The sequence below is a fragment of the Pipistrellus hanaki genome, assembly GCF_964339955.1.
Source record: "Pipistrellus hanaki genome assembly, chromosome: 14".
Taxonomy (NCBI): Eukaryota; Metazoa; Chordata; class Mammalia; order Chiroptera; family Vespertilionidae; genus Pipistrellus; species Pipistrellus hanaki.
This window is the reverse complement of record NC_140516.1, coordinates 52,208,452-52,469,881: the sequence shown is the minus strand read 5'-3', so window position 1 is coordinate 52,469,881 and position 261,430 is coordinate 52,208,452. Positions and strand designations below refer to the sequence as shown.

The 261,430-nt window shown below is 59.4% G+C and overlaps 2 protein-coding genes across 6 annotated transcripts; one reads left to right on the top strand and one right to left on the bottom strand.

The window, feature by feature from the left end:
• The first annotated feature begins 38,674 nt into the window (after positions 1–38,674).
• Positions 38,675–238,865, top strand: DOCK1 (dedicator of cytokinesis 1). Of its 4 annotated transcripts, none has more exons than XM_084904416.1 (52): positions 38,675–38,807; positions 56,294–56,377; positions 61,500–61,540; positions 62,673–62,728; positions 64,097–64,193; positions 67,169–67,317; positions 69,488–69,623; positions 70,530–70,687; positions 71,643–71,724; positions 72,121–72,256; positions 73,468–73,540; positions 76,982–77,061; positions 80,220–80,345; positions 82,418–82,542; positions 83,448–83,546; positions 84,278–84,350; positions 87,436–87,539; positions 88,040–88,223; positions 89,505–89,602; positions 91,190–91,279; positions 91,589–91,689; positions 92,973–93,107; positions 94,906–95,014; positions 110,672–110,742; positions 112,974–113,080; positions 123,578–123,705; positions 125,123–125,218; positions 183,379–183,480; positions 186,009–186,103; positions 200,720–200,798; positions 201,299–201,399; positions 202,570–202,628; positions 205,176–205,324; positions 209,273–209,358; positions 209,563–209,719; positions 210,336–210,376; positions 211,855–211,945; positions 214,295–214,414; positions 219,775–219,864; positions 220,744–220,848; positions 221,812–221,953; positions 222,059–222,137; positions 223,195–223,279; positions 224,197–224,283; positions 225,807–225,983; positions 226,936–227,019; positions 230,995–231,132; positions 232,257–232,402; positions 234,162–234,360; positions 234,870–235,023; positions 236,935–237,086; positions 237,740–238,865. In XM_084904416.1, the coding sequence occupies exons 1-52, from the start codon at positions 38,762–38,764 to the stop codon at positions 237,833–237,835; spliced, it is 5,598 nt and encodes a 1,865-aa protein (XP_084760542.1). In that variant the 5' UTR covers positions 38,675–38,761; the 3' UTR covers positions 237,836–238,865. The 4 variants fall into 4 exon arrangements, with proteins under 4 accessions (XP_084760542.1, XP_084760541.1, XP_084760540.1 ...); XM_084904415.1 differs by having other exon boundaries at positions 76,919–77,061; XM_084904414.1 differs by having other exon boundaries at positions 64,097–64,262.
• INSYN2A (inhibitory synaptic factor 2A) lies at positions 126,893–158,168 on the bottom strand. 2 transcript variants are annotated; one of them, XM_084904546.1, is made up of 4 exons: positions 157,837–158,168; positions 144,365–145,481; positions 135,224–135,295; positions 126,893–130,588 (listed from the first exon to the last, which is right to left on the bottom strand). In XM_084904546.1, exons 2-4 carry the CDS (start codon positions 145,474–145,476, stop codon positions 130,405–130,407), a joined length of 1,368 nt encoding a protein of 455 aa, XP_084760672.1. In that variant the 5' UTR covers positions 145,477–145,481; positions 157,837–158,168; the 3' UTR covers positions 126,893–130,404. The 2 variants fall into 2 exon arrangements, with proteins under 2 accessions (XP_084760672.1, XP_084760671.1); XM_084904545.1 differs by lacking the exon at positions 126,893–130,588 and adding an exon at positions 132,484–132,953 and having other exon boundaries at positions 157,837–157,964.
• Positions 238,866–261,430: the final 22,565 nt, after the last annotated feature.

The window sequence follows — 261,430 nt, the reverse complement described above, 5'->3', positions numbered from 1 at the left end:
ATTGCTTACAAAGGTCGCTCCAAGTGCAAGTCCTTGCCATGTTTTCTTAAGCAGGTCCCAGCGGGCAGACAGCTGGTCCACAGGAGCGCCCTCCATCACATGACCCCGCGGACCACAGGTGATTGGTGAGAGGCAGAGGTTCCCCTCGAGCTCAGCCGTCTGGCAGGCGGCGGTGACGTCTCGGGGTGGCTCGGTGGCCTGGGCAGAGGAGGCGTTCAGACGGGAATCCAGTTGTTCCTGCTGGCCGCTAGCTTCTCGGATCCACCCTCAGGCTCCTGAGCCAGCGGCTCCTTGAGTCGTCAGGGTGGGTTTCTGTCACTCGCAACCCCAGGAATCCTAACACACGGCCCCTGTTAACCTTCCACTGGGCGTGAGCTCCCCGGCCTTCGCTGCGGGGCCTGCACTCACTCGCTCCACAGCAGAGCAGGAAGGAAAAGTTTGCTCTGAAATACACGTAAGAACCGATCGGCTGAAAGTGGAACAGAATGTTTGAAATCAGGATGATCTTGCAAATGTGGGCCATATGGGCCTTTAAAGCTCCTTTTAAGTGGAAAATTATATGCATTTTATTTTATTTTTAATATATTTATTGATTTTTCACAGAGAGGAAGAGAGAGGGACAGAGAGCTAGAAACATCCATGAGAAAGAATCATCGATCAGCAGCCTCTTGCACACCCCATACTGGGGATGTGCCTGCAACCAAGGTCCATGCTCTTGACCGGAATCGAACCTGGGACCTTTCAGGGCAGGAAGAAGAGGAGGCAGAAGAGCGAGGGAGGTGCTGAGAAAGGGGAGGGCGAGGGGCCAGGCCCTGTCCAGTGCCTGCTGGCCAGAGCGGCTGCTCACTGCCAGATACGGACGTCTATTCCTAAGAGTGGGTGTCGTGGGAGCTATGGGCAGAGTGGAAACCTGGTCCTTGGATCCTCAGTGCAGTCAGGACACGCAGCCTGGCGAGGGCAGCGTCCCTCTCCCGGGGTCTGTGCTTCCTGCTCCCTCTGCAGCCCAGCTTCCCTGGTCTCCCCACGGACAAGGCCCTGTCGTGGCTGCCCTCCGTGGCCGCCTCAGGCGAGAGCACCTTCCCGCCCAGCCCTCATGGCTAGTTGACTCCGTCTCTCTCCCCCGGTCTGGGAACATTTGAATGGCTTTCACCACATCCTCGCAGACACGTAGTTGTTCATGTATTGGTGATGGCCATTCTCAAGGCCAGAGGGTCCGAGCCGTCCCGCCCACAGGCTGTTGGGTAGACGTGTCCTCCATGGGGGGGTGAGACCCCACGGAGAAACATGGACTGCGCCCTCCTCTCCCCAGGAAACGAGGGAGCTGCCATGAGACGGAAGAGGGGTCATTACCCTTTGAAAGATGTCCTCCCTTGTGTCTGACTCAGAGGAGCCATTTTTCACGTAAAAGGCGAGCTAACGGGGAAATTACATTTCTGCTCTCTCATAATACAGATTAGAAAGATGAAGAAAAATCTGCCATACGCAATGGGAAAAGCCATTATTCAGACGAAGCGCGACCGGCAGGAGGCCAGCCAGCAAGGAGACAAACCCCAGGCCAGGCCAGGCCAGGGGCCCCCACAGCGGTTCCCAGGCCTGGCACCCCGGCCTCCAAGTGCCCCCCGAGCTCCCCCGGGTCACAGGGGGGTCAGCACTCCCACCGCCCCCCGCGGGCCCTGCGTGTCCCCGCAGACGGGCGCCCTCTGCTCAGGGCCCCACGTGGGTCTATGAAAATGGGCCGTTGCTGTAAGTCGGCAGAAGCGTGTATTGAGTTACAATAATGAAAACAGCGCCGACGCCATAATTATTCAATTAGGGGGAAGGAGAGATAAGCACCTTTATCTAGCACTTCAGAAAAGCACAGGCCGGAAATTCATCCCAGGATTAGGCAACTCAGATCCCTGCCCCCAACCCCAGCAGCGGCAGCCGCCCTGACTGCCACCCGCTCCGCACAAAGCCCCGTCTGTCTGTCCCCTGGGCATGGCACTCGGCCTCCAGCCCGGTCCCCGCCGCCCCGCCTCCTGCTGGGAAAACTCTCCGGGGACCGGCCTCAGCTCAAAGGGCCCCTTGTGCAGCCAGCAGCCTTCGCCGCCTGCTCCGTCCGCCTGCAGCGGGCAGCCAGGCCGCGCAGACAGAGGCACAGGGCGCCCTGCTCACGGGAAGCTACCTCTCAGGGACCCGGAGGTTTCGGAGGCTCTTGCCCGGGCTCCAGGGCTGCAGGTGTCTTTGCGGGACCGGGTCAAGCCTGCTCTGTCTAGACCACCCCCACTCCCACCCTCACCCGGACTCCTACCCGGAGATGCTGCACTGCATGGGGTGGAGGCCAGGCTGGCCTCTTGGCTAGGCCCAGCCAGGCACCGGCTCTGCCCACTGCTCTAGCATACCCAGGGTTCTTTATTTATATAATATATGTTATTGATTTCAGAGAGGAAGGGAAAGGCAGAGAGAGAGAAACATCAACGATGAGAGAGAGTCATTGGTCAGCTGCCTCCTGCACGCTCCCTACTGCAGATGGAGCCCACGACCAGGGCCTGTGCCCTGACCGGGAATCAAACCCTCACCTCCTGGTTCCTAGGTTAATGCTCAACCACGGAGCCACGCCAGCCGGGCCCCAGGCTCTTTAGTGTCTGACCATCCCTCTTCCTTGCCGTCCTGCCGAAGTCCTCGGGGCAGGGAGGGCAGAGCACCAGCCTTTCCGACTCCGCAGCCAGCACCCGGCAGCCTCCTCTCCTCTCTGAGCGGGGAGATCGGTGTCCTAGGTCCTCCCTCCCCCTCCTCACAGCTCCACCGCCGCTTCCGGACGGAAGCCTTGGCTGCACTTTCTCTGCATTTTGGCTAAATTAACCTTCCCAACTCTACGCATTCAGGGGGAGTAGGAAGATGCTGGGAATAAAACATAGATTTAGCCAAAACCGGTTTGGCTCAGTGGATAGAGCGTCAGCCTGCAAACTGAAGGGTCCCAGGTTTGATTCCGGTCAAGGGCATGTACCTTGGTTGTGGGCACATCCCCAGTAGGGAGTGTGCAGGAGGCAGCTGATCCATGTTTCTCTCTCATCGATGTTTCTAACTCTCTATCGCCCTTCCTCTCAGTAAAAACAAACAAACAAACAAACAAATAAATAAATAAATAAATAAAATAAAATCAATAAAATATATTTAAAAACAAACAAACATAGATTCATTTTTGAAAATATTATGGAGACATTGCCTTCCCAATGGCCTGGGGTCACTGGTGGCGACCAGCATCCCTCCGACAACAGCCGGACGGCTGACGAAACAGAGGGGTCACCTGTGCCCGTCCACGTCTCCGCGGCGACCCCAGGGGGCACTGAGCCTGTGAGGACTGACAGGAGAGAGGAGCCTCCCAGGCGGGTGCAGCCCAAGGACGGGGCCCTCAGCCACAGCCGCTGGGAGCGCAGGCCCGTGTCTCCCCGCAGAGGGCCCGCCTCAGGGCCCGGGCACCTGCCTTCCTGGCCGAGAGCCACACGTGGGAGGCGTGGCCTCCATGCAAACGTGGTGACGGGTCTCTGCTGGGCCCTGAGAGAGAAGCATCTGTGTGAGAGAGCCACATCGATGGGCTGCCTCCCGCACGCACCCCGACTGGGGCCCGGGATTGAACCAGCAACCCAGGTGTGCACCCTTGACTGGGAATGGAAACTGTGACTCTTCGGTGGGCGGGGCTGACGCTCTAACCACTGGGCAATGCCGTCCAGGGCCAAGTCTGGCCTGTCTCCACTCTAGCACACCATGTCAATGTGCCCTCCTCAAGCCCCAAGGACTGAGGTGTCCAAACAGCCCCTCACGTGCCCTGGGCCTCAGTTTCCTGCTTGTGAAGAGCTGACTCAGGATGCTCACGAGATGCCGAGCGGAGCCCGAGGCGATGCCCTGTAAGGAGTGTGATGGCAGTGCCCATGGGGCAGATGGCTCCACCAGGGGCTGCAACTAGCCGGCGGCCACACAGGGGGCGGCGGGCACTGGGCTCAGTGCTACCGTGGCCGGCCTGGTTCAAGGCCAAGCACCCTCCCTGGTGCAGGGGGAGGCGGGCGGCTCAGCCAGGCCTCTGGGGGCAGAGCTCCTCCTGCATTCCGAGCAGGTGCCCCAGGCATTAACTAACTCATCCTCCGCGCTCCTTATCGGGGTGAAGGACGGCTGCCTTTCACCGTTATCTGGGAGCTAATTTGAGGCTTTGACTATCTGAGAGTTGGATGGCTCTGGTCCGGAGATGAAGCAGGGAGGGTGCAGATGGCAGTTATTTTTCCGCCGCCAGAAGGGCCCCTTCCTCTCTGGAGCCACACAGGCTTTGAAGAAGCCTTTTTAGAGATTCACCTTCAGGTACTGATGCTTCCACAATGAAGGAAGGCCGCATCAGAGAGGTGGAGAAATGCCTGGTGACCAGCTTTATTCTGCAGGGTGTCTGGGTGAGAAGGTTACCCAGTGATCCGTGCCAGTGGGCAAGGGTGCATCTCAAAGCCCAGCCCCTGGCGCTCTGTGTCACTTCACCGACACAGCCACACAGCCCGCCCCCACTGCACTGGGCTGCTCCTTCCGTCAGGAGGCACGTCTTTCCTTGTTTCCTAGGAAGATCTGTGCATCTATCCCTCCATCCACTCACCCATCCCTTAATCCACCCATCCCTCCACTCACCCACCCATCCCTCCATCCATCCATTCATCCACCCTTCCATTCAACCATTCAAATATCTATCTATCCATCCATCTACCATCTATTCATCCATCCATCTGTGCATCCATCTATCCATCCACCCATTTATTCATTCACCCATCCATCCATCCATCTATCCATCCAGCCAAAGTCTATCAGCCAACAGTTAATGGTCCAGCCTGGTGGGCAGAGCTCCCACCCAGCTCAGCTGCTCACCACCTGTGTGTCCTTAGGCAAGGATTTCCTCCGCAGAAAGCCAAACCGGGGTTTTAAAAACCACCTTCTTTAGACACTGAAGGTTAGTGACATAGTGCACAGAAGTGCACCTCCCCAAGTCCACATTCAGGGGCATCACGTTGGTGGCTCCACATGCGCGGTGGCGGGCGTGTTCACACGGTGGGATGCAGCCAGTGCGGCACACAACGGCTCTAAGAGCTGGCTGCCAGCCACCTGCCAGCGCCCCTGGGTGCCAGGACCCTCTTCCCGGCCTGTCCTCTCACTCCCAGCTTCCTTCGTGTCTCTGTGCCAACGCACCCTCCTCGGAGGGAGGGTCCTCCCCGACCCCACTGGGAGGACGGACCTCCCTCCACGGGGCCTCGCCCGCTCACCCCACATGGCTCTCCGCCTGCCGACGTGCTCCCATTTCACACTCGGCTTATTGCCTCTCCTCCAGAACACCAAGGACTTCTGCCCCCTGCTTATCTCCAGCACCGAGGCCGGTGCCTTCAGTGTGGACGACACTCCATGAATATTTATCGCGGGGATGAATAAATGTATTTTAATGCCTTACTCCACGCATTTATGATTTTCCCCGTTATTATTCAAGACACAGCGGAGGGAAGGATGAAATGGATGGGCCTATTGTGCGGACATGAAAAGACATCTAAGTCTTAAGTTTAAAGAGCAAGTTGCACAGGGTACGCAGCAATGCGCATCGATCTCTGTACACAGGCAGCTACCTACATATTCACCCATGTGTCTCAGTGAATAGAAGTCTCCGCACTCTCATTTGCATACCGTTAGGAGGTGGTGTGACAGACATGTGCCCGCCTCACGGTTTCCCTGTTTCTCTCTCGTCGATGTTTCTAACTCTCTGTCCCTCTCCCTTCCTCTCTGTAAAAAATCAATAAAATATATTTTTAAAAAAGAAAAAGTTTGCTTGGCTTCCCGTCCCTGGCGCCAGCTCGCCTGCTCAGTGAGGAACTGCTGGCTGACCCCTGAACTCCGCGTTTACCAGACCCCACAGGGACCCCGGGCCTGGCGGGCTTTCCTTGGCACCGCTCACTCTAGTGTGGGAGCCACCTGGTGGGTGCGGTTCTAACGGAGCCACCGAGTGCTCTGTGCTTCGGGGAAAGAGGCCCCTGGATCCCCATCCACCTCTGTTTGACGAAGCGCGGGGAGGAGCCTTAAATGGATGTTTACTTCCTACTGCAACGGGCTGGCGGAGCCCACGGGGCCATGGCGCTGTACCCGCCCCAGGCAGCGTCTGAGCCAGAGCAGAGTGTACCCCTCAGAGACCACCTTTCTCTGCGGGGAGAGCAGGTGTACCCCTCAGAGAACCACCTCTGCGGCGAGAGCTGTGGGGCTGTGGCCTCTGGGTACCCATAGCTCGGGGCTACAGCGCCCTCTGCTGGGGGTTGCCATTCCCTGCACTGCGCCACCCCACGCTGCTCCCATTGGCCCCCTGGAAGGCCAAGGCCACCGGGATGGGTGCGTGGCTGGGGCGGGCGGCCAGGGAAGAGAGCACTGAAAGGGAGGAAGGGACGGAGGTTTGGAAATGGGCCGGGGTGACGCCTAGCCCAGGTCTGTGCCCCCGTGTCCTGCTGAGAGTCACCATCCTGAAGACAAGGCAATGGGCTCCAGAAAGCTCTCCTGGAAAGACGGGGCAATGCCCGCGGTGAGGACAAGGGCCCTCCACGGGGAGGACACAGACTGAGAGCCAGCGAAGCAGCGGGCCCCGCTCGGCCACTTCCTGGGTGCAGCCTGCTCCTCAGCCTCTCTCTGTGGAAGCAAGGCCGCCGTCCGGACCACGGACACGGTGACAGCTCCGTGTGCGGCTGCCTGTGAGGCTCGGGGACAGCTGTCGCTCAGAGAGCGGCCGCTCCGGGGACTCAGTCCTCGTGCAGCTTGGTGGGACGTGGAGGGGCGCGTGGGGGACCGCACGGAGCCGCCCTGAAATGGCCCATGGACTGGCCGTGGCCTCTGGTGTGTGAGAGGAGGGCATGCCCCTTCGACAAGGAAGCCCTGAACGCCCGAGCGCCCGCCTCGCTGCCACTAGGACCAGCCGCCTGAGGAAATTCCCACAGGGTCTGCCACGGAAGGCTCCCGTGGCCTCACCGGACCAGTCCACAGTCCGCAGCGATGCCATGCAGGCTCCCCAACACGGTGTGCGGGCCTGTGGGCGTCTGCCTCGAGGCTCCCCGCCCCTGGCTCCGAACAGCCTCCCGGTCCCTTTGGACAGTGACCCCCGTGACCGTGACCGCCCACAGCGTGCCGGGGCGCCCACACCAGCGCCCTGCCGAGGGCCCGCGTCCCCCGACGCCCAGAAGCGCCTCGTTCATCAGAGAGCCGGGAGCCGTCTCGCAGGGAGACGCCGGCGCGGAGGGACCGCGGTTTCCTGTGTTTGTCTGTGACCGTCTGGGCGCTGACAGTGAGCCCGCTGTCATTATCACCTTCCGGGGAATGTTCAATGGGTCACCAGATCGCCCGCACGCTGCCCTCCTCACCGAGCCTCTTAGCACGTGGAGAGCAGGAACACGAGAGGTAAGCGTGTTACTAAGCAAACCCACGCCGGGATCTGCACAGACTTTGCAAATGCGGTGTTTTTGTTTGCTAATGCGCACCAAAGGCTATTTTCCCATTGATTCTCAGGGAGAGTGGAAGAGACGGGGAGACATCGATGGGAGAGAACTATGCCTATGGGTTGTCTTCCAGCCAGGGCCAGGGCCCAAGGAGCCTGCAACCAAGGTACGTGCCCTGACCGGGAACGAACCCGGGACCCTTCAGTCCACAGGCCAATGCTCTACCCACTGAGCCACACCGGGCAGGGCTGGCGGGAAGATACTGTGAGGAAGCTGAGGTCCTGCCGTGAAGCCATTGGAGGGGTGGCCGTTATAATTGCATCACCTATAGAGGTCATAGATTTTATGACTTCGATCTTATAAGCTCTCGGGTACCTTGTTCCCATATTCATATTGCTCTGGTCTTAATTTTCTTGTCTTTCCTGAGGTGGGTTTTTGGCATCTTTCAACGCGGCCCATGTGACCTGGCGGGCAGGCGTCCGTCCCAGCCCTGTGGCTCTCCCACAGGGAGAGACGGAGGAACCCCGCCTCCCGGTGTGACCAGTGGCAGCTGTGAGATGCAGAGGCCTCAGGGCCCCGGAACAGTCAGGAAGTCAGAGGGCAGCCGGTCCCCGAGGTGAGGGCCACTGGGCAGGAAAAGGAGAGCCCCCAGGTAGTCACCCCAGCAGCAGGGACACAGGAAGTCGGTGGGGGTCCAACTGCACATCCCAGGATGTCCCTGCTGCTGCTGGGGCTGGCTGGGCCCCCGGCTGCCTGGCTCCAGGTTGGAGGGTGAGAACGCAGGGGCAGCTGTCGGCGGCATCGGCACCAAACAGGCAGGGGATGCAGCTGCTCAGGAAGCTGGCGTTTCAATTAGCAGCCTGGGCATAGCTGTCATTGCCTATCACACCGGTTGGTATTTGCCCCAAAAGAACCACTGAATTATCTTTGTTTAAAACCTTCGGGGCAGCCCTAACCGGCTGGAAGCAGGAGGACCCTGGCTCATGCACGCCCCTCCAGCCTGTGACCCCACGGGGTGAATCCCCACCCTGACACCCCGACACCCTGATCCCGGCATCAGGACGCTTCTCCAGGCGCCTGGGGCACCCCAGGGGCCCTCCTGCCACCTCTTGGCAGCGGGCCCCGCACCCTTCAAAGAGCCCCTGCCAGAATGTCAGCCAGAGGAAAGGGTGTTTTTTGGGTTTTTTTTTGCCACAAACGTGTGATTTTCCTTAGTCATCTTTCTTTAAGGACACTTCTTTGCATATCCCAAAGGTTGTGGGGTTTTTTTGTTTTGTTTTGTTTTTTAAATAACTTATTGCTTTTTCACAGATAGGAAGGGAGAGAGAGAGAGAGAGAGAGAGAAACATCGACCAGCTGCTTCCTGCACACCCCCACTGGGGATGTGCCTGCAACCAAGATACATGCCCTTAACTGGAATCGAACCTGGGACCTTTTTAGTCCGCAGGCCGACGCTCTATCCACTGAGCCACACTGGTGAGGGCCACCCCGAAGGCTTTAAACAAAGATAATTCCGTGAATCTTTTGAGGCAAAGACCAACCAGTGTGATAGGCAATTACAGCTGCGCCCAGGCTCACGGAGCAGCCGCACCTTCTGCCTGTTCAGTGCCGATGCCGCCGACAGCTGCCCCCCCCACCCCCGCCCCCGCATTCTCACCCTCCAACCCAGAGCCAGCCCCAGACGTGACCTCTCTCAGCCGGGGCTTCTTCCGGGTCCTCACTTTGGGGTGTAGGGGCCTCCAAGCAGCTTCAAAGCCTCTAAGCTTCTGGTCTGGGCACGTGGCCAGGCCCACGAGGCGTTTGTAGGTGAAGGGGAGCTCTGGGGTCACCCCTCGGGCCTGACAACCTCACTTCCTGCCGGGACCCCCAGTGCTGGGCAGAGTGCCCCTGAAAGTCAAGGCCACAGCCCAGTCCTGGGAACCCTGAGAGGAGGAGCGACCCTCCTGGCTGCCCCCCACCCCCCGAATCCGCTGACCTGGGCAAGCACTGCGCCCGCCCGCTGTCCGATGGCCACACCTGCTCCTCCCGCAGAGAAAACCCCTCCTCCGCCTGGAGGTGATCCTCCCTCTCACATAGTTTTAATTTGCTTTCATTTTAATTAATAATAATTTCATTGTTATCATGTTTCTAGCCATCACAGCTTATTTTTGAGAATGTCATCCCCTAAAAGTGTTGACCGCCCTGCCAAGGTTAGCCAACTGCAAATTTAGGGGCGCACAGTGCGCCACCTCACTTCTGACACGACTGGCAGATTTTTGGGGGGTGAGAGGACGTAAATGGGTGAGGGGCTCAGGGAGGGAACCCACAGGAAGGGACAATCCGAGAGCCCAAAGCCGCAAATGAGAGCTGACTCTCTGGCTAAGATACAATTAACCGCGTTTCCCGGGAAGGCCTGCGTGCACGGCCCAGGCTCATTAGCCGGTGCCCACGAGGCTGCGTGCGGAGAATCGCAGGCTCTCCGAGATGAAAGTGACCTTCGAGGCCAGCGAGGCGACGTTCTCATTTTGCCTGTGATTTTCATAAAAGCAAACCGAGACCCAGCCCTCCAGCGGCGGCGGCTCTGATCGCCGCTCCTTTGTCTGGAAATCCCTGCCCTCCGGAGCCGGCCCGGGTCAGACACGTCCCGCAGGCTCCTCTCAGCTCCCCCCACACGCTCCCCGCCCTCAAAGCCCTTGCAAAGCACGTCCCCTCCTGTAAGGGCCACAGTCCTGTAAGACTATCAAGAGTATAAAGAACAGCCCTAGCTGGCTTGGCTCAGTGTACAGAGCATCAACCTGCAGACTGAAGGGTCCCAGGTTCAATTCTGGTCAAGGGCACATGCCCAGGTTGCAGGCTCAATCCCCAGTAGTGCAGGAGGCAGCCAATCGATGATTCTCATCACTGATGTTTCTCTCTCTCTCCTTTCTGAAATCAATAAAAATATATATTTTAAACTGAGAGAATAAAGAACGAAGCTGCAGACTGGGGAAAAAAAATTCACAAATCACACACTTACCCGAGGACTGGCCTCCAGGGCATGTGAGGAACTCTCAAAACACACAGTGATGCTTAACCGGTTTGGCTCCATGGATAGAGCGTCGGTCTGCGGACTGAAAGGTCCCAGGTTCGATTCCGGTCAAGGGCATGTACCTTGGTTGCAGGCGCATCCCCAGTAGGGGGTGTGCAAAAGGCAGCTGATCGATAACTCTCGCTCATCGATGTTTCTAGCTCTCTATCCCTCTCTCTTCCTCTCTGTAAAAAAATCAATAAAATATAAAAAAAAACTAAAAAAAAAAAAACCACACACACACAATGAGGGCCCAGACACCCAGATTTTCCTGATGGAGGAGGGACTTGCGCAGACACGGCACTGAGCACCACATCAGGACGGCACATAGAGGATGCATACCGCCATCAGCCACGAGGGAAATGCAAATTAAAGCGTGCTGAAATGCCGCTGCGAATGCACAGGAAGATCACACGCCACCACTGCGCATGCCGGCGAGTGCGGGCCTGGCAGCCTTTCCCACGGGAGAGAGGAGTCCACGGGGTCGAGTCCCAGGAAAACCTCTGGCAGTTCCTCCTAAAGTTAAACATTCACTGACCATGTCATGCGACTCACATGACCCAACCATCTCTCTCCTTCCGGTGGATTTGCCCGAGATAAAAAAATAATAATAATAAAGGAAACGTGTGTTTACACAAACACATGTACACAAATATTCACAGTAGCTTTATTTTGTGACAGCTGAACGCTGGGAACTATACAAATACTATTTCATAGGCATTTCTTGTACTAACAGGGCATGCTCTCCAAGACTATAAATGTGTCCATCCGTACAATGTCTCATTAGCCAACAGAGCCAAATATCAACAGGACAACGATTGACATTTCTTTGGAGAGCCACATTTTTTTAAACTTAAACTTCTTCTAACGCCACTTCTTCAACATGGACTCGCCCAGGCCGTGGTATTTTGTGGAAGAGCCACACTCAAGGGGCCAAAGAGCTGCATGTGGCTCAAGAGCCGCCGTTTGCCGACCACGACCACGGGTCTAGACAATGGTAGCTGAGGCAACTTCCCCACCTGTGAGTTGTGTAAACCCTTACTGATAAGATAGACTGCCTGCTACTGGAAATGGCCTGCCTAAGGGCTGGAGGTGGATCCCAAACTGAATAAAAGGATGGGAGGCCGAGCCCAAGCAGAGTCCTTCCTCTTGAGTTGGGCAGCTGCCCTGTCCCCCAATATTTCCAAATTATGATTTCTTGTCTCGTCTTTCATTTGTCTGCGGCCCCTCTTCCAGAGCCGGAACCCTCAACTACACCGGACGTGGGACCATCCCAGCATCCCCCGAAATTCACATGCTGAAATCTCACCCCAACTGACGGCGTGAGGAGGCGGGGCGTAGGGAGAGGGGCGGTTAGTGTCCTTAGAAAGGAGGCCCCACAGCCCTGCCGCTCCCGCCTGTGAGGACGCAGCGAGAAGACAGCCCTGTGGCCAGGGAGCGCCTCTCCTCGGACGCCGAATCTCCGCCCCCTGGCCTCGGCTCCCGGGCTCCAGGGCTCCAGCGTGGGAGTGAGAAGGTCCCGTTGTCTCCGAGCAGCCCGGTGAAGGTCTTCTGTGACAGCAGCCTGGGCGGGAAGACAGCAGGCGCACGGTGTCTCCATGTGGGAGATCAAAGAAGATACGGAGCATTCAAAGCAGGTGTGCTGAGGCCTGGGCGGAGATAAACAAGCAGGGAGATCTAAGAAAGACAGGAGCATGGAGGAATTCAAATCACACCGCCGACCGCCCCAACGTGTGTTCAGGATGTAGCCGGAGCCAAGCCAATGCAAACACCTACAGCCCTCCAGGCGCCCGTCCGAGCCGCCTCCCAGGATCGGGAGCGGGAGCTGGTGGTGGTGAGTACAGACCGCGGACTGGCCTTTAGGAAAGAGTGTGTGGCTGGAGAGCAACCTGGAGCAGAGAGAAAGGAGGAGAGAGGAGAGGCACTGGGGGTGATTCTGCTTAATTGCTTTTCCTTCGAGAGCTCTCCACTCCGCAAGGTGCCAGCCAGACAGGCCTCAGGGACAGTCTCCTCTTCCTGGCAGGAGGGCGGAGGCTCGAGGAGAGATTTGGGGCTGAGGGTGACTGGGGATTCAGGAGGAGATCCCATAAAGGAGGGAAGGGGGGCACAGAGAAGGGAGCCCTCCCCCACCGCCCCTTTCCCCTGTGGGCGCCCGGAGCCTGTGACTCTAACCTGGCCTGCTGATGGCCGGCCAGCCCTGAGCAGCCCGGGCAGGGGCTGGACCCCAGGCAGGGCGTGGGCGTGACCGGACCACAGGGGAGCTGGCCGGGAGGAACAGGGGCGACAGGAGCTGCCACCCCGCGGGGAAGAAGGCTGGAGCCTGAGTTACCACGTTGGAGGACCTCGGCCACCACCCAGGTGTCCACTGAAACCCCAGGAGGGCCGCCGTGGACGTGAAGCCGTGTCCCCATTCCAGGCTCCTCACCCTTCACCAGACAGAGTAACACCAGAGCCAGGGCTCAGACTCAGGCTGGTGAGATTCCAACACGGGGCCTGGCTCCCACCCAGAGCACAGACCTGCTGTGGGCCTACCTCCTATCCCTCCGTCACTCCCCGGCAACGCCCTCTGCCTGCCTGCCTCTGTCTTTTTACGTCTGTTGTTCTCTCTGCAAAATGCCACCCGCCCCAAGTCTGTTGACGGGTAATCATCCTTCTGAACAACCCTCACAGGCCACATCCCCTCCCTCAGAGGTCTCTGCCCCCCCTCCTCCGCCTCTCCCCCACCGCCTCCACCTCTCTCCCTCTCCGTGCCAGGCCTGCCTTTCCACCCCACCCACCTGGCCCTCCATGAGGGGAGGCAGGGGAAACGGGGGGCTCATGGTGTCCTGGGCAGGGCTTGGCCTTCTCCACCAGCGCCTGAACCTGACCCTGCAAGTTCACCACGTGACCCGGGGTGAGCGCCGTGGGCTCCCCGTCTATAAAACAGAGGCACCGATGGTCCCCGGGAAGGGCTCCCAGGAGGGTGTGCAACAGGCACCGTGTGGCCCAGACCCTCAGTGAGCCCCGCTTCCCTTCCCTCCGCTGCCGGGAGAGCCGGACGCCTCCCGCCGCCTGGCGTGTTGATGGGACACACGATGGGGACTCCGCTCATTCCCGTGTGTCTCCCGCTCAGCACAGCGCACAGGAGGGCCTCCTGTCAAGCTGAGCTAGTGCGGGGAGCACGGAGCAAACTCTCCCATCGCTTTTCTTTCTTCGTAGTCTACGTTTTAAAAATATATATCTTTGTATAGACTTCAGAGAGGAAGGGAGAAGGAGAGAGGTAGGAAATACCCGTGATGAGAGAAAATCATTCATTGGCTGCCTCCTGCACGCCCCACACTGGGGATCGAACCTGAAACCCAGGCTTGTGCCCTGACCCAGAATCAAACCATGACTGCCTGGTTCATAGGCTGACGCCCAACCACTGAGCCACACCAGCTGGGCCACATCATACATTTGTAATGCAAGAAGAATTATTCAGTTATTAATTTCTGGAACAGTCTTCACACAGAACTTCTAAATCTTTAGTAAAGGGCTATGTTTACATAAATATTTACCGAGTTTAAGGATTTCAATGTACACTGTAAACAACAGTTCCAGGCACAGTTCCTATTCTTGCTCAGAACAGGCTGAATGTCATGTTCCCTGTTCTCCTCTTAGCTACTGAGAGCACAACTCTGCCACTAGTGGCATCAGAAGCAAGTGGAGGAAGGAGGTTCTTATTCTGGCATCTAGAAGGGTTCAGCAATCTGGAGAAAGGCTGTGTGTAATGGAAATAAGAGTCCAGAGACGAAAGATAATTTTGAAAGGCATTGGGGGTCAGAGGAGCCTGACTTAAAGAAACCAAGTTCTCTTTGTCTCAGGACCCCTTGCTTTTTATTAACACAATTTGTCCCAAGATGAAGTGGAAATAACACACTTCCAAGGGTAGGGTTTACAGAACCTACCTATTGTCAAATTGGGGAATTGCCCTCAGCTGTTCAGGTGTTTGGCCAGAAGGAGGCAATAACAAGTAGATTACGATGCCCTGAGTTGTCAGGCAGCAAGCCATTCCCAACAGGCGATGACAAATGTGACTCAGCCCTTGTTGAGTCCCTCAACTTCCATCAACCTTTCAGTGAAACTCTTTGGAGTTACGACGTGGTGGGACTGGCCTCTGGCAGAGGAGAGCCTGCCCCAGGCCCTCGGTTATATTATCCCTCACCTGCTGTGAGGCCTGAGCCCTGCCAATCAACTCACCCAGCCTTGTTTCCCGTCTGTAAAATGGGCCACGAAGAGCATCGTAGCATCGCCTTGCAGCGACGCTGTAAGATTCCGTTAGACACTGTACCCAGAAGAGCTGGCGGGCGCGTAAGAGATGCAATGTTCATAGTACCGATTGGCACCCGGCATTATCTCAGTTCACCAATGTAGCTCTGCCCCCGGGGATCTGCTCACCAGGGAGACCCGGAGTTTATATGGTCCCCAGTGTCTGGTGAGAGGAAGCGTCACCACGTTTGGGAAAGAAACTCCCACGTCTGTGCTCGGGGACTGCATGGGGAAGCACCCAGGGGACCCGTGATTTCCCGGTGAATGGCGGGTGCTCGGCCCTGAGGATGCTTCTCGCTGCGGCACCTGATGACGGTGGAGGCCCGGGACTGGGCTGTCACTCAGGGAAGGGCCCCCACAGCCGGCTTCCTGCTGCTGGCCAAGCCTCTGGGCCTGGGGACGTCTCAGCCACAGAGAGCGGCTTCACTATCTATAGACCGCACAGAAGGCGCAAAGTTGGGGGTGGGGGGCGTTCTTCAGGTGTCAGCCTCGCCCACTCAAAGGGCAGCGAGTCCAAGAGCCACGTTTTCCTGCAACCACCGCATCGGACAAGCTCGAAAGAGATGCCTCGTTCCTGGAACACGGCAGTTCACCACAAGAACCGGACTCACACGGATGCTCAGGGTGTTTGCGGAAGGGACACATTAAGGACAAGAGACAGCCTGGCCACGTGGCTCAGGGGGGGAGCATCAACCTGTGAACCAGGAGGTCACAGTTCGATTCCCGGTCAGGACACAGGCCTGGGTTGTGGGATCCATCCCCAGTAGAGGGGCGTGCGGGAGGCAGCCGATCCATGACTCTCTCTCATCATTGATGTTCCTATCTCTCCCTTCCTCTCCTTTTCTCTCTGAAATCAACATATATATATATATATATATATATATATATATATATATATATATATATATATATATATATATAAAATAGCTTTAAGGGCAATCACCTGCGTCTGCCTCCCCTCTAAGGTGCTCCGGGAACCCACAACCCCCAGCACCACACTCCGGGCCCAGCCCCCAGAGCCATGGATCCCAGGGGAATGGGGAGACTTGCTCTCTGCACAGGAAAATATATCCAAACAGAACACACCGACCGAGCGCTGTTCCCCCGCCCGCACGCACCCCCGCGAATCAGGCTCGGTGATTTATGGCGCAGGCCCGTGGCTGTCCCGCGCTTGGCAGTGCCAGCAGAGACAACAATAACGTGTAATTGATTCCACTCGGATCCGGGCAAGTCAATAGCAAACTTGGTTTGTACATAATCTGGTTGGGGACGCCTCCCAGATGGCCCTGGAATGCTGCGTTTGCTAAGACGCCGCGTCGGGCCCGGAGGACCGTCCGTTAGGAAGCTACTGTGTCTCGCGGATCGTCACAGCATCTCCTGCTGATCACAGCGACCGTCCGTCCTGGGAGATTACAGTCCACGTGCGCGTGACTCTGGGCGTGTTCAAAGCTTCCGTTATTCAATGGCCAATGTCCCACGGAGGCTCCTGAGCCCAGGGCCCCGCCTGCAGGAGGGCGATCTCACAAACTACAGCCTGTCGTCAGCACACACACCTCCTGCACGCCCCCCTGGGGACGGAGCCCGCAACCCGGGCCTGTGCCCTGACTGGGAATCGAACCGTGACCTCCTGGTTCACAGGTCGACGCTCAACAAGCTCCTGCTGACACAGGGGGCAGCCGAACAAGCCACTGGTTCCGGGGTTCTGGGCGCCTTCTCACCTGCAGGCGAGGTGGGAGCTGGGCCGGGAGGCCAGCCCTGCGTCGTCGGCAGCACGACCTGCTCTCCCGTGGCGGCTGCGCCTGGGGGACGGTGAAATGGGTCTGCCTGTGGCTGCAGCAGACACACTCGCCGCACCGACCAGCCCGCAGCCCAGAGGGAGGGTGTGAGGACGCGACGTCAGATAGAAGGTCCCAGCTCCGGCCGCCTCTCTGGGTGAAATGGCAATGAAAACACATCTACCATCATGCTCTGTGTCTGCTCAGGAAAACACATTGACCAACAAGGGGATCAAAAAAGCAAAATAAATGGGCAAGCAGAACAGACTCAGACTCGGACACGGAGATGGTTGTGATGGCGCCAGAGGGGAGGGGCGGGGCTGGGGGAGCAGGGAGGGATGAAGAAGAGGGAGTTGGTAGTCCCAGAGAAGTCCCAGGTGTGAAACGCGGCACAGGGAACGCAGTCCATGCAGTCCTAAAGCTGTGCCGGGGCCAGGGTGCAGGGGCCGGGGTGTGGGCTCTATGGGGTGGGGCCGGGGTGTGGGCTCTGTGGGGTGGGTGCTGAGTGGGTTATGCTGTGCCTGCTCCCAAGCACACACCTGACGTCATATAACACGCATGTCGGCTGTAATTGGAAGATAAACACGTCCTAAAGACTAAAAAGGAAAAAGAAGAAAGGAACTCCTCTGGGGCCTGAGGGCACACTCGGGAGCTGGCAGGCGGCCAGGCAGGGAGCTGGCAGCCACAGGCCCACGTGACCCGCGCCAGGCCTGCCACTGAGCCCGAGGACAGAGCCAGAGCTGTGGCTTCCAAGCTGATGGAAAGTTACCGGAGGCCCAGCCGCAGGCCTCGCTGCTTCTCCCCGAGGCTGCCTGCCGCACACCTGCCCCAGGCAGGGGCCCACCTGGGGGTATCGGGGCCCCTCGGGGTCTGGCAGGAGGCCCCGCCGGAGCCCGAGGGAGGAAACTGGCAGGAAGGGACCGAGGGGGCGGCTCTCAGACCCATGGGCGCCCTAGCCACCTGCAGGGCCCGTTAGCCGGGAGGGTGGCTGCACCAGCGTCTGCTGGGGGGTCGGGGTCGGGCCAGAGAATTTGCAGTTCCAGCAGGTGGCCCAGCATGTGGCCAATACACAATGTTCAGGGCAGGGGAGGGGGGATTGTGGGGTCACAGCGAAATCTGGACGAAGCCGGTGGAAACTGAGGTCCAGGAGATGGAGCCTTCGTGCCGGAAATAGCCGGTTTGACAGACACCAAAGGGAACCCGGACTCTGGAGAGGACCGTGGGGTCTCCCCATGGCGCCCCGGCCTGCAGGGGGTCCGAGGGTAGGGAGGCGCCTGGACAGAGGTCACCAGGGAAATGCAGTCCAGCGGTCAGCAAGCGGGGCTGAGGCAGCCCTGGATACGCGGAGGTGGGGAGGGGGAGGTGCAGAGAGAGACCCACAAGCCCCCACCCAGCCCCCGCCCAAGGGGAGCCAGGAGCCTTCGGGGTGGGGCAGTCTCCCCTCCCATTGAGCCCCTTGACAAGCCGGCCGTCCAGCCGCGTTGAGCCTCGGCCTGGTCATCTATGACGTATGTGGTACCTGGATTGACAGAGGTTGACTGAGTACCTACTATGTGCAGCCACAGTGCTGTGTGCCACAGACACACAGCAGCAGAGGTTTAAAAAATAGATACCGGTAGATGATAGATAGATAGATAGATAGATAGATAGATAGATAGATAGATAGATAGAGGTACATAATAGATAGATGACAGATAGCTAGATAGATGATAGGTAGGTAGATAGATAGATAATAGACATAATTAGATGGTAGATAAATAAAACACTTGTCACACTTTGGGAATTGCTGGCTAAAGAGTGTATAAATTTGAATGTGTTTCCTTTTTCCACCAACTTCATAATTTAAGAAAAAAATCACCTCTGCTTGATAGGACCTGTTCTGTATATACCAAAGGGATAGGCATTACTGCTTTAAGTAAAAAATAACTCGGCCCTGACTGGTTCAGCTCAGTGGATTTTTTAAAAAATAAGTAACTTGGAGCCCCGACCAGTGGTTAGAACATCGGCCACAGCCCGGAGGGTCCTGGCTTCTATTCCGTCCGGTCAAGCTGGGCTGCAGGTTCGGAGTCTGTCCCTGGTCAGGGCACGTGTCTCTCTCACATCCATGTTTCTCTCTCTCTTTCCCCCTCCCTCCCACTCTCTCTAGAAATCAATGGAAAAGTGTTCTCAGGTGAGGATCGGAAATAAATACCTTGAGCCAAAACCGGTTTGGCTCAGTCCGGTTTGGCTCAGTGGATAGAGCGTCGGCCTGCGGACTGAAAGGTCCTGGGTTCGATTCCGGTCAAGGGCATGCACCTTGGTTGCAGGCACATCCCCAGTAGGGGGTGTGCAGGAGGCAGCTGATCGGTTTTTCTCTCTCATCGATGTTCCTGACTCTCTATCCCTTTCTTTTCCTCTCTGTACAAAATCAATAAAATATATTAAAAAAATAAATACCTTGGAAATGTGCCCCTTGGAACCCACTGTCCCTTAAGCCCTTCAGCCCCCTTCACCTGGGAACAGCCCGCCATCCCCGCCACGCTGCGTCTTTGTCTCCAGCATCAGAGCCAGGCTTCATTCCTCCAGAACCAGAGGGTGTTTTCCCAGCCCGGGTTTATGGCGCTGCTTTATGGTGTCATTTGCTTTGTGAAGCGAGGGCGCTGAAGTGGAAACCACTAACAAATAGGGCGGCCTGACACCGGCTCGGCGGAAAGTTCCCATCCATCTCCCTGGGGAGGGAAGTGGGTGTTTGTTTGCATAGCTAATTAGTGGGAGAGGAGAGGTTCATCTGTCTAAGTTAACATTCCTTAACCAAGTTAACAATTAGCATCCGTCTCTGTAATTACACCGTGGGGGACGGCAGCCAGCGGCACCAGCCACGCGCGGGGCCAGTTCCCCGTCCCCCTTCACCTCATACGCGAACAGAGACGGGCCGGGAGTGTCCGACCACGGGCCCCCCCCCCCGGGGTGCTCCGTGGTGTCACCGGACGCACAGATGTCACAACAGTAGCTGAGGAGTGAGTGGGCAAGTGAATGGACTAATTTTTTTAAAATATATTTTTTTATGGATTTCCTATTTTCGTATTGATGTCAGAGAGGAAGGGAGAGGGAGAGAGAAACATCCATGATGAGAGAGAAGCATGGATCGCCTGCCTCCTGCACGCCCCCTGCTGGGGATCGAACTCACAACCCGGGCGTGTGCCCCGACTGGGAATCGAACCCTGACCTCCAGGTTCATAGGTGCAGGCTCAACCACTGAGCCTCTCGGGCCTGGCACAGGGGGACGGATATTTGACCTTGAAATCCTACCGCGAATGGGCCACGTGGAAACTGCCAGAAGCTGGGCGGAGAAGAGGCGCTCCCGCTATGGTTACGGTTAACTTCCGAGCACATCACCTGGCGGCTGCACTCACTCGCTCGCCCGTTATTGCCGGAAACAAATGACCTGTAGCTGAGATGCCGGCCACCGGGAAACGGTTGGGAAATAATAGATTCGCAAGGCGCCACGTTGCTGTTTAAAATCATGCTAATGCCGCCTCCTCAGAACACAGGCGTCCACGTGATCGAACATTAGCGGGAACCCGACGTCTGCACCGCCTCCCGCTGCAGGAGGGCCCTCACGGCAGAGGCACCTTTTAAAAACCAGAGGCCTCGGACCCAGCGCCCGGAGGGAGGAGCAGGGACCGCGCGATGCTTTAGGAGGCTGTGTCTGCGTCTGCCTTCGTGTAAGGGGACAGACCTCCCGCTTCTGGAGGGACAGTCCCAATTTTTAACAATTTGTCCTGTGGAGTTTTAAAAAAAAGTTTTTTTTTAAACTTTTTTAAAACGCCGTGGGACACGGGACAAATTGTGGAAAATCGGGATGTCTGGTCACTTTACCTTAGTGAGCATTTATTACATTTATTATATAAAGAAATCAAGCCGAACTGGTTTGGCTCAGTGGTAGAGCTTCGGTCTGCAGACTGAAAGGTCCCAGGTTCGATTCCGGTCAAGGGCATGTACCTTGGTTGCGGGCACATCCCCGGTAGGGGGTGTGCAAGAGGCAGCTGGTCAATGTTTCTCTCTCATCGACGTTTCTAGCTCTCTCTCTCCTTTCCTCTCTGTGAAAAATCAATAAAACATATTAAAAAAGAAAAAAGGAAATGGAAACCTTTTCTTCTTATAACACAAGGGGGTCTGTCGCCAGCCCCGTGCCCACAGGCCAGCCGAGATGAGCTGTTCTTGGCTTTCCTTAGAGGGGGATCTGGTGGCCTCTTGGGGCCCCCGGGGCCTTCCCCCATGGGAGGTGTGGGCTCTGAGCCGCAGGGGAGCCCCGGCCCACAGCGGCCACCCCTCCCGGTGACTGAGAGCGGCGAGGGTTCCCAGAGAAGCAGGTCGGTGGGGCCTGGAGCCAGAGCTCGGACATCTGCCCTTCCTGCTGAGGGGAGCTCGGGGAGCTGGGAGGATACGGGGGTGCTGGGCCGCAGGTGACACGCATGTACAGCAGCCTGTCCTCGGGGCCTGTGTTCGTGATGTGGAAGCCCCGGGTGGGAGCTGTCACCACCGGGCCCGCAGCCTCCCGGGGGTCACAGGCCACCGGCTCACTCGCCGTCATGTGACGCGGGCTGTTGAGATAGAACACTGCAGAATCAGATGTTTTATGGGAAATCACGGCGACTCTGAAAACCGGCCTGAACGCTCCCTAAATGGATGGGAAGCGGAACAGCTTGTGAGCATGCAGAATGGAGGCGCCGCTTACGAGGCAGGAGATGCCCACAGACGTCCGGAGCGGGGACAGCCGTGTCGGATCCTGTGCGGTGCGTTAGGCTCGGACAGACGCTCCCCTCCCCCCCGGGCTCGTACCCATGGCCCACGGGCGGGTGGCACTGGCCGGTCACAGATGGCGGGAGGCGGTGACGGGAGGGTCCGAGGGGCTGGGGACAGATGGGCCGCCCCGCGCGGCTCGCAGGAGGCTCACAGAGGAGGACGCGGAGGGCTGGCTGGGGTTGCCGGCGTCAGGCGGCGGTTTTCAGCCGGGGTGCCGTGGCACCCGGGGTGCTGCGGGAAGTGTTAAAACGTGCACTACCTGACTGCGAGCCGGGGCCCTGGCCTCTTCCCCGCTGGTTGTCCAATAAAAGATGACGGCAGCCAACACAGCAATCGCTGCCCAGTGTGAGCGAATCAATTGTCCCCCTCTTTTTTTGTCAGATGGGCAAGAAGTTATTTTCAGTTGTGCCAGAGAATGTCAGGACTGGCTTGTGTGCGCCAAGAGGAAAAAGGCTGGGACTCTTGGGGAAGGAGTTACTCAGAAGCCTCGGCTGGAGGGTGAGGCAGACCCCCAGGGCACCCTCCAAGCATGCAGCGAGAAGGGAGGCCGTGATCAGCTCTCTGTTCCCTCACCCTCACCCTCACCCACACCCTCACCCTCACCCTCACCCACACCCACACCCACACCCACACCCACACCCTCACCCTCACCCTCACCCTCACCCACACCCACACCCACACCCTCACCCACACCCTCACCCTCACCCTCACCCACACCCTCACCCACACCCACACCCTCACCCTCACCCTCACCCTCACCCACACCCTCACCCACACCCACACCCTCACCCACACCCACACCCACACCCTCACCCACACCCTCACCCACACCCTCACCCACACCCTCACCCTCACCCACACCCTCACCCACACCCTCACCCACACCCTCACCCACACCCTCACCCTCACCCACACCCTCACCCACACCCACACCCTCACCCACACCCTCACCCACACCCTCACCCACACCCTCACCCTCACCCACACCCTCACCCACACCCACACCCTCACCCACACCCTCACCCTCACCCACACCCACTGCTGCCGGGGTGCGGATGGGGCAGCCCCTCTGGATGCAGTGGGGGTTCCTCAAAAAATGAAAAGTAGCAGCTCCACTTGGGGCATTTACCCAAAGACTGATGAGAACACTAACTTGAAAAGATATACGCTCCCCCATGTTCACGGCAGCATCATTCACAGCAGCCAAGACAAGGAAACAGCGGTGTCCATTGCCAGAGGAATGGATAAAGAAGCATCAACGATGAGAGATTCATCCATCAGCTGCCTCCTGCACACACCCTCTCCCCCACTGGAAATCAAGCCCATAACCTGGGCCCGTGTCCTTGACTGGAATCAAACCTGGGCCCCCACAGTACACAGGCCCAAGATCTATCCACTGAGCCACACCAGCCAGGGCCCAAGTCCTCCCCTTTTTCACATTTTTCCATTCACTTTTCCACTCATATCGGGGCCTTATAATAGAAAAATAAATTCTTATTCGTGCAAACATGAAGACAAGTATGAAGCTAAATTAAAATGTCTGTAATTCCCTCACCCAGAGCTAATCATTATTTAACTTTTTATGTGTTTCCTCGCAGTCTTTCTAAATGTGTACTTTACACGCCATTTCTGCAGAATTGGTTTCGTTCTGTACATATTCGTGCTGTCACCGCTCTCCCCGAACAAGCCTGCATGCTGTCCTACTCCATCGAGGGGCCTCCTGGAGCGTGGACCGCATGGCACAGCCGTCCGTCACAGACACCGCGGAGAGGGCACGCTTCCCGGTTAATCACCTGCCAGCACTCCGCGGCCCCGTGTTACTGTTTAAGCGGTAATGTTAGAACATTCTTCCGGATAAAATGCTTGCACCTCTCCGATTGTCCCTTTTAGGAAAGTGACCCCAACCCACCCCTATGTGACCACTTCTCTTCCCTCCCTCTCTCCCCCCTCCCTCTCTTCCTCCCCCCTCTCTCCCTTCCTTCCCCCTCCTTTCCTTCCTCCCTCCTCTCCCCTCCCCCCTCTCTCTACCATCCCTCCCTCCCCCTCTCTTCCTCCCTTTCTTCCCTCCTTCCTCCCTCCCTCTCTCCCCCCTCCCTCCCTTCCTTCTTTCCTTCCTTCCTTCCTTCCTTCTTCCCTCCTTCTCTCCCCCCTCCCTCTCTTCCTCCCCCCCCTCCCTTCCTTCCCCCTCCTTTCCTTCCTCCCTCCTCTCCCCTCCCCCCTCTCTCCACCATCCCTCCCTCCCCCTCTCTTCCTCCCTTTCTTCCCTCCTTCCTCCCTCCCTCTCTCCCCCCTCCCTCCCTTCCTTCTTTCCTTCCTTCCTTCCTTCTTCCCTCCCTCTCTCCCCCCTCCCTCCCTCTCCCTCCCTCCTTCCCTCCCCCCTCTCTCCCCCCTCCCTCCTTCCCTCCTCCCCTCTCCTTTCTTCCCCCCTCCCTCCCTTCCTCTCTCCCTCCCTCCTCCTCTTCATCTCGGTGGACAACCCTCCCACAGGGCATTGCCACAGGCTTGGCCAGCCCTGGCCCAGGGCAGCCTGGGGGTCACATGCGTTACGTCCCTCGCAGACCCCGTGCCATGTGACCATCGGCCCCGTCTGCCCTGGAAGGAAACAGGCTGGAGGCAGGGCCTCTCGGGGCTGTGGGTGTTGCACCAGGCACACCCCTGGGGGCGCCCTTCGCCTGGAAGCGCCCTTGCACAGCACCAGCCTCCTGGGCAGTACGGTGTGGCCTGGGCAGCCATGGAGGGGCCCTTGTGAGGAAGGTGAGACCACCCCTGAGGCCTCCCCCGGCCAGGAAGTGGCTGTGAGGGACCCCCCCTCCGCCCCAAAGCCCAGCCCCGGGTCCCACCTGCCCTCCATGCCTGGGGAAGCTCTGCTCAGTCGCTGACAGCCACGCAGGCTCCCAGAGGAAACCCACCGCCCCTCAGGGGCCGGGCACCCGGCCTCACGGCCTGAAGGACTCGCGCACAGACCCAGGCAGAGGCCAGGCCCCGCCGGGGGGAGGCCCCGGCCCCTGAGAGGCATGGGAAGAGGGACGGGAGGGGGCAGGAAAAGCGGAGATGGGCGAGGGGAGTGGTGGAGGAGGAAGTGAGAAACGTGCAGACTAAGGAGCCCACAGGGTCCCCGAGAACCAGGAGACCTGCTCACAGCGGCTCTTTGGCTGCCCCCCCCCCATCCTCCACCCCCGCACCCCCGCTCAGGGCCGCCCCGGCCAGCGCTGAGGTTGGGGCTCCAGCCCCCTGTGCACACACCTCCTGCAGGGCCACCTGCACCAGCGCTGAGGTCAGCACACACACACGCACACACACCATGCACATGTCTCCCTGGGGCCCCAGGCCAGCGCTGAGGTCAGCCGCTTCCTGCCGCACTGCTGCTGCCGAGGACAGTCCGGGCCCCGGGGAGGCATTGAGACCAACACAATTTCCTCCTCCTTCAGCCCGCAGTGAACTACGGCGCCCTGCTCCCACCCACCCTCCGCTGGGAGACCTGTGACGTGGGCCAGCCACCAGGCTCTGCCCCGCAGACACCCGGGGACGGTGAGTGCAGGGCGGCGAGAAAGGCACCCAGTGCAGGGCCGAGCTGTCCCTGTGAGAGAGTCCTTCCGAGGCTGCTCAGAGGGCCCCAAACACCCCATCCTCCCGCTGAGCCGCCCCCTTCCCCTGCTCCTGGTTCCAGGACTCGACACTTGTCCCAGCTCAGGGAGCCACCCGGTGCTCTGACCCCCACGCCCCCGTCACTGCCGGGGCTGGGCTCCGGTGTGCCCCACCCCTCCCATCAGCCTGCACCCACGTCTGTGCGCCCCGCCTCGCTCTTCTGACCTCACTCCCCTCCCCGCCCCCCCGGGGTTGCCCGTAAGGTGGCTCATGTCCGGGTCACCCCTGAGCTCCAGGTGGCTGCTCATAGGGTCCCTCCTCCTCATCCCAGCTCCTAAGCTCCTTCCCAGGGGCCACTCCTTCCTCCCAGCATGCCCTCTTTCCTGCCTGCTAGGACTTCCCTCTGCCGGGGGTTCCTTCCTAATCTTGGGGTGCTCCTTCCCAGCTTCCTCTGCTGGTTCCTCCTCTCTGTCGGATCCTAACATCCAGGGTCTGCGCTGGCCCCTTCCTTTCTCGGGGTTCTGATGCTCCCGCTCCTGCCCCCTCTCCTCCCAGCCTTCCTTCTGCCTCTCAGGGGCCCCTCCTGCCTCAGCCTCCCCAGTGGGACCGGCCTCCCGTGGGCAGTGACCTCACAAGGGCTCCGGGAACAGGCTCCACCTGGGGCTCCGGCTCCTCAGGCCACGCCCTTATAACCACTGCATCGCTCCAGAAAGGGCTAATTGTCCGATGGTCTGTTCTTCCCTACGCCCTGAGGGGGTGAGCCTCGACCTCGCCATGACCTCTGCTCAAGCCTCAGCCCCAAGTTCAGGGTCCCGCAGTAGTCAGTCCCAGAATACAAACGACACTCTGTGAACAGATTGCTCTTTCTGCAATAATTTTCATCACTGTGGGCCATGAATGATTTATAACCCGATTTCCCCATCGGTCACAAAAAACGAATTTCCAGTTCATTTTCAAGATTGATTTTTTTAAACTTAAAGCGACCCCTCACTACGCCAGAGTGATATTTAAAATAATCCTTCAGTTCATTTCTACTCGAACACAGAGATTAACCGACCTACTCAAGATTTAAGGCTTCCCCCTTCACTCCTTTACTCAGTGTCCTAGAATTAGCATTTATTATTGATATTAATGAGGACTTTTAACAATATTAACTGCGCCTGAATGACAATGAAGTCAGAATTTTCCCAATTGAGATGTGAAAGGAACACAAACATCACCGCTCTCAGCTCGGGATGTAATTACCGGCCGGCGGCTGCTGTTGGTCCCCAGTGTTCCTTCAGCCACATCACACGCCACCCACTTTGGGAAGGCTCGGCTGCCCATGGCCCAGGACTCAGGCCCGGGCATCTGGCGCATATGCTCTCTGCCGCCTTTCAGTGTCACAGCAGCTGGCAGTGACGACACTGCTGTTTGCTACGTCCGCCTGGATGGCAATGACGGAAGGAGGGGGCCGTGATGAGAAGCCGTCCAAAGCCAAGGTCGAGGGGAAGTCTGAGCAGAGCACTTGACCTCAGGAGGGGTCTGGCCCCCTCCAGCAGCTGGTGGCTGCGAGGGCCCATGGGAAGAAGGTCAGAAGGGCCGGGGGCAGCTCAGGTCCTGTGACCTTGCAACACTGCCCTGGCAGGGGTGTCCTGGTCAGGCACACTCAGGAGGAACCTCAGGGGGTGGGTGAAAATTGATCTGGACAGGATCACAGGTAAGAGAGGGTCCGGAGCGCCGTGGGGAAGAGGAACGGATCCGGGAAACTTTCCCATATTTACCAACAATTCACACGAACAACAGAAGAGGGAGCTCTGTGGGGAGAGAAAACCTTCCCCAAGAACTAATTCCACTACAAGCCAGCAACAGGCACGGATCAAGGTCAAATCCATACCCATTCACTATAGGAACAAGAGAGAGGCTGAGAAACATCCCTACTGACAATAAAATGCCAGAAAGGTGCCACCACAGGACACATCAGAATGGACCTCTTGTTCCCAAATATGCTGAAGCGATAGGACATAGGAGTGAACGTTTAGGAAAATTCAGAAATGGGATAATGGAACTCACGGCTGAATGAGAAGCCATAAAAATTTACATTAAAAAATGAAGACTCAATTAGAAGGGACACAGTAGTGACCAAACAAAAAGAATGCCTGAAAAGAAATAGATATAAAAAAATTAATAAACAGGAAATAAAAAAGACTTGAGAAAAAGTAACCAAGATGGAAGATAGGCAAAGAAGATGAAACATACAGATAATTGGAGTCCATCAAGAGGATAGTCAAAGCAAGGGGAGAAAAATATTTAAAAATAATGAGAGAGAAACTCCCTGAAATGGACAAGAAGATGGGAAGCTGACTGTGGAAAGTGTGCACCGCGCACCTGAGCCTGCCGACCCCGAAGACCAACACTGAGCCCTCGTCTGATTACTCCGCCGAGCTTACAAAAATAAGAGCAGGAGACTCAGAAGGGAAAGAAAATCACGAAATCTTTAGACTCTGTAGTGCAATGCTTGCTTCCAAAGGAAAAGGGAGCATATATTAAGAAACTCAAAGAAAGCAACTCTACGCCATAAGATTTTACATCCAGCAAAACTGACTCTCAAATATAAACACACCTTATGGTGAATGTGCTGTAAAGCTCTTCCTGAGAAGTTTAATTGAGACTAAGCTTCACGCCCCCAAATGACTAGCCATCCTCCGCCTCCGGATGGGGGTGAGCAACAAGCATATTGCCTGCAGGACTGAGACAAAGTGAGGGGGGAGAGGGAGGCTGTGGGAATTGTGAGCATGCTCGGTGCCGAATTGGATGCAGACAAGTTTTTTTTTTTTTTTTTTTAATGGGGGAGGAGAGATGGTGGAAAAGTTTGCAAAAAATATTTTAAATATGATTGTGTTAGGACTAGTATTTTTATTCTGAATTTGCTGTGCACTCAACATGGGATAAACAAATGTCTGATTACAGGCCACTCACACACATTTTTATATATTAAAATGTGTTTTATAATTGATTTTAGAGAGGAAGGTAGAGAGAGAAAAGCATTGATGTGAGAGAGACACACTGATTGGTTGCCTCCAGTCACGTGCCCTGAACCGGGTCAGGGATCCAGCTTACAATCGAGGTACATGCACTTCACCGGGAATCGAACCCACTACCCTTCAGTCATCAGTTTAACACTCTATCCACTGAGAAAACCAGCCAGGTCTCTCTCTCTCTCTCTTTCTCTTAATGTATCTTTATTATTGAAAATATTATAGATATTTTTCATCCCCACTGAACCCCTCCGCCCCACCCTCCGCCCCACCCTCCCCCCTCCCCCGCCGGCCCAGCCAGGCCTTCACCACAGGGTTGCCTGGGTCCTTAGAATCCTCTCTCCTAACCTGATACTGTTTGCCTTGAAACAATTCGCTCAGCCATGTATTTGATTTTTGTACAGTTTCCTGTATCCGTGATTTATTTTCCAGCAAAATGATTGTTAGAAGCAACAACAAAGGTCTGTCCCACGAGGCCGGCATCCTTTCGGAAAACTAAACTGCTCTGTCTCACGTGCTGGTCCCTACATCAGGGCCAAAGTGTCTGTAAATCAGAGGCGCCCCGACAGCGCTGGGAGCGTGGCCGGGCACTGGGGGCACACAGGGTCGCCCCCGGCTGCTGCCCAGGCTGTCGGACATGGCTGGGCCGCGGACGGAGAAATCCCCGCCCCCCCCATGCCCCTGCTCTCGGCGGTGGGCTGAGTCACGGTTTTTCAGCAGAACCCAGAGCTGCTGCTCTAGCATCCGCTGGAGAGGAACAGAGAGGCCGCCCGTGGCGCGGCCACTTCCTTAGAACGAGCCCGCGGGGTCACTGAAGGTCATCACGCCGGCCTGGCCTCGAGCGGGGCCGGGGCTCCGGGCCTCAGACCGCGGAGCGGATCTCAGCAGGTGTGAGCGTGGAGGGCTCTCCTCGGACGCCTGGCCTCTGTGGGTGCCGCCTGCACCTGGTGTGGCCTCTGCCCCAGAGGTCCCACCCACTCACAGGCTGGGGTGGCTGGCAGAGCCTGTGTCAGGGCCCAGATGGGAGGGTGTGCTGGCGATGTGCTTGTGGGTCTGGCCTTGCTGTCTTCTGGGTGCAGTACCTGGGAGTGCCCTCCCTGATGCTGAGGCTCAGGTGGGTTGGGCAAGTTTAAAAAAGGGCTGGGATTGGCCCTGTGCCCACTGTCACTCATGCAGCCCGCATGGGCCACACCATCCGGTCCACAGGCAGGACGGGAGCTCGTGTCCCCCTGACACTGCCTGTGTGCCCGCTCCCGCAGAAGCCACACCCAGCAGGGAGGCGGCCTCCCCGCCCCCGTACTCACGCACTCATTCCCAGTTACCCCCAGACAGGAGGCTGTAATGAAAGTTAACCCCAGGGCTCACCAGGGGCTGCTGCTTTGCGTAGTCAGTGCCCTCTCCTCACTGCTATCAGCCCCCAGGGCCCTCTCCTCATGCTATCAGCCCCCAGTGCCCTCTCCTCACGCTATCAGCCCCCAGGGCCCCCTCCTCACTGCTATCAGCCCCCAGGGCCCTCTCCTCCTGCTATCAGCCCCCAGGGCCCTCTCCTCATGCTATCAGCCCCAGGGCCCTCTCCTCACTGCTATCAGCCCCCAGGGCCCTCTCCTCACTGCTATCAGCCCCCAGGGCCCTCTCCTCATGCTATCAGCCCCCAGGGCCCTCTCCTCACGCTATCAGCCCCCAGGGCCCTCTCCTCACGCTATCAGCCCCCAGGGCCCTCTCCTCACTGCTATCAGCCCCCAGGGCCCTCTCCTCACTGCTATCAGCCCCCAGGGCCCTCTCCTTATGCTATCAGCCCCCAGTGCCCTCTCCTCACGCTATCAGCCCCCAGGGCCCTCTCCTCACTGCTATCAGCCCCAGGGCCCTCTCCTTATGTTATCAGCCCCCAGGGCCCTCTCCTCACTGCTATCAGCCCCCAGGGCCCTCTCCTCACGCTATCAGCCCCCAGGGCCCTCTCCTCACGCTATCAGCCCCCAGGGCCCTCTCCTCACGCTATCAGCCCCAGGGCCCTCTCCTTATGTTATCAGCCCCCAGGGCCCTCTCCTCACTGCTATCAGCCCCCAGGGCCCTCTCCTCACGCTATCAGCCCCCAGGGCCCTCTCCTCACGCTATCAGCCCCCAGGGCCCTCTCCTCACTGCTATCAGCCCCCAGGGCCCTCTCCTCACTGCTATCAGCCCCCAGGGCCCTCTCCTCATGCTATCAGCCCCCAGGGCCCTCTCCTCACTGCTATCAGCCCCCAGGGCCCTCTCCTCACGCTATCAGCTCCCAGGGCCCTCTCCTCACTGCTATCAGCCCCCAGGGCCCTCTCCTCACTGCTATCAGCCCCCAGGGCCCTCTCCTCTTGCTATCAGCCCCCAGGGCCCTCTCCTCACGCTATCAGCCCCCAGGGCCCTCTCCTCACGCTATCAGCCCCCAGGGCCCTCTCCTCTTGCTATCAGCCCCCAGGGCCCTCTCCTCACGCTATCAGCCCCCAGGGCCCTCTCCTCTTGCTATCAGCCCCCAGGGCCCTCTCCTCACGCTATCAGCCCCCAGGGCCCTCTTCTCATGCTATCAGCCCCCAGGGCCCTCTCCTCTTGCTATCAGCTCCCAGGGCCCTCTCCTCACGCTATCAGCTCCCAGGGCCCTCTCCTCACGCTATCAGCCCCCAGCGCCCTCTCCTCACTGCTATCAGCCCCCAGGGCCCTCTCCTCACTGCTATCAGCCCCCAGGGCCCTCTCCTCATGCTATCAGCCCCCAGGGCCCTCTCCTCACTGCTATCAGCCCCCAGGGCTCTCTCCTCACGCTATCAGCCCCCAGGGCTCTCTCCTCACTGCTATCAGCCCCCAGGGCCCTCTCCTCACGCTATCAGCCCCCAGTGCCCTCTCCTCATGCTATCAGCCCCCAGGGCCCTCTCCTCACGCTATCAGCCCCCAGTGCCCTCTCCTCACGCTATCAGCCCCCAGGGCCCTCTCCTCACTGCTATCAGCCCCCAGGGCCCTCTCCTCACTCCTATCAGCCCCCAGGGCCCTCTCCTCACTGCTATCAGCCCCCAGGGCCCTCTCCTCACTGCTATCAGCCCCCAGGGCCCTCTCCTCATGCTATCAGCCCCCAGGGCCCTCTCCTCATGCTATCAGCCCCCATGTGGATCCCACAGATAAATTCACCGGACTCCCTCCCTGCCTGGGGGGCAGTCACAGAGCTTTTAGGACCGGGTGAGTCCTGGTAAGTGCAGTCAGTCCCAGAGGGAAGGGCTTCTGAGAGGGCCACAGAGGGAGTGGCAGTGCCTGGGGCGTGGCAGGGTCACTGGCTGACCTCGCCCCTCCTGGAGGGATCCTATTGGCCTTGGGCAGAGGGGGAAGCAGAGGCAGGCAGAGTGCCGGCCCAGGAAGGCTCGAGTGCAGTGCTCTCAGGGGCCTGAGCAAACTGTCTGCCTGGGGACCTGCAAGGTCAGGTGTGGCTGAGCCAGGGGGCTGGGTGCAGGCCCTCAGAGCACCTGGCTTAGCTGGGGGCGGGGCGAGTGTGTGTGTGTGTGTGTGTGTGTGTGGTGGGGAGGGGGCTGGGAGATGTGGTGTTGGCCAGGAGGCAGCTCCCAGCAGGGGTGCCCGAGGCTGTCTGGCCGTGCCCCCCCTTTCCCCCCCACCCCCCATTTCTATTCACTCTAAAGACAGGAGCAACTGCAGTCAAAGCGCCTCCAGCAGTTTGCGGGGGGAGCAGGGAAGTTGGCGGCGGGAGGTCTGGAGGCCTGGCTGGCCGCCCCAGCAGCCCTGCTACCTGGTCATCTGCGAGGTGGGCACCAGAATACCCCCTGCCACACCCCCTCATCTGTTCGCTGCAAACTCCCTGGTGGTTGAAAGTCTGATGTTAGAATGACGGCCCCATCTTTCTGTCCCCGCCCCCTTTCCCCAGCATTCCAGGAACAAACACGCAGGCTCCACTGAGGAGTGGGTTGGTGGGGTTACCGCCCTGCTCTCTCTCGAGTGTAAGGTCTGTGCACAAGTGGCGGACACCCTGAGCAAATGTGCCCCCTGTGTGAGCAGGAGAACATGTCCTGTCTTCTACCAAGAACGCCTGCCAGTGTAAGAAGAAACCAACGGAGCTCCAAAGACTAGCAATGGGATAAACAAACCTGGTGATGGACACTGCAGAGGGTGAAACACACACACATACACACATGCGCGCGCACACACACTCCCATACATACACACATTCACACACACGCACCCCCCCCCACACACATACACACACTCACCCCCCCCCCCCACACACATGCGCACACACACCGGATTACTGGGGGGCCGCCTCCGTGCATGTGACTGAGAGCAGTTTGAAGCTCTGGGCTCGTGGTTAGCGCCCCTCAGGGTTCATCCACAAGGGCCCAGGTGCACAGAGCAGCGGGCGGCCTCCGAGGAGGGGGCACCGGAGGCCAGGGCTGGCAGCACGCCCAGGCGCGGGGCGGAAGCAGGTCAGCGCGCTCTGACACGGCCCTGGTGTTCCAGCGCCCAGGCTGCCCGCTCTCCCCCCAGGACACCTGAGCCGCCCGCCCAAACCGGAGCCGAGGGCAGGTGAGAGGAGTGAGCCCGCCCAGTCCGCAGACACTCCCCGGAGCCGGACGGAGCGTCCCCTCCCTGGGCCGGGCAATGAGCCGAGCAGAGGGCCGTCCGCTGGCCTGGCTCTCAGAGTCGGGACGAGGCCCTGCACCTCGGATGTCTCAGCCCCAGGGGGCACGTGGGGGCTCGCAGACAGTGCCACGCTGTCCTCTTCTTCCTCTCGCTTTCCTGATGAGCTAGGATAGCTTACTGCTAATCACAGTTTGTTTCGCAGTCTCAGCCCACGGAGGCTGTTAACGTGACTTTCCCAGAGCGGGTTTCCCACCGCCTCTGGCTAAATCCTTTCTCTCATCGCGGAATGGCTTTCCGGTCCTGGTGAGGTGGATCCACCTGCGAGCTCCCAGCCCACCTAAGTCTCCTCACGGTGTTACCGCCCTCTCTCTCACCCTCTCACCCTCCCCACAGGGGGGCAATGAGGGGCCAGAGGGCAGACTTCCAAGAGGCCTCTCCCGGCTCTCAGGGCTGTCTTCTCTGTCTTCACGCCGGCCTCTGTCAGACTGGGTTCAAGCCTGTCTTTTGCTTTTTAGCTGTGATCTCTACAGAGAGCCTTTGTGGCCTTGATGTCCCCATCTGTGAAATGGGGCAACTATAGCATCTAGCGCATAGGTCAGTGGTCTGCAAGCTCATTAGTCAACAGAGCAGCAGTTTGCCGACCACTGGCTTCAGTCATCCCAGTGCTCAGTGGCACGTTCTCCATGAAGGAGCCGTGACTAAGCTGTGAGGACTCCCCACTCAGCCTGCTTCCCTCTCAGCTTCCTTCCCAGACGCCGCCTCCTGGAGGCCGGCGGGGCCACCCACAGGGGCTCCTCTCACCCAGCTCCCTTCTGGGAAACGCCTGGAGCCCCCACCCCCGTTACGCTCTGTTAGTCATGCCACTGCAGCGTCACGGCACCCGAGAAGCCAGGTAACCTGCCCAGAGTCAGACAGCGGCCAAGGGCTTGGTCACGGTCACGTGTCTGGCTGATCCTATGAATGGCTTCCCTGCCCTGTCTGAGGGCCCCGAGGCCCAGGGGCGTGGGGGGCTGGGGACCCAGCCTCCAGGGCAAGCCTGGACCACCTCAGGCCTAGCAGCCCAGATCCAGGACAGACTATTTCCGTTGTCTGGTCCCTGCCCTCAGCCCTCAGCCCCCATCCCCCAGCCCCAGCCCACGTCTGAGTGCTCAGTGTGGGAAGGACTGCGGGGTGCACTCAATGCACGGTCACAGCTGCCCACCGGGCACACGCAGCAGCATGCTCTGCTGAACAACGTATTTGCTCCAAGGAGCGGGATGGGGTGAACACCCAGGTGTGCCCGGATCCTCCTGGAGAGGCTGAGCAGCGCACTGGGAGGAGGGGCGGAGCCTGAGCCACGGGGAGGGCGGTCCGGCTCCTGGTTCTCTAAAGCCCTTCCTTCCCCCACTCTGACCTTATTTTATAGAAGTTTCAAACGTGCATGCATGCATGTAAAGCAGAGAGCTACAAGAAGCACTCAGACCCCTCACCCAATCAGCTTTATTCCTCTGTATTTTTCTCTGTAGTATTTTAAAGTAATGCCGTGGACAGTTCATGCCGACCACTTCGGCATGCACCTCTGACATGTAGAGACGTATTATTCAGATCTAACAAAATAAATACTAAATTTAAAATAGATTTTAACGCCCCTCTTGTCCCTAACACCTTCTGGAGTTGGTTAAAGGGGTACGTATCCAGCCGAGGGCCAGGCTTTGTATTTCACTGTTATAGTTGAGGCCTTCTAAAGGTCTAAACCCTCTCTCATCTGCCCTGTCTTGGTCAGTAGCACTGCTTTGCTGGTTATGGGTGTCCATGAGGGGCCACCTCCAGAGTCATGGGCTCCGTTTCTGTGGCGCCTCTGGCGCCTCCGTCCCCTCCGCTTCCTGGCAGCTGAGAGCCGGGTGGAAAGCCCTGATTATACGTTTCTGTGCTGCGTGGCCCCGGCACTGTGGCCACACGCCCGTCACCCACTACGATGCCAAGATCTGCCCCCGGGCCAAAGGGCAGCAAGGAGACACCGCACAGCGAGACCACATTCCTTCCCTTTCAGGCGACAAGCAATCTGGTCACATCCCTTTTTATTTTATTTCTAAATATAAACTTTCATTGATTTCAGAGAGGGAGAGACAGAAACATCAATGATGAGAGAGAACCCCGGACCGGCTGCCTCCTGCAGGAACCACACCGGGGATGGAGCCCACAACCTGGGCCTGTGCCCTTGACTGGAATCGAACCCAGAAACCCTCAGTCCACAGCCAAACCAGCCAGGGCACATCCCTTTTTAAAGTGTGTAAAATTCTGCCCTGCTGGCATGCCTCCGTGGTTGAGCCAGGAGGTCAGGTTTCACTTCCAGGTCAGGGCCCATGCCCAGGTTGTGGGGCTCAATCCCCAGAAGGGGGAGTGCAGGAGGCAGCTGATCCATAATTCTCGCCTCATTGAGGTTTCTATCTCTCCCTCTCCCTTCCTCTCTGAAATAATTAAACACAAAACACAAAAAAAAAACCCACAAAACGTGTTACGTTAAAAAAAAAAAAGTCTGTAAAATTCCCATTCTCATCTGTGGCGCCCCCCCCGCCCCGCCTCCAGACGAAATATGCCCCGTCCCCAACACTCACCGCACCTCTGCCAGGTGAACATTTGAACATTTGCTGACTTTAACTCCTGCGTGTGCATGGTGAATACGAACATGGTTTCCAAATGAAACATGTTCCCTTAAAGTTTAAGGTGTCGGCAACCTATGGCTCCAGAGCCGCATGCGGCTCTTTTGAAGCTTTACCGCGGCTCCGACAACTTGCAAGCCTGTGTGAAAATGAAGGTAACGTCTTACAGCCCTGATGTGCTGACTCTGTGCACTGAGGTTCAGGAGCAAAAATCCCATTAACCAGGTAAATTAAATATTTTAATTAGCTATTAATTTGCAAAAATATATTTTACTTTGTTAAGTGAAAAAGTCCTTTTTTTCTTCAGATTGACAGCTAACTGCACGATCTGGCATATAGCATTAAGGTAAGAAACAATATATGCAGTGTTATATTTGTTTTAAATGTCGCAACGGTTTTGCGGCTCCCAGGTTTTTTTTTTTCCTTCGGAAATGGGTCCAAGTGGCTCTTTATGTCTTAAAGGTTGCAGACCCCTGCCTTAAACTGTAATGTGGAAGATGCTCTGACCTGACCCCACTCCAGAGTCTGCCATGCCATGGAGGGCTCGCTAGTCTCCGCTCCCGCGAGGCTGAGGCTGGGCCACCCATTGCCCTCGAGGCAGGTCCCACCTGCCAGCCTGGCCCAGACCCAGGTCCTGCACGGCGCCAGGGGCCTGGCTGAGACCCGTGACCCACCCACGTCCACTCAGGAGTTAAAAAGGCCCCTGGCTGACCCCTCGGGCTCCTGGAATCTTGCAACCATGGGGAAAGCATCCAGGGCCACGGGTGCCACTTAGATCCGAGGGATGAGACCACGGCAGAGACCGGCGGGCCAGCTGAGAACTGCGGGCCCCCGGCCACAGGCACCGCTTCTCACCCGGGACGGGCTGCACCCATGACAGCGGGCCCAAAGCCGCCGTCTCCCTGGAGATGTGCCCTCTGACAGCGCACGCGGCGCGCAGCCCCACCACATGTACTTGTGTTCAGTGGGTCAGCTGCACAGGAAGGAAAGAGAAGACTGTTCGGGGAAATGAGGGGACCGTTCGGGGAAATGTGAACTTGAGCTTCTCCCGGAACCTGGACGGAGGGTCGGATGCGCAGCTGGAGTCTGCCCTGCAGTCCTCAGGACCGTCCCCTCGGTTACTCGTCAGAATACAGGCCCTCAGGCTGGAGGCAGAAGAAAGGCCGGGAGCCCAGGGCAGGGCTACACACTGCGGAGGCCAGGCCAGGCCTCCGGGTGGGCTTCCATGTCCCCACATCGGCTCCCACGGTCCCACTGGGGCTGTCACTGCAGAAGCAGCCCCGAAGGGTCCCGTCCTCTCTCTAAGGAGATGCTGAGCTGCTCTCCAGAGACCACAGGCCGAAACCACGGGCCCTGCTGGGAGCATAAAGCGTGCGCAGAGGCCGAACTTTGACCTCCAGTGCCCTGGAACAAAAGTGTGCTTCTCCAGTACCCCACCCCCCCTTGCCTCCCGGAACCAAAGGGTCAGGACAGAAGCGGAACTCACACACCGGAATCTTTCAGAGGGAGCACCCCTGGCCCGGGATACCTGGCCAAGTTTCAAGTTCCTGCAATTAAAACTTGCCCGGAACCCCCTCACCTGCTCGAACCCTGGATCCCAGAGGCAGATTAGAGCGGTGGCTCCTGGTAGCCAACTTGGTATTAATGAGATCGCTCTTTCTTTTCTCAAAAACGACGTCACGTGATCGGCTTCTATGCCCGCCCGTGGGTAATGTAGCCCCGCGAGCAGGATTGAACGTGGGCTTGAAAGAGGAGGTGAGGACAGCCGAGATTTGTTTTCCCGGCTCTCTTTGTGGAATCTGAATCCTGAGCAGGACCGAGAAGGCCCTGCTAGTGAGGGCTGGCTCGGTGCCCCTTCCCGTTGCTCCCTCTGCTTTCGCTGCTGGGCCTCTCAGCTCCTCGGAGGCGTGTGTTCCTCCACCCCGGGGCCTTTGCACAGGCTGGTCCCTCAGCCAGTTTCTGCTTTTCCTGAAAGCCGGGCTCGCATCGCTTTCTCGGGGAAGCCGCCATGACCTGGAGCAGGGCCTTGTCTCCGAGCACCCTCCTCCCGCTGCAGGGCGCCCTCACTGCTTGGCCCTCTGGGGGCCAGAGTCACCGGGCCCTAGTGCAGGGGCCGAGCCTCTGAGGGTTCCAGTTTCCACAGAAGGCTGTGTGTGTGTGTGACTGGAGCCCGCTCCTTCCCGCTGTGGGCTGTGAGTTCCTTATCAGAAAGGCAGGCCCGTAGCAGGCCGGGAGTCTGTGGCTGACTCACCACCACGCTCAGGTCACAGGTCACCCAGGACACGGGCATGCTCTTCAGCAGAAGGGTGGCCCGCTGGCCTTTCCCAGCTGCCTGCCCACTCCCCACCCAGGGCTGCCCTGACCCATCCTCCCTACCTCCCGCCCTCCAGTCCTGGAAGGCTTCCAGGCCTCCTCCTCTGTCACGGGTTCTCTCAGTTAACATTCCCCGGCACCAGATTTACTCCATTTAAAGGGCTGCCTTCACACGGAGGCCATCTGTAACCGTTCTATTCCTTCCTGAAATCATGGTAAAAAGAAATAGGTGTGTGTGTGTGTGTTCTAAGTGTTTCCGTGAGGAAGTCTGAAGCCCCGACTTCTCCTGGTGTGAGAACCGTGCAAGTGTGAGAACTGACCTCCAGTGAGGACCAGGTTTGCAGCCTGCCCGCCCCGGGCCTGGCCCACGCCCCTTGGCCAGCAGCACCTCCTCCTCCTCCTCCTTTCTCTCTTCCACCTTCCCCGCCTCAAAGGTCCCACAAACCCAAAGAGGCTGAGGCCTCAGGCCCGCTGGCCTCCCTCCCAGCCTCTGTGGGGACTGTACACACCCCAGGGCGCTCTGACCTGGTGGAGCCATCCGCCCAGGTGTGGGCCCAGCCACTCGGAGCAGCCTGTTTACCTGTGGCACCTGAGTCAGGCCTCCGCCCTGGCCTGGCTGGTTGGTGCTCCTGGCACCCAGGCGGGTAGGTGCTCAGTGAGGGCCTGTCCGGTCTGTCCAATGAATGGATGGACCACGTGGTCCGGAGGCTCCTCCCAGGGGACCTCCCAGGTGCGCTGCTCCCGGACCGTCCCTGGAGGCGGGACCAGGGTCAGCGGCATTCCATCAGGGGGCGCCCTCGGACCCAAAACATACAGCTTCCTGAGCCGCCTGGACCCCCTCTCTCCCCCCACCCCCATGGGCTTCGCCTCGTTCGCTGCAGGACACCCAGCCCCCAAAGGACCCCCTGAATCAGGGAACCCACACCCATAGGGAAAGGGCGAGGCCCCTGGGGGGCTGGGTGCCCCTCTGGGGGGCTGGTGCCCCTCTGGGGGGCTGGTGCCCCTCTGGGGGTGTCCGCGGCCCGGATCGCGGGGGACGGGGCGGCGGGGCGCGCTGACGGCGGAGGAGGCGGCGGCCGGCGGTCGGGAGGCGGCGCGCGGCCCGGGCCGTCCCGCCTCCGCGCTCCCGGCCTTTCCCATCCGGCCGGACGCCCCGCCCGCCCGTCCCCCTGACGCCGCCTCCGCCGCGAACTTTTCCTGCATCCCCGCCCGACGGGAACGAAGATGGCCGCCTAGGCCGGCTGGGAGCGGCGCCATGACGCGCTGGGTGCCCACCAAGCGCGAGGAGAAGTACGGCGTCGGTGAGCGCGCGGTCCTCCCTCCTCCTCCTCCCCGTCCCCGTCCCCGTCCCCCTCCCCCTCCTCCCGCCTCCCCGGCGGCGGGGCCCCTCCGGGGCGGGGGGCGCCCGGAGGGAGGGAGGTGTGCGACCCCCGCGCCCGCGCTCCGCTCTGCCCCTCGGACCCGGGCGGCGCGTCCCTGGAGCGCGGGCGGCGGGCGGGGGGCGCTGGGTCCCTTCCCGGGTCCCCTCCGCCCGCCGCGCCCGGGCTGCGCCCCTGACCCGCCTCCCGCCGCGGGCCGCCCCACGCGGGTCCCCTCCGCCCGCGGGGCGCGGGGCCGGAGCCTTGGTGGCCGCGCCCCCCGTCGGGGAAGTCGTGTGCGGGCCGCGCGCCGGGCGCCCCGCGAGTGCCGGGTCCGCGCGGGACGGCGCTCCCCGCGGGCAGTGCGCCCGGGCGGCCCAGCGCGCCCAGCCCGGCCCAGACCCTGCACACCCGGCCCAGCGCGCCCAGCCCGGCCCGGACCCTGCACACCCGGCCCGGCGCCGTGTCCGGGCCGGAGGCGGGACTGCTGGCGGCCCGGCTCTTTGTCACTTCCTGGGGAGGGGAGGCGAGTTGGCTGCAAGTTTCTGTCTCGGACCCGGCGCGCATTCCAGAGCCTGGCTCTCCTTGGTGGCCACACGAATCCAAACCGCGCCCCCTGTGCGCGGGGCTGTCCCTCCCGGGGGCCTGGGGGGGGGGGGGAAATGGGGAGGGGGGTCTGGGTTCCTGCCATCTCTGACCTGCCCTCCGGCCTCCAGCCTGGGGTGGCTGCTTCCTGGCCTCAGTATCTTTCCTGCGGGTTTGGGTCTCACTCTCCTCCTTCCTGTGAGGCAGCCCCAAGAACTCTGACCTGTGGCCTCTGCCCCTGGCCCGGCCTCCCCTCCGGCTGGGCTGTGTGCTCCTCAGGTTCCCTGTCCCCCATCTCAGAGCCTTTACCGCCCGGCCCCGACCCCAGGAGTGTCAGGCCCAGGCCCACGGCAGGCCCCTTCCTTCTGACCTCTGACCCTCTGACCCTCTGACCTTAGGGAGCCTCCAGGGCGCTCCCTCTGTGACCCCGTTGTTGCGCAGTGGCTGGGACTTGCAATGGGGCCCCTGGGACAGGGGCCTGGGGGCGGGCCCGGGTCACACCAGCTGTCCCACACCTGGAGCGGGGGGCCACCTTGCTTCAGGACATGATGGCTGAGCCCCTCCCACGCCTGTCATAGAGATGGGGAAACTGAGGCTCAGACCTGTGTACAGAGCCAGGGGCAGAGTGGGCGTCCTGGCCGGGAGCGGAGCCAGTAAGCAGCACCCGGCACCTCCTGCAGGTTCAGCCTGGGCACCTCCGATGGAAATGTCCCCAGGAGTCTGCTGGGAGGAGGGAGGCTGGCACAGAGACCCTGCCTGCGGTGGAAGGCCAGGGTAGGCTGCGGTGAGCCGCTGGGGATGTGTGAGGAGAGCGCTGCCCACAAACCCACTGGGATCAGCACCCACCGATGGAGGAGGAGCTGGGCCCCGGGGCTGGGGACAGCCAGGAGGCAGGGAGGGCCCAGGAGCGGGCAGGGCTGGCCCTCAGTCCTGTGCTGGGAACCGCCACTCCCATGGCACTGAGGCTCACCCACACTCTCACAGGAGTGAGGGCGGCTTTCTGGGTGTGACCCTGGCCTTGACCCTGGCTAGAGCTAAGGCAGGCCCCCGTGTGCTCCTCAGCCAGGAGCTGGGGGAGGCTTCTCTTCGGGGCACCCCACTTTCAGACCCTCCATCCCGTCTTGGCCGCGGGTGGGTGGTGCCGGCGTGCCCGCTGTAGGTGACGACACCTGTGAGCAGCTTGACTCCCGTGTCCCTAGGACAGCGGTCAGCAAACTCGTTAGTGACCAGAGCTGCCGTTTGCCGACCGCTGCCCTCGAGGACCAGAGGGAAGGTGTGCAGGTGGAGGGGGCCGGGTCTGGGGAGGCGGGTGCGGGTGAGAACGGAGCTGTGTCCCGCGGCATCAAGTCTCACACCTTCCGGAAGCTTCCCCACCGGTCCCTGTGGTGGCTTCTACCATTGCAGCGTTGGCTGGCGCTTTGGTTTAAGAACAGTCTGTGTTGGAAAGTTGCCGAAGAAAAGGATGCTGGGTGGTGTTTCCGGGCGGTTCTGGTTCTAGGGAGTGTGTGAATGGCCGTGGCGGGGAGGAGCCGGCTGTTCTGCTTGGCTGCACCAGGCGGAGGGAGCGCTCACCTGCGTGGCAGCCAGCACAGCTCCAGAGGCCCCTGTTCGGGGGGACTCAGGCCTGGGGCTCCGATGCTGTGCGGGGTGCAGGGAGGAGGGGTGCAGGGAGGAGGGTGATGCGCACGTGGTGGGAGTTGGGGCGGGGAGGCTCTCTCTGGTTCTCTGGGAGGCGCTGAGGGAGGACTCCGGCCCCAAGCTCAAGGCGGCCTGAGGGAAAATCACTGGCCACCTCCCTTACCGGCCACAGCCGGGCTGCGTGGCCCGAGGGGCCTGGTGAGCCGGGGCTGGCGAGCCCGAGCGTGGGCCACGCTTCCTTGGCTGCTGGCCTGGCGGACGGTGAATCACGAGGGGGAGAAAATGATAAAACTCCATCTCATTTGGGAGCATGAATCACGGCTCATTGTGTGCCCGGCTCGGACTGTTAGCGGCATTGTCTGGGGATGAGACACTTGAGTTATTTATTTTGTAAAATCGGGAAAGGAGTAAACAGCTGGCCCGCTGCTTCCGCAGGAAATGCTGGCCCCTCCTCCCCGCCCTGCCCCTCCCCTCCCCCCATCATTCCAGTGGCCTTCCCCGTGAGACTTCCCAGTCTTTGAGTCGGGAGGGTCAGTGTAGGGATCTGGCTTACTAACGCAGGCATGAACTTTGACCTGGCTGTGCCTGGCCAGATGAACTTTTCCACCCCACTCCCCCCCCCCCCCCCCAGGTAGGCAGGGTCTTGGGTCCCCGCACCCACACAGGGATGCTCCTATGGATCCTAGGATTGGTGGGAGTTGGCAGCCTGTCCTCCAGTCACCCCTGAGGCTGGCGGGTGGGGCAGCACCCTCCGATGTCCGGGCCTGATCCCCAGAACCTGTGAACGTGTGTGGCGTGGCGGGATGGGGGGGGGGGATTGTTGCTGATGATGGAGGTTCTGTACCTGACACGTGGAGGAGACCCTGCAGGAGACACGGGCCCCATAAGCAGGGGCCTCCTCTGCCTGGTCACAGAAGAGGGACCCAGAAGAAAGATGGACACGTGTCCGAGCGATGCTGAGCCTGGCAAGGGCCCAGGGCGTAGCTGCTGGCTCTGAGGGTTCGGGGCTCCCTTACAAGGACCAGAGAGAGGCCATGGGAGCTCAGGCGACCCCCAGCTGACAGCCAGCTAGGAAGGAGGAGCTCCGGCTCCATCCTCCATCCCAGCGGGGTGCTTCCTGGAAACAGGTGCGTCCCTGAGCCGCCCAGCCTGCGGACGCCTGCCGCCCTGGCCCAGGTGTGTGTGGTGGGCGGGGCTGGGTGGGCGGATGTCGGCGGCTCCGGGGTGTGGTTGTCACGGCAGCCGTGGGAAAGGGACGGGCGTGGAGAGCAGCGCGGCCAGGATGGCTTCGTCATGAGGCAGGTGGACCAGCCGTGCGCCCAGTGTGGGCTCTCCCCGCGGGCCCTTCCACGCAGGGCTGTGCGCCGGGCACCCCGACGCCGGAACTCCCGGCTCTCAAGTGCCCCTGGAGCAGGTGGCTCCTGCCCTCTCCGCTCCGGCTTCCCCGCCGGAAAGTGGACTGACACCCGGACACCCGAGGGAACCAGCGAGGATCCTGGAGATGAGGCGGGCGAGGCACGGGGCCGCTTTTGAGATGAGCACGGAGCATCGGGTCACTAACTTTTTATGGAATAAAGCCCGGCTTAGACGTGTGCTGACAGCGACTTCCTGTTTGGATTTCCGCCCCGGGCGCTGGAGGAGCCTCTGACAAGCTGCTTCCTAAGGGGGTGCTGCCCGGTGTGGGGGGAGTGACGCTCGCCTGGGGTCGGAGGCCGAGGCGGTGGTTCAGATTAGCTCTGCGGGAAGACCGTGCTGGGAACCGTGTGGCACCCGGCACATCAGACGTGGGCGCTGCGGGGAGAGCTCTCTTCTCCGGAGCAGCAGGCACACACGCCGCTGCTTGGGGAGGAAAATTGGGTTGGATCGCAGGGAAATGGTAGTGCAGGCGTTTTCGTGCACTGGAGTTGCAGGAAAAACCTAATGAGGGCATATTGTATGTCTACAAGCCGGATTTTACTTCGGAGACATCATAAAAAATTTAAAACTCATTGTGCCAGTGCATGCCTAGAACCGTTGTGGGCAGACCGAGGCTCGAGAGTCACACACAACCCTCTTGGGCCCCTGGAGTGTTCTAACGCCACTTCTTCAAAACGGACTCGCCCACGCCAAACACCAACGTCTGCGCCCGGCCACCAAGTTTCCATCGCACTGTCCGTGCGCGCCCGCCCGCACGGGGCATTTTGCGGAAGAGCCACACTCACGGGGCCAAGGAGCCGCAGGTGGCTCATGAGCCGCGGTTTGCCGACCTCGGCTGCAGGCAGTTTGGGAGCTCCCGTATGCAGACCAGCGGGATGTTTCCCAGGTTTGCTCTTGTTAGTGTCGGGGAGGCACCTGGGGCGCCCTCAAACGCAGGTGTGGAGGGTGTGTGTTCGTTTGTGCCTCACGGCCACGGCTGGGGCCTGAGCAGAGGCATCCTCTCTCCTCAGGGTCCGGAGGCGGGAATCCGAGACCCAGCTGTGGGCAGTGGGTTTCCCAGGAGGCCTCTCTCCTGGACTTGCGGTGGGCTGTTCTCACGTGGGTGTCCGCAGTGGGCTGTTCTCACGTGGTGTCTGCAGTGGGTTGTTTCCACATGGGTGTCCGCAGTGGGCTTTCTCACGTGGGTGTCCGCAGTGGGCTGTTCTCACGTGGGTGTCCGCGGTGGGCTGTTCTCACGTGGGTGTCCGCGGTGGGCTGTTCTCATGTGGTGTCTGCAGTGGGCTGTTCTCATGTGGTGTCTGCAGTGGGCTGTTCTCATGTGGTGTCTGCAGTGGGCTTTCTCACGTGGGTGTCTGCAGTGGGCTGTTCTCACGTGGGTGTCCGAGGTGGGCTGTTCTCACGTGGGTGTCCGCAGTGGGCTGTTCTCACGTGGGTGTCTGCAGTGGGCTGTTCTCACGTGGTGTCTGCAGTGGGCTCTTCTCACGTGGGTGTCCGCGGTGGACTGTTCTCACATGCTGTCTGCAGTGGGCTCTTCTCACGTGGGTGTCCCTCTGGGTGTGTGTGTCCTAACGCTTTTTGTAAGGACCTCAATCCTATTGGTCAGGGCCCACCTTATGAATCCATTTCCCTTTAACCTCGTCAAAAACAGAAGAGCAGTGCTTTAATTGGGCACTCAGGTCAAGTGGCAGAATTATGGGAAAAGAGAATTAGGATGAAACGTCGAACATGAGCGCAGTGAATGGGGCCATTCTCCAGACCCCCATGTCGTTGGTCAAGGAGATTCTCTCCGAACCCACGGAGCAGTGAGTGACATGCGACTAAATCAACAGTGTCTTTTGGCACCGTTTTCTCTGCAAAGCCATTGAAGTTAGTAGAAAAATCTGAATTTGAGGACATCTTATTTTTTTTTTTAACTCAATCTTTATTGTTCATATTATTACAAAGGTTCCTCATTTCTTCCCCTCTCCACCAGGTTCCCACCCCACCCTCCGCCCCCTCCCCACCCCCCATTGTCCTCATCCATAGATGCACAGTTTATGTTCAGTCTCTTCCCGCATCCACCACTCTCCCTTTCCCTGAGAACAGTCAGTTGAGGACATCAGAAACACACCTTCGTTCTGAGGTGTGTATGTTTTGGCTGTGTGCAGTGTAGATCCTCTCCCGTGTCTGTGTGGGTGTAAGTGGTCTGAATGCTGGAACACTTCTCGTCTCTACGGCTCTTTGCTCAGGTGGTTTCTGCTCACGTTTTCTGAAAGTTTCCATCACTCCACGTTGACCACATGCCCTTGAGCGGTGGCAGACGGAGTTAAAGTGCCAGAAATGCCAACATTTGCTGTTAGATACCTACAAGGGCATAAGACGGGAATTCTTGCTTATTTTCATTTATTAAACTTTTACTTCATCCCTTGTGTAAAGACTCTCTCCAATCACGGTCGCCTTCTGAGGTGCCGGGGTCAGAGCGCCCGCATCTGTACCTGGGGGCGCCGCAGCCCCTCACATTCTGTAAGGCTTCTCCTCCCGATTGCTTCGCTCCGCCTCCGGTGCCCACCATGGGGGCGATGCCTGTCAGGTGGCAGGTTTCCAGTGCTTTGGGGACACCGGGGAGGTCAGAGGTGAAGGTCAGAGGTGGGAGCCGGCAGCGTCAAACGCACTTCCGTCCCCAGGCTGATGGGATCTAACCTCGCGGTGGTTTCTGTGTTGAAACCTGGACATTCCTTGCAATGGGATGGGGATGGAGGAGACGCCCAGGTGCTGGCTGCAGACCCGGACAGGAAGTTGCAGGATTCCCAGGAGGAGGCTCTTGGGGGAAGGAGGGGGGCAGGCTCAGCCTTGACCTGCGTGCGGGTGGGCGCTGAGTGTGGGTGCACACAGCCACTCTGCCCGCCGAAGGCAGTCAGCTTCGTCCTGGACCGATGGCTGTCAGCTTGTTAGAGTCTCACCCGGGTGCCTGGGAGAGAGAATGTATGGAATGTGCCAGAAGGTCGCCCTGCTTCTGTGACTGCGCTGTCTTCAGAGCTCCCCCAGGCGTCCCTCTCCGGTCCGCAGGATGGCTTCTCGGGTCCCCAGAGTGTGACGTCCCAATAAGGGGTTTGCGAGTCAGTGCTGGTGTGGTGACCTCGTGATCTCCCTCAGCAGGGAGGAGGGCCTGGGTGTGAGGGGGATGGCAGGTGAGAGAAATGGGCCAGGTGTGCGTCTGCTGGTGCCACTTCCCACGGGGGTGTAAGGGGATAGAGGGAGGGTCGGATTCTGAGGGGGAGGGAGCTGAGGTGTGCAGCTCTCACAGGTGTGCTGGGTGGAAGTGTGACTTTATTTGGGGGGATGTAGCTGATAAAAACGGTCTCTGTGAATGCTATGGTGCATTGGGCGTCCGGACCCACAGCACCTCATGGCAGAGTCTTACCTGCATGGTGAGGCCATTGGAGACACAGCCCTGCTGTGAGGGTTTGTCTTCTGCAGGTCAGAGGGGCCTGGAGCGGGGAGGAGCCAGGAGGGGGGAGGGGCCTGGAGGGGGGAGGGGCCTGGAGGGGAGGGGTCCGGAGGAGGGGAGGGGCCGGGAAGAAGGAGGGGTCCGGAGGAGGGAGGGGCCTTGAAGGGGAGGGGCCAGGAGGGGAGGGGGCCGGAGGAGGGGAGGGGCCGGGAAGAAGGAGGGACAGGGAGGAGGGAGGGGCCGGAGGAGGAGGACCCAGGTCAACACCAGCCTGCTCCTTGGTGTGCCATGGAACAGGTCACTTCCTCCTCTTCTCAGTGGGAGGAGTCAGGGTGGGAGAGTCTGTGGGGACCCTGTGAGCATCTTTGACCTTCCTGGGTGTAGCAGGTGGCATTGCTGAGGCTGCTGCCTGGCGCTGGCCCAGGATCGGAACCAAAGGAATGGAGGGGCACCCTGGCTCCCTGGGGCTCTGTGTTCTCTGTGTCGGGGCGGCGGCGGGGGGTCGGGGAGGGGGGGAAGGGGGCAGACAGAAGGCAGGGAAGCGAGGGATGTCACCCAGGTCCTGATTCATGGTGTTTCCCTTCGAGAGCCTCGTGTTTGCAGAAGGTGAAATGGCTCGAACCTCTGAGCCACGGGCTCTCCAGCCGATTGGATGTGTCAGGTTGAAGGGGTTGCATCTTCTCTGAACACTGCAGCCTTCTTTCCACCTGAGCCCAGGCTTCATTATCTTTGCATCTTCAGAGAATTTGGGTTTTCATTGCCCCACGCCCCTCCCCTCCATCAGAATGGCCTGGCCCTCGCCGGGCCAGGTGCGTGTCTGAGGAAGGAGCAGCACCCCAGCCGGAGGCAGAAGGATGGATGCCTGTGTGGTCAACGCAGATGCTCAGGCCTGACCTTGATAAGATGGCCCTGACCTTGAGCAAACCGCACCTGGCTCACCGAGGCTCCGTGACAGACCCCACTTCCGAGAGAGGCCCGCGCCCACTGGATTTACGTTTTCCGGGTCCTCACGGGCGGCATTCAGGGTCCAAGCCTGAGAGATTCTGCCAATGCCTCGAGATGAGTTTTAACTTTAAAATAAATCAGGTCACCTGGCGTGGAGCGATAAATCGGAGCAGGCCCGGGCAGCGGCCCTCACTCCCCCTGCGGGTCCCGGTTTCATTCCTGCCCAGGCGACGGGTGGCGGCTTTATCTGTCTGCCCACCTGCCGGGCGACGTGGCGTGCGGCTCAGAAGCATCGCGTGGCCGATGCGGAATTTATTTAATTTTAGTTTTCGTTCTTATTTCTAAGTGATTTAGTTTTTCCTTCTCGGTGTCAGCTGACATCCATCGTGGGGGAGCTCCAGGTGGACAGCCTGGTTTCAGGGCTTATATTGGCCTGGAAAACATCCCCCTTCCTCAGGCACACCCACAGCTCAGAGTCCCAGCTGAGGACACTGCAGGCAGGGGTTCCCTGCATGTCTTTTTTTTAATAAAAAATAATATATGTATTTTTATTGGTTTCAGAGAGGAAGGGGGAGGGGGAGAGAGAGAGAGTGAAATATCATTGATGAGAGCGAGTGATTGATTGGCCGCCTCCTGCACGTCCCACAGGGCATTGAGCCGGGAACCATGATCTCCTGGGTCCGAGGTCGATGCTCAACCACCGAGCCAAGCGTGCGGGGCTGTGCGTGTCTTTGAACCCCATTGCTCAGCGTCTGGGTGTGAGGAGTGGAGGGTCGGGAGGCCGTGTGCTGGCCGGCGGGGATGCTTGCTCCCGGCCCCGCCTGGGCGATGGGCACGGGAGAGGCGGGCCCAGCCCCTCTCCTCCTCTGTTTCCAGTGGAGCGAAGCCCACTTCCCGTTCCTGGTGGGAGTGGGTGGTCGGGCAGCGGGAGCAGGGTGCCCGGTGTTACCGTGGAAATAACCTTGGAAGATCAGGCATTCGAATGGGAGAGGAATGGACCACACGGCCTCACTTCCTTCTGACTGGCAGGAAGTCTCCTTACTGGGGTGAGCGGCCTCCGGGGACCAGCGGCCTCTGGGCACCGGGGCCTCGGGAAGCAGAGACCATCCCGCTGGCCTTTCCTGTAAATACCTCAGCATCACGCTCCGTTACCAGATGGCCACCTCGGCCTCTGGGAAGCTGGTGATGGAGAGGAAGGGCAGCGATGGGTCCTCTGGCCGGTCTTCATGGACACGGCGCTTTTCCAGAAAGTACTTACGTAGATGAAATGCTTCGCATCCTCAGTATCGATTCTTTAGCTCTCATGAGCACTTGTGAGTCTATCTGCTATCCCCGCCAACACTGACTTCCCTTTTTCATCTCGAAATGATCATTAAAAGCAAACAAACAAGAGGTTTTCGGAGTGTTTGAACCTCACTGCGTTACTCTCTTTGAGGGGCTGCTTTTTCTGGGGTCAGAGCACAGGCCCTGGAGCCAGGGGTCACCTCCCAGCTCCGTCACTGCCTCGCTGGGTGCCCTTCGGCAGGCCAGCCTTCCTGTGCCTCGGTGTCTTCATCTGTCCGATGGGGGCAATCACAGTGCTCATGGCAGAGGGCCGAGCTAGCCCTAGCCTTTGGGATGTCCTGGGGGCCCCGTCCCATCGGGCTGTCGGGGTGCCCAGCACACGGCCCTGCCCACGCCTGGGCCCGCCACAGAGCGCTCCTGTGGGCCCTGGTGGGACAGGCCCAGCGCACACACCTACATGCAGCAGGCGCCGCGATGGAACGGGATGGAGCGGAGGTGCCCTTTGGAGGAAGGTTACCTTGTGGGCGGGTGCGCTGTCTTTAGGGGCGGTCATGCTTTAGCGGGGTTACCGCCCGGGGAGGGAAGGAGGTCCTTCGGAGGCGCAGGTCCGGGCATCCCAGCTGCAGGGTGCGTGCGTGGGTGCGTGCGTGCGTGGGTGCGTGCGTGCGTGGGTGGGTGCGTGCGTGGGTGCTTATCAGGCGCAGGTGGCCTCCCAGCCCCGTCCCGCCCCGCCCCGCCCCGGGCTGTGGGATGGACGCCCCGGGCTCCTCGCCCCCAGGCTCCCCGCCGCCCCGGGATGTTCCAGCCTCGCTGTGAGGCCCCGGGAGCCTTGTTCTCACCGCCGGGGCTGAGCTCCTGGGACAGCTGCTCTCCGGTCACCAGATCACCCTTTGTTCCCGGGCGGCCTGGGGCAGAGGCTGCTGGGCTCAGGGCTCAGGCTCCGGGCTCAGGGCTCAGGCTCCGGGCTCAGCTGTGGAAGGAGCGGCCTGTGGAAGGGGCGGTGAGATGCCGGTGAGATGCCGCTGAGAGGCCGGTGAGAGGCCGGTGAGAGGCCTGTGAGATGCCGCTGAGAGGCCGCGGATGCCTCTCAGGCCGGTCAGCCGCCGCGTGGTCAGTGTCCGGGCGTGTGGCCCTGTCCCCAGAGGGCGCTTCTGAGCCCGGGTGGGGGCGTCCGTGCTGTGACCTGAGACCGGGCCTCCCCTCGAGGGGTCTGTGCAAGGCGGACCTCTCCTCCCAGGCCCCTGTCCTCCCCCTCCCTCCCTCCCTCCCAGCCCACAGCCCATTCCTTCCCCCTGGGGTCTGAGGGGGTTATCTGTCTCCCTCTTTGTTAGGAGAATTCTCACTTCAAAGCCGGTCCCTAGAATCAGCGCCTGAGAGGGGCTCAGGCCGAGGGGGGCGGGTCTCAGAGACCGGGAGGGGTGGCCCTCAGCCTGACCCCACCGGGACCTCCCCCCTGCGAAGGGCCCTCCGGTGTGGCCCCCCTGAGGCCGGGCCTGACCTTTGTGTGTTTGTTTATTATTTATTAATGTATCTGTTACCCACTTGTCTGTCATTTCTTTATTTCAGCTGGTCCCTGGCTGCAGGCCAGCCGGGTGGCCCTAGGGGAAGGTCCCAGCGGGGGCTCCCAGTGCCAAGGCGGTACCCCTCTCTACCCTCCGCACGCCCCCTCCGCCCCTGTGGATGGTGCCAGCTCCGGCGTGGGGGCATCTGCCCTTGGCCCTTTGCCCTTGCCCTCCGCGCAGGGAAGCCCAGGCCTCCCGGGAGGGCAGGAGAGCTCGGTGCCGCAGGAGTCCCCTTCCCGGCGGGCCTTCCCCGCGGTCACAGTCATGGCCCCGGGAGGGAGCCTTGACCCGGAAGGCACGGGTGTTTTGGGGGCCGAGTTCTCAGACAGTGAAGCGTAGGTCACGTTTCTATTATGGGCTGTGTGGTTTGTCTAGGCCTGTGGTCGGCAAACTGCGGCTCTTCGGCCCCTTGAGTGTGGCTCTTGCACAACATACCACGGCCTGGGCGAGTCTATGTTGAAGAAGTGGCGTTAGAAGAAGTTTAAGTTTAAAAGTTGTGGCTCTCCAAAGAAATGCCAGTCGTTGTGCTGTTGCTATTTGGCTCTGCTGACTGATGAGTTTGCCGACCGCTGGGCTAGGAGGATGGATGCAGGGAAACACGTCTGAATCCGGCCTGGCCGGTCCCTCGGACCCTGTCCCCGAGGATCGGCAGCTCCCGTTGTATGGCAGCGGAGACGGCAGAGCGGGACAGGACGGATCCCCGGTGACAGCAGCTCGGGCAGGGAATGTCCTTTCCGGCTGTAACGTCAGTTCCTGTCAGCGGGGAAGCGGCGGGCGTTTGACGGATGGCTGAGGGACCTGGCGGGGGAGGGGGGGATACTGCACGGGAATATTTCACCTCCGAAGGGCGTGCTGACAAGCTTTGCTTGTGACGTCCTTGTGCGATGTTAGATGATATTTTGTGTGACTTTTGCTTTGACATCTCTCTGCCTGGTTTCACAAGAGCTACTCAGGCGGTGCCAGAGGGAGGGACGCCGGGGAGGGAGAGGGTGTGTGTTTGTGTGTGTGTGTGTGTCCCGTGTGCTGCTGCCACTCGCTCCCCAGATGCTTTGCTCCAAACCCCACGTCCCCGCCTCCCAGACCCCAGACCCGAGACCCAGGTAGGCACTTCCACATCCCCACCGCCCCCGCTCCTCACCTGTGACTCCTCACGGGTGACGCGGGGACGGTAATCATCCTGCCTGCCCGGGGTTGTTGGTGATTACATAATCTGAGAAGCATGCCTGGGGCAGTTCCTGGTCGGGGTTGATAGCTCCTGGAGGCGGTGTCCTCTGGAGACGGGCTGAAACTCAGTCTGTCCCAGCGGGTCTGGATCACGCACACCCCGTTTCGTTTTGGCCGAGGGGAGTGGTGGGAGGTTGTGAGCTCTCAGTGTAGGAGTCTTGTCGTCTGTCTCCACCTGCCCCTCGTGCTCCCCTGGGCCTTGGGGTCCCTCTGGACTGGGTGGCCGATGGCCTTCGAGGCTTGGGAGGGCACCTGCTCGCAGGGGAAGCTTAGCCAGTGTGACAGGGAGGGCAGTGCCTCCTCTAGCCGGGGGTTCCGTGTGGAGTCAGTGGGTTGTTATTTCATGATGTCTCACGGGCTTCCCGGAGTCAGGGCTGTGGGGCCTCTGACACTGTCCGGATTGTCACTGCACAGCCCCTCTGAGCCAAAGGGAACTGGCTCTGGAGGAGGCATCCCAGGCGGCAGCATAATTGCCCTTTGTTTGTGAGGAGGGAGGGAGGCTGTTCCCCCAGCCACAGGTCACATGATGCCCATGGCCTGCTCCCCGGTCTTTGATCGGAGCTTTCTGCGCAGAAATGGGGATGCCTTTAGGGCTAGTATGGGGTGAAAGGAGGGAGTCAGGAAGTTTTAAGTGCACTGGCTGGTCTTAGTAAGTGCAGAATGAACACCAGCTGTGATTCTGACCGTGTAATGATGGTTGCGATGATGGTGTGGTTGTTGGTGGTGATGGTGGAGAGAGTAATGATCATGGTGATGGTGGTGGTATGGGTAGTCGTGATAATTGTGATGATAGTGGTGGTAATGGTGTTGGTGGTGATGATGGTGGTGTTAATGGAGGTATATGGATGTTATTGGTGGTGGTGGTGATGGTGGTGGTATGATTGGTCGGGATAATTGTGATGATGATGTGGTGGTAATGGTGTTGGTGGTTATGATGGTGGTATTGATGGAGGTGTATTGATGTTATTGGTGATGGTGGTGATGGTGGGGGTATAATTGGTCGGATTAATTGTGATGGTGATAGTGGTGGTAATGGTGTTGGTGGTGATGATGGTGGTGTTGATGGAAGTATATTGATGTTATTGGTGATGGTGTTGGTATTGGTGGTGGTGGTATGAATGATTGTGGGAATTGTGATGTGGTTGGTGATGGTGTTGGTGGTGTTTGGGATGGTGGTGGAGGTTGATGGTATTGTTATTGTTGCTGGTGGTGGTGATATGGTGGTGATGGTGAGGACCCAGCTTTCTCACCAAATACCTGTGGGAACTAGATCTCATGGGGACAGTGTGGGTAGGACATCCCTCACTTGTGATTGGGAGTTTTCCTGGGAAGCTGTTTAGGTAGAGGAAATAATTTGTATTGGGTTCGAGGGGTGTTGTGGCTTCGCAGTGGTCAGCTGAGGTGTTACCTAGAGCAGCCGCCGCCAACCCTTCGGACCTCACGGGACCACCAGTTGGTGACCGCGGCTCTGGAGCCCTCTACGGGCGGGCGGGACATGGTGGGGTATGAGGGGGGGAATGGTGTGTCCTGATGTCAGAGCAGGTGGAGCTTTAAGCATTTAAGTGACACAAAGGCACACACGTAGAGAGAGGGTCGGTTTCTTGCTCAGCGCGTTCAGAAAGCTCCGGAGCGGCCCCTGCTTGCGGGGATCATGGCAGCGCATTGTGGCTGCGTTTGCCGAGCGGAATCTCTCCTGCCTGCCTTTATCAGCTCCTGCTTTTGTCCCATTCAGCAGTAGCGCTATCAGCAAGCAAATAGCTTCCACAGCCTCTCGCCGGGCATTTCTCATGCTCGCTGAGTATTTCCAGCGCGCTGCACAAGCAGTTTTATTACAGGCCTCTGTCTTCTTTAGTCCATGGCAATGACTATTAAAATATCACACCGCTCCTCAGGCCTGCCGGGCTCTGCCGGAGGAGCCGCCCTCGCGAACGGACCTCGTCCTGGACCAGAAACCTTGGAGGCCCAGCCAGGTCCACGGGCCTGAGACCTGGGGCCACACAGCCCCGTGCGCTGACTGCGTTTTCTCTTTTAAATCATGGAAAATGTGATTACACTAAAGGCACAGTGAGGCCATTTTTAGGGGTACAGTACTGCACAGCTGTCACTGCCACCCATCTCCAGAAGCTTCTCATCCTGCAAAACGGAATCTCCCCATTAAACACGGAGTCCCCATTCTCCCTCCCCCACCCCTGGTCTCCCTCTCTCCACCTTCCGTCCCAGTGGGTTTTACTCCGCAGGGCGCCTCCTGGAGGTGGGACCATCCCGGATCTGCCGTGACTGCTTATTCACTTAGCGCAGTGTCCTCGGGGCCCATCCACGTGTGGCAGGTGTCAGACTCCATTCCTTTCTTTAGACTGAACAGTGTTCCATCCTGTGTGCAAACCACACATTGTTTACCCATTCACTTGTCCATGGAGATTCTTTTTTTTTAATTTTTTTTTATTGATTTCAGAGAGGAAGGGAGAGGGCGAGAGAGAGACAAACATCAGTGATGAGAGAGAACCCTGGATTGGCTGCCTCCTGCCCGCCCCCCACCAGAGACTGAACCAGTGCCCTTGCTCCCGGTGCCCTTCAGGAAGAACCAGTCTGACCAGCGGGGGGCAGGGCTAAAGCAGAGAAAGTGAGACCTGCCTCCCAGTCAGCATTCAGCAGGTCCTGGCTGCCCAGGTCCCCACCTGGAGCCTTGGGGGACCGCCCTTGGGTGTGGGACCGCCCCTGGGTGTGGGTCCACTGGGCTCACCGCACCTGGCTGGCTGGTCCGCCGGTCCCAGCTGCCCACGGGGTAGGCTTTGCAGGCCCAGCCCCCTGGGGAGTGCCCCTGCCTGGGGGTGGAGGTGGCGGTAGGGCTCTGGCTGCTCCACCAGCATGTGCTCTCCTAAATGGCAGTGCTTTTTCTCCCCTGAGAAGGATGATTAAAGAGATCGAATCTTTCCCCCTATCTCATCTCTGCACCCTCTGCTGCTGAACACAATTAAATGCGGAAGGAGGTGATTTTCGGGTCAGCTAGGGCTTGTCTTGTTCGTGGGGGGGTTGCAAAGACTGTCAATGACGAGGGCGGTGGCTCTCTCCCCCAGCCCGGACTTGATGGAAGACGACAAAAAAACAAACAAGCAAAAAACAAAACGACAAAGCAACCTTCACCCACAGCCCAGTGTATTTCCCACGGAACCTGCGTGCTCGGCACCGTGACCCTCTGGCGGGCTGTGAGTGAGGCCTGCGGTGCTGTTCCATTCTGAAGAAAGATATTAAAATGTGTCTGTCACTTCAATTAGACTTTGAGAAGAGACTCCCTCACATGTTTCTTTCCACATTTGTCTTCACCATTCCTCCCACCTGTTCCCCCGAAGGCAGAGAGGATGTTGAATAACAGAGGACACTCCGTACCTCGCCGCCCTGCTCCCTCTTCAATTATTTAGGGGCCTTCCTTGGTTCTAATACCCAGATGTTGCAGGAAGTCCTGCCTCCGGGGATTTTACTGGCAGAGAAACCATCCCTGTTCCTGAGAAGGAAAGATAGGGACCCGCAGGAGTGACTTTGTGAGTTTGAAAGTGGCATCTTTTTTAAAAGTGTGGGCCTTCTCCCCCCCACCCCCCTCAGTGTGTATGTGGGACCATTGAGTCTCTTCCGTCACAGTCAAGGAGATGCTAAATCCATAAGGAACTTTCCTCAATTTACTTTACCAGCCTTTCCTTTTAGCCATTGCATCTTTTTTTTGTTTGTTTGTTATTGTTAATCCTCACCCAAGGATATTTTCCCATTGATTTTTAGAGAGAATGGACACAGAGAAACATCAATGTGAGAGAGACACATCCACTGGTTGCCTCCCGCATGGGCCCAACCAGGGCTGGGAGGAACCTGCAATCGAGGTACCTGCCCTTGACCGGAATCGAACCTGGGACCCTTCAGTCCCAGGGCCGACGCTCTAGCCACTGAGCCAACCTAGTCAGGGCCCTGGCATCTTTTTTTTGACGATGGCACAATAGACCTGCTGCACGGTGAGCGATTTAACCACCGCTAGGCGTCCGGCTCTGTGTCCTTAAGCACATGCACACTGTCATGCAGCCACCCACCTCCAGAACTTTCCTTCCTCCCCCACTGGAAGGCTCCATCCATGAGATATTTGTTGTTGTTTTTACAGCCATTAAACATTAACTCGCCACGCCCCTCCCCTGCGCCTTCGGCAGTCACCACCCTGCTTTCTGTCTGTCTCCGTGGAAGCGACTGTCCCGGTCCCTCGGGTGCGGGCCCTCGTACAGTGCTGGCCTGTGTGTGCGGCTCACTGCACTGAGCACAGTGATCTCCGGGCGGATGGGCGGGTCAGGGCCCTTGTGAAGGCGGGTGGCTTTTCATTGTGGGCAAGACAGAGCGAATGAGGTCACAGACCGAATGATTCGCTTTCGCAAACTGACTTTTTAAAGGAATGAATTAACTTTTAATTGCCGCTTGCAGTCCTGAAGTCAGGAGGACGGGCCTGGGGTAGAGGAGCTGCTCCCAGAGATGACTGATTGGTTCCCTCCAAACTACGATCAAACCCGCAACCTGAGCACATGCCCTTAACCAGGAAACGGACTGTGACCTCCTGCTTCCTAGGGCGATGCTCAGCCCCCGAGCCACGCCGGCTGGGTCTTTATTTTAACTTTAATGTAGGTCTGCTCAGGCAGCGAGTCTAAGGCAGAGCTGGGGCTGGGCAGCCTGCCTGTGGCCCTCAGCTCCTCTATGCAATTTGGGGTTCAGGCATGCTCCCTCAGGCCCTTTCATCCTGCACCCAGAAAGGCGGGGTCTTAGGCTCCTATCATAGCTAAAGACGAGGGTTCTGTACTCACGTGTGAGGGTTTCTGAGTGGCTGCTGTCTGCCTGCTTCGGAGAGGGCGGGCGGGGCCTCCAGGCGTCTGCGTGTGCTCACAGACTCGCGTGGGCCCGGGTGTATAGGCAGCGGGTGCTGGTGTGTTCCTCTGGTTCTATTGTTATTCTTTATGACGTGTTTCGTTTGTTTGTTTGTTTTCCACGTCTGTAACCGCGTTGGCACGCCGGCAGGCATGCTGGCAGAGCGGTGCTAAGTGCGCTTCTGGCTCCTCCAGGCGTGGGGATACGGCTGTGCCGGGCTGGGAAGGGCTGGCATATGCTCTGAGCCTCCTGTACCTGATGCAACTATTTCCTGTAAAAGATTCACCGTAAAATGCTAAATCTAAAAAACAAACAAACAAACTGTAATTACTGTTTACGTCCGTGGAGGACATGACATTTTTGTGAGTTTTGGTGACCATACAGGAAAGTCCCTGAGATGGTGAGTTACCGTGTGAGAGCAGCACCGGCTCCCCCTTCACCAACACTCCCGCTTCTCCCCCCAGCCTTCTACAACTACGACGCCCGGGGCGCGGACGAGCTCTCCCTGCAGATCGGAGACACCGTGCACATCTTGGAGACGTACGAAGGTGCGTATCCGGCCGGGGTCCCTGCTCGCGGGTCCTGGGCAGCGGGCACACTTCCCGGGCCCCGGGGCAGAGCCTTCCCTGGCTGAGAAAGCATGCACACGCACACGCACACGCACACGCACACGCACATGCCGTCCTCGCGGGGCTGCTGTTCTTGCGGTGGTCTTGGCGGGCGGTCCGGTGAGGACGGCAGCAAGGCCGTTGCTTATGTAACGAAGGCTTTATAGAGAGGAAATTAAAGCGGGAAGTTCCTTCTATTTAATGTCCTGAACCTGCACCGCTGGAGTGTTAGGACGATGCTCCTGCCAAGGGAGTTATCCTTCCCAGGTAAAAAAAAAAATAAAACTCCTTTTATTTTAACCTCTAACATTTTTTTGTTGTTGAAAAAAACTGGTTTTCATTAAAAACAAAACACAAAAGGAACCTCATTGGTTCCTTTTTTGCAGGTGCATGTCATTCCTGACTGATACTAACCGCCCACTTGAGAAAAATTCTCAGAAGACATCGAGAGGGCTTAGTGCGGAAGTCACTGTTGTGAGGTGTGTGATGGGAGCGGGGGCTTCTCTGTGCTCTCGCTTCCATCTGCCAGGAGTGCCCTCGGGGGAGCCAGCCTTGTTGTTTCTTACCTCCTTTTCTTTTCTAAATCCATGACCCCGTTTTCCGAGGAGCCACAGAGCTGGTGAGAGCTGCGGGCGGGCCCAGGAGGCGGCTGCTCCGGGCGCCCAGCGGACGTGCGGGGCTGCGGGGTGGCCCAGGCCCGGGGCTCCCTGCGGCTGTGGCTGTGTTCCCGGCGAGTGTCTGTAGATTCCTTTGCCCTGTGCTCACTGCTGCCCGGAGGAGAGGCAGGAGGAGAGGCAGCGCCAGGCTGGCTTTCACGTTCTGCAGGTCCGGGGTTGGGTGAGACCGAGTTGACTGGTTGGTGCTTTAGGTCTGGCTCGGAACTTGGCTCCCAGAGAGCAGAGGCACGGAAAGGAGCCATGAAGACCGAATGTTTCAACAGCAAAGTTGCTTTCCAATTAGGCGTAGCCAAACCCTCCCCCGGGGGGCGCTGGGGTGGAGAGGACCAGTCGCCGTCCCATCTACCAGCAGGCACACCTCATACCGGCTCGGAGGTCCCATCGTAACCAGCAGGCACACCTCATACTGGCTCGGAGGTCCCATTGTAACCAGCAGGCACACTTCAGACCGGGCTCGGAGGTCCCATTGTAACCAGCAGGCACACCTCAGACCGGGCTCGGAGGTCCCATTGTAACCAGCAGGCACACTTCAGACCGGGCTCGGAGGTCCCATCGTAACCAGCAGGCACACTTCAGACCGGGCTCGGAGGTCCCATCCTAACCAGCAGGCACACTTCAGACCAGGCTCGGAGGTCCCATTGTAACCAGCAGGCACACTTCAGACCGGGCTCGGAGGTCCCATTGTAACCAGCAGGCACACTTCAGACGGGCTCCAAGGTCCCATCGTAACCAGCAGGCACACTTCAGACCGGCTCCGAGGTCCCATCGTAACCAGCAGGCACACTTCAGACGGGCTCCAAGGTCCCATCGTAACCAGCAGGCACACTTCAGACCGGCTCCGAGGTCCCATTGTAACCAGCAGGCACACTTCAGACCGGCTCTAAGGTCCCATCGTAACCAGCAGGCACACTTCAGACCGGGCTCGGAGGTCCCATTGTAACCAGCAGGCACACCTCAGACCGGGCTCGGAGGTCCCATTGTAACCAGCAGGCACACCTCATACCGGCTCCGAGGTCACATCGTAACCAGCAAGCACACTTCAGACGGGCTCCGAGGTCCCATGGTAACCAGCAGGCACACTTCAGACCGGCTCGGAGTGCGCTTGGCACTCCAGTGAGTGTGCCGGGCTTTAGGCACCAGGCGAGGCCCGGCTTGCTCCGTGTCCCGGGAGGCGCCAAGCCCGGCCACACACCCATCCCCGCCCCGCACTCCCCAGGGGCTGCACGCTGAGACCCCATCCTCCTCACACCCTGTGCCCCCCAAACAGAAAGAAAGAAGAGGCGTTAGCAGCATCTTCCTCGGAGCAGATGTTGATGCCACAGACGCAGCCCGTCCTCGGGGGAGGCGGGTGACGGACAGCTCAGCGCTGGCAGCTTGTACAGCTGGCGGTCCGCTGCCCGGTCTGCTCTGCGCGCCTGGTAACCCTGGCTGCGCGGAGACGGAGAGAAATGAAGTCGAGGTTAAGGACCGGCCCCCTCCTCTCAGACACCTTCCTCTTCGGCAGGGAGCGTCCTTTTGCTCTCTGGCCCCGGTCAGCAGTAGGGGAATCCCGGTTACCGGGCATGGGCGGCGACAGCGTTCCTGGGCAGATGGCAGTTTCCTGGGCAGCGGGTTCGAGGGGACTGCGGCGTCCTGTCCTTCCCTCACCGGAGGAATGTCCTGTTGAAGGGGGGTCCTTGGCGAGCCCGTGATCCCATCAGACATTTAACTTAAAAAACTAACCAGAGAGTAGAGGCGTTTGACTTTTGGGCCGGCGTCCTGAGAGAGGACCCTTCCGGGAGCACGTATTTGGGGGCCAGCCACTCTTCCACTTGCTGCCGGTGGTGTGGTTCAGGGGTTGAGCATCATCCTGTGAATCAGGAGGTCAGGGTTCGATTCCTGGTCAGGGCACGTGCCTGGGTTTTATGCTCGATCCCAGTAGGGGGCGTGCAGGAGGCAGCCGGTCCAAGATTCTTTCTCATCATGGATGTTTCTTTCCATCCCTTTGACCCTCTCTCTTCCTCTCTGAAATAAATAAAAATATTTTTTAAAAATTAAAAAAAAATCTTCTGAGGTTTGATTAGAATCCTCCTTTCTTTGTAAAGACCTTTCATGGGCAATGAACCCCCATATTTTGGAAATTGTCTTTGGGTTTGAATCAGAACCCGGCCAGAGAAAGGCACCCGGGGAAAGAGTATGGGCCTGGGAGACGGGTGGTTTTATTACCGTCAAACAGCGGCGGGTAACTGTCTTTCTGCTGGTTCCTCGCGTTTCGTTTACATTCCATGAGGGTGCGAGAGTTTGGTCTTTCCTCCTGCTCCCCCCTCACCCCCTGCTCCCACTTTCTCTCCACGAAAATTTATTTCTGTTTGTCAAATTTGATTTCCTTTTGCTATGTGACCCTTCTCAGGATATTACTGAGATTGCTCCAGAGAATATAAAATTTCGCAAGGATCACTCTTTATATTAACTTTTAGAAAACGAATTTGCCCTCGGGCGATGATTAATTCCTCTGTCTCCGGCTCCTCTAGGCTGGGGGCCTGGTGGGAAAGGAAGTGTGTAGGTTCCTGGAGGGGGAAGGAGCCGTGAGGGGGCGTGGAGGACCCCCCTCCTTTAGAGGGCCCAGGGCCAGGCTGCCCCGAGACCACGGAGGGTTAGGAAGTGACTCTCGTGGCCACGGACGTGCCCGGCCTGCTGCCCGCTCATTTCTGCCGAATCCCAGGGGCGGGATGCTGACCCTGAAGGACTGGCAGGCATTGCACGGAGATCGGGGAGTTGTTATTATTATTTTTGGAACCATTCCTTGGATGAAGCCACAGTCTCTGTGCTGCAGCAGGATTCGGGGTTTGCCTCCTGCTGGCCTGAGGGAGCCCTCCCGCCTGGGAGCCCTCGGAGGGCAGAGGCTGGGTCTGATCCGTGGGCGCAGGCGCCTGGAGGATCGGTGCACTCAGCCTGGGAGGAACCCCCGAGGGTTTGCTTCTGCTCAGGAAGGCCGTTCCAGGGCCGGCTGCCTGCAGGAGAGCGGAGGGAAGGTGCCCGCGCTCACCGGCGCCCCCCTCCCGCCCCCCAATGGCGAGCCTGTGCCTGAGTGTGCAGGGTTTTGTTGCTCAGTCCTCGCCGGAGGGCGTGCCTCTGGCTTCCGTGGCTGTGCATGGGGTCGTGCCTGTGATTGCGCTCCTGGTCTCCTGCCCCTGCAGAGGCCCTCCTGCTGTCTCGGGACACAGAGCCCGTGGCTCCCGCTGCGTGTGGGCGGCCCACGTCTTACCCCCTGCCCTCTGGGGGCCCCCACGCCCCCACTCCCCACCGCCCTGGTCCCTCAGCCCTGAGCTTCCTGCCTCTGGCCACTTCCCGTTTCTGAGCTAATTCGGTCCCCCAGCTCTCAGGGCGGACAGCATAGACCCGTGTGTGGTTACGTGTGGGGACCGGCCCCCTGCACCCCACGTGCCAACGGGGTGTGGCTCGGTCCTCTGGCTCCTGCGGGCACAGCTGGGCTGTGCGCTGTGGGCGCCCTTTCCCCGAGTGCGTGGCCTCAAGTGACCTCAGGGCGACGGGGCTGAGGACACGCTGACGTCAGGCTGTGCGGGGTGTGGGGTGTGGGGGGCGGGTGCTGGCGAGGACCCAAGGCGTTTGCAGGGACAGTCTGCCCGCAGCCGGAGGGCAGGGCGAGGGTGTGGTGTGCCTGCCCCTATGTGAAGGGACTCTTCCCTTTAGAATGGAACCCCTGCCAACAGCTGCCCTGTCTGCCCGCCCTCACCCCCTCACCGCTGTCTTCCCCTCCCCTCCCCGCAGGAGGGAGGGGGCCTGAGTGTGGGCCAGGCCCGAGAGCATCGGGGCCGGTGCCAGGGCTGCTGCCTCCTGTGGGCCTGGCCACAGAAGCTCCCTGTGAGACCCTCACTGCCGGGCCTGCTCCTCGGCGGGAAGTCCGCTCTCAATGGCACGTCTGTTGTGGGGCCGCTCTGCTCCGAGGAGGCTGGCATTTGCACTTGGGGGGACCCAACCACCAGTCAGACAGAGGGAGGGGCTGGAGGACACATGCTCAGAGCCTGCCCGTGGGCCAAGGGGTCCTCCTCGGAGCCTGCTGCCTGGCTTCGAGCCACGCCTTCCAGGCCCCGTGGCAGGAGGAGCCGGTGGCTGCCCGTCCAGGCCCTCCCAGGCCTCCAGCACAGTCTGCGCACAGTCCCATAGCCCCGTGGTCAGCAGACTCCTTAGTCAACAGAGCCCAGTATCAACAGGACAACGATTGAAATTTCTCTTGAGAGCTACGTTTTCAAAACTTCTTCTAACACCGCCACTTTTTCAAAACAGACTCGCCCGGGGTCAGCAAAGCAATGCGTCCTCCTGCGTGAGGGGTGGTCAGGGCCCAGGACGTCTCCGTGCACTAACCTCTGGCCTCTGTGTTTGTGTAGGGTGGTACCGAGGCTACACCTTAAGGAAAAAGTCTAAGAAGGTAAGTCGCTCTTATTGAACCCAGCGCGTGCCCTTCCATAAATCACCCTGAGAGGGGATGGGTTCCCTCTCCTTCGCCCCTGGCCGTTTCCTCGCGCCTCTTTCTTGGAATTTAAACCGGGGGCGGGGGGGGGGGGGGGGGGCGGGGGGGGGGCTGCAATGGGACCGCCCTCCAGCCTGTTCTGGCCAACGTGTGCCTAGGAGCTGCCGCGGTGTATCCCCGCGCACAGTGGTTGGCAAACTGCGGCTGTGTTGACTAATGAGTTTGCTGACCACTGATCTAGACTTTTTAAAAAATATATTTTATTGATTTTTCACAGAGAGGCAGGGAGAGAGATAGAGAGCTAGAAACGTCGAGAGAGAAACATCGACCAGCTGCCTCTTGCACACTCCCTACTGGGGATGTGCCTGCAACCAACGATGCCCCTGACCGGAATCGAACCTGGGACCTTTCAATCCGCAGACCGACGCTCTACCACTGAGCCAAACCGGTTTGCTGACCACTGATCTAGACTCTTGATTCCAATAATTACAGCTGTTGTTGTTCCTTGTGATTAAGCCCCTATCCCAGTGGTCGGCAAGCTCATTAGTCAAACCTAGGCTCGCCGCGGATAGCTGACCACTGACCCTGGAGATGAGAGCCCTGCAAACCGTGCTCCCCTAGTGGCGAGGGGGCTGAAATGCACCCGTTTCTGCATCAGACTGTTGAGAACATCTGTGGGCCAGGCAGCTTTTGGGGTCATTGCAGCACCTTGCAGTCAGGAACCAGCGGAGGCCATCACACCAGTGGCCCGTGGGCGTCCGGCGGCGGATGGTCGGCCTGCGTCCAGGTCGGCAGTGCGGACGGGGGGCGGCCCGTGGAGACGTCTCAGTTCCATCCCCCGCGATCGTGTCTTTGCAGACACACCCCCTCTGCTTCTTCCTAACGGATCCGCAGCCTCGCAGAAACACAAGCTGATGCGTTGCCGTCTTTCACGTGTTGTTTTCTTTGCTTTGTTTTCTCTCTCACAGAAAACAAAGTTTGCAGGATTAAAAGAGACCCAATCACTCCCACCTTGTTTGGGGACAGTTGTTTGATTGACAGTCAATAATCATATTGATAATAAAAACTCTCTTTTTTTTTCCTTCCCAAGGGTATATTTCCTGCCTCATACATTCATCTGAAGGAAGCAATAGTTGAAGGAAAAGGGTGAGTCTGGTCTTGGTGTGTCCATGAAGGATGCAGGATTGGCCGTGCTGGCCTTCCCATGCAGAGTCCTAGAGGGGGTTGGGTGGTGGGTGCGGCTGGCCCACGGGTGACAGGAGTTTGGGGGAGGAAGAGGGACTTAGGGTTGAGTGCAACCTGGGTTTGAGCCTTTTGAAGAGTCTCAAATCAGCCCCTTACCTGCAGTCATGGTCCTTGAACCAGATGTGGATTTTGGAGATCCCAGTGCCCTGTGCTTCCCCGGGGGGCTGCCCCACGAGGCAGAGGCCGCTCGGACCCCCAGCTCGGAGGGGGTTTCTGGAAGACTCCGCAGGCTTTGGGAGGGTTTAGGGTGAACAACCAGCTGTTAAATGGGGGCCTGTAACATTGACAGTTTCTCCGGTTGTGGCGTGTGTTTGTTAGAGGTCATCCCATGATTCTAAGAGGTCATCCCCGGGCTGTCCAAGGTCATTCCAAGGGCACTGCGGCACGGGAACCCCCGAGGCAGGCGTGAGACATGACTAGCCAGGTGCGCCGGGGGCAGAGAGGGCACATCAAGATGTTTTCCTTGTTTGTCTCAGCTACCTCTTCGCTCTCAGTCAAACACGCAGGTTATCAAATTACTAATCAGATGATTGCTGCATAATGACGCCTCTCCGGCTGATTGCAAAATTGCCTCTCAGCGCGTGGAGGGCGCCCGCTCGGCTCCCGGGGGCCCGTGACAGACGCCTCATTAACGCGGAGAAAGTCACCGAGAGGCATGAGCGTGACGGCCCAGAGCGTGGTCTTGCTTTATACGGACAAGATGCTGTGCAGGCAGGATTAGAAATAAGTACATCACAGGGGCCGTAAAGGAAGCGGCAGGGGAACTTCCTGCCCCGCGCGGAAATGACCGAACAAGGGGCGCTGTCCGTCTCCATCGGCAACAGGCCGCAGGCAGACCGGGGATGGTGAATTTAAAAAAAAATAGTTTGATGAATACAAATGCACGGGAACCATAATCATGAGGCCTAACGCCACACGGCTGGTTGTAATCTGGGGCACGTCCGAGATCGATGGGTGCAGGTGGTGGAGGTGCCTCCCGCCGCCCAGACCTCGCCGTCCCGGAGACTCGGGGCGTATTGCCCGCCCGCCTCGTCAGGGTTCGGCATCGGAGGCGGGCGGCGTGCACCGCGGGCGGCAGACCAGCCTCCTCGGCTTTGTCCTGACACCTGTGGCTCTTAGAGACGCGGGCAGTGTTCCGTGTGGCCGCGGCCCTGCGGTGCCTGTTCTCCCTGTCTGCTCTGGGCCCTGTGGCCGGGGCCTGCATCACGGGGTGCCCCTCGCAGGCCTGGCGGAGCGGGAACTCAGCTGCCTCTCCGCCTCTCTCCCCAGGCAACATGAGACGGTCATCCCGGGCGACCTGCCGCTCATCCAGGAGGTCACCACGACGCTGCGGGAGTGGTCCACCATCTGGCGGCAGCTCTACGTGGTGAGCGCCCGTGCGGCCGCGGCTGGACACGTGACCTCGGCCCGTCCGGGCCTTCTCTGTCCGATCGATGTGTGTCCCTCCTTATACCCTCCCCCCCGCCCCCAAACCTCAGAAGCAGACCTGGGGCCAGGTGATATGCAGAAAAGGCAAAGGAAGCAGGTGGCTTGGATTCTGCTCAGCCTTTGGGGTGGGGAGAGTCGTGCACCCTTTGACCTGCTCTGTGTTGGGGTGCAGCTGTGTCTCCCCTTCCTTGTGTTGGAAGAGAGACAGGCTGCTTTGCTTTCCAAGGGGGATTGGGCAACCCTTGCTGGCGGACCCTCAGTGTTCATATTTTGTCCTCGAAGGCAAACATCTGCTTTTAAGCTGCAGTAGGTGCTCATTTAGGGATTTGGTAGGAGATGATTACTATATATCTATATCTATATCTATATCTATATCTATATCTATATCTATATCTATCTATATATTTTTGGCCACCCTCTGCTGTTATCATTGGAGAAAACTGCTGAGCCTGTGGATTCCAGCGTGATGGTTAGGGGCGGGGCATCGTCTCCATTCTGGCTTCCGGTCTGTTCCTGCTGGCTGTGGGGGAAGTCTTCTTATTAATGCATAGAGTCTGGGGCCCTGGCCTCTTCCATTTCCTATTCTCTCGGGGCACAGAAATTCATATTTGCAAAGATTACCTTTTGTTAGCCCTTCTTTCTGTTCCAGCTGCTCCTTGCTTCTCGCATGCTAATGCTGTCTGCTCCTAGCGGGCCGTGCGGGCGGCCGCGCCTGGTTCTGGGACCCGGGCCGCTTCCTGGGATCCTGCAGCTGCGAAGGCAGGCTCCTTGGTTCCCATTGTGCGCCGCTTCCTGCAAACGCACAGTAATAAGCAGTTGCTGTAATTGTTCATCAAACGTTCTCCAAAACCTCAGCGCGTCAAGTTAGCCACGAATGTTTTGTGTAAATCGGAGCAATTTTGTCATTGCTGTTTCTCATTTGACTTAGCAATTTTTAAACAAAATAATGCAGCAAAACAAACAGGAGTGGATGCTGGCTCCTGTGTTAGTTGTTATTTTATATTTAAAAAATGTTTTTATTGATTTTGGAGAGGAAGGGAGAGAGGTAGAAACATCTTGGAGAGGGAAACATCAACATGAATCGGCTGCCTCCTGCACGCCCCCTCCTGGGGGTCGAGCCTGCAACCAGGGCCTGCGCCCTGACCAGGAGTCCAACAGGGACCTCCCAGTTTGTAGGTCGATGCTCAGCCACGGAGCCACGTGGGCTGGGCAGCGGACAAGGTTTTAGCCATATTGCCCGGAAGCAGGCCTTCCCAATGGCTCCTTTTAAAAAATTCCTATTTGCCTTTTATGGACCTACATTGTGGGATTTGTACAAAACCGAAGATAAATGCTTGTGATATTTTTATTTATTTATTTTATTTATTTTTTGGTGTGTGATTACTTTTTGCTCTACTGTGCTGTTGTAGACAATTTAGCAAAATATTAAGGATTTTCGTTATTTGACAAGGCTCTAGAAAAATGGGCCAGGGGAAATTAGTAAGAGGGGAACAAACACAGTTTTTCACTAAATGGTTAATTTTGACCATTTAGTTTTCATTTAATAACATCGGGATCATGCTGCAGAGAAGGGTTACTGGGATGCTAGTGTGTTCTATGTGATGGAAGTGAGGAGCTGAGGAATTCCTCGGGAGGAGGTGAAATGCTGGAAGTGCTGGGCTGAGGCTCAGGTGTGAGGAGACGCTGTTTGAACAGGGAGCGATGACCAGTGACATATTTTATAGGGATCGTAGGCTCAGAATTTTACCTGCTCCGGTGTTGCTTAGATTGCTTTTCACAGAACGACCACGGGCTGTTTTCCCTCTGCAGGGTCCCTAATGCCCTTGGCCCATTGACCTCTCGCAGGAGCAAAATGGTGGCTCCTCTTTGTGCCGTCCATCCTGGAGACAGGTGGACAGTGAAAAGAAGTGAATTCTGCATCTTATCTGCATTTCCCTGTGACTCATTGATTCAGACTCGGCTTCTTGCAGGAGCCCAGTGCTCGGGGTGCTGGGCAGCGATGCCAGCGTCTGAGAGGCGGCACCTGTAGGCTCAGACTCATCCGGAGGGTGTCCGTGGCTGCCCGGCGGGGCCGGTTCTCCAATGGGCAGCCCGGAGGCTCTCAGGCAGCCCGGCGCTGGTGGACTGTTGATCCAGAGGTGCCTTAGGCTGCAGTGCAGACACCATGTGGAGGGTCATGCATTACTTTTTTAGTCTTTTAATCCTGAGTGTCTGGTAGTAACCACATTCCACAGAAAGTTTTTTATTTTTTTTAATATACCCTGAGTGGCCAGATTATGATGATCTCTGAACACATAATAATCTGGCCACTCAGTGTCTATCCTATAGAACAAAAGGCTAATATGTAAATTGTCCCCTCGACCAGGAGTTTGACCAGCAGGCAGGCCGGCCAACCGCTCATGTCCCCTCCCCCTGGCCAGGCTGGCTGGACCTCACCCATGCACAAATTTTTGTACCAGGCCTCTAATATATATATATATGTATATATATATATATATACACGCACATATACATTGAGTGGGTACATTATTATGCATTTAGAGATCATAATAATGTGGCCACTCAATGTATATTTTTATAGATTTCAAAGAGAGGAAGGGAGAGAGAAATAGAAACATCAACAATGAGAGATCATCACTGATGGGCTGCCTCCTGCACGCCCCCATTGGGGAATTGAACCCACAATCCAGGCCTGTGCCCTGTCCAGGAATTGAACCCTGACCTCCTGGCTCATAGGTTGACACTGCACCCCTGAGCCACACCGGCGGGGCTAGCATGGCTTTTAATCGGACACAAGGTGCATTCTGTCATATAAAGCACTGACTGCATGTGTGTGTGTCTGGAGAAGAACACACCGGCAGTGCTGGGCTGCCCCGGCGCATTGACCTTGGCCGCCCTGCCCCCTCCGCGCAGCACGACAACAGGGAGATGTTCCGGAGCGTCCGGCACATGATCTACGACCTCATCGAGTGGCGCTCGCAGATCCTCTCCGGGACGCTGCCCCAGGACGAGCTCAAGGAGCTGAAGAAGAAGGTCACTGCCAAGATCGACTACGGAAACAGGTGTGTTCATTTGGGAGCTGATTTCATGCTTAACTGAGCCGGCGCGGTAACACCGACCAGAGCCTCGAGGAGACTAAATCCATCCTTTATCGGAAAGCCGAACTCCCAGCAGCCAGCCAGTGCGTGTTCTTCATTTTCGGAGGGAGGGGCTGTTTTCTGCTGGGAGAAACACTGGGACTTTTCTGAGTCCTATTCTTCTCTCCAGGAAGCTGGGGAGAGGGGGCCTGCCCTTTGCCTGGTGACTCTCCCCCTCCCCCCCGTAGGTTCTAGATACAGGATAGTTGACATTGTCACCTGAAACCCATGTCATGGCCTCCTGCCTGAGAAACGCACGCTGTGGGAGCTCTGCTTTCATTTTCCACGAGAGCACAGTATTTCCAAGTTCCCTCCCGAGACCCCCGGCCTGATCTGGCCGCGGGAAGCCGCCGGAGCACATGGTGCCGCGGAGCGATGCCGTTAAGAGAGGTGTTTCCCACGGGGTTACTGCTCTGATAGGAAACACAGTCCTTGGAAGTCAGTCCTTTGGCTGAGGAGCTGCGTGCGCGCCGTCATCTCTCTCCAGCCCAGGGCTCCGCGCGCAGCTCTCCAGGCCCTTCTCCGGGGAGAAGCGACATAAAATAGAATCTCGGTGTTGCAGGTTTGATTTAAAAACGGCTTCCGGGAAGCATTTGACAAAAGCCATTTGATTAGCGTCAAGGACCCTCTTTCTAGGAAAATGCACGTACATGACACACACACAGCTTTGCATGTCATGCCTTGGGCGGTCCCAGCCCCCGTCCTCAGCGGTGCTTCGGGCCGGGGGGTTGGTGTGGATGCGTCCAGGGTGTTGGTCTCTGAGGGACTTAGGTCAGTGGTTGGCAAACTCTTTAGTCCACAGAGCCAATTACCAACAGCATAATTGGAATTTCTTTGGAGAGCCACATTTTTTAAACTTCTTCTAACGCCACTTCTTCAACATAGACTCTCCCAGGCCTTGGAATTTTGTGGAAGAGCCACACTCAAGGGGCCAAAGAGCTGCATGTGGCTCTCGAGCAGGGGCCTGAGGGCACTTGCAGGGCTGGGGGAAGCAGTAGAATCTGGGAAACATGTTGCAATGACAACCAATGAGATGCCTGTGGTCATTGCGGGGATGGAGGCTGTTTCCACGCAGGACGGAGACCATTTGCTTAAAAGCCTGAGTGCTCCCCCGCCCCGGACAGGCCGTCATGGCCCTGATTCCCGCCGGTGGATTTGCTTAATCGATATCGAAAGGAAAGGGTTAGGTTTTGTGATTGCTGTCCGGACGGTCAACATGAACCCCGCCTGCACCCGCCTGACACGTGGTCTCACTCCATCACAGCGCACACAGGCGGCCCTCCCTCCGGAAGAAGCCGGCTGCTCTGTCCGGGTGGAGTCTTTGTGGCCAGTCCATTTCCTCTTCTGCTGGTGCCCAGGAAAGACTCTCTAATTGAATTTTTTTTTCTTTAAGCAGACTTCCCTAGGTTTTATGGTTAAAAAAAAATTGGCATTTTCTGCTTCCATAGACTTGTGACCAGCAGGCAGGGACTCTCAAAGGCGAGGTGAGATCCTCATGTGGCTCCACCATGGCACAGCCCTCGTCTCCTATGTGATCACCTTGGCTCCTTCCATAGAAATGATGGTTAAAAAAAATCACCAAAGCAGTTAGTTGGATTTGGGGAAAGGGAGAGAATGCTGCCCACAAAACACGTAGCGAGGGATGGCCGGCTCATGGTTTCAGTCGGCTACCGTATTTCACCGTCTGGCCAGAAGGTTGCTCAGTGCAGTTGGTGGTAACTCCCGACGGGCTAATATAGGGATTAGAACCGACTCGAAGTAGACGGACACTTGCAGAGGACTCACCCGAATAGACACCGCACCGCGTGTGTGTGCTGTGAGCTGTGGATACTGTTCATACAGCAGCTGGTAACACACCGCTCACGTGGGCTTATAGACCTGTGACAAAGGACATTTTTGTTACTGATCTATGTATGTATTTTTTTTGAGTTCCCGGGGAAGTGACCTTGCAGAATTTACGTTTCCTGAATATTTGTGGGTGACCCCGACTTTCTGTGAGGTTTTCCTCTGCACAGCTGCCTGGACTGAAGGTGTGTGAGGAAAAGTCCAAGCGCTTGATCTTTGTGCCTGACGTTCTGCGTTCTTGTCGTTCCAGAATTCTCGATTTGGACTTGGTGGTGAGGGACGAGGATGGGAACATCCTGGATCCAGAGCTAACCAGCACGATCAGCCTCTTCCGAGCTCACGAAGTGGCGTCGAAACAAGTGGAGGAACGGTTACAGGAAGAGAAGGTGCGTGTGGCTCCCCGCAGCCCGCTGCTCACCTCTGGGCGCGTGCTCCTGGGACAGGGTCAGCTCCAGCTGCTCCAACACCGGCAAGGCCCGGCTTCGCACTGGAAATACCTGGCAGGCACAGCCCCCGGCATGCTCCTCCTGGCGATGAGGGAGGGGGCCTGCCCCAGGCTCGGTGCTGATGGCCTGGAAGGACTCCATCCCTCTGGGGTGGGGGGGGGGCGTGCAGGGGTGTTAGCAGGGGGGCCTACTTATGTTTATTTTTTAAAAAAATATGTTTTCATTGATTTCAGAGAGAGGAAAGGAGAGGGAGAGAAAGAGACATCGATCGATGGATTGATCAGCTGCCTCTGGCACGCCCCCTACTGGGGATCGAGCCCTCAACCTGGGCATGTGCCCTGATTGGGAATTGAACCGGGGACCTCTTGGTTCATTGGTTGGCGCTCAACCACTGAGCCACGCCAGCTGGGCGGGAGGCAGGATTCTAATGACTTGTTCTCACCTCCTGGGAAAGGACGCTTGGTTCTGCACGGCCCCTTGGCTCTGTGCAGGGGTGACATTTTAGGCTGGATGAGGGCAGGGAACACATCCTAGTGACCTTCCTCATCACACATCCTAGTGGCTGTTCGAGGCACCCTGCATAAGAGGAGGTTTGCAGAGGTCCATGCAGTGATTGTGTGTCTGAAGGAAACGCTCCGTCTGTGCCCCATGTCTGTGGCTGTTACCGGGTGCTGTTCTGTTCAGCCGGCTGCACCCGGTTCTGGGAACTCGGGCACCGGGAGTGACTGGGCCGTGTTGTGCTGGCTGGTTGTGCCCGGCTTTCTGTTCTGTGTGAGGTTAATGAAAAAGCGAGTTTAATAAGAAAGAGTGTTGCTAATGCCGACTTCCCCCTGGCTTCCACTGTAGTCCCAGAAGCAGAACATGGACCTCAGCCGGCAGGCGAAGTTCGCCGCCACCCCCTCCCTGGCCTTGTTCGTCAACCTCAAAAACGTGGTGTGCAAGATCGGGGAAGACGCCGAGGTGCTCATGTCTCTCTACGACCCCGGGGTGTCCAGGTTCATCAGGTCGGTGCCATCCCGATGCCGGCACAGCAGCTCTGAGCCATCCCAATGTCTCACTCCTCAGAGAGCCCTCGGGACCCTCAGGCCAGACTCCCCTCCAGTGGCTGACCCCGTGCTCTCCCGGGACAGTGTGGTGGCAGGCAGCCCAGGCTCTGTACATGGGTATTTTTTTCTAAAATATCTTTGTTGATGTCAGAGAGGAAGAGAGAGGTGGGGGATGGGGGGGGGGGGAGAGGGAGTGAGAGAGAGACAGAGAGGAAAACATCAATGGTGAGAGAATCATTGATTGGCTTCCTCCTGCACGCCCCCTATTGGGGATCGAGCCTGTAACCTGGGCATGTTCATAGGTTGACCTTTAGCCACTGAGCCACACTGGCCGGGCTTTGAGGGTCTTTTTTAAAAATATATTTTATTGATTTTTTTTAAAGAGAGGAAGGGAGAGGGATAGGGAGTTCAAAAAATCGATGAGAGAGAAACATCGATGGGCTGCCTCCTTTCTGCCCCCTACTGGGGATGGGGCCTGGGCATGTGCCCGGACTGGGAATTGAAGCAGGCACCTCTTGGTTCAGGGGTCAACACTTAACCGCTGAAACACAGTGGCTGGTCGAATGGTAAATTTTAGACTGTGGTCATTCTCAATGAGCAGATACGCTTTAGAAGTAGATTTTGACATGCCATTTTCAGACAGTTCCTTTGTGAGGATCGCCCTGGACGCCCGGGTGGAACCCGCCTGGGGTTTAGTTCGGGGTGGGGGTGGGGGGGTGTGGTCTCAAATGTCCCCATGTGGGCAGTGGCTCCGCTTCTCCATCAGCGGGGCAGCAGCCGCCCTCGGCGTTGAATTCCGTGGTTGTCTGCTCCGTGAACCTCCTGGCGTTAACTACAAGCCAACGTGGCTGTGCACTGAGCGCCCTGTTATCGTTGAAAAAATCAATTTGCTTCTCTTTCTTTCTCTTTCCAGTGAAAACTACCTGGTCCGCTGGTCAAGCTCAGGATTGCCTAAAGATATAGACAGACTACATAATTTGCGAGCTGTTTTCACCGTAAGTGCATCCGGCGATGTGGGGTAGACTCGCTCAGCGTTCTAATGACACCCCCCAACCCTCCCCTCCCCTCAAGGGCACATGGTTCTTGGGGTGCCCATTCTTCATGGCCATTTCGTCATCATGGCACCCTTCCCGGCGGTCCTCTGGGGCCCTAGCTGCCCGCAGCCTCCCCAGAGCAAACACCGACGGCATTACCAGGGCCGATCTCTCCGATGTGGACTCGGGCGCTGCTGGACTGTAGTTGTCCAGTTCCCTTTCGGTCCAGAACAGCTTATGAAATGCTCCCTGCTGCTCAGAAATGCTTCTCTGCGCCTCTCCCTGCTGTCTGTCCTAGCGGAAGCCACGTTGAGAGCCGGGGCTCCGGATAACGCGTACGGAAATTCCTATTTGTAGGACCTTGGAAGCAAGGACCTGAAAAGGGAGAAAATCAGCTTCGTCTGCCAGATCGTCCGCGTGGGCCGCATGGAGCTGAGGGACAACAACACGCGGAAGCTGACCTCGGGCCTGCGGCGGCCCTTCGGCGTGGCCGGTAAGCCTGTCTCCTTGTCCTTCGGGTCTCAGGGTCATCGCTCTGGCCCCGAAGGGAGCCGCTGCTGGACATTGTGTTGGTCAGTTCTCCTGTGGCGGAGAAATAACCTGTCCGTTCTCTCCGGTGGTCTCAGGGGCAGGGGCTGCGCAGGGAGCCGCCGAGGGCCGCGTGCCCACCAGGTGCTTGGTGTTCAGGTGGCCTCCTCTCCTGGGGGCACCTGGCCCTCATGCTCAGCCTGGAGGGCAGCCTGGCCTTGGAGGGGTCAGGCCTCTGGACCGGGCAATGGAGGGGCCGAGGAGTGAGTTTGTAGCGAGTGGCCAGCAGCCAGGGGGCATGGGCCCCGCTGCCATGTCTGCTCTGCTCCATCCAGGTCCCGGGAAGCTCTGCCGAGCCGCCTCCGGCTGTCACTCGTTTCTCACCCTTCGGGGAGGGTGGTGGCCCTTTGGTGCCTGGCTGGACGCTCCAACATTGAGCCCCGCTGGCCTTCCTGTTGACTGCAGTGGGCCTCTCCCCAGCCTCCACGTGTGGACGTGTGTGTGGGGTGAAAACGATTTATATCTCGATTGGCGTGGTGTTTCCACGGATCTGTGCGTTTTTCAAAACCCATTGAACTAGAGTACAATCTGCATTTAATGTACATTTTTTATCGAGACAAAGGTCAGAGCATCCTTTCCCCGCAGACTTTCCCTGAGCCCCGCTTCTCCCCGGGCCTTCACCCCTCTACGAACCCTTCCATCGCAGATCCCTCCGCGCACACACACATTGAACGTGTTTGCCACCTCGCCAGGGTATAAGGACCCCGACGTAACAGCCGTGTTTCCCCACCGCCTGCCGCTGCAGCCCCTGGTGGAGGGTGGGCTCGGGGAATCGCCGTCCCAGTTCAGGCCCTCCACGACCCCTGCCAGGTCTTAGCAGCTCGAGTTTCTAGAACATTCCAACCCACAGAGTCCTCCTGGGAGTGCCAAGCCATGGGGCCTGTCGGATCCCGGGCAAAGGGATTGATTGCGTGGGCACTCTGCCCTTGGAGCCCCACCCCGCGTGGCCCGGGCTTTCAGAGAATGTAATCCGTCTTCCCAGCAGGGAGGTGGGTGACTGGCTGTAAGAGAGTCCCGCCTCGCAGCTCACCCCGTGGCGTGTCGGCAGTTCCCTGTGTGTTTGTTTTCCTCTCACGGGGGCGTGTAAGCAAACCCTGTCTGCTCCTCTCTCCGCAGTGATGGACGTCACCGACATCATCAACGGGAAGGTGGACGATGAGGACAAGCAGCACTTCATCCCCTTCCAGCCGTGAGTGCGCGCGTCGGCGAGCTCAGGGGGCCGGGGGAGCGCGTGCTGCGGTGATGACCTTCGAGAGTCCACGCAGCGCGAGCAGGCGGGCTGCTCTGAGACAGGGAAAGGCCGGTTAGGCACTGTGGTGGCGCATGGGGTGTTTGTAGCCTGAAGAGAACCTGGGTTCGAGGGTGGTCCCGCCGGTGGGATAATTTACCTGTGACCCTGGAATCGCCTTACACGCAGGTCACGCAGAATTACGATTCCCTCCGAGCACGAATGCTTCCTTACGTAATTAATTTATTCTCGTAGCGATTCCCATTCTCATAATACAGTGCGTTCAAATCCATCCCAGGAGGTTCTCCTCCTGCCACGGCGAATGCGCTGCTAAAGCGAGGGGCACCTCCACGCCGGGCTCAGGCCTTCCCCTCGCGGTTGTTGCTCAGCGGCTGGATCCGCACCCACTGTGAAGGCTTTGTCTGGCTCGGACAAATGTCTGTAGAGGGGAGGGGGCTTGGGCGGCACCCGGAGCAGAGCCGTTCAGTCGGTCCTCCGATGTGAAGGTAGATCCCGTAGAAAAGGCGGGAGGGCCGGGGTCATTTCCCTGGAGTTTAACGCGAGAGGGTGCCCGGGAATGCGGAGCAGCTGCTCCGAGGGCAGCCCTGCCCCTCGGACAGGCGCCCAGAGAGGAGGGGGAGTTAGAATGGGCGAGGCCCCTGCCAGAGACGGCGTCCCCGGGTGTGGACTCTTGGAAGAGCCGATGACCAGGAAGGGCTGGGCCAGGGCCTGCCCCGCGTTCTGTCTTTTCTCCTCTTTCCTGGTTTGGCGTTAGCAGCCTCACGCTCCACATAGGCCGTAGGTAGACGGTGCACACGGCCTCCAGGTGCTGGCTGGCAGGTGGGCGGCTGCAGGAGGCTGTCCCGCGCTGGGGTGGGGTGGGCAGCAGAGGTGGGGTGCGCCTCTCCTGGCGCCGCCACCCTTGCTCGATGGACCAGCCCACCCAGCCCGGGACTGACCCTGCTTCCAGCGGAGCGGAGAAGGGTGCTCTGCAGGCGGGTGAGCTGGTCGGACAGCGGCCGGAAGCCCGGCTCCGCAGACGGCTCTGCAGTCGGACAGAGGAGCAGGGAGCCTCAGGATTGGCATGGAGGGCGGCTCCCCCGTAAGACTCTACCCACAGGAGGCCAACGACCGATGTGGCTTCTATTTTTCAGTCCAATACAGCCACCACCAGCCACATTGGCTGTTTCAATGAATGAACACTAAATGCAGTTAAATATTCAGCTCCTCCGTCACACACATCCCTTTTAACGTGTCCAGTGCTGCGTGCGGCTGCGGCGGCCACATGGGTCAGCGCAGATTTGGGCATTTCCGCCATTGCAGGAGATGCCATGGGCGGAGCTGCTCTGGAATCACACCCAATGCATCTCGTTACAAAGGAAGCCTCTGCACAATCTAGAAGTTTCCTTCGTGCCCAAGGGGTGTCCTTTTTGAACACGGGCAGCTATAGAGGTCAAATACAAGATGATATTAAGCTGCTTCCTTCACCCATGGGAAGAGTGCAGCCCAGTTCTCTTTTATTTTTTAAAAATATGTTTTATGGATATTTGGGGAGAGAGAGAGGAAGAGAGCAGAATAGAGAGACTCACTGATAGGCTGCCTCCTGCATGCCCCCTACTGGGATGGTGCCCACAACCCAGCATGAGCCCTGACCAGGAATGGAACCGGTGAGCTCTTGGTTCATGGGTCGATGCTCAACCACTGAGCCATACGGGCCTGGCTGCCCAGTTCTCTTTCAAATGCTGTTGCGTATATGAGACCTCGGGGCGTCCTGAGGCCCAGTCGTAGCATTTAGTGGGAATTACCCATTGCCTGCCCATGCCTTCTGGGAGAAAAATAGGGGGAAAAGAGCAGAACATGGGCTCCTGGTTGGAAAGGTGGGGGGTTGGGCTTTGCGTTGTGGATGCACCGATCTCAGGTTCCCTGGGACGTGTTAACCCGCTACGCGAGCCAGCGCGGTGCTGCCCTCTTCCTCTGTCCTTGAGCGAGACACCCGCTTCAAAACGTTATTATAAGTGAGCTCTTCCTGTGATTTGAAACTCCTCGCCCCGTTAAAGGAGGCTAATCGCGTGCAGATTGATATTTGCAGCATCGGGAACAAACAGCACACGCTTTTAGAGCCAAACGAGCGACGAAACCCGCTCCTTGGGAGAGGCATGCTAATGAAACCGGTGTTTGCTCCATTAAAGCTGATTGATTATGTGGCAGGGTGAGTGTAGGGAAGGGAAGCGCAGTCCGTCTCTCTCTCCTCTCTCTCTCTCTGTCTGTCCGGTCAGTGTAAACAGGCCTCAGCTCTCCTGGGGAGTGGGGGCTCAGTGATGAATGGCACCCGTCGCTGGCTCTAGAAATGACGGTGAACATTATGCACACGATGTCTATTTCCTCGCTCGTTGCGTAGTGTCCCTGCTGTGCCACTCCGCCTGTCTCTGCACACGCTGGCTCCTTTGTATTTATTCTCTTGGTTCTGGTGCAGCGTCTGTGAGCGGGTCCTCCTTCCTGAGCCCGAAAACATGGATGGGCCCATCCTACTTACTACGTTCTATCCTCACCGAGGATATTTTCCCATCGGTTCTGAGAGAGAATAGAAGGAAGGGAGGGAAACATTGATGTGCATGAGGGAGATACATGGATTGGTTGCCACCCACCCACACCTTGACCCCGGCCGGGGATCAAACCTTGAATCCTTGTCCGGGAACGGAACCCTCCGCCTTTTGGCCCACAGGCCGACACTAATCGCTGAGCCCCCCCGGCCGGGGCTCACATCCATACGTGTGCCACGATTTTACTTTCCGGGGTGGTCGCTGGCTTCTCTGAGACAGTGCCGTTCTCGTCACACTGAGCACGCGGCCTTTTGGAGCACCACCCGAGTGGGGACCCCCCACGCTTCCTAAGAAATTAGGTGGCTGGGTCCTTTAAAAAAAATAAAAATCTTGATATTGATATTGCGTTTTCCCCTTGACCTACGCTAGGCTCCAGCTTGATTGACAGGGAAGAGCTGTCCATACATGTTTCCTTGGGGTTAAATGCCATCCGACCGCATCCTTCCAGATTAGCCCCCTTTTCCTTGCCCCGGAGCAGGGGGGGTGGGTCTGGTGCCCGCTGACTTCCCGGGGAGAGGGTCGGCCCCGTTGGCTTTACTTTTCTCGTGTGGTTCAGCGTTTTCCTGATCAATGCTCTTTCCTGTCTCTCTTGTCACCTCTCCCGTCCTCTGTCGTGCGTTGGCTCATGACGACTCTCTCGCACCCGGTGATGCTGATCTCTTGTGCTCCCTTGTTCCGTGGCCTCCGGGTCTCTGTGCCCCTCTGTCTCCTGTGGTCTTGGTCGTCCCGTGCCCTCCAGGCTCGCGTTGGACGACGCCATTCGACACAAGCCGCTGAACATGTCATCCCGTTTCTCACCCAGGGTGGCAGGGGAGAGTGACTTCCTTCAGACTGTTATAAACAAAGTCATTGCTGCCAAGGAGGTCAACCACAAGGGTCAAGGTACGTATTCTGCGGTGTTGTTTCTGTAAATGTCCACTTGCTTGAGTTTGGAGAGTGCTGTGCTGTTTGCATTTTAGTTTGATGACGATCGTGCGATGGTGATGATGATGATGATGATGATAACAAAGATGATGAAGATGATGACAATTGTGATGGCGTGGGTGATCATGGTGAGGGGAGGAGGAGGATGAGAATGGTGATGCTAGTGATGGTGGTGATGGTGACAAGGAGGAGGAAGGAGAGGATGTGATGATAGTGATGGTGATGTTGATGGTGTTAGTGATGATGGAGATGATGATGGTGGTGGTGGTGGTGATGATGATGGTGGTGATGATGGGAAGGAAGGAGAAGGAAGAGGAGGAGAATGGTGATGATAAGTGATGGTGGTAATGATGATGGTGATAATGGTGAGGAGGAGGAGAATGGTGATTGTGGTGATGATGATGGTGTGCTGGTGATGAGGAAGAAGAGGATGGTGATGTTGATGGTGATGGTGATGATAGTAATGATGATTGTGAGTAGAGAAATGGATGATAGTGATGATGGTGCTGATGATGATGGTGGTGGTGATGGTGATGACAATGTTGATGATAGTGATGATGGCAGCTGGGATAACATCTGTGGTCGTTTGCCTGATGTACAGCATTATGAAGCTTTTCTTGCTGATCACCCTTGTGAGCACTGCTAAGAGCCAACTTTCTTGATGTGAGGGCTCAGCAGTGGGAAACAATGAAACCTTTGGAAATGGGAGTTGATGAGACTAGAAGCGACTCATTTGTTTGCCTTCCTCAGTCTCACCAGCCGCTCCTTTCATCCTAATCATTTTACTGGCCTCACGGGAGAGAGTCTACAGTAACTGTCTCAGCTGTTATTTCACTTACTGTTGAGAGAAACACGAGACGCTCGACATAACCCGCCTCCACATGTGCCCCTGTCACCGCGTTCCTCGCAGGTGTCGTCCTAATGGCTGCCACTTTGTTTTCTGAGACGCCCCCTCATCCCCCTTGCCCTCCCCCCTTCGAGATTGTGGGCTCATTTGCCCTCCTTCCCCTTCAGTGTGGTGATGGAGGGATTTCTCCTTCCCGCCGCCCGTCCCACACTCATCATTTTTCATCCCACGCTGACAAGCTCCCCAGCAGCTGCCCTTCTGTTGGCAGAGGCAATGAATCAGTCGCCTCGGCGGGTGACAGCTGGCACTCGGCGGACGGGAGGCCCCGGGAAACAACTGTTTACCCAGGCCCTGCCCGGCCCAGGGGAAGGCACCTCAGAGCCCTCCGACCTGAGGCTGCTTCAGGCCCCGTCCGCCTCTCAGCCCCTGATGCGATGTGGGCTTCCCGTGAACTCCTAGCGCTGCGCGAGCAACCCGATGCATCGGCTAGCGAGCCGCGTCAGTGCCTGTGCCAGTGACTTCTGAGGGACGGTCCCCCTGACTCAGGCCACATCGCTCTAAGGGAGAGAGTGAGTTGGTCCGCAGAGCCCACCCTCAGCCGGAGCGGGACCTTGGCTCTCTGGGTGTGGACTGCCGTCTCGCTGGGAACATCCATGAAACAGAGACTCCAGCCCAGCGCCGTGAAATGGAACCTCTCTAGGCAGAGCCTCTTTTTTTTTTTTTTTTTAAGTCAGTCTCTGGGGTGGGCCCAGGCACCTGTGTTTTTATAAAATATGTTTGTGTTGATGTTCAGAGGTTTTAGAGGAAGGGATAGGGAGAGGAAGAGAGAAACGGGTGAAAGAGAAACATCGATCGGCTGCCTCCCGCAGACCCCCTCCTGGGGATCAAGCCTGCGCCCCAGGCATGTGCTTTGACCGGGAATCAAAGCGTGACTTCCTGGTTCACGGGTGTAGGCTCAACCACAGCCACCATCATCACCACCACCTCCTCCTCTTCCTCCTCACCATCATTACCATCCTCATCATGTCCACCAGCTCTGCCGCCGTCACCAGTGAGAGTGAGTGGAGCTGACCAGGCGTCGGCCTCTCACAGCCCTCTGGAAGCCCCGCTGTTTCCTCTGGAGCCCCTGTCCGCTGGGTGCCAGGCCCCTGGCTGCCCCGCTCTCCTGCTCTAGGGCCCTCCGCGTTGATGAACTTGAACTATTTTAGCCACAGGAAGAGGGTACTGGCTAGCAGACCATTTCTAGGAGAGAGGACCCCAGCCTACCTCTGTCAGTATCAGTGGGCTCTGGCCCAAACCTGGGGCCCCACAGGCCTTAGCGCTGGTCCTGGGCCCAGTTCCGTGAGCCCAAGGGCAGGGGGCATCCACGGTCACAGTGAGAGCAGACAGAGGAGCGCATTCCCTGGTTTTCTAGGGAGAACCAGGGCCTCTGAACCAAAAGGCACCCGGGCCAGGTTGGCCTCACCCTAGAAGTGAGCATTCTTCAGGGCTTCCCTGCCCAGTGCATTCTGGGAGAGCGGGGAGGGCCGTGGCCCGGGAGCACCGCACAGAATTAGCTGCTGTTTGCTGGGCAGGGCCCGTAGTCTGTGTGCTCAGAGGTGACCGGACCTGCCTGTCGCTTGCCCATCGAGTCTCAGCTCAGAAGCTTTCACTTCTCATTCTCCCAAGAGGGACAGTAGAGGAGAACGTGGGAGGTAAATTCCCAGCTCCACGTACCCCAAGTTCCAAACTGCTGGGCAGCATCCGAGCTTGGACGGTGGGCGGCAGAGCGCTGGGCTGTGGACCACCACCAGGCCGGCCCCACGGGACGGGGCCAGCCCCACGGGACGGGGCCAGCCCTCCGGGACCAACAGAGCCAGCCCCATGGGACAGGGCCAGCCCCCCCGGGACCAACAGAGCCAGCCCCATGGGACAGGGCCAGCCCTACGGGCCAGCCCCCCACCCCCCAAATGCTACCTCATCATTTACCCTGCGTGTGAGCTCAGCAGCCTCTCCGGTTCTGGCAGAGCTGGCGCTCAGAGCTGTCCGCGTGCACGCCTGTCCTGCGGCCCCAGCCGAGCGGGGTTTGCACCCCAGCCAGTCAGACGCCGGCGATGCCCTGGCCAGTGCCGCCTCCTGCCCCTCTCCTGCCCTCCTCCTCACACACGACCGCTTCTCTCCCAGCCTCACGTCAGGAGCTGGAAGCTGCTCGCTCGTTTAGTTGGTTTGCGATGCCTCTTTGAAACATGGACGAGCTAGGACGTGACTGACGTGCCTGTTGTCTCCCTAGGCCTGTGGGTCACTCTGAAGCTGCTCCCCGGGGACATCCATCAGATCAGGAAGGAGTTCCCCCACTTGGTGGACAGGACCACGGCCGTGGCCCGGAAGACGGGCTTCCCCGAGATCATCATGCCGGGTAAGAGCGCTCCTGCCGCGGTGCCGACTGTGAGCAGTACGTGGACAGGGACCGCGGAGCCCGGCCGGCAGAGGCCGCGCGGGGCTGTGACCTCTGCACGGTTCAGTGTCGTCTCCGCAGGCAGGTGCTGCGGGTCAGGCCGAGGGCGGCGGCCGCTCTTGGTGACGGCGACCTGGGAGGGTGGAGGGGCAACTGTTCAGGGCACAGGAACAGGGACCAGAGGGCGAATCAGCGTCTGCCAGCATCCCAGCCCGGGAGCCTGAGCCGCCTTCTTTTTTTATTATTTTAAATATACTTTTATTGATTTCAGAGAGGAAGAGAGAGATGGAAACATCAACGATGAGAGAGAATCACGGATCGGCTGCCTCCTGCCCGCCCCGCACTGGGGATCGAGCCCGAAACCTGGGCCTGTTCCCTTGATCAGGAATCAAATCCAGGACCCTTTAGTCTGCTGATGCTCTATCCGTTGAGCCAAACTGCCAGGGCGACCCTGAGCCTTCTGTCAGCAGCTGGGGCAGTGCCACGGCCTCTTTGTGAGCCCCTGTGGGTCTGCCTCTGGGGACCCCGCAGTGGGCTTCTCCGGGCCAGCGGGAGAGGGCCCTTGACATCTGACCACCTCCCAGCCGTGGCGGTCCTCTGGCTGCCGGGGCCTCTGTGGGCCGAGGACACCCTTCGGGGTTATTCTGTGCCTCGGCAGACCTTTCGGGCTGAGGGACCCCACAGCCCACCCTGCCTCTCGGACGAGACCAGTAGCCGTGGGTGGCTAAGTGGCTGTCCCCGGTGGCACAGCTCCCTGCTGGCAGGTCCTGGGCCCGCAGCTGTTGCCTCCAGCCCGCCCTGCACCCTGTCATTTCTCAGGGCGCTCAGGGTCAGGGTCCCGGTGCGCTCTTCCATCCCCAGCAGCTGCCTCGGCTGCCCCCGCGGCCGCCGGGATTCTGGTCGTAATGACTTTTAAATGGAAGCTTAATGTACTCGGGCACACGAAAAGCAGAGTAGACAGAAAGCACCGCCACCAAGGAAAACAAGACGGCTTCCTAAGGGATCCTTGTTTCTGGCCCAGCGCGGGCTCTGTGCTGCTCGGAACGAACCGGTTCCCGTGTCCCCCGGGGGACAGGGTGGGCACCGGGGTATGGCTGCCGGACGCCAGGAGCGGTCCCGGGTGCGAGGCTTCCCCTGCATCACGCTGCTAACGAAGCTTCGCTAAGTCCTCCCTGTCGGGCTGTTCCCGGGGCCTCCCATGTGCTCGGAGCCAGGCGTGTCTCGAGCTCATTAGTTGCTTTTTTTTTTGCACAATTTAAGTCCCATCTCACTGTAAATCGCACAGTTCTGTATTATGTGCCAACTACACTTGAATAAAAAAAAAAATAAGACATCTGGGCCTCAGGGGTCTTACGAACCAGGAGGCCAGGGTTCCATTCCCGGTCAGGGCACAGGCTCAGGTTGCGGGCTCCATCCCCAGTGGGGGGCGTGCAGGAGGCGGCCCATCAGTGATTCTCTCTCATCATCGATGCTTCTGTCTCCCTCTCCCTTAAAAAGACCCCCAGGGCTGTTTTGCTCTCTTGCTCCTTGTCCCCGTTCAGCCTCCGGGCAGGGCAGCTGCCCCCTAGGAGGGAGGGAGAACCAGGCAGAAGAAGGCTTCTCTCCTGATGCCTCCCTGGTCCCCGGCCCCAGGCAGTATTTTTAAAAATATATATATATTTTATTGATTTAAAAAATATATATATATATGTATATATATATTTTTTTTTACAGAGAGGAAAGGAGAGTTCAAGAGAGTTAGAAATATTAGAAATATTAATAAGAGAGAAACATCAGTCAGCTCCCTCCGAAACACCCCCACCGGGGATGTGCTCGCAATCAAGGCACTTGCCCTTGACCGGAATCGAACCTGGGACCCTTTTGTTCGCAGGCCGACGCTCTATCCCCTGACCCACACCGGCCAGGGCTCTAATGCAGTATTTATAGCGCCCTGCTAGGAGCGCTAACGAGTTAGACCCTTCCGCTGAACTCCCAGTTACACAGTGGATGATGGGTAGATTGTTTTCAAGGTACAATTCTCCCCCTCCCCGCAGGTGATGTTCGAAATGACATCTACGTGACCTTGGTCCAAGGAGATTTCGACAAAGGAAGCAAAACCACGGCCAAAAACGTCGAGGTCACAGTGTCCGTGTACGACGAGGACGGCAAGCGCCTGGAGGTACTGACTGTGGCCGAGCTAATGCGCAGCCTTTGGTATGGCTCTCCACGCGTTCACCTCTGACCTCAGCTCTGCACAGACCTGCTCCTGCTCCTGGGCGGGGCCTGGGTCTGCCTTCCCCGCTCCTGCTTGCCCAGTCGCGGGCTCCCCGGGGCCCGGCAGCGGCCTGGAAGCTCAGATACCACGGTGGCCTCCATTGGGGACAGGAGGGAACTGGGGTCCAGAGAAAGCAATTCGCCTGTTCAGGTCAGAGGTGGAGCTGTAACAGCGCGGAGTCATCCAGGAGGGGGTGGGACCAAGGCCCCCACCTGCGTGGCCACAGCAGCTGCAGGACACAGGGTCCTGGGAAGTGCCCAGAGGCTGTGGCCTCCTCTGGTGACTGGAGGCCATGCCATGGCAGATGTCCCAGCCCCCGCCACGCTGACTCTGTGGCCCGTGGCTGAGGGCAGTGCCCTGTGAGTGCACGTGGGGCCCAGCTCTGCCAGGAGGAGGGACACCTTTCTCTCTGGGTGGCTCTGTGTCCTGTCCCCGTGGGCACTGCCCAGTGGTCAGTGTTCACGCTGGGGACACCCGGCAGGGGGTGTTACCACCTGATGTTGTCTGTAGCCCTTTATTGGGGGTCTGGCTTCCCGCAGCCCTGCTGTGGGCGTCATTAGGGGTGAGGGAGAGCAGGGTGCAGGACGGCAGTCCCAGGTGACAGCCCCTACAGGTCGGGGAGCGGGTGATGCTGGCCGAGGGGAGCGGATGGATGGGCCCTGTGTCGCTGGGATCGAGCCATCGGCAGTGGGTGATGGGCACCCGCTGGGCACTCTCCTCCCTCAGGCTCGGCTCCGGGGGAGGGAGGAGGGGAGACGGATGTGGGTCGGGCTTGGGGAGACCTAATGGGGTCCTGTGCCCTCTCTCAGCACGTGATCTTCCCGGGGGCCGGCGACGGGGCCATTTCCGAGTACAAGTCCGTGATTTACTACCAGGTCAAGCAGCCGCGCTGGTTCGAGACTGTGAAGGTACCGTGGCCGTGGCCCTTCATCCCGCGGGGTTCGTGGTGAAATGCTCATTCGCAGCCGAGGGGAGTCCCCTCCTGCCCCCGGGGGCCGCCCGCGGAGGGCATCCTGAGCCGCCCGCCACGTCAGGCGAGGTCGCTAAGGAGCCACGCGGGCGTTTCTTGGAAATACATTTCCTCCGTTCCCTTTGGACAGAGGCAGGGCCATGGAGACACATGGGCGGTCCCTGGAGACCGCGATGTGTCTCTCCCGGGCCCGGTTCTGTGTGAATGCTGTCCTTAGGCCAGTGGAGGAGAGAGGCTGTGCAGGGAGACGGCCGTCCCCTGGCCCCCACCTCTTAGGGTGCCCGCAGCAGGGGGTGCTCATGTGCGGTGGGTGAGGGCAGTCTCGGCTGAGGGCCGTGTGTTCCCTCTGTGTGCTTCCACTGTGAGTCACAGTGGGACACTTCCATCCCGTCCCGCAGCCGCCGGGGGTGCAGACGCCAGGGGTCAGGCCAAGGAGAAAGCCGTCGGCTTTTAAACACGGCACCCTAACGGCAGGGCCAGAGCCTTTAGAGAAGCTTGAGGGCTCACAGAGGCCCGGGCAGCTGTACGGGGTCCCCTCGTGTTCCAAAGGCCCTGCCTTCGCTCGGAAAACACCCCGGGGGGCTGGGCATCCCTCCCCGGCGCCTCCGGGGACAGCGCTGCCCTGGAGGACGTGGTGCCCGCGGTCTACCCTCCGCTCTCCCTCCGCAGGTGGCCATCCCCATCGAGGACGTCAACCGCAGCCACCTCCGCTTCACCTTCCGCCACCGCTCCTCGCAGGACTGTGAGTGACCGCTGCGCATCCTGGGAAACCTAGGGGCAGGCCAGGGGGCTGCCCTGGTTCTGGATTGTTCTGGAAAGTTCTGGGTAGTTCTGGAACTTGGTTCCCAAACCCAGTGAGGTCTTCAGCTCCCGTCCTGGGGAACGTTAACGACTCCTTCCTTGAGGCCGTATTAGGAGACCTTCTTTGTCTTCCCGAACGTCTCTGAGGAGGCGCAGCTCCTTGCTGCTCTTTTGAATCCCTCTCCTCCTCCGTTTTGGCTGGTCCATCCATCAGAGAAGGCACTGAGGTGGGAGGAGATTTCCAAACCCGCTCTTCCTTCCTGCTCTGTGTGCGGCCTTGAACCCCGTAAGGCCTGTCGGGGTGGCCCCGGTGTTGAAGCAGAGCTGGGTCCGGCGAAAAGGGTCAGGGTTCATGTCCAGTGGGAGAAGCGGGGGTGCAGGCTGGGCAGCTTGGGGAACCCTGCCCACCACGGCAGCCTGCTGTAGGGCCACATCCAGGCCCCCGGGAGCCGGCCCGGCTCTGCTAATGGTGTGCGCCCCCCGCCGGCCGGCCCTGGGTACGCACAGCCACGGACGGATGTTCCCTGACATTCGCTGTGCTCTGCGGTGCTGCCGGCCCGGAGGTGTCTGTGCCATGTAATTAGTCCTCACAGCAGTCCCTCGTGCGTTCCACATGGTCACAACTCCACACGCAGAAGAGGAGACCGAGGTGCGGTCCCCTCCCAGGGCCCCACAGTCCCCTCGTCAATCCGGGAAGGGCTCTGGGTCAGACCCGGCCCGTGTGTAGCCAGGTCACATTCATCGCCTGTCTTTATTTGGCACCTGCTGTATACACAGCTCATGGAGCGGGTTCTCCTGCAGAACTGGGGGTTGAGTCGAGGGCCGAGGTTAGCTTGTAAGAGCCAAGGAGAGAGGGGCATCTTGGGGAACCGTGTGAGCAGGAGTGGGGTGAGCAGGGGGGTGGGGGGGGTTACAGGCCTGGGGTACGCTTTGGGGTCAGGCATGTTCTCGGCCAAGGCCGTGGGGCCGGCTCCCAGCGCGCGTGGAACAGCAGGGCGGGAGTTGGCCAGCGCGCAGCCATGGGGGCTGCAGGGGCGCAGTAGGGAGGGGCGTGGGGGGGGGGGCACGGCTCTTGAATCCACCGAGGTCTCGTCTCGGAATGCGAGCTCGCTCCCCCTCACAGCGAGTTCATTCTCCCTAATTAACAAATCACACGAGGGCGGAGGGGTACCTTCTGTGGCATTTTAATTTCCAGGATCCTTGTTTTCCTGTCAGTTTTAAGTGCTCATTATAGAAAGATGCTATCACCGGCCGCGGATGACACATCGTGTAATTAACGAAGTCTCCCGGCCGCGGAGTGTGGGGCCCGGGCACGTGCGGCGCATCCAGAGCTGTCTCCGGAGCCACCCGAGCCTCGGCTGCTGGGATGGCGCGGCCCGGGCCTCTCCCGCGGCCCCAGCTGCACACACCTGGTCAGAAGCGGGAGGACCGGGGGCCACACTGAGCGCCCCCCCTCCCCGCACAGTGTGAGCTGCTTTCCCCCCAGAGGGAGCGGCCGGGCTTTCTCAGGCTGGCTCCGCCCTCGGCCTGGGGCGGGTGCTGCTGCTGGAACTCTCTGACAGGCTCCGGCAGCTCGTTAGCAATTCCAGAGCCGCGGCTCGTGTGTTACGGGGGAGCCGGCGGATGCGTGGCTTTGGGCCCAGCCTGCGGGGAGCGGACGTCACCCCTCCCCCCCAGCTTAGAGGGGGCCTTGTCGCTGGGGCCGCTGGGCCTGCTTTGGCAGCACGTGGCCCTCCGTGGCCCCTGACACTCTGTCAGGTTGGAATCTGCCCCGTAACAGCTGCTGACGAGCGGGGAACAAGTGCCGTGGTCCCTTGCTGGGCAGACGTACATGTTACCAGAAAAAGGACATGTTTTTATTCGGTGCCGCTCGATAGTGAGATCAGGGGAGGCCCCGGCCTACGGGGGTGGGCACGTGTGTTTGCCACTCACGCTGCTCGCACAGGGACACGCTTTTCTTTTACTTTTTCTTCACCTCAGCTCACACGTGGAAGAGTCTGATCTTTTCACCCGGATGCTACGATATTTCACGTTGTCTATCTAGACTCTAGACTCTAGAGTGCCCTTTTGCAAAGGGCTTTTTTCCATTCCTAGGGTACATCTCTTACTTTTGTTATATTTGGTTAGTCCAGTGGTGTTGGCAAACTGCAGCTCGAGAGCCACGTGCGGCTCTTAGGCCCCTTGAGTGTGGCTCTTCCACAAAAGATCACGGCCTGGGCGAGTCTATGTTGAAGAAGTGGCGTTAGAAGAACTTTAAGTTTAAAAAATGTGGCTCTCCAAAGACATGTCAATCGTTGTCCTGTTGATATTTGGCTCTGTTGGCTAAAGAGTTTGCGGACCACTGGGTTCGTCCATCGTTTACTCATTTATCTAAATCAGCATTCATTGAGCACCTTCTATGTGCCGGATACTGAAGAACACCAGAGTGCAAAGGCTGATGAGACATGTTTTCTCAGCTCCTGACTCAGGGTGGGTGGCGTCTGCTCCTCTCCCCTCTGAGCTCTGGCCTTTCGTTCACACGCTCTTAGACGGCGGGTCACGCGGGACCGCAGCAGACGCTCGCTGGCGGGGAGAGACTGCATCTCTCGTGCAGCGCCTGGCGGAAGCATGGTCCTGCCAGGAGACAGAGTCCCCGCTCAGGCCCCCCCCCCCCCCCCCCCGGCTGCCTGTGGTCAATGTCAGTGCATGGGGCCAGGCAGGAACCGGCCAATGTTGTGTTTCCCATCGAAGGCCAGCTTTCGCAGTGAATGGTCTGCCCCTCCGGCTGCCGTTGACCATGGCCTTGTGTCCAGACCCTGCCTGCCCCCACGGGCGTGTGTCTCTATATATAAGAGCCCTCGGGCTCATTGGTATCACTGGACCAGGGTCACTCCTGGTTCCCGGGCCTGCAGGCTCTTCTTCCGCATCTTCCTGGGCCCAGGCCCTTCCCTCTTCGTCAGCATCTAGTCCCCCCAGCACGCGCCTCCCTGAGACGCTGGTGGGAATCATGCACACTCACAGGTTGATGCGATCCCTTGTCTTTGCAGCCAAGGACAAGTCGGAGAAGATATTTGCCCTGGCCTTCGTGAAGCTGATGCGATATGATGGCACAACGTTGCGAGACGGCGAGCATGACCTCATCGTCTATAAGGTAGGCGAGCGAGATAACGTATAGGCGGGGGCGGGATAACGTAGAGGAGGGGGCGGGATAACGTATGGGGGGGTGGGATAACGTATGGAGGGGGCGGGATAATGTATAGGAGGGGGGCAGGATAAGGTAGCCAGGGAGGATAGGGGGGATGGGCAAGGCTGCTGAGGCTGCTGCTCCATTCCCTCCCGGGCGTCTGGCCTGAGCCACGTCTCACCTTCGGGGGCAGCTGCTGTCCGGGGTTAGGCAAACGCTCACATCCCCTGACCCGCCTGCCCGCTGCTCCCGAGAGGAGGTGCTCTGCAGAACACATCAAGTGCTGAGTAAAGAAACACTCTTGTTAGCGAGGATTGCTCTGCAGGAGTCAGAGAGATCATTAGGATAAACAGTTTAGCAGGCGATAAAGAGCAGATACCACGATGGCTAAAAAGAGGAGGGACAGCGAGGGAGGGGAAAGCAGAGCTGTGGGTGCTGATGGCGGCACCCATCGCCCTGCCCCGCAGGCCGAAGCCAAGAAGCTGGAGGACGTGGCCACGTACCTGAGCCTGCCCTCCACGAAGGCGGAGCTGGAGGAGAAGGGCCACGCGGCCACGGGCAAGGGCCTGCAGAGCCTGGGCAGCTGCACCGTCAGCAAGGACTCCTTCCAGATCGGCACCCTCGTCTGCTCCACGAAGCTCACGCAGAACGGTGAGTGCGGGCGGGCGGGCGCCTTCCCGAGACCGTCTCCCTCCCTCCGCCGCCGGCCTCCGGTTGCTGAGGGCCAGCTGCCGTCCCCCTGTCCTCCGTGGTGGTCCCTGTGGGTGTCCAGGGACGAGGAGTGGTGACATCCCTCGGATTTAAAGTCCACGCTCTGAATTTGATCTGAGATTAACCTTAAAGGGAGATAAAGCAACGGATTCACATTCAGAAAGGATTTTTTTTTTTGGCCAAAGGGAGGGGGCGTGGCATAACGGTGAAATCCACCGGATTGGGACTCAGCGCCCCTGTGCGTGCCCTCCCGCAGCTGGCCTTTGGGGAAATGACCGTCCTCCTGGGTTTCTAAAAGCTGGTTTTATGCCATTTCCAGTGCCCCCAGCAGGGAGGTCAGGCGCCCCTTGCTGATGGACACACGTCAGCGCGTGGCTGTGCCCCACCCTCAGACGGTGTCCGGTGACCCCTCCTGGGTGGCCGGGCTGCTCCCCTTGTGGGTCAAAGGTGACCAGACTCGGGCGGTGCCGAATGAAGCTGCCCGGCTGGAGAACACAGCACCACCCCCAGAAGGAAGACCAGGGCGGGGTCCCACCGAGAGAGGACCGGGCATTGAACATGGGGCCATCATGGGGACGGGCACGTCTTTCACGTGCTGTCATCCCTCGGTGCTGTCACCCCTCAGTGCTGTCACCCTCAGTCCTGTCACCCCTCAGTCCTGTCACCCCTCAGTCCTGTCACCCCTCAGTGCTATCACCCCTCAGTCCTGTCACCCCTCAGTCCTGTCACCCCTCAGTGCTGTCACCCCTCAGTCCTGTCACCCTCAGTCCTGTCACCCTCAGTCCTGTCACCCCTCAGTCCTGTCACCCCTCAGTCCTGTCACCCTCAGTCCTGTCACCCCTCAGTCCTGTCACCTCTCAGTCCTGTCACCTCTCAGTCCTGTCACCTCGCAGCCTCAGCCTGAGAGGATGGGAGCTCCCTCACGTGATCTGATGGAAAAGGAGTCTTGTCCGGAGACGTGGGAGGAGAGGCTGGGATGCGCAGGCCTCCTGGGGGTGGGAGCCCCGGCTGTCCCAGGCCCCCGGTCACTTTTCGAGGCTGGTCTGTGGAGGTCAGTTCCCGGCGAATGAGCTGGGAGTCCCGAGTCCAGCTCCATGGGGCCTGTGCCGCTGGAAGGTTCCGAACGGGCTTGGGTCTGCGGTGTGAGATGCGTGCAGAGGGCCTCAGGGGGCGAGTGGAGGGCAGGGGCCCCGGCAGGGACTGAATCGGCTTCCGTTGCAGTGGACCTGCTGGGCCTGCTCAAGTGGCGCTCCAACACCAGCCTGCTGCAGGAGAACCTGCGCCAGCTCATGAAGGTGGATGGTGGCGAGGTGGTCAAGGTGAGCGGGCGGGCCCAGGGGGCTAGGGCGACCCCCCACACATGCACACACACACACACACACACACACACACACGCACACACAAGTACACACACTTTCAGAAGGATGACTGTCTTATCTCTGTGAAGATCAATTACGTGAAACGGCCTTAACTAAATGGCGATATGGTCTGTGTTGGGTCAAATAAATCCTGTTGTTCCACTTTCGGAACGTCGCAGGATCCCCGGCGTGGACCGTCATTCCAGGTCCTCACCGGCTCCCGCGCTGACCAGTTACAGGCACCCTAACCCGGTTCCCTGGCTCTGTAAGCGCCCCGACTCCAGGGAGCGGGGGAACACGTTAACGTGACTCCAGGAGACGCACAGCCAGTGAGACTGTCCCGTCACCTCCGGAGCAGTGGTTCCTGCTGCTCTGTCACCCTCACCGGGAGGGCAGGAGCCGTCCAGCCCGTCTTGTTCTCCCGTCCCCGTCCCTGATCTAATAACCTGTTTTCAAATCCGATTGCTCCTCCCGGGAACGTTTGCCTGTCTCCCTCCTCTCCGTGTGCACCTGGACCCCTCAGACTGGGAACCCTTCAGACCGGGGACCCCTCAGGCCGGGGACCCTTCAGACCGGGGACCCCTCAGGCCGGGGGACCCACCCACCCCTCCCCTCGCTGGCCTGACGGTGCCTGGCCGGGGTGTCCTATGTGCCCTGCAGGCCTGGAACCCACGTGTCCCAGGCACATGGCTGTTACAGGGAGCCAGGACCCGGGGTGAGGGGGGTCCCCGTTTACTTAGCGGGGCTCCTATTCCCCTGTTTAAGGACACCGGTAGACTGGGTGGTCCCCGTTTATTCAAGGCCTGCCTTCTGTCTATTTAAAACCGGAAGCGGAGCTATAGACTGAGAACGGCACTTACTTAGTTAGCAGAAGATACCGTCTCCTGTTTTGTAGCATGAGAACGGTGAATTGGGTTCTGCAGTGGACAGTCTGAGAGAGAGAGAGAGGCTGTCTGTCCGTGGGGGTGCTGTCCGGAGAAGCCCCTCGCAGCCCGTGTGTGGGACCCCTCGCGGTGCTCGTATCTCCAGCCCCGAGCTCCACGGGGAACCGGAGGCCCCGGCCCCGGCGGGCCCGCTCTGGCTGACCGTGTGCCTGTCGGCGGACTGCGGCAGGGACGCCGGGCGGACCGTGACGAGCCCGGGCTTGGCAGCAGAGCCTGTTGGCAGTCACACGGGCGGTCACAGATGGCAGCCTGTTGACCTTTGTGAGGATCTTACCATCTGAACACGGGGACACGTGATACAAAAGCAATTGCTGCCGAGCCTTTGGTCAGCAGACGGGGGACATCAGGAGAGGGTGGAAAATGCCGGGGGCGGGGACCCGGGGCGCCCCCTGCGGCCGGGCCCCTCGCTGCACTCAGATCACCCACGTCTTCGTTTCGACGCCGCCGACCTCTGGCTTTGGCCTTGGCCTCTGCCGGCTGGAAATGCCCCCGAGGTGAACAGTGTCCCGGGTGGCCCCGCCCGGCCCAGGGGGGTGAGAGCGGAGCCTGGGCTCAGTGTCCGGCTGGCGAGGCACCGAGCTCACCCCAGGCCGTGTCCCCGCAGTTCCTCCAGGACACCCTGGACGCGCTGTTCAACATCATGATGGAGAACTCGGAGAGCGAGACCTTCGACACGCTGGTGTTCGATGCCCTGGTAAGAGGCCTGCTCTCCGCCCTCAGACGGGAAGAGCAGTGCATGCGGGACCCGGGCGCCGGGCGGGGATCCAACGCGGGGACCTCCAAAGCCTCGCCTGTGCATCCAGTCCGGGCCGGTCGGGGAGAGCGGAGGGTCTCCCTCAGTCACTCTGGTCGGGCACAGGCCGTGTCCAGGGCGAGCAGAGGTCAGCTGGCCGGCCAGCCTCTGGCCGGGCGTCTCAGGGTTCACTGGGGCCAGGGCGCAGGGTGCGGGGAAGATGCCGAGGGCTGGCATCACCGTTCTCACCGCGTGGCTGATGGCTCCCAGGTGTTCATCATCGGGCTCATCGCCGACAGGAAGTTCCAGCACTTCAACCCCGTGCTGGAGACCTACATCCGGAAGCACTTTAGCGCCACGCTGGCCTACACGTGAGTTCTCCGGTGTCTGAGCACCAGAGCGCTTATTGGCATGTGCTTGCTGGTAAGGGGCTTCTCCATGTCCTTCTCGCCTGTGACTGGCAGTCCCCTCCTCACGGCTCCGAATCTGCGGGGAATGTTTGTTTAGAGTGTTCCCCTCCTCACAGAGCTGAAAGTCTTCCCCGCGGAGTTATGGAGTACATCCTGGCCATTCTCGAATTCATTCTTTCTCTCTCTTAAAAAAAAAAAAATATATATATATATATATATACACATACATATATATACATACATACATATATATATATATATATATATATATATATTTTTTTTTTTTTATTGATTTTTTACAGAGAGGAAGGGAGAGGGATAGTTAGAAACACCGATGAGAAAGAAATATCGATCAGGTGCCTCCTGCACATCCCCTGCTGGGGATGTGCCCGCAACCAAGGCACATGCCCTTGACCAGAATCAAACCCAGGACCCTTGAGTCTGAAGGCAGATGCTCTGTCTACTGAGCCAAACTGGTTTTGGCTCATTCTTTCTCTTCTCCCCGATCTTCTCCTTTCCTGATGTTTTCAGTTCCTGTTCGATGACACCAAGAGATTGGGGCGGGTGTCTGCCCCCCCGGCCCCCGGTGGCTCCCCCCACAGTTCCCCCTCGGATAAATGAATGAATGAATGGGTGTGTGCTTGTTTGGAGGTCACGGCTTGCCTCTTGGGATTAAGAGTCCATGCGATACTTGTCAGTGCAGCTTTCTGCTCTTTAAAGAAGGCGCTCCCTCTTGTTCTAAAGCTTCAGCTGTGGCTCCCCTGGATTCTCAGCGTCCACCCAACTGCTCTTGATCGGCCCCCAGCCCTGTGGGTCTCTCTCACACACACACACTCACACACCAGAGGGCGGGTGGGAGACCTGGCCCCAGACGCTGCTCACTGGTCGAGGGGCTCAGCCCTGGAGCCCAGCCACCTGGGCTTTGTGGAAGCTCTCCGCTGCTTAACCCCTCTGGGTCTCAGTCTTCTCATCTGGAAAATGGGCACGATTGTAGGTGTGGGGGCTCATTACCGTTAGCATATTGTGACCAGTTCGTTACCTTCTGCCTCGCACAGTGGGGGTCACGGACATTTATTCAGAATTTTAATTGTGCGGGTTGCAGTGAGAAGAGAGATTTAATAATTCTTTGGGAAATGCCTTTAAAAAAATTAGAGCTGACAAACAAGGTTCTATAGTTTCAGGGACGCACCACGGTGCTGTGACTGGGGGACTCACTCACTCACGGGTGTTTCTGCCGCGAACAGGAAGCTGACGAAGGTGCTGCGGACCTACGTGGACAACGCGGAGAAGCCGGCCGTCACGGAGCAGCTGTACAAGGCCATGAAGGCCCTGGAGTACATCTTCAAGTTCATTGTGCGCTCCCGCGTGCTCTTCAACCAGTAGGTGTCGCCGCTGGGTGGGCAGGCGCTCCCAGGACTCCGGGGTTTCCCTCCCCTGATCCCCTGCTTCCCCTCCTCCTCCCTCTTCCTCTCCGCGTTCCTTCCTTCCCTCCGGGCTAGGATGGCAGGGCCTCCACAGGGCCCTCCATTGCCTGGCTGCAGCAACGTCATGAGACCGAGGGCTCGAGGCAGGAACTCGAAGGTCGATTTTGCCTTCTTTCACGAGCTGTCAGCTGTATTTTCTTTTTAAATATATTTTATTGATTTTTTTACAGAGAGGAAGGGAGAGAGGGAGAGAGAGAGAGAAACATCAGTGATGAGAGAGGATCAGTGATCTGCTGCCTCCTGCACGCCCTGCATTGGGGATTGAGCCTGCAACCCTGGCTTGTGCCTCGACCTGGAATGGAACCATGACCTCCTGGCTCGTAGGGCGACGTTCAGCCACTGAGCTCACTGGCCTGGCATGACCCCGTGATTTTATTTATTTTTTATTTTTTAATTTAATAAATCTTTATTGCTCAGATTATTACAATTGTTTCTCCTTTCCCCCCCATAGCTCCCTCCCACCCGGTTCCCGCCCCACAACTCCGTGATTGAAATTGCTCACTGCGCCATTGACGCCACCGCCCGCTTGCACACCCTCCACTGACAGACAGGGACCCAGTTTCACATCTTAGACCTTTCCTGACTTTCCAGAGGGACTCATTTAAATGGAGATAAATACCTCCAGGGTAATTCATTATCAGTTTACAAAGCTGTGCCTGGTGCACAAGTCTTCAGGTGAGAGGTGCTTTTAATTAGGCTGGAGACTCGTATCTGTCGATAAAGCATCTGAGCTGCAGCATTTTTAAATGCAAGCGCGTTGCTGCCTCATGACACAGCAACTTGAAGTAACGGCTAAGAAGTACTTTCTGGAGGAAACCTATTCACAGTGAGCAGCCTGTATTTGCAGACATGGCACCCAGGCGTAACTTACTCATTGCCCACTTACTGACTGCTCCACCCCTTTTCCCACCAGCACCCATTCCGGGATGAGTGAACTTGTCTAGTATCAGTTCTTTAAAATAAAGTGATTTCAAGTTTACTGTTATGGTATTCTCAGGTGGTTATAAAATTATGTTAAATTTAGGCAATTAAGAGTCTGTGTACCTCCATTATGTAATATTATAGGTTTCAAACCACTGACGGGCCCTAGCGGGTGTGGTTCAGTGGGTAGAGCATCGGCTAGAGGACTGAAGGGTACTGGGTTTGATTCCGGTCAAGGGCATATTCTAGGGTTGTGGGTTTGATCCCCAATAGGGGGCGTGCAGGAAGGGTGTGCAGGAGGGCGAAACATCGTTGATGTTTCTATTTCTCTCGCTCCATTTTCCTAAAATCAATAAAAATATTTTAAAAAGCAAAATGAAACCACTGGCAGGAAATACACCCAGATATTAACGATGTTACCTCCGTGGGCTAGAATTAAAGCTGAAGGTCTTTCCATCCTTCTTCCTCTCACCCTTTCTCTGTCTTCACCTCCTCCCCTCCCTTTCCAGACATTTCTGTTTTCAGGTTTACGAACTGGGTTATGTTACAATGAGAAACAATATGCAGCAGGATTAAAACCCAGCTTCTCGGAGGCGCTGGTGTCTCTGTGGCCGGGGGTCCAGAGCAGTCTCCTCCTGGCTCAGGGACGCCCAGAGCGTCACTCACAGGCTCACTGCCACCCAACAGCACCTGGCGGCCGGCACCCTGAGCAGGGAGACGCAGGCACCCTGAGGGGTGGGCGCCGCGGCCACAGAGGTGTGTTCCTTTGCAGACTCTACGAGAACAAGGGCGAGGCCGACTTCATGGAGTCCCTCCTGCAGCTGTTCCGGTCCATCAGCGCCATGATGAGCAGCGTGTCGGACCAGACCCTCATGGTGAAGGTAGGCCCGCGCTCGCGGCCACGGCCAGCCCCTGGCTGCAGGGCTCCGGGGCCGCTGGGCGGAGCGGCCGCACCTCCTCCCAGCCCGGAGGCCCGGCTGGCTTCTGCGGTGCCCAGGACCCTGCCCCCTGCGGGAGGGCTGGCGCTGTCCTCTGTGGGCCTCTAAGGCCTGACAGTCCGCTGTGCCTGCTCCTCGGCAGGCAGGCTCTGCACTCTGTGTAAATGCCAGAGGCCCGATGCGTGAACATTTGTGCAAGACCAGGCCTCCTCCCCCGGCTGCCGGCACGGCTTCCCTCTGGCACCTGGGACTCGGCTTTCTCTCCGGCCGCTGCCAGCAGGCGCCCAGGACCCAGGCTGCCTCCCTCCGGCTCTGGCTTTGTCTGGAAGGATGTCTGGAATGACGCCCCGAAGGATGTTCGGTCTAATTAGCATATTACCTTTTATTACCTGTAACTATGGGGGCTTTGATGAGAATACGGGGCCAGGTGCCTCAGTCTGAGCAGGTGCGCAGGTGGGGCTGTTGGTGCCCGGGCATCAGTCAGGCCTCGGCCGCGCCCAGCCAAGGGGTCCTGTCTTCAGCCTTGACTGCACTTCCACCGGTGCAGGAGAGAGGGGTCCGGGTCCCCGGGTCCCCGTGCCCCGCTGTTCTCGCCGCCTGTGCTGACCTGTCTCCCTCCGGCCCTGGGGGGAAGGTGCCCTCACCGGAGGGGCACTGAGTGCTCCTGGGGCGCTGGGGGTGAGGGGCCAGGAGGCCCCGGGCAGCCCGGCCCTGCGCGCTGTGGGCCACCCTGTGCTGGCGATTCCTGCGGTGCTGGCTCATTGCAGAAGGACCTGTGCAGTGGGCGGTTGGTGCCCGTGAAGTGGCGGTTTGGTGCCCGTGCAGTGGGCGTTTGGTGCCCGTGCAGTGGCGTTTGGTGCCCGTGCAGTGGGCGTTTGGTGCCCGTGCAGTGGGCGTTTGGTGCCCGTGCAGTGGGCGTTTGGTGCCCGTGCAGTGGGCGTTTGGTGCCCGTGCAGTGGCGGTTTGGTGCCCGTGCAGTGGGCGTTTGGTGCCCGTGCAGTGGGCGTTTGGTGCCCGTGCAGTGGGCGGTTTGGTGCTCGTGCAGTGGGCGTTTGGTGCCCGTGCAGTGGCGTTTGGTGCCCGTGCAGTGGGCGGTTTGGTGCCCGTGCAGTGGGCGTTTGGTGCCCGTGCAGTGGCGTTTGGTGCCCGTGCAGTGGCGTTTGGTGCCCGTGAAGTGGCGGTTTGGTGCCCGTGCAGTGGGCGTTTGGTGCCCGTGCAGTGGCGGTTTGGTGCCCGTGAAGTGGCGTTTGGTGCCCGTGAAGTGGCGTTTGGTGCCCGTGCAGTGGGCGTTTGGTGCCCGTGCAGTGGGCGTTTGGTGCCCGTGCAGTGGGCGGTTTGGTGCCCGTGCAGTGGGCGGTTTGGTGCCCGTGCAGTGGCGTTTGGTGCCCGTGCAGTGGGCCGTTTGCCGCCCCGCTAATTCCTTCAAAGGGAAGGAATCGTCCACGTGACTCCTGGCAGCGTCCCCTCGGCTGCGCACTGTCCCTGCCTCGGTGCCCGCCTTCCCGGGTGTGTCCTGTGAAGGCAGAGGTTCTCCACCTTCCTAATGCCCGGCCCTCTAATACAGCTCCTCATGTGGTGGTGACCCCCAGCCACAAATTATTTCCATTGCTACTTCATAACTGTAGTTTCTCTACTGTTATGAATCGTAATGTGAATATCTGTGTTTCCTGATGGTCTTAGGCGGCCCTGCTAGGGGTTCTCAACCCGTGGTCGTGACATCCACACCTTGCAGGACGCCATGGAAATGACGTGTCCGTGGCTCCGGGCGGTCAGGCTCCGGGGGGCAAGGAGGGCGGGGAGATGGCTGACCCCTAGGAACAGGCGATGGGATGGAGTGGTGACGGGGCAGGAATTGAATGCACTAAACGTTCATTTACAAAACAGTGAAGAGGATGCATTTTAGGTTCTGTGCGTGTCACCACCGAACATTCAATTAACTGGGGTGATAAGAGCATTCTTCTCTGGTGCTTAATAACGCTTTCCATTAAAACAGTCACAGAGGCAGAGCCTGGAACAGACTGCGGAACCTCGGCGGGGAGGGAGGGAGGCAGAGGGGAGGGCGGGGCGGCGGGGGAGGGGGAGTGAAGGAGGGAAGAGATCCCCAAGGACCTTGGGTGCATACACCGTCCCAGTGGACACGGACAATAGGGTGGCGAAGGCCTGGGAGGGGGCGGTGAAGGGGGGAAGGGGCACCTACCTCATACTTCTCAACAACAAAGGTTTTTTTTTAAAAGAGTCACAGAACTGCCCTTTCGTTCCCGGCTCAGAGGCCCCGTCTGCCCAGGGGCCTGCAGGAGGAGGGACTGGCCACACAATGGTTTCCAGCGTGACCACCAGCACCCTGGAAACGGGCCTCACAGTCTCTAAAATGAGGCGTGAAATAATGACACACACACCGCCCCCCCCCCCCCCCCAACCTGGCCCCTGGGAGGGCTGCGCCAAGGCCATAATTAAGGCCGCTCGGTGCCATCGACCCAGGTACAAACCCAGGGACAGCAGAGAAGAGAGGCCCCCCCCCCCCCCCCCCCCCCCCGGCATCTCCGTGTCCCCAGCCCGGGGCACTGTCCCAAACACCACCCCTAAACGTGCCCTCACTCTGTAGAGGAGTGTGCAGGCAGAGGTGTATAATGTGAACACAGAAATGAGTACCTTCCAAACCGACGTCCCCAGGTGGACCACAGGGGTTTCTGTAAACGGAGCGCGTGCTCCGGTGGGTAATGAGCCCATCTTCTCCCGGAGCAAAGCTGTGGGAGAGTAATGTCGCTGTCCCCAGCACAGCCCAGCAGAGCGGCCGAGGCCAGCGCAGCAGCCCTGCTCCCCAGGGCGCACCCGGCCCCTCGGCCTCATGCACAGGCCCTGGGACCTGCAGAGCAGGAGCCACCCGGGGCCCCGCTCCCCGGGAACGGTGGTCTCTCCTTGTGTCTTAGGAGAGCGGGGAGGGGCAGGGGCAGAATCGGCCGCTCTCCTGAGCCCGGAGCAGGAGGCAGGAAGTCAGGGGGGAGTTGGGGGATGAGGAGAGGGAGGCTAAGAGGTCACCACGGAACCGAGGCAATGCACTGGTTTGGGGAGCTCGCTGGGGACGCGGTGACACCCACAGGCCAGGAGGCCGGGGAGGGGGACATTAACACACACACACGGGGGCACAGCTCCCAGAGGCCAGGTCAGGAGATCAGGGGGTGAGGACCCCCGTGTACCAATGTGGGGGCACAGCTCAGTCCTAACAGGCCTGCTCCGGCCTCTCCTTTTCCCAAATGGGTGCTCGCACAGGTGAGTCTTTCTAACCCCCTCGGCAGGTGTGGGTAACAGACAGAGAAGCCACGGTCCTGCTTGCAACCTGGGTGGGGGCGGAAGTGGTGCTTCTGCTCCAGAAGACAGAGCTTCCTTCCCGGGTGGCCGCAGGACAGGGAAGCGGTCCTGGGAAGGGGCAGGAAGTGGTGTGATAACCAGTGAAATGGATCCAGGTTTGGGCGCCTCCCCGGGCGCCGGAACCGCGGTAAAGGGACCTGCGAGGCACCTGGTGGCGGCTGGCGGGCGGGCCATTGGGTTCAATGGGCTTCAGAACTCGGGGTGCCTCCCTCTTACAGCGGCCACACACACACACACACACACACTCTCTCTCTCACACACACTCACACACACACACACACACACACTCTCACACACACACACACACACACACACACACACTCTCTCTCTCTCACACACACTCACACACACACACACTCTCTCACACACACACACACACACACACACACACACAGACACTCACACACACACACTCACACACACACATTCACACACACACACTCACACGCACACGGGGAGGAGACCCACGGGTAAAGCACGGGGTGGGCTCAACAGAGAAAACTTTGAAATTAAATACAAACGCAGCCACCAGAAAATAATTACATTTCCTGAAAAATGGAGCGGCCGGCCGTCAGAGGAAGTTAAATAACCCGGCGCCGGTCTCGGAAGGCCGGGAATGGGACACACACGAGGTTCGTGAAAAATAGGGAGAGGTTCCCATTCATCCCCCAGGGCGGCCTCGGGGTCGTTTATCTCTTTAATGACCAATTAATGCCCGCGTGGTTCTGGCTCCCGTTAGGCAGACAGCTCAAACGACCCGGGCTTCCAGCTCGGCGCTGTTCCTTACAATCCATCGGCGGGACCTCGCCGATGCTTGGCTGCAGTCCCGACCCCCAGCACGCTTGGCGAGGAGGAGGAGGAGGAGGGGGAGGGGGGAGGAAGAAGAGGAAGGGGGGAGGAGGAGGAGGGGTGATGAAGAGGAGGAGGAGGAGGAAAAGAGGAGGAGGAGGGGGAGGAGGAGAGGGGGAGAGGAGAGGAGGAGGAGGGGGAGGAAGATGAAAAGGGGGAGGGGGAGGAAGAGGAGGAGGGGGAGGGGGAGGGGGAAGGAAGAAGAGGAGGGGGGACGAGGGAGGGAGGAAGAGGAGAAGGAGGAGGACGGGGAAGAGGAGGAGGGCGATGTTTTTCTGGGAACAAAGACCCTAAACTGAAGTTCCCCGGGTGCCTCCCTGAAGCCCCCGCTCCTCCTCAGGCTACAGGAACTGGGATCTGGAAGGGAAAGCCGGGAGTTCTCAGGGACTGCTGTTCCCCGCTCCCCCCGACTCCGATCATCCTCACAGCGCCAGGAACCAGCCCCCTCAGTGTTCTCCCAAAGGCTCCCAGCTGCCCGCCCCGCCCCGCCCCGCCCCCCGTACACAGCGCCCACACAGGTTTCCGGGCTCGGCCACGGTCAGGCTAGATCTGACATAGCAGAGGCCCATCTTGGCTGAGCTGCTCAGCATCCGTAGAGAAGCCGGTTTCCTGGGACGCTCGGGAAGTCAGGAGCCACGTTCTGGAAGCTCCCATCACTGTGGCAGCATCGTGTGGATCTAGCCACGCCCGGAGCGGGCAGGTGTCCCTCAGGGGCCGGGTTTCCCGGTCTGGGAGCTGCACAGTGCCACCTGGGACGGCGATAGCCAACCTCTGGGACCTCAGGGACCACCAGTGGCCCGCGGACGCTGACCTAGGGCACTAAGGACAGCCCAGGGCACCCGCAGGGGCAGGGGCAGCACTGAGTGCCCGCTGCGGAGTGTGGGCCCTTCCACGCAAACCTCACCCCGTTTCTTCCCCTTCCGGAGCATTCCGGAGCATTCTGGAATCCTCCACAAACATCACTCGCCCCATCGCTCCCACCCGCCCCGCCGCAGGGAGTACCTTTGTGCCCAGGAGTCAGGTGGCTCTGGGTCTGACAGTCCCTCATTCTCCCCGTGAGAGAGTGTCCCGTTCACACACATCTGCTTCTATGTCTACAGACAGAAGCCAGCTGTCCACTTGCAATGCCTCATTCCCGCCACCGCGCCCCCTCCTGGCGTCCCTGCACAGCCCTGTCACCCTGTTTATTACCTGGGGGACATTTCTGTCCGCTCCAGCACAACACAGGGTGGTCTTACATTCTCTCCTGACCGCGTCCTCTCGCACACCTTTTTGGTGACCATCTCACATGAACCTGAGATGTTCACAGCGCGGCCCTGCCTGGACCTGGTGAGCGGTTTCCCAAGCCCCCCTCCTCGCCCTCCCCCCTCGGTGTAACGGTAGGACTTATCTTCCCTCGCGTGCGTGTCGGGCACACAGTCGTGATCTGCCGTCGCTGCAGTGTAACCACGGATCCTGCCCTTTAAGTGACCTTTAAGAGGGTGATTACAGCGACAGCCAACACCTGCGCCCGGCAGCCCGAAGCTGCCAAGTGCGGCTGCACTGCTCCTTCTGAGCCCGTTCTGCCAGGCCGCCTGGAACACCATGGCAAGCTGGCATCAAGGCTCCCAGCCAGCACGTCGCGGTGCCTTTGTGAAATAAAGTGACGAGAAGTTGTGATCAGGCCTCAAGAGGGGGTAGGGCTCACCCGTTCGGGGGCACATTTCGGAGGACAGGGCAGGGGGCCCCTCCTAGGGGTGGGGGTTCTCAGATCCGGTTTGTAGGACCTGCACAGTGTGGCCTAGGACACGCTAACCCACAGCCCGCCTCCCCAGCCCAGGCGTGCAGTGGGGGGCACCCCACGGGCAAGGGCAGCGGGGCTGTGCCGAGAAGCCTGGCGCTGAGAGGACCGTCCGGCCGGGGGGAGGGCCTCCTGGGTGCACTTGGACTTGATGCCTCAGCACGCTGGGGCGGGTGGCTCTGAGCCAGGCACCTTGCTCACCCACATACCCCGGAGGCAGTTACAGCGAGGCACCCAGACGCCTCTCCCCCCGAGTTCGTGGCGCGCACCCCTTCAGCCGAAAGGGGCTTTGTCTGTCACCGTCCTGACTGCAGGCACAGCAGTCACTCCCAGGGCAGAGCTGGTGACTCCTAAGTCGTGAAACACCCATAGTGCGCCCAGGAGGTGACGGGTGAGAGCTTGCAGGATAAAGGAGGTAAAAGAAAAAAACAGAGGGCCGCCTTTAGTCAACAGACGACAGAACAACATGAAGTCCTGAGGTTCTGAAAGGAGTAGAGACATTTTGAATTCTAATTTGGGGGCGGTGGGGGGTGTGGGGAGGTGGAAGGAGGGAAAAGCCTGTGATCTTTAAATCTATAAACTCCTCCTCCCCCTCGTGACAAAAGCCAGCAGTCCCCACCCTGGGGCCAGGCAGCCGCTGGCGAACGGACCCGGGACCCACGGCGCAGGAACCGCGCGCCTGCGACACATGTCCTCCCCGGCCCTCACACAGGCCCCGCTGGGAGGCTGACGACTCCCCTTCGGAAAAGTAAGGCAGCCGCCCGCCACCTGCCATCCAGCCTTGTCTGCGAGCACACGGGGGCTCGTGTCTAATCACGTCCATTACAGCGAGTGCGAATCAACGCTCTGGGCTTGATGAGCTCTCCGCGGGAAGCCCACCCTCCGGGAAGGGCATGGCGGCTCTCCTGCACACGGGACCCGTGTCCACAGCCAGAGGGCTTCTCGCATCTAAGCAGGCGGCTCAGGGTCCCAAGCCCAGGAGGCGGCCCCAGGGCTGAGGCGCACGCAAGGCCCAGCGCAGGCAGGAGGCAGGGTGATGGGGCTGGGCCGCGTGCGGGAGGCCAGGCTCGCCCCTCCGGCCAGGCCGATGCAGTGCGCTCAGCTGGCCTTGCTCACACATCACCCTCATTTGTTCTGAAGGCGCTGGTGCCCGGGCTGCCAGGCCAGGTGCTCCCAGCCAAGCGCCAGGAGCTGCGGGCCACGGGGAAGGGCAGGAGGCAGCAGCCAGCACACCTGCTCCTCGGCGCTCACAGGCACGGGGCTGGGCCGAGGCCTCTGGGGGCGAGGGCGGGAAGCACAGGATGCGGGACACAGGGGAACCGGAGGCCTCGGTGCTGACGGGCAAGTCCCCTGAGAGGGCTGCGCTCCAGGGACAGACACCGTTACCGAGCCAAGGCTCCAAGCCAGGCGAGCGCAGTGTGGTCCGGGGATGGGCAGCGTTTTGGGGCCGAGCAGAGATGTGGGGAGCACAGAGGAGCAAGGGCGGGGGGGAGGGAGAGGGAGGGCTGACAAGTGCCCAGAGCCAGAGAGGGGACATGCAGGGGGCAGGCACGTCTGGCTCCCGATGCTCCAGGCAGACAGTCGCTGCCCCTCCCTCCCCACCCATCTCCCCCTTTCGCCTCTGTTCGCGCTCTCACTGCGACCCCGTCAGGGCTGGGAGGAGGGGGTGCAATATGGCCACCTGCTGACCTTAAACACTAAGCTGGAGAGAAGGAAATCCGTGCAAAAAACATATATATATTTTAAACCGTCTTCGATGTGGAATCCATCACCGTGTGCAGAGGTCACACAGGCAGGACTGGAAGCTGCTATGTAACAATTCCCTTCTCTGCGAGCTCAGTGAGCGGGGCCAGGCGATCGGATGACCAGCCTTGCGGTCAGACTGAGGTCAGGGAGTGCCCATGCTCGGCATCCTCCTCCTCCAGCATCGTGCTGTGTCTGCCGGGTCTCCGGCCTCGGCATCAGCGTGTCACCCTCCCCACGTGACCGACTTGCTGGGATTCTGAATCCCACGGCCTGAGTGTGTCACGTCGGAAAGACCGGACAGCCTAACACGGTGAGTCTCCTCGCCCGTCACCTGGAACAGCCGCCCGTCTGCTCCGGTGTGACTGCAGGGTTCCGCAGTTTGCAATCAAGAGGCCTCCATCCACAGGACTCGGCACATGCAACGATCTACAGCACATGTGTCAAACACAAGGCCCGCGGGCCAAATCCAGCCCGCCAGGCCTTGCAATGTGGCCCGCACCGCGCTGTCATCACTGCACTCCGCTGTCAGTTTATGACATTGTCAGTTTATGACTGTTCAGTAAACCATTCGGCCCGCGATTTAGGCTGGATTTTAGATTTTGGCCCCTTCTCTGATTGAGTTCGACACCCCTAATCTACAGGAACCACAGCACGTGAAGGCACGAACAGCTTCCCGCAGGGGAGGTGCCCCCGCCCTGCGGACCCTGCACCCAGCTCACCGGACACCCTGCTTAGACTGGTCAGGCTGGTGGAGACCCTCTGGCCCTCCCCCCCACTTTCCTAGAGAGAAATCTCTGGGAGGGGCCTCCACGGGGCAGCTGGGCCCTGAAGATCCCAGAGAAAAGCCGGGGGCCGGGGGCACACGTGGTGGGCACACGTGTTGCCATGGACGACCCAGCTACAGAAGCACGGCCCTGGCGTGACTGTGTCCCTGCTTATCCCTCCCGGAAGCTTTTCCATCATTGCTTCTGACAGACCCCGCGGAGGCGCCAGAGGATCAGGGGATCACTGGCCTCCGGGGCTTTGCGGGGAGAGCGGGCACGGACACCGGGATTAGGATTACCTCGGCTCCGCCGTCCATCTGGACAGGCAGAGGAGCTCCCCACGCGGCGGCCGGCGTGCGGCCCGCTGCACCGCACTGCACCGCACTGCGTCACCAAGCACCGCGGGGCTCGGCCAGCGCAGGGCCGAGGGGACGGCCACACAGGGTGGGAATGGGACACAGTCCAAAGACGAAAGGACAGGAGAACCTGTCCCGAGAGCCAGTCCTGCGTTAGAGACGGCAGGTGGAGACCCGGGCAGCCGTCCAGAACGGGGGGAAGGGAGGGGTACCAGCACCCTGGCTGCGGGAGGGGCCCGTCGGAGCCCAGCACACCCACGCAAGCTCACCCGCCCCGGCCAGGAAGCCGTAGAGACTGCTGGTCTGCATCGCCATCATCCCTCATACCTTCAGACAGCTCCTCCCGAGGCCAGAAGCAATGCTGAACTTCCACGTGGAGAAGCTGTATCCCAGATGAGAGCTTAGAGAGCGTCAACAAGCAGCAAACACCGGTGAGGACGGATTCTGGATGAGGCTGGGAAACGGATTCATCCCCAGCCAGGTCATTCCTTCCAAGGGAATAAGAGCCGGCTTCTTGGTGAGCAAAGCTCACCCAACCACCGTGTTAACTGTGATGGCACACAGCTGTGGGCACCCTGCCTTCCGGGATGGGGAGGCAGCAGTGGCACCAGGAGGGGGCGAGATGGAGCCCCAGGGACGCCGGAAGGAAGCCAGCTCGCCATCTGTGCGCCGCCCGCCCCCCTCCCGGAGGCTCAGACTCAATTAATCCACACCCCAGGCCCCGGGCCCTCCCGCGGGGACCATGGCCGAGTGCCGGCTGACGCCCACAGGACGGGCAGACAGAAGACTGGACTCTATCCCAAGCCGGGCAGGAGCCTCAGGAAGGGCAGAGAGCAGGGTTTTCCTCACGTGGCTGGGACACACGAGCTGAGGAAGTCGGTGCAGAGCCTGCCAGCCAGGGTTTTCTCAGTGAAACACGGTGCTTCAGAATAGACCAAAGGACACTCCAAACCAACCCCAAGTCCATCACATGGAACACAGGTCAGAATGTACACAGCAGCCACACACACGCACGCACTCTCACATATACACATACATATACACATACATACACAAACTCACACATACACCAAACACACACCTATACACATATTCACATGTACACTTACCTACACAAACTCACACATGCATGCACAAACTCATACACATGTACCAAACACACACACACGCACACACAGACATACACACACATACACGCTCACATATATACATACACCCCTCACACACATACATGCACATATGTGCACACAGAAATATCTCTCTTACCATAGACCATCGTCAGAGCTTCCCTCTCCAGAAAGTTATGCTCAGCCCCAGACAGAACAGGAGACTCCTCGTAAGTCCCAGGACAGTGTCTGTCAGGACAGTGTCTGCTAGGATGGTCCCAGAGTTAGCAGTAATCATCGGGGAATGAGTGAAAACTGCCTGGAATAGTTCTGACCACGAAGCCCCAAATGCCCCAAACCCAACTCTGCAGAGCCGAGCGGTCCAGGGCAGCCCCTCTGCCAACAATGGCCGTGGCCGTGCCTGAGACCTCAGCCCTGAGTGGCCTTCATGCCCAGCCCCATCTCACCCCTATTGCCCCGCAGGACACACGCAGTTTGGGGGGATACCGTCAAAGCTTTGTCAGTGCTTTAGGAATGAACACTCCGGTCCGATGCCGCGCTGGTGCTGAAGTTAAATATTGGCTGGACCTCCTCTGGCCTTGCCCTTCACCGAGGCACAAACGCGCTGACGGCTCACACCTGCCAGAGGGCTCACACCTGCCGTGGACGTGAGGCGGCTTCAGTTCTGAGAAGGGGACTAGGGTGCCGGCACCCTGGGACACAGCAAACCCTCCACCCCCAACCCTGACTTTGGAGAGCGGCCACAGCGTTCGGACAGGTTCAAGCCTGGGGCTAATGAGAGGGCAGCTCCTCTCGTGGCGAAGCCACGTGCAAGTCCCAGCACAGCGACAGCCAAAGGCTGTGCTTGTGAGCTTGCCCTTATGGTCCGAACCTGTGGCCCCACGTGGCTGAGTGACGGGGCTGCGGGAGGAGCAGCCGGTGAACAAGCTGGAGCAGGTGCGTGTGGTGGAGTGGATCGAAGCCCGAGAGGACGCTGTGACCAGGCTCTTCCTCTGCCCGTGGGATCTGCTGTAAGATGGAGACTCGGCCTGCGGGCTGTGGCGCTGTCTGTCCGTCAGAGAGGGGGGTCCCACCGAGCCCCAGCTTCCTTCTCGTCTGTCTTTTCTCCGTCCGTCACCGCCCTCTCAGGCTCACCGTGGCCGTGCTGGTATGACACACCGAAGGCCACCCCTATAAAAGCCGAAAAGGTTCAAGAGCATGCTGATCTCCGATATGCAAATGAGGGGGGGTCAGAGCATCTCAAACAACGAAGCCAACGGGTCTCCCTGGGAGCCACGTCTAACCCGACACCGCGCCAGACTTTGCACATTCTCTCTGAGCCAGAGGAGTCACAAATGTACCCCCATTTCCACAGAGAAAACGGAGAGTTCACCCAACACAGGACACCAGGACCCATGATGGGAACCTGCATGTTCGATGTCAGGACCACGCTGACTGTGAAAGAGCAAAATGCAGGAAGCGCGGCCAGGAGGCAGCCTTCCAGGCAAAACTCAGTCACTGGCCGAAGCTGATTTGGCTCAGTGGATAGAGCATCAGCCTGCGGACTGAAGGATCCCAGGTTCGATTCCGGTCAAGGGCATGTACCTTGGTTGCGGGCACATCCCCAGTGCGGGGAGTGCAGGAGGCGGCTGATGGATGTTTCTCTATTGATGTTTCTAACTATCTCTCTTCCTCTCTGTAAAAAATCAATAAAATATATTTTAAAAAAGACCCAGTCACCGTGTTGCAGACGGAAGGTTCCCATCGCGGCAACGACGTCACGGAAGTCCCGTGTCTTCCGCTAAACCCCGCGGGAGGGGGTCTGACTCGGGATCGTAGCAGACGCGAGTGAGACCCATCCAACAAGATCACGTGGGAAGATACTTAGAAATCTCCAATGGCTCCCGGGCCCAAAACTGCCTGTGATTCCGTCTGTCCTCACTCTCCCCTCCGTTTCCCTGACCAGCCGCAGGGGCTCGGAGTCAGCGCACCAAGCCCGTGGCTCATCGTGTCCCCGGACAAGAGGGCGGCGCTGGCGGGAGGCTGCGAACGGCTGGCCCGCACCTGCCACAGGCCGCACCCCAGCCCGGCCGCAGGTGTCCCCCGTGAAGATGGTGGGCGCACTGGGAAAGGAGCCGCCCGCCCAGCCGGCCGCCTCGGAGACCAGAGGCTCATGGGCGCTTCGTTCTGGTCTATGACCGCGGCTCCTGCCACTGCAGCCCGCAGGCCCGTCTGAGCTCCTGCTCCCCAGCCAATGGCGAGCTTACAGCCGGAGCTCCCTTCCCCAGAGCGTTTCAGACACGCAGCTGCGTCCCGAATCACCCATTCACACAGCGGTTCCCAACCTTCCTAATGCCGCGGCCCTTTAATACAGCTCCTCCTGCTAACGAGTCCCTGCAATGTAAACATCTGTGTTTTCCCATGGTCTTCGGCGGCCCACAGGGTGAGAACCGCTAGCAGGGCTGCCCAAGACCACCGGAAAACACAGATATTGACGTTACCATTCACAACAATAGCAAAATTACATTATGAAGTAGCAACGAAAACAGTGTTATAGCTGGGGGTCACCGCCACCTGAGGAGCTGTATTAAAGGGTCGCGGCTTTAGGAAGGTTGAGAACCACTGGGCTAGAGTCACACGCTGCCACCCCCTCCCCCCTTCCACCCCATGGGGCTGTCTGGAGAGGTAACCAGTTTCTGCCAGTTTGGAGGCCGAGGAGGCCTCAGAATGTTCCGGCTCTCCCGAGGCCGTTCCTGAATCTCCCAGAGACGGAACACTGAGGTCTCCGAGGAGGATTGGGGGCCCTACACACTTCAGCTCAAACCTCCAAACGGAATCGTTTAACCATGCGTTTTCCCGAGAAATATGTAAATTAATAATTGCTTCATACATTATTCAAGAAAAACTTATTTTGTATCATCGATAGCTCTTGTAATCTTATATAAAGATATGCTAATGGATTTAATTAAAATAATTATACTGAATAATCTAGCCTGAACATTACCCTAAAATAGTGTCTATTAATCACCATCAGCGGTAATATTTTTAGCCAGAGAGGCACTTACACCATTAAACCGCTACTATATGGAAAGTGCATTTTATTTTTTATTTTGGTTTACGGTTTGGATTAAGTTGGCACTCTCCGGAGATGCATGACAATTTAATTCGCTTAGAAAAGGGTATAAAGTTTATTTAATTTCGTTAATGTGAACTATGCCAGCAATTAGAAAAACTTTAGCATTTTCTGTTTTCTCCCCCGCCCCCCCGCCCCCCCTTATTATTTTTTTAAATCCTCACCTGAGGATATTTTCCCACTGATTCTTAGAGAGTGGAAGAGAGACGGAGTGACAGAGAGAAATACTGATGTGAGAGAAACACAGCGATGGGTTGCCTCCTGCTCGCACCCAGACCAGGGCCTGGGCCTGGGAGGAGCCTGCAACCAAAGTACGTGCCCTTGACCAGAATCGAACCCAGGACCCTTTGGTCCACAGGTTGATGCTCTGTTCACTGAGCAAAACTGGCTAAGGCTCCTTTACAGAATTTTAAAAAGAGATGAGGGGCGAGGGATAGAGAGCCAGAAGCATCAGTGACAGAAGCATAATCTATTGGCTGCCTCCTGCATCCCCCCTCTCCTTTCTCCCCCCCGGGGGCCAAACCCACAGTCCCCCATTCAAAAGACTACCACACGTTCTGAGTAAGATGTTATTAAATAAAGAACTGATTTACAAAAAACTAAGAAAAATAAGACAAAAATGGGGAAAATACCCCCCACTAACTCTCTGTTCCCATTATCCCGACTCCTTCCTGGTTTGTGCTTTGCCTAATGATTCCACGGGATATTTCCTCCCTGCGTGGGGCCTCGTAAGCCCGAGCTTTCACTGAAGGGAGCTGGAGTTTGGGGGTTCTGCATGCTGCTGTCTTGTATTAGCTCCCCTCCCCCGCCCTCCGTGGGGCGCTCCCCACAGAGCAAATGGGGTCTCGATAGGCCCACAGGGTGCCGAAGCTGAGATTGTGGGCGAAGAGCCGTGTGGCCCGGGGGGGGGGGGGGGGGGGGCATAGGTGGAATGGGCTCTGGGAGTCAGTCAGAGCCCTTGGGTGAGGGGACTCGCCGGTCCCTCTCCGTGTCCTGGCTGCTCCTCCAGCTGAGGGGACCCAGCTCCCGGGAGCCCCGGATGCAGCCATCTGAAAGGGGTGCAGGGGGGATGTCTCTGGGTGATTTTGGAGGAATCTCAGTCAGCCTGGGTGTCAGAGATTCTGAGGTGTCCGGGTCCTGGGCAGACACCCCACTGTGGATTGTGGCACAGGCCTGGCCCCGGGTGGGGCGCCGGCCTCTGGCTAACAGGGAGCCTGGAGGCCTCGGCGGAAGGAAAGGCCGGGCTCGTTGGTCGCTGTCTGCTTTGTCCCGAGGCGGGATCGATGCGGTCGCTGCGGGCAGGGGGCGCTGCGGCTCGGGATGAAGTGCAGGATGCGTGTGCCCCTCACTCTCGGGCCCTCACACGCAAGTGGAGCAGCTCGGGGTCCGAGCAGTCACTTGCAGTCACCCATGTAAATGCCGATTATTCAACATCACGATAAGCGACTAGTTTTTCACAGCCGCTTCAAGGCCATCTGAGCAAGACTCTCTGAGGCCAGAACGAAGCTGTTTCCGTCCACGCCCGCTTCAGAGGTCGCACCTCGGATTGTGTTTCAACCTCGCTCCGGCGTCTGGGAAGCAGGCGAAGGAGGGCTGGCAGAACGGGTGCTGATTTCTGAGCTAACACATCCTGGGCGGGGTTTGGCTCGAGTGTTACCTTCCTCTGCTTCATTCAGGGCGGGGAGCCCAGCCTGGGGGAGGGGTCACTGAGTGACCGCTGGGGCGGCCGTCCCATCAGGGCACTCCCAACCCAGGAACCTGTCCGCCGGATAGAGAGGAGGAGGCAGAGGCTCTGGCCACCCCCCCCCCCCCCCCCCCCCCCCCCCGACCTGCCTTCCCCTCGGACTCAGCTCAGTGCTGGCTGTGCGATCAGGGGCAAAGCCATTGGCTCAGGTCTCCCTTGTGGGTTTCCTCGCTTCCAGCACTGCCCCTGCCTGTGGGAGGTCTGAGGGGATGAGATACATTGTACCGGGGTCCCAGTTTAGTGCATTGCAACATTATTGCCACCACTCTGTTGTTTTTGCAAGTGTCAGCTTTCAGGAGATACATACTATGAATATAGGCGACACAGTTACTGCAGAAAAATGCTTCCTGCTGTAAGGGCTGGCCGTAGAGGGGAAGAAGGTTTAATTCTGACCAAGAGCGTGGGTGCGGGAATCCGGATGGGAGAGGGTCCCGCTGAGGGCAGTTTCCCCGTGTGCTCGCCCCGCCAGGGCCGAGGAGAGAACGGCAGGTGGGCGCTGGCCAGCCGGCACTGAGCTGGGCTTCTGGGTGCTGCTGCCACGCTCTGTGCAGAGGTTGTGGCCAGTGACCGGCATGCGGTCATCGGTTTTTTCTTGGCTCCTTGTTCATCAGCCAGCAGCCGCTCACCTGGCAAGCGTTCTTGTGGTTCCGAACTCTTCCCGGCGTGCCTGTGGTTCCCGCACGGGAATCACCCATCCGTGTTCCTGTTTGCCCCACCACACGAGGCTCAGCCGTCCCCTCTGGTCTTGGTTTGCAGGGGGCCGCGCTCAAGTACCTGCCGACGATTGTCAACGACGTGAAGCTGGTGTTTGACCCCAAAGAGCTCAGGTAAGGTGGCTCCGGGCCTGAAGGCCGTCCAGGCCCTTCCCGGGCCTGCTCAGTGTGTGCGGTCCACGGGTGCACACCGTCTCTGCTGATTAAAAACGAAAAAGATGCCGAAACCGGTGTGACTCAGTGGATGGAGCATCAGCCTGGGGATTGAAGGGTCCCAAGTTCTATTCCGATCAAGGGCATGTACTTTGGTTACGGGCACATCCCCAGTAGGGGATGTTCAAGAGGCAGCTGATTGATGATTCTCTCTCATCGATGTTTCTAACTCTCTATCCCTTTCCCTTCCTCTCTGTAAAACATCAGTAAAATATATATTTTTAAAAATAAGAAAAAAGACATGGAACACCATGGGCATACTTTTCCTGCTTGGAAACTTGATTCCCGTTCTAATGAAACAGAAGAGGTCACAGGAGAGCCAGTCACACCTAAATCCCTGGGTCCCTCTGTTCTCTATGCCCCTCCCCCCCCATACCCACCCCTCACACCCAGCTCCTGCTCACTGTCTCCCACCGGACCCTGCCTCCCCACAGCACGCATCATCATCCACATCATCACCTCTGTGACCTTCATGGGGCGCCCTGACACTGGCCGTCATTTACCCAAATACCAACAAGAGACACAGCGATGGCGTGTTTCCTCCCCGCACACAGCGCTTTCCACGTGCGGTCAGTTCATCTTACCTCGGGGGCGTGGCTGAGGGGCCGTTATTAGCCCTCCTGTGCTGAGTCGGTTGTGTACTAACGGGTGATACACTGTAGTCAGTTCATTCTCTATTTTATTTACTTTTTAAAAAAATATATTTTTTATTGATTTTAGAGAGGAAGGGAGAGGGAGAGAGAGAGATAAGAAAAGCAATGATGAGAGAGAATCATTGATCAGCTGCCTCCTTCATGCCTCCTACTGGGGATCAAGTACACAACCCAGGCATGCACCCTTGACCGAAATTGGACCTGGGACCCTTCAGTCCGCAAGCCGACGCTCTGTCCACTGGGCCCACACCAGCCAGGGATGTTCAGGTTTTAATTATTGGGAACTATGCGAGGATACAGTTTCTTATAGCTTAATTGTAGCATCTGCCCTTATTTACATCATTAGCATAACCAGAAGTGGAATGACTGGGTCTTGCGTGTTCTTAAAAGATTTTTCATAGCTATCATCTGGCTGCCCTCCCGAAGGTCATACTAAACCTGCATGTTTCGGCACCTGTCTTCCTAAACTTTGCCAAAATTTGGAATTGTTATTGCACAAGTCTGACCACGTGATTGGCGAGAGCGGGTCTCACCCCTCTAACTTGCGCTTCTCTGGTTGCTAACGAGCTCTGTTAGTGCTCCGGAAGTGCTTTGGCCGTCTGTGAAAGTAAGGTTTGGGCCCCCTGGCTGCTGAGATGTGAGGTGTGTGCTATAAAGTTCTCCCGTGTGAGCACGTTCAGCGATACGGTTTCCATTCCGGGACCCTCACCATAATATCGCCTTAGAAGAGCTTCATGCATTGCCCAGTAAGACCCCTGGGGCCCATCCCCAGTCCCTCCTCCCCCAGGCCCACCAGCAGCCGCTCGCTCCTCTCCGGACCTTTTTGGGGTGCACGGGGGCACACGCTGTGCGGCCCGTGGGGAGTGTCCTCTCTCACTTAGCGTGATGTTTTCAGGGCACATCCACGCTGCGGGCCGTGTCCGAGTGCCGTTCCTGTGTGTGGGGGGGGGGAGTGGCGGGGCTGTGTTGCGTGTAGTGTGTGCACCCTCCGGCTGCTGTGCCTCTGGGCTGTCTCCCAGCCCCCAGGGCCCTGAGTCACATTGCTGCGGGTCACGCACACGGATTTGCATGGATACACATTTCCGTTTCTCATGGGCACATGCCTGGGAGTGGAAAGGCTGGCTCTGAGGGTAACTTGTCGATATCTTGCAGAACTGCCAGCATGTTTTCCCAAGTGGCTGCACCGTCTTACAGTCCCCAGCGTGGGCCGGGGTTCCTGTTTCTCCGCCTCCTGGCTAACACTCGTTTCCTGTCTGTTACACAGTAGCCATGCCAGTGGGTGTGAAATGAAACAGGAAAATTTTAAAGGATCATTTTTGGGACAAGATTTTGGCCCTTATTGTATACCAGGCGTTAGCCAGCATTCTGGCCGCATGGGATGACCCCTGAATGACCTTGCGTCTCCACACTGTCTCCTGACACTTGGGACCGTGTAGCGGCATTTCCTTCCCTAAACCCTTTTCCCGTTCTTTCTCGCAGCAAAATGTTCACCGACTTCATCCTCAACGTCCCGGTGGGGCTGCTGACCATCCAGAAGCTGTACTGCCTGATCGAGCTCATCCACAGCGACCTCTTCACGCAGCACGGTGAGGGCCCCGCGCTCCCTCAGCTGCCCGGCAGTCCTGTCTGTGGGCCTTGGCCCTGTGGATTCGCTCCTCCGTGTGCAGGAGTGGGGGTGGCAGCCAATCAGAACAGCTCCGCTGGGGGCAAGAAGATGGAGCCCTCACCAGGAGGAGGGTACCTGACGTCTAGCGTAGGCCGTAGATCGTGAGGAGGGCGGGGGAGGCCTCCGGGTTTGCCATGCGGTGCACGCCGTGCCCTCGGCAATCAGCGGGCATTGTAGCCTCCGGGGTGCTGATTGTCTGTCCCGGGAGGCAGTCACCGCTCCTGCTGGGGGGATTGCAAGGAAGAACCTCACGTTTCCTTTCAACGCAGAAGTCATGGTTCCGTCTTATCCGCCGCTTTGCATCCTCAGACGCATTTTCTTCCAACCCTGCTCCAACCAACGGGGATTTTAATGATTTCTCCTCGCACGCACCCTGCAGAGCACCTCACCTGTCCCGCATTGCCTCCCCACGCCTCCCGCCGCCCGTGCTCTTTCTCTTCGGACCGGCTGAATTAGTATCCTAATCTTGTCAGGCGGCTTTCTTCAAAGCCTCAAGCCTTTGCATAATCCCGTCACCTTCCTCGTTTGTGGAAGGCAGGCTGAAACCTGTCAAGGGGGGACGTTCCGGCTGAAAAACACAGCTCGATTCTCTCCACGTGGCCCCGACCCGGGCTGCTGCCTGCGCTCTCCTGCGTCCTCACGCTGGGTGAGGGGCGGGGCGGCCCACGCCCGGGCCTCGGGAGGTCCTCGCAGAGGTCCTGGCTGGGCTGACAGCCCGTGTGTGTGGCTCCGTCCCTTGTGCCTTCTGGGCTCCTGGACCCTCTGTTTCCTGCTCTCTGTCATCTACTTCCTACTTAACTTCGTAAAATGCACTGGAGCCGCCCTAACCGGTGTGGCTCAGTGGATAGAGCATTGGCCTGCAGACTGAAGGGTCCCAGGTTTGATTCAGGTCAAGGGCATGTACCTTGGTTGCGGGCACATCCCCAGTCGGGGGTGTGCAGGAAGCATCCATGATCAATGATTCTCTCTCGTTGATGTTTCTAACTATCCCTCTCCCTTCCTCTCTGTAAAAAAAAAAAATCAAAAAAAAATCAATAACATATATTTTAAAAAAATGCACTGGAGCCTACACTTACAGCTAAGCTCATGTTCAGAGAAAATGTGAGGGCTTCCTCTGGGTGTTCTTCTGGAGGAAAAACATCAAGGCAAGAAGAGGACAGCTTTCTTTAAGAAAAGAGAGAGAGAGAGAGAGAGAGAGAGAGAGAGAGAGAGAGAAGGGGAAGGGAGAGGGAGAGAGAGAGAGAGAAACATCTATGATGAGAGAGAATCATGGATCGGATGCTTCCTGCACGTCCCCTCCTGGGGATCGAGCCCACAAGCCAGGTATGTGCCCTGACCAGGAATCAACCGTGATCTCCTGGTTGATAGGTCGATGCTCACCACTGAGCCACACCAGCCGGGCCTTACTCTAGTTCTTACTCCAGCGGTCACCAGCCGGTGGTCCGAGGACCAGTGGTGGCGGTGAGGTCTGAAGGGTTGGCGGCCGCTGCTTTGGCCCCTGGAAAACGTGCAGGAAAGTTCTTGTTTATCCCGGCGGGGAGGCTGGCCGCCCTGGCGTCCATGGAGCGTTTCTCTTTCTCCTCCTGTTTCTGTTCTCATTCTGGTCCTACCAGCCCTTTATCACCGACCGACGCAAAGCCTGTGCCGGAAGTATGCCCGTGCAAATAAACATTTATAGCTCTTATTAAGCATTTATAGCTTTTTATGAAGCAGTAGCTTTGCTTAATAAGGAGTTACCAGAATACATAATTCTGCAGGATGCTTTGCATCTTTTTAAGCACCAAGCTGTATCTTTTTAACAGCAACTTGTTCCCACCAACATAGTAAATGGGGTGTGTGAGATATGTGACTTTACATATCCTGGGCTCGGGGAGCCAAAATTAGCCCGAAGCTCCACGGGGTACTCGCTGCTCCTCAGGCGCCTGCCAGGTGAGGTCTGTAGGCCGCACCTGAGAGCCCAGTGTGCCTGCCGATGGCACTGCCCGCCGGGAGGGGACCAGGCGCCGGCCTGTGGGGACTCCTCGCTGCTCCCTGCCCCTACCCCCCAGGTGTGCTGGTGGAGGTGCTTCCTCCTACCCCAGCTCCGGAGGCGGGGAGGGAGGGCAGGCAGCTCAGCCCTGGCTCTGGACTCAGCACCGCTTTCCATGAGCATGAAGCAGCAGTTCAAACATGCAGACGGTGGGAACGGTCACACCTGTGCGTGTGGCGTCACGTGTGTGTGTGTGTGTGTGTGTGTGTGTGCGCGCGCGCGTGTGTCCTTCACTGGGCCTCCCCGTGTTCGAGCTCTGGCCAGTTGTTTCCCCTGGAGACCAGGAAGCACAGCTCGGCCACTCCATGAGGGCCAGTGCCTGGGGGTCCCCAGTGAACGGCGTGTTTTGGGGAACGGGGGTGGGCACGGGGCTGGTCCCTGCCGGTGCGGGAGTGACCTTGCGTGTCCCCGCCGGCTCTGGGCGCAGGCAGGCCCGCGCCTCGTTAGCATGCGGGGCACGCGGCCCCTGAATGGGCGGTGATGGCTTCCGCGCCTCCGCGATGTGACTTGCCTCCCTGAGCGCCGGCTGGGAAGAGGGTGGCTTCCCACGGAAATGGCTCCCCATCATCTGGGCGGGGACGGGCAGGCTCTATGGCAGGACGGGAGACGGGCCCCGGAGCGGCCGGGGGGGGGGGGGGTGTCAGGCTGCCTCCGGGGAGGTGACAGAAGCCGGGGGAATGACAGCTTCGATCCTGTGGTTGGAGTGAGGGTTTCTTTGCCATTAAATTAAAATAATCACTGGGAGGCCAAGGCCTAGGGTTTGTGATCACAAAATGTCTTGCATCAATAGTATAGAAATTGGAATAAAAGGAATAACCTGAGGTCGCCGTAGCTTAGAAATTAGACAAGAGCATTGGGCTTGCAAGAAGCCCTTGCCCCCAAGTGCCCTCCCCCACGTGCCCTCCCCCAAGTCCTCACATGCCCCCTTCCACACACCCCCAGCACCCCCATGTGCCCTCCACAGACCTCCTCCACATGCCCCCACACGCCCTCCCCCATTTGCCCTCCACATGTTCCCTCTCTCCCTGACCATCCCCTCCCTCCCTGACCGTCCCCTCCCCCACTGACCATCCCCTCTTTCTCTGACCACCCTCTCCCTCCCTAACCACCCCCTCCCTCCCTGACCATCTCCTCTTTTCCTGGCCGTTCCCTCCCTCCTGGACTGTCCCCTCCCCCCCTGACCATCCCCTCCCTCCCTGACCGTCCCCTCCCCCCTGACCATCCTCTCCCCCCCTGACCATCCCTCCCCTCTGACCACCCCCTCCCTCCCTGACCGTCCCCTCTTTCCCTGACCACCCCCTCCCCCCTGACCATCCCCTCCCTCCCTGACAGTCCCCTCCCCCCTGACCATCCTCTCCCCCCCTGACCATCCCCTCCCCCCCTGACCATCCCTCCCCTCTGACCACCCCCTCCCTCCCTGACCGTCCCCTCTTTCCCTGACCACCCCCTCCCCCCTGACCATCCCCTCCCTCCCTGACAGTCCCCTCCCCCCTGACCATCCTCTCCCCCCCTGACCATCCCCTCCCCCCCTGACCATCCCTCCCCCCTGACCACCCCCTCCCTCTCTGACCATCCCCTTCCTCCCAGGCTGTCCTCTCCCTCCGTCACCATCCCCTCCCTCCCTCACCGTCCCCTCCCCCTGACCGTCCCTACCTTCCCTGACCGTCCCCTCCCTCCCTGACTGTCCCCTCCCTCCTTGACCATCCCCTCTCTCCCTGGCTGTCCCCCTGACACTTCCCTTCAATCCAGCCAACAGGCACCCTTTATAGAGGGCTCGTCATAAAACTTCATTCGGTCTGATTTCTGAACAATAAAGAGCTTCTTTCAACTGCCCGCATAACGAGCTTAAATTACATTCCTCATTCTTCGTTTCAAGGTGAATGGTTCTTCCCGCTCTGAAGGGAGGGCAGCGCTCTGTCTTAATGGCGGGGCCATTAGTTACAGCAGCCCTTCGAGACCGAGGGCAGAGGCCGCGGCCCCGAGGGACTCCCATTAGGAGCCATTGAAGCCTGAGCGCCAGGCTGCTTACGGCGATTAGACCCGAGGCTGGGCATTTATCTCTCCCACAATGACCCTGCTCCTCCTGTCCCTGTGCTTTATTTCACGTGGTAGAAAGAAAAGCTGTGTTTAACAGAGACCTGGGACAAAATAGTGTTTAATGCTTTTGATCCTCGAACATCAACGTAAAACCTCTCCCGTTTCTCCCCGGCGGGACCCGGCAGGCAGTCTCTTTAGTGAAAGGAAGCGGAAGCACAGGTCTGCTCTGAGGTCCTTGTGCGAACCTGATGGACGTTGTACCGAAGGAGAGATTGGGGCTGGGACCACCCGGGGTCGTCACCACTCAGGGGCCTCCGGACAGGGTGCTGACAAGGTCTGACCAGCATCCCCAGCTGCGAGCCCCCGAGCTGGTTATGGTAAATAATGGCGGGCGGGGACCGGTTTCCCCCTCTTCCATCTTCTCACGCCCCGAGAACATTTCCATCTTCTTCTGGAAAGTGCCGCCCTGTTCCATCCCTCATTCACCTATCAGCCGACATCTCTCATTACAGGTGCGTCTGAAAGGCCATTTGTTCAGGACGGCGCGGCCTTTTGGAAATGGTTTATTGAATTCCGGACGGGGAAGTCCATTTCAGTTTCTTAATTATCGCATTTTAACTCCATTCTTAGTCACTGAGCACCTGCCCGTGCCCCGGACTGTTTGTTCCTCTGACAGGGCTTCGGAGCCATCCACTTAATAAGAACCGCAGAGCTAGAAAAGAGTGATTCTCCTCATTTACAGATAAGGGCCTACGAGTTAAGTGAGTAGTTCCTGTCTGCAAGGAGCTTGGGCAGGGAGCTGTCCGCCTTGGTGCTGATTAAGGGGTCTTCTTGTCACAGATACATCACCTACCTTACACTGTCTCACACACACCGCAGGAGAAGTGCGTTCTGAACACGGAATTCCCTTCCATTGCCATATGTATCAGGATGTGAATAAGTAACACGCGAGTAAAGCGAATGCACACGAGAGCACGCAGTGTTGTGTTCATGTGCTCATAGACTGCTCAGCTTCTCTCTCGCCTCGGTGGCTGGGCATTTTTCATTGCTTTGCCGCCTCGCAGTGACAACCCCGTGGCCCTGGCACCTCAGAGCTGGAGGCACATTCCCTCGTCTCTGCATTTCAGCGCTTGCCCGGAGCGGGGCTGAGGATCTGCTGACCAGAACACGGATGGCGGTGCGGCTTGTCGACAGGAATGGTGGCTCGGGGCAGGGCACCCACCGCAGGAGAAGTGCGTTCTGAACACGGAATTCACTTCAGATGCCACGTGTAGCACGGAGAGAGCAGCCTGCCTCGGTGGCTCAATGGTTTCCTCCTGGCACCGTGGACAATCATGACTTGTTGCATTAAGAGACACTTAATTTGCATTCGACGTGTAAAGATACCAGAATCCTACATGTCTACACACACATGTGCACATGCATGGGTCCGTTGCCCCGAGGTGCTCTGGCTCAGGAGCGGGCATCGGGTCTGCTTCCGCTCTGGGGTGCCATCCCTTCCCACATCCATGCCATGCGGGCATACCCGGACGGTCCCGTGGCCGGCCCTGTTGTGTGCATTTCTGTGGCCTGAAGACTCGCCTGGAGGGAAGGAGTCCCTGGAGCAGACTGAGTCACGAGGACACGGAGCTCCTCGATGGTTGGAAGATACCTCGGCCGCCTGGGAGAGAGGAATAGCGGGCACCCCGTGTATCCGCCTCTTCCGGTGTGAGCCCCATCCAGAGCGTGGCTGTGCCTCTCGGTGCTGTGTGACAGGCTCGGGCTATTAACTCACTCTATGGATCATTTGTTTAATGGGACCCAGCTAAAAATTAAGAAGCACGTGACTCGGTGTTCATAAAACACATGCTTTAAATGAGCAGATTTATTCCCGTCTCTGCATCTTGCCGGGACGTAGAGCCGTCAGGAGTTCCGCTCGGACGCTCACAGCTGATGATGCCTGTTGAACACCTTGGATAAAGATGGGCCCATTCCCAGAGCGTTCATCATCGGGGCACCAGCTCACACAGCTGAGAGCGAGCAGATGCCGCCGTGCTGCCGTCTGTGATCACAGTGGGTCCCGCTGGGGGGCGTGGAGGAGGTCGGGGGCCGCAGGACCTCCGGTCCCCACAGCTGATCTGCGTGGAGTCAGCCCGCCGGGCCGCCCGCCTCGCTTCCAGGCAGCCAGGCCGCGGTCCTCCCTGGTCCTGCTTCCACGGGTTGTGTCTGTGCCTGGACTCACAGCTAGCGGCAGCCATAAGCCCCCGCGTCACAGCCGTGCGTGGCGGGTCTGCTCGGAGACAGCCGGCCTGGCTTCTGCTCTCCGCGCTGCGCACCCGGCCTCGGAGTGAGCGAGGGCACTCAGGGCTGTGACATCTGCCTCCTGGCGCGCTCCAGACCGCGCAGCCCTAGCAGGTGGGCGCGAGCCGCATCTGTCACTGAAAATGTTCCGGAGCCGCGGTTAAACACAAGTGCGGGATTGTTGCTGAGACTGATTTTAATAATACACTTCATCTGAAATATCATCGCAGCGTGACTTCAGTCTGAAAGTCGCTGAGGGCACCCGTCATCCCGTGTTTCCACGCCCAGTCTCCGGAACGCGGTTTTCCACTTACAGCCCGTGTCAGTCCGGGTGCTCCTTTTCCTTTTTCTTTCTTTTTAATTTAAATGCATTTTTATTGATCTCAGAGAGGCAGGGAGAGGGAGAGGGAGAGAGAAAAACATTGATGAGAGAGAATCATGGATCGGCTGCCTCCTGCACGCCCCCCACTGGGGATGTAGCCCGAAACCCGGGCCTGTGCCCTGACCGGGAATGACACCGTGACCTCCTGGTTCAGAGGTCGACGCTCAACCACTGACCCACCCTGGCCTGGCCAGGTGCTCCCATTTTCATCATAGATACTTCATCTGTATTTAATAGACATTTTTTTTTTTTTTACAAGAGAGGAAGATTTACTTACCCAAGTTGTTCAAAACAGTTGTTTCCAAAATTGAACCGAGTATCCTCCTTTACATTTAAATGGGAAGGACTTAAAGGTCAGTGCAGGGGAGCATGTCCTCCTCAGCCACTGCCCGCCGGCCCGAGACGGGCAGCTCCGCTCAGGGCACTGGCTTCTCGGAGCACTTCCGTTGGGAAAGGCTGACTGTGTCACGCTGTTCCTGGCACTGGAGCTGAAGCTGCAGTTACTGGGTGCGCTGTTTGCCCCCTTCACACATTGCCACGTGATTCTCAGCACCCGAGGGGGACAGCAGCCCCCCAGGTTACAGATGAGCAGTAGCAGGCGTGGAGCATGCTCGGTGACTCCCCAGGCCCGAAGCACAGCGCCAGCGGCTGACCTCTGCCCTTCCTGACGCGGTGGTGGCCGCCCCGGCTGGCCCAGGAGCTCCCGCCCCATGGAGACCGGGCTCTGGCCGCTGGCCCAGCACTTGGTGCAGCCGTTCACACACGGCTGTCGGTGACGATCGGTTGAAATACAGGGCTGGCTCCGTGTGTGATGGTCAGATTCCCAGGCCATCTGTTTGGTGCCTAGAGGGACCATTGACACAAATCGTCATACAGAAGCGACGTTCTGCTCGCGGGGAGGGTAGGAGAGGGCATTCAGGACACTGAGCTGGGCCTCGGCGTTGACAGGAGCCCCCTCCTGTCCTGCTGGGATGGAGTGTCATGCTTCCACTTAGATCACGGCAGGGGTGCATGTGCTTGTGTGTAGTGGTGGTGTGTGTATGTGTGTGAGTATGGTATATAGGAATATGTGTGGTATATATGAATGTGTGTGTTGAGTTTGTGTGTCTGTCTTGTGTGTCTGTGTATATCTCTGTGTGTATGTCTGCATGTATGTGTGTTTGCGTGTATCTCTGTGTCTGTGTGTGAGTGTGTTTGTGTGTGTACGTATCTCTGTGTGTGCGTGTCTGTGTATCTCTATGTGTGTCTGCATGTCTGTGTGTTCTCTCTGTGTGAATCTGTGTGTGTGTGTGTGTGTGTGTGTGTGCGCCCGTGCGCATGCTCACTGAGGATAAGAGCTCTGTTCCCGGCCAGACGGAGCTGCCGGTTCCGCTGCCCACAGCCATTTTTCATGCTGAAGCCGCCGTGCACCTGTTCCGTGGCGAGGAGGCCAGCGGCCAGGACAGCCTGTCCGTCCTTGGGAGACACCGGGGCACCGCAGCCTCCGCACCAGCTCTCTGGCCGTCCTGTGGCCCAGTTTCCCTGGCCCGCGTCCAGGCTGTCAGACGGCCGTGTGCAACCGGCGTGCACGCGTGTGCGTCTCGGTGCATGTGCAGGGCTGCTCGCACTGATGAGACATGGGCCTCTCATGCAGACTGGGCCCCAGGAGGGGAAGCAGATGGAGGACCAGCGGCACCTCCAGAGGAGCAGGGGCCGCCCGGGGCCCCTCGGGAGGACTCGGGTGCTGGCCTGTTTCTGAGGGCCTGCTCCCCTCTGTCCCTGGAGGCCTGCTGAGATGCCGGGTGCTCAGTGCAACCTCGAGGGAGGACTGGGCACCAGTGACCTGGTCCTGGGGGTGTGGTCCGGGCCTGGAGCTCCGTCCGGGCCTGGGAGGTGTGGCTGCTTTTCAAAGTCTCCTGCGAGCCTGGTCCTGCTTCCCCATCTCCCCGCTTCGTCCTGACCAGCGGGTGTGTGTGTGTGGGGGGGGGGGGGGGGGGCGTACTGAGAACGCCCAGGCTGTAACGCTCGCGTTTTAATGTCCTCGAGGGGCTCAGACAAACGTCCTTACACGGGGCGAAGCACAGTGATGCTCCCTGAGGTGGTGCTGTTTCTCGTCAGGAGAGGCTGGTGACAGACAGCTCCGCCGGCTGGGCCTGGGCGGCGTCCCCTGGGAGCCCGCTGGCCGACAGCGTCTCCCACCGAAGATGGACAGGGCGGCCGTGGCCTCCTCACCCGGAGTAATCCTGACAAATGACACCAACACACTCAATTACCTCTGAGAGCAGCCAGGCCCGCAGCCCGGCCAGCATGACGGCTGAATGGGGCGGTGAGAGATGGCGTGTGGCCCGGGCCCTGGCCAGTTCGGCTCAGCGGAGAGAGCATCGGCCTCTGCGAAAGGGTCGTGGGTTCCGTTCCGGTCAAGGGCACGCGCCTCAATTGCAGGCTCTGCCCCCAGTCCTGGTCAGGGCATGTGTGAAGGCAGCTAGTCAGTGTGTCTCTCACATGGATGTTTCTCTCCCTCTCTCTCTCTTTCTCTCTCTCTATCTGTATCTCTCCCTTACACTATTTTAAAATCAATGGAAAAATATACTCAGGTGAGGTTAAAAAAAGAAAAAGAAAGAAGACTTTGGCCGGGGCGTGTGGGGCCCAGAGCCTGAGTGGCCACTTGCATTCTTCCAGCTCTGAGTGGGGAGCGGGGCCTTCTGTGGCCGGACGGGCAGGGACCCCTCCCCCAGGGCCGCCAGCCCCTGGCCTCTGCCCCCCCAGGTTCCTGCTGAATGTTCCGGGCAGTCTTGCTGCTTCCACAGCGGCTGTGTCCTTCGTCCCATGTGCCCTCTGTGCGCCTGCTCAGGTCTTCAGGGCCCGCCTGCTCCCGGGGGGCGTCCTGGCGATTGGGTGTCGCTGAGGAAGGCAGTGGCCGGGCTGGGGCACACGGGGTGCGCGTTGGGCAGGGGGGATGCCCTGACTGTGTGGGCACAGCACGGAGTCACAGCTCCCATGGAGTCTGTGTGTCCGGGTGCACACTGTGGTGGGGGGGGAGTGGTGCTGGCAGGGGTGTGCGTGATTCCGTCTTCCCTGCGGGGACTGCGATCGGGACCCGGTGGAGGCCGGGAGCCGAGAGCGAGCCGGCCCTGTGTACCGGTGCCTCCCCGGCCCTGCCTTCGGGGGCAGGTTCGGGGTCCGGGGGGCTCGGAAATGGAGTCCCCGCAGGGACTGACAGGGAGATGGAACAGTATAACGTGAGTGTGGCCTCGCTCCGTCTCCCAGTGTCTCCTGGTTCTGTGCAGACAGCGAGGCTGCGCCGGGCAAGGGCCGGTTCGGTCCCCGCGGGACGGAGCAGCGGGTGCAGAACTCCATCGGCTCCTCAGAGGAGCGCGCAGCTTCACACGTGTGAGCTGTTTCTTTTCGGGAATTTCCACGCTGTTTCCAGCCCGTGGTGGAGTACTGGTACCTGAACCGTGGAAAGCGTGGTGGTGGACGGGCGCTGCGGCCTGTGTGTGGCTGTGTGTGCTGCCCGGAGACTCCCGTGTGCATTGGTGCATAGGCGCTGTTTGTGTGTGAATGATCCACGTGGCACTAGAAGGGATCCCTCCTCATGGGTGGGCGGCGTGGACGTGGGACGCCCTTGAGAGCAGCGCCACATGCCGGGAACAGGCTCCGGCCGGCCGGGTGCCCCGAGCGGCCCTGCTGACTGCCCCCTGTCCCCACAGACTGCCGGGAGCTCTTGCTGCCCATGATGACCGACCAGCTCAAGTACCACCTGGAGCGGCAGGAGGACCTGGAGGCCTGCTGCCAGCTGCTCAGCAACATGCTGGAGGTGCTGTCCCGCAGGGACGTGGTGAGTGTGGACGCCTGGCCCAAACCCTGAAGGCCCCGTCAGGGTCCACTCTACCCCACCCCACAGGCCCCCCCTACATCCACCCCAACCTCACCCCCCAGAACCCCTCCAGATCCACCCCAACCTCACCCCCAGGCCCCGTCCTGGGTCCACCCCAACCTCACCCCCCAGGACCCCTCCAGATCCACCCCAACCTCACGCCCCATCCCCGTCCCGGGTCCACCTAACCCCATCCCGCAGGCCCATCCCTGGTGTCCACGCAAACCCCTCGGGGACAGAGGCACACGGACTCATTCCTAAAGAAACACCTTCATTTTAACGGGTGTCCCTCTCTCTATAAAGCTGACCTTCACGTTGCTTCTGTCTCTGGGTGAGGCGCTCAGTATAATCACAAACGTACTGTGACACGATAATAAACATTATATGACACTGCTCATCCTTGCACAGTAATTACATTTATTTTTTTAGTTTCTTTCCTACAACTCCTCAGCTAAATGTCTCTCAGGACTTAGGTTTTAATTCTTACGGCCAGACAGAGGCCTTGGTGAGAGAAATGAGAAAGGAACAAGGGGAGACGAACGGCCGCAGTCTTTCCGTTCCTGTGCTATTAAAGTCACACGTGCACACGGCGTTTCTGTTCTGTGCGCACGTCACTGCCGCTCCTGAGAGTTCTGAGGGGCAGCTTTCTGCTCTCCCGGCGATTTCTTCCCCGGCCTCCTCAGCTCAGAGGCAGAGATCGGGCTGAGTTCAGTCTCCGTTCTCGGGGCGCGGCTCTGAAAGGAACGGAAGCTTCACCCGCAGAGCAGCCTCTGTGGTTCCAGTCTGGGGCTCCCCTGTTCTGTCGGGGAGGCTGTGGGAGGAAAGGGGTCCAGGGGCCAGACCTCCCGGAGGACGGGGTGCCCGCCTGGCTTTGTGCGGAAGTGACTGGAGAACTTACTTCCGCACGCTCCGGGTTCCTGAGGGAGCCCCGCACCCCATCACCCCTGAGGGGAAGGCCACGTGTCTGCGGGGCGGGGCCGAGGCCCTCTGGGTTTTGGTGGCTCGCTGAGCGACGTGCCGGCCCAGACCCCGGCCGGGCCCGCAGACCTGGGGGCGGTGGGACCCGCCTGAGGCCACGGCCTCCGGGAACCCAGGGGGCTGGTCAGGGACCACGCACGTGTTGTTTGGACAGATCTGCTCTCATCAAGCGTTGCCTCCATGACACGGCCGTGATGATGGGACAAATTAGCATTAATGGGCGGTAATTAATAACACGCTGAGCTTGCTCTGCCGAGGCTGGTGCCTCCGACCAGGGCGACGTTTCCTCTCCCCGGGTCCGAGCTATTTCCCCTTCCGGGGGGGGGGGGGGGTGGCAGACGCCCAGCACGTGTGTGGGTGCCGGTCCCGGGCGCCGCCCTCACTGCCCGTCCTCCCGCAGGGCCCCACGCAGCGGCACATCCAGATCATCATGGAGCGGCTGCTCCGCACGGTGAACCGCACGGTCATCTCCATGGGCCGGGACTCGGAGCTCATCGTAAGTGGCGCCCGGGGCCGGGCCTCCCGCCGGCGGCCTCTCTCCGCCTGGCCGCCCGCCGGGGCTTTCTCTCCCAAACTGTCACCCTGAGCTGTTCGCCTCCACGTTCGCGAGCGGCAGGTGCCTCGGTTGCCCTGCTTTACCGTCTGGTATGTGACGTGGGCTGGCCTCCCGCCGTGGCTGGAGCCCGTGGGGACCCGGGAGGCCGCGCCATCGGCGGGTTCGAGACCAGCGTTGGTTCTGGTTTTCCCGTGCCTTCCTCCAGCGCTGCTTCTCCGCCCTCGTCCTCTGGGCAGTTTCTCTCCACCTGTTTCCACAGAAGACGGCAGGAATGAAATTTTACAGTGTTTGAGCTCCTCCAGCTTAGCCGTTCCGTGTCCACTCACATGTGCTGTACATGCTTCTCCCATGCGGATCACTGCTGCGTGGCATGGGATCTGTTTTGGGGGGAATTTCTAGGAATAATATAAAACCCGTGTCACCGGGCCTGCTCTCGAGAGTTGACCCCGTGGCCCTCACCTCACCCCCCTGCTTTCTGAAGTGTGGTTTCTCTGGCAAAGGGTGCCCACGAGGTCCCCTTCCGCTTCTCTCCTTGGCACCCTTCCCCTGAGCTTGTCTGACGGCCTTTCACAAAGGTCCCTTCCCAGCCAAAGGCCAGAGCACGCAGCTGGCGTTTCCCAGGCCAGCAGATGGCATGTCGTCTTCCTGGGTGGCCGTTGGGTCCTCGGCGTTGACCAGGGAGGTGACACCCATGTCTGCCCCCCACGGCCAGGCAGGAGCGTAGAAACGGGTGGGGCCTTTGGATGGTCACAGCATCATCCGAGGGGCGTACGGAACCATCAGCTTCAAACCAGCCTGCTCTGTCTGGTCAGACACTAACCACCCCTGTTCCCTCGGCACGGCCAGACCAGATGACTTCGTGGGGGCCCGCGGGCTGGATGTACCCCTCTCCTGCCACGAGCAACAGTTCTGGGGGAAGAAGTAGGTTCATGGCCACCCGAGTGTGTTTCCCGCCAGTGACACAGTCCAGTCCCGTCTCAGAGGTCGGCACATGCGTTCCCGTGTTCCTCTCAGGGGGTGGCTCCCTGAGGCTCGGGCTGTCTCGTGTACAAACCAGGACATACAGTATTTCCTTGTGAATTGGACTCACCTGCCACAGGCTGCCCCATTCTGTATGCAAATGCCTCGGCCTCCATGCTCCCCGCGTCGCTGCTCTGCCATCGGAACCCCCTCTGTAGAGGTGGGGGATGGAGCCCCATGGAGCGGGACATGGGGTGACCCCGAGGCCTGAGGACCCTGTGTGGTTGGGGCTGCTCCAGGGGAGCCCTGGGGCACTGCCACGCTGGGGAGGGGCTTGGGGAGCGTGAAGGATGTGGGGTTGGAAGTCACACTGGTTTTGTGACCTTCTGCTAGGACCCTGTTGGTGGGGGGGCTGGGACCTCGGAAGGGTTTCCTTGTGGCCTGGGTGCACATGAGAAGACTGGGCACCGCCGATTCCCAGGACAGCTGTGGGCAGACTCGGGAGCTGCTCAGGACTGGAAACACCCCCCCCCCCCCCCCATGGTGCAGTGGCCCTCCTGACCACAGGCCCCTGGCCCCTCCATCCTGTGAGGACACCCTGAGCACCGACTGCTGGGGACACGATGGGGTGGGGAGGGGTTCATTGCAACCACAGCGTCCTCGGTGGGGAAGAGGAGACATAGAGGGCTTCCTGTGAGCCTGGCTGAGTCCCCAGGACCCGCCTGTTTCTTCTCCTTTTTTAATATATCTTTATTGTTGAAAAAGGGAACATATGTTCCCTTTTTCCCCTACACTGACCCCCTCCAGCCTGCCCTGCCCCCTACCCCAGGCCTTCACCATCCCATTGTCTGTGTCCACGGGTGATGCATCCATGCAAAGTCGTGGGTTGTCACCTCCCACCCATCCTCCCCCGCCTGCCCCCGAGGTTCTGCACTCTGTCCCATGCTTCCGTTCATTAGGGTTTTTTTGCTCATCGGATTCTACCTATGAGTGAGATCACGTGAGACTTGTCTTTCTCCGACTGGCTTGTTTCCCTTAGCATGATACTTTCCAGGTGTCTCCATGCTGCCTCAAGGGTAAGAGGTCCTTCTTTCTCACAGCTGCAGAGTGTTCCCCGGTCAATGCACCACAGCCTTTTGGTCCACTCCTCTGCTGAGGGATGCTGGGCTGTATCCAGCTCTCAGCTGTGGTGATGGTGCTGCTAGGACCGTAGGGGGCACACGTTCTCTCTGGTGGGCGGGTGTTTCGAGGACCTGCCTGCCCGGTCATTTGGAAAAGTGTCACTGAAATGCTCGTTCAGTGCACGGACCCCCGGCTACCGAGACTCCTCCCCACACCTTTCCACACAGACGTCGTCTCGGGCGTGAACATGAGCTCCGCAATATTTATGCTAATGGGGTTCATGAATAAATGTGCTTTTAAAAAATGCTGTTCTGAATGTTATTTTCCAAAGAGAGCAGCACCCGATACACACCTCACACAGGCGGGGCCGGGCGCCCTGGGCGAGGCCAGCAGTGTCTCCCGGGGATGGTTGGTAACCAGTGACTTCGAGGACACAGGGTTTGGGAACGCCGCCCTCACACGGGTGAGCGTGTCCACGCAGCTGGAGATGGGCAGGCTCTGAGGGCATGAGAGCAGGGACACGGGTCCTGGGACCTCCCCGAGCCGGTGGCCCCGGGCTGGGGGACTGGTGGCACCCACAGGACACAGTGTCCTTTGTGTGTCCAGTGGCTTAAAGCAGGGACCTCTGGGGCAGCAGCCGTAGGGGCTGCTCGCGGGTATTAGAGAGGCTCTATCCATTGAGCCAAACTGGCCAGGGCCCCATGAAGTTCTTTTCCTCTGTCATTGTTTTCTTAGATTTTACTTCTCTTTCCCCAAGTTACTGCGACCACGAAATAAGTTAGCCACTCAGAACTTCCCTTTCTTTTCTTCTTTTTTTTATTTAAAAACTAACAAAGAACTTAGCGACAGGTATAGTAATTTAACCTCTACACGTAATGCCATGGGAACATCTACAGAGGAAGGAGCACGACTGTTCACCTTGTTTTTTGTATCAAAGTTTTGACTTAAATCTTCCTAAGAGACGGATCGTGTTAGAGACACGTGATGGGACTGCGAGATGCCTTTGGAGACACTCGTCTTTTCTGACCCGGAGACGCTGCGATTTCTAAATAGGAGGGGGCGCATCTGCAGTCTCCTTCCGACTCCGCGCGTTTTGTTGGTTTGTTGGTTTGTTGTTGTTCCGAACCTAGACTGCTCCGTTCACGAGGGCGGCGTGGGCGGGCACAGAGCCGTTAGAAAGCCACGCACCCCCTCGCTCCATCCACCGGAGCGGGGGCCTCTCGGGACACAGGAGACAGCTTGTCGCAAACATGTTGAACGTTAGTGAAAAACAGTATAAACACATGAAACACGGCTTTCCAATTCCATGTCTGCGTGACACCGTTCCTCCGTGGTACAGGGCCTTCCGGTTCGTCCTCCTTTCCCACAAAATAGTTCCCAGCCCCGCTGACCCAGCCCCAGCCCCAGGGATGCACGTCCCCTCCTGCAGCGTCTCCACAAAAGCCGAGTGTGCTTCCTGTCCCGGGAGCGGGCGTCGGGGGCCCGCTGGAGCAGCTCCCGAAGGATGCCCGCACGAAGGACGCTGCTCGGTTTCCAGTTCTGATCCCAGGCCGACCCCTGCGAGGCCACTGAGGACGGGCACACCGCGGACAGACGGAGACTTGCTGCTGCATCAGGAGGAGAGACAAGGCGAGAACCAGCTCTGGTCCTCCCGACGGCCCCGCCAGGGGCACCGCTCCGTTCCCGGCAGCGGCGCGGGACCAGGGCGTGCGTGCCGGCGGCAGCGTGGATGTCGGACGGAGGGACAGAAGCGCGAACACTGGGTTTCCTCGCACGCTCACAGACTACTCAAAACGTGATCCGTGCGGAGAAAAGGCAAAAGGGAGATCCCTACACGTCTTCCTGTGAAAAGCACACGAACGGACGGACGACGTCATTTCAATAGACCGAGGGGTTCCGGTTTCTATCAAAAGACACTGGCAAAGGGATGAGTGAAAAAATAAAGAAACTGAGATTTGTATTGCAATGTGTAATCAAAAGAGACCTCTGTCCGGGCTGATTGAAAAAATACCTAAAAACATCTGGTTCACAGCTTTCCCCTAGCGTGTGAGTGATTACGGTTTGCGACTAGCTTAGGTGTAGGTGGTCCTACGCGGTGTGACGGCGGCTGCTGAACGAGACACAGGTCCACGCTCCGAGGCGGACCGGCCTGCCTCAGTCAGCGCGGCCAGTGGTCCCGGGCGCCGGCCTGCGCTCCGGGGAACGGTGTCTCCGAGACTGGTTCCCCGGAACATGTCCCCGCGGCAGGGCACGTGGCGATGTACTGGTGGCCGTGTCCTGCACTGTGTGTCTCTACGCAGGTTCTTGGACTCCCGCCAGAATTCAGCATGTGGCCTTTGGGTATCAAAAGATTAAAAATGAGACCTAAGAAAGCTCCGTGTCCAGGGGCAGCGCTGACAGGCCTGGCCCGGGGCCTCCTGGCGGCCGGCCGTTTGGGAATGAGCAGTAAACGTGGCACAGGGGCGGCGATGGGGGGGGGGGGGTGCCGAGTCTCGGGGGTCACGTGGCTTAGCGCGGCAGCACGTGAAGGCAGACACACAGAGTCCCGTGTGAGAGATGGTTCATGGTCTCCGACCACTTGAAAAAATTGTGCTTTCTCCGGAGCGTGATGTGCTGGACCCCGCACGCGCCCCCTGCGCGGTGGCCATGGAAGGGTGAGAATGAAGTCCTTGGCAAACGTAAGGCTCGCGTTTCCTCGCCCCGTCTTTAGGATGAAGGCTTGGAAGTCATGATGCGTCTCAGCTGTGCACGGGGCCGCCTGCCCGCTGATGGGCAGGTGGACACAGCTGCCGGCCGGGCGGGGGCGGCGTGGCTAGTTGTCCTCTCGGTTTCACGTCTCACGTCCCAGGGCGGCGAGGGGCCGCCGGCAAGTGGCGCCGGGACACCCTCACTCCGCCAGCGGTCCGTCCGTGCGAAGGCCTTTTTGGTGAGCAGGGTGGCGCCCGCGGTGGCCACGGGGCCCCCCCCGTCCTCCTCGCTTCGGACAGGGACCGGCGCCCCCGTGGGTGGTAAAGAAGGCCCGTGGACTCCACAGGCCACGCGCGTCAGAGGAACCAGAGTTTCCACCTCCCGTGCTTTTTGGGCTCCGTTTTGGATTTCCGCTTGGGCGTCGAGGCGTGCGCCTCCTGAGAGTAAGGCGAGGGTGCGACCTGAGAGTCCTCGAAGGGGTGGAGGCTCCGCAGGACCGGCTGCAGCTTGTCCTCCTGCTGCTTGAAGTCGAGCTCCACGCTGCAAAGGAGAGAGCAATGCCTTTAGTGGGTGGCCTCTCACTGCAAAGGTCCCCCCTAGTGACCTGACCGGGATCATCGTTCATGCATATCGTGTTTATACCGTCAGCTGACGGCTTCATGGTTGCAATCTATTCTATGTCATTGTGAGGTACCCTTGACTGTTGAGCGATGTATGGGTTCAAGGTACCGGTCTCCCTAGCAGTTGACAATCTTTTTAACCTTTTTTAATTTTTTTTTTTTTTTTTTTTTATTGACTTCAGAGATGAAGGGAGAGGGAGAGAGATAGAAACATCCATGATGAGAGAGAATCATTGATTGGCTGCTCCTGCATGTCCCTCCCTCACTGGGGATTGAGCCCACTACCTGGGTATGTGCTGTGACCGGGATTTGAACCATGACCTGTTGGTTCATAGGTCATTGCTCAACCCCTGAGCCATGCTGGCTGGGCTGTGTGTGACTTTTGACCCCCCCAAAACCTTAACTAATAGCCTACTGTTGCGTGGGGGCCTTACCGATAGCATAGTCGTTTAACATGTATTTGTGGGTTACATGTATCATATCCTGTATTCTTACAGTCAAGTACGCTAGAGAAAGGGAAATGTCATCAAGAACATCGGAAGGAAGAGGAAAACACACTCATGGTATTTTATTGGAAAAAAGAAATCCGCTTGTAAGTTCAAACCTGTGTTGTTGAGGGCCCATTGTGTTTCAGATAGACTTCTTTTCCTAGAAAAATAACTGGTTTGTTTTCATTCTGAACCCCTGGAGTGTCCACATGCACAGCTGGGGTCCAGTACGTCCAGTCCTGCACATCGACATCTCGGTCAGGGACGGCCGCGCAGGGGGCGGGACGGCGGTCCCGAGGGTGAGGCCGAGCTGACCCCACCTGTTGCCTAGTGACGCCGTAGCCGTCACAGCAAGCAGGTGCCCGGGAGTCTGTGGGGATGCTGGTGTAGGCCCCCCTGCCCAGCCCGTCATGTAAAACTGACCCCACACACTTATGTTCATGGTACGGGATGATGTCCACGGACGGGCACGTGTCTTTGCTGGCTTGTGCTTTGCCGACTGGACGTCTCATGGCTGCTTGTGAAGGCCCTTTCTCCTCATGGAAACAGCGTGGTCTGTGAAAAGCGTGGAGCCCGGGCACACAGGCCAGGCCATGTCGCCACGTGTGCAGGCGGTGCGCCAGCCAGGTGTGTGGAAGTGCCCTACAATGCTCGCACACGACCTCGCTGCCCAAAGACAGGCTTCTCAGACTCATCCCCGTGGGCACGTGGCGCGTGGCCGTCACGCGCTGGAGTGGAGAGTGTGGCGTCGGAGTCACCCTCAGCTCGTCCGTGGACTGCACGCGGGATAAGCAGGTCACTGAAGGTCTGCGTGTTCAGAAGGCCTCTCAGCACACACGTGCCGGCGCATGCAAGCTCTATTCTGGGCCCTTTTCCACGGTCACAGCGATGGGTTCCCACCGGATCGCTCGGCGAACGGAAGGCCGTGATTCCGTTCTCTGGTCCAGTCCGAGCCGCCTGGAGAGCGAGGACCCCGAGATGCCGATGTGGGCGAAGGCGGTGTGTTCATCCCGTCGACACCTCGGACGGCACAGTTACTGAAGGCGGTTGTTCAGGCAAAAGCACGGAGTTGGATGAAAAGTAACCCCAAACCGCAGTGGATCGCGAAGCTGCCGTGCGGAAACACGCAGCCCCGCGGGGACGGGACAGCCGTGGTGATGGCGTGAGAGCGGCAGGATCCGCGTGGCTGTTTGAAGGAAACGCTGTTTCTCAGGGAATTTCTTCAGAGCACGCAGCTTGCCGAGGGTCCTCCCTTCCCTTCGTGTTGAAAAGGCCGTGGTCGTCTACGGCCATACCACCCTGAACGCGCTCGATCTCGTCTGAAAAGGCCGTGGTCCATCCTCCAACCTTCACTAACTCTTTACGGTCGCCTTGGCCTTGGGACCGGACGCCGGGTCCGGTGTCATTTTTCCGTGACCAGCCCTCATTGCCGAGCCCGCTGCCCCTCCGCCCGCCACCCCGTGCCCCTGGCATCCTCCAGTCGGACCCTGCGTCACGCCGCCAGGCTCCGGGCAGCTCCGCTCGTGCCCCTTCCGCATGTGGCATGGGTGCCCTGCTGAACGTCAGTGGATTTCAGTCAGGGTCCAGTGACCAGGAGAATCCGTGAGCTCCCAGCCATTTATAAACACGAAGCCCTACTGACTTAGCGGTCCATTAATCCTGGACAGACCCTGACACCGAGGAGAGAAACTGCCCCGCTGTGTGATCTGCGGTTCTAAACACAAGCTGAGACCCAGGTAATGGCCATTTTGTGTTTTACATCCGCTGTTCCATTTCCTTACTGGCAGAGGCTCTGCACTATTATGGAAAGGTTAGAAATATTGCCAGGAAGTTTACAGGGGATAGAGGCAGTACTTGTGGCTTAGGTCCTGCTCACCTGGGTCACATGACAATGGACATAGCTTCTCACCTGGATCACGTGACAGTTGGCAGTTCCTCACCTGGATCATGTGACAGTGGGCATATGCCTCTAAGGACAGTTGTGAAAGGTGGGAATCTCAGAACACACTGCATCTGAAAGCCCAGCCCTCGGGTCCTTTATCTGAGGCTGTGGAAACCTCAAAGGGAAGGGATCTGTGCTGTCGTCGTTGGGGGGGGCAGAGGCTCCCCTAAGCACCTTATCCTCCTTAGGGCTCAGTTTCCTTCACCTCAAGGGTTATAATCACTACTGCCCGACTATCTCCCTGAATTAGGTAAGGATCCCTCACCCGCCCGCTCCCCAAAAGTAAAAGTTGGTGAAAAGGTTTTCTAAACTGTGACATGGAAGTCAGCCTTACATTCTGCTGATTATCAGCTGACCGTCAATTCTGCAGTGAGAAAAGGAGCTGGCAGTGATCGGGGCAACATCCACGGGGGTTCTTCACCGGGATATTTAACAAGAAACACGGGACCTCGCTGCTGAGTCTGTGAGATACGGAGTCCTGTACGATACCGTGTCCGGTATGGCGTGTCAGGGGCAGGGAGCGATTGTCCCGGGGCGCTTGGTGCACGCGGAAAGCGTGTCCCCCACACCATAACCACGGCAGGGCCCCGTGCTGGCCATCACCGGCCGTGCGGCGGTGCTAGCTGTCCCCGGGCCAGCACCACGGCCCTGGGTGCCTGTAATCATCGGATTCCCATTAAGTAACTACACTGGGAATCCCGTTATTAACCAATTTATCACACCGTGGAACCATGTAATCACAGAGAAATCTAATCTGGGCCCTTGTTTGCGGGAGGGCTGGACTTTATCTGTCCGGTTGATTCCTATTGGCACTTCTCCATTACCAGCGGCTGCGCCCGGCAGTGAGTCCTGGGGGAAGGGGGGCATGTGGTGGGGGGACTGCCGGCAGTGGAGCAGCGCGGCGAGCCCTGGCCTCCACCCTCTCCTGCCCGATGAGCCCCGTGTGGGAATCGAAGGAGCACGCGTCCGCGAGGAGCCGTGGTCGCCCATGGGCGCGTGGCCGCTCTCTGGCTCCCGTGGGCCTGGTTCTGAGTCGTGGCTTCCGCGGGGGCCTCACGTTCGCCGCGTGCTTTTCCCCACAGACACCCCAGCTCCACGGCTCACAGGGCTGGTGCCGCGATCACCTGGCCCCACGCCCACGGCTCCCCGTTCTGTTCGCGCAGAGGAAACCCCGCTCAGGTGCCCAAGGCCAGCATCGGGGCAGGCGCAGGTGGTGGACACCCCCACTCCGCTCCCTGCAGCTCCTGAAGAGGCACGTCACCAACTCAGCAGTCACGAGGGCCCAAAGGTCCCTGTGTATGGCCGTCCTCTTCCCGCTTTGGGGGAGACACGCTGAGGGACCCCAGGGCTCAGCTCCCGCCGGGAGAACCCTCGCTCACACTGGCCTCCTCCCGTGGTTCTCCGGAGAGCGGGCCGGGGGCTGGAGGGAGGGAGCTGTCCGCGATTCCGAACAGTAACCCCCCGGGGTAGTTCCCGAAGAAGAGGAATCCCTGTTCTCCGCAGGCTGTTAAATCGCCTCTAATACCGCGTTTAATGTATGTTCCTCCTGGATTTAGAGCCAAATGTATTCAAATGTCTCCGGTTACATGGCGGACGTCCTAATAAATTCTCTTCTCATCTCGCGCGGAATGTTAAGCGGCTGTGGGCTCGCCACGCGCGCTCCGGGCCTTCTCGGGGAGTCCGTGGCTCACGTCTGCCCGGGGGCTCAGCGTTAGCTCCCGGGGTAGCAAAAGGTGAGCCCCGAGGACATGCGTGAGCGCCCATGTTCCCTCCTGATGGCGGGAAGGGTGACGGGTCAGGGACACCCCCTCCCTCTCCGTTCAGTTCCCTCCGCAGCGTGGACGCAGGGAAACAGGCCCCACCGGCGTGCAGTGCGTGGCTCCTGCTCCCGACCCCAAAGGAGCAGCCATCAAACCATACCAGTCAGTGAAACCGCTAAGACACATGAGATACCCGCGTCCAAGCGCCCCCTGGTCCGGTGAGCACACACCTGGGGTCGCGCCGGTGGAAGGTGCTGGATTTGGAGTGAATGCCCTTTCCTTCCCGACTGCTGTCCCCCTCCCCGCGGGGCCCCCGCGTCTGTGGGTAAGCATGGCCGTCGCTCTAACAGGGAGGGGGCACGTACCTGTAGATGATGCAGGCGCTGTTCCTGCACGTGTCACAGTTGGCCGTGTCCTGCCCGGTGCGGTAGGAGAGCCTGCGGGGGAGAGCAGCAGAGGTTACAGGGGGGGCGGGGGCCGGGCCGCCGTCCCAGGGCCCTCTCCTCACGGCGATGGGGGAGTCACACGTGCCCATCTCTGTGGCTGCACCCCGCTGAGACGGTGTGTAAATTAAATCTGGAACGCGAACACAAGCTGCCGGAGGAAGCGAATAATCTGGTTTGGTTATGAGCGGAGGGAGCTGGGGATGCTTCCGTGCGGCTTTACGTGTCTGGTGTTTTTGCAAGGAACCCGGAGGGGAAACCAGCTCCCCCGTGTCTGCCCCCAACCTCGGGGGGCAGGTTTCCGTGAAGCAGCCCCCCCCCCCCCGCTCTCCGTCCACACGGCCGTCAGTGGAGACCCCCGAGCCGTGCAAACCTCGGCTGGAATCCCGGGTTCCACCTGGAACTGGCTTCTGTGTCCTAGTTATGTTTTGCGTCACACGGACACCCGGCCAAGGATTTCTCCTCCACGTCCTGGCGTCTCCGTGACCCGGGGACGAGGGACCCCATTCTGCCCGGCGTGGCGCCATCCTGGTCTGTGCCGTCCTCGTCTGTGCCGCCCTGGTCTGTGCCGCCCTGGTCTGTGCCGTCCTGGTCTGTGCCGCCCTGGTCTGTGACGCCCTGGTCTGTGCCGTCCTCCTGGTTGAGCAGGTCCGAGGCGGCATTTGTGTTGACCTTCATCCACCACCACTTCCCTTTGGGGGCGCCTTCGGGACCCCCTGGGCCTTTCTCGCTGCCCGGGACCAGGGCAGGAGAGGAAGAGGGAAGAGCGCATACGTGGCACCTCCCCTCTTCCTCCGCCAGCCCCTTCCCGGCACACCTCCCCTCCCCAACAAGCCCCCCCCACATTCCCGCCGGGCCTGGCGGTGTTCCCGGACCCCGTTATCAGGACCGTGGCCTGGAGACACCCCTTGGCGTGGCCTCGGGGTTTGCGTTGGACCTTCCTGTGTGAAAGGAATCAGATGCTTGGCGTCCGTGGTAGTTTGTGGGCGTGGAGGTCCGTGCCAGATTAATTTCTGAGTCAGGTTCCACGTGCTGCCTCCTGCCCTGGGGTTGAGGCCCAGGCTGCCTCCACCCAGGTGTGCCTGCTGCTCTTTATTCCACCGAGGACGCACCCGTGGGCTCAGCGCTTCGATAATCCATCTCACTGTCCTTGGCGCTTCCACGCTGCAGGGTTTGGCTTCGCTGGGCGTTTTACCGTCACGTTCATCATTGTGCGCAGCCTCTGAGGGGACGTGCTCTGCGGATACAGACCTGGCAGGTGACTTGCTGCTACACGACAGGGAACACATATGGATTTCCCCTGGTTTCAGCGTCTCGCTGGGAAGCAAGCCGTACAGCCAGGACCTGGGGTGGTTATCTCCCTTTCCCCCCCTGTCACCACGAGGGGCGGGCACGGAGGAGCAGGGGCGTCTCCAGGCCAGCAGGGCCGCGCTGTCTGCGACGGGCAGTGAGAAGAGAGCGCTCGGGGGTGCTGGTTAAAGCACGGGGGAGGGAAGTCCTGATCAGAATCAGCGTGCTCAGTCCTGCAGGCGAACGGCTCCGTTGGCGAATCTCTCTTCCCTTCGGACGTGAGCAACTCGTGACGGCGCAGGTTTCTCACCCTGGGCCGGTCTGGGTGCCCCCACGCCCCGGCGTTTGCTCCATGTGGATCTGACCAAATGAGACAGCCTCTGTGCTCTCAGATGGAAGTGCGGAGAGAGACAAGTCTAATGAGAAAAATTCCAGCCGCGTGCGGGAAGCAAATGAAAAGTATAAATGGCGGAACGCTCTGGCTCTCGTTTGTTCCCATCAGGAGCCCCGGTGGCCCCCGTGACAGGCGTGCTCGGTGGAAATACGGGTTTTTAACGCATCGGTCTCTGTAGCGCCCGCCCTGTATTGCGCCGTGACAATAATTTGCCGGTTGCCATGATTTCCTGGTCTTAGAGATGCATAGAACTTTAAGAAAACAGCCTTCAGCACCAAGGACAGTGCCGAGACTCCGAGTGAACCTTTGCAGGGCTTTTTGCCTCCTTCCCTCTTCGGTCCTCCCACCCTCACCACCCCCACCCCACTCGCCATCCCTCGGGAGCACAGTGCCCACCCCAGGACCCATCTGGGACCCTGGGCCTCTCCTCGCGTGATGCCGCTGGGCCCTCATTGGTCGTGGGGGGCCTCAGTGGGAGGCAGAGGAGGCGGTGTGAGCCATGGAATTGAGCGGGGGGGGGGGGGGGGGCTTGGAGGGGAGCGCCTGGCGGTGCCGGGCTTGTTCCCAATTGGCCGAGGCAGGAGGCTCTGCTCAGGCTGAGCTTACCACGCAGTCTCAGTCAAGTCTGAAGGTCACTTCCACTCCTGCTTGGCAGGGAGGCCGCTGTCCGGAGCTCTGGCTCCTCTTCAGAGGAAGAACGTGTTTGGGAGATGGCGTGAGCACCAGCCCGGGCTCCCCGTTCTAATCAAACGCCGGGGGCTCCCCATGGAGAAGCCTCCTCGCACCCCGGGGCGTGTGACGTTGGATTCAGAGAAGCCCTCTCCTCTCTGTGAGCACCCTGGGGTCTTGGCACGCACCTGCCGTGGCCGGGCCTTGGCCTGTGCGGGCGGAGACAGGCCCTGCGAGTGTCTGTTCTTGTAAGCAGCACGGTGGTTCTCGGCCAGGGTAGCGTCTCTAGCGCCTGAGCAATGGGCACCTGGGGTCAGGGTAAGATCGAGGCGCGCTCCAGTCACTGTTCAGAACACGGGGCACTGGGATCCCTGGCGCCGCCGCTCGGAGTGAGGCCGCAGTGTGGGCGGGACGGCAGAGCAGGGCCAGCCCTGCTCCCGGCAGAGGGCCGTGCGCCCGTTCGTTTGTGCCCTTCGTCCCGGTGCACCGGTGCTGTCCGCGGCGGCCTCCCTGGTGCCAGAGACCGGCTGTTCCTGCCGCGGCCTCGCCCGGGTCGCGTGCCAGCTGCCCCGTCCCGATAACCAGCCGTCATTTATCTCCGCCTCCTCACGGGCCTCTGCACGCCGGCTCCGCGCCGCATTGATGACAGGCGGAGAGCCGCGCCCTCCTGCCGTCGGGAGGAGCGGAACGCCGGAGCGGGGAGTCAGCGGTTCTCCGTGACCCCGCACAGGGCTGAGCGACTCCCCGCCCCCGCTGTGGTCCGGGCTGGGTCCCGAGTCCGGGGTCCCACTGGGAATTCGTCAGCTTGTGTTTGGAAGCTCCTCAGGAGCCACAGAGCGGGTAGGAGGAGGTGACCTGTCCCACGCACCGTTCACAGCAGGATCTGGGGACAGCCCAGCTCAGCTTGTTACAACGTGACGTCGATTTTCCTAACGAACTCAAGGTCACCGGTCAGTCAGGGAGGCAGTACTGGCCCTCCCGGTGAGGGTGACTGTCCGTCTCCTGGGAGCCGAGTGGCGGCGTCTGTAGCCGGCGGCGGACCCGCTGTGTTCGGCTGAGCAGCTCTGTGTCCCCACGCAGACAAAGCAGTTGGTTTGTTTTAACTGAGGTTGTGTTTGAGGAACAGTGACCCCCCTTTCTGTGCCCCCCACTTCTCCTGCCTTAGGGGTGTCTGAGGGGGTTGGCTGTGTGAAGCTTTCTTAGGGTGCTCAGGGCGCACCCTCGGGAGCAGCCCCCTCGGTCCTCCCAGTGCCCTTTGACCTCCCTCAGTAATTCCCATGAACACCTGCCCTCGGGTCTCGTCCTGGCGGCCTTGTATCTTTGTTTGCCCCGCCAGTCCATGTCGGGGTGCTAATCTATGTCGGGGTGCCAGTCCATGTGGGGTGCCAGTCCCTGTGGGGTGCCAGTCACAGAGGTGTAGTGAAGGTTTGGGAGGCACGGAATGAGGGGTGCAGAGAAGAGGGGAGCGTCGTGGGTGCTCGGCCCAGAGACACGTTTCCAGGGAGTCTCCCCAGATCCGCCGGGAAAGGTGAGACCGTTTTTTGCAGAGCTCAGTGGAAATTGCATGGGATTCTAAAAAGCATCTGAAAACTAGAACCTGCTTTTCATCCCTTTAAAAGAAAAATCTGAATTCCAGGACACACATCCATAAATTCCATAACCGCTCGGGTCGTGCCTGGAGTCGCTCGTTCGCCGCAGACGGGCGTCTGCTCTGTTTACCTGGCCGCCGCGGGGCTGGGGGCGGCATTTGGAATCCGCACTGGCGCTCTGCGAGGGAGATTATTTAAATTACATTTCCAAGTGTGCGAGCCTACGCGGAGCCCAGAGCAAGAATGTGGAACGTGTTTATAGTCTTAGCAGTGTATTGGCTTCATCTCTCACATTAAGATTGGGAAGCCTGTTATTTTTCAGGAACGTAAAAAATAGTGTTTGCAAAGTTATACAAACACCAGCTACAGAGAAGACTCCCCGTGGGCCTGTGGGTTAAAGAAAATGCTAGAAAGAATAGACGCGGGCTTCCCTTTCAGAGGCATCAGATATGACCACGCACACTCGGGCTTTAGAAATGGAGGACGTTATCGCAAATGTATGGGAGCCATCGGCTGCAGCAGAAACAGGAAAGGGCAGAGGCCAAGCCTGGCACGGATGTTGGTAGAAGGATGAGGGATGGGCGAGGGATGGGGAGGTGAACAAGGAACAGAACTGTGGGGTCGCTGTGCGTGTATTGATGGGCATCGATAGCGGCCTTCCTCCCTCCCTCCCTCCCTCCCTCTCTCTCTCTCTCTCTCCCTCTCTCTCTCTCTCCCTCCCTCCCTCTCCCTCTCAACCTTTGTGAGTGTTCTCAGGCAGTGGCTGCAGTGATGATGCTCTTAGACATCTCTGAAAATCTGTCTGTAGAGCAGAAAGAAGCCTGGGGAGCCTTCTCTCACAGGGGCCCTTCTCGTTAACATGGGAACACGCAGCCCAGGGAGGCTGGGCCAGTGTGAGCCATGCCCAGCCCACGGGTCCTGGCTCCACACCAGCGGCTCTGTCCATGACAACAGATAACCTTCTCCTGCACACGTCTCTGAAAATGAGCACAAAGCTGAGGCCTCTGTTCTGTAATCCTCAGCCTCTCCCAACCCCTGGGAATAAAGCAGCCTCTTTACCAGTGGTTCTCAATCTTCCTGATGCTGCGACCCTTTAATACAGCTCCTCATGTGGTGGCCACCCCGACCATAAAGTTATTTTCGTTGCTACTTCATAACTGTAATTTCGCTACTGTTATGAACTGTAATGTAAATAATCTGTGTTTTCCGATGGTCTTAGGCGACCCTGCTAGCGGTTCTGGTTCTCAACCTGGGGGTCATGGCCGACAGAGTGAGAACAGCTGCTGTGGAGCCTAAGACCGTCGGAAGTAACAAAGTAGCTAGGAAGTATAGTAACAAAGTAACTAGGAAGGCAGCACGTCCTGGACAAGCGCCCTGCCCACTGCATTTCACTCAGTCTCCGGAGCAGCTCGGCAGTCAGGCCCTCTGAGCTCCTTTGCAGCGTGAGCAGCTGCGGCTCCGAGCAGGGAATTAGCTGCCCCAGCACCGTCAGCGGGGGCGGCGGGACGGCGTTGCCGACTCCGAGCTGAGCCCCATCCTTCCACTCGGTCCCCCTGCTCGCTCTCACTGGGCACCTGGAAAAGCCAGTGCCAGGAGCGGCCACCGCGGCCGCTGGCAGGCTGTCAGCTGTGTGGGTGACAGCCAGAGTGCAGACACAGACACCCATGCATCTAGAACATCAGGGATCCGGGCTCAGGGTGGGGGGAGGAAGGGACGGAGCACAGCTGCAGGGCAGGACCCTCTGGCTTCTGATCCCCCCGCCGAGCGAGCCAGACGCCGCCCGAGAGGCCGGCTGGCAGAGCACCAGGAGGCCAGCGAGACAACGGCACTGTGCCCTCTCCTAACGCCACCGCCCAGCGAGCCAGGGGAGCTTGGGTCTGAATGTACTGCGTGGGCAGGTTTTGGCAGGAGCGACCCGATCGTCCTTGAACAGGACGCCCAGTTCTCGGGGGCTGGGGGGACGGACGGACGGTGAGTGCCCGGGCAGACCCTCACGCCCTGGCCCCGGCGATGGCGTCTCTGCCGTGGCTGCTGCAGGCATGCGGTCTTCTGCTCTGACTGACACAGAAGACACTGTCCCCCCTGCGGCCTCCGTGACGGGGAGGTGGCGTGGTTCCGAGTGGGCATGGGCGTCAGGGTGAGGACAGCGGAGGAGCGAGCGCCTGCCTCTGAGTGATGGTCCCTGAGACCGTAAGGCGAAGCAGGTGCCCCATTTCTGTCCGCCGAGCGTCAGGTCCGAGGTGAAAGCAAGTCACATCGCACAGCGCGCCGCTGGGAGAGCCAGACCCTGCCCGTGTGTCACAGGGGGTGCCCGTACGTGTCACTCATTAAACGCAGCCCCGGGGTTCAGGGGCCCCTCTCTGCCCATTCGGCAGTTCAGGGCCCCCGCTGGCCAGACTCTGCCGGCCCTCCCAACACCCCACCCCAGGCCTGCAGGTGACACCTAGTGAGGCCTGATGGCGCCCTCCCCACACCCCCCTCCCCCAGGCCTGCAGGTGACACCTAGTGAGGCCTGATGGCGCCCTCCCCACACCCCCCTCCCCCAGGCCTGCAGGTGACACCTAGTGAGGCCTGATGAGGAACGTCGGCTTCCCTGGGGCCGACAGACCCCACCTCGTGCTGGAGCACCGGCCCGCGTGCAGAGCACTCGCTGTGCTCCGAGCAGGAACTGGCATGGCCACCAGCCCAGCTCAAAGGCACCACCTGCCCTGCGCCAGCACCGTGCCCTAGGGCGAGACCACGGCCCGCCAGGCCTGCTGCCGCCTGCCGTGCCCAGTGGGTGTGAGGCAGCATTTCTCAGGAGATTCAGAGCCAGGGGTGCCTGCCCCCCGGGGCTGAGGCCGGTGAGATTCCGTGCCCAGCAGGCCCTCCACGCTGGGCGTGCGGGGGAGGGAGGGGTAAAAGGGGGAGGGGAGAGGGGGTGAAAGGTGGGGAGAGACATTGATTTTACCCAGCTTCTGAGCCTCCCCCACTCTCATTACAAACGGCAGCGGTCTCCCAAGGAAAACGCACTGATACTTGAACTTGGCCGTGAGGCCCTGCACCGGTTACATAATGTAGGATCATCTCCACAGAGCGGAGGGCGTTTGCTGCCTTCTGCCCGGGGAGGCAGGCAGAGCGCTGGCTTCCCAGCTGTGATGGACACTGGGGTTCCTCCCTCCGAAGTGAGGGTCTTGGGGTGTGCCGTCAGGCCCCACGCTCAGAGGGCCGGGACGTTCAATGTGCGGGGCCTCTCGCTGGTGGAAATACACCCAGGAAATCAGCAAAAGCTGCTCCCCCTCCCCCCACGCTGTCGCTAAGGAAGCATCAGCCGTCTCCCTGCCCGGACCCTGGAGAGGGACGAGGCGCCCCCGAGGCGGTTCTTCTCCACATTCCCACTGGGGAGAGGGTGGGAGCTTGAGTTTGGACCAAAGGAATGACTTGGGCACAGCACGAGGTCGCCGGCAAGGCGGGCAGGGGTTTGGACCACCTGCTGCTCCGTCCTCCGAGTGCAGAGTGCTGGAGCCGGAGGAGGAGGACAGGAGGGGCTTGGGACAGAGGTGGGCACGGGGTCTACGACCGGCATGGCGGGACCCCTGTTCGCTCTGGGGCGTGTTCATGCTCAGTCCACGGGCCTGAAACGGGAGGAGGTGGAGGTGGGGGCCTGTTGGCGGCCTTTGACGGCAGGCCCCTCGGGATCTCCTGGAGACAGCCTCCGGCTGGAAACGCTCCCAGTGACTGCAGACCCTGCACTGGGACGGGAGGCGGGGTATCGAGGACTGACTCCTCACGTAGATGGGGCTCCCCCACGAAGCCGGGGAGGCCAGAAGCCAAGGCAGATCCTGCTCCCGGCACCTTGCCCACAGCCTGCCCCACGGCCTGCCTGGCCCCCACGGCCTGCTCGCCCCTCTACTGCCTGCCTGGCCCCCACGGCCTGCCCCCACCCACATGGCCTGCTCGCCCCTCTACTGCCTGCCTGGCCCCCACAGCCTGCCTGGCCCCCACGGCCTGCTCGCCCCTCTACTGCCTGCCCTTCCCATGGCCTGCCCCCCCCCCACACACACACGGCCCGCCCGCCCCCCACGGCCCGCCAGCCCCTCTACTGCCTGCCCTTCTCCCCATGGCCTGCCCCCCCCCCGCCCACCCCCCCCAAGGTCTGCCCACCCCTTTCCCTCCCCCCTCACGGCCTGCCCATCCGGGCTCAAGTCCAGCATCCTAGCTTTCGGTCATTTGTTTTCAAATTTGCTGCAGCCCAATTTCACGTTCACAACCTGGGAACCACAGTTCAGCATCTAGCCGGGCTGGCATGGCTCAGTGGGTGAGCGTTGACCTAGGAACCAGGAGGTCAGGGTTCAATTCCTGGTCAGGGCACAGGCCCGGGTTGGGGCTCCATCCCCAGTCAGGGGCGTGCAGGAGGCAGCCGGTCCGTGACTCTCTCTCTTCTCTCTCCCTCTCCCTTCCTCTCTGACATCCATAAAAACAAAGTTCAGCATCGGTCGCCAATGCCGGCTGTTAGAGGTGTTGTTCCCCGTCGCCTGGGCCCGGAGGGCAGTGCGTGCGGGAGGCACCTCTCCCGCCGCACACGGACGGCCTGTCTGGGGACGAACGGGCGCTGCTGCTCTGAGTTGCAGGGAAGGACGGGAACAAGTACAGCCTGCCCAGCCCTGAGAACCCGCGCCACCCGCTGTTCAGTGAAGTGAGTGAGCACCTGCTTTTCAGAAGGCCACCGACGCCTTTCCTCTCTGCCCCGTGCTGCACTTCCTCAGCGGGCAGTGTCCATGCTGGGACCGGCCTGGCTGTTCTCCCTCATCACCACAAACTAAGGTGACCAGGCGCCCGCTTTGGGCGGGACAGTCCCGATTTTTAACAATTTGTCCCGCAGCGTCTTAAAAAGGTCACGATTTAAACCCTTCGCCCTGGGACATCGTGCCTCCGGAGAGTGAGGACGGTGTAAAGGGCAGGCCGGGCGGGCAGCTGAGAGCTAGCCCACAGCCACCTCGAAGGAGTGCATGCAGGGGGTCTGGCCTCAGAGCCCGCCTGTGCCCGCCGGGTTCGCTCGCTCTGTGCTCGGCGGCGGCTGCCCCCGGGGCGGGCTGGGGGACGGGGTCTGCAGGGCGGCGTGAGGTGTGCGGGCATACGTACCCTTCGCGGTGGGCCTCGCCCTTCTCCAGCTCCTGGATGACGCCCAGGAGCACTTTGATGGTCTCCTGGCTGGAGCTGATCAGCGTCTCCATCACCTGCAGCTGCGCCTTGAGGTCCACCACTTCCGTGGGAGGCACGAGTTGTTGGCATTCCTCCCCGCCGGCCGCCCCCACGGGGGCCGGAGACGGCGGGGGGAGGTCACTACATTCGGGGGACAGGCACTGCGTCGTCGGGGGCGCCTGGAGCCCATTGAGATCCGAGGGGCAGAGGGACCACTGGCTGGTGGCGGCCGAGTTCGACAGGGCGGGCTCGGGGGCCTGGGCGCCGGGGGCGGGCGTGTAGACGGCGGCCACCTCCGTTTTAAACACCCTGCCCTGGCCCGCGGGAGCCGGCTCCTCCGTGCCCGGCGCGGCCCGGTCCCGTGGGGCTGTCCGGTCCAGCTGGTGGGGGGCGGGCTCCCGGGAGGGAGGCCGGGGGGCGTTCCGGAGCGCGCTGCCCGGGCAGCTGTGCCCGCGAGGGTCCCCGCACAGCTCCGGGCAGCCCAGCCCCTCGGGCCGGCCCAGCGCGTCCACGTGCTGGTGGGAGCTGAACACCAGGGCCGCGGTCTTCTGCACCCGGCCGGCCGCCCAGACCGCGGCCTCCGCCCCGGGCCCCTGCGCGCCCCGCTGCTTGGCGCCCAGGACGAAGCCGTTGTTCTGGCTCCGGAAGGCGCCCTCGGCCCCCGGGACGCCCTTGAGGCTGCCCCTGCGGCGGTCGGGCGGGAAGGTCTGGTAGCACTTCCTGCGTTCGGGCGAGGTCTGCACGCCGGTGCTGCGGGTGACGTTGGGGATGGCCCGGCGGGCGGGCACCGTCAGGTACTTGCGGTAGGCCGCCCGGTAGGACGCCGCCCGGGCCTCGCGCCTCTCGGGCCCCGGCCCCGCGGCCGGCGGGTCCCGCCGCTCGCTCTGCGCCTCGCAGATGTCCTTGAAGCGCACCTGCAGGGCCTTGTTCCGCTTGCGCACCTGCCGGCGGGGGTCCAGCGCGTACTTCACCTCCAGCGCCAGGCAGGCGGCCGGCTCCGCGTCGCTCTCGGGGGCCGTGAGCGCGCATTTGCCCGCGTCCTTGCTGACCATGGTTCCTGCGGGCGAGACAGCGACAGAGGCGTCAGCGCGGGGAGGGCACAGCAGACGGACCGCTGCCTGCTGACGCTCCATTCTTTTCACTTTACTTTTTGTTGTTAATTTTCACCCGAGGGCATTTTCCCATTGGGTTTTAGGGAGAGGGGAAGGAGAGGGGAGAGACGACGGGAGGAACCTCGAAGTGAGAGAAACACATCAATGGGTCGCCTCCTACATGCGCCCCAACCAGGGCTGGGGCTCAAGCCTGCCACTGAGGTACGTGCCCTTGACCGGAACCTAACCAAGGACCCATCCGTCTGCAGGCCGATGCTCTAGCCACTCAGCCAAACCAGCTAGAGCTTAATTTATTTTAAATAGATTTTTATTGATTTCAGAGAGTAAGGGAGAAAGAGACATTAATGACAATCGGCTGCCTCCTGCATACCTCCTGCTGGGGATCTAGCCAGCAACCTGGGCATCTGCCCCGACTGGGAATGGAACCCTGGCCCCTTGGTTCCTCGGTCGATGCTCAGCCACTGAGCCATGCCAGCTGAGCTTTCTGGTTATTCCTAAACAGGGGAGGTGGCCGTGACATTAAGAAGTCAGCCGGCCCTGCAGGCACAGCTGGAAGTGGTCTGACAGGAAGCCTGCCTCCTCGCCCACGTGGGAGCCGCTCGCTTTTCCTTTGATCGAAACGCCGGTCCCCGTCAGACGGCCCGTCTCCCTGCACTCACCACGACACCCGGGACACGCCGCCGCCGCCGCCCGGCCAGTCACCGTGCCCACGCACATCCCCGCCTCCCAGGCAGATGGTTCTCCAAATGCGATTTACTTGGTTTGGGTTTTTACTATTTTAGTAAATAGTAAGGGTGACGTGGTTAATCTATTATTGGAATGCTAGGGAATGGCTGCTTTCTCTTAAAGACCCTTTCCTGGCCGTCTAGCTCCTGATCAGATAAACGTGGAGAGCCCTGAGTGGAGGGACTGAAAAAACTCTCTCTACGTTAGCCTTTCGGGGCGCCGGGGAGAGTGGCCCCCCGCATGGGGGACCATGAAGGACAGATCGGCACCAGTGGTCAGCACCGGCCTCGGAACTGCGCTTCCCTGCGTCTGCATAGGCAGCGTGACCGCCCCCCCCCCCCACCTTGCCACCCAGAGCGGCCTGTGAAAACACTTAAAAACGGTATTCATTCCAGAATGAAGTTTTGATGACAACCCCTGAAAAAGAAAACAATGTCGGTGCTTTCGGTCTTTAAATCCTGGGAGAAAATAAAGCCACGCGGCTCTCTGCCTGTTCATCACGCAGATTCATCCTGGGCGGAATGGTTAAACGCCATAAAGAGAGGCAGGTGGCCCTGGATGCCGCTCGGTGACACCAGTGGGGCAGACACCCTCACTCGCTCTGGTGGCAGGGCCGCAGCTGTTAGCTGCGCGTGGAAGGACCTTCCTGAGGGACGAGCTCGGAGCTCGGAGAGTTCAGGTGCTGCGGGGGGACTTAGCGTTTGCTCCCACCCCCGTGGGCTCCCGGAGGGGGCAGCGGGCGGAGTCTGAGGGGTGCAGGGCCCTGGCAGCAGACCCTGGCGCCCCGAGAGCCAAGGTCAGGGCCTGAGCCCAGAGAGTGGACTAGATCAGGCTCAGGCCGCCCCGCCCCGCCCTGCCGATGGCAGGCAGACCTTTTGGACACTCCTCCCACTGGGAATCGAGCTCGAAATCCAGGCATGTGCCCTTGACCAGAATCAAACCCCGGACCCTTAAGTCCCCCCAGGCCAACACTCTCCCCACCGAGCCACACCAGCCAGGGCGACAATCCGTATCTTTCAGAGCAGCGGTCGGCAAACTCATGAGTCCACAAAACCAAATACCAACAGCACAACGACTGACATTTCTTTGGAGAGCCACATTTTTTAAACTTAAACTTCTTCTAACGGCACTTCTTCAACATAGACTCGCCCAGGCCGTGGTGTTCTGTGGAAGAGCCACACTCGAGGGGCCAAAGAGCCGCGTGTGGCTCGCGAGCCGCAGTTTGCCGACCATGGTTTTAGAGACACTGTCCCCACCGGTTAAAAGGATGCACACCACAGCCCCGGTGTGCTCGCGAGTGCGGGATCTAACGAGGAGATTAAGCGGTAACCCTGACCTGCATCCCGTCCATCCCTCACCTGCAGGAGGCCGGGCGCCATCTTCCCGCCGCAGACCGCCAGCCGCGGGGAAATTGGAAAGGGAGAGCATTTTTACAAAAAGCAATTTACTAGTAATTTTTCAGCCTTTTCCCTGCCACTCCTGAAAAATGTGTGTCTGAATAAGTTTGTCCTGCCACGGCTATTCATCATCGCGGTGTGCCAGGAGCTGCACCGAAATAATTTTCCTACCTCCGTCTGCTGGTTTGAAAGATACCCGGAGTCTCGGGCCCGGCATCACACTAATAGAGCAAATCAGGAAAATTAATGGCCGGGGCAACATCATCATCATCACAGTAATCAAAAGTTCGAGGCGCTCCTGTTTTACAGGGAGCTGCTAATGATAAACACCATTTCCTTGTAAGTAAAAACGATGGCAACAAATAGAAATTCTCATCAGCTCAGTGCGTTGTTCCCAACCCTTTTTTAAAAAATAAATATATATTTTTATTGATTTCAGAGAGGAAGGGAAGGGAAAGAGAGAGATAGAAACATCAATGGAGAGAATCATAGACCGGCTGCCTCCTGCATGCCCCGCTCTGGGGATTGAGCCTGCAACCGGGACCTGTGCCCTTGACCGGGAATCCAGCCATGACCTCCAGGTCCTTAGGCTGACGCTCAGCCACGGAGCCACGCCGGCCGAGTAGCCCGGATCCCGTCCCCCGGCACGGGGAGGGCCGGGAGGCTCTGCGGGGACCGCTGGCCGCTGGCCGTGGCTGCGGACGCTTTTCTCAGGCTTCGGGGCGGAACGTGCCGCACAGGGAGCTTCCTTCCGTTGGAGGGCGGGCACCGTTTCCCATTGAGAACGAGCTTTTGGAAGAAAAGGGGGTGTTTGGCAGATGAGACAAACGGGACCGCCTGGCACCCGCATTCTTGCTTCGTGCCCCGCATTCTTGCCTTCACTGGGCAATGAACGGACCCGTTCCGGTGCCACACCTTCAGGCCGAGCGCTGTGTCCTCACCCGCCGACAGCCTTCTCCTGCACTTCCCTCCCGGTTCCTCCCGGGTCCTCGGGGTGCCGGGGCCGAGCGCTGTGTCCTCACCCGCCGCCAGCCTTCTCCTGTGAGCTTCCCTCCCGGTTCCTCCGGACCCCAGGCCCCAGGAGGGACTCTGTTTGACTGTCAGCCAGTTACTGGAACACGGGCAGTCAGCCCACGTGTGGGCAGATGGCAGGAGCAGGCTCTGGACAGTGCAAAAACTTGAATCCAAGTAAGGAAACCCCGGAAATGACTAGGTCTGGGGAGATGCAGTGTCCCTCAAATCATCTGTTATGTAGAGGGAGCCTTGCATGAATAAATGAATTTCAAATTATGGACCCTGTGTGTGTGTATGCGCGTGTGTACGCGCATGCGCACGCTGCTGTGCAGTCTGGACATGCGTGTGCATCCAGATGTGGAGGGACAGGTGGGGCGAGCCATAGCGTGCTTGTGGGAGAAGGACCATGTGCAAGCAAACCCGTGGGGAGGGGCCGCCGGCTGCATAACCAGAAGCAGGAAGGGCGTGGCCGGAGCCTCACTGCTGGTCTGAGGGGACAGATGCCCCAGAGCCCAGGGAAGTACAGGACCCGCGCCCTCAGACCAAGCCTGCCCTGACAGAGAGGCCCGGCGTGGCCCTGCGTGTGGTCCACGCGGGGGGCGCAGTCCATGGATGGGGCGGGGGCTGGGGAGCAGGCTTGTCCTGCCCACACCCCCCGCCCATCGCTTGGGGGCAACGCAGAGGAGCTGGGCCCGCAGCGCGGGAGCCTGCATAGGGCCTGTGACATCCTGGCGCTGCTGGTGGCTCTCCGGCCTGAGACACCTTGGAGTCGGAGGTGCTGGCGGGAACTCAAGAATAACTGGGTCAGCATTTTCTTCCTCGGGCCCCGAGGACACGTGGACATCCGGCCCCTCAGAGTGGAGGGTGGCGACAGGACACTGTGGGTCTTTAACACCAGCTTCCGGGGCCAGGGAAGGGGCGGGGGTGGGGGGCGTGGAGAGACGACCCCCCAACCTCCCTCCCCCCAGGAGTGAGCGCCTTCCCACAGGAAAGGCTGCCTGGGCCTGCTCTGCTGGCAGGGCCTGCTCCTCCCACGGAGCCCTGTCTGTGGCAGAGCTCGCTGCTGGTGGTGACTTGATAATCACCCCCAAGAGGGGGCGTTAGGGAGGGTGCCACCCCATCTCAGCGTGGCAGCCCGTCAGAGGGAGCCGTGCGAGCCCTGTGCACCCCGTTAGTGGGATCTTGCGGGGAGCCCGCCCTCGTTGGGACCTATGTTCATCCCGTCAGAAGGGGGGGGGGGGGGGGGGCTCCTGGAGAGTCGGAGCAGGGTTAGAGGCGGCAGAAAAACCCTCTACGTCAGGCCCTACGTGTCCGTGTCCGTGATCTCAGCAAACACGGTTTAACCAGCAAAAACCCATTGTCCATTCCTGCAGCCCGGGATGTGGCTCAGCGCTGGGCTCACGCTGGCCTGCTGCCAGAGGGGACAGAGCGAGGACCCGCCACGCTGTCCACGGGTGCTCGGGGCGGGGGGTGGGGGGCCTGTGGGTCCCAAAAGCGACCAGCCTTTCCTGTCGGTTCGCGCTTCACTGAGGTCTCTGATCCTCAGCTCCTGCTGACGGTAACCCTTGCTTGTTTTCTGTCCAAATGGAATGCAAATGAGCAGAAATGAATTAGCAAAATTTTATGATATTGGAGAAAATCAGCTGGAAAAAATGCCTCCTCCAAATGGGACGTTACATGAGTGTGCAGAATTAATTTTATTTGCAGCAGTTGGCTTTGCTAACAAACAACATCCAGAAAAGCCGGTTCCAAACACTCGCCCCAGTTCCTCCGAGAGGAGGGACCGCTGCTGCTCCCCCGCCCGGGCCCGCGGTCAGCGCGCGGTCAGGGCTCGCTCCGCGAGGAGCTCCCGGGGCGCCGGGTCATCGCGGCCGATGCCGCCTCCCTCCGACCCGGCGGTGCCAGGGGAGTTAGCCGCCATCACGGGTGGTTGGGGGCGCAGAGGCTGGTGCTGCTCCTCAGACCCTGGAGCCTCTCCGGGAGAACAGGAACCCACCAGGGAACGGCTTCGGAGCGTTCGCCTTTTGGACGGTCTGTGACGCATCCCGTGGCTTTTACTAAATGGCGCGCTTTGACTCACGATATATCTGAAGTTAAAATTAGAACGTGGTTTTTTTTCCCCCCAAGCAGTAACTACGTCAGAGTACCTCCCCCCCTGCTTCTCCCGGGTGAACCTCGGGATTCCTCACAGGGACCCTAGGGGGACTCCCGCTGGGACGGACCCGTTTGCGACAGCCGAGATCAGTGAGCGTTCAGGGCGCGGCCTGAGCACGCCCGTCTCCCCACCAAACAGGCCGTGGCACCACTGTAGCGCCCCTCCGCCCGTCCTGCGTCCAGCCCCCCGGGGACTTGCGGGGTCCTGGGCTGATGGGGAGGGAGCAAGCCAGAGCGAAGGGAGGAGTGAGCGGTGTCACAGCCAGCGTCCCTCCGCCGTGGCCAGCGGGCACAGAGGCCCCAGCGCCCAGTCCTAACGGAGGGCCAGCGGCGGGGGAAGCGTGGGGGCCCCGCACCCGTCAGCCAGGTCACGTGTGGGAATGGCCTGGTTTCTCTGGACTTGAGCTAAAAGGTGACACAGGGCTGGTTTGGTCTGTGTCACCTCTGAGCGAAGGGCATGGATGGAGACCCACGAGGCAAAGCGGGTGAGCATGTCTCTCCTTCTACTGCATCTCGTGGGCAACCTCAGGAGCAGCCGGCACCAGTCTAGACCAGACCGGGCGGAGCCAGCATGTCCCCGTGGACCTGGCAGCTGGCGAGTGCTCTTGGTAGACACTGGTAGATGGAGGGACAGAGATGGCCCGCAGAACAGTGGGAAGAGGGTACGTGCAGTCCACGGGCCTGACTACCCCTCTGTGGCAGTGGATGTGCTGTGCCAGGCCTGCCTGCAGGTGTGCGAAAGCATCAGCTTTCTTCTCGGGGGTGGGGGTGGGGGTGGAGGTGGAGGGATGAATGAAGATGTAACTGCAAAGTCTCGGCGACATGGAGTAAGGTGAACATCTGGAAGTGAGTGATCTCGGCTATGCCCCGCCTTCTCACTGGACTCCAGTGTTCGCTGTAGAGCAAGCATGTCAAACTCAAAGGTTAACACGGGACAAACACACAAGGCATGCGGCCCCCAGGCCTTGAGTTTGACATGTTTGCTTAGAGGCAGCCACGGCCTTCAGGGCAACTTCCGGGGGGAATGTGGTTTGGCCCGAAGGTTTGAATGAAATCGGTGTCTTCTAGGTTTTCCTTATTTGAATGGAGAACACAGAATGTAAAGTCGTGTTAATAAATAGAATTAATAGAAATATAATTCTCTGCGACTGTATGACAGGATGAACGTGGAGAGGAAGGAAAAGATAAATGAGGAATTAGAGAGAGACAAAGGCAGGGGGTGGGGGGTGAGAGTGAGAACCACACAGACAGACAGGCGGGCAGGCAGACAGACAGGCAGGCAGGCAGGCAGACAGACAGGCAGGCAGGCAGGCAGACAGGCAGACAGGCAGGCAGGCAGGCACACAGACAGGCAGACAGACAGGCAGACAGGCAGGCAGACAGACAGGCAGGCAGGCAGGCAGGCAGACAGACAGGCAGGCAGACAGACAGGCTGGCAGGCAGACAGACAGGCAGGCAGACAGACAGGCAGGCAGACAGACAGACAGGCAGGCAGACAGACCGGCTGGCAGGCAGGCAGGCAGGCAGGCAGGCAGGCAGGCGGGCACAGGAGGCGAGGGCGGAGCTCAGGAAAGGAGTCCAGGTGAGCCACATGGTCAGGCCTGCTGTGGCCGGGCACCTGTCCTGCTGATAGATGGAGCCACACTGTCAGCCTAACTGCCCTTCCTCCCCCGTCAGGACAGAGCCTGACAGTTCGTCCTGGGGCGAAACGAACCCCAGGCCGGGGCAGGCGTCCGAGGCAGGCCTCCCAGTTCCCAGCCCCCGGAGGCCGGCGTGGCCCCCAGGCGCCATCGGATCCCCTGTGGTTGCCATTTCTGGGTCCTGCCTCGGCCGGCCGTTCACCTCCCCCTTCCTGCACTGGGTTGTGGGGACGGGAGGGGCGGGGACGGGACAGTGAAGAGCAGGTATACGGTCGCCATCAAGCCGACAGCTATGGAAGGAAACAGCAGACAACCGAGGAGAGCAGCTCCGGGGCTCCTCCGGGGCCAAAGAGGCGAGTGGAGAAGAGGGTGATGGCGAGGAGCGGGCCTCCCTCAGCATCTCCTCGCTGTAAACTGACCTGCACGCTGTGCACTTCCCTGGGACTCGCCCGCACACTCCGAGCTACCTGAGTCTCAAATGCATGATGAACAGGCAACGTTTCTCCCGTGCCACGTGATTGCAGCAAGGACGGAGGAAAAGCAAACCTTTAGGCACCAGTGCAGATGGAAGAGGAGGAGGAGGAGGAGGAGGAGGAGGAGGAGAGGGAGGAGGAGGAGGAGGGGAAGGAGGAGGGGGAGAGGAAGGAGGAGGAGGAAGAGGAGGAGAAGGAGGAGGAAGAGGAGGAGGAGAAATGAGGAAGAGGAGGAGAAAGAGAAATGAGAAGGAAGAGGAGGAGGAGGAGGAAGAGGAGGAGGAGGAGAAATGAGGAGGAAGAGGAGGAGGAAGAGAAATGAAAAGGAAGAGGAGGAGGAGGAGGAAGAAGAAGAGGAGAAAGGAAGAGAAATGAGGAGGAAGAGGAGGAGGAAGAGGAGGAGGAGGAAGAGGAGGAGGAGGAGAAATGAGGAAGAGGAGGAGGAAGAGAAATGAAAAGGAAGAGGAGGAGGAGGAGGAAGAAGAAGAGGAGAAAGGAAGAGAAATGAGGAGGAAGAGGAGGAGGAAGAGAAATGAGAAGGAAGAGGAGGAAGAGAAGGAGAAATGAGGAAGAGAAGGAAGAGGAGAAGGAGGAGGAAGAGGAGGAGGAGAAATGAGGAGGAAGAAGAGGAGGAGGAGGAGAAATGAGGAGAAGGAAGAGGAGGAGGAGACTGGCCAGGGTCATTAAGGTGGGCCGTGACCCTGGGAGCCTCTCACCGGCTCCCCACCGAGCAGCTGAAATGAGGCCCCAGACCTCAGCCCAAGGCTGCCTGTCGTGTTCTCAGTCCTCCCCCTCCCCCCCCCACCGTCTCCTCCTCCTCACGTCTCACTGCTATCCTTACTGCCCTTCACTGGATGCCCACGGCTAGATTGTTAAGGCCCGAGTTGGAATATTTCGGAATAACGACAACATACATTTCAGCCAGCACTGTATTAAGATTTTTTAAAAAGAGTCTTCATGCCCTAGCCGGTATGGCTCAGTGGATAAAGCGTTGGCTCAAGGACTGAAGGGTCCCGGGTTTGGTTCTGGTCAAGGGCGTGTGTCTCAGTCGCAGGTTCCATCCCCAGCCCTGGGCCGCGTGCGGGAGGCAACCAATCCCCTCTCTCCCTCCCTCCCTCCCTCTCTCTCTCTCTCTCTCTCTCTCTCTCTCTCACATTGGTGTTTCTCTGTCTCTCCCCCTCCCTTCCACTCTCTCTAAAAACCATCGGAAAAATGTCCTCAGGTGAGGATTAATAAAAACACATAAAATAAAACGCAGCTCACTTCTCAACATTAATTAAAAAGGAGAAATGTCTCACCCGGCCGCGGCTCCAGGAGTGACACTCCGGTGACCCTGCATGCACCAGCAGGGCCCTCCCGCCGGGCCTTCCGAGAGGCCCCGGCAGAGCCGACAGCGAACGCAGCCTGTCTGTGGACGCCAGTGCTGTGAACAACCGTTCAATACGAGCGACACTCGCCAGTAATGACTCGGGAGACACTTCTCTCCGAGCCCCTTTGAAACGTGGTCAAAAGGTTAATGATTTAGAGGCACGGTTCCTTCTCGTCCCTCAAGGATGCTTTTCTGCCTCGCAGTCCACTTCCTCCAGCCCCGCGCCCGCTGGGACCAGGCCTGGGGCTCTTTTGTTCCCATCCACGGAGTGTCACCGGATAATCTCTTTGTGTCCCTCCAAGTCCCCGCACTCATTCATCCGGCCTGAGTGACATCTGGAGCCCACGTGACCCAGACTCGTCCGAATACCCCGGTGGCTTCTGGGGTGGGGGGCCTCTGGAAGGCTCTATGTCAGGAACGGAATTTGCAACCAGGACATTCTGAAGGGACGGCTTTTCTGAGTCTGAGAGTTAGTGTCGTGGTGGCCTGGAGACCTCCTAGCTCGCTACTCTGGATCTGAACCAGGCATTACCCTCCCTGGTCCAGAGGTTCCAGGACGGGCACCTACACAGCTGTTGGTATGAACCAGGGCCCCCACCACTTGGCACCGAACCGCCAGTCTCCCCTGAGCCTGTCAGTAAGAAATATGTTTACAATGAACTGGTGCAAAGTTACAGCGTTCCGCTGCACTTAACTTCCAGGGTTAGCTCAAACACCGGTAAAGACTCATCCGAATGTTTGCCTGCGAATTCCAGGGTAAGAGAAGCGTTGCCATGTCAATCACACTTTAAAATATTGAAGTCATTCAATAATGTGAGGGAATATTAAAGTCAGCCCTGGGAGGGTCTGCCTGTGGAACGGCGCGGGCTCCTTTCAGGCGGGGGGCGAGGGACTCTGGCACAGCAGCAGGGACAGGGTGGTGGCAGGGGCCGGGGGCCGCTCTCCCCACCCACAGAGGCTTGTTCGCCTGATGCCAGTGTCCTCTTTCCGGGCGTCATAATGACCTCCCTCTCCCACGTGACTGTGGCTGGCCTCAGATCTGCTCATGTGCATGGTTCCCCGGGCCCGAGTGGTCAGGGGGCAGCCGGGACGGGCCCCTGCTCGGCCGTGGGGAGCTGGCCCCGAGCTTTAGAGGAAAACCTGCCTGTGCCCCCGTCGCTGCATCCTAGAGGGAGGGCGGCCCCCAGGAGGGCTGGTCCTGTGGCGGCCATGTCTCTGTCCTCCTCCCCCGAGGGGCGGCCTGGGCCCTGCCTCACCCAGAGCCGCGGGGGCGCGGGGAGGGGGAGCAGACGGAGAAAGCAGTGTCTCCCTGAGTGAGCACATCTGCCCAGCTGCTGCGCTGTGCACAACGGTTAGTTCTGAGCCTCATCCTTCTCCTCTGGCTGCTTATTTCCACGAGTGGGAGGCTCCGGGGAGACGCACGCTATTTGTGCACGTCTTTCATCTATTGACTTCTGTACTTCAGCTCTTCTCCTCGCAGAGGGCGAAGCACAAAACCGAAATGCCCTCCCCTGCTGACGGGGGGGGGGGGGGGGGGGGTAGAGAGCAGGGCCTCTCGGGGGCTTGGAAGTGCCCTCTGTGCACACGGAGCTTCCCGGCTCCGGCCTTACTAGCCCGCTTCCTCCCCGGCCTCCGGCCGTGCCTCTCCCCACGCCGACGAGCCTGATCTAAGCAGAAGCTCCAAGTCCCGGCCACGATCCTGACAAATGGAGCCGTGGCCACTGGAGTGAGTTCAAAGGCACACTTAGCTTCTCAAGGGCATCCCGCCTGGAAGTGGAGGCCTGTCGCGCAGCCAGAGGCAGTGAGGGCTTTGGGGAGGGGAATATAATCTGTGCAAATCCACGCCCCCAGCGGGGGCTGCGCCGGGCACACCCCTCCCCGTGTGCCTCCACCACACCCCCGAGAGGCAGCGCCCCTGACGCGCGCAGTGAACAGGGAGGGAGGCTTTAGCATGTGGCCAGGCATGCAGATGGCAGGACTTCCATCTCTCCTCGGAGCTGCTAGTACGTTTGCTAATCATCGATGCAAAAAAAAAAGGGGGGGGGCAAAGATAAACATGAACTTTTCTCTGAGAAGAAACATTCAACAGGACCGGCGTGCCTCAGAGCAGCGGGGTGGCGCGGCCTCCTCCGCAGAGGGAGGCGACGCTACTCCGTGCTCGCCTGTAGCGTGAGCCGAGGAGGGCGAGAGCATGTTCACGGCAGACACTGCTCCCCGGGGCCGGCCGGGTGGGTGACGGGGGTGTTTGCAATCAGGGTCCCAGCACTACAAGCCTGACAGTCCTCCTCTCCCCTGGGGGGAACTGAGAGCTACCCCGTCTCCCCGCCCAGCCAACCGGGTCCTCGGGAGAGCGTGCAGGCAGGCACCCCGACCTCCCTCTCTGCGAGTCCGGGCCGAAGGCTGGTGACAGGATGGCATGTGTTCCGGCCGAGGCAGGGCCGGCCCCAAGTTCCTTCCCTCGGTCCAGGTCCCCTCCGGAGGCTCCCGCAGAATGTGAGTGCCGAAGCAGACAAGGTCAAATGAAACTGCTCCACCGCTGCTGCCTCAGGCTCAGGGGCCTGACCGGCTCCCAGCCCCCAGGCACAGAGGCTCAGACCTGCAGCGGGAGAGGGGTCGGCCTGCGCCTGCTCTGTGCGCCAGCCAGAGGCACCCATGTTCTCCCTGTTTACTCCAGCCTGCCTCCCGGCCCCGCCGCCGCTGGCTCCCCCTCCCCGGGCACGGCTCTGGGGAGCAGCATGCATGCGAGGTCACAGGGACGGGCGCTCGATCTGAGAGATGTTGATGCTCAGCATGAACCAGCAAGACGCAGACTCTGGCTCCACTTTGGACTCCAGGCGCTGCCCTGGCCCCCGCTGGCCGAGGATGCCCTCCTCCCGCTGCCCTCTCCTGCCAGCCCAGGCTGGGGCTGCAGCACGGCTTCCTTCCCACCCCTGTGAGGATGCCAGGCACCAGGTGCCAGGACCCCCACAGGCGCCGACCCCAGCCCGCAGCCCCGGGGAGGTGCCAACCCCAGCCAGCCCCGGCGCCAAGAAGGAGACGGGCGTCTCACGTGGGCATCGATCTGCCTCTGCTCCCGCTAGTACCTCTCCTCCGTGGCCAGCCCCAGGCCCCCTGCTCGGACGGACCCCCCCTGAGTTAATCAGCCTTGCTCTCTCTCCAGTTCGCCTTAGTTTGGAGAAGACTTAAAAACTGGGCACGCCAGGGACCCTGCCGCCCCCAGCCCTCCCGCGATGCCAGGCTGTGGCGTTTGCCGGGAACCCACCTCGCAGCCTTGCAGCCCGCGCCTCCCTCGCCCTCAGCAAAGTTGCAGGACGCCCCCCAGCCTTCCAGCCACCCCAGAGGCGGTTGCATAACCTCGCCCCCCGCCTCCCCCCTCGCACCGCCCGGACCCAGTCCGCTGCGCTGCACGGGAGCTCCGCGTCCCCCGCGAAGCCCTCCGCCCGGGTCCGAGCCCATCCCGGCGGCGCCCTGCCCGCGGCCAGGCGCAGGCGGCCCCGGGGCGGGAAGGGGCGCGGGGCCCCGCTTACCTCCGCCGCTCACAGGGGAGTGGAGGTCGGTGCAGCTCCCGGCTCGGGCATGTCTGGCCGCGGACCCGGGCGAGCCTGGCGCGGCGCGGAGCGCTCCGGGCAGGGCATCCGCGGGAGGCTGCTGGCCGGGCCGCGTGCAGGGGGCTCCGCTCCGTCCGGGAACTTGGGCTCCGCGCCGCCGCCGGCCTGGCCCCCGGCCCCGGCCCCCGCCCGCCGCACCGGTCCCTCCCGGCTCAGCGCCCCGCGCGCGGCGGCAGCGGCAGCGGCTCGGCGGGCTCCGGCTCGCGGCTCGGCGGAGCCAGCCCCCGCCGCCGGGCTCCGCGCCGCTCCGCCGTCCTCATGGACTGGATCGTCCCCGGCGATCGCGGAGCCGGCGGCCGGGGGAGGCGGGGCGGGGGCGGCGCGGGGGGAAGTCCTTGCCGCGGCCCCGGTCCCGCTGCTCCGGAGCCGGCGGCGCGGAGAGGGGCCGAGCCCGCGCCGCCTCCCGTGCGCCCGGCTGCTCCGAGGCGGGCGGAGCCGGCCCGGGGGCGGCGGCGGGGGCGGCGCGTGGGGCCGGGATCCGGAGGGAGCGGAGGAGCCCCCCCCGCCGGCTCCGAGCCCCCGCGAGGCTGGAGGAGGCGGCGGAGGAGCCGCCGCGGAGCCGCCTGCGCCCGGGCTGCACGGCGTCCGCGGGGCCGGCGGTAGGCGGCGCTGTGCGGCCCGGGAACTTGTTGAGTCCGCCCTGAGCCGCCTCTGGAGCAGCTGGAGGGCGGGGACCTGCGTCTCCACGGGGAGGGGCTGCCCGGCCCCGCGGGGGGTGTGTGTGTGTGTGTGTGTGTGTGTGTGTGTGTGTGTGTGTGTGCGCGCGCGCGCGCGCTAGGCCAGCCCCCAGACCCCCAGCCCCCCAGCCCAGGGGCTTTGGAATCCGGCAGCTCTGCACCTGGGGGTGGCTGTGGAGATGGGGTTCCGGGAAGTTGCCTTGTGGAGTCCAGCCCAGGCTCAGCCCCCGGGAGTGGAGACTGACCGGCCGCCCTGAGTGGCCTGAGGAAGGAGGCGCCTGCCAGGTCTGCCCCTCCTGGTACTTCGAGCCTCCAGAGCAGGCGCCATGGCCCCGCCTGGCCAGCCCGCCCCTGTGCCCAGCACCCAGGCTTCCTGGCTCACTCCCTGTCTGCTTCAGGCTCCTTCCCCCCCACCCCCACTGGGAGTGGGTCTCCCCAGCTCAAAGCCCCTGGCTCAGGGCCCCCTGATTCCTGGGTTAACGTAAGAAAGCATTCAGACCTGTAAGGAATTGGGTGTTTATTTGAGCCAAACTGTGGACAATTGCCTGGAAATAGAATGGCCCAACGTACTGGGCTAGTGCTCCAGAGAGGGGGGTAGTTGTTGCCGTTCACCTTGCTTTATACCTCACACCCCAGAGAGGAGACATAGTGGGTTACAGGATCTCCACCCATCTGTGATGGATTAGGGAGGCGGGAGAAGGCCGAGCAGGGAAACCTGGGATTGGATGATAGTAAAATGATAGACACGGGCTTCTTGGACACAGGTGGGAGCAGGGTCCTAACAGCCAGTTAACTCTAACAGTGAGGGGTCTGTGGTCTCTGCTGAGGGTGCGTGTCCTTTGAGGGCTGCAGAGAGAGGATGTTATTTGACATTCCAAATCAAAGCTGTCATTGATGCGAAAAGACAGACTCGGTGAAGGTAACGCTTGGCCTTAGTCGGGGACGATCCCGGCTTGGACCTGACTCCCCACTACACCTGCGTTTGGTTAAAGTTTTAATCTGACACTGCATGTGGCTACTGGAGTCTGCAAGGCCTCCCCTGAGCTCCTCAGCTTAGCACTTGGCCCCTTTTCGTCCACACCTGGAGGGGCCCGGGGCGGGGCCTGGGGCGGGGCCCTGGGGGCGGGGCCTGGGGCGAGGCCCTGGGGGCGGGGCCTGGGGCAGGCCTTGGGGGCGGGGCCTGGGGCAGGCCCTGGGGGCGGGGCCTGGGGCAGGCCCTGGGGGCGGGACCTGGGGCAGGCCCTGGGGGCGGGGCCTGGGGCAGGCCCTGGGGGCGGGGCCTGGGGCAGGCCCTGGGGGCGGGGCCTGGGGCAGGCCCTGGGGGCGGGGCCTGGGGCAGGCCCTGGGGAGGGCAGGCCCTGGTCTCATGGCTCCCTGAATTTTCTCAGACTTGGGGCTTGAAGTTCAGTCTCCATGGATATACTCACAAGTAGCCCCGTCCATTAGTCCGAGTCTCTATCAGGAAAGGACGGAGTGACGGGGGCCCGGTCAGGGGCCGGCTTCGGGGAAGAGTGGGGAGGACCCGGGGGGAGGCCTTCCCCAGACGCACAGTGCATGCCGCTCTGCGGGCGCATCTCCGCGTGGCGGGCCCTGCACCGGCCTGTGCCCGGGGCCCAGCCGTGGCGCAGTTCTTGCTTTGAGTGCACTGAGCCCAGGGCTGTGCTGGATAGAGGGCGGGTTCTTTATAAATGGCTTCACAGGAAATGCTCTGCCTTTATGCGGGTGCTTGTGGTGATGTGTCCAGATATGCTAGAAGAAAACATCCTAAAATCCCCCCCTCTCCTCTGACCTCCCAGCATCCTCTGTCTGACCTCTCAACGCCCTCTGACCTCTCAGTGTCCTCTGACCTCCCAGCATCCTCTGTCTGACCTCTCAGCGTCCTCTGACCTCTCAGCGTCCTCTGACCTCTCAGCGTCCTCTGACCTCTCAGCGTCCTCTGACCTCTCAGTGTCCTCTGACCTCTCAGTGTCCTCTGACCTCCCAGCATCCTCTGTCTGACCTCTCAGCGTCCTCTGACCTCTCAGCATCTGCCCTGCACCTTCCCTGGGCTCCATACCTGGCCAGGAAGGGACTCCTGGGCCTGTGCATTCAAACACTTCCCACCTGGTCTATTTGTTACCCCTTCTTGCCAATGGCCAACACATTGAATTTCCAGCTAGTTTACTGGTCTGGCTGGCTGGCCAGGCTGGTGCCATGTGGCTGGAGGGATAGGATTCTGTTCATTCCAATCTGAGGTGCTGTGTGAGCAGCCCGGAGCCCTGTCCCTTGTGGTTCTGCCTGGAAGGGGCCGAGGTGGGGGAGTGTAGGACTGGGCCATTCGTGTCAGGTGGGAGGGGCCATCACCAGAGCTCCCCAACCATCATCACCTCTCTGGGGGTGTTCGTGGCTCAGTAATTCTCCTGAAGTGTAGGGAGCCCTCTGCACAATCCTGCAGGGCCGCGAATCCGTCAGTCAGCGCCCGCCTTCCATCTCCTGAGCAGGTCGCTGTGCGTGGAGCCCCCAGGAAACACAGACTCGGTGCTGGTGGTGAGGAGGCTGAACATTCGGGCCTGAGTGGAGACAGACAGACTAGGTGTGTGCCCGCAGCGCAGCGCACAGCCACCGGTGGCAGTGTGAGCCGCCGGAGAGGGGCTCCGGGGACCGTGTGACTGAGACACATTCCCGGAAGGGAGTGAAAGGCAGGGTTGGCAGGGCCGGAAACCCCGCGTTTATGAGAGGGCAGTAGAATGGAACGTCTTAGTTTCACCAGAACTGTCAGCTGTTCAGGGGCCTGGGAGACGGACAGTTGTTTTTCTGAGTCTGTTAGTCACTGGTCACTCCCCCTCCCCTGTGAAGTCCATTGGAGTGGCTCATGGCAAGGCTGTCACGTCACAGCAGAAGGACCGAGAGCTCGTGTCCGGGTTCCTCGGGCGGGAGAGGCGAGCCTCATGGGCGAGCTGGGGGTCACCACCTTCAAGGCGGTGCGTGCTGCGGGCTGGCGGGCCCCTCCCGCTGCGTCCTCCTCCCTGCAGGTGCCGCTTTGACCTTCATGATCCAAAGCTGATCCGGGGGGAGCAGACCTCTTCCAGGCGAGTGTGGCTAAGGGGCTGGAAAGCCAGCGTCCCTCCGAGCGGCCAGAGGCACCCCTCACCTAACAGTGCTGTGCCCAGGCCCAAGGATGGCCCGGATTAGGCCAAGAGGGAATAAAAATGGCTTTGAAACGTCAGTGTCTGCTCTGCTAACCCTGTGTGCTGGTTCCACACTGCCGATGCCCCCGCCCCGGGCACACCACGCCGAGCTCTCTGGGTCTCAGGTACAGGACTTCCTGGTGGCCCTCCCTCCCCACCTCCAGCCTCACAGACATGCGGGACCCGGGGGGGGGGGAGGGGGAGGAGGAGGGGAACACAGAACCCTCCGGATCCCAGGCCTTGGCTCCCATAAGCTCTGTTTGACAATTGCCACGGTCACTTCGTCCTGTGCCCATGGCATGCCGGCCCCTGGTCCACGGCAGGGTCTCCTTTTGACCTCGCAAGACAGCCAGGAAGTGAGTGCCGTTATACTCCCCGCAGGGGAACGGGTCACAGCCAGGAAGGGAAGTGGCCCAGCGTGGAGCCACGCCCCGCTCTCAGGATGACCCAGTACAACCCGCCCTGCCCAGGTCTGTGATGTTGACGTGAACTTGAGATTTACTCAAGAATACACCTCATAGTTCAGGGTTCCTCCAAGTTCACACCCACCCCTTGGACATTTGGGTCCCGTTGGAGGAGTGGCATTGACCAGTGAGACCCTTCCCTGGTACTTACCTGGCCCCAAGCCACACCAGGTACCCGTGTCCCGCGTGGACCTACACCTCCATCCTCCTGGGGGATCTGCTTGGCTCTCTCCTGGGACGGATCCAGACCGGAAAGGTCGCCTGCATGTGGCAGGCTCCCGTAGAGCAGCCGGCACCTCCCGCAGGCTCCTTAGGAGTCTCCGTCAGGCCTCTTCCCCCCTGTCACGTGCCCCATCTCATTACCGGATCAATTACACTTCCAAGCAATAGGCCATCAGCACCGCAGGCTCAGTAACACCTTCTGCGCCTCCGATGTCGTTTCGGGACATTATCGCCCACTTTCTCCACTGACGAGCGGCCGTTAGAATCATCCAGCCCAGTGTACATTCCGCGTCCACCACGGACCAGCTCGCCTTCTGCTGCTGCCGGGGCCATGACACTGTCACCGTGGTCCTCCACGGTCCTAAGCGCCCGCTCTGGCCACCTGACGTTACATGCATGTGACGTTACATGTGCTCACGGGGCCACGGCAGTCCGGGCCACGGAGGAGGGGGCAGCGGGCTGCTGTCCGGGGGAAGCAGGCGTTCTGTTTTCATACAGGCTCCGGATGGGAAGAGTGAGGATTTAGGAAAAACACCTGATTAATGCTTGGTGGCCGCTAAGGTCACACAGAGTTTCAGCTCCACGTTGTCCACAAACTTTTCTTTTTTCCCCGTGTCCTTGCACCCTAGGGGATTAAATAGTAAGTCAGCACGTTCACGCCACTGCGCTGCCCGCTTGCAGACCGCCGTCTCCCATTTGCCTGACCTGAGCGTTGGCACCCTTGGGTCCACACTGCCCTCTGTCGTGTGCACGCCCGCCTCGCTCTGCGGGTCTCAGCTGTGCCTCAGTGTCCCTGTAACTGCCGGGAAAGTGTTCACCAAGGAGGTCTTCCCACACTGCCCGCCCAGCGGCACTTCCTCCCCGATCCAAAGGCCGGAAGACATGTTTCAATGCTGTTTAGGACTCCTCCTCCTCTTTTAAAATGCTTTTGTGCACAATGCAGTGCCCTCGGTTCACGTGGATGTGGTTGGAACGTGGCTCTCATGGTCACGGTTCACACCGGTGCCTGTTTCTGCCAGGCCCCGGCCCCGTGGCGGGCTCTCCCCCTCCCCTGGAAGGCGTCTCCCCGGGCCTTCTCGGTCTTGATCTCCTAGCCCCATGGTCGGCAAACTCATTAGCCAACAGAGCCAATGTCAACAGTTCAACGATTGAAATTCCTTTGGAGAGCCACATTTTTTAAATTTAAACTTCTAACGCCACTTCTTCCAAATAGACTCGGCCAGGCCGTGGTATTTTGTGGAAGAGCCACACTCAAGGGGCCAAAGAGCTGCATGTGGCTCAAGAGCCGCAGTTTGCCGACCACGGTGCTATAGAACAAGGCTTTTATTGAAGTGAGGGAGGCAGCTCAGCCGATGCTTTCAACCAGCTGTTCATTGTTTCACTGAATTAAAGGAAGAAACTTGAAAAACCAGTGATTTTTAAGAAATACATTTTTATTGATTTCAAGTGGAGGGAGGGAGAGGGAGAAAGGAATAGAAACATCAATCATGAGAATCATCCTCCTGTGGCACGCCCCCTAGTGGGGATGGAGCCTGCAACCCGGCCATTTGCCCTGACCTGGAATCAAACCAAGACCTCAGGGGTGGACACTCCACCACCGAGCCATACCGGCCGGGCAAAATCAGTGTGCTTTTAAAAAGTTAAACTAAAGATGTAAATTTGAACATTATGCAGCCATAAAGGACAAAGCAGCTTTATTGGAGAAGATCACGCATCGGTTACCCAGGGTGCCGTCTGAGCAGATCTTAGTTCATTTGATGTGTGTTCTCACCGTGAACTCTGACATCGATTTCTGAGCTTGTTAACCACGGAGAGTGTCCACGCGGGGCCGGGCAGTGAGGCAGGAAATGAGGGCTCCCGGGGCTGCGAGGGTCGGAGCCCTCATCGGCTGCCTCTGGCCGCCGTTCGGCACGGGGGCATGGTGTGTGATTTGTCCCTCCTGGGCTGTCTCACACTCCGGTCCCTCTGCCCACGGGGTGCGATCCCCTGTCCCATCGGATCACCCCCAGCAGCTGTGGAATCGCCTTTCCATCTCGCTGTCTCGGGCCCTGAGCGTGATGCCCTCACGTTCAGGAGAAGGAGAACTTGATCGATGATTTATCCAGTTTGCCGCACCCCACTGGGAACACGAAGCCATTCCTTCTCGTGGCACCTCCCCCCCTTTCCCGCCGAGTAAATACGGTGTCACATGGAATTGCGGATGAGCTCTGAGTCCCTTAAAATAAGGCGAGTGACTCATTCACACCCTGAAATGGTGCGGCGGCGGCATCCTCACCTGCGGCTCGGCGTTCTGGGCTGGTTCCCGTGCGGGCCGGGTGTTAATGAGCGCGCTCAGACCCCGCGCCCTCCTGCCCCCGGCCCCAGCTGCCTGGCGGGCTCTGGGCCTCCGCCCCGGGGCATCCCGAGCGCGGCCCCCGCTGTGGTGGGCGATCCCCGTGAATCCAGCCTGATCCTGTAGGCACCCTCCCAGGAGCAGAGTGAGGGTCCCCTCCCGCCCCCGGCCCTGAACGCACAGAGGCACGTGCCCCAGCTGCCTGTTCCCTTGCCGGAGGCCCGGGGAGAGCTTTGCTGGCTTCTCGCTTTGTCCGTGGACGCACATGCTGTGTCACCTTAAAGGACATTGGACAGCGCCGCTGAGGGCAGCCCGCTTGCGGTGGGATGCCTACGGGTGCAGTGACCTTCACGTGCCGGGCTAAAGCGGAGCGGCAGCCACAGGCCACGCAGAAGGCAGACGTCTCTGTGCACGTCCCCTTCCTCCCCTCCTGACAAGCGTGCCTCCTCTCCACCTGTGAATACCAAGCAGCGTCGATACGCTCGCAGCCATTTATCCACAGGCAGAGCTCCCTTCACGCAAGCTCCATACCTGAACACGGGGCTTAGCGACATGTAAGCGGACGGGCTTCACGTGACCCAACGCCCGTTCCAATGAGCTCCCGTTAGCAGCCTGCCTCATGCAGTGAGATGGGCTCCATTTGTCACAGGGCCTTCAACTGCGGCTCCATGGATAAGGCCTCGTGTGCCTCTGGTGCAACCCACTGGTTTTCCCGGTATATATGTGCATGTGTGACTACATGTGTACACGTGTGAGTATGTGTGTGCATGTGTGACTGTATGTGTGCATGTGTGAGTATGTGTGTGTGACTATACGTGCATGTGTGACTGCATGTGTGTGTGTCTATATATGTGTGGATATGTGTACAAGTGTGACTATATGTGTGCATATATGTGTGACCGTGTGCATGCGTGGATATATGTGTGACTATACATGTGTGACTGCGTGTGTGCATGTGTGATTATATGTGCATGTGTGCGTGTGTGGCTATGTGTGCTTGTGTGGTTACATATGTGCATGTGACTGTATGTGTGCTGTGTGGTTGCATGTGTGCATATGTGAATATCTATTTGCATATGTGACTATATGTGTGCATGTGTGAATATGTGTGTGAATGCACAGAAACACTGGCAGTTTCCAGGGGTCACAGCTGCCATTCTAAACGACCTCCTCCTGGTAGCAGGACCACCCACACTGCAGCCCCTGAGGCAGGACCTCGCCAGGCCTTTCCTAGACTCTCCTGTGGTGCCAGCGTCCTCGCCCCGGCAGGACAGGCAGGAGGGCCCAGCTGCCGAGCCCTCACCCGGTGGGAGGGCGGCAGGGCTGCGGAGCCCTCACCCTGGCTGCTGAGCCCTCACCCTGGCTGTGGCGCCCTCACCCGGCGGGAGGGCTGCAGGGCGGCTGAGCACACCTCGGGAGCACAGGACTTTTCCTGTCTCTGCTGGGCAGACGTGTCTCTGCATCTCCTCGGCCAGTTAATATCTTGGTTACTGATGACGGTATCAGACCCCTTAAAGGGGAAGTCCTCCTCCTGCAGGTGCTCCTGACTCGGTGCTGGCCCTCCCTAAGGCAGCCTTCCTGCCTCTGGCCCCTCCCTTACAGAGGCGTCTCCCGGGACTGCACCCCTGCTTCTAAGCGGGTGGTTGTGAGCTGTGATCTGACCAGTTCCCGCCCCTCCTGACCTTGGACAGTGGTTCTCCACCTTCCTAATGCCCGACCCGTTAGCACAGCTCCTCATGCTGCGGTGACCCCCCCAAAATAACATTATTCTCCTTGCTGCTTCATAATGTAATTTTGCTTCTGTTAATGAATCATAATGCACGACCCACAGGGTGAGAACCGCTGCTGTGGAGCCTGAGACCATCGGAAAACACAGGTATTTACATTATGATCCATATCAGCAGCAAAATTACAGTGATGAAGTAGCAAGGAAAATAATGTTATGGTGGGGGTCACCACAACATGAGGAGCTGTGTTAAAGGGTCGGGCATTAGAAAGGTTGAGGACCACTGCCTTAGAGAATGCTATTATTATTATTAGTAGTAGTAGTATTGTTATTATTATTAAATATTGTTATTGATGTCAGAGAGGAAGGGAGAGGGAGAGAGTGGTAGAAACATCAATGATTAGGAAGAATTACCGATCGGCTGCCTCCTGTATGCCCCCTAGTGGGGATCGAGCCTTCCACCCAGGCATGTGCCCTGCCCAGAAATTGCAGTGACCTCCTGGTTCAGAGGTCGATCCTCAACCACTAAGCCATGCCGGCCGGGCAATGCTTTTATTATTGTCATATCTGCTGCTGACATTTAGCAGTTTTTATAACTGATTTTTTAAATCCGGATGTTGGTTTTTAGAGCCGTTTTAGGTTCATAGGGAAATTGAGAGGATAGTTTTCCCATAAAACCCCTGCCCCCTTCCTCCCGCAGCCTCCCCCCTTTACAATGTCCTCACCGGAGGGTGCGAGTGTTACAACCCATGAACCTGCATCCGTGGGTCATTTCCACCCCTTCACCTCTTCTCCCACCCCCAAGTCCATAGACCGTCCGAGCGCTCGCTGGTGGTGCGGGCTCCCGATTGGCTTGGACAAAGGTGATGGCGTGCATCCGCCGTCGTCATGCCAGGCAGAGTGGCAGAGTGGCGTCCCTGCCCTAGAACACTCTATGCTCAGGACCTCCTGACTCATAGGTCAGTGATGCTCAGCCACGGAGCCACGCCAGCCGGGCCGTACGGTATCGGACTTTTAAACACACGCGTGCACCTTGTATGTGATAGGGACACCTTGGTGGCCGGCACCGGAGCCCTGTCCCCGCCGCTGCTCTCCAGCTTCCGCTCCCTGGCAGCCTGGGCACCGAATGAGCACAGTTTAAATCGGAAACTCAGCTCAATCCCGTCGCCTGCGCATCTCGCATCCCTCCGAGCAGGGACGGCTCATGATGGATTGTGAACAAATTGCTTTGTCTTGTTCTCTTAGACCCTGGAACACAGGATGGCTCTGATAACGCTCCTTCACTGGCGGCCACTTTCCGTAACCAAATCCCATCCCCGGGCTCACACTGTGCTTCCGTGAGGTCGATTTCCAGATAAATTATCGGGAGCCGGAGAAGGGAAGACGCAGGAGAACCCTACCTCAACGCGATGATTTATGGACATTTCCAAAATCCTCTCAATCCAGCTTCCTTATGGCGGCCACGGACAAAAGCCCACCCGGGAACCAGCAGCAGCAGCGGGCATGGGAATACCGGGCAGCGAGAGCCGGGTTTCCCGCTCAGCTCCCAGGCCTTTGGCCACAGGAGTCTCTTTGCTTCCGTTCGGAAGTGGCTGAGAATACCCGCGCGCGCGCGCCTGCCGCTGAGCCATCCCACGGGCCTTCCACCCGGAACGGAAACGCGTGGCAAAGCTCAGCTCAGCGGCCACAGGAGGGCCCCCTCGGGACGGTGTGCCGGCCTCCGATCCCTGGGACCCGGGGCACTGGGTGTGGAATTCCTGACCTTGTGTTCGGGGAGGTGGGCGGCCCCATGCTTGGCCAGGACGGCCTCTGCGCCCAGGGAGTCTCCCTGCTGCTCTGAACAAAGCAGAGTTACACTTAAAAACGATGTTCAGCTGACCCATTTCACTTACTTAATTATTGTTAGTATATGTCTACTGCTTTCAGAGAGGAAGGGAGAGGGAGAGAGAGCAAGAGAGACAGCAGTGATGAGAGAGAATCGTGGATCGGCTGCCTCCCGCACACCCCACACTGGGGACCCAGCCGCAGCCCTGGGCCTGTGCCCTGACGAGGAATGGAGCTGAGACCTCCTGGTCCACAAGTTGAGGCTCGGCCCCTGAGCCAGGCCGGGCAGCCGGGCACAGCTAATACGTTTAAGTCCAGTGAGCAGGTCCCTGTCTGTTTGAAGACCCTCCTGGAAAAGACAATAAGCCGTGCTTCAGGGGCCAAGGCCGCCACACGCACTCTGGGAATGCCATGCGTGCCTCTGCCCACTGCCGGCCAGGTTCCGTGTGCGGGCCCCCTTTCTCTGAGGCAGAGTGCTCTGTGCAGTGCTCTGAGCACTGGTGGGCAAACTCCTCAGTCCACAGAGCCAAATGTCAACAGTATGACAAGTGAAATTTCTTGGAGAGCCACATTTTTAAACTTAAACTTCTTCTAACGTCACTTCTTCAAAATAGACTCGCCCAGGCCGTGGCATTTTCTGGAAGAGCCACCCTCAAGGGGCCAAAGAGCCGCCTGTGGCTCGAGAGCCGCAGTTTGCCCACCACGGTTCTAAGGCATGCAAAAGCTGTGGAATCCACATACTTTTATTAATCCGAGAGACTCTTCAAGGAAATAGTTGATGGGATTTCCCTCACAGAGACAGAAACCTAATTTGGCTTAATGGGCAGTAAGTGCGGCTGCACAATTGAAAATCGTTCTGTGTCGGAATAGAATCTGCTGCTTTCCTTGTCGTATTACTCATACTGGTAGTTAGAGCCAGGTCAAAAGTTTGGTTCGAAATTGAATCATCAGCCCGGCTGGCGTGGCTCAGCAGTTGAATCAGGAGGTCAGGGTTCCATTCCTGGTCAGGGCTCTTGCAGGGTTGTGGGCTCCATCCCCAGCAGGGGGCGTGCAGGAGGCCACTCTCATGTCTCGCTCTCCCTCTCTCTTTGTCTCTGAAATCAACAAGAACGCTTTTTGGAAAAGGGACCATCGGACCCTAAGGCATCCTTTCCCCCTTTGGCAGCCCTTCAGCGTGACCTGCTTTCCTCCTGAGGTTTGCTGCTCCGGGCTCGCAACAGACCGGGGTTGAAACTGGGGTGTCCCCGTGTGCGCCCACCCTCCGGGCGCCATGTCCCGTTTACGCAGGCGTCACGCGGGAGTGGGGACTCGGGGAACGGCCCCTGCCGCTGGCCAGCCTCCGAGGGCTCCCTGGGCGGCGGGCCTGCCGCCGGGGATGCGGCGGGCGGTCCCGGCGTCAGAATGTGTCTCCGAGGATGCTCGCTCCCTCTGAGCCCCGCTCACGACCGTGTATCTCCCCGGGGTTTCCTCCGTCGGGTCCTTAGCTTAATGTCAGAAACACGAAGTTCAGGGTCGGGGACGTTCTGCAGCTTTGACGTCCAGCTTTTCTGTTGGGAAAAGCGGCAGACAGAGCTGCTCAGAGGGGGGTGAGTCCGCGCTGCCTGCAGACCCGCTGCTGGGCAACGGGTCCTGGGTGGCTGTCCCCCAGGACCGTCCGTCTTCCAAGCCCCGCCCGGGAGAGCGGCTCAGAGAGCCTTCGGGCCTTTATCTTCAGGCCTAGGAGAGGGACGGGGTGGGCCCTGAGGATAGGGCGGACCCTGAGTGCAGAGCGGGGCGGGACTGGGGTGCAGGGCGGGACGGGGGTGCAGGGCGGGACGGGGGTGCAGGGCGGGACAGGCTGCTGAGCACCCGAACCGCACAGAGAGGCAGCCGGTGTGATTTCTAAGCGGTGTCTGTGCCCACGGACGGCCTGTGGGAACGTGGACTCTGCTCACTTGTGCCATTGGTCCCGCCCCCCGCCGAGCAGCACCCTCCCCCCGGCCTCCCCCCACGTGGGCGGGCGGTCCCTTCCGAAGAAGCTTCAGGAGCTGCCCAGGTGCCCCGTCCCCCCACTCCTGCCTCGTGGGGTTAAAGGTCTCCTCAAAAGCATGGCATCTTCTGAGGCAGCCGAGGTTTGCACTGCGTCCGGCGCAGGCAGTGGCCCCGGATGGACGGGCTGGGCGGGCAGGCTGACCCACAGGCCTTCCTGTTCCGTCTCGTTGGCTAGAAATCTTACGGGACAAACACGTTTCCTCGTAGATGTGCGTTATAATTCCTCTAGACAGGGGACACCCCCCCCCCCCCCCTTTACTTGATGTTGCATTGCTCCTGGTTTTCAGAAACGTGACTTTCTGAGTCCTTGAGACTCACGGGAGAGCGGCCGGGACCAGACCGGGGGTCACAGGTGCTCCCCTCAGCTCCCGTCGCTAGCATCTCTCCTGACGGGGGTGCCTGTGTCTCCGCTCAGTAATCCACTGAGCGTGTGGTTAGTTAGAGGGAACCATCTGTGAAAAAATGGCAGCAACACCCGTCAGCACCCGGGGGGGATATTTTGAAAGAAGGTTTGGCAATGTCTACCGGGAGCGGACGATTAGATGGTGTACGTTTCGAAAGCTAAAAATCAATTAGCCCTATCAGAATCATCTTTTAATGCCCTTCATTTCATAGCACGCTATTGCTGAACTCCCACTTCTGGGGCCTGATAACTCCACTTCGCTGCGGCGCCCTCAGTTCCTGCTCAGGGAGAAGGATGCTCACCTCCTCTTCCTCCAGCAGCCGGGGCGGAGGGTGCCCGCAGGACGGCGCTCAGCTCCTTGGGGAGATGTCTGTCCCTAAGAGCTCATGACACAACGTGGAGCCATTCTCCTCGGCTCCTCTCCCCTGGTGCAGAGGCAGCGGCTGGGGTGAGCTGCAGGGAGAGTCAGGGCGGGGCTGTGTCCTCCCCTCCCCCCTCTCCTTGTGAGGGATAAAGAGAAATGGGCTCAGCAAACCGCAGCATGAGAAAGGGCTGCCATGGCCCCCAGAATCCTGCTCCTGGCCTCGGTTCCCTGCTGCTTATTAGCTGATCAAAGTAAATTGGGGACTCAACACACATGAGATATGGATGTGTGCTGGGTGTTTATAACCATGCCTCGGGCTTACATGCTGCGCCTAAAAAACCGTGTATGTGCTTTCTGTGCTTGGGAAAACCAGTTCCTACAAGGCCACCATTGTTTAATAAGAGATGTTCTGTTTTCATTAAATCCAACGATAACTTGGGAGCATGTGTTTTAGGATGGAGGAAGACTAATTTTACACACACACACACACACACACACAACATGCACACAACATGGCTTAACTTATTTGAAATACCTTCAGATAAAAAATGAAAATTCAAGCAGGACTCTTAGGAAATGGCGAGGAAGAATGTTTATAATAAAAATTATTTGAACTCAAAACAGTAGAAAGTTCAAGTACATGTCATTGAGCTGACTATGGTAACTATAGGCACAGAAAGTCTGTTTGTAAGCCATACATCCCGCAGTGCACACACACACACACACACACCCCGTTCTCCCTATGCGGGTGAATGAGTTGGTGAGGTTTGGGAGTGCTACATGATTATGTGTCACCAACAGGAAAAGTAATTGATGGGGAACAAGCATTGTAATTTGCCGGCAGCCCCGTAATTGAGTTTTCCAAGTACTGAGCCGTGCTCGCTCCCTACCTGCATGTCCTGCTGGTGACGACAGGAGAGGAACCCCGTTCTCAGGCAGGCAGGGGTCCCCAGTGCTGCGTCAGGAGGAGGAGGAGTCCCCAGGTATCACATGGGGAGGAGAGGGGTCCCCAGGACCTCCCCGAGAGGAGCGGGTGCCCGTGGCCCGCCTCTGGGTGGTGCCTGGCATTGTGTCTGAACCCCGCTGCTCTAGGAGCCCCGAGACATCAGGCAGCACAGGAGCTTGCCTTGGCCCCCAAGGCCACCATCTCCCGCTGCCTGGCTGCCCCCCAAAGGCAGGGCAGCTCCGCTCTCTGCCCGGGGAGCCGGCCGCCGCGTTCTGACGGGGGAGGCTTGGTGGGGGGCGGGGGGTGTGTGGAGGATGGTGAGTGGTGTCCAAGGCGTCTTCTCACTGTCTCTCTGCGGTCCCCGGGGGAGGGCTGGCAGCTGTGTGCGAGCGCGTGCGAACGGGAAGCCCAGGACACGCTGTCACCCGTGAGGCCAGTTCGCAGAACACACGTCCACGTGAGCCCGGGGCTGGGGGAGGTCTGTGGCATTGTGTTGGCAGTCCTAGCAACCGCATGTAACCCTCCTCCCCCCTGGTCCCTAACACGGCTTTCCCCGTCAGACCCTCAGACTGGGCTGTCCCCTCAGCCTCACCCAAGTCCCTCCTCTTTCTCCTCCGGGCCGGTGGCCGGGGGAAGAGGCTGACCCCGCTCAGCTGTGAGCCCATCGGACGCCCCCGTCAGCGCCTGCGGGCGCCAGCGGCCGGCCTTCCCCCCGTGCCACGCGCGTCTAAAAAAACGTTTTCTCTCGTGGCAGCCTTGACCAACTTTAAAATCATTTTCCGTGAGAATTTTCAGCTGAAACTATTCAAGAACACCCGAATGCTGATTAATATGTTTATTTTTATAATAGTCATTGCAAATTGATTTTTTAAATTAAATTCAAAATATCGTGGCAGGGGTTTCTGTTTTGGCCGCGTGGCGTTAGCGGGTTAGGGAAGGCTGTACACGGGAGGAAGCCCCAGGGCTGACCCCTCTCCCACGGCCGCCGCCTCCAGGCAGCGAGAACCTTCCCATGATTCCGTGCTGGCGGCGGGCACAGGCCTCCTCGGGATCCCGGCTCTCCTGGGGGGGGGGGGGCCTGGGGGCTGGCCCTGAGGTCTTCCTGTGGCTCAGGGTCCCACGTGGGAAGGAGGCCGTGGAGCCGGGCTCTGCAGGAGGACGGGAGGGAGTCCGGAGGTCTCGGGGAGCAGCCAGCTTGGGGGGCACAGGCAGGGGTGTCTGTAGTCAGGGTGGCCCTCGGGCCCCTGGAGAGCATGTTAGGAACCAGGAGGGAGAGGAGGGTTACATGCGATTGCTGGGGCTGCCAACACAATGCCACAGAGTGGGCAGCGTGAGCCCAGAAATTCATTTCCTCCAGGGGCCAAGGCCAAGGCCAAGGTGTCGGAGGTGTGTCCTCTGGGCCTCGCTGGCCCTCCCTCTGTGGGGTCTCCTGATGAGGACAGCGGTCAGGCGGCATTAGGTTCACCCCGGTGACCTTTTACTCCACTCCCCTTCACTGGCCCGCCCCAGGCCATCAACATCCTGAGTTCTGGGGTCAAGACTCAACCTGGGAATTTGGGGGCGGGGTGAGTGTGTGTGTGTGTGTGTGTGTGTGTGTGTGTGTAATTCAGAGGCGGCCTCAGGGGGTTATTGGGGACAGTCAGAGCAACTCGTGGTGGCCTGCAGGGCTGTACATTTGTCCACGGTGGTCCTGAGATTTGCTTTTCATGTATGGTAATGGCTTTTTCCTAAATAAATTCCTTTTTAACAGAATTCCCATGGAGCAATGCCCAGGGTTCCTGATTCTTTCTGACACGTGCCTCCTGTGGACCAAGCTTCCTCCTAATGCTGTGGTGGGCAAACTGAGGCTCTCGAGCCACATGCGGCTCTTTGGCCCCCTGAGTGTGGCTCTTCCACAAAATACCACGGCCTGGGCGAGTTTATGTTGAAGAAGTGGCGTTAGAAGAAGTTTAAGTTTAAAAAATGTGGCTCTCCACAGAATTTTCAATCGTCGTCCTGTTGGTACTTGGCTCTGTTGGCGAATGAGTTTGCCGACCACTGGCCTAACGGATCAGCCTGGGTTGCTCCCTTTGCCCCGTCTGACACCTGGACAGCTGGTTCCAGTTTGAACCCCGTGTCCTCCGTGATCCGCAGCTTCCCATGGAGGCAGGAACCAGGAGCCTTGCATCTTGCAAACATTTCACTGCGCTGCCAGATAATTAACTGGTGAAACACATACTCAGTTTTGCAAACGAGTTGTGATTCTGTAACATAATTAAAATTAGTGATTAAGGTACCACGCCGGGGATGCACCTTCCCTTCCAGGCCGGGAGATGGAGATTCATCAAAAGATAAATTATCTCCACGGAACATCTGTTGTCAAGTGACTTCCCGTGTGCTTCCTGTGCGTGTGCCGTGGGAGTGGCGTGTGGGGTCCAGGTGGAGGGAGCCGGGGTGATTTGCGACTCATTCTTTTTCATTGCATGTGGGTGGCAGTGACTGGAAACGGCTCTGATTGTCATAAGTAAAAAAAAATTAATCTTTCGAATATATGAATTTAGTTCGAGGAGATTAATCGCTATCAACCAAGGTTTTGTATTCCTTAATTAAAATTATAATGGTCACCGTCATAATCAGTGCTAAGTAATTTAAAAATTACAGTATAGACTCGGGATGTGGGTGAGATTAGTGGAATGGCTTCTGGTGTTGTCATTATGTCTGTGCAGAAATTGGAATAACGTTTATGTAACTCCGGGTAAATTGCTATGTATTTTTTTTTAAATACATATTTTAATTGATTTCAGAGGGGAAGGGAAAGAGAGATAAAAACATCAGTGATGAGAGAGAATCATCCATCAGCTGCCTCCTGAACGCCCCACACTGGAGGTGGAGCCCACAACCCAGGCATATGCCCTGACCGGGAATCAAACCGTGACCTCCCGGTTCACAGCTCCACACTCAACTGCTGAGCCACGCCGGCCGGGAGTAGCTGCTGTACATTTTAATTGGCATCGCCTAAAATGGTGTTTCTCAACAAGTCTTCATCCAAGAGGCTTTTTTGTTCTTGCCAAATGTGATGGGAAAATAGCTTCAGGGCGTGCTTACCAGGTGTGTGATGGTACCCCAGGTGCCAGAGGGCCCCCTTAAGGCTCTCGTGTACCTCACCTCGCACACGCGAGCCTGATGGTCACGTTCAGGTGCCAGTAAGCCCCCTCCCGCTCCAGCCTGTAGAACAGGCATGGCCCGTGCTAGCCTTTGAGCTTGACACGCTTACTGTGCAGTGTGAGCGCCTGGGGCCGGATCACGGGACGCCTCTGTGAGTGTCTGCCACGTGGACAGCTAATGGACGGCACGGACCTAGACGTGGGCGAACGGCGAGCCGTGTGTGTGAGCAATCACCAGACGGACGGTGCGAGCCTCCTAAGTAACATACAGTCTGTGGGATCTCGGTTTACCTTCCAGCGGGACTGGCTTTACACGTGACAGTGCGGTCTTAAAGTTCACGCACAGGAATCCATCGCCAGGGGCGCTCCCGAAGGACATGGCGACCCGCGCAGCCCTGTCGGACGCCCCCCTCACAGAGCGCCGCAGTGATTGGCGCTGACCCCCTTCCATCGAAGGGCCTGTCTGCTCTGTGTGCGTGCGGAGCAGCCCCAGATGTCAGCGTGCGCCGCTGTCGCCTGCCGGGATTCTGGGACTTTCAAACCGTCTCCTCCCCGCCTCGTTCTCAGGTTCCGCAGCCAAATCAGGCTTTTTAGTTCTGAATTTCAATCTTACCACCGACGGCAAGATCTGAAATATTTCCATTCCCTCCAGATGGCCCCCGCGTCCCTCCAGAGCCAGCCCCTCCCCTCCGTCACTGCTGTCGCCATTTCCACAAGGTCACGTCCACGGCTTTGCATGCTGTGTGGCCTGTCTGCGCCTGGCGTCCTCGGCTGAGCCACGTGTGGGGCCATGCCATGTGTCAGTAGCTCTAGCTCAGGGCTCAGGGCTGCTTCTCTGCGTGCTCCACCATCGCTCCATCTGTTTACCGGACGGCAGGCAGGTGGGTGTCTCTCGTCGGCAGCTGCTGTGGATGCAGCCGGTGTGCTGCTGTGCAGGTCTCTGTGCGGCTTATGCTTTCCTTCCCTGAGCTGCTCCCTAGAGGCAGGATGGCGGGTGGGTAAGTCCTTGGTCCCCCGTAGGAAACGGCCTGTCTTCCCAAAGGGCTCCGTTGTTTGACGTTCAGACCAGCACCCAGGGAGGTTTCGGCGGCTCTGCCTCCTTCTTCTTTCTCTTAGAATCCCGCCATCCTCCCAGCTGTGCAGTGGGATCTGATCGTGGTTTTAACCCGCATTGTTTTTCTAGGGACCCTGCCAGTGGCCTTGTCTCCATGTGTCCCGGCCCTCTCTATCCCTTTCCGTGAGAAGCGCCTGTTGGATTTTGTGGCCAGTTTTCTGACGGGCCGTTTGTCTGTGGCTGGCTCTCGGAGCGCTCTCTGTAGTCCGATACAAGCTCTTGGCCGGGTACGCGTCTGCCAAAGGTCTCCTCCAGCGTGGCAGCCTGCCTTTTCAATTTCTTCTCAATGTCATCCGAAGAGCAAGCATTCTTCATTTTGAAGTAGGACTTACCTTTTTTATCTTTTCTTATATGTTTCGTGCTTTTTTTTTTGTATGCTAAAAAATGACGCCCAACCCAAGGGCACAAAGGTTTCCCTCCGTGTTTCTCTTCTAGAAGTTTTGTTGTTCCGTGTTTTGCATCTAGGCCTGGGATGCGCTTGAAGGTGGTTCTTGTGTGTGATGTGAGGTATGGGCCCTCCTCCCTCCTCCCTTCTCTCCTCCCTGCCTTCTTTCCCAGCCTTTTCACCGTGGAGTCACATTGTACCGTTTGGAATACCGTTTGTCGACAAGATGCCCGTCTTTTCCTGACTGAATTCTCGGAGCCCCTTTTTCGAAAATCAGGGAGCCCTGTGGTAGGCATGTGGTTAGTGTGTCCTCTGTGTGTCTGCACCATCACCACGCTCTCTGGATCCCGATCTTCATCCTGCGTCTTGAGCTTTGGTGGTGTGTGGCCTCCCGCCCCTTCCATCAGTGCCCTCCACTGTATCGTGTGGTTTGTGTCACTGGGTCAGCATGTATTTGTGTATAAATGCTTCCTAAGAATACTATCTGATCAACCAGGTCTGTGGTCAGCAAACTGCGGCTCACGAGCCACATGCGGCTCTTTGGCCCTTGAGTGTGGCTCTTCCACAAAATATCACGGTCTGGGCGGGTCTGTGTTGAAGAAGTGGCATTAGAAGAAGTTTAAAAAATTTGGCTCTCAGAAGAAATTTCAATCGTTGTACTGTTGATATTTGGCTCTGTTGACTAATGAGTTTGCCGACCATGGACCTAGGTCATCTCTGTTTCTATTATACAATAACCTCTTGTTTCAAGATCTTCCCTCTGATTTGTTAACTTAATTTTTAACACCTGCTATGTGACACGGTTTCCTCGTTACCAACTCCTCCATCCAATATTGATGATGCTGAGGACAGGATTTTTTTTTTATGATTCATCTAGGAATTGCTTTTCATTCAATAAGGAGTTTCCACTTGAATCTGTAGCTCTGGTGTCAATAATGTTCTTTATGGACCGAAGTCAGTTTAAAAAAAAAAAAAAGCAAAGGCATATTGATCCTCCCTTCAAAGGTAAAATTGCATTAAGATTGAGTTGCTCTTATTTCGGTTACAGTATACTTTGAGATATTATGCATCATGGGGGAGACTTGGAAGATTCTAAATTCTCTGAGGCGCTAATATTAGTCTGATCTACTGAGTTTATGAAAAATGTAAAATGTCTGCTTTACTTGGTTAGCAACAAATGAATTATTTTAAGAAGTTGTATAGAGAACTATTCCGCATTCTACCATAAAGTATAATTGCATGTATAAAATTTGATTGTTTATTTTTATTTTCATAGCCATGAATGTGTGTTTAATGCATCACGCTGAATAAGTACCAGCTAATTGCTGTGGGTACCTTCGGATGCAAACAGCCCTTTACTGCCACTGTAAAAAATCGGAATTGATTTTGGTTTAAAATTAGATCTCTTTCCTTGTACCGTCTGCAATGCTATAAAACGCTAGGACTCCCTGAACTCCACCGAGCACTCCATTTGAATTTGGGGGTTAATTTCGCTGCAAGTTGAAAAGCACTAATCGACGGCACTCGTGCAGCTGATCGGCCATTCTGCTTTTAATTTCTTGTAGTTTGTGTCTGCAAACGCTTTTTATTTTACGGTCCTTTATGAAGAAAGGAATCGCAATATTTTGGAAACGGAGAGCGTAGGAATTAGCCATACATTGGGGGACAGCACGGGGGACGGAGCTTGTCTGTAAAGGAGGACGGAAGGAGACGTCTCGGCGTCAGGGCGGACGGCCGTTCCGGGGAAGTGGAGCTCGGGCGGACGGTGTGTGAGCACACCCTGGCTCCCCCGGAGCCTCCGCACTGGCAGGGGAGCTGGTTCGCCTGCCTGTTCCTCTCAGGCCTGACCAGGCACCGGATTAACAGCGCGGGCAGCACCTTTGCCAGGAACAGCAGCAGCGCCCTTCAACCTGTCGCTCTCGAAAACGGTGTCTGGTGCTCTCGGGGGCTTTTGCGTGTCCGTGCCACCGACGTCAGCCGCTGCCCAGGTTTATTCCCGGCCCCGTCGGCCTGTTCAGTGGCGGACTCGACTGTCGGCTGCTCCCCTCCTGCGCAGTCTCAGTGGTGCTTTCCTCAGTGGGGGGATTCTTTGGCTTGAATGCCCCCCCCACCCCTCATCCAGAGAAAGTCACACAGAATTCACCAACTCATACATCTCCCCCCAACTGCAATTTAAAAAAATATATATTTTATTGATTTTTCACAGAGAGGAAGGGAGAGGAATAGAGAGTTAGAAACATCGATGAGAGAGAAACATCCGTCAGCTGCCTCCTGCACACTCCCTACCGGGGATGTGCCCGCAACCAAGGTACGTGCCCTTGACCGGAATCGAACCCAGGACCCCTCAGTCCGAAGGGCATTGCTCTATCCACTGAGCCACACCGGTTAGGGCCCGATGAAGTTACTTTCCTTCTAGTTCATACCCGAACGCTTAGACTTCAGCCAGCAGAGCTGACAGAGACGCTGCGAAACGAAACAGCTGGTCTCGAGCCCACAACCCGGGCCTGTGCCCTGACCAGGAATGAAACCGTGACCTCCAGGCTCAGACCGAACAACACGTAGGTTCCCAGTAGCCGGTGGGTCTCCCCTGAGTGTCTCCCCTGCAGTGTGGGACCTCCTCCTCAGGCTCTGCGACCTGAGACCTGAGGGCCTTGCTCTTCAGGGGCTCATCCCCAGCCCCGTCCCCGGGCACAGCCCCGCCCCCTCCCCGGGCACAGCCTTGCCCGCACTCAGAGCTCTCTCAGGACACCCGGGCAGCTGTGGCACCACGTTTCCGATTTTGAATTGGGACCTGCGGTGCTTTGAGAAGTAGAATTACGGAGGAGATGAGTCTTTTTCAAGACTTCTCGAAGCGATTGCTAAATCACTTTTTAAAAAGGTTAAGGCCATTTCGGCTCCCACCAGCGGTGCGTGAGTGCTCGGCCCGCACCCTCGCTAACAGCCTCCTCACCTCGGCCCTGCTGCTGTTTTGGCGAGCAGATAGCGCGGCATCATCTCCATCTCTGATTACTAATGAAGTTCACACTTCTGTTTATGAGGCATCCTGCGTCCTGAATCTTAAATCTCAGCCACCGCGCCCGGCCTCCCTGCCCCGCTTTGCATAGCTTTGAAGGCCTAAGGAAGAGGTCTTCGTTTCATTTATTTGTTCCTTTTGGCTCGGCCGCGGGTGGGACCCGGCGCCCAGGCTCAGGCTCGGAGGAGGCGGGACGCCCCCCGCCGGCGGAGCTGCCACCCTCCCCGCCGTGCAAAGTAAAAGCTTCGTTTGACTTCTAAACGCATTTCCCATAATCAATGCAGAGCCACACCAGAGCTGTGTTATTTTCTGAGCCTGCAGAATGAGCTTTGCTTTTCACATGTCCGGCCTGCCGGTGTGGCTCCCTGTTTGGGGGTCAACTGAGGAACCAGGAGGTCGTGGTTCGATTCCCGGTCGGAGCACATGCCCGGGTTTCGGGCTCCATCCCCAGTAGGGGGCGTGCAGGAGGCAGCCGATCAATGATTCTCTCTCATCATCAATGTTTCTCTCTCTCCCCCCCCCTCTCCTTTCCTCTCTGAAATCAATACAATATATTTTTTAAGCAAACGAAAACTTTTCACCCTTCTTCCATTTCTGCTTGCAGTGTGTAATCGGCGGCAGATGCGCTTCCGTGGCTGCTCGGGTTAACCGCCCTCACGCCCTCCGGGGGCCACGTGGCGGTAAAGCTTCGAGGTGCCAGTGTTTGCCCTGAGAAGCCTGGCGCTCTGGGGACGGAGCCCTCGCCACACGTGGGAGGTGCCCTCCTGGGCGTGTGACCAGGCCTAGGCCCAGGCCCATTCCCGTGGGGTCGATCGGCTCAGGCTAGAAAAGAGCTGACATTGCAGGACTTGCTTCTTCTTGGAAGGACTGAACGGTGCAGGTCCCTTCTGGAACATCCCTCGGGTGAAGCCAAGAGCGCGCGTGCCCAGCTGGCCTGTTGACCTCTGACCACAGTGACCCGTCTCCCGGGCTCCGTTAGTGGGTCCCCACCCTCGCTAAGGCCCTGAGTTGCCTCCTCACTGGCGTTCTCATCCTCCCTGCAGACTCCCGCCTGGCCGGTCCGCACGCCCGGCCTCGCTCTCTGGAAGTGGCTCCATCGTGGTCCGTGCGTCATTCATTCCATTCCTGCCCCCAGCCGTTCCCCACCGGGCCGGGCGGGGTCTCTCGGCATCCCATGCCGCCTGCCCCTCGGGGGAGAGCGGCCCCGGCCCCTTTCCCGTAGCTGGCGGGGCCCATGCCCTCAGCATCCTCAAGGCCGCTCTGAGGTCTGGCTCTTCTCTGAGCTTGGCATTTCAAGGTCAGCTCTTGGTGTATGGCTTCCGGTCAGACACGCTGGCGTGTGATCGCGGTGATTCCGGGGTGGGCGTCGCCGTTGTTGAACATGAAAAGGAACGCGAGTCCACACGAGGGGACCGCGGCCAGCACAGGCCTCCGCTCGCCTCCGCGGAGCCCGGGTCATGGCCGCCTCCCTCCATCAGCGCCAGAGCTGGACATGACCTGTGGCGGCCTTACCTTTCCTCTCCCTGCGCCCGCGTTCTCCGCCTGCCGGGGGGGTGTGGGGGGACAGCGGGCCCTGCCTGGGGGGCGCGGGGAGGAGGGGCCGTCCGCGGAGGCCTCGGAGCTCCCAGGATGCCATGTGCCTCCGGGTGAGGGGAGGTGGAGCTGAGCTGCCGAGCGATGCCCTGTAGCCGTCACTCGGAGGGAGCCGCTCAGAGGCCTGCAGAGGGGCCGCAGAGACTGGGGGTGGGGCTGTGGTTCCGCCGGCCTCGTTGTACTTGATCAGCACGTGAGGTTGTGAAGACCATGACCCCAAATGGCACCTCCTAACCAGAGGAGTTGCAAAGGCAGCTTCTCTTGAACTCGACGGGAGGCCAAGTATTTGTGTATCTTAAAGTCTGTAGCCCTGGCTGTGGGCTCAGGTGGCCAGGGCATCAGCCATACCTCAGTAGTGGCAGGTCCAATTCCTGGTCAGGGCACAAACCGAGGCTGTGCTTTCTGCCCCAGCCCGGGCACATATGAAAGGAAACCAATCAATGTTTCCCTCTCTCTCTCTCTCTCTCTCTCTCTCTCCCCCCCCCTTCCTCTCTCTCTAAAAATCATTAAAACATGCCCTCCTGTGAAGATGAAATAAAGTTTCTATTCATCAATAGGCATCCTGCCATGTCAGAACTCATCCCTCCAGTGGAAAACACACGGTATTTAGCTCTTTTTCTGAACCCCAACTCGGCATCTAAACCTCAATTATTGTTCGCAAAGAATTTACATTTCTGGGCACACGGAAGACACCATCGTGTCATTACTGCATTTGTTCAGTGTACGGAATGCGCCGTGGAGGGCTCGTTGGGAAGCATGTATGGATGCTGCAGATGGAGAATGAATTGGAACAGTGTCGGACCTTAACATTTCACTGCAGAGAGTGAATTTCAAATTAATGCAGGAGGCATTTAGGCATTCAGATATACTGCTTGTAAAAGTGGAGTTCGTAAAAGAATGCAATTTGGGAGCTCATTTAATAAGGCGAAATTAGGGCATGTCGGAAAGTATTTCTCCTCCTATAATTTCACCGCCCTTGCACTGGTTTAATGGGAGAAAATGCATGTCCCGTGTTTCTTAGAATGTCATTAATTTAGGATGAAATATCGAAGTGCAAGGGAGGCTTTTAAGATGTTGTTGGCCATGAACCCCAGACGGGTGATACATTGTACTCAATGGCAACGGGGCCACTTAGCCACCTGCCCTCCTGCCACATAACCCCCCTTCAGTGCATACATACAAATGCACACATGCACAGGCCTGCACACACAAGCACATGTAAACATGCACATGCATGGGCGCACACATGCACAGACATGCACACACAAACATGCATGCACACATACCTGTACAACAAACATTCATATGGATAAAGCTATAAACATGCACAAGGACACACCTGCACATACAAACACGCACATTCCTACACACACATGCACAGACCTGCGTGCACACTTGCACCTGCACAGACCTGCACACACACATGTGCACACTCACAGCCGTGGACATGCTGGCTGCCTCCATCTGCTGACTGCTTCGGCCCTTGACTTACCCGGGGCTTGGTTTTGTCTGTCGGTTTCCTTTTCCTCCTCCTTTCCCTCCCCTCCAGCCCCGTCCGCCCTGAGAACTCCCTTTCACATCACCTCCTCACAGCCCTCCTGGAGGAGAGCCCACTGTGAGGGGGGATTGCCTCCAGGGTGCAGGCAGGATTTGGGGGCGGAGAGGCCTCTGGGTGCCCGGCCCCAGGTCAGGGCTCACACACACCGCGGTCAGGGCAGAGGTGATGGGCACCGGGCAGAGGAGGTGGAGGTTTCAGTCCTGCCTGGAGCCTCTGCGTGTTCCCTACGAGCACATGTAACGCTTGTTCTCCAGCCCGGACCGCCCTGGCCAGGAAGCACTGATACAGAGCGGCGGAGAGGAGGGGGAGGAGAGAAAAGGAAAAGGGGAGGATGGTGCGGGGGAGTGTCCAGGGCCTGCTGGGGGCCGGCCAGCGGTGGCGGGAGTGGGGCTCCCCGCTGCGGGCTCCAGCCCAGACTCCTCGGTGATGCCCGCTCTCCCCCGGGTGTGGTTCTCCCCGCCCCCCGCCCCGGCTCACTGTGTCTCCGCTTCCTCCGCAGGGGAACTTCGTGGCCTGCATGACGGCGATCTTGCGGCAGATGGAGGATTACCATTACGCCCACTTGATCACGACCTTCGGGAAGATGAGGACGGACGTGGTGGTGAGTGTCGCTGTGACCCTGTCCGCCCCCTGTCGGGGCCAGCGGTCTGGGAAGACACTGGTGTCGTCGTTGTAAGGGTGACTTTGCACGGGGGTGGCCCTCGCTGATGGGAAGCCGCCGGGGAGGGACTGCCTGAGCCGTGTGCCCAGGATGAGGTCCGGACAGGCCCCTCACAGGCCTCGGGATCCTTGGAGGCTGGGGTGCTGCACAGGAGGCGTCACCCGCTCACCCCTCTGATGGACCTGCAGCAGCAGGAGCCAGAGAGCCCTGCAGCTCCCTTCTCGGCCTGATCCGCCGGCTGTGACCATTGGCCCCAGCATGGCTCAGTAGCACCCTCCTGCAGCCAGACGGGGGGCGCGCCACGGGGCGGAAGCGACCGATTAGGTGCACCCTCCCTAAGACCGGCATCCCAGGGCCTCAGGGCAGGTGCTCCCTGACACCCAGGCCCTCACTCAGGTGTCCTGGGTGGTCCAGGGTGACGCCTCTCACCGGGAAGTGGGGGGTGAGAGTGCTCCTGGGAGTGGCCATGGTGAGAAGGTCAGCCAGGGGACTGTCTAGCTGGGAGACCTTTGCAGAGGCCTCCCGCTCGGAGCCTGGAGTCCGTGCGGAACAGCCCCAATGCCTGAGGGCAGCGGAGCGGGAGTGGGAGCCGCGGCCTGAGGTCTGTCCCTGTGTTTGTTCCTCGGGAGCATCTGTGTGGGCCGTGGTCCCAGCCTGTCCTGGCCACGCCCCCCCTCCCCCCCCCCAGCATCTCTAACATCCCGATGCCCCCCTCCCTGTGACGTACAATTCTATTCTCCAAAAAGCGGACACTGTTCACCAGGAGGAAGCCTGATAGGCTGTGAGCCTGGTCCACACGAGCTCCCAAAGAACACGGCTTCCATGAGAGAGGAAAATAAAAGAAGGAGAGGACAGTGGGAGTCCTGAGGAGGAACTCACTCAGAAACTGTTTAAAAAATAACATGAAGTGACATGAAAAAATAGGAAGTAAAGCTTCAAAACATGCACCAGAGAACAGAGATGCGTAAATGTCACAATGAGTGTTTACAGACTTTCTCCGAGGCCCCTGGAGCCCAGGAAGCGCACGGAGCTCACTGTGGATAACTCGTTCTCGGATTGCCCCCTAAACACCAAGTTGCCCCCCGCTGGGAACCCCGGGTGTCCGTGAAGCCTAAGGAAGGCCCCCGCCCCTGGGCGAGGGGTCTGGGCTCAGGACCCTCACGAGTTCACTCTCGGACCCTGGCCCGTGAGCGCCTTGGCGGGAAGGGCGGGGTGAGGCAGCCAGACCCTCTCCATGAGCAACGCAGAAAACGCCTCGGCCTGGACCGGCCTGGAGAGAGGGGTCACTGACGCCTCCTCTCCGCCCTCCGTCCCCCTTGTCGCCTTGGAAACGCCAGCGTCATCGTCTGTGCAGCCAGGCCCCGTGCGAGGCAGGTGCCATGGCGGGGCCGCGGCCACGGCTGTGAGTGATGCCGACGACACGGGCGCCCGCAGGCCCGCGGCCCACAATGCACAGCGCCGCGTGCTCAGCACCGCGCGGGGAGCAGCCGAGCCCTAAGGAGGCGGGAGGCGGTGGGGAGAGGCGTCTCCTCCAGAAAAATAAAAACCAGACCCTGCGTCTCCATTATTAGGCTTGGAGTAGCGATCAGCAAGAGAGTGGGCAATTTCATGCAAATGGAGACGCGGCGAAATTACCGCACTCCGCCGGCGGAATCTGCAAACTGGTCATTAACATGTGGAACTCTTGACGAAGTGGGGAACTTAAGGAGTGAAATATGGATTTCAATATTGAAACCGGGGAGCGGAGCCGCTGGTTGTGTGGGGGAGGCACGCAGAACACCCCTGCTGGGAGGGCTGGTGGCCAGAACATTGTGAGCTGGGTTGGAGGGACAGTGGGCTGACCACGCCCAGGTCCCTAAGGTCTCCTCCGCTGGTGGCCTCTTGGCAAAAGGGTGGTCATAGTTTCTCCCTGGGTTTTCTTTTTAAATATGTTTTTATTGATTTCGGAGAGGAAGGGAGAGGGAGGGAGAGATGAGAATCATTGATTGGCTGCCTCCTGCATGCTCCCTACTGGTGATCAAGCCCGAAACCCTGGGCACGTGCCCTTGACCAGGAATGGAGTCGTGACCTCCTGGTTCATAGGTCAACACTGAGCACACCAGCCAGGCACTGTAAGAACTATAAATAACCTTCATGTTATGTGTGTAAACATGCTCTTCCCTGAGCAGAAAGTGTGTGATCACAGACCTGTAATCCTTGGGAAGTCAGGAAGACACGCCTGGGGGCTGTTTCCAGCCATGGTTTTGGAAAAGTTACCCCCCGCGCGAGGTGCTGAGCAAACTGAGATAGAAATAGTTCGCGGCGCCCGGGAAATACATCTGCGTTACTTTTTAGGAAGTTTTCATTCAGCTTCGAGGACACAGTCATTCCTCCTGCAATGACTCAGGGGTGCAGCGGGGCGGGCGCGGTGGGGCGGGCTGGCCTCACCCCCGCCCCGGCGCTGTCTCAGTTTGTCCCTCTTCCTCCAGGACTTCCTGATGGAGACCTTCATCATGTTCAAGAACCTCATTGGGAAGAACGTGTACCCGTTCGACTGGGTGATCATGAACATGATGCAGAACAAGTGAGTATCCGAGCGGCTTCCTGCTCCCGGCGCCAGGGCCCGGGGCTGCCTGGTCAGCGGGGGCCCTCCCCACGGTGCCCGTGGTCTCCCTTCTGCCACCAAACACTGGAGGCTGGGGGTTCCCTGGTGCCCAGACGGGGCTTCGGTACAAAGCACCCGGGCTCTGGCCCCGGAGGAAGCAGACCTGAGCAGGCCCCGCCCCCTTGTCATGGACAAGGGGGCCCCTTGTTCTCGTCAGGACCGTTAGCCGGTGCAGGGCCTCCGGCATTCAGCAGGAAACCCGCCTGAGGGCGCTCCGCCTGCACCCGGAGCCAGCACGCGCGGGGGCTGAGCCGCGGGGAGGCCGCTGCCCGCCGAGCCGGCGTCTCCCTCTCCCGTGACCTTTCCCGTGCACCGCGGGGAGCCTCGTCCTCCGTGTCCGCCTGTCAGGTTCCCGGCGCTGTGCGTCCGTCCGGCTACAGATTATGTTGTAACGCGCAGTATTTGGTGCTACCCTGCCGCGGGGTCATGTAGGAGGAAAACGAGCTCTGACAGCTTGGTCTTTGCAGCTCAGTGAACGCTAATGGTTCCACACAAAAGCCGCACCAGAGGCCGGGCCCACGCCGCCGTGTCTGAGCCGCTGGGCGCCCGGTGCCGCGTGCCCACCCGGTGCCCCTGCCTGCGGGTCCCGTGCCCCGGCTCCGAGGAGGGCCGGCCCTGTGCGGTGCTGATGTTTGTGGCTGTGAACATTAACCGTCCCACCAGGGGGGGCGCTCTTCTGCTGTCTCCAGCCACATGTGCTCTTTGGCCCCTTCCTTGCATGTGGCTCTTCCACAACATACCACAGCCTGGGCGAGTCTATGTTGAAGAAGTGGCGTTAGAAGAAGTTTACGTTTAAAAAACTTGGCTCTCCAAAGAAATCTACATGCAGCTCACGAGCTGCGGTTTGCCGCTCTGTTGACTAATGAGTTTGCTGACCACTGGCCTAGAGGGAAGGAGAAGAGCAGCTGAGGAAAGTCTTTAGATGTGTGATGTGAGCCAGAGGCAGTTGGTGAAATGGCTAACAGGGTGGAGCCTTGGGTTGGGGGTAGGGGGGGAAGGGGATATTCTGCTTTGGCCTCGCTCAGTGTTTCTCCATCCTTCTGTCATCTGCTGGGAAGATGGGTCAAACCGCACTCAAGGTGAATGAGAGAAGACATTGAGTGCTCAGAAAGTAGACTGTGTAGGCCGGGGTGAGCTCTGTAGGGCCATGGGCCCGTGGAATGTGGGGAATGTTCTCTGGGTCCCAGAGAATGAGTCTCCACCCCGGTCCAGAGACACGGCCCCTGGAGGAGGTGCCTGGCAGACAGCGAGCTAAAGCGATTCAAGAGGGTTCGGGGCCAAGGGGAGGGAGGAGGTGCCCGCCGGGTGCTCCTGCCGTTTAGCTGACGCTAGGGAGGCCCCTGGCGGTGAGCGTGGCAGCAGAAGAGGAGGCACAGGCTGAGGCCCGGGTGCTCTCAGATTCAGGGACTTTACCAGGGACAGGGGCCTTAGCTAAGGAGCCCACGTGTGGCCAACAGCAGGAGACAAGCCGGGAAAGCGAGCCAGCGCGGAATGGCCAGGGGAGGACGTGGAAATAGCGGAGAAGCGGCCGGAGGCTCTGGCCACCCGGAGGTCCCTGCTGGTGGCGGCCAGAGCCGTGTCCCTGGTGTGGCCGAGGTGGACTCCAGCCCGGAGGGGACACGGCACACCGGGCGTGGGCCCCTCCGTGGGCTCCTGTGCTGCCGCGTCTGAGGAACGTGTCTGGAGGCAGGCGTGACTCAGACGGGGGTTGGTGTGTGTGTGGAGACGGAGCGTGGTGGAAGCCATCTGGTGGAGAGAGAGCCGGCGAGTGGTCATGGAGCGTGGAGGCGGCGAGGGGGCACGGGAGGCCCGGAGAGGAGGGAAGGGCCGGAACACGGCCAGTGGGGCGTCGTCACAGGAGAGGAGACGGCGGGGGTGCAGACGGCGGCACGCGTGTCGATGTCGGAGTTGGTTGGTTGGTGTCTTCCTAGTGTCTCACCCAGGTAGGAAGCAGGGCCATTAGCGAGAAGGTGTTCGGGGAAGGGGCGACGGTAACCGTATGGGTACGATGCCCGGATGGTCCGCCTGCACCCCACGCCCTGCTCAGGCGCTCTGGGGGTGCAGACCGAGCTGGGGCCGCAGCACGTGCCTCCTCTTACGTAAGGCCCGGGAGACGCCGCCAGCCGGTCCCGCCGGAAAGGGTACGCTGCTTTAAATAACTCCTGCGCGATCGTCCTGCGGTGAACGTTTCTAGATGGATCTTGTCTTTTAAGCTCCAACAAACCCTATTAGCCATGAAAACGCTCTGGTCTCTCAAAATAGCCTTCTCCCAGCCCCTCCCCCCCACGGCGCCGGGGCTGCGAGGGGTGGCGAGGCTGGGAGGGGTGGGGAGGATGGGAGGGGTGGGGGGGCGGGGTAGGAGCCCGGCCCACTGGACAGAACCAGCGTCCGGCCATGGTCGTTCTGCTGCTGTCCTGGCTCCGGGGCTGTCCACTCGCGGGCTCCCAGAGGGGGGCCTTCCCGTGGAGAAACAGGGTGCATTCAGTATCTGCTTGCAGGCACCCAGGCCGCCTCCTGCTTCTCCGTCTCCTGGCTGTGAGCTCTGTGCTGCCTGGGTGTCTTCCAGACCATGCTCCCTGAGGTTCCTCTCCTGCGGCTTCAGTGTAGAAATTTCCAGAAGGCTGCGGTCCTGTTCCTCCCGCCGCCCTCCTTACCTCCTGTCCTTAGGACCACAGAGCAGAGGCCCGGAGCCCTCTGGCGGGTGGTGCTCCCAGGTCCGAGCCTCCTTGTCCGGCCCCAGACACCAGGGCGGCAGCCGGCATTTAGAGAACCAGGCTGTCCCGTGTCATGGCCGTCGCTCTGTGGTCTCCGTGAGGCCTCGGCTTCCCAGCTTCTCTGTCCCGAATGCACGCAGGATGGAGCTCCCACGTGGGAAGGGAACTGGCTTCTCACCACGGAGGCTGCAGACGCCTCCAGGAGGCACGTGGCCTGCTCCCGAACTCCTGTGGCATCGCGTGGGGAACGGCCGTGTAGCCCCGCACAGTCACTGGGTTTCTCTACTCGTTCATCATTTCACTCGCAAATCTCACTTTCTTAGGGCCCTGGCACAACTGTTGTCGGGCCACTGCCTTTTTCACGTGCCCGTCTGCCACAGACGCCTCTCCGTGGCACTACCTTTTCGTCTCCGGCTCCCTCGTTGGCTGCCACAGAACCGCGGGGGCCTGCCCGGCAGGCCCTGGTGCCGGCGCCGGCCGCACGCTCCGGGTGGTAGCGCGCGTGGGAGACGCCGTGGTGGGGGCTTCGTGTGCGCGGCTCCCGGGTGTGGATTTTCTCCGAGGACTCGTTCCCAGAAGCGGGATTAGCGGGCTCGGCACACAATGCCAGGCTGCTTTCCGGAGGGATCTGACGGGTGTTTCTGACGCCGTTGCCAGAATTCGGTATTATCTTGTTAAGAGCCGTGTTCATTTCACAGGCAAAACGTTGCCTTATTTTGTTTATATTTGCATTTTTATTTATTTTTTTTTTTTACCATTTGCTGCATTCAGTCATTTTCCTTTTCCTTTTAAACATTTCTCTTCTGGTAAACTGTTCACATCCTTGGCCTACTGATTGATTCACTTTTAGTGTTTTTTTGTTTTGTTTTTTATGAGAATTTTACTAACGTTTTTATGCAGGTTCATATTAACCCATTTAAAATTTCTTAGCGTATTTTCCCCGTGGTGTTTGCTATCTCATCGGGTTATGTGATTTTTTTTTAAAGTTTGTTTTTGTTAATTCACATACAAAATTCTAACTTATCGGAATCTCTTCGCCTTTTCCTCTGTCATTCTCCAGAGTCCCATCCTTCACCCACAAGTTTGATATTCAATTCCAGGTTTTAGTTTGTGTTGTTATTTTATATTTACATTCTTAGTTTTATCTGGAATTTGACTTTCTGTGCTCTGTGTATCTGAATTGATATTTAAATTGGACCTAGTTATCACACCACCATTCATTAATTAAAGAACCCTCTGTGGTTTGAAAACGATGCTTTTCCGCGATGCACCATGACGGGCCACTCTGGGCGGCGTGTGTGGTCGGCGGGACATGGTGTCTTCCCGGGCCCTGCTGTTCCGCGGCATTCAGAGTGGGGACGAAGGTAGCTTCGAGTGGGGAACGATGTTTAGTTGCATTTCTTAAACTTTTTATTTTGAGCTAATTACGATTGCCGGGCCGCATAGGAAATCCCTCTCCCCTTTTCCTCGGTGTCCTCCGTGGGGACCTCCGCATGCTGCATCACGGACGGGAAACGGATGTAGCTGCGTTGCACGGGACCCAGCTTTTCTTAGCTTCATGCACTTGTCACGCGTGTGTAGGTGTATCTAGTTCTGTGCAGTTTTGTCACACGTGTAGAGTCGCATGACCAGCAGCAGAAGCAGGACGTTCACAGCGTCACCACGGTCTCTGGGTCCCTTTTACCGCCGCAGCAGCTCCCTCCTCCTTCTGTGCCTCCCTAAGCCCGGGCCTGTCCCTCTCCCCTCCGCTCCTCCCGCCGTCCTGCGGGGACTGTTGTGGAGCTGGAATCCTGCAATCCGCACCCTTCCCAGGGCGGCCGTTTCCACGCAGCTTCATTTCCTTGAGAGCCGTTCAAGATATTGTATGTATTGAAGGGTTTTTTGTGAGGTTTTTTTCTTCCACTGCTGAGTCCAGTTCCATTGTGTGGAGGTGGCGCACTGCTCTAACCACTGGAGGGCCCGGCCTGTGGGGCTGTCGACAGTAAAGCTGCTCTGGCCACTCGCTCACAGGTCGCACACACAGCTGTCAGGGCCTCGGCAGGTGCCCGAGGGGACGTGTGCTGAGCCCCGTGCCCATCGCGGGTTTAGGATTGTAAGAGCCGGAGGCAGGGCGATACTGGCTGGCGCCGTGGAGGTGCCTCTGGAGGCGGAGCCTTGGCGTCCCTTCCCGCTGCGCCATGGATCCATCTGGAACCCGAGGGCGCGGGCTGAGGTCGAGGTAGAGAAGATGGGACGCATCCCCTCCTCCTCTCAGAGGGGCTTCTGAGCCTGGTCTGTGCTCCTGTTCGCTCGGCTGGCCTCTGGTGTGGCTGCTGAGACAGGCGACTGAGGACAGCAAAGGTGCCGCCGCCCACACACACATACACACACACACTCTCTCACGCGCATGCACACACACACATACACACTCTTACCACACATATACATGCACATACACATACACATGCACACACATACACATACTCACATGCACACACAGACACACAGAATCCACTCTCATGGGGCGCTGTGTGGGAAGCTGCGGCCCCTGTGCAGACATGTGACTGAGGACGCCGTGGAGGGGACAGGGGGGCAGTTTGGTTTCTAGCCGGTTCCTCTGCTCGGAGCCTTTGCAGGGACACAGACAGAGGGCAGGAGCGTGGCCCGCAGGTGCAGCCTCCCCGCTCGGAGTTGCGGGAGGCCGTGAGCGCGGTCAGGCACCGCAGGGCAGAGGCCCTTCAGAGTGAGTTGTCATGACAGCGCACAGTGGAACAGCCAGCAGTGGCCATGCACAGTGACAGTGCACAGTGGGACAGCAGAGCAGTGGCCGTGCACAGTGACAGCGCACAGTGGGACAGCAGAGCAGTGACCGTGCACAGTGACAGCGCACAGTGGGACAGCCAGCAGTGGCCATGCACAGTGACAGTGCACAGTGGGACAGCAGAGCAGTGGCCGTGCACAGTGACAGCGCACAGTGGGACAGCAGAGCAGTGACCGTGCACAGTGACAGCGCACAGTGGGACAGCCAGCAGTGGCCGTGCACAGTGACAGCGCACAGTGGGACAGCCAGCAGTGGCCATGCACAGTGACAGCGCACAGTGGGACAGCAGAGCAGTGGCCGTGCACAGTGACAGCGCACAGTGGGACAGCCAGCAGTGGCCGTGCGGGTCTGGGTCACCAGGCAGGCTGCCTCGTTTTGTTCTCTGCGTTTCCAGCGCCTGAGCACCCTGTGGTGGCAAATCTGTTTTACAAACGGATGCAGTTACCTCTGGTGTTTACGTTTGCCAGGAACATCCAAAGCACTGCTCTCTGCTGTCGGAGGTGTGTGTTTGTTTTATAAATGGAAATTGGAAGCCAGTCTAATTTAAAAAAATGTTTTTACTGATTTTTGAAAGAAAGGACGGGAGAAGGGGAGGGAGATGGAAACATCGATGAGAGAGAGGCAGCCATCAGCTGCCTGCTGCACACCCCCTACTGGGGATCAAGCCGGCAATGCAGGCACATGCTGTGACTGGGAATCGAGCTGTGACCTCCCGGGGCAGGAGATAAGCTCAGTCCACTGAGCCACACGGGCTGGGCAGCACTGCCCAGCATTTAAAGAAACGGCTCAGACCCTCCTCACACTCCAGGGAAGCCTTCATCGCGCCACCGTGATTGCATCGAGGCGATTGCAGGGACGGAGGTTGGGCTTACGTGGAGATTCAGCAAAGACAGGAGGGCTCTGTGCCCACGGAGGAGGGGAGGGGACGGTGGACAGACGGTACCAACAGGAGGCAGCCAGGCCAGCCTGAGGGATGCTCGCTGAAGGCCGGTCCGGCTCAGGCATCGAAGTGGGGACAGAGGACCTTGAAAGGACATTGAGGGGGCGGTTCCCTTGGAGCGGATTCCGCGGGGTTCTCGCTAAAACGGGGCTGTGAAGGGCCGGCTGGGGCTGGGGCTGGGGCTGGGGGCCAGCGTCCAGGCGGAGCGGAGAAGACGGCTCCTGGGCGTGTGGCTAGCATTTGGTCTCATTAGCCTCCTTACTCAGCAGTGAGTGACGAGTGGGTCAGGTGCTGGGGTTAAAACAAAATTTAGTGTAGGACCGTGGTCGGCAAACTGTGGCTCTCGAGCCACATGTGGCTCTTTGGCCCCTTGAGTGTGGCTCTTCCACAACATACCACAGCCCGGGCGAGACTAATTTGAAGAAGTGGTGTTAGAAGGAGTTTAAGCTTTAAAAATGTGGCTCTCAGAAGAAATGTCAATCGTTGTCCTGTTGACACTTGGCTCTGTGGACCGATGAGTTTGCCCACCACTGGGCTAGGAGGGGGAGAGGGTCTCATGTCCCCACGGTGCTTCCGTGGGGCCGTGCACAACGCAGTGCGGGTGGCGGAGAGGCGATCACAACGTCACACGCCTGAGATATGTGTGACCTTGTACACCAGCCGGACCACAGTAAAGAAAAGCACGCAGTGCAGACTACAAATATCCAACTGTAACGTCATATGCCTGAAATCGGTAATAATAAAAGCGTCCTATGCTAATTAGACCCGAAGGCCAAACAGTCGAACGACCATCCGGACAACCTTCCAGACACCCACCCGCGCCAGGCCACTCAAGATGGCTGCGATTCGATTGGTCAGGGGCCTGGCCATCCTCACTATCGTCCCGCAGGTGGAGGCCCAGGCCACCAGCTGGCGGGGCGATCCATTGGGGGCTCCGGGATCGCCCCAAAGAGGGAGCCCCAGGCCAAGGATCTGAGGGCTCTGGTGGGTGGGTGGGCCTCCCGTGGTGAGGAGAGCCCGGGTCCCAGGGGTGGGAGGGCAGCCAGGGGAAGGAAGGGCTGCTCCTGAAGGAGTTGCACGCATCGGGCCTCCAATTTTTATATAAATGCATCTTTTATACGTTCCCCCTTTTTGCTTTTTTCCTAAACGTAGGGCTCATGCCTTTTCTTTGTGAATGTGGGTCTGCTGATTAACCTTCATGACGTACAGCCGTGGAGTTGCGTCTGAGACTTATCTATCGTCTCTCCAGCTTCCTCACGCATGCCTGCTCTTGCGGGATGTTTACGCTCCTTGCCTTCATAATCGCCACAGCACTGAATCTGCTTTTCTAAAAATGGCTCTTCCTTGTGGGTGCTCACCCTCCACTGCTCCGTGTTGTATCTCATTGCCCAGCTGAGCTTGGGGTCGTGCGCCCCAGTGCGTGGCTCAGAAACACCCCGATGGCCAGCACGGAGCCTGTGGTCGGCGTGCCCTGGACCCCGGCACCTGGCACCGGGCTCTGCAGGACGTGGGCGAACTCGGGGACTCACCCCCCTGGAAAGGCCCTGCGAGGTTCCTCCTGTACTGGAGTGCCCCTCCCGAACCCTGATACGTGGGCTGGTCCCGGCCCGAGGGCATGCCCGTTAGAAGGCAGGATGGCAGTCTGGGCACAGAAGTGAGGCATGCCCTCGGGGAGATGAGACAAGGAGCCTGTGCCCTGACCGGGAATTGAACCGGGACCTCTTGGTTCATAGGTTCACACTCAACCACGGAGCCACGCGGGCTGGGCGGGCGGGACTCCCTTTGAGCCAGAAGAGGTCCGGGGGGAAGGGGTGGAGTCCACGGGAACGTTCCGAGGGCCAGGGCGCTGTCCCTGGTGGTCCCGAGGGTGGGTGGCACTGTCCCTCCATCCCATCGTGCTGACTTCCTGGAAATGCAGGAACCCGCTGGGCCTTCCGCCTGGCCGGCGGGGTGAGCCTGCGGTTCCCTGCTGACCCCATGAGTGCCCCGTGCTGGTGGGATGGGGTGTGCATGGCAGCAGATCCTGAGGGCCGGCCCTGGGCCCCGTTCCTCACTCCCGGCCCAGGTGCCTGGATGCAGGGCCTCCCTGGTCATCTCGGCCTGGGGTGCTTCACCGTGTCCCCTGATCACGCTGTGTCCCCCCCACAGGGCTTCTCCCACCCTTCCTCGGGCTCGCCGGCGCCAGCCTCAGGGTGGGCTTTCTTGGTTTTAATATTTATGTTTTTCAATCAAGGAGGCGGCTCACACCGCGAAGAAGGTCCCCTCCCGCCTCCTGGGCTGGGTCAGGGCATCCCTCGCTGCACGTGCTCTGCCAGGCCCGGCAGCCGCTAACACTGAGACCTGGACCCTGCGGTCGCCTCGGAGCCGGAGCTTGTTGCCCGTGGCATCCCACGCCCCCGGCCCCGCCCCGGCACGGGAGACTCACGTCACGCGGGGAAGTGGGGACCCGGGTCTCAGGCCCCTCGGGGCAGCGTAGCCGGGAGGACCGCCGGCAGGGAGAGAGCTGAGCTTCGCCGCGCACCCTTCGATGCGCCGATCAGCGGCACCTTCTCCGGCTGTTTATCCGGCGGCGGGCTGATAACCCATTTATATTCCCTAAACTGTGTGCTTTGTAAGTGCCGCCCAAGCGAGGAATTAATTTGTAACCGAGGCCGAGGATGCACACGCCGCTCCCATAAACACGGCCTCCAAATCGCTTTGCTCCCAGCGATGGAGGCCGCCACAGAGGGAGATCCCTCGTATTGGATTTCCCAGCCACAGGAGAGGCCACGGAGCAGGCGAGGGACGCGGCGATGACGGGCTATTTAATGCCTGGGCTGTTGTGAAGCAGGAGGAAATAAACTCCGCGGCCGCCGAGCCCACGGCCACAGCTCCTGCCGCCCCGACTCGGAGGCTGAGCTAACTCCTGCCCTCTCCCGTCAGACCCAGGGCGAGGGGGGGAGGCAGGACGCCAGAGCCCAGGGCAGCGCGCTCAGCTGGAGCGGGTGTGACACCAGCCGGCGGGGGGTGCTGCGCTGGGGGCCAGCCTGGCCCCACGCCTCTTCAGGGGGGTGCGGACACAGCTCCTGGCCCAGGGGGCGCTCCCCAGTGCTCGGCCAGCGCACACGAGTGTCCCGGAGCGCTTAGTGAAACGCAGGTTCGATTCCCGTCCAGAGCCAGGAAGGAGCCAGGAACCAGGGTTCAAGGCTGTTCTAGGGCCGGTTCTACTCCATCCCTGCTGCTCGCAATCCAGCGCAGGTGTCCTTTCTAGAGACTTGCCCTTGGGCTCGAGACACCGGCCCCATGTTCCCCTGGTTGCTGCCCCTCTGCCCGCCCCGCCCGTCCCCAGGGCGGTCGGACGGACTTGGACATGACCCCCCTCACCAAGAACAAGGACCCTCACCCCGAGGCCTTGGGGAGTGTCCGAGTGGACAGAGCACCCCCCTCCCCACTCAGAGGTCTCCCCCAAAGCCCTGCGCCCAGGCCGCCGTCGGGAACGCGGGTGCTGCTGTGTCCACCCGGCATCATTTTCCTGGGTTACCCCCACCCCACCCCCTCCACAGGCCTCGGTGAAGCTATTTTGAGACTTTGCTGACAGCTTCCCGAGCCCACACTCCGGGTTCCAGCCGCTCAGTCCTGGCTGTGTGACCTCATTACGTGTGTATTTTTGTAGGAGCCTGTGGTTCGGGTGCGGAGGCACACGCTGTCTTATTCAGGCATCTCAAGCGGAAACAGCTGCCCCCTCCGTGCCTCTCTCCGCCCTCTCCGCGTGCCCCCTCCGTGCCCCCTGTGCCCCTCCCCGCCCTCTCCGTGTGCCCCCATGGCATCCCCTCCGTGACCCCCTGCATACCCCCTCCAGGCCCCCTCCCCGCCCTCCCCGGGTTCGTTGGCGGTCACCGGGAGGCGGAGGGCAGTGGAACCCGGGGCGAGGCTCGGCGCTGCCTCCTGGGCGCAGCCAGCGGATCAGGAAGCTGGCGGCTCTGGAGAGCTGGCACGGAATCTTCCCGGCTGCCGGGCGTGCTGTGCTCCGGCCCTGACCCTCGAGCTGGTTAAACAGCCACAGCCGCCGCCGCCTGTGGAGTCTGCGCTGTCCCGGCGCCCGAGGGCCATTGGCTGCGTGGCCGGAGGGCGGGGCAGGCGGTGGCCGTGGGGGCAGGCGGTCTCTTGCGCAGCAGGCAGGTCGTGGGCGCAGCGTGCTCAGCGGTTATTAGCGGTCCGTTCCCACCTCGAGGCGGACGTGGCAGAAGGCCTCAGCGGGGGTCCGGCTGGCCAAGGTCGGCAGCGGCCAAATGGAACATGATAGATGAGCTCCCCCCGCACTCCCTCAGTCACGCCGGGCCTTGCCTCCTCCGTGCACAGGCTGTGAGGTGCCCACGGAGGGTCACGCAGGGGCCACCTGTAAGCGGGGCAGATGGGTTCCCGCCGCCAGGGAACCGAGAGCCCGCGGGGTGGGCAGGGGACGGGGCACCGCCCACCAGCTACCTGGCCAGTGAGCACAGAGCGGCAGGCGGGGGCCACGCCCACGCGCCAAGGTTCCTGGTTCTCGGGAGCCTTGGGAGGGCGGGAGCTGAAGGATGGGAGGAGAGGGCCCGCTGTGTCCAGGCAGGAGGCAGCCGCCCTCCCGGGGGAGGGGCAGCAGGTGCAGAGGCCCTGCCCGCGGGCAGCACGGCGGGAAGGCCAGAGGGGCTGGCACTGTGCTCACCCTGCAGGCTCAGGCGCCAGGGCCCCTGGCCACCTTCATACCCGCATTCCCTTCTCCCGCCCCGCCCCTGCCTCCATGAGCCTGCAGCTCCCCTCGCGGGCCTCCAGGGGGCACAAGGTCTCACTGTGTGCAGTGGGGGGGGGGGGGGGTGTCTATGCCCCGCCCCGCCGTACCTGCTGGGACCTCACGCTGAGTATGACGGATGTCACCCGGTCCTCTGGGCGTTTGCCTTCCACTGTGCAGGGCTCAGACAGTGACCCCGCAGGCCTGGAACTCGAGTATATGATGTCAGGGTCCAATACGTGCCATGAGAAAAAGGACAAGGGCTAGAGCGTGCCCAGGAGGCTGTGCGGCTCCGGAGGGTGGGCCTGGGCGGCCCCTGGCCGGGGACTGGGGTGCCCGCACAGCCCCGCACCCCACCTGCCCCTCCACCCGCCAGCACCGCGCCTCCCCGCGGGTGCCCGAGGGGAAGAGGAGGAAGGAAGAGGGAACCGGCAGCGAGGAGACCGCCATGGCCGCCATACGCTGGTTTATTACAGCGTGGGCAGTCTCCGGAGCGGGAGGACTGGTTTGATTGTGCGGCATAAAGACAGCGTATGTGGGACAACCGGGAAGAATAGAGGCGAAATGAATCCCATATATTTTAATCGCCGCCGCGCACATTATGTTTTCAATTAAGGAGCTGGGCGTGCGGGCGTGCGGCCGGTGGGCTCCCGCAGCACCTGCGCCCACATGTTTGTGGGTGACCCGTCGCCTGGCATTAAGGAGGCCGGTGGTCAGGATCGGCTGCCATGCCTGGCTTTCTTCCGGCTCAGCCCGAGATCACCCACTGTCCCTCCTTGACAGCCACGTTCACGACCCGCCCCGTGGCCGCGTGCGGGGGTGGAACTGGAGAGACGTGGTCGGGGGACGGCTGAGCTGGTGAGCATGATTTTCTGGACGGAGCGAGGAAGCCTGGCTCCCTAAAATCGGGGGAGGTGGCCAGGGATGGTGGCTGCCAGCCCCCCTCACCCCCGCCCCCTGGATGCGGAGCCCGGCGTGGCCACGTGTCCGCGTGGCTTTGCTTTTCTCACCGCGTTTCGGGGCCGTGGGCTTCGGAGCGGACGGGCCTCGCCTGGCTCCGGGGTCTGCAGTCCACGTGTCCAGCTGTGCAAACAGCTGCCCCGCCTGCTGGGCTCCGCGGGGCAGGGGCGCCAGGACAGGCCCCTTCGTCCTGGATCTTCCTCATCGTCCATCAGCTCCTCAGTGGCCCGTGGTCCGTCCTCTCCTGCTGCCACGGACCCACCTCTGGGGCTCCTCCCTGAGTGAGTCAGGCAGCGCCTTCTGCATGGGACGTGCTCCCGGCTCCTCCCGGCTCCTCCCGGCTCTCTCTCCCTCCCTCCCAGCAGCCCTCCTCGCGCAGGTCCCGGAGTCTGGCTCTGGGGCTCTCACGCTTCCATCCCACCTCCCCTCTGTAGTGTGGACACGCGGGGGGAAGAGCCCAAGAGGAATGAAGGGGTCACTTAGGAAAGGAGAGGCGGAGAGCCTGCGGGGAGAGCAGGCAGATGTGAGTGAGCATACAAACACGGGTCTATTTTGAGCCTTTCCAGAAGGCTGGCGGGAGGGCGGGCGGCGGGCACAGGGGCCAGGGCAGATGGAGAGCAGTTGTGTAATGAGAACCGGACGCCCTGGCGCCCTTCTGTGCGGCCACGTGTAGGGGGCCTGTGCCCTCATGCTCATTCCTCCTGCATCCGGCTGCGGGCAGAGAGGGGGCCGGTCAGAAGGTGTGTCTGGAGAAAGCTTCCTGATCACCAACACTTCAGAGTCATAAACAAACCCAGCCGGGCCCGTATGGCCCGTGGTTGAGCACTGACCCAGGAGCATAGAGGTCAGGGTTTGATTCCCGGTCAGGGTGCACGCCCAGGGTTCTGGCTGGATCCCCAGGGAGGGGCCTGCAAGGAGGCAGCCGGTCGATGATTCTCTTCATCATTCTCTCTCTCTCACCCTTCCTCTCTCTGAAAATCAATAAAAACATATTTAACAAAAAATAGATAAAGAAAGAAAACCTACACGAACAAGCTGGTGAAGGGCTTGGTTCAGTCATTTTCGAGAGTTCAGATTGCACATTTCATCATAAAAACCAACGTGAGGGCGTGGGAGAGAGGATATTTACTCTGGGTGCTTAAAACGGTCTGCCGTCAGTAAATCAGTATTCCTGCGACAGGTCTGTTAAAGCACGTTCAGCGCTATTAAAGGTCTTTAAACTTTTTTATTTAAACAAAAGTAAACAGTGGCCAAGATCAGCATTTGAATTACAGGACAGATGATACCGAAATAAGACGTCCCGCCAGCCGGGGTGTAAAGCCCTTTCAGAGCTTCACGTTACGACGCCCGCCAAGCCAGGACCCATGTGATATGTGACATGCAGATGCTGTGACAGTAATATATGACATGCAGGCACTGTGACAGTGTGATATGTCACATACAGACGCTGTGACAGTGTGATATGACATGTAGAAGCTGTGACAGTGTGATATATGACATGCAGGCGCTGTGACAGTGTGATATGTCACATGTAGAAGCTGTGACAGTGTGATATGTCACATGTAGAAGCTGTGACAGTGTAATATTTGTCATGTAGAAGCTGTGACAATGTGATATGTCACAGACGCTGTGGCAGTGTGATAGGACATGTAGAAGCTGTGACAGTGTAATATATGACATGCAGGCACTGTGACAGTGTGATATATGACATGCAGACGCTGTGACAGTGTAATATATGACATGCAGGCACTGTGACAGTGTGATATGTCACATGTAGAAGCTGTGACAGTGTGATATATGACATGCAGATGCTGTGACAGTGTAATATATGACATGTATGCACTGTGACAGTGTGATATATCACATGTAGAAGCTGTGACAGTGTGATATGTCACATGTAGAAGCTGTGACAGTGTGATATATGACATGCAGACGCTGTGACTGTAATATATGACATGTATGCACTGTGACAGTGTGATTTGTCACATGTAGAAATTGTGACAGTGATATATGACATGCAGACGCTGTGACAGTGTGATATATGACATGTATGCACTGTGATAGTGTGATATGTCACATGTAGAAGCTGTGACCCGAGCCAAGGGTTTCATTCGCACCTTTTAAAAGTGGGTTTCCCGGCAATGCTTTTCATCTGTCACTTCCAGACCCCGTTACCTCCGTCTGACTCTTTTGTCTTGCGCATGCTGATTTTCTCGAGTGAGGCTGCGTGTAATTGTCAGAGTTTTTCATGGGCCAAACCTCACCACGTTCCCCGGGGCCTGGCGAGCTCGCCTCCCCGCCGGCTTGGGGGATCTAATTGAAATGTCAGCCCCCCGGAGGGGCCGCGCCATTATGCGATCTCCTCTTGATCTTGCAGAGTCTTCCTGCGCGCCATTAATCAGTATGCAGATATGCTGAACAAGAAGTTCCTGGATCAAGCCAACTTCGAGCTGCAGGTGAGAGAAGGAGGGCCGGCGGGCGTGACCTTGGGGGGAGTTGTGTTCAGACAAATTGCTCCTCTGAGCGCCATCTTTTCTCTCTGATCCGCACACTTAATTGGCCTCCCGTCCGAGGCATGGGGATGGCGGTCACGATGATTGACGGCGGTGCCTTCTGGGGATTCGCTCCGTGTAACAGAGAAGGGGATGGGGCTGTGGCACAGAGGAAGTGTTGGATGGAGACTCCTGGGGACTCGACAGGGAGGCCGTTGGGTCTGGGGGAGCGTGGCCAGAGTGTTCTCAGACCCTGTGGCTCTGCACCCTGGGCTCAGGGGGCACCCAGGCGCGGAGAGGGGAGAGGCTCCCCCACGCACGCGGCAGAGCTGGCAGCCGGGGAGGGCGCGCCTGGTCTGAACCGTCCCCACCGGCTGGGCAGACGGATGCCCGCGTGGCCGGCGTGGCCGGCGTGGCCCGCGCTGCGGAGCCGCTCAGCTCACCTCTGTCCCCGCTGGCCGCAGCTCTGGAACAACTACTTCCACCTGGCGGTCGCCTTCCTCACGCAGGAGTCCCTGCAGCTGGAGAACTTCTCAAGTGCCAAGAGAGCCAAGATCCTCAACAAGTGAGTCCGCCGGGCCAGGGCAGGCTGGTCCCCGGCCTCGCCACCCCAACGCCACTCGCCGCGGGGAGAGGCTCGGAGGGGTCTGGCGGGGACGGCGGCATAGCCTCCTCGGATCTGTGCGTGTGGCCTCCTGGCCGCCCCGAAGCTCGCCTTCCGCCAGGCCCTGCGCCTCCGGAGGCCTGCGCCCGGGAACAGCACAGTGGCCGGGGCGGGCGGGGGAGCTGGGCTGGAGGTTCATGGCCTCGGGGGACCCGCGGTCCCTCCAGGGAGGGGCGGAGGCGCCACGTTCAGATTCTCCCTCTGGGACCGGCCCGCACGTGACGGGCAGGGGTGTCGGGCGCCGAGGCCGCCTCCTGCGGGGGCCTCCCCGGTGACCTGGGAGCCACAGGCAGTGGCCGCTCTCAGAGGCCCCGCCCGGCCGCCGACGGGAGGGAGCGGGCCGCGGGGAGACAGCCAGGCGGGAGCTGGCTCCTCCCGTTATTATGTGTAATTCGGTCAGCCTTTCCCGGGCAGTAAAGGGAAAAGGTAAATTGCTCACCAGCTCCTAAAGGCGCATCTTCTAAAGCTTCGGTTCTGTTTACTCTGCAAACCTACCCCCTCCCCGCCCGCTGGGAGGAACATTAGCGCTTGTTTTCCTGGTAAACAAAGAACCTGGGGGAGTATCTGTGGGGAGCAGGAGGTGCTTGGTCCTCCCTAGCACTGGGCTTGGTAGAGAGGGCGGGGCACTGGAGGGGGCCGCCTGTTCTGAGTGTGGACTCCGGGGCTCACTGCTCTGGGCGCCTGTGTGTGCTGTGGGCGGGGTGTGGGCGGTCACCGGGTCTGCAGGGCCTGATGCTAACGCCAGGCACGGAAAACAGTGCCCCCCGGCCAAGTGGAGGAGGAGGACAGTGCCATTCTCTCATTGCTCTCCACCTCCCCCAAGTCCTGGGAAGCGGGGGAGAGGTGTGTGTGTGTGTGGGGGGTAGAGTGTGGGGATGAGTAAGTGTGGTGCCAGCCCCTCCCCCCTCCTCCCATCCCCTCTGGTGCCAAAGGAAGGCACGCCTTCTTCTCTGTGCGATGCAGTGATGGAGACGGGGCGGCACTTAAGAATAGCCCAGGTCTGGTTTTCACGCCCGAGGGGAGGTGCCCAGCCCTGCAGACTGATCCCGCTCTTCCCGTTCCCGCCCTCAGGTACGGAGACATGAGGCGGCAGATCGGCTTCGAGATCAGGGACATGTGGTACAACCTCGGTGAGTGGCCGCGGGCTCGAGTCCTTGGGGGGACCGGCTCCCGCCCGTGGAGTCAGCGTCGGGGCATCCACACGAGTCACCGGCTCTGCCCCGTGGGGAAGCACGGCTGTCCTTTGCCAGAACTTTCCTCAGGAAGCAGGAGCTGGAGACCCAGCGAAGGAGGAGAGTCCGGGGGGCGGGGCAAACAGGAGCGTCGGGAAAGCACTCCTGCTTCAGGCGCCCATGCGCAGCCCTGGGCATCATGGACACCCCCTCCCCTCCTCACGCTCCGGCCACGGAGTGCATCCGCTGTGACAGTGCCCTCCCGTTGGATTCCCTGTCATCGATTCTGCCTTTGCAGGGGGCTGGTCCCCACTCAAAACCCCACCCCGGTTCCAGGCTCCTGCCCGCGGTGGTGGGAGCTGTACACGCCCGTGCCAGCAGAGCCATGGGGACATGCGTGTTAGGTCAGGAACCGATGGAGGCGAGCATCTCTGTTCCCGTCTTTCATGGTACTGCTCTGGCCGCCTCACGCATGTTGGGCTATGTTGTGTTCACGGTGTCTTTGTCTCTGATGTTTTCTCATTTCCTTGGCCTATTGGTTGTGGAGAGTATGTTTTCTTGGTGTTCTTTTATGTATTTTATTTATTTTTTTAATATATTTTATTGATTATTTATAGAGAGGAAGGGAGAGGGATGGAGAGTTAGAAACATTGATGAGAGAGAAACATCGATCAGCTGCCTCTTGCACACCCCCCACCGGGGATGTGCCCGCAACCAATGTACATGCCCCTGACCGGAATCGAACCTGGGACCCTTCAGTCCGCAGACCAACGCTCCACCCACTGAGCCAAACCGGTTTTGGCTTATGTGTGTTTTTTATGTGGATAGTATCACAGATGCCCCCCAATTACCCCCCTTTCCTTGTCTTCCCGGCCCCAACCCGCCCCCCCTTTGCTCACCCTGAGGGCCCTTCCTTCCTTCCTTCCTTCCGGAAGGTTAAGTCCCGGGAGAGCACTGACCACGGAGCTCAGCGCTGGCCCAGCCAGTGTCCGTGCTCAGGGCAGGGGTGTCATCCTCGGTGCGGCACCTTGGCCCGGAGCCTGTCTGTCCGCCCTGCACCCACAGCCACCGTCCCCGCCGTGTGCCTCCAGCGGGAGCCGGAGCCGCCGTGCCCAGCGGAGCGCTCCCTGACACTCAAGTTGCGGTTGATGAACAACTCGCTGTCACTATCAACTGTTTCCTGAAACATTGGCTCTGACATTTTTGGGCAAAATACAAGAAAAGTGTCACCGGAGAGACGGGGATAATCGCATTTTTAAGAGAATGGTTCGCAGCTGTTACACGCCTCTCAGAAACACGCAGCGTCTGGGAAGTGATGAGAGTCCCGGGGGTCTGGCCTTAGCCACGGTATTAATTATTCAGGAAAGCTGAACATCAGATTGTTATTCTATTCGGATTCCTCACCAGAGGTTATATTTTTGTGACTGTGTCCACCCCGTACAAATGTTAGAAATGTATGAAGTTAGACTAACAGGAGGATTAGGTAGCATGGTTAAGTATAGCTATTTATAAGAGCCAGATTTGTTTAATGGTTCTCTTTCTAGAAATCTGTATCAAATAGCAGAGTTATAAACGAAACTAAATTCTTTAGACTATCGATTCTATTTTCTGAGCGTGTAAAATTATTTTTAAGGTCGATTAACTGGATAAATGGCTGGTGTTAATAACACAAAATGCCACAAATAATTCATTCAAGCATTTAATTCTTGCGCATTCTTCTAGCATATTTTGGAAAGGAAAATAAGTCAAGATTTTTGACACTAAAGATAAGAGGGTAGACTTTTTTAAATATACACATATATATATAATTTTTTTTTTTTTTCTGATACCAGAGAGGAAGGGAAAGGGAGAGAGAGACAGAGACATCAGTGCTGAGAGAATTATTGATGGGCTGCCTCCTGCTCACCCTCTCCTGTTGATGGGGCCCACAACCCGGACCTGTGCCCTGACCGGGAATGGAACCGTGACCTCCTGATTCATAGGTCGGTGCTCAACCACTGAGCCACCCTGCCTGGGTAGACGCCTCCTCTTTGTAAGACACAGAAGCAGAGCGGACGAACCAGACCCTCTGCTCAGACGCCCTCGCCTTACCGAGTAGTCATTGTCCCCAAATGGAGATGCGGGTGTCCGTCTCCCAGCCCCCTTCGTCCGAGGCGGGGACCCCATGAGCCGCTCCCCGCCTCTCGCTGCGTGACCACACCATCTACGTGTGAAACGGGGCTGTCGCCGCTGCCAGGAGTCAGGGCTGCAGACGTCATCCTGGACGTGTCCATGGCGTCCTTCACAGCCATCGGGACACCGTCCCCTTCTCTGACGCAGGGCTGGGCGCGACCGTGACGCCCCCAGATGGCATGGGTGCCCGTCCACTCCCACGCCCTGGCACCCACTTCCCAGTGTCCACTCCCACGCCCCTGCCACCCACTTCGTAGTGGCCTGTGTCCGCTGAAGCCCATTCCAGAATCCTTTTTTAAAGCACTTTCGGACAAACGCGTGTCTTTCTTCAAGGTCAGCACAAGATCAAGTTCATCCCGGAGATGGTGGGCCCCATGCTGGAGATGACGCTGATCCCCGAGACGGAGCTGCGCAAGGCCACCATCCCCATCTTCTTCGACATGATGCAGTGCGAGTTCCACTCCACACGCAGCTTCCAGATGGTGAGGGGGTGGGTGTGTGTGTGTGTGTGTGTGTGTGTAGGTGTGTGTTGGGGGATGAGTCTGAAAACCTTGAGAAAGACTCGCAGGTGACTCTGGCATCTGCGCACTCACCTAAAGACCCAGCTTCCCCCAGGCCTTCCTGCTGCAGGGCCTGGCCCGGCCTCTCACGGGGGAAGGATGGGTCTCAGTCTTTAGCTCTTTCTGACTCATTGTGTCTGGACCTCCTCAGCCTCGTGGCACAGGCTAGAATGTTCCATCGGACTGGCTATGCTCTCCAGCGTCTGTTACTTTAGACCAGGGGCGGGGCCTTTTCCTGCCGGGGCCATTGGATGTTTATAACACGGTCCGCAGCCACCCTCTGTCTTTGTCCCAATGTGATGGTGATGGTGTCCACACTGTCCGTGTTCTGTCTGTCTTCTCGTTGGATGATACACCAAAGGCAGAAACTCACGCACGGTTAACACGCTGGCGGGACCTTCATGGAATGCCTCTGCCGCCTCTTCCTCGCCCCCCCGTGGCTGGGCATGTAGGCTGCATGCAGACGGTCTCTTCTCCGGATAAACGTGCCATGAGCACACGCGTGCATGCGTCCCATCATCCCGAGGAGCACATGCCAGAGACTGGGTGCTGCCTGGCTTCTCCGTGGCCTGGCTGGCGCCCTCCCACCTCCAGATTCCCACTGGACTGACTCATCCTCTTTCCTGCCGGCGCTGTGGGTACCAGTCAGCAGGGGGCGAGAGTGCACCTGAGAACCTCAGCTTGGTGTCCTCTCGCTGTGCCCTCGGGGGGCCCTGCCTGCCCTGTGCTGGGGCCACTGTGGTGTCTCAGTCCCATGCAGGTGGCCACTCTGTCCTGCGTCCCCATGCAGCAAGTCTTTCCGCCTCTCCCAGTGTGCCTGGAGCCTCCGACGCCCCGGTCCCGTGGCCGCCCTGGACCTCCCAGGCTCTCCCACACTCGGGGTGACCGGGAGGCCCCCTCTCCTCACCGGTGGCCCCGTGCCCCTCCCCCTCCCCATCCTCCCGTCCCAGGGGACACGCTCTCCGGTCTCTCTCTTTGCAAAGAAAACAGCAATTGTGCTCCCTGTCCCCTGGGCCCGGAGGAGCTGTTTACCCGTAAACTAGAACTTGGGAAATATTGATTTTTTTTTTTCCAAAGAGAGATTCTCCTTGAGAGCTTTCCGCATCGGCTCGGCTCAGCCAGCCTGGAGCTTTGGCATCCGAGCCTTAGCGGCCCTCAGACCGTCCATGCGGACCTGCCCGGCCATGACCATGTGGCTCCCCTCGCCCCACCTCCCGGAGTCCCGGCCCCTCAGGGGCACCCCTTCCCGTCTCAGACCCTCTGGGTCTGCTTCCTGCGAGCAGCATGCTCCTCCCCCTCTCCTGCACCTGCTCAGAGACCCCGTGGCTACGTCTGAAAACACAGCTCACCTCTGCCCGTCGCTGCCAGTGACCGTGGGGCTCCGGCCGTTAGTGACAGGGAATGAGAGGGCCGCGCAGTGAGATTTCCGGCCGCGGAGCTGTGCTCGCCCTCTCTGTGCGGCCTCCCGGAGCTCCCTGGGAGCGGTGAGGGCCTTCGGGCATGAGTCTCCTCGGTGCCCGCGCCAGGCCGCATTCCCGGGTCTGCCTGGCTGTGCCCACGCCGGCACCCGGAGCCGGTGACGGAACGGCCGGAGCGGGTGCTGCAGCCTCTGCTCTCAGTGGGGACGGTGCCTCCTGCTCGGGAAGGTGAAAGTGGCCGCGTTGGGAGGCAATTTGTCCTGTTTTCTCTCCCGTCCGTCAGGGTTGTGTCGGTGGCTGTATCTTCATTTCCATTTCAGAGTCACACTTGAGTCTGTGGTTTTGGATGCTTCACGGGGAGATACGGACAAGATTGGCTATTATTTCATGAAAGCTCAGACCTGAAGCGGTCGGAGAGATCATGAAAGCCCATACCCTTGACTCCGGAAGTTCTAATCACGTTACATTCTGTTCTTAAAAGCCCTCCAGCCCACAGGCGCCCAACTCCCAGTGTCTTCTTAGCCAAAGGGAACAGGACTCGCTGTGGGCGTGTTCCTGGCGCGGGCTGCCACTCAGTGATCCGGGCCATGCACCTGCCCCGGTGCTGCCAGGTGAGCGGCCGGCAGCCCAGGGCCCGGCCAGGCCGCTCGGGTTTGGGGCCTCGGAGCCTCTGGCCCCTGAGTATTTCACAGGAGCTTCAGGGCCGCTGAGCCGCCGTGGGAGGATGCAGGGGCGTTAGCGTGTGGGATGTGGAGCACCAAGGACTAAGTGTGTAATGAGGTTCATGAGCGGTTAAGCAAGGCCTGCAGGACACAGGAAAACACCCGTGTCTGAGCGGAGTGACAGGCTGGGGGAACTGATGCTACGTGGATGTCACCCCGCGAGCCCGCGCCCCAGGTTGGTGGCGAGCAGTTGCCCTCTGCCCAGCCATGCTGTGGAAACGTGCTTCTCTCTGGCCACGTTTTCCACAGACACGGCCCGGGGCGGCCCTGCCCTCTCCCGGGACGGGCGTGGTCCCGCCTGCAGGGGCAGAAGCCCGGACTCCGCTTCCTGGACTTCTGGGCGCTCCCTGCCACCAGGGGCCAGGGGCTGAGACCTCGGTCCGCGCCCGGCAGCTCCGGAGCAGTTTGAAGGCCAGGAGAGGGCAGAGCGCGCTGGGCAGAGGGGGCGCGCCGTCCGCTCAGGTCCGCCGGCCGCGGCCGCACAGCACGCTCCTGGGTCAGCGGCCCGCTCCGGGCGCCGTATCCACGCGGGGAGGCATTAGGCAAACCTTCCCTTCCCGGCCCCTGCCCAGCTTGCTCGCACGTATCCCAGCGGATGTGTGCCAAGTGCAGGCCTGGCTGCACCCACTGGCACACGCATGTAGGCCTCTCCTACCCGTCATATACTTCCAGCCAGAGCGCCAGCCTTCACCCAAGACAAAGATGTGCTTCTAAGCCCAAGGGAGCGGCTCTGGGTTGTTTGCCAGGTGTTGGTGCAGGCGACCTGGTGTGGACGGGAGGTTTGTCAGATGAGACTCAGCTGTGGTCCCTGATCGCATATCATCCCCGGGCTCTCCTTAGAAGACGTTAGCTTCACCGTTGCCATCTGACCGGCAGCCCGCCTGGCGAGCCGCCCCCCGCTGTCCTTACAGAGGCAGCCCGGTTTGCCCGGGAGTGGAGCAAACACGCATGTCCGGTAGCAAGAGGCCCAGTTCTGTGTCCTCCGGTGAGCTGGGATGAGTTGTCCGAATGCTCACGTGTGTTGGCCTGCGTGAGGGTCACGCGTGTTTCTCTGCACTCCCGCTGCCTTCCGCGTTGGGTGCTCATGCCACACGGGTGGGGTTGACGCGTGCGTTGTCACGGCATTGAGTCTCATGCTGTTTCTCCGGGATTTATTTGTCCTGAGGCTTCAGCCCTCCCGGACACCGGCTCTCCGGCGTTCCCGCAGGGCCGGGCTCGGGAGGTGGGGTCGGAAATGCCGGCCAGCTGGGAGCGGACAGCTCCCCGCACGCAGGAGTCCGCAAGCACTGCCCCTTGCAAACTCGCCCCTGCAGAGAGCAGAGGGCTTGCGGGTTAGCGAGAGGCCGTTACTTACGGTAAAAGTCACCGTCATGAGGCTGTGGGGGAATGAAAGCAGGTCACTCTCCTATTAATCCGTTCCTATGCTGCTCCTGTCCCTGCATGCTGAGGCTACACAGAATCAAAAGGGGGACGGGGCTTGTCGGGGGAGAAGATTAAGGGGGACTTGGGGGATTCGCTGAGGCACGGGAAGGAAGCAGAAGAGCCCCTGGTGACGGGGTCCATCAGCAATCTCTGGGGCCGGGCACAGCGCCTGCCAAGTGAAACCCGGCCTGGAGGCGTGGGGGGCTGTCTGAGGCTGAGCCCTCACAGACGTAGCGGTGCACGTGCTGTGGCGTCCGTCACAGGAGGAAACCCCGCCCTCTGCTCGCTGACGCGCTCTGTCGTTACAGTTCGAGAACGAGATCATCACCAAGCTGGACCACGAGGTGGAAGGCGGCCGCGGGGACGAGCAGTACAAAGTGCTCTTCGACAAGATGTGAGTGCTGCTCCGCAGCGGGGCACGGGGGCGGGGGCCCTCGGGGTGGACACAGAGGACGTAGGGAGCCCTCAGTGAGCTCTGCGGCCCAGCAGCGATCCCCACGGGTCCACCATGGGGAGCCCTGCACGGCGCACCCCCGTGGGGCTGAACATGGGTGGGGTGAACATGTGTGAACACGGGTGCACACGGGGCGGCCTGCAGCCTCCTGGAGCACTGCCGGAAGCACAAGTACCTGGCCAAGACGGGCGAGACGTTCGTGCGGCTGGTGGTGCGGCTGATGGAGCGGCTGCTGGACTACAGGACCATTATGCACGACGAGAGCAAGGAGAACCGCATGAGCTGCACCGTCAACGTGCTGGTGAGGGACCCCCCACCCCAGGCCCCCCAGGTCCCGGTGACCTCTGGCCCCGGTGACCTCAGGCCCCGGTGACCCCTGGCCCCGGGCAGAACCAGCCTGCGCTGCCCGCCGCCGGGCCTGTGTATCCATGGCGGCTCCCGCAGAGGAAATGCACGTCTGGGGCTGAGAGCCCTCCCTCCGCCCCTGACCGCCCCTCCGGCGGCACCTCCTGCCGGGACGCTGTGCCCTGGCCTCGCTGCTGTGCCCCCCGCCCCCCGCAGGCCCGGCTCTGAGCGTGGAGTCCCTCTCTTCGGGGGCCCCGCATGGTGGTTCCGACGGGAATTCCAAAACCCGGAGCAGCTGCTCCGGTCGGGCAGTGCAGGATTGAATAGAATGCCGAGTGTAGGAAGCGGAATCATTAGACTTGCCCCTCCTGGACCCCTCCCCACCCCCTAAAAAAAAAAAAAAGGGAAGGCGTGTGTATGTGGGTTGTTCATCCCATGTGACCCTGTGGCTCTAGGGCAGAGAGCTGGGCCATGTGGCTGGGGCGGACACGCAGAGGAGCCGTGACATATTGTGTGCCTGTCACACCTCTTCCAGAACAGGTCTCTTAAAGGTGTGTGCTTCCATTTTTCAGAACTTCTACAAAGAAATCGAAAGAGAAGAAATGTATATCAGGTATGTAGGTGCCGTGTGTGTTGCGCCCTCTACATGTCTGTTAATAATTGCACGGGTCACGCCCACACCAAGAAATGTTGACACACAGGTTCATCGTGTGGGAGTCATGCAGCCTAGAGACTGACCTTGGGGAGCACACATGTGTGTACGGAGCTGTGTGCACCGTCCAGGCCCGTGCAGAGATTTGTGGGAAGGGGGTGGTCCTCCTACTTGCCGGCTCAGAGCAGACATAGATGATTATTTCACGGGGTCTGTACTTCTTGACCGACCCACATGACCCTTTTGAGAAAAGGCACCTCCACAAATCGTCATGTCTCCCAGGAAACCCCAGGATCAAAGGAAGAGGCCGGGTTTAACCCATAAACACCACACGTCCAGAATGGAAGCCACCCCGCACGCCACGATGCTTTGAATTTAATTTTAAGAAATCAATTTCCAATGAATGTTACCAAAGTACATATGTTACTGGCCATTCGGGTGTTCTTGAATAGTTTCAGCTGAAAGTTCCCACGGAAAATGATTTCAAAGTTGGTCAGGGCCGCCCTTTAGGGAAAACGATGTTTTTATAGCCGCGGGGGCGTGTGGGGAAGAAGGTCTGCCGCCGGCGTCTGCAGGCGCTGGTGGCTCACCGTGGGTTCTCTTTACCGGAAACAGCGAAGTGAAAGGTTGTCAGTCCGCCCGCATTCTGACACCACAGCTGCCTCGCGCTTCGTTCTTCCTGCGGGGCTTTTCCCAGCGCCTGCCGCCCTGCGGGGGCCAGTGTCCCACCGTCAGCAGGACTCCATTGCGAGGACGCTCTCCACGGGCGTCCTGTGTAACCATGGGTTCACTACACCCCATGGCTTTCTGGCTTCGGATTTTTACGATTTTCTTTCTTTTTTTTTTTTTTTACTTTTCTCCTTTTTTTTAAAAAAAAAAAAAGTGCCAAATGATTATAACAATACCCTTTTGGGAACACAACCACCAAGTTCCTTTTTTCCCCAAACGGCCAGTCCATTCAGATTTGCTTCTGTGCGGCAGGGCCTCTGTGGGCTCAGGGTCACCGGGACCCCCCGAGGTCCCTTTCTCACAGATGGGTGTTTTGGGGGGTTTGGGTGCCTATGGATCCCGTCGTCATGTGAGGAAATCACAGTCCAGCACCGTGTCACCTCGTCTCACAACGTGCGGAGGAGACAACGCAGAGAGGCGGGAGGAATGGGAGACCCTGAGGGGCCGTCTGCCTCCTTGTTCCGTCTCCCGTTCTGTCCCGAAAAGAGACGACTCGGATTTGAAACACGTACCATCGCCTGTGACTCTGGGGTGTCTGGTGTGGGGGTGGGGGGCAGTGCTCCCTGCAGCACAGGAGCCCCCGGCGGTGTGGACGGGCGCGGGGCGAAGGAGGCGCAGCAGACGGGTCTTGGAGGAGGAATGGAGCGCCTGCTGTCGTCCACGCTGGTTGTCCGGTGACCCGGTAAGAACGCGCCCTGTTTCTCGCTCAGGTACCTGTACAAGCTGTGCGACCTGCACAAGGAGTGTGACAACTACACGGAGGCGGCCTACACGCTGCTGCTGCACGCCAAGCTGCTGAAGGTGAGGGCCGCGGGGCGCACGCCGTCTCTGGGCTGGTGACCCGCACGGTGAGGCGCCCTTCGTGGCACCGGCTCGGTGCAGCCAGAAGCCAGGCGTTCGGGCAGTGCCGTGAGGACAGGTTGGCGGGTGTGACAAGGTGTCCCGGCAGCTGTCGCTCGGCGTCGTAAACACGGAAACGCCCGTCTCCAGGCTGGCCGGTGGCAATCAGAGACCCCTCGGGGCTTCACTCACGCCAACCAGGGCAGGGCATCCGGGAGGAGGAATGTGGGGCTGGAGGAGCCACAGGGGGTGAGACACATCTTCCTGCCCCAGAGCGTCCCAGGAGGAGGGGGTCCCACACCACTTCCAGGTTCTCAGTTTAGAACACGAGCGAGTCATCAGAGCATCTTTCTATCGAGAGTCTTACTTTCTTAAACAGAAAACCAGCCCCGTTCACCCAGGTGTGACCGGGCTCAGAGTCCATCCCAGTTCACCCAGGTGTGACCGTGCTCAGAGTCCATCCCAGGTGTGACCGGGATCAGAGTCCATCTCAGGTGTGACCAGCCTCAGAGTCCAACCCAGGAGTGACTGGGCTCAGAGTCCATCCCCATTCACCCAGGTGTGACCGGGCTCAGAGTCCATCCCAGTTCACCCAGGTGTGACCGGGCTCAGAGTCCATCCCAGTTCACCCAGGTGTGACCGGGCTCAGAGTCCATCCCAGGTGTGACCGGGCTCAGAGTCCATCCCAGGTGTGACCGGGCTCAGAGTCCATCCCAGGTGTGACCGGGCTCAGAGTCCATCCCCGTTCACCCAGGTGTGACCGGGCTCAGAGTCCATCCTAGTTCACCAAGGTATGACCGGGCTCAGAGTCCATCCCAGGAGTGACCGGGCTCAGAGTCCATCCCAGGTGTGACCGGGCTCAGAGTCCATCCTAGTTCACCCAGGTGTGACCGGGCTCAGAGTACATCCGAGGTGTGACCGGGCTCAGAGTCCATCCCAGGTGTGACCGGGCTCAGAGTTCACTCCAGTTCACCCAGGTGTGACCGGGCTCAGATTCCATCCCAGGTGTGACCGGGCTCAGAGTCCATCCCAGGTGTGACCGGGCTCAGAGTTCACTCCAGTTCACCCAGGTGTGACCGGGCTCAGAGTCCATCCCAGGTGTGACCGGGCTCAGAGTTCATCCCAGGTGTGACCGGGCTCAGAGTCCATCCCCGTTCACCCAGGTGTGACCGGGCTCAGAGTCCATCCTAGTTCACCCAGGTATGACCGGGCTCAGAGTCCATCCCAGGAGTGACCGGGCTCAGAGTCCATCCTAGTTCACCCAGGTGTGACCGGGCTCAGAGTCCATCCCCGTTCACCCAGGTGTGACCGGGCTCAGAGTCCATCCCAGGTGTGACCGGGCTCAGAGTTCACTCCAGTTCACCCAGGTGTGACCAGCCTCAGAGTCCATCACAGGTGTGACCGGGCTCAGAGTCCATCCCAGGTGTGACCGGGCTCAGAGTTCATCCCAGGTGTGACCGGGCTCAGAGTCCATCCCCGTTCACCCAGGTGTGACCGGGCTCAGAGTCCATCCCAGGTGTGACCGGGCTCAGAGTTCACTCCAGTTCACCCAGGTGTGACCGGGCTCAGAGTCCATCCCAGGTGTGACCAGGCTCAGAGTTCATCCCAGGTGTGACCGGGCTCAGAGTCCATCCTAGTTCACCCAGGTATGACCGGGCTCAGAGTCCATCCCAGGAGTGACCGGGCTCAGAGTCCATCCCAGTTCACCCAGGTGTGACCGGGCTCAGAGTCCATCCCAGTTCACCCAGGTGTGACTGGGCTCAGAGTCCATCCCAGGTGTGACCAGCCTCAGAGTCCATCCCCGCTCACCCAGGTATGACCGGGCTCAGAGTCCATCCCAGGTGTGACCGGACTCAGAGTCCAACCCATTTCAGCCAGGTGTGATCGGGCTCAGAGTCCATCCCAGTTCACCCAGGTGTGACCGGGCTCAGAGTTCACTCCAGTTCACCCAGGTGTGACCAGGCTCAGAGTCCATCCCAGGTGTGACCAGCCTCAGAGTCCATCCCAGTTCACCCAGGAGTGACCGGGTTCAGAGTCCATCCCAGTTCACCCAGGTGTGACCGGGCTCAGAGTCCATCCAGGTGTGACCGGGCTCACAGCTCTTCTGTCTTCACCTCTCGGGGCCTTTTCACAGGGCACTGCCTCATTGTTAGGCCCAGCAGCCGGTGACAGCAGCCAAGCATCCCGGCATGGCTGCCCGTGTGAGGGCTCTAAATGCCAATCTCCCTGCGCTTTCTGCCCGAGGGCGGGCCGAGGGGGACGGCCGAGCCCCGTCCCGGCGGCAGGACTCACGCACTGCTTTCTCCTCAGTGGTCGGAGGACGTGTGCGTGGCCCACCTCACCCAGCGGGACGGGTACCAAGCGACGACGCAGGGGCAGCTGAAGGAGCAGCTGTACCAGGAGATCATCCACTACTTCGACAAGGGCAAGGTGAGGCCGCGGGCACTGCTCCCTGCCCCCTGTCCCGGGGCCCTGTGTGCACCTGCCTGCTTGTACCTGCCTGTGTGCACCTGCCTGTGTGCACCTGCCTGCGTGTACCTGCCTATGTGCACCTGCCTGCGTGTACCTGCCTGTGTGCACCTGCCTGTGTGTACCTGCCTGCGTGTACCTGCCTGTGTGAACCTGCCTGCGTGTACCTGCGCGTGCGTCCCTGCCTGCACCATTTGCACACATTCTGAGCTGCGTGTTTGTGGGCCCGGACGTTTGTTACAAGCTGTGGGTTGGAAGGTTTCGTTGCAGAGGCCGTAGGTTAGACAAACACAGATTCTTGCAAGAGCGGGTCTGGCTTTTCCCTCCCGTGCTCCTGCGGACCGGTTAGAAACAGCCGTCTTCGATCAGAGTGGCCGCAGGAGTCCCCAGTGTGAGCGGGGCCGGCACCCAGGGAGGGCCTTCCCGCGCCGGGGACAGACTCGGAGGGAACTGCTGCCGCGGCTCCAGCGGGCCTGCGTTCGGCGTCCCTTCTGCAGCAGGCGCGTTCAGATCCCAGGACTTTGGCTCCATTTGATTTCAGGGGGGAAATTGCAATTCTTTAAAACCATCCTTCTGTAAGGGAGCGATACCATGGTTCAACCTGAGACCATCCGCTTCTGGGGATCCCAAAACTGGAGATTAGCCATGAGTGGGCAAAGGACAGCTCGGCTCATGGACACAGGCTGTCACCTGCGAGACTGAGGGACCGTCACTCCGTCCGCGTGGGGCAGACGGCCCCCCCAGAGCTGCTCTCGCTGTTTCAGATGTCCGCGGCTCCCCAGGGAGGTGGACTTCCAGGCCCGGCCGACCTGCCTGCAAAGACCGGGAGCAGGCTTTTCGGGCAGCCGTGGGCATGGCGTGGCCGTGGACAGCATCGTCGCTGCAGGGACGCCCACAGTTCTGGCAGGAAGCTGGGATCAGCTTCCAGCAAAGTTTCTCTAGCACACCCGGCCGCAGTGGCTCAGTGGTTAAGCGTTGACCTATGAACCGGAAGGATTAAGTTCGATTCCTGATCAGGGCACATGCCTGTGTTTCAGGCTTGGTCCCCGTCTGTGCAGGAGACCGCCAATCAATCAATGGCTCTCGCTCATCATTGATGTTTCTATCCCCCTCTCCCTCTCCCTCTTCCTCCCTCTCTGAAATCAATAAGTATCGTATTTATTTAAAATTCTCTTTTCTCTGGCTTGTGCTCCAAAAGCAGCAGCCAAGAGGATGGTCTGTCTTTAGGTCAGACGCTCCTCCTCTGGCTTTTGAGTTATGTAGTTATCTTTACGAATTCCATGTAAGATCATTCTCTCATTTCTGCTTTTCCCCCGTTGTAAAGAGTTTTCACTGTCTCTCAGCTCAGCCCCCGTGTGTGTGTGCGTGTGTGCATGTGTGTGTGTGTGTGTGTTTTAACGTTTTCTTCCTCTCCGTGACATGTCATTTCCGTCTCTGTCCCTTTTCATTCTTTTTCGGTTCTTCCTTCCTGGGCTGACAGGCGCTCCCACCCTTCCCTGTTGTGCTGTCACCGCTTCAGCGGCCCCCGGACGCCTCCTGCCGGTGTCAGCACGGCGGGCGAGCCTCCTCCCTGAACACACTCCCCATCGCCTGTCTGCTTGTGCCGGGTGGAGACCTAGTAACTTCCAACAGAGCCTCACTCCCGGCGCCGCTCTGACGACAGTGACCGGCTCTGACAGTGACCGGCTGCCAGAGGAGTCAGAACAGACCTGCCCCCAGACCAGGCGGGGGTGGAGGGGGCGCTCAGCACCGCCAGGCCCCCTCCGCCGGAGCCCGCGGCAGCAGCCTCGGAGGGGCCCTGACTGGCAGCCGGTGCCGTGGGAAGCCGGGCTACCTCCACCCCCGCTGTGTGCTCCTCCTGAAATAGCCTCCCCTGACAGAGTCGCACTTCGCCTCGTGCCCAAGTCGAAAAGCGGGGCGTCTGCGTCATCCCGGGAACCAAAAATAGGGGCCTGGGAGCCGGTTTCTGTGTCTGGTGACAAGCTCGGCCTTCTTTTCTAAGAACTGGGGGTGCGGGTCCTCCGCCTGCGAGTCCACCCCGGAAAGCCGCGGTGGTTACTGAGAGGAGCTGCAGGTACGAATGTTACGACGCCCTCTGTGTGGGGGGGGGGGGGGTGCCAGCATTTCCTCACGATCGGGAAAATCCTGATGTCCCTCAGCATCTGTTCCATCCACCGGGCCGTGGCCGGAGCGTCCATTAGGATCCGCTCTGCAGGAGACAGCCATGTGCTACGGAAGCCGGAGAAAACCAGCTTCCAGAGTCAGCACCCTCCCCGCTCCCCCACCGGGTGGTGAGTGAACGCACAGCGTCCAGAACACTGCCGTCGGATTCAGGACGTCACGCCGGAGCGCGGAGCTGTGCGTGGAGATGGGGCGTTCCTGTAGGCTGCGGGGGCCACAGAGCCGGGCCCTCGCGCTGAGCCTGGTCCTCTCTGGCTCGGACTGTTCCTCGAGGTTTTCACATCGGAGGTGGGAGTGCCCCACCCCGCAGAGCCTGTCCTACTGAAGGCGGATGGAAATCACCAGGCCGCCTCCTTTCCGTGAGGCTGGGTGCTGGGCGGGTGGGTGCATAGAAAATCTGACAGAAAACACAACCGGGAGACCTCAGGATGAGTTGGAAAAGATATTTATTCAAGACATGTATGCTTTTGCCCGGCCAGTGTGGCTCAGTGGTTGAGCATCGACCGATGAACCAGAGGTCACGGTTTGATTCCCAGTCAGGGCACAGGGCCGGATGGTGGCCTCCATTCCCCGTTGGGGGGCATGCAGGAGGCCGGCGATCCGTGATTCTCTCATCATGGATGTTTCTGTCTCTTTCCTTCCCCCTTCCTCTCTGAAATCAATAAAAATCTGTTTCTATAAAAGACATGCGTCCGGAGAGGGAGTGGCCGTGAAGGCACGGTTTTCCCTGACGTGGGAAGCACGAAAGGGCGGCGCCCCCTCCTGGACACGCGGCGGGGCCCGGGAGGACGGAGAAAGGCCCGCCGGCCGGTGCAGTGATGGGAAGGATGCTCGGCGTGGACAGCCTGCGCAGGAGGAGGCCGGTGGGCAGAGGGGATTCTGGGAAGGAGCGAGTGTGCCCTCCGTAGAAGGACTTGGCCGCCTCTTTCTCCCCCGGAGTCGTTTTCCACTCCGGGCTGATTCTCATTTTGTCTTTCCAAGTACTAAATGCAACTCTGACCAGAATAGCTTTTTTCTCAGCAACAACAGCAGGCGGTTTCTTTAGGCCGTGGCTGTGCGACGCGTGTTCAGTCCCGTGGTGACTCAGCGATAAGGCAGGCCCGGGGTGGGGGCACTCGGCTGAGGAGAGGGAAAGATGGGCAGGTGGCTGAGGGGTCAGTGCCCAGGGTCTGCCAGGCATAGGGCGTGGTGGCCTGTGTTCTCAGTGGACTTACTTTTCACACTCGTGATCCGTGTTGCGGGCTGAATGTTTGTGTGTGTGCGCGCGCACGCACACACACACACACACACACACACCCGTCCACCCCGATTCACATGTCGCAGCCCCAACCGCCAGTGATGGGGCCAGGAGGTCTCACCTCTGGGGGTGACTCTGTCTAGACCGGTCATGACCAGGACGGCCCTGAAGGCTTAGTGCCGATGCAGGTGGAAGGCAGGGAGCTCAAGGCCATGGGCCGCCCAGCAAGGAGCAGCTGTCCACGCGGCAGGAGGAGAGTCTTCGCGGAGAGCCCAGTCGCCAGCACCTTGGTCTCGGATTCCAGCTCAGAACCGTGAGCAAGAAAGTGTGCTGAGGAGGCGCCGTCGGTGGTGTTTTGATAGCAGCTCAAACTACTAGAAACCTTTATCCTGAGCATGAACTGCAGGAAAAGACCACGCTGGGCCAGTCTGCCCGCTGTGTGCCCTTGGGCAAGTGCCTGATGCGTTCAAACCTCAACTTCCTTATCTGCAAAACGGGCACCATCAGGAGACCCGCCTGGCCAGGGCAGGACTGACCCAGAGAACGGACCCAGCGGACGCGGGAAATCTCTCGCCCCGAGGATCCCTGCTCCGTCGGCGGCCACGGAGGGCGGAGAAGGAGGCGATGGGTGTCTGAGGACGGGATGTGGGATGGTGGGGATTCTAGGCCAACAGCCTTCCGTTCTGTGCGGGACATGCTGCCTAGCCGGCCCGGGCTCAGGTCCGTGTCTCTGCCCCCTGGGGCTGGCCGCCTCTGAGGAGTGACAGGGCACGTTACCAAAAGGTTTGAAATAGGGAGAGCAAAGGAGGAGGAGGAGGGCAGGCTTCCTGGAAGAGGTGACTCCTCGGTATTTTCCGTGTTCTCCTCAGGCAAACCCCTCTCTCTTGTTTTTCCCAAGGAAACAAAGGGAAGCCCGGGCCTCCTCTGTGTCTCAGCAAGTTATCCCACAGGCATCAGAGCTTTGTCAGCCTTTCAATAAATAGCTCTTCCCAGAAGGCCCCCTGGTCACCTGATAGCGGGCTTTGCATCCTCCTGTCGCTTGCGCACTTAAAGCCGACTTCCTACAAACCTGAGTTTCGTGCTAACCCCATAGGCAAACTGCGGCTCGCGAGCCACATGCGGCTCTTTGGCCCCTTGTGTGTGGCTCTTCCACAAAATACCACGGCCTGAGCGAGTCTATTTGGAAGAAGTGGCGTTAGAAGTTAGAAGTTTAGCCGGGACCGGTTTGGCTCAACGGATAGAGCGTCGGCTTGGGGACTGAAGGGTCCCAGGTTCGATTCCGGTCAAGGGCATGTACCTTGGTTGCGGGCATATCCCCAGTAAGGGGGTGTGCAAGAGGCAGCTGATCGATGACTCTCATCGATGTTTCTAACTCTCTATCTCTCTCCCTTCCTCTCTGTATAAAATCAATAAGATATATTTAAAAAAAAAAAAAAAAGTTGTAAGTTTAGAAAATTGGACTCTCCAAAGAAATTTCAATCGTGCTGGGGATATTTGGCTCTGTTGGCTAATGAGTTTGCCAACCACTGCGCTGACGTATACCCTGGTCTTGCTGACCACAGAGACAGAGCGTTTATGAAACGGGGCGATCGGGGAAAGAAGCAAAATCAGGCTCGTCACAGCCTGTCATCGTCCCTGGCTCCGAGGCTGGCCACGCAGGGGGCTGCTGGCCACGCAGGTCAGCAGGCCGGTGGGCAGAGGTTGCAGGGCGCTCAGCGGATGCTGATCGTGGCCAGAGGTTTGTGTCCACGGGAACTGCGTGTCTTTGCTGACATTCCTCCCGCCGTATTTTGACTCACGCAGGCTGATTTCCAGCCCGTTTTACCAGGAGCGCTGTGGCCCTGCTCTGCGCGGGCCGCATGGCTCAGGTTTGGTTTCTCTCTCCCGCCCCCTCTCCTCGCAGATGTGGGAGGAGGCCATCGCGCTGGGCAAGGAGCTGGCCGAGCAATACGAGAACGAGATGTTCGACTATGAGCAGCTCAGCAAACTGCTGGTAGGTCCTTCCTTCCTTCTGCTTCAGGGAGCCGGGCCCTCCGACCTTCCTGCTCCCTCCCACGTCCCCATTCCCTGTGGCCTCTGGCCACGTCCCACCTGTGGCCCTGTGGCCGGCGTACAGCCTCCTCCTACCTGCCGGCTGCTCCCAGCCCTCGGGGACCAAGCTCTCGGCTTCCACGAAGGGTTTGCATGCGAACAGTGCTGATCCCGTTCCCACACGAGCCTCACTCTTGCCACCGAAGCTGTCAGTCCTCCCTCCTGCCTCCTGGAACCAGGGCACCCACGAATGGTTCTGTGGTGTTTGCCACTGTTTTAGAGCAGGGTTCGGCCCTTTTAAATTCTTCTTTAATGTGTCCCAGTATCTGACCAACGCCATCTTTAAAATACTAAAGAACAGTCCGGCTGAGCATCAACCTATGAACCAGGTCAGGGTTGGATTTTCCCGGTCAGGGCACATGCCCAGTGTGAGGTGTGCAAGAGGCAGTCCATCAGTGATTCTCTGTCATCATGGATGTTTCTATCTCTCCCTTCTCCCTTTTTCTCTGAAATAAAAATATATACTATGTATTTTTTAAAAATACTAAAGATCAGCCGTTTCGCCCAAAGACAAACAGCTGTGAGGTGGTGGTTGAGAACACCTGTGAGTCGCAGCGGGTTGCAGAAAGTGGGGTTTGGGTCAGATCCCCTGGGAATGCAGAGGGTCGGCGGGAAATGCCGTCAGCCCTCAGCCGGGGTGGTGAGCTCACCTCGGAGGCGGCTTCACGCCCTTCACCCGCCCTCCTGGCACTGCCAGGGCCCGAGGAGCCCGCCAACGGCTTCCGGAACAGACCCCACACGCTCCGTTCAAACCCGAAACGCCCTTTCTCCTTCCTTCCAGAAAAAGCAAGCTCAGTTTTACGAGAACATCGTGAAGGTGATCAGGCCGAAGCCGGACTACTTCGCGGTGGGCTACTACGGACAGGGGTTCCCCACGTTCCTGCGGGTGAGTCTGCTGCTCGCGAGCCCTTCCCACGCAGAGGGGGCGTGGGCTGTACCCGAGGGTCAGCGTCCGCCCGGCACCCCACCGGGAGGACACGTGCCCAGTGTGAATGGCAGTAACCCCGGGGGGCTGTGGCCGTGTATTTACCCCCCTCACACACACACACACACACACACACTCACACACACAAATACACACACATACACACACACACACACTCACACACACACACTCACAAACTCACACACACACACACTCTCTCACACACACAGTCACACACACACACACACACACACACACACACACACGGTCACGCAGACCTGCTTAAAGCCCCACAAGGTCACATAGACCTGCTTACATCCCCAAAGTCAGCAGAATAAGCTTGTGTTTCACACATTTGCAGCTGCATATCTCTTAGCCCCGCCCCGGGTGTGGCACCGTGACCCACTGGTCCTGGCGCCGGGTTTCCCTCTCGCTGCCTCCCGCCCCGGATGGCGTGCCCCTGGTTTCCATGGTTTGTAGCCTGGCTGGTCCTGTGGAGCCCACAGCGCTCAGCGGCCGTGCGTGGGGCTGAGGACACGGGGTTAATTCACGCGGCCCTTGTTCTGGGCTCCTGCTGAGTGAGACCGTGCAGTTACACCGTCAGTGCCTTTTTCCTTCTTTTTTTTTTTTTTTTTTTTAACACTTTTATTGATGTTGGAGAGGAAGGGAGAGGGAGAGAGAGATATAAATATCAATGATGACCATCACTGATCTGCTGCCTCCTGCACGCCCCCCACTGGGGATGGAGCCTGCAACCCGGGCCTGTGCCCTGACCGGGAATCGAACCGTGGCCTCCCGGGTCCTAGGCCAGCCACTGAGCCACGCGGGCTGGGGCAGAGCCTTTTCCTTTGATGGAGACGGGAAGGACCCTCCTGTGTGAACTTGGCCCCCCACCCCCTTCCTTACTGCACGCACCGTCTGCAGGGCAAAGTATTCATCTACCGGGGCAAGGAGTACGAGCGGCGGGAAGACTTCGAGGCGCGGCTCCTCACGCAGTTCCCCAACGCCGAGAAGATGAAGACCACGTCCCCGCCCAGCGAGGAGATCAGGAGCTCCCCCGGCCAGTGTATCCTTCACGCGCCCGCCCCCCACGGGCCCGCGCCAGGCCGGCGGGGAGGGCGGGGTCCTGGGGCTGCCTCCCTGACGGTGATCCTTGACCTCGGCGCCCCAGACATCCAGTGCTTCACGGTGAAGCCCAAGCTGGACCTGCCCCCCAGGTTCCACAGGCCGGTCTCCGAGCAGATTGTGAGGTGAGCCCCACTTCCTGCCGGACCAGGGCGGGAGGGCCCTCCGTGGAGCTCCCCGGTTGTTTTCCTGGGGAAGGCTGGGCTGGGCCTCGGCGGAGGGGAGCTGATTGCTTCCAGCATCAAGAAGGAAGTGAGATCTTTGTCCAGTCTCCTCCTGCACCCCTCAGACAGAAGCCTTACACCTGTGGGTGAAGACAGTGGCGGGGGGTAAGGGCATGGGGTGGGGTGGGGAGTCAGGTGGAGGGGATCTATGGGGGGGGGAGAGGAACACATGTAATAATCTGAACAATACAGATGTATTATATATTTAAAAAAAAAAAAGGAGAAGAAGGAAGTGGGGTGCAGGGAAGGAAGTCCACCTGGCCCGTGAACAGCGCCCGGGTCAGGGGCACCCGGGTCCGGGAGCCTCGGTCTCGCTTCGACAACCACAGAACATCCTTGTCCCTCGGCATCTGGGGGCACGGGTTCCAGGACCCCCCGCTCGGGCCCCTCCACACCGCGGCGTGGCCCCGGGCGCAGCCAGCCCTCCCCATCGGGGCTCCGGCCGCGGGTGGACACAGGCACGTGATTGCGGAAACCCGGTGAGGGGCGCACTGGTCCCGTCCTCGCCGCTCTTGCTGATGGCCGATCTGCCGCGTGTGGATCTGAAACTACTAGGAAAGCACGGAAGACCTGTTTAACAACAATGAAGATGCAGTTCTTTATTTTCGAAATAACAGAGGATTAAGTGACATTATCTTGAGAGACGAAGCTGCTCGGACCCATTGTGATGGAACGAGCACAGGCGTGCGGGCGCGGCCCCTCTCCTCCGTCACCTTCGCCGGCGCCTGTCACTCCGCGTCTGGCTCCCTGCGGGCTGGGGCGGGAGGAGGCGGCGCGGGCTCGTTCTCCTCCTGCCAGCGCCCGCGTCGGAGCTGCGGGGAGAGACAGGCTCGGCGGGCGCCCGGGTCAGGGTCGGGATATTTTGGGGGACGGGTGGCCTGTTGGGAGGCAAGGCCTGGCCTCGCAGAGGAAATCGGCTGCTTTGGGGTTCGATGCCTAATGGCCCCTCTCTCTGCAGCTTTTACCGGGTGAACGAGGTCCAGCGGTTTGAATATTCCCGGCCGATCCGCAAGGGAGAGAAGAACCCGGACAATGAATTCGCGGTAAACACATGCACGCACGCACACACACACACACACACACACACACACACGCACACGCACACGCGCACACACACACCCCCCTAAAGCTCATGCCAGCCCCACCAAATGGCCTGAGGGCCAGTGCGGCCTCCGAGTCCCCGCTGTGCAGACACCCTAGCATAGCGCCCCCAAACGTAGTGAGACGATGGTGCCTCACACACACGCCCCAGGTCCCCAGGAGGTGTGACAGGTGACAGACGGCGCTGTGCACGTGTCTCTGAGGTCACAGCACACATGTGCCTCCTCCGGGCGTGTCCGAGTCGCCTCCATCCGGACCCGGGTCCTGGGACAGGTGCCTCCGAGTGCCCGTGTCTGTATCGGAGTCTCGGTACCCTGACTCAGCCACTCCGTGAGCATCGCCCCAGGGGGAGGTGACAGCGCAGGAGGGGGGAGAAGGAGTGATGTTGATTGGCTGGAAACACTTTCCTCCCCGTATATACAGCGGCCTGTTACAAAACATGTGGATTACAAAGTGGTGTTTATTGAAACTATGCACACGTGTTCATGCTTAGCACATGCGTGTGTGACCGTGTCTGAGTGGCGGGTGATTCTTCTCCCTCGCGCTGGCTGGGTGGGAGCACTAGAGCTGAGAGCACGGGTTTGTTACTGTGTGAGAGGCCCCGGAGTGAAGCCCCGAGGTCCTCGTGCACGTGCCTTTGCGTGTCCCTTACGTGACGGCTCCGTACGGCCCGGGCCTCACTCACGCACCCTTTCCAGAAACCCGTTTGCTTGGAGGGAACCGCCCCCCCCCCATTTTCCCCAGCGTCCTCTCTCCAGGGGGACCCCGTCCTGGGGGCTGGCCTTGCGAGGCCGGAAGTCCCGATGGGCAGAAGCCGCCGAGCTGCTGACCCGCTCACACGGGCGTGTTCCCTCCGCAGAACATGTGGATCGAGAGGACCGTCTACACCACCGCGTACAAGCTGCCCGGCATCCTCCGGTGGTTCGAGGTCAAGTCCGTGTTCATGGTAAGGACACGCCCGCGAGGCATGTCGTGGTCCTCGCTCATGCTTCCCCACGTGTGTGGTGGGTCACTGCCCAGTGCACATGCTGCCCCCAGATCAGACATCACACTCCCCCCCCCTCCTCCCCATGCTCCCCGGAGCCCCGGCCTCTCCATCCGCGAGCATCCTAGTGAGATGCGGGCACAGCCCATGGAGCTTATGGGAAAGGGGCCTGAGCTTCCTGCCTCCCACAAGGTGGGGAGCAGCCCTCCCCGGGGTGGCACAGCCCCCGCTTCCCTCAGCTGAATGGAGGGTTTAGGACTGGGGCCATTTGCATAGGGTTTTCCCAGCTCCTTCCTGATGGCTCATCGCCATTTGCATGACAAACACCTTGATTAATAGCACTTGCTCATTTCCAACCAAGATAGCTGGTACTCCTCCCTGGCACTTAAAAAAAAATGTTCTTTTATTAATTTCAGAGAGAGAGAGAGAGAGAGAGAGAGAGAGATGGAGAGAAATATCAGTGATGAGAGAGCATCATACATCAGCTGCCTCCTGCTGGGATTGAGCATGTGCCCTGACTGGAAATCGAACCAGTGCATGGAATGATGCTCAACCACTGAGCCACACTGGCCGAGCACTCCCCTCCACCCCCCCCCCCCGAGCTTTTTAAAGAAATAAAGACTTGCATCTCATTGGCCAAGCCCTGCTTTGCCCACGAAGAGCCGTGGGGCCGTTTCCTCAGGGGCCGGTCAGCCACAGGCTCCCTGGACGCCCTGCCGCAGCGATAGCCTGCGTGTGCGGCCGGGTGAGAGATGTCCGTTCTGTGGTGTCTCCTGCTGCTGTCCCCTGGCAGGGTCTTAGCCAGAGGGCGTGGGCTACCACTGAGCGCACAATGAACCCCCTTCAAAGCCCAGACTCGGTTTTGGAACCTCTCTTCCCAGCTGTGCTTCCCTCTGGCTGTTCATCCTTACTGGTCTGAGCCCTGGGCCACCCCGGAGCGTGCCCCTCTCACCCCATCCCCTCCCCCCCAGGTGGCCCTCCTGATCCGGAGCCCGGGCTCCGTGCCTGTCCCCACCTGGGCCCTCTCACCTTCTGCGCTGGGAGCGCCCTCGTGGGCCCTGGCACCTGAGGGGCAGCTCAGGAGAGGCCTGGCAGCACTCAAGCCTGGTGGGCACCATGGTAGGGGGCGGAGCAGAGGCCCTTCCTTCGCCAGGGCTCAGCCTCTGGACGGGCTTCTGCCCAAGAGCCTTTGTCCTCGAGGTTCCATAGTCGGGGGGCTGCCCAGGAGCCCCGGAAGCTGCTCAGCCTCTGGGGGGCGAGGAGGAGGCGGCCGGCACCCGAGGACCACATGTGTGGCCACACGGTGAGACTGAAAGGCCTGGCTGCCGGCCTCCGGGGACTCGGGGACCGCGCCCCAAAACGCCGCAGGGTAGGAAGGAGGAAGGAGGAAGCCTGTCCTTGCCCGCAGATGCTGCTCCCTGGCCAGGGGCCGGCGAGGGCCGTGGAAGCAGCCGGCCCCACGCCTGTGTTCCCGCCCCCCGCAGGTGGAGATCAGCCCCCTGGAGAACGCCATCGAGACCATGCAGCTGACCAACGACAAGCTGGACGGCATGGTGCAGCAGCACCTGGAGGACCCCAGCCTGCCCATCAACCCGCTCTCCATGCTGCTCAACGGCATCGTCGACCCCGCCGTCATGGGCGGCTTCGCCAACTACGAAAAGGCTGGTGGCACACGGCTCCCACAGTCCTGCCTGGACGGCCCTCCCGCAGCCCTGCCCGACAGCCCTCCCCACAGCCCTGCCCCGAGGCCCTCTCCACAGCCCTGCCCGGACGGCCCTCCCCGCAGCCCTGCCCAGACGGCCCTCCCCGCAGCCCTGCCCGACGGCCCTCCCGGGCTCTGAGCGGCAGAGCGATGAGCTAGGCCAGGCCAGGGGCTCGGCAGCCCTGGGGGCGGGAGACGGTCCAAGGCCTGGACCCCCGGGTCGGCCCCCTGCGGTCACTGAGGCTACAAGATGGAGGCTGTCGGGCCGGCCCCGTGGAGAGAGCCCGCTGGCCCGGGAAGCATCAGGGGGCAGTGGGCGGGGTTGACGGACAGCCGTGTGGTCTGGCCCTGGCGCTGGCACCACAGCTGCCCCATCCTTGTAAGCCCAGTGGGCAGCGGGGCCCTGGCCATTCGTTCCTCCCCGCCTGCGGCTGCTCAGATACAAGAGCAGAGCTGACCCCTGGTCCAGACCAGCAAAAGCGGAGGCCGAGGGTCCCTGCCCAGCGGGCCCCCCAATGGTCCTGGACAAAGAGGTGCCGCTCTGTAGACCTGGGCAGGGTTCATGTGGGGGTGACGGCCTGTAAGCCTCTGGGGAGCCCCCACCCAGCAGACTGAGCCACTCATCCGAGTCTCGGTCAGCTGTGGCTTTGCTGGGCTCCCAGGCCTGGGGTGCCACCCCGAATGCCCTCCTGCCTGCCCGTTCGCTCCACGGACTGACCAGGCTCTGTGCCCTGGGTTCTGGGGTTCGGAGAGTCCTAAGGAGTTGGGTGGGGGTCCAGCCAGGGGCGTGTGCTCCCTGGCGGCATGAGTGAGTCTGTGTGACCCACAGCTCTGTCCCCGGGCCTGGTGCACGGTGGGGGTGCCAAGCACGTGTTGGGTGCCGGGGTGCTGAGTGGCTCCCGCCCCTCCAGGCCTTCTTCACGGAGCGGTACCTGCAGGAGCACCCCGAGGCGCACGAGAAGATCGAGAAGCTCAAGGACCTGATCGCGTGGCAGGTGAGCGGGGGGAGGGGGGAGTTGGGGGGGGCGAGCCCCGCGGGCTCTCGTGGGGGGGGGGGGGTGGAGGGCCATCACGGCTGGGTGTCCCAGCTACAGCGCGGCTCACTGCTCTGCTTTTCTGCGGGTGTCGTCCCTCGGAGGGGCGTGTCCGGAAAGGGGGGGGGGGTGTGACTGCCGCGGGGGTCTGTGCTCCGTGGACACTGCCTGGTCAGCATCTGAGCATCCGGGAGCCTCGGGAGCCAGCGGTGCAGGGGCGGTGCAGGGGCGGACGCCGGTTCTCCTGGGAGCTCTGCCCATTCAGGGCAGCTCACTTCTTCCAGCTGTTTTCTCTCGTGGGCGGCCAGCAGGGTGCAGGCTGGTGTGACCCACAGCCGCTGGGTCAGAGCTCAGGGGTGGGGGGTTCGGGGAGCCCCGGGCTCCTTCTGCCTGGCCGGGCGCAGCTCCCCTGGCCGCCTTGCCAAGCGAAGCTCCCTGGCTGACCAGGGTCCCCAACACAGTCGGCTCCTCCTGAGACCCCTCTGGGCCCCCTCTGTCCTGGCCTTTCCGAGCCTCAGCTGCGTGGCTCCTCCATCGTCAGCCCACTAGCTCGCGTGGCCTCCGAGGGCTCTGCCGCTGCAGCTGCGCCGTGTCGGCATCTCGCCTGCCGCCATGTTGCTCAGGTCCCAGTGGCTCCCCGTCCTCGCCAGCACTTGCTACTTTCCGTTTCTGTATAGTGTGCGAGTTTTGAAATAACCATCCCCGTGGCTGTGACGGTGCCACAGATCCCATGCCGTGGCTTCGGTCTGGCTGGGAATGACTCCATGATGAGAAGGGCTGGGCCCGGCCAGCGTGGCTCAGGGGCTGGGCACCGACCTATGAACCGGGAGGTCACGGTTGATGCCCGGTCAGGCCACATGCCCTGGTTGCAGGCTCAGTCCCCAGTGGGAGGCCAGAAGGGGTGCAGGAGGCAGCCAATCCATGATTCTCTCTCCTCACTGACGTTTCTCACTCTCTTCCTCTCTCTTCCTCTGTGAAGTCAATAAAAATAGATTTTTTATTTTTTTTTTAAGTAAGACCTCCTTAGACCTCCTTGGCCACATTGCCTGGAACGGAAGCCTCCTGTGGGTGGTTTCCTGTTACTACAAAGCAGGGAGAGCGTGGAAGGGTCTGGAAGCTTCCAGGGTAGACGTTGCCGTAACCGGAGGGTGCACAGTTCGGACCTCCCGGAGACTGTGCAGCCGCTGCTTCACTAAACTAGTTTGGTCTGCAAAAGTCCTATTGATTTTTTCCCCTGCAAGCTTTTACAGCAAATTGGATTTTAAGAGTTTCGAGTCCTGCCGAGGAAAATAATTTGTTCCCCAGAGAGAACTGTGTCAGCACGGTGTCATCGCCCCTAATAACTTTATTAAAGGATGGCTTCTAACGCAGCTTGCGGGGGAGCCGAACGAAGGCAGCTGTTTTCCAGCAGCTTCATTACGGCAGGAGCCCCGGAAACACACACTCAGACGCTCCCTGCGATCTCGCTCTCCTCCCCGCGTTCCCAACGCCCGTCTGTCCCTCTCCCCGGCGGACCCAGGCAGTCAGGAAGCAGAGCGTGGGGCTCTCTGCGTGTTCCTTCTGCTTTTGTCAGTCTGTGTGGTGGCTCTTTTTCTGAGACTCTGTGTGGGTGGAGCGAGCTTCCCCCGGGAATCCCCGGGCCTCGCAGGCGCAGCGCCCACCCCTGAGGCGCCGTCCGCACATTCTGCTCCCTAAAGCCGCTGGGGGAGGCTGGTGAGGGGTGCCCGCAGCTCCCCGCTCTGTGCCAGGGTCTGGCCGGGCGGGGCCGGGGCTGACCGCTCCTCCCCAGGGCCTGGAGGCAGGCGCAGGCTGCTTGGCTGCTCTGTGGCTGCCAGTGAGCGCCAGCCCTGCCCCAAGGGCCCAGCTGGGCCCCTCCCAGAGCTGCTGTCTCCTCCAGCGCCCCTGCCCTGAGCCCCGCTGGGAGGCCACACAGACTCGCATTACCCGCTGGGATGGGCCCGCACTTCTCTTTGAAAGGAGAGCCAGCCTCCCTCGTCGTCCCCAGCTGGGACAGGAACGCCATCCTGGCCGGGGTGGCACCCCACGCCCGGAGCAGCCCTCCCAGATGCCCCTGCTGCCCGCAGGCCGGCCCGGGACGAGGACCTCGTGCTCCGTGGAAGCAATGCCGGGGGCTCTCCCCGCTCTGGGGCTCTTTAGAAAGGCAGGTTCCTGGGCCCCGTCCCAGAGCAAATCGGGGCCCACGTGGGGTCAGCGGTGTCCCCAGGTCTCCATGCTCAGCAGTAGACACCCCGGAGTGACGGGCCGCGGAAGGCCGCGCAGGCCCTGCGCTGTGGCCTCTGTGCGTGTGTGCAGCGCCAGAGCGGTTGGAGAGAGTGTTCATGACTGCACTTCAGCGCCAGGTGAATACATCCCGCTGCCAAAGAAGGTTCTAGATGGCCCTGGCCAGGCACCTCTTTGGGGGTAAATTTTATGCCCCATTCATGTCACCCGCCAGGTTGCAGTTCCGGATCTTAACATGAGCCCAGCAAGTAGCCTCTTTGGGTCAAGAATCTGCCCAGTGCAGGCCTTTGTCAGAGCCACAGCGCACTGCTGAGAGTGCATCATGGACATTCCAGAAAGATCTCTCTTCATCGAGATGTGCTCAGTGTGGGGGTGGCTGTGCTTTAACCTGCAGGCCACACCCCCACACCTGCCTTCGCACCCAGCTAGACACGCCACCTCTACCAGCCCCCGGCTGTCCCAGGCTGCCCCTGCACAGAGCCCGTCCCCCGGAGGCCGCAGTCCGCGGGGGCCATTCCCACGGAATGGTAAACCCTGCTGGCCGGGACCTCACTGCACATTCCGCTGGGGTCAGGCCCAGCTGTCAGCCAAACCGACGGTGTGGGTGCAGGCAGAGGGCTGCACACGGGGGCGCGGGGGACACGTTCCCGGCCCCCTTCCTGCGTGCACAGAGGCCGCAGCTGCCCGCTGCGGATGCCAGCCAGGCGCAGGCTGTGCCGTGATTCATCTTGACAAGGTTTCGAGAAGTTGTTCACGTGAAATCCAATTGTGCGCTCATCATCCGTCTCTCAGTCTGCTCCTGGAGGTTGGGGTGCGGCTGCGCGAGGAAATCTGTCTCTAATCAGTGCGTCGATTTAATTATAAGTTATTAAGAGGAAGCTCTGCGCTTGATTGCCGTGGAGAGTGTCGCGCTGCTGTCCTCCTGTCGGAGCGGGAGGGCGGGGGCGGCGGGGGCAGGGAGGGAGCCGGCCTTTCCTGCCCCGCCCTGACAGCGGCCGCAGGGTCCTGCAGGGAGGAACCGTCTCTGGGTGACACTTAAAGGTTAGCTGTGTCTCCGCTCCGAAGGGAGGTGTTGGTGGAGACTTGGTGACAGCCGGGCCGGCAGCAAAGGTATTTTTAGTTTTGAGGAAGAAAAGATGCGGATTCGTTTCCAAAGCATGTCTTTCAGGACCCACAGGCTTAGATGGATCCCACAGGCTTAGATGGATCCCAGAGACTTAGATGGATCCCACAGAGGTAGATGGATCCCACAGATGTAGATGGATCCCACAGGCTTAGATGGATCCCACAGGCTTAGATGGATCCCACAGGCTTAGATGGATCCCATTGTCTTAGATATCTGCGTTTCGGAGCAGAGCTCTCATTGCCTAGAATATTCTTCACTAAGAAAGACCTTTGCGCTGTGACATGACCCGTGGCCAACAGATCAGGTTGCATATAAACAGACTCACAATGCAGCTCTTCGCCAAGGCTAGTGCCCAGCCGGCGGGCACTCAGGTGGAGGGGACTGCGAGCCTGGGCAGGGAGTCCTCCAGGGGCCCTCGGCGCTGAGCCCCACTGATTTACAATGCGTAATCAGCCCGTCCCGCGTGGGCCTCACAGCATGCAGGGTGGCAGTGCCGCCCGCCCTGCGTGCCCGCCCTCCCGGGCCAGGTGCGGCCCGGCAGTGAGGAGGGTCGCCCCCTTGTCTTCCAGATCCCATTCCTGGCCGAAGGGATCCGGATCCACGGGGAGAAGATCACGGAGGCCCTGCGGCCCTTCCACGAGCGGATGGAGGCCTGCTTCCGGCAGCTGCGGGAGAAGGTGGAGAAGCAGTACGGCGTCCGGGCCATGGTGAGCGGCCCCGCGCGGGGGGCGGGGGGGCCCCGGAGTCCCACGAGGCCGGCTCACGCGGCAGAGTGACTGAGGTGTGCACAGGACGCCTGGTCCCCTTCGTCGCCCGTTGGCCAGGGAAACCAGCTCCTCCCTTCAGTCACGGGAACTGGTGGGGGAACCGCTCACGAAATGGCTGCATCTCCAGCTCCCCTCCTGGGGGGAGTGACGGGAACTCCACAGCACACAGCATCAGGCACCTGTCACATGTTTTCTACCAGTTAGAGGCTAACACGGAATATTTGAGGGACACACTTTTTGGTAATGTACAAGAGCATGTCCCAGAGAGGATGGGAGACTCCATCCTGGGGCGGGGCGGGGAGGGGGGAAGGGGGCCAGTGAGGTTTCCCCGAATCCACCCCGCCGGGCACCGCAGGGGAGGAACCCCCTTAATTAAGAGCAGGGCATGGTGTCTTGTCCCCAGGAGCGCAGTGGTCACACGTCCTTCATGTGCATAGTTTGTCAGCAGAGTTGTACCCAGTTCGTCTAAAGGTCTTTTTTTTTTTTTTTTTTTTAATATATTTTATTGATTTTTTACAGAGAGGAAGGGAGAGCGATAGAGAGTTAGAAACATCGAAGAGAGAGAAACATCGATCAGCTGCCTCCTGCCCACCCCCCACTGGGGGTGTGCGTGCAACCAAGGTACATGCCCTTGACCGGAATCGAACCTGGAACCTTTCAGTCCGCAGGCCGACGCTCTATCCACTGAGCCGTACCGGTCAGGGCCATGTAAAGGTCTTACACATTCTTTCATCTCGTTCCAGATGTTACTCTGTAAATCAGGCTTTCTGGTCAGTACTTCCTGCTATGACTTTGGAAGAGGCTGATGGATTGTGGTCTTGGTAAAATAATAATAATAATAATAATAAATAGAAATCTGCCTTTAAAATTTTCTAAAACCAAATCATCCTTAGTTACATCTCTGACTCCCAGTGGGACCGTGTACGGTACATAAAAGTGTTGACAGTTTGGGTCTAGTTTCCAGGCTAAGACGACGTGGTCCAGGACGCTGAGCCCGCCAGACTGAAGTCTGCTGTCCCGAACCTCCAACGAGCCTCTCTCTGTTGCTCCCTCTCCCCCCGCAGCCCTCCGGCCTGGACGACCGGCGAGGCAGCCGCCCGCGGTCCATGGTGCGGTCCTTCACCATGCCCTCCTCGTCCCGGCCCCTGTCGGTGGCCTCCGTCTCCTCCCTGTCCTCAGACAGCACGCCCTCCAGGCCGGGCTCCGACGGGTGAGAGGGCTCCGCCCCGGGGATTGTGTGGGAGGGGCCACCAGGGCCCTGGGCCGGTTGGATCACAGCTGAGGATGTTTTAAAATCCAAACTGGCTATGAAACGGAGACCTTTATGACGTTTCGAACTGAGTGCCCAGTGAGACTTCCAGGGTCTTGTGAGTCTTCGAGAGAGAAGTCCCCCCTTCGGGTACCACTCTGGCTGTAAAGTTTCCGTCCAGTGTGACCTCCCAGGAGTGTTCTGTCCTCAGCACGTCCAGGAGGCAGCGTGGTGTGCCCTCGCCAGGCGTGCGTGGACTCCCCACCTCTGCGCACCCCCAGCGTCACTCCTGCCCGTCAGGCTTCCGTGAGAACCACCTCACCTGGGAGACCTCTCGGGGGCCTGTTGGCTCTTGAGCTGCAGGGCACAGAGCCGCCAGGAAGGGAACAGGACCTAATAGGCTGGGAACCGCTGAGCCCGGGCCAAGCCCGCCCCCTTCTCTCTCACTCTCACTCTCTCATATATTGATATTTTTAGTGCTTTTGAGTAGCAAACATGTAGCATTTGTTATTACACAAGAAGAAACAACGTTGCCATTTGAACATCCAGAAGCTCTTCCAGAGGTTTTACTGTGGCGTTTGCACAGCTGCGCGCTTACCAACCCCGTCTGGCCGCCACTCCATCCCCCACCCTCCGCGGGCCCCAGCCCCGGCCCCACGCAGACAGCCAGCTCCCGCCGCCCTGGGCACACTCAGCTCCAAGTGCCCGCCCTTGCCGGGGACGGGAGTGCCCGATGGGGAACTAAATGAGAACTATACCCACTTCTTTTTCCCCTTAACAGCAGTTCTTATCCGTGTCTGCTATTTCTAAGGCCAAGTCCGCGTGGAAAGCCTCAGTGAGGAGGCATTGAAATCACACGTGCTTGTCCCCGGCGGCAGGATTGCCAGGGAAATCTGATCTGGCTGCTCCCCAGAAAATCCGGCTGCTCAGGGGAAGGTTTCCTGTTTCCAGGAGCGTCGAGGGGCGGGTGCAATGCTCTGCGGGTTTGGGTCAGGCGTGTGGTGTGCTGCACGTGTGAATACACCGCGCGGGCAGTCCCGGCCTTCTCTCTGGGGAGCCGGGGTTTGCCCTTGAACTTGAGGCATCGTGGATAGAGCCCAGGTTTTCGTTTCCTCTCAGAGTTTTCTCCCTTGGCCAGGAGGCTGATGGGGTGGAAACGGGACTTCGGTCTCAAATGGCACAGGCGACCTGGGAGAAGGTCGCCTGGGGTCATCAGAACCAGGCTGGCACTGGGGACATGGGTGGTTGGCCTGCCTGCCTGCTGGTCAAACTCCTGGCCCAGGGGACAATTTGCATATTAGCCTTTTATTCTATAGGGCAGACACTGAGTGGCCAGATGATTATGTGTCCAGAGATCGTCATCATCTGGCCACTCGGTGTGTATGTGTATACATGATATATAAGCAAACAAAAGGTGAGGGCTCGCCTTTGGAATAGACCCAAGCCCCACCCACCCACCCACCCACACACACACACACACACACACAGACCCACAGAAACCCCATCCCCCCTCGCCCTGCAGCTGCGGGTCTTCCTCCGGCTGTCCTCGCTGAGGTGCCAACGCAGTCCGTCTGCTGCCATGGGTTAACACACATCTCGCCGCCCCGCACCTCCCGGCAGCCCCTCCTCCTGCGAAGCCGCGGTCCCCAGGCCGCCCTGGGTTTCCGGGGAGGGAGGCCCCGCACCCCTGCGGCCGGGACCTGAACGTTCTCTCCCCCAGGTTCGCCCTGGAGCCCCTGCTGCCCAAGAAGATGCACTCGCGGTCGCAGGACAAGCTGGACAAGGACGACCCCGATCGGGACAAGAAGGACAAGAAGAAGGAGAAGCGCAACAGCAAGCACCAGGAGGCGTTCGACAAGGAGCTGCGGCCTGTGGACGCGGCCCCACAGGGGTCGGAGGCCGTGATCCTGTCCGAGACGGTAACCCCCCGGGGACCCCCTCCACACCCACCCGCGGGCTGTCCCCTGGGGGGCGAGTTGGCGATAAAATTGTCTCGTCAATATGGGGTCTCCCTCCTCCCACCGCCCGCCGAACCGATGCTGCGGGGCGGGCGCGGGTCACGGGGAGTTTCCCCTGGTCCCACTCACACTGCCCTGCATCCCGTGTCCTCGGGCATCCTGGTGTCTCCGAAAGCAGCACCCGTGTGTCTGTCCCCGGCCCCTCCCGGCCAGAGACCACGCAGCCCGGGTGACTGAGGGTGGCCCGCTCTGCTCAGCGCGTCCCCCGCCCTCCCTTCGGCCCCCGCCATCCACCCGCCTCTGCTCCGCGCTCCCCTCGGGAGGATGTCTGACACTAACGTGACACGGGCCGGTGCGCTGACGTGAACACCAGGTCCCAGGGAATCCGTTCGCTCCGTGGAATTTGGAGGTGGCACCGCAGCCCAGGACAGACCCTCACCCCCTCTCTCTCTGCCCCCCCTCCCCCCCAGATAAGCCCCCTGCGGCCCCAGCGGCCGAAGAGCCAGGTGATCAACGCCATCGGGAGCGAGAGGCGCTTCTCCGTGTCCCCGTCCTCGCCCACCGCCCAGCAGACGCCCCCGCCCGTCATGCCGCGGACCAAGCTCAGCTTCAGCCTGCAGCCCAGTGAGTGGCGCGTCCGCCTTGGGCCTCCGCACCCTGTGCCTGCCCCTTGGTCCCAGTCCCTAAAGTTGGCCCCGCCTCCTCCGGCAGCGGGCCGTCTCCGGGAGCACCCGGCTCCCTGGCAGTGTCCCGCGGGTGACAATGCAGGTTCCGGCTCTCCGGACCTCCTGGCGCTGGGCGAGGGCCTGGTGCTCGGGATGGGGACTCTGCGTTCGGGGGTAAGGAAGGGTGGGGGCAGGGGCTACAGCGTCTGGACAGGTTCAAGCCTCAGGCTGACGAGAGGGCACAGTCCCCTCCTGGCCAGGTGCAAGGCCCAGCGCGGAGGGCAGAGCCCCCAGCACCGTGACAGCCAACGGCTGTGGTTGTGAGCGTGAACCTGTGTCCGAGCACGTGGCCCCCACGCCTGAGCGATAGAGGCTGCGGTAAACAAGGCTTGTCAGGTGCTGTAGCTGAGTGGGATCGAATCCCAGGAGAACGCTGTTAACATCCTGACCGCGCCCTCACTGTGCCTCGTGGCATCGGCTGTAAAATAAAGACACGCTGGCGGCCTGTGGCGCTGTTGCTATCGCTCCATCAGAGAGGACAGTGTCCCACCGAGACCCAGCTTTCCTCTCTTGTCTGTCTTTTCCAATCCTTCCCCGCCCCTCGGGGCCCCGAGCCTGGCTGAGCGGAGGGGGTGGGGGGCACGTTGGGCGCCCGGGGCTGCGTGTGCCGTGGCCGTGCCGGCTCCCACGGGAAGTGTGGGAGTAGATGGTGCCGATGGCCACACATTGCACTGTGAGTGGGAAAGGCCAGTGCTGTGTGCACTCAGTGGCTGACGTGGCCGGGGCCACGGTGTGTACGTTCTGCCACAGAGAGCCAGCCACCAGCCTGGGCAGCACCGCTCCGAGGCCGCCTCCTCGCTCCGTCCGCCCCCGGCCAGGCCTCCGGGCCCTCCCTCCACGCGGCCCTTCCCGGGAGGGCGTCCTGCGGGGACTCTCCCGCCAGAGGGTCCTCGGGGCCCGCTGCGGGCAGTCCCACCGCAGGGGCGTCCTTGCTCCTTTCGCACGGAGGAGAGCGAGCGTGTCTGAGCGTCCCCGCAGGGCTGAGGGTGTGACGCCCCAGTGACGGCTTCTCCATGTGCAAACGGCCCCTTTCCCATTTACTTCAGAAATCACCGGCACTCCCCTCGGCTTACCGGAGGCAGCCCGGCCGCTCATGCTAATAACTTCATTTCACGCCTCCCGGCCGCCCCGGTGAGGCTGAGCGGCGGGCTGCACATTAGACCTCGCCTGCCACGCTCTGGAGGCGGCGGTGGCAGAGGCCAGTGCCCGGGCCTGCTGGGCTTTGCAAAGGGCAGGCGGGGACAGGTCTGCTGACCCCCCTCCCCCACCCAGCTGTTTAAATGCCGGGGAGGGCTGACAGGTCCTGGTGACGTGGCTGTTTTTACTTTTATTTTTTACTTATTTGTTTTTATATATTTATATATTTTATTGATTTTATTTACAGAGAAAAAGAGAGAGGGATAGAGATTTAGAAACATCGATGAGAGAGAATCATCGATCAGCTGCCTCTTGCACGCCCCCTACTGGGGATGTGCCCGCAACCAAGGTACATGCCCTTGACCGGAATCGAACCTGGGACCCTTGAGTCCACAGTCCACTGAGCCACACCGGTTTCGGCAACGTGGCTGTTTTCACAGTGGGCTCCAGCCCTGGGCGAGGGGCCTCATGGCACCTCATGCTCTCTCCCTAGGACATGCCCATAGGAGGGGCCCGCCCTCTGCCCTGTCCCCCTCCCACCTCCTCCCTGCCCGGGAGCAGGCACTCCTCAGGATAAAGGGGTTCTGCCTCCTCAGCTGCAGCGATGGGGGCAGCCTGAGGGCCAGCCTCCCGGTGGCTCTGGGTTTGATGTGAAATCCACCCCAATCTCCAGGTCTGGAGCTGAATGGCATGACGGGGATGGACGCGGCCGAGGTCCCGCCCCCTCTGCCCCTGAAGGGCAGCACGGCGGACTACGGGAACCTGATGGACAGCCCGGACGCCATGGGCTCGCCCCCGCCCCCGCCGCCCCCTCCTCACCACAGGGTAAGTGGGAGCCCAGCCCGGCGTCGTCGGCGTCTTTGCTGACTCCTTTCCCGATGCCGAGTGCTGCCTGGGGTCTGGCCTGGTCTGATTTGGGGAAGGGCTTCGTCTGAGCCTGAGATGGAGCAAGAGGAGTGCCCTGGGGTCCTCACCAGACGGGCTCCGCCATGACACCCTGGCGGCCTGGGCGGCCCGGGTCCCGCTTCCCTCCTTTTGATGTGCTCTGAACCAGGAAACGGCCCGGGTCTGCGGTCAGTCCAGTCCCGGCCCTCGGTCAGGGCTCCCAGGTGGGAAGCCGCCGTGCAAGGAGCAGGGAGGGCAGACGCCAAGGGCTGTGCAAAGAGGCTCGTCAGAAAGGCCAGCAGCCCAGGCCTGAGCGCAGCACCCTGCCCGCCCGCGGGCCACGCCGGGGAGGAGCCCCACAGCGCCCTTCCTCGGCCTCGTGGCATCGGCTGTGAAATAAAGACCCGGCCGGTAGTCTGTGGCACTGTCGCTAGTGCTCCAGCAGAGAGGGCAGCGCAGGCCCCCTCCCTCCCTGCCAGCCACCGGCCACGCGGAGAGGGAGCCCCCCCGGGGTGCAGGCCCTCTCCTCCTCCCTGCCCTGCGCCAGGTCTCCTTTCCCGGGTAACACGCGCCCCTCGCCTCCTGTCTTCCAGCACCTGCCGCCCCCGCTGCCCAGCAAGACCCCGCCCCCGCCGCCCCCCAAGACCACGCGCAAGCAGGCGTCTGTGGACTCGGGGATCGTGCAGTGAGCGGCCGCCGCCGTCCCCTCTGCCCGGCGTTTACCTCATCGGACCCTGGCGTCTGCCTTCGGGGCAGCTGCTCCTCCCTAAGAGGTGGTGGCGCTCCGCCCTGGGACGCACAGCCCCGGGGCGTGGGGGGCAGGTGGACGCGGGGCATCCCGGGCCTGTGCCCGCACCGGGGCTGCCAGTGGGCCTCCTGGAGCCGCAGTCTTGCCTCAGAGCCTTCCTTTTGGTGCCAAACCACACCTGAGCCCGGAGCAGGGGGAGCTGACACCTGAGCCCGGAGCAGGGGGAGCTGACCTGATTGGCCTGGGAACCGATGGGACTGGGCGTCCGGCAGGCGCCCTCTCCTCGGCCAGACCCCAGCTTCCCGCAGGATGGGGTCCAGCCCTCCACCCTCCTCCCTGCACTCCGGGGGGCGCCTCTGCTGGCTGGACACCTCTTCTTCCACCCACATCGTCGTCATAACATCCACCCTCCCCGGAGCTCCCGGTCTCCTTGGGGAGATTAAAGCAGGCTCTTTCTCAGCTACTGGACAGCTACTCACTTACGGAGGGGAGACACCCTTCCACTTCCTGGATCAAGTGGAAAAGAGCTCTGTGCACAGGAAGACCCATCGTCTTTCTCTTTTAGGTAAAGCACGGTGAGCCCGGGGGTGCCTCGGCTGGTGACACCCGCCCTCCGTGCAGAGCGAGTGTATGGACGGCTCCCGGCCTGCCTCCGCCTCCGTGGCCTCCGTTCATGGCGACGGCGTCCGCGGGCGCTCTCCAGCGGGCTCTTCCTGGCTCGTGGCTGGAGATGTACAAAAAGTAAATAAAAAGTCCAAGTGAAGTTCCGTCGTGTTTTTTTCGAAGCTCCGATGTCCCGAAACTGTCGCTGCCTGGTGATTTGGGGGAAAAACAAACCAACTAACTTTGTGTAACCTAATGTTTTTATCCTGTCATCTATATTTTTGTATGCACTGTAATCGCAATGCCCTTCCGGTAGACTCCAAAGCTAATCACTGACGAGGAAAAATAAAAACGTTATTTTAAAAGACTCCCATGTCCTCCGGTTGTGTTTCCATCCCTGACGCCAAACCCCAGTGCTGCTCTCGGCTTCTCACTTCCTGGGAGAGCTGTGTGACCCCAGGGGGTGGGGGGCTGCACCCCTTCCTCAGAGCCGCCCACCGGAGGGGCTTCTGTTCTGGTTTGGCTTTGGATTCCAGGACGCTCCAAGTCCAGCTTAGCGCCCCCACCCCCACCCCATTCAGAGTTGGGGTTTGTCTGGCTGCCTTCCAAAATGCCTGGTGACCCATTACAGATCCGTCTTTATTTTAACCGTGCCGCTTCACACGTGCCTGCCTCAGGTCTTCGTAAGAGGAGATCGCGTATAGAAGCTAGATTTTTACCCACAAAATAAGGTGAACAGACGTCCTGCTTTTGGTGGGACAGTCCCGATTTTTAACGATTTGTCCCCGAGTCCCGCGGCGTTTTAAGAAAGTCCCGATGGGATGGGACGCGGGACAAATTTTTTAAAATCGGGACGTCTGGTCACCTTACCGTAGAAGCGTCTTTTTCTTCTTTAAAACCGCTCTGAGCGCTCGGGAACTGCTTCCTGTGTGTGAAGGCATTGTTTGAATCAGCGCGGGGCCGTGCTTCCGTGCGGAGAGCTGATCCTCGGCGTTCTCTCTGGCTCCGGGCTCCTGCGGGTTCGGCCTTGCTCTCATCTCCGCTGCAGCCTTTGGTGGGGGTGGTCTCAGCCTCTGCTTCCTCCTTTTATCTCCAATTATGTGTCAGGAATTGACTAACCTTTTAAAGTCTGTCCGGGGACTTGCACCTTATTTTTCCAGTCTGCCTTCCCGGGTTTTGTACACATCTGCTTAGCCAGGGAGGCTGAGCTACACTTAGCGGGAACCTGCTGGGCCAGTCGGTCTTTGCTCCCAAATCAGCTGAACCCTGCGCCCAGGTGTGTCTGTCACCGGCACACAGCAGCAGGGGCAGCCGAGGGGCCTGTGACCACCCCGATGCCAGGCTCAGGCAGAGCGGGCACCAGGACCCGGTGCCCGTGTAACCCTCAGCCGGCTCAGTCCCAGGGCAGCTGGGACGGCTCTCCCGCCAGGACTGGAGGGCAGGGGAGGTGGCTGTTGGGGTCCTAAAACTCACTGCACCTGCAGATCGGATCCACGGCACACGGGGCACACACTGGGCCCACGCGTCTGTGAACCCGTGGCCCCAACCGGGAGCACAGATGCCACTCGGATGCTCCATCACAGGCCCTAACGCCACCACCGCTGATGCAGAGAGCAGCGACTTCAAGGGTAACACTAAGAGTTCTGGGAGCCATGATAATCCTGAATTAGCATACACTGTGCTGGTTTAAATGCTTGTTAACAGGTCATTTAGCATTCTGAGCGCTTGCTTGAGGAGAAAGACACTTAGTATCAAACAAGGAGCTCACACACACACACACACAAACATATACTCACACATACACACACATACTCAAACATACACATACACACTCACAAACACACACACTCATACATATTTACACATATGCACACACACTAACACACACACATGCATAAACTCACATGCATACACACATACTCATACCCGCACATACATACACACTCATATACATTTACACACATGCACACACACTAACTCACACATACATAGACTCACATGCATACACACATACACTCACATACTCATGCCCACACATACATACATAGACTCATACACATTTACACACATGCACACACTAACACATTCACACATAGACTCGTACACACGTGTACACACATTCACACACACATTCGCTCACACACACACACACACACACTCACACTTAAAAAAGAAGTGTGTCGACATGAGGAGCACCTGCTTGGACTGAAAGGCCAAAGGACACCATGAAGAGGCTAGGGGCCCCCAGAGTCCCGCTAGCGGGCAGCAAGTGGAGGGTTTGCCATGAAACATGCTTATCTTTCACAGAAGAAGAGAGGATGACTCAGCAGAACCAAGAGCCCAGAGGACAGAGCCAGGAGCTCACACAGGAGGAGGAATAAGAAAAACTCCCAGCGTCTTCCCGGCTGGACGTCAGGATGGGGATGGTGGCCTCGCTGTCCTTCTCCCCTTTTGTTGGTACCTGTGACCCGTGTCCACCCGTCGCTGCTGGGTGTGTGAGGGGCAGGTCACTGCTCCGGAGGGTTCCCAGGGCCTCAGCCAGAGGAAGTGGGCTAGGTACCTCAGGAGCCAGCGGAGGGCGCTCAGGCCTGGACCTGGTCTCGATGTGAGGTCCTGGTTTAGAGCGAACGCTCTGAGACTGGACTTCAGGAGCAGCCCTGAGCAGGGATCGGTGTGTTTTGCGGGTGGGAGAAATGGAAAGATGCTGTGGCCGGAAGGCAGACTGTTGGATTTACATTGTGTCTACAAATCCTTTGATACGCCTTCCTCCGAGGTGTGGAACTTAATTCCCCTCCCCCTTAATGTGGGCTGGACTTGGTGGTTCCCCCTTAATGGGCGGAACAAAGCAGAATGGTGAATTCCCAGCTCTGCCATGAAGACACTGCCACGTTCCCGCTTTCTCCCTCAGCTCACTCATTCCATGTCACCAGCCATGTCCAGAGCTCACCCACGCCGGCCTGTGGGGAGCCTCACAGTGAGGAAATGACGTCACCTGCTGAGAGCCAAGGAGTCACGGTGTCTGCCAACAGCCGTGAGAGTCGGCCATCCTGGAAACAGGTCCTCCAGCCCCGGTCGAGTCTTCAGATGACTGCAGCCCCAGCCAAAGCCTCTATGAGCCACACGAGAGATGGTGAGGCAAAACCCAAGTCAGTGGCTTTTGTCTCATGGAAGCCGTGATAAGAAATGCTGCTGACAGCCGCTTGGGGATACCCCATCTGCAGCGATGGTTCACCAATAGAGCTGTCATTGGAGCAATACATTGGGAGGTCTTTCTGGTTTCCTATGCTCTGGGGTGTTGAAAAGCAAATGGAAATCTATTTAGTAGAATTCACTTCCAAATTCATTTAGAATAACAGGTTTGATCCTAGGTTGAATTTTGGAGGTAGATTCTTGATAGAATTTTGTTGCTGTTGTTGATCCTCACCCAAGGATATTTTTCCATTGATTTTTTTTCGCGAGAGTGGAAGGGAGGGAGAGAGAACCATCGATGTGAGAGAGACGGGAATCGAACCCACAGGCCTTTAGTCGGAAGGCCGATGCTCTATCCACGGAGCCAAGCTGGCTAGGGCAGATGCTCGATAGCTTTTTCAATGTTCTCGTTGGCTGATTTGGATGGTTGACCTCGTGATCACTCCTGGGGAGAGTTAAGAATTAGCTTTGCTTACCTCTTCCTTTAAAAAAGTGACGTTGGCTTTCTTATGGACGTGGGGGGAACCACCCACTCCATTAAAACCGCGCGATGTCTTCGGAGCGCTGCTTTCTCCTCGCGGAGAAGATTAAGTCTGTCCGTCCTTCACTCGCGGAACGAGGCTGCTTTGTCATCTTGCCTGATTAGATTTTCCGGCGGCTCATCTGGCTTACGGTTTTTTATAGAAACATTGTTTGGGCCTGTCAGTGTTTTGAGCTGTCCTATAGATCCCAGTTTCATTGTTTTCCTATTTATCTTGATTGAGTTTCTTTATCGGGCGCTCAGGCTCCTGGCTCTTTCGCTTCTCTAATTGAATGCTGAGCACCGCATCTTCTCGGCTCCATCGGAAGCACGTGAGCGGGGGACGAAGGCTCTCCCCTCCCGCGCAGCTCTGCCTTCTGCAGACGCCCCGTCCGCACGGCCCTCCTTCCCCGAGGCTCGGGAGGTCAGAGGGCTGGCGTGGCTGACTTCCAGGCGCGGAGTTTTTAATCGTGACCTTGGTAATTTGACAACGTTGTGGTCTGAGAAGGTGACCTCAACCCTTGTAGAAGGTTTTTAACTTTTATACTTGACCCAAGGGTATTTTGAAATCATGTCTATTAGCCTAGGCCAGTGTTCGGCAAACTCCCGTAGTCAACAGAGCCAACTATCCACAGGATGATTGAATTTCTTTGGAGAGCTGAATTTCTTAAACTTAAACTTCTTCTAACGCCACTTCTTCAAAATAGACTTGCCCAGGCCGTGGTATTTTGTGTAAGAGCCACACTCCAGGGGCCAAAGAGCCAGCTTTGACAGGAGATGCCTAACGAGTTATTAGCTTGATGCTTGCTGGGTGTTTCTTTTCTTTAAAAAAAAAAAATTTTTTTTTTACTGATTTCAGAGAGGAAGGGAGAGAGAGAGAGATATGGAAACATCAACAAGAGAGAATGATTGATTGGCTGCCTCCTGCACGCCCCCTATTAGGAATGGAGCCCGAGATCCAGGCCTGTGCCCTGGACTGGAATCAAACCCGGGACCCTTCTATCCACTGAGCCACACCAGCCATGACTTGGTGGGTGTTTCTAATAACCCCCCTTCATGTTAGAAAATGTATTTCTTCTCCCCTGTTACTCAGGACTTTCATCCAAAGCAGAGGGGCCGTTTTAGCAAGTGCCCTGCTTCTCAGGATCACCACACTACAATATGCACCGCTGCGGAGGCAGGAGACCCAGGGGAGGGCCGATCTCACCTGCAGCTGGGCGGGGGGTGGCAAGGATGACACAAATGCCCCAAATCCAGGGATCACAACCGACATGCGTTCAATCCCCAGGTGTGGGGCTCCATCCCCAGTCGGGGTGCACAGAGGAGGCAGCAGATCCATGATGTTCCTCCCTCATCAATGTTTCTCTCTCTCTATCCAAAAACCAATAAAAACATAGTTTAAAATTTTTAAATAAGTAAAATGTAGTGGAAATCCGCTGGGTACGCCCCTGCGATCACACTTCACTCAGCCGCACCCCCACCCCATCACTCCCCGGAGGCAACCGCTGCTTAACAAGCAAATAGTGGTGCAGCCATGGAGCTGACCATCAGGCCGTGCAAACATCCTAAAGCCACAGCCCCGCCCGATGGACGGACAGACGGCAGCACGCTGGTGCTCTCTGCACAGCGAGGGGCCCTCCCTCTGTCGACGGGCGCACCGATGCTGGTCTCCGTCCACGTGGAAGCTGGAGCACTGGCCTGTGGTTCCTTCCTTTGGGGACCCCCCCCCCCCCAGGTCCCGCTGCCTCACTGGGGTTGGAATCCCTCACAGGCCAGCCTCGGTGCTTCCCCGTCAGACGTCCCTCCTACTCCGGGGGCCAGAAGCACATGACGTCCCCCTGTCCTGTCCGCAGGTCAGTATGCTCTGCACCAAAAGTACTCGGCGATCCCTCTGCACCGAGCCGCACAGGCTCATCACCGTGACTGCCCCGGGGGGCGCGGTGAGCACAGCGGCGCTGATGCTCGTTTGGGATCCTGAGTTATGACGCTGCCAAGTTCAGGCAGAAGTAATTACACCCGACGTCGGGGGTGCGGAGCGCGGCAGATTGCGGGAAATTGGAAAGCAGGATCCTGAATGCGCATATATTATGTTACCTTGTTTTCTCTCTCTCTCTTTCCCTGCGTCATTTATTTCTCTTCCTGGCAAACTTTGATTCACTTAACTGCTTGTCTTTGATGAGGTTTTCTCTTTCCATATCATCTTCTAATTCTTTTTTTTTTTTCTTCAATTACAGCTGACATGTACCGCTATATTAGTTCCAGGTGCACGGCCTGGCGGTTAGACATTTCTATAACGTGCAACGAGATCCCGCCAGGAGCCTCGGGCCCACCTGGCACCAAACATCATCATCACAACGACTAGAGGCCCGGTGCGTGACATCCTGCGAGAGCAGGCCCTCCTTCTCCCAGCTGCCGGCACCCGCTTCCCTCCGGCCCCTGGGACCCCGGCTCCCCTCACTTCGTCCGGTCCGGAAGGACGTCCAGGCTAATTAGCATATTATGCTTTTATTATTATAGATGATTATAGATATGGACTGTATTCCCTGTGCTTACTCTGCACCCCTGTGACTGTGCTGTAACTGCCCCCCTGCCTTTCTCACGCCCTTCACCTTTTCACCCGGCCTCCCCACCCCCATCCCCCGGCACCATCAGTCTGTGCTCGGTCTCTGTGCGTCTGTCTCTCTTTCGCTGGTTTATTTTGTTCTTTAGGTTCCGCATGGAAGTGCGCTCCCAGGTGGCCCGTGTCTTTCTCTGTCAGGCTCCCTCACTAGCAGGACACCCTCCGGGTCCATCGTGCTGCCGGGAAGGGTGGGATTTCCTTCTTTCTCAGGGGAGACGGGGACTCCACCGCGCCGATAAGCACGCAGGTGCCCCCCGTTCCTCGGCTGCTGTAAGGGACGCTGCCATGAGCGTGGGGTGCACGTGTCTTCTCAAACCCCCGAAGCCCGCTGGCTGGGTCCTACGGGAGCGTGTGTGTGAGTTAACGAGGTGGGAGGGAGGAGCTCCAGAGAGAGCCAGCCCATCCTCCGCGCTGCGTCCCCTCCGAGGGGAGCGGCCGTGCGGCCCCACGGGGTGGGGGGCGAGCATGCTCCCTGAGTGGCTGTGAGCTGCGGGCCGTGGGGCCAGTGGGCCTCGGCGTGTCCGCCCGTGGGAGGCCCGGGAGGACAAGCTGAGTGAGCGGCAGACGAGGTCGCTCTGAGGGGAACATCTGTGCGCCCGGGCCGCCATCCGTCACTCTGACAGCTCCCGCCTCTGGCGCCTGCAGCAGGGTGTCCTCCCTGCTCCTCTGGGTCTGGGCGTCAAGGTCAGAGCACGCCGGCGCTGGAGGCCTTTTAACCCCGAAACAGGCTTCAGCCCGCACGGGCCCTCCGGGCAAGCCACACCCACCAGGGCCACGTCCAGGGATGCAGGTCAGGCCTGGTCGGCCTCCCCTTTCTTGCTTCCCCCTTTTATTTATAGTTTTAAACATATGTTTTTATTATTATTTTATTTACTTATTATTTTTTAGAGAAAGAGAGAGGCTGGGAGAGATATAAAGAAAGAAACACGTGAGAGAGAATCACGGATCGGCTGCCTCCTGCACACCCCCTACTGGGGGTCAAGCCCGCCACCTGGGCCTGTGCCCTGACGGGGAATCAAACCGTGGCCTCCTGGCTCATAGGTCAACGCTCAGCCACGGAGCCACGCCGGCCGGGCGTCCTGCTGGCATTTCTGTGAGCTTTGAGCTGCTTGTTGTCCTCGTTCTCCTCTTCCCTCCCCGCTGAGCTGTGACTCTGCAGGGCGGGACAGGGCACTGACGGACCCGTGTCCTTGCCTCAGCACAGCCTGGGCACACAGCAGGGGTTTTCCAGACCAGCGTTCTCACTCTCAGGGTGCGGGACACGGGCTGAGGGGGATCCGAGTTCCTTCCTGCGAGTTCGCAGACCCTGTTCCTCCCTCCCTCCGGCCCTGCAGAGCCCGGGGGTAAGTGAGCCTCCTGGACCGTCGCCCATGCCGCCTGCCGGCCCCTCCGGGCCCACAGCCCCGTGGCTCGGCCTCCCTCCTGGCAGCCCCTGTCAGGGCTCAGACACGCTGGCAGCGCCTGCTCCTGGCGGACGGAGGCTGTGGCGGGTTTTACTCCGAGGATACTGTCTCTGAATGGAGCGGTGAGATGGGCAGTTAGCGCTTTGGGGAAACACCACGGACAGGCCTGCGCCGCGAACGGAGGTTCGGCACCGTCTCTGCCTGGAGCCGGGTGGGGACGCGAGGCAGAGGCAGCTGTGACTCCGGGCTCCGCGGAAGTGACGATCCCAGACCCTCGCCGCGCTGCCGTTCGGAATGAATTGCCTGTCACACGAATGGCGGGAGGACATTCCCTTAACGGTCCTCGTATTTAACCGGCACACACACACACACACACACACACACACACACACACGGCTTCCCCAGTGAATCCTCGGCGTCTTCTCCGCCCACACCTCCCTTTGGCGGGACTACCCTCCCCACCCCTCCCCTCCCGCCCCCGGCGCCTCACCCTCAGTCCTGTCTGGTGGGCCGAGCACCCACAGGTGGTGTGGACCCCGGCCGCACCCGTCCAGGGGGCAGTGAGGGAGGCAGGCCTGGAACCGGCATCGACTAGTTGCCTCCTGCACATGCCCCGACCGGCAACCGAGGCACCTGCCCTTGACCGAAATCGAACCCGGGACCCTTTGGTCCATAGGCCGACGCTCTAGCCACTGAGCGACACCGGTTAGGGCTGAATCGGGCAAGTCTTTACCAGGCTTTCACTGAAAAGAAGTTAAACAAGCAGACGTTTTTCTGGTACAAATACAACAACATTAGGTTTGTAGGGTGATGGCCGTAATCTATGAGAGAGAGAGAGAGAGAAGCAGCTGTCAGTTACAGCGGGCAGTTCAGCTCCCCATCCGAGGGAGCACTGGGGTGTCCATAGGCTCGTGCCGTTTTCACCAGTGGGGGCGGTGGCGGTAGCAGTGGTGGTGCAGTTGGTGCTCAGCGGCCAGGGATGCTGCTGAGCATCCTACACACACACACACCCCGCTGCCCCCAGTTCCCAACCACCGAACCCTCCGCCCACAAGCCACCAGCATCGGAGCAGACGGGCAAGTCCCGCACCCTGCGCTCGGCCGTCGCCTGCCCGGTGTCTCTGACTATGGTGTCCCCAGAACCTGGATCTTCAACGCCGCCCATTCCGGATGTGGAGGTGCTGACTCCGCCCACGCCGGGTGGGAGCGGCCGTGAACCTGAGTAGAGCTTCTGTCCACGAACTACCCGCGTCCGTCCGCACGGCTCCCTTCCCCACCGCCGCCCTCTCCTGTACTCACTTCCCGCGGGTGACGCTGTGTGAATTGAGAAGCAGTAAAGTTCAATCGATTTCCCGCAGATGTCGAAAGCCGCAGGGGGATGTGCATCGCCATTGGGAGCACTGGGTTCACGGGCGCCGCTGTTTGAAAAAGCCGCCAACGTTTAAAACCAAACCGAACCGACGGCCTTCCCAGCGCGTCCCTCACCACCGTCCGCACGCGGCCCAGCCCGGCTCCCGCCGAGCGCCCAGGGGAGCGGTGCCTGTGGACGCTCTGGGGCAGGAGGGAAAGGGCCTTCCTGGGTCTCTTCCGTCCCAAGTCCCTCTGATGGACGCGCCTGGACTTGGAGGTGGGACTCCGCGTGCCTCTGAGCTCGGGGGTCGGCCAGTGAGAAGCAGAAGTCCCCAGGCGCACCCTCTCACTCTGCACGCCGCCGCCGTCACGCAGCCTGTGAAAAGGGCGGGTGACTCAGGCCAGGCCCAGTGTGACCAGGAAGAGGGTCAGCCGTTAATGAGGAAAGTCCACTCAATCCCAGGACGCGCTGAATGCCAGCCTGCCCTTTAAGGGCTGACAGTGGGCCTTCGTGTGTTCTAACGGCATCACCAACACCTGTCATAGACATCACACCGCAGCACAGTCACCAGACGGCGGCCCGGGCCCGGCAAAGCCCGGTGAGCCTGCTCGGGAGGCCCCTGACGCCAGACCCATTCCCCCCTCCTATGCCCGAAAGTCACCCACCATGCCAGGCGTCCGGGGCCCAGCATCCGTCTCCTCCCCGCATTCAGCACCGGGTTTAGACCGTCACCGGCTAAGGCGCGTGAGACCTGCCAGCAGCTGCGGGGCCAGGCATCTTGATGGAGACCCCCCGCCCCCACCCCCCGGGAGTGAGGGGGGGCCCAGCTCGGGCTCCCAGGAAGCCGGGCCTTGGTCAGCAGGTTGGGAAGGAAGCTGAGACGCCAGAGCTCAGACGTCCGGGCCCCTCACAGACCCGAGCCCAGCCCTCTCTCCGGCTGCCCCCCTGCGGCCTGTTAGTGAGCGCCCATGCAGACGCCTCAGGACTGGGGGGAGGAGCAGGGGGCAGCAGGGGACCAGCGCCTCGCTGAGGTCAGCGGAAGGACGGGGTGGGGCCGGGCTGGGGTTGGTGAGAACTTTCAAGTGATGGGGTGGGAAAGGGTTCCAAGAGACTCACAGAATAGAGAGAGAGAGAGAGAAACATCTCATCACAGATGTTTCCATCTTTCTCCCCCTCTCCCTTCCTCTCTGACATCAATAAAAATATACTTTTTATAAGAAGAAGGAATCCATAATGCATGGCAGGTGTTGGGGGCGCGCTCTTTCTCTTTCTCTCTCTCTCTCTCTCTCTCTCTCTCTCTCTCTCTCGTCCCTCTTGCCTCGGTCTCTGCCACGTGGCGCCTGGGCCGCTCATAAGGTCCCGGTGCCCACACGCGTGTTGGCCTCGGCGGGGAGCAGACCTGGGCCCTCCGGAGAGGGGGGCCGCTCGCTCACGGCGCCCTTTACGGAGTCACCGCTGGCGCCCCGTGTCCTTTTCAAACCTGACGAGACAGGAGGCCGCGGCCGCACCAATTAGTCACGGCAGACGGGACGCGCTGGCATTTCTGCTCCGGACTCTCCTGGTATAAAAGGGGGCCCTCGGCGACGCCACCGGGAGCCTGAGGGACCCGCCAGCAGAGCCACCGGCCGCGGAGACCGGAGGGTCCGAGATGGTGGGGTAAGAGCCTGCCTTCCCCCCACAGGGACGCGGGCGGCGCGCGTGCCTCTCTGGGTGCTTCTCGGTTTGTGCTGCCCGGGCCCTGACCCGCGGTGTTTCTCCCCCTTCGCAGCGCATTGCGTTTCGGCCTCCTCCTCGTCCTGTCCGTGTCCGCCATGCCCGCGCCCTGGGGCCACCCCGCCCCCTCGCCGGAGGTGAGTGTGCTGCTGCGGTTTCCAGACTCGCGTGGGTGACGGGACTGGGCAATTCGAACGACTGTCAGGGGCGATGGGGCAGAGAAGCAGTTTTCTTATTGTTGGAGCTTTTCCTAGAAACATATGTACGCAGAGCCGGGAAATGGGTAAAAATAAACATTTATGCGGCAACAGGCAACCCTGGGACATCGGAGAGTGTGCCTGGAATCACTGAGAAGCTGGCCCCTGGGAGGGGGGATATCTATTTCACCCTCAAACGGGCCTCGGTTGGCCCCTGACAGTCCACGCATTCCACAGCCTCCACCCACAGCCGAGGTGAGCGTGTGGCCACTGGAATGGCGGGCGGGTGATGTGTCAGAGGAGCCTGCAGCGTTTTATTAACCAAGGTCACCCGATAGATCAGCTTTAAAAAAAAAAAAAAAAAAAAAAAAAAAAAAAAAAAAAAAAAAAACAGGAAAAAAGTGCAAAGTTTCGCTTCTCAAAAACGGGGTTTCCTAACGCTGCGATGACGGTTAGCGTGTTCGGATGGGAATGGGGGTAAAATGCCGGATCTCCGTGAAATGCCAGGTGAGACATTAATTCCTACATTCACCCGAGAACATCACCTGCGCTCCCCCCTGCAGTCAGCCAGCCGCTCGGGACACCCGGCCCGCCCGGCCTTCTCTGGAGTCTGTGTGCGTCTCCGCACGAGGCCGCCGCCGCTTCTGTCCGCTCTTTATTTGGGATTTTAAAACAGATTTTGTCCCGGAGTGTTCTGTGCCTCAGCTTCGCTGCCCAGACACTCCCGGCACCTGGGGCTGCCACGCTCGCTGTGCTGTAGGAGCCGCCTTCAGAGGCCACGGAGACTTGGATAGTCCAGACCAGTCAATTGTCCTTTCCATCATTCCCGTTCTCTCTCGTCTTGGCCTCTGTCATTGTCCCCCTTGGTGCTCGCACCCCAGCTGCCTTTTTCCTGCTGGATTGCCTGCATCCCGCCCCCATGCCACCACTTATTCTGTCAGACGCCCCCCGACCGAGTCTGAGCCCGGCCGTAAACCGGCACCTTTCCTCCGTGTCTTCCTGACCACGTCCTGTCGCTCCCCGAAGGCGCGGCCACCACGCTCGGCTGAGAGAGAGGCACTGGTGGGCCGTTTCCTCCTTAACGAGGTGCCCACGTCCCTCTCCTGTGTGCGCTCTCCCCGTCCGTGCTCCGTGTGGGGGGACCCTCCGTGTGTGGGGACCCTCCGTGTGGGGGGGACCCTCCGTGTGGGGGGCCCTCCGTGTGGGGGGGACCCTCCGTGTAGGCGGGGACACGCCTCCGGGGGCCCTGGCCTCTGGAGTTCAGGGGTCACAGTGGCTTCTCTCTGGGAAACGGAAAGAGCGCCCCGGGCTCATTAGCGCCTCTCAGAGCCTCCCCACCAGGAGGCAGTGCCAGGGGTGGGGTGTGAGCCGCTGTCTAAGGGTGGGGGTCGGACAGGGCCGGGCCGCCTAAGGGTGGGGGTCAGACAGGGCCGGGCCGCCTAAGGGTGGGGGTCGGACAGACGGGCAGCGGCTCCCGCAGGCGTTAGAGCCGCCACGGCCCGGTAACACCGGTCTCTCCTGGCCCCGCGTGGGGCCCTGGGACGTGTCGCTGTCAGGTGTGGACACGGTTACCTTGGAAACCAATGTAACTCTCGGCTGTTTCTCCTCCGTCCCCCCAGGTGCTGGGGCCCCTGCACTCGGCCCTCCTGCCGCCGGGCTGCTGCGGGGCCAGGGCCGCGCAGGGCCGGGGCCTGGGCTTCCTGACGCCGCTGCTGGAGGAGGCGCTGGCCAAGAGGTCCTTCCGCAACGGCGTGGGCACCGGCTCCAAAAAGAACCCCTTCCCCCGGGCGGAGGCCTGAGCCCTGTGCCCCGGCCGGGCCCGCCGCCAGGCGCCCAGCGTGGGGCTGGGTGTGAGGGCCCGGCTCCCCTCCATCCTAAGTGCCCGCTGCCCTCAGCATCCACCTCCCTCCCTCCCCGCTAAGAGTAAACCGAGTCTGAAAGGCGTGCGCTGCCTCGGCTTCCGCCGGAGACAGGACAGGAGGCCCGGGATGCTTTCCCGGCCACGGACACGTGCGCCTGATCTTCCATCGGCGGAACGTGTGCGTCCTTCACCCAAACGGCAGTGCCCGATCTCCCGCCCGTGAGGCTGCGAGCCACGCACAGAGTCACCCCTTCCAGGGCGGCTTCTGAGGGCTCAGCGGGGCCACGGTCGGGGGCGCTGTCTCCCCTCCTGAGACTCTGAGGTTCGCCAATGGGAACCTCCGGGCCCCCCGTGTCTCCCTCCACCAAGGCCCGCAGCGGGCACCGTCCTCCTGCGTCCCGCTGGCCGCCTGCCTGTCACACACACTCCCACCCGGACCGCTGTTCCGTCTCCTTTTCCCAGTCGTGAAGCAGAGATCCCGCCGTGGCGGGCCTGAGGCGGCCGGGCGGCCGGTTGCCTGGGAGTGGTTGGAACGGATCTTTGGGGAGCCGGGTCCTCAGGCTCTCTGACCGCCCCCCCCCCATTCCTCCCCAGGCAAGCGGACCCCCTCCCATCGCAACCCGGACGCCCCTTTCTGAAATGACTCTGCCACCTTATTCAAAAGCATAAGGTTAATAAACGTGCACACGCGTGTTGGGCTCTGCGGCACCTGAGGGCATCCTTTCCTCCTCACCACACGGGTCGGACACGCACCGTTTCCCGGGCCACGGTCTGTCCTGTCGGGTCCACAGACAGCTCCGGAGCACCTCCTGCGTCGCTCACTAAGCCCCTGGCGTCCCCCCACCCATGGCTGCTTCCTCCAGACCTGCGAGGGGGGCCGTCCAGCCAGGGGCCCCGGGACCCTGTGAAGCATAACCGTGCCCAGGGCACCCGTCACCCCTGCCCTGTTCCCTGGGCTGAAGGCAGGTCCCAGGGAGGGGTTACCATGGGGCGGGGCCACAGGGAGGGGTTACCATGGGGCGGGGCCACAGGGAGGGGTTACCATGGGGAGGGGGGTCACGGGGAGGGGTTACCATGGGGAGGGGGTCACGGGGAGGGGTTACCATGGGGAGGGGGGTCACGGGGAGGGGTTACCATGGGGAGGGGGTCACGGGGAGGGGTTGCCATGGGGCGGGGTCACGGGGAGGGGTTACCATGGCGCAGGGGGGTCACGGGGAGGGGTTACCATGGGGCGGGGGTCACAGGGGGGGTCACAGGGAGGGGTTACCATGGGGTGGAGGTCACGGAGAGGGATTACCATGGGGCGGGGGTCACGGGGCCCCTGTGGAGTCCCCCCCGTCACAGACAGGCGAGTGGAAAGGCGGGAAGGAAGGAGTGCCTGCAGTTGGCGCCCCGCGGGGAGCAGAGAGAGAGCAGCGGCCGAGAGCGACTGGATGTGGTTCCGACGGGAACCGGCCGCGGGAAGGCCGTGCCTCCGCCCGGGGTCCGCGCCGAGCGGACATTGTGGAGCCTCCGGTGAGAACAGACGGCGCCGCACCCACCGCCGTCCGGAGCGGCCAGCCCGGAGGAGGCCGTGCCCGGGCCTGCCCGCGGGCGGGAGGGCGGGGGGGGGACTCCCGCGCCCCTGGGCAGGGCCGTCGTCCAGGTGAGTCCGTCACTGCGGGGAGGACGGCCCGGGTCCTGTTTCCTGTCCTGTTTCCTGTCACTCCGGGCTCCGGGGCACACGGCCGCCACGAAGCCGGGTCCGTGGCTCCCACAGCCAGCCTCTCGGCCTCCCGTGGTTCGGGGGCCGGTGTGTGCGGCCCCGTCACCGCCCAGGGGCCTCGGAGCGCTGAGGCTCCAGGCTTTGGGTGCGACACAGCTGAGCTCGAATAGCATCCGGAACAGGACTGCGGACGAACACCCGGCCCTCCGGCCTGGCGGCCCCTCTGGGCGAGGACCCCAGGCCGAGGTGTGGGGGGGGGGTCTGTGTGCTGTGCCGGAGCCAGGGCCGGCCTCAGAGTGTCCGCGGCCGGGGCGGCGGCTGCAGGAGGGCTCACAGCCCACAATGGTCTGTCACTCGCACTCACAGGTTCAGTCGGTGAAGGACCGGAGGCTGCGATTGCTCGCTGCTGATGGAAACATAAATTGAATCCAGCCCTAGCCGGTTAGGCTCAGCGGATAGAGCGTCGGCCTGCGGACTAAAAGGTCCCAGGTTCGATTCCGATCAAGGGCATGTACCTTGGTTGCAGGCACATCCCCAGTGGGGAGTATGCAGGATGGAGCTGATTGATAGTTCTCTCTATCCCTCTCCCATCCTCTCTGTAAAAAAATCAATAAAATATTTTTTTTTAAAAAAATTGGATCCGATCCCCAGTGTCTGCTGAGTCCAGGGGACATGTCCATGTTTTGAGAAATGGTGCGGTCGATCCTGTAGACCCGTGGTCGGCAAACGGGCTCGAGAACCGCATGCAGCTTTTTGGCCCCTTGAGTGTGGCTCTTCCACAAAACACCACGGCCTGGACGAGTCTGTTTTGAGGTAGTTAGAAGAAGTTTAAGTTTAAAAAAAATGTGGCTCTTAAAAGAGATTTCAGTCATTGTACCGTTGATACTTGGCTCTGTGGACTAATGAGTTTGCCAACCACTGCTATAGACTAATGGGAGGACATAGAGAGGCTGGATAGAGAGACATTCGTGGCCAGAGCACGGGTGACACCAAACCCACCATGAGGCAACCGGTCCCAGAAGCCAAGCTCAGTGGCAACTGGCCCCACACAGTCTGCACCTGGTCAACCAGATCCCCGTTCATCCGCCCCCACTTCCACCTCAGAACCACAGAGAAAGGCTCCTGGGCGCCCAGCCAATCACACAGGACACCCTGCTTCTTCCTGCCCGCCTCCCGCTTCCGGGGTGGGGGGAGGGAGAGCCGTGTACTGTGAGTGGTGGGCAGCCTTTGTTCTCCTCGAGAGCATCCCCCTGCCTGCGGGCCGAGTCTCCGCCAAACACCATGATGGCAGCTCCGGGCGCCGGGCCTGAGCGTCCCATTGGGGGCGGGGTCTGTTTATGGCCGCAATGCGGAGGCCAGCGAGGCGGCCTGCGCTAAGAAGACCGACCTTCACCTGCATTAAGGAACTGGACAGTAGTTGTTGAAAGTCAAAATCTGTTGATATGAACTTTTGAATATATTTTTAAAAATATATTTTTATTGAACTCAGATAGCAAGGGAGAGGGAGATAGAGAGAGAAACATCAATGATGAGAGAGAGTCATTGATCACCTGCCTCCTGCACGCCCCACACTGGGGATCCAGCTTGCAACTCTGGTCTGTGCCCTGACCGGGAATCAAACTGTGAGTTCCTGGTTCATAGGTATGATAGTCAACCACTGAGCCACGCTGACCACTCTGATTATTTTTTAAAACAAGGACACTTTTATTCATTCCCCTTCCTGTAAATTTAAAAATTGGACATTGAGGAGAGTTTAGGCAAAGAAGGAACAAGGAAACAAAAATAGGACCTTAATCTCACTCCCCAGCGGTGACCACGCTCATGTTTTCAGGTGGCTAGGTGATGTGGATGGGAACATGCACATACGCCCACACACACACACACACACACACACATGTGCACACACATTTTTTATATGAATGTGGTCGCACAATTCTCATTTCGAAATCTGTTTCCAATCCCACCACATGTGTGGGTACAGCGTCCCATGTCCGTGAACGTGGAAGCGGCCATGGTACTGAATGTCTGTGTGGTGTCCAATCGCATTTGCCGACCACTGACCTAGACTCTCCATTCCAATAACTACAGGCTGTTGTTGTTCCTTGTGATTAAGCCCCTATCCCAGTGGTCGGCAAGCTCATTAGTCAACAGAGCCGCAGTTTGCTGACCATGGGGTTAGACCAGTGTTTCCCAACCTTCTCTCATGATGAGAATCACCTGGTGGAGTTGTTAAAACACAGATTCCTGAATCCCAACTAAGAAGTGCTAAACTAGGATTTTTGGGAACATATAGGTAAAATTGTATACTTAACTAGTGCTCTAAGACAGATGTTATATACAGAGCACTAAGTTAGGTATGCAATTTTACCTATATGTTCTCAAAAATTCTAGTTTAGCACTTCTTAGTTGGGATTCAGGAATCTGTGTTTTAACAACTCCACCAGGTGATTCTCATCATGAGAGAAGGTTGGGAAACACTGGGTTAGACCATCTCCTGTTACCCGTATTTTTAGGTCACTCGCCGGTGTGAGTGGGAAAACACTCCCGTACACACGTGCAGACGCCTGTCCAGCTGTGGGCAATGACCAGGTTCCGGAGGGAGGGGCCGACCCACAGGTGTGCACATGCCCAATCTCAGCGCTCTGGCTGCCTTGCCGCCAGGACACAGCTCACTGCAGGGACCCCGGGCGCTGTCTGTCTTTCTTAGGTTGCTAATTGGCGAAAAGCATCATTTAATTTGGAAATTTTGTAATTGTTTAAATTACTGTTAAGAGTAGATAGTTGTCCATATACGTATATCCATCTAGCCACACACACTGGGGTTCCTTCATGAACTGCCCGTTCAGGTACGTGGCTGTTTCCGGCTGGGTGTCTTTTCTTGATGTTAAAACCTTGGTGTGTAATAAGATATTGGGCGTTTTTGTCACGTATGTAATTACGTTTTGTTCTGTGTGTAGTTAGCATGGACGTATCTCCCTTTTTCTCCTTCATGGCGCCTGGCTGTGGGTCACGGGGAAGAAGACATGCTCCCGTTAGAGATAATGAGAGGTTTTAGGTTTATTTAAATCTCCGGCCCAGGACGCCGTCTCCGGCTGCCTTACGTTCTCACAAAAGTGCGCTAATCCTCTTTGCATTTAGAATGCCCTTGGGGTGACTTCTCTGAACAGCAGCTCGCTCGGTGCACTATTTGGACGTGAGCGTTTTTGTTCTGTTCAGATTTTATAGACATTTGCTTGCTCCATCTTCCCCTGAAATCTTATGTTGTTGAGAAGTTCCAACGAGTCTTTTACTATTTTTGGTGTTTTTTTGTTTGTTTGCTGCTTATAAGTCCACCCGTTTCTTCCTATTAAATATTTGTAAGATTCGTGGAGTTTCTTCAGAGTTTGGTCGTCTTACCAGGATAGATCTCGGTCGTTACCATTCGTTCTTCAGTGGGCTTGGTGCTGCGAGGGCCGGTGCTGCGGCAGCCCTGTGGTCACGATGAGGAAAGACTGTCCGCCGTGGTGAGTGACGGGGGGATGTGGGGAGACGCCGGGCCGCAGGGCTGGGGTCCTGGAGTCCGTCACGCCAGGCCGTCCCCCATGTGAGCTCACACAGACCCCTTTTATCTAAACGGCTCTGAGCCGAGTCCTCTGCAGCCTGCAGACACTGCTCCCCCTCCTTGTCCCCTTCCACTCCCCCCACCCCCTCACCTGCCACCCCACCCCCCGCCACACACTTCTGCATCCCAGACACCTGAGGAGGGCTTCCTGGCTCTTTATTCCCATCGACGCCAGGTGTCGGCCCTCCCTCCCGGCCTGGGTTCCTCTAAGTAACCTGGGCGTTCTCTGCGAACGGGGCGGTAGCATTTCACTGGCCCGAGGACCCGGCTGAGGGTGCCGTCACCGGAGGAGCTACCCACAGCTCTCACCGAGCGGAACGAGGACCACGCCCTGTCCTTCCTGGGTGCGCGGGCCGGCCCTCCCAGCTCTGGCGAATGCTGAGGCCCTCCGGCCGGGAAGGGGGCGGGGGCGGGGGCGGCTCTGCATTCCCTCCGCTCAGTGGGCCTGCGTGTCTGCGTCCAGCACCCGGGAGCGGCGAGGCCCAGGGAGGCCGTGGCACCTGCGCCGAGCACTGACAGGTGCCCGCAGCGGGGAGCGGAGGAGGACGGGGAGGCAGGCAGGCGCTCCCGTGTGACTCTGTGGGCGTGCCTGTAACAAGTAAGGGCTTCCCTGCGGACCAGGCTTTCTTTCCGTTTCTCCAGAAAGTTCCGCCCATTTCTGAGAGGCAGAGCAGGAGAGATGTCCTTTTCCTCTGATGGCGGATGGTGCTGAGGTGCAGGGGGTGAGCGAGGGGAGGGCACCGACCGTGAGTCTGTGCTGGGAGTGTCTCCCTCCCTCCGGGGCTGCTTTCTGGGTGAGAGGCGATGGGCCAGCGTGTTGTATTCCCAGACCGTGTGCCCGGCTCGCCGCTGACGGGAATCCCTCGCCCGGGATCCCCACGCTGCCAACCGGGATGAAGCCCTTGGCAGCGCTGCAGCCGATGCCGTGGTTCCATTGCTCAGCCCTGAAACCAATTAGCTTTTAGAGGCTTCGCTCGATACTTCGGGAGAACTTCCGGAAGGTTCGAATCCCCGTTACAGCCAGCGGCTCCTGACGTCGTCATCGCGGAAGCGGGGATCGTGTCGGACAGAGGGACGGACCTGCCAGGTGGCCAGGCCCCTGGGCCGCGGTGATGAGCGGCGAGCGGCGAGGCCCTGCGAACCGAGGTGCAGGCGGCCCAGAGCCGGCCCGGGGTCCGTGCGCAGGAGCAGGCGGCTGGGGGTGTGGGGTCCCTCCTGGGCCACGGCTCTGGGCTCCGTGCCGTAACCAGGGCAACCCCCGCTCCCCGCTCCTGGCTGGGCGGCTGCTTTTCTCTCCAGGACCAGCTGCCTGTGTGGAAGATGTGCTCAGTCACTCTTCCCCGGGGCCACGAGGACTAAATGAGGGGGTTCATGGAAACCTCAGTCGGAGGCCCCAGACCAGTAAGTCCTCACCAAATGCCGCTGCCATTTTACCGTGTTTCCCCGAAAATAAGACATCCTCCGAAAATAAGACCTAGCACATGGAAAGATAAGACATCCCCTGAAAATAAGACCTAGCGCAACTTTGGGAGAAAAAATTAATGTAAGACACTGTCTTATTTTTGGGGAAATGGTAGTATCTTTCTTAGCAGAACTCAGCACCAGCAACACAGCATCATTGTTGTTGTTGTAAACACACACACACACACACACACACACACACACATACTCACACACACTCACACACACCCACACACACTCACACACACACACACACACACACACTCACACACACTCACACACACACACACAGACACACACACACACTCACAGACACACACACACACACACTCACACACACACTCTCACACACACACACACTCACACACACTCACACACACACACACAGACACACACACACACTCACAGACACACACACACACACACACTCACACACACTCACACACTCACACACACACACTCACACTCACACACTCACACACACTCACAGACACACACACACACACACACACACACAGAAGTTTGGTCTGTCTGGGGCCTCTGGTCACCCATCTCCTGTGACTCACCACGATCGAGTGCCCAGACCCCCTGGTCCAGGACCTTGTTGTCGCCCACGGCAGGCTGGTGTGATGTGTTGGATGTCATACCTCGGACACCGCACACAGGAGTCAGAATACAACAGGACAAGCAACACAAGTTTTTACACGAATGTTGTGTCTTAGGTCATCCAGGCCAAAGGAGTGAATCACCCTACAAACCGCTCACACACGCGAGGGTCCCGTGGCCGCTTTCCATGTCAGAGCCCCGAGCCGTGCCCCTGAAACCAACATATTGTGTGCCCACCGTGCCAACCTGGTTCTTATGGATACGTAAGCCTCTTAATAGGTTTCACCAGCGAGTCAAAACCATACTGCTTAGAATGTCTGAGTGAAAAATTGTAATTGTATTATAAGAGAATAGCAGCTGTAATAGCCATGAGGACTTGGGGGGAGAGTAAGATGTGTGAAGTGGCATTTTTTGTGTTACCTGTAGAAGACATGTGCCCAGCCCAGCCGCTGAGGCTGTCATTGAGCATCAACCCAGGAACCAGGAGGTCACGTGTGATTCCCAGGCAGGGCACAGTCCCAGGTTGTGGGCTCCATCCCGAGATGGGGGTGTGCAGGAGGCAGCTGATCCATGATTTTCTTGCATCACTGATGTTTCTCTCCCTCCCTCTCTCTCTCTTTCCCTCTCTCTCTCTCCCCGCTCCTTCTTCTCTCTGAAGTCAATAAAAGCATATAAAAATATATTTTTAAAAAATAAATGAAAGACATGTGCCCAGAATAGCAGTGATGTCCCCATTGCAAGTTGATAGCACCTAACGTGTCATTCCCGCCCAAAGGTATTCTGTGGTCATTCATTTCTGGGGACTTGGGGCCGGCAGTGGGACCCTTCGCTGGCTGCAGGGAGGCCTCGGAGGAGAAGTCCAGGTGAGCAGACACAGCGGGGAGCTAGTTGGGCCGAAGAACACAGTCAGGCCAGCTCGAGAGGGGCAGCTGGAGCCATGGTGGTGGCGTGGATGCTCCACAGACATTCCCCGCGGCGGAGTCTGCCCCTCCTTCCTTGGCCGGCCTGGTGCTTCCCACGGGGCCCGGGAGTAAGGAGCACCTGCTGGCGGAACGGACCCGTTACTGACTCAGGCCTCGCTCTGCTCTGAGGAAAGGACTCGCCAGGAGGAAGCAGAGCTGCACATGACCTGAGGCCGCAGCTGCAGAGAGCCCAGGACAGCGCAAGAGAGGCAGGCAGCGCGAGCAAGGCGGACAGCACCAGCTGCCCCTCACCGTCCCGGCCAGCGCGCCCAGAGACAGCGAGCGGAACGCGGATACGGTGTCTGACGCAGACCCGAGAGCCCTTTCTGGTGACACTGATGTTTAAAACCTGTGTCAGGTGAGTGAGCTGGCCCTGCAGGGAAAGAGGGAGGCAGAACGCAGTGTCCATGTCTGTGTCCTTCAGAAATGGCGCTGGGACCGCAGCCAAGGAGAAGGAGAGACAGACATCCAATCTGGGAGAAGACGACAGAGAGGGCACGAGGCCTCGCAGAGCCTGGGAGACGTACCCTCCCCGGCCGTGGAGACGTTTGGCGGGGAGCTGGTTACAGCACGGTCCCCTCAGTGGGTCCATACGGCGGCTCTGACACCTCTGGAGCAGCGGTCCTCCACCTTCCTAATGCCGCGGCCCTCTCATACAGCCCCTCATGCGTGGTGACCCCAACCGTAAAGTTGCTCTTTGTCGCTCAGGTCGCCTGTGGGCCCGTGTCAGGCAGCTCGGTCCGGGCACCGGCTTCATGCACATCTCTGTGGGCTGGGCCCCGGTTCCAGATGGAGACGGGCAGATGGCCCACACAGACGTGGCGGGGGGCGGGATAGGAGCTCGGTCTCTCAGAGAAGGAGCAGCATCCATCCCCAGATGGAGGGGTCATGGCCGGGGTATTTTTGGTCCTGTGAGTAAGCGGACAACGTCATTCCCAGATCCGCTGGGCGGCCCGCTGGGCGCGCTGGGCTTTACATGTGGGCCCGGGGGGTGCTGGCTGCCGGCACTGATCCTGCTAGGGAAATAACAGCCGGCGGGCGCCCTGCGTGCCTGTGACGTGTGACTCGGTGGCGCTGTCTGCGGGGGGTGTGTACGGGACAGGCCTGGGGTAATTTTAGAGGAGAAAGCGGAACACAGCTCCTTCCCCTCCATGGAGCACAGGCGGAGGATGGCTGAGCCCAGCAGAGACACAGCTCTGCACGCAGCGCAGGCCAGCCGACTGGTCAACCCGTCCAGGAGCCGGGCCCCGGCCGCTCCGTGCTGCCTCCGTGCACACAGACAAAGCCAAGGGCTGGCCGTGGGGAAGACACCACATCTCCATGTCCCTCCTGTGTTTATGCATGTTCCTCCTGTGGTTATGCATGTCCCTCTTGTGTTTATGCACGTTCCTCGTGGCACAAACTGAGAAACGACCCAAAACTCGGCTTCCGTGGCTTCACTGGCGTTTCCAGCGTGTGAGGGAGAAGGAGCTGGACATCCATCCTCTTCAGCATCTAATAACGGGGGTTAGGGGGAGAGGGGGCTGATACCATTCCCTCTCCTCTTAATGAAAACACTGCCAGCAGCTGGTTAATAACGACGCCGGCGGTCTCCTGAGGGAGAGAGAGCACGCAGTCTCCCCTTCCTGGAAGAGGGACCGCCGTCTCGAGCAGAGGTCATCTTTCCTCTTTTCACAAAAAGGAACAGCCACTCGCAACGCCTGTCGCTCTCCATCGCTCGTAGAGAAAGGAGGTCCGAGAACACC

What these genes read in the sequence shown, in the direction of transcription:
- INSYN2A (XM_084904546.1), bottom strand. Translation starts at nt 145,476, where the DNA reads ATGGTCAGCAAGGACGCGGGCAAATGCGCGCTCACGGCCCCCGAGAGC. An exon ending in GGCGAGGCCCACCGCGAAGG is followed by an intron (nt 135,296 to 144,364) that starts GTACGTATGCCC and finishes TCTCCCCCGCAG; the next exon opens with GCTCTCCTACCGCACCGGGC. An exon ending in AGCGCCTGCATCATCTACAG is followed by an intron (nt 130,589 to 135,223) that starts GTACGTGCCCCC and finishes TCTCCTTTGCAG; the next exon opens with CGTGGAGCTCGACTTCAAGC.
- DOCK1 (XM_084904413.1), top strand. Translation starts at nt 38,762, where the DNA reads ATGACGCGCTGGGTGCCCACCAAGCGCGAGGAGAAGTACGGCGTCG. An exon ending in CACTTCATCCCCTTCCAGCC is followed by an intron (nt 73,541 to 76,918) that starts GTGAGTGCGCGC and finishes CGTGCCCTCCAG; the next exon opens with GCTCGCGTTGGACGACGCCA. An exon ending in CGCCCCCTCCTCACCACAGG is followed by an intron (nt 237,087 to 237,739) that starts GTAAGTGGGAGC and finishes CCTGTCTTCCAG; the next exon opens with CACCTGCCGCCCCCGCTGCC.